The sequence below is a fragment of the Bos indicus x Bos taurus genome, chromosome 10 (assembly GCF_003369695.1).
Source record: "Bos indicus x Bos taurus breed Angus x Brahman F1 hybrid chromosome 10, Bos_hybrid_MaternalHap_v2.0, whole genome shotgun sequence".
NCBI classification, from domain to species: Eukaryota; Metazoa; Chordata; class Mammalia; order Artiodactyla; family Bovidae; genus Bos; species Bos indicus x Bos taurus.
Genome location: NC_040085.1, coordinates 24,332,211 through 24,620,568, shown reverse-complemented (window position 1 = coordinate 24,620,568; position 288,358 = coordinate 24,332,211). Strand labels below are relative to the sequence as shown.

At 38.9% G+C, this 288,358-nt stretch overlaps 1 protein-coding gene and 2 long non-coding RNA genes across 7 annotated transcripts; 1 reads left to right on the top strand and 2 right to left on the bottom strand.

Annotated features, from left to right (window-relative positions):
- Positions 1-134,726: 134,726 nt before the first annotated feature.
- On the bottom strand, positions 134,727-135,564 carry LOC113900058. The gene is made up of 2 exons (XR_003513056.1): positions 135,435-135,564; positions 134,727-134,788 (listed from the first exon to the last, which is right to left on the bottom strand). It is a non-coding gene; the product is annotated as an uncharacterized LOC113900058 (long non-coding RNA).
- Positions 135,565-135,629: 65 nt separating this feature from the next.
- On the bottom strand, positions 135,630-272,069 carry LOC113900057. 2 transcript variants are annotated; one of them, XR_003513055.1, is made up of 4 exons: positions 271,958-272,069; positions 271,198-271,264; positions 159,675-159,798; positions 135,630-135,765 (listed from the first exon to the last, which is right to left on the bottom strand). It is a non-coding gene; the product is annotated as an uncharacterized LOC113900057 (long non-coding RNA). The 2 variants fall into 2 exon arrangements; XR_003513054.1 differs by lacking the exon at positions 159,675-159,798.
- Positions 272,070-272,236: 167 nt separating this feature from the next.
- ZNF770 (zinc finger protein 770) lies at positions 272,237-280,161 on the top strand. Of its 4 annotated transcripts, XM_027553479.1 has the most exons (3): positions 272,247-272,331; positions 275,634-275,814; positions 276,817-280,161. In XM_027553479.1, exon 3 carries the CDS (start codon positions 276,873-276,875, stop codon positions 278,937-278,939), a length of 2,067 nt encoding a protein of 688 aa, XP_027409280.1. In that variant the 5' UTR covers positions 272,247-272,331; positions 275,634-275,814; positions 276,817-276,872; the 3' UTR covers positions 278,940-280,161. The 4 variants fall into 4 exon arrangements, with proteins under 4 accessions (XP_027409277.1, XP_027409280.1, XP_027409278.1 ...); XM_027553476.1 differs by lacking the exon at positions 275,634-275,814 and having other exon boundaries at positions 272,237-272,331; XM_027553477.1 differs by lacking the exon at positions 275,634-275,814 and having other exon boundaries at positions 272,272-272,359.
- Positions 280,162-288,358: the final 8,197 nt, after the last annotated feature.

Genomic DNA, 288,358 nt, shown 5'->3' with positions numbered 1-288,358 from the left:
ATATTGACATATGTATATAGCTTCTACCTTCGAGGAGTTTAAAAGCTGGAAAGTGTTTTCTCCTCAAAACTTTCATCACTGTACTGAATTATAATCCAGTACTGCTGTTTCTCTTGAACATTAAACATACAAACATTCATTGGAAACATTTCAGTTTTATGGGTCATTTGTTCAATAATTGTTGGTTAGGTGTAAGATACTACTTCAGCTACTGCCTTGAAGTAGCTTACATTGGTAAGGCAAAAAAAAGTAGTATGTGAATAATTATGATGCAAAATAGAAGCAATTAAATGACATAATTGTTTAAGCAACATTGTCTAATTCTCAAATTTCCAAGAAGATGAAGAGAGCCACCCAAAATATAAAAAGTTTCTTCAAGATAATCTATTATTGAATTGCAGATCTGGGAATTTCCTTCCGAAGGAGCTCAGTTCTCAGTAGTATTATACTTGCTCCTAAAGGTGATGTACCATTTGCATAGCTAATTAAAGCAGGAAACATACTGAAATGTCTTAATAAAATGCTACCCATTAGTGAAGAAGGGCAGCTACTGTCAATAAAGTGATTTTGTGAACAGTAAGTAATTCTTGCCACACAATCCTGACAGCATGGCTTCATTTACTGCTTGCAATCACTCCTTCTGTGCTGGCTTTTCAAGTTAGAAACTGGTAGATATTCAATATAAGGATTATCATCAAAGTGTAATTGCTGAGGAAAACCCAAGCAGTCAAACAATAATGAAGTGTATCCATTCAAAACCAAGGAAACCAATATTAATCATAAATACAATATGAAAACTATAGCATCTGAAACAGTGTGTAGTGTTTAGTATAGAACTTGAAAGCATAAACTTGGGGATTGGACCGACAGAGTTTTAATTCTGCCTCTTCCATTCATTTTCTTTTTATTTTAAGAAAGTTGTTTTGGCTGTGCTGGGTCTTTATTGCTCCACAGGCTTTTCTCTAGTTGTGGTGAATGGGGGCTACTCTTTAGCTGTGGTGCACGGGCTTCTGACTGCAGTGGCTTCTCTTGTTGCACAGCACGGGCTCTAGAACACAAGCTGAATAGTTGCGCCACACGGGCTTAGTTGCCTTGTGGCACGTGGGATCTTCCCCAACCAGTGATTGAACCCGTGTCTCCTGCACTGACAGGCAGATTCTTTACCACTGAGCCATTTGTTAGCTGCATAGCCAAAGATTTCCCTCTCTCATCTGTATTAACATCACAATAAAAGATGGTAGCAAATGCTCTTTTCTTTCATATTCCCCCTTTATGACTCCTAAAACAGAGAATAACTGTTTCTTTAAAAACATGAGTATTTATCTTGCTTTGTCTTATATGATAGGTTGCTTTAGGCTTATCTATTGCCTGCTTCCTTGTAAACTATTTGGAGGTAAAGCTCTCTTGAATTCTATTAGTACCTAAATATGCCATGCACATACAAGGTACTGAAAAATGACTGATTTGAATTTTATGGATGTTGACAAAGAAGCCAACTGCATCTAAAGTCATGTGAACAATCTGTAAATCTTTATCAACCATTCCAGTTTGACTAGTATCACTATGGATCAAGAGTAACATTCAACCCCTAAGCAGTTTTCTCATCTAAAGAGTTTTCTATCAATAATAAAAACAACAATCAGTTCAGTTCAGTGGCTCAGTCGTGTCCAGTTCTTTGCAACCCCATGGACTGCAGCATGCCAGACTTCCCTGTCCATCACCAACTCCCGGAGCTTACTCAAACTCTTGTCCATTGAGTTGGTGATGCTATCCAGCCATCTTGTCCTCTGTCATCCCCTTCTCCTTCCCACTTTCAATCTTTCCCAGCATCAGGGTCTTTTTCAAGGAGTCAGTTCTTCACATCAGGTGGCCAAAGTATTGGAGTTTCAGCTTCAGCATCAGTCCTTCCAATGCATATTCAGGACTGATTTCCTTTAGGATGGACTGGTTGGATCTCCTTGCAGTCCAAGGGACCCTCAAGAGTCTTCTACAACACCACATTCAAAAGCATCAATTCTTTGGTGTTCGGCTTTCTTTATAGTCCAACTCTCACATCCATACATGACTACTGGAAAAACCATAGCTTTGACTATATGGACCTTTGCTGGACAAGTAATGTCTCTGCTTTTTAATATGCTGTCTATGTTGGTCATAACTTTTCTCCCAAGGAGCAAGCATCTTTTAATTTCATGGCTGAAGTCATCATGTACAGTGATTTTGGAGCCCAAAAAGTAGTCTCACTGTTTCCATTATTTCCCCATCTATTTGCCATGAAGTGATAGGACCGGATGCCAGGATCTTAGTTTTCTGAATATTGAGTTTTAAGCCAAATTTTTCACTCTCCTCTTTCACTTTCATCAAGAGGCTCTTTAGTTCTTCTTCAATTTCTGCCATAAGAGTCATGTCATCTGCATATCTGAGGTTATTGATATTTCTCCTGGCAATCTTGATTTCACCTTGTGCTTCATCCAGCCTGGCGTTTTGCATGATGTACTCTGCAAATAAGTTAAATAAGCAGGGTGACAATATACAGCCTTGACGTACTCCTTTCCCGATTTGGAACCAGTCTGTTTTTCCATGTCCGTTTCTAACTGTTACTTCCTAACCTGCATACGGATTTCTCAGGAGGCAGGTCAGGTGGTCTGATATTCTTATCTCTTTAAGAATTTTCCATAGTTTGTTTTGATCCACACAACCAAAGGCTTTGGCATTGTCAATAAAGCAGTAGATGTTTTTCTGGAACTCTCTTGCTTTTTCAGTGATTCAACGGATGTTGGCAATTTGATCTCTGGTTCCTCTGCCTCTTCTAAAACCATTTTGAACATCTAAAAGTTCATGATTCACATACTGTTGAAGCCTGGCTTGGAGGATTTTGAGCATTACTTATAATAGGCATCATTTATTGGGAGCCAATTACAAATCTGGTGTTTTCCATATATTAGCTCACACAGTCTTCACAATCACCCTCCACAGAGGATATTTTAATCCCCTTTTTAATATCATCAAAATAAGACAGGATGTTAACTAGGTGGTCCAAGATCACACAAACTGACAATAGAGAAAAAATGGATTTTAGCTCACGTCTAACCATAAAGGCAATGTTTTTTCTTACATTAGTATTATATTTGCAACATTATGAATCTTAGATAGAAAACTTTCCTAATTATATTTTATCAAAAGCATGATATTCACTAGTGAAATTCACAGATGAGTATAATTTTTATACCACTTACAAGTAGCATTTTATTCAAATGTCCCTAAGACTTTCTTGCTGCTGCTAAGTCACTTCAGTCATGTCCGACTCTGTGTGACCCCACAGACGGCAGCCCACCAGGCTCTGCCACCCCTGGGATTCTCCAGGCAAGAACACTGGAGTGGGTTGCCATTTCCTTCTCCAGTACATGAAAGTGAAAAGTGAAAGTGAAGTCACTCAGTCGTATCCGACTCTTAGCAACCCCGTGGACTGCAGCCTACCAGGCTCCTCCGTCCATAGGATTCTCCAGGCAAGAGTACTGGAGTGGGGTGCCATTGCCTTCTCCAAGACTTTCTTAACCACTTTACTATTCACCTGTGAATTCTCAGGTCCAGTGCTCTCAACAGCTCACCAGATGATATAATTTGGGTGAACCACTTATTATTTTCCCATCCATTTTTTTCCACTCTGAACTTCAAATAGTGTTTATTAACAGAATATATAAAGTGTGTCCCAGGAAGCAGTATGTAATAATCCAGGTCTTGAAGATATTGAATAACTAAATGACTTCCAAGTTGTATTATTTAATTAAAGAAACTATTCCTGTTACTAATAGGAATCTAAACCCATCTAATTATATCAGCTTATAAGTAGTGATGGTCTATAGAACATCAAAATTCTGAGTAAATTGCCATTTTAACACATATATAATACATATAAATAGTAAATACTTAAATACCAGCAACACAAGCTTTTTTAAAATGTGATTACAATATGGCAAATTCCTTTAAGAGATTGAATGGGCCATAATTATCACTTTTTAACCATGCAAAATTCCTATTTGAGAAATTTCACCAAAATCTAGCCTGAAATTTCTGAGTTTTGACCACATAAAAGTAAACTTTATAAAATAAAATGATTAGTTTTCCATGGAAAGTGTAATGCTGGCTTAATATGTCAGATTTGTGGCATCTAATGTTTATACATATAATGAGCCTAAGAATATAACACTTAAACCAAAGGTCTTTGTGGTTCTATAAAAATATTAGATTAAAAAGCACTTAGTTTTTTAAATTCTATCTAATCACACATTAAAATTGGCATATGTGGTGGTCTTATTTCAGTAAACTATTAGTCACATGGTTCTTTTGGTTGCTTCTTTTTAACTAAGAAATTATTCCATACCACGAGTTAAAACTTTGAAAGCACAATCAATAATTTCTAAGTTGAATATCCAGCAATGACAGTATATTTTCCTACAACTCAGACAGCAAATCTCCCACTGTGGGAAAGAGTAATGGTATAAGCACTGACTTTGGTATGTAAGAATTCAAGTATTTACAAAATAATTCTTTATTTTAAAAAGCTAAAATCTGAAATACTATGTTTTTACCAATTTGAAGTTTTAAAACATGGTACACTCTGGGAAATAAACACACTCAACACTGAATTTTTGAGAAGAGTTTGTAAGATTGTCTTACAGTCAGGCTCTCTCCGGAGCCAATTCATATTAGCCAAAGAAAAACTTCTCTTATCATGAACCAGATATGAAACAAGGACTGGTTCAAAACTGAGAAAGAAGTGTGTCAAAGCTGTATATTGTCACCCTGCTTACTTAACTTATATGCAGAGTGAGTGAGTGAAAGTCGCTCAGTCATGTTCAACTCTTTGTGACCGCATGACTATACAGTCCATGGAATTCTCCAGGCCAGAATACTAGAGTGGGTAGCTGTTCCCTTCTCCAGGGGACCTTTCTAACCCAAGGATCGAACCCAGGTTTCCCATATTGCAAGCGGGTTCTTTACCATCTGAGCCACCAGGGATGCCCAAGAATACTGGAGTGGGTAGCCCATACATCATGTGAAATGCCGAGCTGGATGAATCACAAGCTGGAATCAAGATTGCCAGGAGAAATTATCAATAACCTCAGATATTCAGATGACACCACTCTAATGGCAGAAAGTAAAGAGGAACTGATGTTGAAGCTGAAACTCCAGTACTTTGGCCATCTGATGCAAAGAGCTGACTCATTTGAAAAGACCCTGATGCTGGGAAAGATTGAAGGCAGGAGGAGAAGGGGACGACAGAGGGTGAAATGGTTGGGTGGCGTTACCAACTCAATGGACATGAGTTTGGGTAAACTCTGGGAGTTGGTGATGGACAGGGAGGCCTGGCATGTTGCAGTCCATGGGGTCGCAAAGAATCAGATACAACTGAGCAACTGAACTGAACTGAACTGAAAGAGGAACTAAAGAGCTTCTTGATGATGGTGAAAGAGGAGAGTGAAAAAAATGGCTTAAAAACTCAACATTCAAAAAACTAGGATCATGGCATCTTACTCCATCACTTCATGGCAAATAGATGAAGGAAAAGTAGAAACAGTGACAGATTTTCTCTTCTTGGGCTCCAAAATCATGTAGACAGTGACTGCAGCCATGAAATTAAAAGATACTTGCTCCTTGGAAGGAAGGATATGACAACATAGACAGTGTATTAAAAAACAGAGACATATACTTTTGCCAACAAAGGTCCATTTAGTCAAAACTATGGTTTTTTCAGTAGTCATGCACAGATATAAGAGTTGGACCATAAAGAAGGCTGAGCACCAAAGAATTGATGCTTTCTTATTGTGGTGCTGAAGAAGACTCTTGAGACTCCCTTGGACAGCAAGGAGATCCAACTAGTCAATCCTAAAGGAAATCAATCCTGAATATTCATTGGAAGGACTGATGCTGAAGCTGAAGTTCTAATACTTTGGCCACCTGATGGGAGGAGCCAATTCACTGGAGAAGACCCTGACACTGGAAGAGATTGAGGACAAGAGAATGAAGGGGCAACAGAGGATGAGATGGCTGACTGGCATCACTGACACAATGGACATGGGTTTGAGCAAACTCTGGGAGATAGTGAAGGACAGGGAAGCCAGTCATGCTGCAGTCCATGGGGTCACAAAGAGTCAGATACGACTTAGCTACTGAACAACTACTTAGCTACTGAACAACAAAACAAAAGGTCTTTTTAGACCCTTTCTGCCAATGAGTAATCCTTGCACACACACTGAGATGTCTTACAATCAGACCCTGAGATGAAAATGTGTATGCAAGGGGTTCATGTAAATGAAGTACAAATAGGAAATGGAAGGAAGGCTAGCAGAGCACAGCCTCAGGAGAACTCTGGAGTACACGTTGTGCCATAGAGCTGTCTCAGCTGGGGCAAGGAAATGGACTTCCCTATCTCTGGACTACACAGTCTCTGCTACTTGTGGGCTAATTGACTCTGGTAGCCCAAGAGAATGTGGCTATTACACCAAAGGGTGAGTACACAAATAGAGGAAAAGGGTTTCTGGGCAGAGCACTGACATTGTCTGCAACAGGTTATACCCCAAATACCAGAGATGGAAATAGTGTCCAACTTAGGATCTATGTCTTGATGTTCATTAAGAGTATTTGACTTCAGGATATAGAAATTGAATAGATCTCACTTCAGATACAGCTTGATCCTGTATCCACACAATATATTTGGGTTCCATCTCTTAGTCTACTTCCCCTGGGTTTACTACATCCTGATATGGTCTTTTAGCAGCTCCTATCTCTCTTCTTATTGCCATTGCAGTTACAGACTTTATATCTCCATACCAAAAGCACAGGTAGAAATGAAGGAATCCATAGCTTAATTTTCGCATCAAAAATACTGAATTACTTTCATTGATCTAGTTTAGATCACATACTCAATTCTGTTCCAATTGATAAGGCCACAGAAATGTAATAGATTCATCGACTTAAGCCAGTGTTACATGTCCATTCCTAAATTGAGCTTCAGTGTATAAGCTGAGTCAATATCATTCAAATGTCATAGTCTGGACATTCAGAATAATATTAGAAAGGAAGAAGAAGTACATGCTAGGAAAGAAATGAACAAATAGCCACTGGTCTCTTATTCTTACTGTTAACTGGATCGGCTGTATTCTGAACTTATATAATTTTAAGCTATAGACATGATAGTGTTTTACCCAAGTTGTGAACCCAGTTGGAATTAGCAGACTTGGGTTAAGTGGAAGGAGAGACAGAGAATTCCCAGAAGTCAGGCTGCGGTATGTGCTGAATGGGATACACTACCTCTGTTGTCACTACCACCACTATCACCTCATCGCCCTACCCCTGCAAACGGAAAAACAGAAAAGCTTTCCTGCCATATTCACTCAGTGGGAACAGAGGTTTGCTATTGCACGCAGCTTTTGAAGTGGACATCCCAGAATTTCCTAAAGGCCCAGTCTGGGACAAGACAGAAGAATGAGACTAATCACTTAGATGTATGATTATTTGTTAACCATTCCTTCATTTATTTACTCAATAAATATTAGGCACCTACTGTACACCTGTACATCAAGTACTATTCTGAATACTAGGTGGTTCTAGTAGTAAAGAACCTGCCTGCCAATGCAGGAGATGTACAAGATGTGAGTTCAATCCCTGGGTTGGGAAGATCCCCTGGAGAAGGGCATGGTAAGCTGCTCCAATATTCTTGCCTGGAAAATTCCACGAACAGAGGAGCCTGGTGGGCTATAGTCCATAGGGCCACAAGGAGTTGGACACAACTGATGCAACTTAGCATGCACATGTACACTGAGTACTATTCTGAATCATGAAAGTGTCACGTCAGAATACTGGAGTGGGTAACTGTTTCCTTCTCCAGGGGATCTTCCCAACCCTGGAATTGAACCAGGATCTCCTGCATTGCAGGCGGATTCTTTACCAGCTGAGCTATGGGGGAGTCATAAAAGTATAGTGGTAAATAAAACAGTAGGCACCTACCATTGGCAGGGGGTTACAGACAATTACAAATAGACAAATAAGATATCTTCGGAGAATGATATGAAGAAAATAAAAGTGAATGAATCTGAGGTCAGGTAAGGAACTTTTATCTGAAAGGGTGATATTTTAGCTGAGACTTGATGGATAAGAAGCCAACCATGCAAAGATCTCTAAGTGCATTAAAGGCAGGAGAAATAGCACAAAGGCAAGAGTTAGGAATAAATTTGGCATATTAGAAAACAGGAGGGGAAAAAACAGTGGCTGGAACTTGGTGAGAGATGTGGGGAGAGGAGGGTGCTCTCAGAGTGGACCTATGGCCAGACCCGTGCATAAGTCCTCTGTGTCTGTTCCAAAGGGCAGTTGGTGTTCAGCTGAAGATGGAGACCAAATTCCAATGGTTTTCTTTCTCTTCATTCTTCAATTCTGCTCTCAAGTCACTTGAGTATTCCAGAACACCATAATAAAATCTTAAGTGTTCATTTTAGCTAATATTTTTATCTTTTTTTTATTCTGTACTAGAATATCTTTACCTTTTAATTTTGGGAGCTATAGAAGCTTATAAAATTCAAGAATTTTTAAATGGTTTTTTAACAACAAAGAAAAACTTTTCTTGTGCATACCATTTTATACTTACCCTACTTCCACACTTAATGAAATACCATGGACATTGTTTCATATCTGTATGTACACCACTCCTTCATTCCTTAAGCCAATCTTCTGTTGATGGGCACATAGGTTGTTTCCATGTCTTGACTATTTGAAATAATGCTGCTATGAACATTGAGGTGCACATATCTTTTCAAATGAAAGTTTTTATTTTTACCAGACCCATACACATTAGTGGGACTGCTGGATCATATGCTAGCTCTGTTTTTAGTTTTGTAAGGAAACTCCATACGGTTCTCCACAGTGGCTGCACCAACTTAAATTCCCACCAAGAGTATGAGGGTCCTCTTTTCTCTACACCCTATTCAACATTTATTATTTATAGACATTTGATGATGGTCATTCTGACCAGTGTGAGCTGATATCTCATTGTGGTTTTGATTTGCATTTCTCTAATAACTAGTGATGTTGAATGAACAAACAGTAGCCAACAAAGTTAGGGAAGCAGGGAAAAAATGTGTTGTTCAAGCAGATAGACCACACAGGAAAATATCTAAGGTATTCAGGAAAACAAAGTGAAGCCTAGGGTATTTACCTATCTCCAAACTCTATTAATGTTTGAGGAGAAAGAAGGAAGTGTGTCAAAAACAAAATTCCCTTACTCTTCCTCCCATCCCTTTTGACATCTGAGACACAAAGCAAATAATACTGAACACTGGTTTATGGATACTCCATATATGCTAACAAAGAATTTACTGAGTGCCTACCTATTCACAAAAGAAAAATCATGAGGAATACAAGCACCTATACCGGAATGAGAGTGGGTTGGATAAAATGACCCACTCAGAAATGAGATCTATCAAATAAATTTTGCTCCCACCAAAAAGAAAAAAAAAGGAAACAAAGAATTACAACATATAAAATTCATATATAGATGATATTTTGGGAGAAAATGCGGTGCAAAAATAGTACAAACATCTTACAAATGCTTTGCACACTCAAGAAAATTGAGAACTTGGACTTTATGAAGTAATAGATCAAATATGAGATAAGATAAGGAATAAGGTAAAAGGAAGTAGATTGGGAAAAAGGGAAAATGTGAGGAAAACAACAAGACAAGAAAAAAATTAATATATCTTAAGAAATCAAAGAAGAGACTCAATGTAGAAAACCCAGACAGAGTTGAGGACAGGACTGTGAACTGTTGCACAAAAATAAGAATTCATAATGTGTCAAGCACTTAAAAATAGTGAAATATATGTGAAGAAAAATGGAAAGCTAACATGTGTTTTTATATGCTAAGGGGACAGAATAAATGAAACCCTGAAAAATATAATGTCCCCATGAGTGAAAAAAAAAAAACACCCTGAAACTACAGATCAAAAAGATTCAGTGTGCTTTAGAAAATGCTTATAAAGAATGGTCAATATCAAGATTATTATTTCCTTAAAGCAAAAGGACAGCTTTATTGTTCACAAGGTTTGCAAACTGTTACCAAAAGTACATTCCAGGGGAGGGGATGGGACCGGATGGAGCAAGTTAGAGGTTTTGAGGGATTTTTAAAAGCAAAACCTACAGAAGTCACAATTGGGAGATTTGCAAAAAGGGATTCAGTGGTCGCGCACCTTGACCATTAAGTTTTGGATGTTCAGTTGTCATTGGAGCTTCTCTTTGGGAATTTTCCATTAGAACCCTTAGTGCAATTAGACGTCCTTATGGAACTTGTCTGTTAGGTGGTTCTTCTAAGAAAACAGAGCATGTGGCTGAACCCCAGGTCTATTTTAAGTTATTAAACTGCAAGGATAAAGAAAGCATTTAGAAAGACCACTTAAAAGGAGGAGGGAGACTTAGGGACTCAGATTTTTTCAAATTACAAACATGAAGACCCTCAAACATTGTCTGTAGGATTTCCAAGTTAAAACTGTGACCATGAGACAAATGGATATATTTAAGAAAAAATATATTCTCAAATGTATAATGACTCAGTGAATGTGTCACCCATGTCTGATTTCTCAAAATTGTACTTAAAATATAACCCAGAATTCCGTTTTCAACAATATGATGGATTAAGTTCTAGAGCTGCCAGATATAGCAAATAAAAATACAGAATGCCAAGTCAAATTTAAATTTAAGATAAACAAGGAGTATTCTTAGTCTAAGTATGGCCCATGGATTATTTAGGATATACTTATACTAAAGTATATCTGAAATCCACACTTCGTTCATCCTGAGTTTCTTACAACACTAGGTAATCTGAAAAATATTCCAAAACATACAACTAAAAATAGTGGAGATTTAAAACAACAACAAAAATATCCTTTAAATTTTATGATTGGATTCATAAGAAAAGAAATCTCTAAGGGAGAAAATGGAAAAGAAATTGGTAACTTAAACCTGAAATGACAGGAATTATTTACTAAGCATGGTGACCAAAATTCTTGTGTTTAAATGGCCATTTAGGCCAGAAAACAGTGTTTTGGAGCTGTGTAAATGAAGAGTAGGACCTGAGGCCTCTCTATACACCAGCACTCTTGGAGGGTTATAATCTCTGAAATAATTGTCTAAGAAAAATATGCTTATCCGCAAAAGGAGACAAGAAACGTCTGGCACGGCTTGGACTCTGAGTAGAAAACAAAGTACATTGCCCTGGGAATTCAAACACCAAGTTCTCCTTGGAAAAAAATTAGACTTGAAACTGCATGATCAGTGAGGTTCTGAAGACCCCAAGCAGATAAATTAATTTCAAGCAGTCCCAAGTTAGTAAACTGATAGTGCAGAGCAACTGGCAGAATCAGACACAAATTCCTCTAAATGTACACTGAACCCAAGGAATTACACAGATAAAGCAATGCCAAACGTTAGTTCACCATCCAAAACAACAGAATGCAACCAAGAAACAAACTACCACAGAGAAGAATCATCAGAGTCATCAGGACAATAAATGAACAAACAAAAAATAAAAAATAAAAAACAAAAAACAGAACAACAGAATTAGAACCCTAGGAACTTTCTATATTAGAATTATTGGACACATAACATGATGCATTTGGAAAAGGTACTACTGAAAGCGGGTAAATGCTTGAAAGAAAATATTTGAACATTTAGAAATAAAAACTATAATCATTAAAATTTAAAGTGCTGGGAATGAATTAAGCAGATTAGGTTAGAAAGAGCTGAGAGACTGAGTAAATCGAATGTAGAGCTGAAGCAGTTATCCTGAATGCAGCAAAGCAAGACGAAGTCATGGATAACAGGAGATAGAAAGGTCAAAAGAGGGGTCTAACATGTCCAGTTATACTCTCGAAGAAGAGAATAGGAGAAAAAGGGTAAAACTAATATTCAAATCATGAGTGAGGAGATTTCAAAGTGGTTATCTCTGAATTGAGGAATGATTACTCATGCAAGACAAGTAAGAAATCCTCACTAAACCATGTGGTGTTTTTAAACTCAGGAAAAAAGATAAGGTTTTAAGAGAATATTCTCAAGATGAGAGTGCACATTTATCAGCCTTTCCAAAGGATAGTCTAACAATATTTATTCATGGTTAAAATGTTCATGTCTTTTTACCTTGTGATCCTACCCTTAGGAGTTTACCCTAAGGTTATACACTGACAACAAGGATGTTGATCTCCGCATATTTTATAATAACAATATTTTGGATGCAATTTAAGTATCCAGCAATAGGAAATCTAATAAATTATATCATAATAATTTCCTGGGATATTATACAGAGTTAGAATGACTGGTATATATGTATATCCATATATATATCTCCATTCTTATCAATAAATAAAGTAGATCGCAGACAGAACAGCAAACATCATGTGGTCCCACTCATGTAACATTACATATACTTTTATATTGGGCTTCCCTGGTGGCTCAGAGGTTAAAGCACCTGCCTGAAATGTGGGAGACCTGGGTTTGATCCCTGGGTCGTAAAGATCCCCTGGAGAAAGAATTGGCAACCCACTCCAGTATTCTTGCCTGGAGAATCCCATGGATGGTGGAACCTGGTGGGCTACGGTCCACTGGGTCGCAAAGAATTGGACGCGACTGAGCGACTTCACTTTCACTTTATATTTATATTTAAGCTGTCTGGACATAAAGTGAAAGTGAAGTCGCTCAGTTCTTTATATTTATATTTAAGCTGTATTAGTGTATTAGGCGGAGAAGGCGATGGCACCCCACTCCAGTACTCTTGCCTGGAAAATCCCATGGATGGAGGAGACTGGTAGGCTGCAGTCCATGGGGTCGCGAAGACTCAGACACGACTGAGCGACTTCAACTTCACTTTTCACTTTCATGCACTGGAGAAGGAAATGGCAACCCACTCCAGTGTTCTTGCCTGGAGAATCCCAGGGAGAGGGGAGCCTGGTGGGCTGCCGTCTATGGGGTTGCAAAGAGTCGGACACAACTGAAGCGATTTAGCAGCAGCAACAGCAGCCTACTGGGATTCCCAGGTGGCTCAGTGGTAAAGAATCTACCTGCCAATGCAGGAGATGCAGGAGACTTGGGTTTGATCCCTGGGTCAGGAAGATCTTCTGAAGGAGGAAATGGCACCCCAACTCCAGAACTTTTGTCAGAAAAATCCCAGGGACACAGGAACTTAGGGGGCTACAATCTGGGATTACAAAGAATTAGACATGACTGAGCATACACAGAAGCAAGCCTAAGTGTACTGCCCAATGTGGTTGTATATAAATAAAAAAGGTCTAAATGGACATTGGAATGGACTAAAATATTGAAAATGGTTATCTCTGAGTAATGTGATTTCAGGAAATTTGACTTCTTCATATATATTTCTTCAGTATTTCATTTCTTTCTTAAGCGTGTTAAACACACATTTATCTACATAGGAAAAACATTTCCTAATCCCAGTAAGTTTTCATTCCTCAAAACATAAGACCGTTTTACTGGTTTCAGTAGGGCTGTCCATACAACTATAATTGTGCTACCCTTTTCTGTATGTTTTTTAACGTATATAGGAATCATCTTCATTACCACTCCCAAATAACTTCAGCTGCTCAGTTGTGCCCGACTCTTTGCAACCCCAAGGACTGCATCATGCCAGGACTCCCTGTCCATCAACAACTCCTGAAGCCTACTCAAACTCATGTCCATTGCATCAGTGATGCCATCAAACCATATTATCCTCTGTTGTCCCCTTCTCTTCCTGCCTTCAATCTTTCCCAGCATCAGGGTCTTTTTCAATGAGTCCATTCTTCACATCAGATGGCCAGAGTACTGCAGTTTCAGCTTCAGCATCAGTCCTTCCAATGAATAGTCAGGACTGATTTCTTTTAAGATTGACTAGTTGGATCTCTTTGCATTCCAAGAGACTATCAAGAGTCTTCTCCAACACCACAGGTCAAAAGCTCTATACACTCAGCAAAAGTAAGACCGGGAGCTGACTGTGGCTCAGATCATGAACTCCTTATTGCCAAATTCAGACTTAAACTGAAGAAAGTAGGGAAAACCACTTGACCATTCAGATATGACCTAAATCAAATCCCTTACGATTATACAGTGGAAGTAACAAATAGATTCAAAGGATTAGATCTGATAGAGTGCCTGAAGAACTATGGACAGAGGTTCATGACATTGAACAGGAGGCAGTGATCAAGAACATCCTCAAGAAAAAGAAATGCAAAAAGGAAAAATGGTTGTCTGAGGAGGCCTTACAAATAGATGAGAAAAGAAGAGAATTGAAAGGCAAAGGAGAAAAGGAAAGATACACCCATTTGAATGCAGAGTTCCAAAGAATAGTAAGGAGAGATAAGAAAGCCTTCCTCCGTGATCAGTGCAAAGAAATAGAGGAAAACAATAGAATGGGAAAGTCTAGAGATCTCTTTAAGAAAATGAGAGATACCAAGGGAACATTTCATGCAAAGATGAGCACAAAAAAGGACAGAAATGGAATGCACCTAACAGAAGCAGAAGATATTAAGAAATGGTGGCAAGAATACACAGAAGTACTGTACAAAAAAGATCTTCATGACCCAGATAACTACAATGGTGTGATCACTCACCTAGAGCCAGACATCCTGGAATGCGAATTCAAGTGGGCCTTAGGAAGCATCACTATGAACAAAGCTAGTGGAGGTGATGGAATTCCAGCTGAGCTATTTCAAATCCCAAAGATGATGCTGTAAAAGTGCTGCACTCAATATGCCAGCAAATCTGGAAAACTCAGCAGTGTCCATAGGACTGAAAAAGGTCACTTTTCATTCCAATCCCAAAGAATGGCAACGCCAAAGAATGTTCAAACTACTGCACAATTGTATTCAGTTCACACACTAGCAAAGTAATGCTCACAACTATTCAGGCTAGGCTTCAACAGTACGTGAACCATGAATTTCCAGATGTTCAGACTAGATGTAGAAAAGACAGAGGAACCAGAGATCAAATTGCCAACATCCGCTGAATCAATGAAAAAGCAAGAGAGTTCCATAAAAACATCTACCTTTGCTTTATTGACCACTTCCAAAAGTAAGGTAATTAATGAATGACTTCATTTTGGTTACCTTATGTAGGTAAAGACTAAGGAAATGTATTCAGAAGTTTAAGAAGAGAAGTACAGATAATTATACCAAAAGACCATAGTATTTCAGCTTTAAAAAATGACTACAACACTACACTAATAAAACTGAATGGATATATGAGCATTTACAACTATTCCTGATGTTTCTGTCACTCTTTAACAAATTATTTTTATAAAGAACAAAATAGGGCTGAGTAAAATTTCAAATAAAAATATTAAGGAATGTAGTATGGTTTTTTCTAAACCATAAAACAGAACAATTCATGGTAGTTTTCTTTCTTTTCTCCAGTGTTTAAGAAAAGTTGGATTTTCAGAGTGCTTCTTCATGTTACATTCTTAGTGATTATTCTTAGTGATTATTCGGTTTAAAAAAGTCATTGTGGCAGTGAGCAAACTGGAACCTGGATCTTGCTTTATAAATACCACTCCAAAATAAAAAGAACCAGGACTCCTCGAAGAAATGGTCTGACTCTATAGCTGAAACAGGGAAAATGCAAAATGAGTCTGGAGAGCTTATAATGACAGAAAGTGAGGAAATGCTCAAAAAACAAGAAGATAGAGACAGATCAAGTAGACAGGAAAGCTCCCCCAAACAAGCCTCCAGAGGTCAAAGCTGGAAAAAATTTAGCAACAAAGTCCAAAGTATAAAACAAATATACATGAGTCATACTGATACAAATAATTCCCAACCTTCAAGAGCCCATTGGTCTTAATAACTCTCTTCCAAAGTATGAAAATGGAGGAATAGCACAGCTACAGTGAAGAAATCTTGCAAACATTACCTTAGTCCAAAATAAAGGAATATCAGTACTGACAGGTTGTGTTCATTGCATGTACGATTGTACGATCCATTGTATGATTAGAATGAGAAGCACACTTCGGCTGTGTGATATTCTTCCCTCAAACTCATAACCTCAGTCTAATCCCAAGTAAACATCAATTAAACCCCGACTTGAGGGATTGTATAATACAAAATGTCTGACCAGTGTCCTCAAAGCTGCCAAGGTTATAGAAAACTAGAAAAGACTGAGAAAATGTCAAAGATTAAAGGAGATTAAGAAGATAGGATGCACTGAATGCAATGTGGTATCCTGAATGGGATCTTGGAACAAAAGTGTGACATTAATGGAAAGATTGGTAAAATCTAAATAAAGTCTAGAGTTTACCTACTATTAATGTATCAATGTTGAGATCTTTATTTTGAGGAATGTACCTGATAATTTAAGGTGTTAATGATGAGGAAGACCGGGTGAGGTACATACAGGAAGTCTCTGTATTAGCTTTGCAAGTTTTCTCTAAATCTAAAATCATTCTAAAATTAAAAATTACTTTAAAAATAAATTAAATCCACTTCCTGCCTATCAGAACAACCAAATCCAAAACACTAACAACACCAAATGCTTTTGTGGATATCAAATAACAGGAACACTCATTTATTATTGGCGGAAATGCAAAATAGTACAGCCACTCTTGGAAGATAGTTTGGTAGTTTCTTTAAAAACTAAACATGCTCTCACCATATAATCAGAAGTCATGCTCCTTAGTATTTACCCAAATGAGCTGAATATTTACATCCACACAAAAGCCTGCATATGGATGCTTATTGTTGTTGTTCAGTCACTCAGTCATGTCCGACTCTGCGACCCCATGGACTGCAGCACGCCAGGCTTACCTGTCCTTCACCATCTCCCAGAGCTTGCCCAAACTCATGTCCATTGAGTCAGTGATGCCATGCAAACATTTCATCCTCTGTCCTCCCCTTCTCCTCCTACCATCAATCTTCCCCAGCATCAGAGTCTTTTTCCAAAGATTCACCTCTTCACATCAGGTGGCCAAAGTATTGGAGCTTCAGCTTCAGCATCAGTCCTTCCAATGAATATTTGGGGTTGATTTCTTTTAGGACTGACTGGTTTGATATCCTTGAAGTCTAAGTGACTCTCAATTGTCCTTTCCAACACCACAGTTCAAAAGCATCAGTGCTTCAGGGTTCAGCTTTCTTTATGGTCCAACTCTCACATCCATACATGACTACTGGAAAAACATTAGCTTTGTGGTCCACTGGAGAAGGGAATGGCAAACCACTTGAGTATTCTTGCCTTGAGAATCCCATGAACAGTATGAAAAGGCAAAATGATAGGATACTGAAAGAGGAACTCCCCAGGTGGGTAGGTGCCCAATATGCTACTGGAGATCCGTGGAGAAACAACTCCAGAAAGAATGAAGGGATGGAGCAAAAGGAAAAACAATACCCATTTGTGGACGTGACTGGTGATAGAAGCAAGGTCTGATGCTGTAAAGAGCAATATTGCATAGGAACCTAGAATGTCAGGTTCATGAATCAAGGCAAATTGGAAGTGGTCAAACAGGAGATGGCAAGAGTGAACATCAACATTCTAGGAATCAGTGAACTAAAATGGACTGGAATGGGTGAATTTAACTCAGATGACCATTATATCTACTACAGTGGGCAGGAATCCCTCAGAAGAAATGGAGTAGCCATCATAGTCAACAAAAGAGTCCAATTGCAGTACTTGGATGCAATCTCAAAAACAACAGAATGATCTCTGTTAGTTTCTGAAGCAAACCATTCAATATCATAGTAATCCAAGTCTATGCTCTAACCAGTAATGCTGAAGAAGCTGAAGTTGAATGGTTCTATGAAGATCTAAAAGACCTTTTAGAACTAAAACCAAAAGGATATTCTTTTCATTATAGGAGACTGGAATGCAAAAGTAGGAAATCAAGAAATACCTGGAGTAACAGGCAAATTTGGCCTTGGAGTACAGAATGAAACAGGGCAAAGGCTGATAGAGTTTTGCCAAGAGAACACACTGGTCATAGCAAACACCCTCTTCCAGCAACACAAGAAAAGACTCTACACATGGACATCACCAGATCTTCAATACTGAAATCAGACTGATTATATTCTTTGCAGCCAAAGATGGAGACACTCCATACAGTCAGCAAAAACAAGACAAGGAGCTGACTGTGGCTCAGATGGTGAACTCCTTATTGTCAAATTCAGACTTAAATTGAAGAAAGTAGGGAAAACCACTAGACTATTCAGGTATGACCTAAATCAAATCCCTTACAATTGTGGAAATGAGAAATAGATTCAAGGGATTAGGTCTGATAGACAGAGTGCCTGAAGAACTATGGATGGAGGTTCATGACACTGTACAGGAGACAGGGATTAAGACGATCGCCAAGAAAAAGAAATGCAAAAAGGAAAAATGGTTGTCTGAGGAGGCCTTACAAATAGCTGTGAAAAGAAGAGAATCAAAAGGTAAAGGAGAAAAGAAAAAATATACCCATTTGAATGCAGACTTCCAAAGAATAGCAAGGAGATAAGAAAGCCTTCCTCAGTGATCAGTGCAAAGAAATAGTGGAAAACAACAGAATGGGAAAGACTAGAGATCTCTTCAAGAAAATTAGAGATACCAAGGGAACATTTCATGCAAATATGGGTACAATAAAGGACAGAAATGGTATGGACCTAACAGAATAAGAAGATATTAAGAAATGGTGGCAAGAATACACAGAAGAACTGTACAAAAAAGATCTTTATGACCCAGATAACTACAATGGTGTGATCACTCACCTAGAGCCAGACATCCTGGAATGTGAAGTCAAGTGGGCCGTAGGTAGCATCACTATGAACAAAGCTAGTGGAGGTGATGGAATTCCAGTTGAGCTATTTCAAATCCTAAAAGATGAAAGTGCTGCACTCAATATGCCAGCAAATTTGGAAAACTCAGCAGTGGCCATGGGACTAGAAAAGGTCAGTTTTCATTCCAATCCCTAAGAAAGGCAATGCCAAAGAATGCTCAAACTAATGCACAATTTCACTCATCTCACACGCTAGTAAAGTAATGCTCAAATTCTCCAAGCCAGGCTTCAGCAATATGTGAACTGTAAACTTCCAGATGTTCAAGCTGGATTTAGAAACGCCAGAGGAGCCAAGGATCAAATTGCCCACATCCGCCGGATCATGGAAAAAGCAAGAGAGTTCCAGAAAAACTTCTGCTTTATTGACTATGCCAAAGCCTTTGACTGTGTTAATCACAATAAACTGTGGAAAATTCTTCAACAGATGGGAAGACCAGACCACCTGACCCACCTTTTGAGAAGTCTGTATGCAGGTCAGGAAGCAGCAGTTAGAACTGGACATGGAACAACAAACTGGTTCCAAATAGGAGAGGAGTAGGTCAAGGCCGTATATTGTCACCCTGCCTATTTAACTTATATGCAGACTACATCTTGAGAAGTGCTGGGCTGGAAGAAGCACAAGCTGGAATCAAGATTGCTGGGAGAAATATCGATAACCTCAGATATACAGATGACACCACCCTTATGGCAGAAAGTGAAAAAGAACTAAAGAGACTCTTGATGAAAGTGAAAGAGGAGAATGAAAAAGTTGGCTTAAAGCTAAACATTCAGAAAACTAAGATCATGGCATCCAGTCCCATCACTTCATGGCAAATAGAAGGAGAAACAGTGGATACAGTGGCTGACTATTTTGGGGGGCTCCAAAATCACTGCAGATGGTGTCTGCAGCCATGAAATTAAAAGACGCTTACTCCTTGGAAGGAAAGTTATGACCAACCTAGACAGCATGTTAAAAAGCAGAGACATTCCTTTGCCAACAAAGGTCCGTTTAGTAAAGGCTATGGTTTTTCCAGTGGTCATGTATGGATGTATGAGTTGGACTGTAAAGAAAGCTGAGTGCAGAAGAATTGATGCTTTTGAACTGTGGTGTTGGAGAAGACTCTTGAGAATCCCTTGGACAACAAGGAGATCCAACCAGTCCATCTTAAAGGAAATCAGTCCTGGGTGTTCACTGGAAGGACTGATGTTGAAGCTGAAATTCCAATACTTTGGCCACCTGATGCAAAGAACTGACTCATTTGAAAAGACCCTGATGCTGGGAAAGATTGAGGGCAGGAGGAGAAGGGGATGACAGAGGATGAGATGGTTGGATGGCATCACCAACTCAATGGACATGAGTTCGGGTAGACTCCAGGAGTTGATGATGGACATGGGGGCCTGACATGCTGCAGTCAATGAGGTAGCAAAGAGTAGGACATGACTGAGTGACTGAACTGAACTGAAGTGACATGGATCTTTGTTGGCAAAATAATGTCTCTGCTTTTTAATATGCTGTGTTTGTCATAGCTTTTCTTCCAAGGAGAACTGTCTTTTAATTTCATGGTAGCAGTCACCATCTGTAGTGACTTTAAAACCCTAGAAAATAAAGTCTGTGACTCTTTCCATTGTTTCCCCATCTATTTGCCGTGAATGATGGGACTAGAGGGCATGATCTTTGATTTTTGAATGTTGAATTTTAAGCCTGCTTTATCACTCTCCTCATTCACCTTCATCAAGAGGCTCTTTAGTTCCTCTTCACTTTCTTCCATAAGGGTGATGTCATCTGCATATCTGAGGTTATTGATATTTCTCCCAACAATCTTGATTTCAGCTTGTGCTTCATGTAGCCTGGTATTTCTCATGATATATTATGCATATAAGTTAAATAAGAACAATGTTTATGTTGGATGTTTATAGTCTATTTGTCATGGCTTAAAATTAGAAGCCCACAGAATTTCCCCATTGTTCATTCACTAAATTGTGTCCAATTCTTTTCAACTCCATGGACTGTAGCTAGGCTTCCCTGACCTTCACTGTCTCCTGGAGTTTGCTCAAACTCATGATTGTGTAGATGATGCCATCCAACCATCTCATCCTCTGTTGCCCATTTATTCTCCTGCCCTCAATCTTTCCCAGCATCAGGGTCTTCTCCAGTGAATCAGCTCTTCCCATCAGGTGGCCAAAGTATTATAGCTTCAGCTTCAGCATCAGTCCTTCCAATGGATATTTAGGGTTGATTTCCTTTAGGATAGACTGATTGGGTCTCCTTGCTGTCCAAGGGACTCTCAAGAGTCTTCTCCAGCACCACAATTCGAAAGCTTCAATTCTTTGGGCCACAGCCAATCTTTATGGTCCAACTTCATATCTCTTATGGAAAAACTACAACTTTGACTATGTGAACCTTTGTTGGCAAAGGTAATTATGTCTCTGCTTTTCAATATGCTGTCTAGGTTTGTCATAGATTTCCTTCCAAGGAGCAAGCATCTTTTAATTTCGTGGCTGCAGTCACCATCCACAGTCATTCTGGAGCCCAAGAAAATAAAATCTGTCACTGTTTCCACTTTTTTTTTTTTTTGTACTCTTCAATTATCTTCATCTAATTCCCCTTCCCCCAAACCCAGCCTATGATAACCACATGTCTGATCTCTTTCTGTGATTTTTTTTTAATTAATTTTATTTTATTTTTAAACCTTACATAATTGTATTGGTTTTGTCAAATATCAAAATGAATCCACCACAGGTATACATGTGTTCCCCATCCTGAACCCTCCTCCCTCCTCCCTCCCCATACCATCCCTCTGGGTCATCCCAGTGCACCAGCCCCAAGCATCCAGCATCGTGCATTGAAACTGGACTGGCATCTCGTTTCATACATGACATTTCACATGTTTCAATGCCATTCTCCCAAATCTTCCCACCCTCTCCCTCTCCCACAGAGTCCATAACCTCATCTATTTGCCATAAAGTGATGGGACCAAATGCCATGATCTTAGTTTTCTAAAGGTTGAGTTTTAAGCCAGCTTTTTCACTCTCCTCTTTCACCCTCATCAAGAGGCTCTTTATTTCCTCTTTGCTTTCTACCATTAGAGTGGTCCATAGGTGAATATTTTTCAGCAGTAAAAAGAAATGCTATGAAACAAATCGCCAGTCCAGACTCGATGCATGATACTGGATGCTTGGGGCTGGTGCACTGGGACAACCCAGAGGGATGGTACGGGGAGGGAGGAGGGAGGGGGGTTCAGGATGGGGAACACGTGTATACCCGTGTTGGATCCATGTTGATGTATGGCAAAACCAATACAATATTGTAAAGTAATTAACCTCCAATTAAAACAAATAAATTTATATTTTAAAAATAAAATAGAAATAAATAAATAAAAAGAAATGAGGTAACCAGGCATAGAAAGACATTGATAAACTTTAAATGCATATTACTAACTGAAAAAAAGCAAATCTGCAAAGGCTGCATGCTATATGATTCCAACTATATAACATTCTGAAAAAGGCAAAACATCAAAGACAATAAAATAATAAGTGGTTTCCAGGAGTTCCTAGGGAGGTAGGGATGAATACATGGAGCACAGAAAACTTTTAGGGCAATAAAACTACTCTGTAAGATGCTGTAATGGTGGGTACATGTCAGTGTACATTTGCCAATACCCATAGAATGTGAAACACCAAGAGTGAACACTAACAGAAACTATAGACATTAGTTAATAATAATGTATCAATATTAATTCCTCAGTTGTAACAAGCGTAACACACTAATCCAAAATGTTCATGGTGGACTCAAAGAGGAGGGCTTGAGAAGGGGTGTGGGAACTATGCACTTCCTGCATAATTCTGAAAACCTACACCTGCCTCCCTAAAATAAAGTCTATTTTTAAAAAATACAATCAGTCAAAATTTAAAAGAAAATAAAATTGGTTGTGGATGAAAAGATATATGATACAGCAGGTGTAGTAAGATGCTACTAGAGGTGGCGTATATGGATGTTCCCTATATAACTCTGTCTACTTTGTACTGTTTGACGTTTTTTCATAATAAATATGGAGAAAGTCATTGTGGGTAATATTATGAGAAAACTTAGCACAGTAAGGTCAAAAGAAGCCTGTGGAATTTAACTCCATCAGGGTTTTCTCATATGATTCTGTACAAAATATATAACTTATTTTAACGGACTGAATTACTAAATTTTAAAACCCAGTTGGTTCTCTCTTCAAACACCAGAGCCTAGATTAAATTGACTTATTGTTTGAGAAATACAACTAGATATTAACTGTATGTCATCTCATCAGTAGAGGAAAGTGAGCAGGGCTTTGTAGTTTTTGAAACAATACTGATGATGTGGTAATCTACACAACAACTGGACTGGACTTTGTCAATGTCCTTGTTACGATTCAGCACTGTTTTATTTACTATCCAAAACCTATATTTTCATTACTCACTACAATATGACAATAACAACAGTTTTGAGTGGTGCATATTTCTCATTATGAATCTAAATACACAGAATGTTTGCTCTGTTCTCAGTCACTACACTGTGTAAAACTGGTGTGTTAAAAATAGTATGACATATTTGCATATTTATCTGTATTAAAAGCCCCGTGAAACAGTTATTGCAGATACACAGCTGTTGCTTTTTACGTATTTTTTAAAGGAACCATATCTCCTCTTCTATGTAAATTACATACATTCTCAAATATATCATCTGAGCCAAGGGAGTTTCAAAGCTTTTAACTGGAAAACTTACTCTCATAGGAGAAGAATGTTAAAGGAGAGGAATTGTAGATTTTTAGTCATTGTGTCCAAATGATAAATTTTTAACCTAAAATGATAAACTTGTTCCTTTGCCAAGTAAAATATCATACATTGTAAGCAGAAAGTAATTCTGGATGCTTTTACAAACTATGGCCTTATTTCAACATGGAGACTGTTTACCTCGTCTACAGAGCACATAAGAGATGCTGCTCTATATCGATCAAGTTACAGAAGTCTCTGCTTTGTGACTTAAAAGTGACAAATTCTGTTGTGAAGAATTTTTCTTTAAATTGCATTCTCATATCTTCACAAAAGCTAATAGTAGCATTTTTCTTTTTAGTTAAAAATGAAATTATGCCCCTGGAATGCTAGCTACTATCATCTTGTATTTCCCAGAAAAGAGATCCAATTGAAAAACAGTTCTGGCAATTTTCCTTATTTTCTCTATAATTGTAATATGGACACTTTCAATTTTAAGAAAACATGTGTATTTTCAACTCTGACCATATTAAGTTGATTAATATATAGTTCAGATGCACATGATGTGTTCTCATTTTAGTATCTGAACTATAGTTTTATTTTTAAAGGCTTTTAAATATAAATAGTTGAATCAAAGATATATTTCATAGTTCAATTTTACCATGTTAGCTAAATAAGAGGGTATTAAAAGAAAGGATTATCATATATTAAATTAAAAGTTTGTCACTTTGCAGCTCTAATCCATTTGAAAAAAAAAGATGATTTCGATACAATTTAATCAGTTAGAGGTCTTTATTGCCTTAAGTATTAATTGATTAGGTTCTCACCTAAGGTCAAAAGTACACTTGGCTGCCTGGAGACGGCCAATTAGCAAATTGTCAACTGTGCTTATTTACATTGACCGAACATAATAGTAGTTATTTGACAGTCAAGTCAGAAGGTCACCAAATCTTTTGTACACTTTGCCCTCCAAAAGGGCAACAGTCATTTAGACACCAGAAAGCATTCATAACAAAGATTTAGTTTATTACTTATTGACTTAAATCACTCTTAGAAACAGGTGTTTCATTCTCTTTGGACAACTGACATATCACTTCTTTGTGAAATACTTGCAGTACAGTTGAAATCCTGTGGTTGATTGTATCTGAAGATTTTTGTTCAGCAAGCAGCTTGCTCTTGAAACTCTAAATACCTTTTTTAAGAGCAAACCAATGCAATAACTATAATCCTTTGCAATATAGACTTTTCTCCTGCTAAGTGATCGCAGTGAGTTGGAACAAGTTGGACACAGGTGCTGAAATGCCTCTGGGCACTCTTCTCAAAGGTGAAGATCAGAAGCACATTTGAGTCTCACCTTAATTGAGGACATTTGTATGTTTTTGAATATACTGCTGCTGCCATGGATATAGGATATTTTCTACAGACCAAGAGAAATGAAAACTCAAGGTTATTCATGAACCAGTAATCCAAAATTTCTTCCTATAATCCCAGTGATTTTTTATCATCATAAGTCACCACTAAATAAATTACACCTAATTTATTTAGTGGTGAAACTAGTTGCATTTGTTAGCATTTTTTTCTATTTACACTCTTCTACTTAAATTTAACATTATTCTCCCTTACATTTTTCAGTTATTTATTGAAATATCACTGATGATCCCATGAGTTAATACTTTAAGGAGTAAGTATTTTTGTTTCACGTGTCATTTTTACAACTTATTCCTATAGATCAAGCTAAAAACCCATGAGTTAGCCTAGATTCCTTCCTCTCTCCAAATATTCATCTCATCAAGGATCACATTCTGTCAGTTCTAGTTACTGAATATCATCAATAGATATTAATATAAGTACCTTCCACTTCAACCCACTGTCACTGCCTCTTAGCAACTTGTTGGCTCTTGATTAAATGGCTATAATACACTTTTCTGTATCTTCTCAGTGATTCAGTGGCCTTCTGTTGGCATGACTATCTTCCTGCTGGATTGGGACTCCTTCAAAATAGGGTGATATATTTTTCTGTATTCCCAACAAACAGTGTGTGGCACATACAGACTTTCAGTAAAAATTTGCTGAGTAAATAAGTAAATGACCACAATTAGCTTTATGCTACATATAATGTAAGCCTTGATAGAAAAATAATTTTTACAATTTACGAACTCATTAAATCAAAATTTTCACTAGTTTTAAATTATTAATATTTTCTAACTATAATAAAAAGCAATAAGTTATAATTCATCCATATGGCTAAACCAACAGCATTGACTATGAAGACAGAGAGAGCCCAATCCAAAGGAAAAAGTTACTACCATACTTCTTGAGTAATTAAGCTACCAAGTACAGGTAAAAAACAAATCCACATACTATCAAAACATGTGCTTTGTTTGTGGTATCATATGATTAAATAACAGTTACTATCTACACACTGTGGACTTTGATATATTAGCTATTTGCCTCTCAAGAACAATGCAGTGTAGATATCATATTTGTCCTTTTTCAAACAAGAAAATTAGTTTCATAGGATAACTTACCCAAACACAAGTGCATAACCTAGATCTTGCTTGCTCCAAAGCCCAAGTTCTATCTACCACAGTAAAATTTGCATCCTTCTTTAGAACTTTGGACAACCTGTTGGGTTGGCCAAGAAGCTCATTCAAGTTTTTCTGTAATACCTGCAAACATCAGAATGAACTTTGTGGCCAACCCAATATTTTACATAATTCAGAAACTTTACTAAATGTTGCATAGAGATGTTTCATACCTATTGTTGGGTTGGATTGGGAAGTGTGGGGAAGATAATCAGTAGAGTCAAAGGTGGGAAAAATGACTGGAAATTAACGGTACTATGACTTAGTAGTTAAGATTGCATGGGCTTCAACATCATACAGCCCTACACTTGAGTTGCAGGTCTTCCTTGTACGATCTGTGTGATCTTCTTCTGTCTGTGGCTTGACCTCTAAATTTCAGTGCACTAATCTCTAAAGTAAATATAATAATTTTTGTTGCTGTTGTTTAGTCAGTTTTTGTGACCCCATGGACTGCAGCATGCCAGGCCTCCCTCTCCTTCACCATCTCCCAGAGCTTGCTCAAACTCATGTCCATTGAGTTAGTGATGCCATCCAACCATCTCATCCTCTGTCATCCCCTTCTCCTCCCACCTTCAATCTTCCCCAGCATCAGGATCTTTTCAAATGAGTCAGCTCTTCACATCAGGTGGCCAAAGTATTGGAGCTTCAGTTTCAGCATCAGTCCTTCCAATGAATGTTCAGGATTTATTTCCTTTAGGAGTGACTCGTTTGATCTCCTTGCAGTCCAAGGGACTCTCAAGAGTCTTCTCCAACACCACAGTTCAAAGGCACTCTTTGGCACTCAGCTTTCTTTATGGTCCAACTCTCATATCCATACATGACCACTGGAAAAACCATAGCCTTGACTGGATGGACCTTTGTTGACAAACTAATGTCTCTGCTTTTTAATATGCTATCTAGGTTGGTCATAGCTTTTCTTCCAAGGAGCAAGCGTCTTTTAATTTCATGGCTGCAGTCACCATCTGTAGTGATTTTGGAACCCAAGAAAATAAAGTCTGTCACTGTTTCCACTGTTTCCCCATCTATTTACCATGAAGTGATGGGACCGGATGCCATGATATTCATTTTTTGAATGTTGAGTTTTAAGCCAGCCTTTTTCACTCTCCTCTTTAACTTTCATCAAGAGGCTCTTTAGTTCCTCTCCACTTTCTGCCATAAGGGTGGTTTCATCTGCATATCTGAGGTTATTGATATTTCTCCTGGCAATCTTTTTCCAGCTTGTGCTTCATCCAGCCTGGCATTTCGCAAGATGTACTCCACATATAAGTTAAATAAGCAGGGTGACAATATACAGTCTTGACATACTCCTTTCCCAATTTGAAACCAGTCTGTTGTTCCATTTCTGGTTCTTGCTGTTGTTTCTTGACCTGCATACAGATTTCTCAGGAGGCGAGTCAGGTGGTCTGGTATTCCCATCTCTTGAAGAATTTTCCACAGTTTGTCGTGACCCATACAATCAAAGGCTTTAGCATAGTTAATGAAGCAGATGTTTTTCTGAAATTCTCTTGCTTTTTCAATGAACCAGCGGATGTTGGCAGTTTGATCTCTGGTTCCTCTGCCTTTTCTAAATCCAGCTTGAACATCTGGAAGTTCTCAGTTCATGTTCTGTTGAAGCCTAGCTTGAATAATTTTGAGCATTACTTTGCTAGTGTGTGAACTGAATACAATTGTGCGGTAGTTTGAACATTCTTTGGCATTGCCTTTCTTTGGGATTGGAATGAAAACTCTCCTTTTCCAGTCCTGTGGCCACTGCTGAGTTTTCCATATTTGCTGACATGTTGAGTTCAGCCCTTTAACAACATCATCTCTTAGGATCTGAAATAGCTCAACTGGAATTCTTTCATCTCCACTGGCTTTGTTCATAATGATGCTTCCTAAGGCCCACTTGACTACACACTCCAGGATTTCTGGCTCTAGATGAGCCAGAGTTACTGAGTCTTGAAGATCTTTTTTGTGTAGTTCTTTTGTGTATCCTTGCCATCTCTTCTTAATATCTTCTGCTATGTTAGGGCCATACCATTCTGTCCTTTATTGTGCCCATCTTTGCATGAAATATTCCCTTGGCATCTCTAATTTTCTTGAAGCAGTCTCTAGTCTTTCCCATTCTCTTGTTTTCCTCTATTTCTTTGCATTCGTCACTTAGGAAGGCTTTCTTATCTCTCCTTGCTATTCTTTGGAACTCTGTATTCAGATGGGTATATCTTTCCTTTTCTCCTTTGCCTTTCATTTCTGTTTCTCAGCTATTTGTAAGACCTCCTCAAACAGCCATTTTGCCTAATATAATAATAGCAACTGCCAATTAATTTGTGAAGATCAAATGATATTATGCAGATAAAATTCTTAGCAAAATTTTTACTAAAAAGAGTGACTACTGTTTTATTTTTTTAGTTATATATAAGACAGGCAACAGTGTCAGACTTTATTTTTTGGGGCTCCAAAATCACTGCAGATGATGACTGCAGCCGTGAAATTAAAAGACACTTACTCCTTGGAAGGAAAGTTATGACCAACCTAGATAGCATATTCAAAAGCAGAGACATTACTTGGCCAACAAAGTTTCGTCTAGCCGAGGCTATGGTTTTTCCTGTGGTCATGTATGGATGTGAGAGTTGGACTGTGAAGAAGGCTGAGCACCAAAGAATTGATGCTTTTGAACTGTGGTGTTGGAGAAGACTCTTGAGAGTCCCTTGGACTGCAAGGAGATCCAACCAGTCCATTCTGAAGGAGATCATCCGTGGGATTTCTTTGGAGGGAATGATGCTGAAGCTGAAACTCCAGTACTTTGGCCACCTCATGCGAAGAGTTGACTCATTGGAAAAGACTCTGATGCTGGGAGGGATTGGAGGCAGGAGGAGAAGGGGACGACAGAGGATAAGATGGCTGGATGGCATCACTGACTCGATGGACGTGAGCCTGAGTGAACTCCGGGAGTTGGTGATGGACAGGGAGGCCTGGCATGCTGCGATTCATGGGGTCGCAAAGAGTCGGACACGACTGAGCGACTGTACTGAACTGAACTGAAGACAGGCAAATAAAGCAGATGCTTTATTGCATTTTCCTCATTTAATGCTATTGGTGACTCTATAGTTAGGCAAAGAATAAACAAGGTGAATTCACCATACTGAAGTATATTCACCATACTGAAAGTGTGTGTGTGTAAGTGTGGGTAAGTGTGCGTGTGTGTGTGTGTGTGCGCACGCACGTGTGCGCCTATGTGCTCAGTCGTTTCAGTCGTGTCTGACTCTTTGTCACCCCATGGACTGCAGCCCACCAGGCTCCTCAGTCCATGGGATTCTCCAGGCAACAATAATGGAGTGGGTTGCCATGCCCTCCTCCGGGGGTCTTGCTGACCTAAGGATTGAACCAGAGTCTCCTTCATTGCAGGTAGATTCTTTACTACTGAGCCACCAAGGAAGCCCCATTGACTTGTGTATTGTCTCCTAATTAATAAGCATTTATTGAATGCCTATGTCTTCATAACTTAGAATCTGTGTTAGATGTTGAGGGTAATATTCCTGATTCTACAGAATTCATTTTCACTCAGACTTAAGTAGAAATGCAACACTCATTTATACTCTTAAGGGAAAATTTATAAATTTTAAATAAAATTCAGTCATTAGTATCAAGTTAATTTCTTGTTTAGATATCTTTGCAATGATCACAGTTAACATTTAATATTTGGTATGTAATCCTAAAAGAATGAAATTTTTAGATTTTTACAAATTTTAGCATGCCCAGCTCAAACCTTTACTGTATTCTATTAGATGATTATTCTTATTCTAACCTTTTTTTTCATCAACAACTTCTTATTCTATAATAAAACTCTGGTTGCTTGCCTAGTTGTTAGCTATTTTCTCTGTTAGCTCACCTAAAATAAAGCAAGACAGTAAGGATTGCCTTTTTTTTCTTAACCTTTTGGTTTATTTTAAACAAAGATACTGTATACATTAAGTGGAAAAAAGAAGGATAGTCCTTATCCTTTTTTCTGTTTTTACAGTGTTTCCCATGACTTTCAGTATTTGTTCTTGGCTAAACTCCTCCCTTATCATTATGTTGCTTTTGAAAAGGGTTCTTTCAGCAAATATTTATTGAAAACCAGGTTCTTTGCTGTTGCTGTCACGGAACTTGCATGAGAGGAGAGGGGAGACAAAAACTAAACAGAATAAAGGAGATTGAGATTGAGATAATGATGTCAGGGGGAGAAGGAAGTTACAATTATTAAATAGATAGGATAGTCATGGATGGGCTCATTGAGAAGTGACATTCTCTGCTCTGTCATTTGAGCAGAGACCTCAAGGAAGTAAATGATTTAGCCAGGCATATTACTGGTATATGGCAGTCTAGGCAGAAGAAACAGCCATTTGAAATGTGGTAAAGCACTCAAGGTTTGAGCTTTTTTGAGAAGTAACAAGGAGACTAATGTGGCTAAAGCAAAGTTAATTTATAAGAGAATGCTAACATGGTCATAGCGGTAAGAGGAGAGGGCCAGGGAACTTCACTGAGCCTTATGGGGGATGTGGAAGCGGGGGTAGGTGTTTGTGTTTTACCCTGAGTACAGTGGGGAGCCCAGAAGGTTTTGAGTGGAAGACCTGACCTGATGTGATGTATATGTTAACAGTGTCACCTGGGCACTGGCTTGAGCCTAGGTCCTACCAAGGGTAGAGCCAATGGACCAAGAAGTTATTTCAATAATCCAGGTGAAAAATGAAAGTGACTTGGTTTAAGAAAGTAATATTGAACTTTTAGTGAGAAGTGGCTGGATTCTGGATATATTTTGAAAGTACAACTGACAGATAGAAAGTGAGGAGTTAAAAAAAAAAAAAGAAAGAAAGAAAATTAAAAAGAGAGGATTCAAGGGAAATTCCAAGGTTTGGGGCCTGAGCAACAGAAGAGAACATACAGCTGGTAAAAATCCTACACTCTCTGTTCCTAATGATTCTATATATCAATTTTACTTATAAAACTATTTTAACTTCTGTTTTACCCTTTGATATTTCAAAAGTAGGAGCTCAATCAACTGAAAAGTTCTATCAGCACTTTGAATGCTCTTGGTGGACATGGAGCAACTCTGTGTAAATCGGTACACTAGCAGTCACTGCTAAGGACACCACTACCTCCAGTACTTACTGGACAACATACCGTCAACATGAGGCTGCTTGGAACGCACAGAATTATTAGATGACATGGCCACTGTCTTCTATGAGTTTATTGTCTGTCTCATCATCTAGGTAAATGGGTTTCCAAGTCTCTGACTGGGTTGGGATCTTAGGCACAGGGCCTGGATGTTGGGTGCTTTCCACTGGTCTCTGTGTGATTTCAAGCATGAGAAGTTCCAGGCAATATGGTTTTAGGGATGTAAGAACCATTATAAATATTACATCCCAAGTCAAGAGGTAGAAACCAGTCAGCAAGATGAGACCTGCCCCAGAAATCTGTGGTATTTGTCCAGTTACCTCAGAAAGCCTCCTATCTCTTTTTTTCCTAAATATTTAGGGAAAGCCTTGCTATAGCCTTCAAACACTAACAAGTTTACTGGGGAGCTGGGAAAAGATGAATATGTATAAAGAGAAATAAGAATAGATATCAAAAAGCATAAAATATGTGGTATTGCAAAATTCATATCTACAATGAATTATCCTTATTATGCTTCTTCCTTTTTTTCATTTTATGTTCTTTAGGCAAATACTATTAATAGCACCTCATTTGATAATTTTGTTTGTTGGTATCTTTTTTCTCAATTTAGTTGAATGCAAAGAAAACCTTTGAAATGCAAATAAAAGTCATTTCTCAGGTCCCCAAGAAGATTTGGGACAGCAAACCTTGAATCAGTTTTGGAAAGAATCATATAATTCCAGGAAAGTGTAGGAATCCCAGGCCTAATCCTGAGACAGATATGCTAATGCTAGGCTAAGTCACTTCAGTCGTGTCTGACTCTGTGGGACCCCATAGACAGCAGCCCACTAGGCTTCCCCGTCCCTGGGATTCTCCAGGCAAGAACACTGGAGTAGGTTGCCATTTCCTTCTCCAATGCATGAAAGTGAAAAGTGAAAGTGAAGTCGCTCAGTCGTGTCCAACTCTGTGCGACCCCATGAACTGCAGCCCACCAAGCTCCTCCGTCCATGGGATTTTCCAGGCAAGAGTACTGGAGTGGGGTGCCATTGCCTTCTCCGAGACAGATAAGGACTAGCTAAACATGAAATACAAACTGTTGCTAACTTTAGTTTTCTCCAGTCAGATTTTCAAGAAACATTTTCATATCTTTGACTGAGACAAACGAATTTTTCTAATGTTCTATAATCCTTTGTTAAATTCAATTAAAAAACAAGTCTACAGTCAAATAGAAATCATTTTATGTTTAATTTTGTATAATCCTCTTCTCTTTTCTTTGGCATTAGAACAAATTGCAATTACTGAAGCCCAAAGATTATAAAACAGTATTTAACCATTCAAGTTCAAAATCAAGTTCATTCAAGTTCAAAAGATTAAAGGAGAATACAGAGACTAGCATTAGAGAATAAAGTTTCTGAGACCAGATGGGGCAAGATTAAAAAGGTTTTATGGAGAAAATACAATACTCAATTTTAGAAGGAAAGGAGGGGAGATAACTTATTTTGGCAGTAACTTAGGCTTTTACTACAAAGGATATTGTTTTAATAGTCTTTGTAATTGACTATAATAATATGCTCTGTCCTTTAACATAAAGTAATATTTCCCATATCTCTATGCGGGCACTTCTCTGAGACTAAGCAAACTGTTTGGAAGACAGGAATTGAAGAAATCATATTCTTTTAAATAACTTTTCTCGGCTCTTTCATCACAGTGCAAGAGTCAGTCTAGACTCAGCACTGGGTCAGACCCTACCTGCTTCTATTTCTTTTTCTGGACAAAGTGCAAACCCAGAATCCAGATCAAACACTTAGAAATCTTACTCCTCCATCTACTCAAGATGATCTCTAACAGAATTCTGTTTTTCTCTCCTTTCGCCTGTGAAGAGAATTTTCATTTTAAACCCTTCTAATTTAACAGAGAGAAAAGGTTAAAAAGAAAGTCAATCTCCATCCCCAGACCCCATTTAGAAAAACAGTCATCCGCAGTTTCCCACTGACTTGGAGCCAAAAACCCTGCCAATTTTGCTCTCATATCTCCGAGTGTACCCTGACCCTTCATATGACCAGTGGGGCTTGTTGCATAAGATCTATCTGGACGCCTTTCTAAAAGTGCTATCCTTGCCCATATTTCAAAACACTCACAGATATTTTATCATTAATTAGTATTCATATTATGTCTCAAACAATCTGTTCACAAATAGGGGAAGTGAACTAGTTGAACAGCTCTTCTGTTTGTCTAGTATTTAACATGGATGATGTACGTAGAGCCCAGGACCTTTTAAGGGAGGAGGCGGTCAAGTGTTGAGTAGGTAACTCTTGAAACATTTAGAAGTTTACCTATTTCAGAAGCTGGACTTCTCCAGAGAAACTATACTTGGCAAACAGGGTGGGGAGACACAGGCCTCTTTAAAAATAGACCCATGCCTCTTTGATTCACAGCATCCTGGATTTGCTTTTCATCATGTTAACATGCCACTTGGGAGCTGGCTGGACTCCCTTGTTCAGTGACATATATTTCATAGTGTTTTTTTTTTTTTTTTTTCAAAAGACCCATTTGTTCTTTCAACCACAACATGCTTTGCATTTTTCTTTCAAATTTGAGGGTGTATATATATAGATTGATCATAACAATATTTTTAACATTCCAAACAATTTAGAAAGATAGTGGATGGGTGTCAGTTAATCTATTATGTTCATCTCTTCCTCCTCCCCCTCTTCAGCTGCTAATCTTAGAAGTTGTGTGCCAAATTGTGTAAGATATTCTTCCAATAGCTACATGTGTGACTCTTTTGTGAGCTCTACAGACAGTTATGAGGACAGATTTGGAGTTGCATATGGGACTGTCACATGGTTTGATTGCCTTGTCTTCCAGGCACTGAGATTTCTTTTCACTGAGCTTTAATACTTAGGAATTTTTAGTTATGATAAAAGTTCAGCAAAGTCTCTATTAAATTATGTACACACTTCAAGAATGGGAAAGGAAAATTTTTTACTCGCCACCACTCTGTGTTTGGCATCTGTATATACTTAATAGTTCATATGGTTACTTTTTACAGTAGTGAAAAAATTCATAGAATCTTTATGAAAATCAGAGTTAAGAGCCTTTATTATCCTCCTTGCTCTTTTGGAGCTAGAACTAGTAATGCTGCAACAGAAAAGAAAGCAGATGCATTGTAAAAAGGTCTCATATAACTTGTGTCCCATTGTAGACGATAATTTGTAGGAAAACGTGATCTATCAACTGTTAGGAGCCAAAAATCATATGTCTTTAGTCTCTGAAATGGTAAGGTATGAATTACTTTATATACACATATTGAAAACCCTTTTTCAGGACACAAATACCACAGCCCTTCATCCCATTGAACCACAGTGCCCCCCTTGAGGGACAAACAGCCTTACAACAAAGTCTTTCTCCTTATCTTAATTCAAATACTTTTTAAGAATAAACAGTGTCCTAGTGATATCTGCATCTAGTGAATGAAGACATAATATTAGAAAAGTGTTAATCACATACACTTATGTTAATTTCACCCTGTAAAACAAGTATAATGGTTAGTTATTCAGAGCTGCTCCTTTATTTGCCTCAGTTCTAATTCAGAAATATTAATGATGCCTACCATATATTGATTGCCACTCTGAGCCTAAACTCTATAAAATAGGTATTTTACATACACACTCCTAATCCTCAGAATAACACACCAAAGTAAATGTTATTATTACCCCTTTCTTCCCAGTTGAGTCAGAACTCAGAAACAGTTTGAAGGAGAGAGGTATATTTTCTTGTTTTGCACTTGAATTTCCTTTTCCTATTTTAGGTTGGGGAAGTCATGTAACTTGCTGAGTAAATTGCACTAGTACCTTACACAATGAAACTTGTGAGTGGTGGAATACAAACCGAAGCTTCCATGTCCTCGAGCCACACCCTGAAAATTCTGGAAGCTATGCACAGAGGCGCTGGACTTCACCACATTCTCATGGCTCTCTGTTACCTAAGGAGCAGCAAGTTCATTGCGACTGCTCTGGATACCTGGCAGAGGAACTTAACGACACGTAAAGAGGTACCTACAGTATCTATTTTATTTCTAGTCTACAAAAGAGCAATTTATGAAGAGGTTTTCTCCAGATAGTATCAAGTCTTTCTCAGTGCATTTCATAAGGATTTGAACTAAATCTGGCATAATAAGGTTTGATTGAGCTGTTATGTTCTGCCTCGTAAGTGGCTGTGCGCAATTGAGAAAGAAAATTGCTTAATAGAAAGTTACAGTCATCACTAACTTTATCTTAATTCTCCAAAGCAATAAGCTAAGAGTGCTATAAGAGCAGCTTAAGGCTGTTAGAAAATGCTGAAAAACACTCTATTTAGAAACATTTCTGCCCATATGTCACACTGTACTTTCTTGTGATGGGCATTTATTTTTCTGATATTTTGTTCACTTAGGGTAAGTTTTATCCTCTGTCTCCAAGGATATTTCTAAAGGGATTTATCTATCCATTCTTCTAAAATATTTAGCAGAAATTCTGTTTGTCAGCGTGAGATCTGTACCCTGGTTTGGGTTTGTAACTTCTAGCTCTCCCACAGACATCAAAAGTCATTTCTGAAATATATTGAATTTAGATCATAACATTATTTATATGACTGTGTCATCAGAAATTAATGAGCTGTTTATGAAAAATAGATTAAGCTAATGATTGGAATTTATTCTAGGAAGAAATAAGAAAGAATCTGTTCTTTCTTACTGTTGAAAGTTATACTGGCATTATAATTATTATTTGCAGATATTACCTACCTAGCAAAGGCATGAGACATGTAAAACTAAGAGTTTTAGTGAGTTTAGAGCTTAGTAAGATTCAGGGTTTAGTAAGATTGCTAGGTATGAATAAAACTGTTTAAATCATTTACTTTCCAAATGTCAGAAATTACCAATTTAAAAAGATAATAGGAGAAAAAAGATAATATGTGCAATAGCATCAAAACCTTTAAGAAACTCAGAACCTCTGTAAGGAAAACCATGAATCTTTATAGCAAGATGAAGCTTTAAAAAATTGGAAAGGTACACTATATTTCTGAATGAAAATGATCTGAAGATACCTATTTTTTATATTTTTATTTTAAAAATAAATTTTATTTCATTAAAATCAGTCTCACAGGGAATGTATTTAACACAATGATTCTGAAATAGATATGGAGACATAAAGCAGGCAAAAAATAGCCTGGAAATTATTACCAAAAGAAGAAACTGGAGGCAAAAGAGGAATATAGAGGAAGAGGAAGAATTAGAAAGACTTACACTGCCAGATATTAAAATATAATGTAAAGATCCAATTAAAATCATGTAACATTGGTACAGTAACATTATAATCAATGACTCAAACTTGAAATTTCTCTTAAAATTATGTGCTTTAACATTTGTAAAGGGGTGACTGTGTCTTTACATCCAATCAGAACACAGAAGCCATGCTGCCTGTTGCTGACTTGGCAAAGTTTGCTTTGGTGAAGCCTTGTTTTATATGAATGAGCCTATGCCTAACTGCACCTACTAACAAGGTGGAGTTTGCTAGCAGTCCCCCAAACTGCCTCTTACTCTGGTTATGAATCGTGGAGTTTCTCTGAATTCAGTGGGGTATATGGCTTGCAAATCAGAGAGCCTTTCCTTTCCCCACGACTCATGGCATCTGTAGAATTCCTACCAAAGTTGCTTTCTTCAATTGATAGGGACAATATGTCCTGGATATGTGCTTTACTTAATTTTTGCTGTGGCTGACATTTTTTAATTTGAGCTCTTTCACAGATTCCCTCCCCCCTCCTCCCCTAGTGGCTTCATTTGGTATTCAATGCAAGCTAAAAATAAGACAGTATAAACTTTTACATTATTTAAGCTAATCTTAAGTTTTAATATAGAGTAAACATATTTATTTAATAACGTATTTCTTCTCACTTATCCACAAATATGGGTTTCAATTTGGAAAGAGTTTCACTAAGTAAAGTTTGTAGATTATTTTAAGTGAGGCTAAGGGGCAAAATAAACACTGGTCATCTTTATAGATTTTGTAACATAAGATAATTTTTAGGCAAGCTAACCATACCCACCTTACAAGTAAATGTAATGCAAATTACCATATCAAACAGAAAATTTGAGCCTTCCAGTTAGACGTCTTTAGTTTTCTGCTTAGTTAATGTCAGCTTAATTACTGCTTATAGTAATTTGCTACAGAATCGCTGTATGTCATTATTTTGCTGTTGGAAGAGATTACATTTTTAGCTAAGAAGAAAATGAGTTTGAGAAAGATATTTTGCCAAGTTGAAATTTATGGCTGGGGCTGTAAGGTATAAGGAATGTATCTAGCTTTGCCTTAAAAATGACTTGCTATCAGAAGTTAAATGATCATTTTGTAATTTTCTATAAAGTGAAAGAAAGGTATTTTTAATTTAATTACCCATGCCTGAAAGGATATTTGAGTATATTCTTATTGGAATAATTAGCAATTTGAACATAGCATAATAAGCTATTATACTCTTTCCAGAAATTTTTTGATTCTTTGGTTTTCTTTGAAGGTGCTAGGAGAGTACAGAATGACATGATATTATTCAACATGCTGATACTTCTTAGGATCATAATGTTGGTTGTTAAAACTTTACTAAATCGACTTGACAGTTTCAAATTAAGTATCATCTTGTGTTTTTCCTTCCTCCATATCTTTTTAATGACAGTGTCATATAATATGATGGTTTTATGAGTGGTTTTGCTATCTCATTCATCAGAGTAATCAATGGGGAAAGGAGCCATATGGGTTTTAGTCCATTTGTATTGGATAGGACAGATGGCATTATTGATAGATGGAAATATTCCAAATATTTATTGTATAATGATATCACAAGGACTCTGACTTCTGAATTTTAAAAATTTAATTTCTACAGTAACTGGCAAATTAAATAATTTATGCAGTTGCCATGTATCCATTTAATCATATCAATGTGTGAATTGTAGCATTAATTACCTTTCAGTTAATACTGTATTTTATATGATGGGCATTTCTTTTTCTAAGCCTTTGTGTTTACTTACCTGATTTCTGGACATCAGTTTGGTCTTGAGGATTTTAAACCTAAACAATATTTAGAGCAGACAATATGTAAAGATGGGATGCCAGAAGTGAACAAAGTGAAGATTCAATAATGGTTCTTTTCCAATATCATCTTTGTCCTGTGGGAGGTCAGAGGGAAAAGGTATTCTAAAAGAATCTTTACATTTTCTTCTTGCATAAGTTATCACCCTCAACACATTTCTTAAAATTATATTTAATATAACTGGGACATAAGGACATAATGATGCAATTCAGGTTCTAGTTCTATTTTATTTTCTCAACTTGGAATCGAGTTATTCCAACAAGGGTTATGGCTGGTAACCATCATTACCATTAAAACACCATCCTCCCAAATGTTTGACACCATTGCAGAATCACATTTGCACTACTGGAAATAAATGAAATTCAATGAAAAAGAGGTCTTCACTTTTGTATTTTATATTTTTGTTTTCCTTAAATGCATACTGAATGTATATAATCATGCTTAACTTTGCAATTGCAAAGTTAAAAGTGATAGTTTGAGTCAGTCTAAAACTTCCATTGTTACTGTTTTATTTTTAAAATATTGTCAACCCCTATTATTGAAGGCCTACTATATATTTAAGCACTACTGGGACTTTTCTGTTGCTTACTATTTTACTTAGGAAATTAATATAAATTCCCTGAGTACTGACATTTTTTCCAAACTAAAAATTAGAACACATTGTCCAACAGTGTTTTTTTTTTTAATTTGTGAATTAGTTACTGTGAAAAAATTACAAGTTATTAAAGATTTTTTACCTTTGTTATAAATTAATAATTACTTCCTTTACTGACCTGACACCACTAAATTCTGAGACCTAGCTCACTGCCTTGTCAGAGAAGGCCAATGGCACCCCACTCCAGAACTCTTGCCTGTAGCAGCAGCAGCAGCTCACTGCCTTGCACATGTCAAATTCAATGTTCGTTGATTATGATACTTATAAACAAAGTAGGATAATATATATCCACTAAGGGGATTGGAAATAGAAAGAGCTTAATTATATGCTTTCAAAATGATAATGTGATCCCACTAATGAAATAGCAACGTTATACTCAATTTTGATAAGATCAATCATTTTAAAAAGTTCTTACAGAAATAGATAATGTAATTATATTGGAAGATTAAGTTGACCAAGCTTTATTTAGTCTTGTCCAAGAGGACAAGAAAACTTAGACCTATCCAGAGACATCCCATTCAAACAGACTCTCTATGTATAATTTAGGGCAAAATTATTTGTATTGTTACTGCCCTGGCAAGAACAAATGGACCAAATAAATCCTGATGAGCCCAGATTTCTCCAACACTCTAGGACAATTTGGGCTTCCCAAGTGGAGCTGGTGGTAAAGAGCCTGCTGCCCAATGAAGAACATGTAAGGGTCGCAAGTTTGATCCCTGGGTCAGGAAGATCCCCTGGAGGAAGGCATGGCAGCCCACTCCTGTATTCTTGCCTGGAGAATCCCATGGACAGAGGAGCCTGGCAGGCTGCAGTCCATAGGGTTGCAAAGAGTCAGACATGACTGAAGCAACTTAGCAAGCAGCACCAGGCACACTAGGACAATTTCAGAAGCATTGATTAAAATGGCACAGATAGTATTCTGATAGAAATAGCAGGACCAATAATAAACCAAAAAAAAAAAAAAGACTGGGACTAATTGAAGTGATATGGAATTTTAAATATTCTACATATATTTACTTTTCCTTTTTAAAAAAGCCAAAGTCTAAGTAAAATAAAAGGCATAAGTCTTTTGTTGTCACTAAAGACTTCTATTTCCTTTGTATATGGAATAAAAAATATGAGTGCTTTCCAGTAAATTTGGGGAATATATTTTTTGTATTTTTATGATACTAGGAAGGGAGTAATTTTTAATTTGAACTTTGTATCACATTTGCAGCCTTGAACCTATGCTGATCTTTTCTTACTTTTCTCATTATCAGTGTTTATCTCTCTCCCTCTCTCCTGTCTTTCTTAATACTCTTTCTGACATTGAGAGAAAGAATTAAAAGTAGACAGACAAATCAGCTGTTACTTTGAATCACCAAACAGGAAAACTTCCTCTCAGGCAACACTGCAGTGTAGTTATATTGTTATGTGATTATTGCTATTTTAAGAAGATTTCATTCTCCTAATTTTAAATTTTATATATTCCAATAAATGTTTTTCCATTGATGGAAAGAAGAAACAAATCTAGAATTGAGCAGTCTAATTACATTTAAAGTGAATGAAGAACTCTCTTTACCACTGTATTTGCTAGAGATTTTTCTCACGAACATTTTTATTTAAAGTTTTGGGTACAACCCATCTTCCCCAAAACCCCTTCCTTTAAAATTCCTAAAACTAAGACATGAAGACTAAGCCTCAGATTTTAATTTGTGTCCCAGTAATTTCATATGGCCCCAAGTTATTTAGAGACAAATAAAAGATATTACAATTATGTTTTAAATAAACAAGGTCTGGGTAGAAACAACTTTTTAAAAATAATGTTTTAAGAGTACCAGAATATTTATCCAACTAATCTTTAAAGATGTGATGCTCTTACAGAGGAAATAAAGGTGCTCAATAATAAATTTCTAAATTTAGTCCTGGACATTTGAACTTGGATTTAATAAAATTTATAGGAAAAAATTTCCAAGGCAATTGACTTAATTTCTAAATACAGGATGGTAGTAACTGAATAAAGAAATCAATTGTTTCATATATAAGCTGAAGTTCTTGAACAAAAGCAGCCTGTCAACTCCAGTATATTTAAGTACAGAAAAGATTGATGTTTGCCAAATGTCAAATCAGAGAAAAGAAAAATGTTTTCAAGTTTAAAGACTGCCAACAATGAAAAGGAAAATAAATAAAAATTTAGATGTACAATATTGTTCTACCTTGTCAAGAAAATGATCACTGAAATCAGACCTCCTTTTACGAAAAAGATAATATACAATTTCCACCAAAAAACTACTCGAGTGTAACAATTAAAACAAAAGCAAAATTTTAAAAGGTACAAAGTTACGGCTGACATTAACAAAAATTGTGCTCTTAAATTATCAAAAACCTTTGCCCTAGATTTCATCTTCAATGATCTCCTACTGATTAATTAATCGGTTATATTTTAAAAGAAAGCTAGGAGTTTGAAAAATATCAACATGAACCATGTGGGACTCCATCATAAATTCAATAGTTAAAATATTCAGGTTTCTGTTTATTTCTTCTGCGTTATCAGGTTTATGACATTTATTTGGTAGCTAGACATTGTTTTGAATGTGCAACGATTTGAGTTATTAAAATACAGTTCGCTTATGATCCATGTTAAGAACATGCAGTGCATTCAAATAACTAGGTAACATTAGGCCTTTCATCTCAAAGCAGTATGTTTCATTTCCCTGGGGTTGGGATTAAATTGAGATTTTGTATTCATTTGAAGTATAATTGTAATGAGAATATTTAACATGGGTCAAATGGAGAATAGTGGCACCCTGGAAATGCTTAGAAATCATTTGCTCTTTTTATACATGGTCCCACAGTGGGATTGAGAAAGATTACCACGCCTTGTTTAATGACGTTATATTGTTCTATTTGTGAATCTAATGAAATCTTTGGAAGAAAAGAGCACAAATTGCTCAAATGAATTTTAGAAAATAAGGCATCTGAATCAAATAATTATACATTTGAAATACATCAGATACTGTTAACAGTCTTTACCTACAGAAAGTCAGAGATATGTATGTATATTTTTAAACTCTTAATGTTTCCTTTTTATTCCCATAATGGAAAGTGGGGGGAAATTGTATTTTATTTGCCCACAGACATGGGAAAGAATTACCCAGCAGAGCTATGTATCCACACAGATATTTCCAGACTCCTTTTTCCCCTGAAGCAGTCTTTTTATTGGAGCATCATAAGTGATTTTCCATCTTTCTCACTGAAGTGCTCAGGTGTATTAGCACCACTCTCCCTCTCAGGACACTGACTTTGTTAAAACCAAGAGGAAATAAATTATTTCTTTGTGCTGCTTGTTTGTGAGTGCTAAACTGTATCAGCCTGTGAGCAAAACCATCCTGTCACTGAATAATCAGCTACTGAAAACCACGTAAAAATTATATTAGATTGGATAGTATCACAGATCTTAAAGAAAGTTTCTTTACAAAACAGTGCAAATGTCAATAAAATTCATTAAGCTCTACAGGATATTCAGAAACTGTTTTTTTAGTACTAAATCATCCCCAGCAATTGCTTAGGGCTAGATTACACTGACTCCAAAGAAAATGATATTAGGTCAATGTAACAGCCTAAAATAATATAACATTTTCTTAGAGAGTTACATGCCCTAAGAGGAAATGTATTTATGTTAAGCACAGTCTAGGATGGAGGCTTGTTTGAATGTCCCAATAAATCCAGTCATTACTTTGGGAAACAAAGAAGTATGACTTACTCAGGAATTATTAAAGAAAGGAAAATGTTTCATTTGGTAAACTCCCTATAGTAACATGGAAGTTCTGCTATATAACCACCATTCTTGGTCTTCCCAATTGCATTGGAAATAAATATATTAATACAGTTACTATTCATTGTTTATGCTTGATAAAGGACTTTCAAGTGTGCTTAGAAAACAGTCACTATTTGGCTCAGCAGTAAAGAATTCACCTGCAATGCAGGAGACGTGGGTTTGATCCCTGGGTTGGGAAGATCCACTGGAGCAGGAAATGGAAACCCACTCCAGTATTCTTGCCTGGAGAATCCCATGGACAGAGGAGCCTGGCAGACTACAAAAGAATTGGACACAACTTAGTGACTAAACAACCACAATATATCGTACACAGTAGTGACAGTCCTCATCATAATCTGGAGCAAGGCAAAGATGCCTCGCAATAGCACTATAATTTAAAATTATTCTGGAAGTTCTAGACAATTCAGTAATGTAATGAATTGACATCAGATTTATTAGGAAAAAAAAGGAGAGAAAAATTTTATTCTCATGAAATTTATAATCACATACAATATAATTTACATCAAAAATATCTAAAATTGCCCAGGGCTTATTCATCCTATTTCAGAAGAATGTGATAAATTGGGATAAAGGGAATGGGCTGACATAACATGACTTTTCTAATACATTTTCAGACTCCTACCTTAAGTAAATGTATATTTATGCTGAGACATTATAACATAGAGGAAACCCAAGTGAAGCTACTGGAAAACTACTTGAATTAAAAGAGGAACTAATTAAGATGGCAAGATACAAAATAAATAGCATACTTAAAAAATACCTATCCATCAACAATATCTTGATTTTGAGGTGAGGAAGAGGGAAAATAAATTCATGGTAACAATCACAATTATAAAATATCTGGTAATATCCTTAATACACATTGCACAAGACCCATATCTGGGATGAATTACAGAGCTTTCCTGAGCAACATACAAAAAGATAAATAAATGTAAAGAATTATGCTTCTGAATGGGAATATTCTAAAGATGGCAATTAATGTACAGGTGTAATATTAGCAACTCAGTCAAAATCCTGGTGGGATTATTTTAGGAACATGAAGAAATCATTCTAAAATGGTTAGGATTCAGAATAGCAAATGTGAAATATCATATATTAAATAGATTAATATCATATATTAAATATGAAAATCTTATCTGTCACTGTATTTTAAGTGGCATGATACAACTGCAGCTAGAATCTACACTTGTAATCTCCTGCATTGGCAGATGAGTTCTTTACCACTGTGCCACCTGGGAAGCCCTATAAAATGGAACAGAAAAGCATAAAATTAACTCAGCATTTGTGAATACGACAGAAGCTCCTAATAATGTACCTAGGACGTGCTATTCAGTGAAGGATAATGAGAGATTTGGCCGAATTGGGGGAGAAAAAAAAGAGAGATACAATGAAATTAAGACACCACATACATACATTTTGAAGAATTTTAGTTACATAGCAATGTTCATAAATAGAAAAAAAACAAAAATATTTATACAATATGAACTTAGTCTGGTAAAATAAACATATACATGGAAAAAAAGGTGAGGGGATGTTGATAGACCGAAGGTGATGTGTTTTCTGCTTTATACAGTTTTGTAATTTCCATCTTATTTCTTCAATTATAGTATATTACATAAAGATCAAAGTTTTCACCTTTGGTTTTTAAAGCCATCTTCATGTTATCCAAGTAGAATTATCCCTTGGTATCCTTGGGGTTTTGGTTTCAGGACATTTTGCAGATGACAAAAATCTTAAGATGCTTCAGTCTTTTATATAAAATCTTATAGAATTTGCATATAACCTATGCACATCCACCCATATACAATTGACCCTTGAACAACATGGGTTTGAATTACATGGGTCCACTTATATGTCAATTTGTTGTCAATAAATATGCAGTCATTTCTCTGCATCTGCAGATTCAACTAACTGCAGATCAAATTTCCATCCACATTTGGTTGAATCTGTAGATTTGAACCCATGGATATGGAGAGCTCTCTGTACTCATTGCATTGTATCATTTTATATGAGGGACTTGAGCATCTGTGGTTTTTGTTACCTGCAGAAAGTCCAAGAATCAAGCCCTGGTGGGGATTAACCATTAATCACCTCTAGATTACTTATAATACTTAATACAATGTAAATAGTGCAATTATGTAAATAGTTATTGTCACAGAAAATCCAAATTTTGCTTTTTGGAATTCTCTAGAATTTGGAGGGGAGAGTATTTTTGATCTGCAGTTGGATGACTCGATGGATGTTGTACCCACAAAAATGGAGGACCAACTGTACATCACAAATATTATATATTTTCTAGCATATGATACTTACAGACTTTTTTTTCAGGAAGGTACTGGTTTGTTGTTGTTTTAATCTCTAAACTCAGCAGGCCTTTATTTTTTTTCCCTTTTACAGTGATGAGCAGTTAGTGCTCTGTCAGGCAATCGTATCCAACTCCTTGCAACCCCAAGGACTGTAGCCCAACAGGCTTCTCTGTTCATGGGATTTTCTCAGTAAGAATACTTGAGTGGGTTGCCATTTCCTTCTCCAGTTACTGTTAGAATAAGATCTATAAGCAGGGGACATATAATAATGCTTACTATTATATTTCCCATACCTAGCATAATGGCTGATACATGGCTGATACATAGAGGCCATGCAAAAAGTATTTGACTACAGAAATAACTAATCAACACAAAACTCACCTATTTCCAAAAAATGTTATGGAATTAACTCTGTCATTAGAATATAATCTAATCAATAAATGCCAATAAGTTGATTATCTACTATATAAGTTGGATCAATTAAAATTTTTTCCATTTTTATTTAATCTATTTAGATGTGGACAGTACAAAGGCAAGAACAGAGAAAACCAAAGAAACAGCTTACCACCTTACATTTTGACATGTTGGTCCTAAAATTTGATAGTCTTCCTGAGTATCTTACTTATTTCTTTTGGGTAGGCCAAGACTTCTCTTGAGGGAAAAGAGAAACCACTCTACTATACCACTTCTTTAAAGAGTTCAATTTTTCATTCCTAGAGAACCATTTTACCTTAAAACAACTCCTTGGAATCTACATTATAACGACATCACAATATTAGACCCTTATATTTCTCCCAGTTCTGTTGCCCTCATCTTGAGAGACTTTTTTCTTTCTCTCTACTATTATACACTCACTCTCCCTTTGCCTTCTACCAAGCATTATCTTGTTCTGCTCCAAGAGGCTCTTCTTCCCCCAGAGCCATTATATTCAGCTATTTTGCTGAATTATATTAAGCTATCATGTTGTAAGGGCTTTGCTGGCAGCTCAGCTATAAAGAATATGCCTGTCAATACAGGAAACATGGGTTCAGTCCCTGGGCTGGGAAGATCCCCTGGAGAAGGAAATGGCAACCCACTCTAGTGTTCTTGCCTGGACAAGAGAAGCCCATGGACAGAGGAGGTTCTTGTCCTTACTGCATTTCTCTGAGCCACAGCATAAAATAAATGGCAGTTAAATCAACTGTGCTATCAACTTTCTTTAAAAAAAAATCTTAATATTGCCTTCTATATCTAACAGTTGAACATTTCACTGATTTATTTATTCAACCAATGCCATTTATTGACTTCTTACTAACTCCTTAACATTATACCAGGTATTTATTTGGGACACAGAAATGATTGAGATAATTCTTACCCTTGTGATACAGTTACACTGCTTTCTTTATGAAGCTGTGAGAGAGATGATTATTCTATAACTGAGATGTTGAATCCTGATTTCTAATTGAGCTTCGTAGGCAAGGACTTTTGAAAACATTAAATTTGTGATATCATTCTATCAAGAGGACAATACATTATTTTTAAGTAATTTCTGTCCTTAAAGGTATTTGGAATGCTATTTTATAAAAATACACTTATATTTTTATAACCACTTCTTGGTTATACTTCCAGTAGTGTACTACTTGTATTCAACTTTTAAAAATTATAGAGCAGGCAACTTTATTCCATTACAACTTTTCAGATAAAAACTTCTGATCCTGTTACGCTTGCTATTATTTTCAAAATATAGGAAGGTACATCTTTGGTATCCCTCAAGAAAAACAACATGTTTTATCTTTGTTCACCTAAGGACACTACAAAGAAAATACCCAGATAGCTTTCCAAGATGAATAGTTCTTCCTGATTTTCACTTGACTCAAAGGGTAGAATAAATGAATAATTCTGTATGCAAGTTTCTTGGTTTGCTTACAACTTTCTGCTAAGACTCCAGAGACCTTTAAGCAAAAGATTCCACCAATTACATTTGTTGTATGTGTGTATGTGTGTACATTTTTTTCAGAAAGCATATGTTAGTGGGGCTATTAAGCAATTAGCTTCATGCATATAGATAGTTCATTTTGCACCAAACCATATGATGTGACTGGAATTTATAGAAAACCATCTTTCTTGCCAGGAATTGAGGCGAGTTAATTCTCTAGTTTGGAGAAGTGTGGTCTTATGACTGCAATCTGTACCCTTAAAAATCAGTAACCTAGAATTCTATATTCAATTGCTTAGAAAGGCACATAAATATAAAAGTTTTATCTTTATTAAACATTGAAATTGGAAAGAGAAAACCAAGTACCTGACTCATGTTGAATGCTCTCTACATGTCTGTTAACTTACAATGAAATGAAATCAGCAAGGGGTGAGATTAGGGTTGTGGGTTTTTTTAATAGAATATGTGCCATGAGGTCTCATGTCCCTCTCAGATTTGGCTCTGAGCTTTCTAGCAGTCTAGGCAAAAAGGGAAATGCAATCAGTGAAGGAATCTGTGATGTCAATGAGATAAAAACAAACTGGCTGCTCAGGAGAAACTTAGCTGTTTCTAGAGATTTAATAATTCCAGAATAAATGAATGATGCTGAAATCTGAGAAAAATTTTATCCCATTTGCATTTTTAGGAGGGCACCATCTTTCTAGCAAATGGCAGAGAACTTCATGTGTCTGAAGACCAAAGCCTAAGAGTTGTTCAGGAAAACTACTATTATGGAGGTGAAACACAGTCATAGCCTGATTACATGCCTTAATTCAAACAATATTTGGAAATACCTAGAAATACTGAAGCAGAGGCAGATGGATTGCATGTACTTTGGGCAGGTATATATTTTCCAAGTGTAAAACAAGATTCATTGTCACCTTTTGAAGCTCTAGTTGTGCTTTGCAAAAGGAGTGTGTTACCATCTTCTCTCATTTTTAAAGCATTCATATCCCAGGCCACAACCCTTAATCAGTTTTTTTTTCTTTCTTTTTTTGGGGTGGTGGAGATTATACTAAAACTCCATGGAATGGCTACTACAAGATATAAAATTCTACATGATTGGCCTTTTGTAACTATTAAGCAAAACCAGTAAATCAAAATGATCAGATTAACATATTTTCAGCAGAAGTATCCATATGAAAGGAAATGTTGACATTCTTTATGAAAGCTGCTTTTTCCCTTTACTGCTGCCATTTTTATTGTGGATTTCCCTGTTCAGCACTTAGTTCCAATTTTTTAAATGATCCATTTCAACACTAGGCAGCAATATTCTTCTAGTCATATGAGTTTTTGGTTGCATTTTATTACACTAAAGATTGCAGAGCTGTACTATGAATTACAGTATTAACATCCCCTATATTTTAGAGGACTGTGCGCACAAGAATTATTACACCTGGGTCCAGGAATTTTTCCTTTTGGCCTTTGAAAAGTCCAATGCAATTTAATCTTTAGTAGTAACTAGGTTATGAATGTATTGTACAATTACAAAAAAATTTAAAAGTACAAAAACAATGGATAATTGATTCAAGAATTCCAAAGAAATGTTTGGCTTACAGGAGGTACCCAGTTGAAAATGGTAAAACTTTCAAGTAATAACCGACTCACATAAATATAGATTCTTAGGACTTTCTTAGATACAATGCTATAAATTCAGGACCATCCTGAATGGATACTTCCACTGCCAGTGCTGTCTCTACCCTAGCTTGCTGGTGATGTAGGGAAAAGGCAAGGACACAAATAACTCAGCAAACCTCTTTTCAACACGTTGTCAAGTCCCTTATAAAGCAAGCGCAAACATGGCAGAAAGCCATCACCAGATTCCAGAGTTGAAGAATGCATAAATTGTTACAAGCTTATGCTATAGATCAACTACCCAGATTTGGGGAGGTTTCTGCTAATACCTTACTCTCAACCATCCTTGTCATTTCTTTTTCTCCTGGCCTACGTGGGCTTTACTGCCCACTTACTCCTCCAAAACAATAGGCCAGGTGACAACTTGTTCCAGCTAATATTTCAGCTGATGTGATCACTGGAACTTTACTGAATTTCAGAACTTCACCCTTTTTATTAACCTTAGAATCTCTACCAAGGACTCCCCTATCACTTAAGTAAATGATTAATATTGATTCAAAAAATGACAAATTGAAAAAGCTTTAGGGATTTTTGTCTCTTCCCTACAAGTAGCAGAGTTCCTGAACAACAGTTTTCACTTGTGATAATTTTGTTTTATGATCGATTTAGCACAGCACAGTACTCTTGTTAATCTTTTGAGAAATGTTTATACAGTCTTACTTTAAATTGTTTTCTTTTATTTAATCTTTGTTTTTTAATTAGTGGAAAATTGCTTTACAATCTTCCATACATCAACACAAATTAATCATTATTTTATATATATATATATATATATATATATATCCCTTCCCTCCTGAGCCTTCCTCCCTTTCCCCCATTAAATTTCTTTTTTAATTGAAGTATAGTTGATATATATTACAATATAGTGATTCACACCTTGTAATGGTAAACTCTGTTTATAGTTATTATGAAATATTGGCTATATTCCCCATGTTGTACAATATATTCTTATAGCTTATTTTATATCTAATAGTTTGTACCTCTTAATCCCTTACTCCTATCTAACCCCGTCTCCCTCCTCTCTCCCCACTGGAAACCACCAGTTTGTTCTTTGTATCTGTGAGTCTGCTTCTTTTCTTTTATATTCACTAGTTTGTTATATTTTTTACATTCCACATATAAGTAATATCATAAAGAATTTGTCTTTATCTGTCTGACTTATTTCACTTAGCATAATGCCCTCTAGATCCATCCATGTTGCTGCAAATGGCAAAAATTCATTCTTTTTTATGTCTGAGCTTGCCAATGCAGGAGATACACATTCAATTTCTGGATGGGGAAGATCCCCTGGAGGAAGAAATAACAACCCACTCCAGTGTTCTTGCCTGGAAAATCCCATGGACAGAGGTGCCTAGTGGCTGGGCTACAGTCCATGAAGTTGCAAAGAGTCAGACATGACTGAGCAACTGAACACAATGAGCCCAGTATTCTACAGTATACACACCACATTTTCCTTATCCATTCATCTTTTGCTGGACACTTAGGTTGCTCCCTTTCTTAGAAATTGTAAATAACGCTGCTATGAACATTGGAAGGCATGTATCTTTTCCAATTAGTGTTTGTGGTTTTTCTGGATATACACCCAAGTGAAAGTCACTCAGTCATGTCCATTTCTTTGCCATCCCGTGGACTATACAGTCCATAGAATTGGGTAGCCATTCCCTTCTCCAGGGGATCTTCCCAAACCAGGGATCAAATCAGGTCTCCTGCATTGCTGGCAGATTCTTTACCAGCTGAGATACCAGGGAAGCCCATACACCCAAGTTCAGTTCAGTTCAATCGCTCAGTTATGTCTGACCCTTTGCGACCCCATGGACCTTAAATTTCATGTTTGTGATTGGAGACCAGTTTTTCTTTTTCCTGTAGATCTCATTTAAATGTGATTGAGAACAACCCCATTCCATTAGATGAAGACTACCTCAGTTTATCAATCCTTGTATCTTTCTCCTGGTCTCCCAATCAGAGATGATATTTAAAATATTTAATATCCTCCATAGTACCCATTCCAGTTCACCAGCCAGGCAAGACTTTCTCTGTGGCTCCCTCAGAGTCAAATTCCTATGAAGACTGATATTCCTACAGCTACAAAGACAAGACCAAGGGCCAGCCAGCCTAAAGGGATCCCTATGAGAGCCACTGGCAGTAACCAGGAGGCAAGGCTTTGAGAGACTGGCTTAGCATCAGTTAGTCAGAGTAGGTGTCTGGCACCTAGTTAACTGGGCATTAACTCATTAGCTGTTATATCAAGGGTATCCTGGGTGAGAAGCCTGTATGACCACGGCGCATTTACCAACCTATGCATGCTATGTTGCTTCAGTCATGTCTAACTCTTTGCAACCCCATGGACTATAGCCCACCAGGCTCCTCTGTCCATGGGATTCTCCAGGCAAGAATACTGGAGTGGGGTGCCATTTCCTTCTCCAGGGGATCTTCTTGAGCCAGGGATCAAACCTGCATCTCTTGGGTCTCCTATACTGGCAGGCAGGTTCTTCACCACTGGTGCCACCTGGGAAGCTCTTACCAACCTGCTGCTGCTGCTGCTAAGTCACTTCAGTCATGTCCAACTCTGTGTGACCCCATAGACGGCAGCCCACCAGGCTCCCCCGTCCCTGGGATTCTCCAGGCAAGAACACTGGAGTGGGTTGCTATTTCCTTCTCCAATGCATAAAAGTGAAAAGTGAAAGTGAAGTCGCCTAATCGTGTCTGACCCTCAGCGACCCCATGGACTGCAGCCTTCCAGGCTCCTCCATCCACGGGATTTTCCAGGCAAGAGTACTGGACCTGTAGAGGACTTTTAAAATACTTGAGTAACCTGTATTATCTGTGGAGACTTTCCTATAAATATTGGCCAAGTATCAGACCTGCTCACAACCCATCATAAGCAACTGAACCTACAGACTTAGACAGTTTGAGGATAAACAAGCATTTTAGCCAGCTATCTAAATGTTTCCTTGTCTTCCATACTTGAATCAGACTTTCTGCTTTGAATGTGGGTTCAATGCCTGTAAGACTTTCAATATCTGTTTACCCAATATCTGTCTGACTTTTATCAAAGTCAAATATCTGTTTGACTTTTTTCTTCTAAGCCTCAGTTTCCTTTTTTGTAAAATAGTTATATTCAAAGCATTTCAATGTACTGTTACTGTGAGGTTTAAATGAGACAATGCAAAGGAAATTCTTAGTATAACACCTGGAATACAGTTAGTGCTACTTATTACCCACTTTTCACAGGATCTTCAATTAATGAATTTTGTAATCATATATGCAGGTACAAAGAGAAATGGTGTATTTGGTTACATGAACACAGGCTGTGCATTGTGTTAAAGCAAAAAGATGAACGGAGAAATGGGCTATTATTGGGTATGAGAGGTTTTCATTCTTTCAGACATCATAGGGCTATTGTATACTCTGATGACATGAAGAAGCCTAGGGTTGCAAGGACTGATGTCAACTTGTGGCTTCTGGGCTTTTATCCCTAATGAGGAAGAGCTCTTCTCTCTCTCTAGAAAGAGGGAGATCCTCTGTCAAGCTTCAGGTCTTCTTGTACTCATATATTATCTTTTCCTTTGACTTTTGCTCAAAACTAGGGAAAAGAGCATATCTTAAAAGCACCAATGTCAGGAAACCCCAGGCTCTTTTGTTTCTGGGCAACATGAATAAGAAGACTGTCATAAAAGACATAGAAACTTAGGAGGAAATAAATAAAAATGAGTCCTAGAGGGCAGCATAAAAAAGGGTATAGCAAACTCTGTTACCAAGTAAATGAGTCTTTTTAACATGGTCTTCTTGTCATCCTCCTAGATTGGCATCAAGTCTTTATTTGAACCATGTCATACCAGGTGCTCTGAGCAAAAGTCAGTTATATTCTAGAGACCTGATGAAGACTAAACATCAAAATAAGACTCGGAAGGAAGCACTGTGGCACACCATTTTCTGAGAGTTTCTCTGAATCACGTCTGTTTGCTGCGTCTTCCCTCTTGGTGTTTTATCATATTCACAATATGCGGTTTTTCTTTTCTGACTTCCCTTCTCGGAAGTCTTGTTCACAAGTGGGTGTCATTGGCCCAGTCATATTGGTTTATTAGCATTGACTAATTAACTTTTCTTGATCTTTTCTTCATCATCCATGAGGTGGAAAAATTCCTCAATTGCATTTCAAAATCTCCCAAAATCTCTAGTGATTTGTAAACCAAAGTTTTATGCATTATTCTAACTCTAAAATTTCTTAGTCTGAAAAAAAAATGCATATTATGATGGTCCTTCTTTGAAGGAGTCTTATTTAAACCACTTTCCTCCTGTTCTTTCCATGCAGCAATCTTTGTTACTGCCAAAGAATAGCTGCCATGACCATCTTGATTAATAAATGAAAGCCAAAAATAAAATAAAGAAAAAAGTAAAGTCTCTCAGTCATGTCCCTCACTTTGTGACCCCATGAACTATATAGCCCATCAGGTTCCTCTGCCCATGGAATTCTCCAACCAAGAATACTGGAGTGGGTTGCCATTTTCTTCTCCAGGGGATCTTCCTGACCCAGGGATTGAACCTCGGTCTCCTGCATTGCAGGCAGTTTCTTTACCATCTGAACCACCAGGGAACCCAGACTTATATATGAGAAATTATTAAACCATAATTGCAGAAGGTAAACAGTATCCAAATATCGTTGATTCACCTTAGGTTTATATGTCTGTTGATATGATTCTCTTCATTAAATGAAAAATTCCTGTCTTTTTTTGGTAAAGTTGATATCAATTAGCAAAATCAGATTTGTAAATATCCCAACTTCTCTGTATTTGCATTGTTCTTAGAAAGAGGAGAGGTCTAAAAACCACCCATTTTTGTTTTAATAATACTAATTTATGTAAATATTTCACTATTTGGAAATTAATCATAAATATTATATTGACTTTCTTAACACATACATTTGTCCTTGTTACTTGGCATAGAGGTGGAAAATAAGCATCTAGTGTTATAAATGTGTGAAACACTCCCTTTGATCTATTAGAATTTTTCATAAATTCAATATAGCACATATCATTTTGAGCTACAGTATTAACTTATATCTCTGTTTCATCCTCCCCCTCAAGATTGGTGGTTTCTGGATAACAATACCTTGCCCGTCTTATTTTCATTCCTTGTCATCATATAGGTTCTTGTAGTGGTGCCTGGCAAATAGCAGGGGCTCAATAAATGCTGTCATCAAATAAATGAATGATATTAATGTTATAGAGGTATAAACATTGTGTAGAGTTGATATAAATGTTTAAATTCAGTAGTTTTACAAAACTTTCAATTAACTAATTGTATCTAATCTGTATCCTAATATGCATCACTTCATGGCAAATAGATGGGGAAACAGTGGAAACAGTGGTTGACTATTTGGGGGGGCTCCAAAATCATTGCAGATGGTGACTGCAGTCACGAAATTAAAAGACACTTGCTCCTTGGAAGAAAAGTTATGACCAACCTAGACAACATATTAAAAGGAGAGACATTACTTTGCCCACAAAGGTACATCTAGTCAAAGCTATGGTTTTTCCAGTAGTCATGTGTGGATGTGAGAGATGGACTATAAAGAAAACTGAGCACTGAAGAATTGATGCTTTTGAACTGTGGTGTTGGAGAAGACTCTTGAGACTCCCTTGGACTGCAAGGACATCAAACCAGTCTATCCTAAAGGAAATCAATCCTGAATATTCATTGGAAGGACTGATGCTGAAGCTGAGGCTTCGATACTTTGACCACCTGATGCAAAGAACTGATTCATTGGAAAAGACCCTGATGCTGGGAAAGATTGAGGGCAGGAGGAGAAGGGGACAACAGAGGATGAGATGGTTGGATGGCATCACCAACTCAATGGACATGAGTTTGAGCAAGCTCTGGGAGTTGGTGATGGACAGGGAGGCCTGGAATGCTGCAGTCCATGGGGTCGCAAATAGTCAGACACTACTGAGCAGCCAAAGAACCCTATAAAGACCAATAGTCAAGCTTAATCCCAAGCAGGTTATATGACTCAATACTACATAGCAAGAGGGATGTGGTCACTAAAGACCTTTCCTAAAACTTAAAGCAAGACTTACAACTGTTCATCAGTTCAGTTCAGTTCAGTTGCTCAGTTGTGTCCGACTCTTTACAACCCCGTGAATCGCAGCACACCAGGCCTCCCTGTCCATCACCAACAACTGTTCATATGTGTCAGGAAATAATGGTTAAACTTGACATTAATTGTCAGTAGGGAAAAGTAGAGCTAGACTGCTTTCAAATGGGATCACCCCCTTCAGTTCAGTTCAGCCACTCAGTCATGTCCGCCTCTTTGCGACCCCATGAATTGCAGCATGCCAGGCCTCCCTGTCCATCACCAAATCCTGGAGTTCACTTAAACTCATGTCCATCAAGTTGGTGATGCCATCCAGCCATCTAATCCTCTGTCATGCCCTTCTCCTCCTGCCCCCAATCCCTCAAGCATCAGGGTCTTTTCCAATGAGTCAACTCTTCCCATGAGGTGGCCAAAGTATTGGAGTTTCAGCTTCAGCATCAGTCCTTCCAATGAACACCCAGGACTGATCTCCTTTAGGATGGACTGGTTGGATCTCCTTGCAGTTCCAGAGACTCTCAAGAGTATTCTCCAATACCACAGTTCAAAAGCATCAATTCTTTGGTGCTCAGCTTTCTTCACAGTCCAACTCTCACGTCCATACATGACCACTGGAAAAACCATAGCCTTGACTAGATGGACCTTTGTTGGCAAAGTAATGTCTCTGCTTTTGAATATGCTATCTAGGTTGGTCGTAACTTTCCTTCCAAGGAGTAAGCGTCTTTTAATTTCATGGGTGCAGTCACCATCTGCAGTGATTTTGGAGCCCCCAAAAATAAAGTCTGACACTGTTTCCACGGTTTCCCCATCTATTTCCCATGAAGTGATGGGACCAGATGCCATGATCTTCGTTTTCTGAATGTTGACCTTTAAGCCAACTTTTTCGCTCTCCTCTTTCACTTTCATCAAGAGGCTTTTTAGTTCCTCTTCACTTTCTGCCATAAGGGTGGTGTCATCTGCATATCTGAGATTATTGATATTTCTCCCAGCAATATTGATTCCAGCTTGTGCTTCCTCCAGCCCAGCGTTTCTCATGATGTACTCTGCGTATATGTTAAATAAGCAGGCTGACAATATACAGCCTTGAAATACTCCTTTTCCTACTTGGAACCAGTCTGTTGTTCCATGTCCAGTTCTAACTGTTGCTTCCTAATCTGCATACAGGTTTCTCAGGCAGGTCAGGTGGTCTGGTACTCCCATCTCTTTCAGAATTTTCCACAGTTTATTGTGATCCACACAGTCAAAGGCTTTGGCATAGTCAATAAAGTAGAAATAGATTGTTTTCTGGAACTCTCTTGCTTTTTCCATGATCCAGTGGATGTTGGCAATTTGATCTCTGGTTCCTCTGCCTTTACTAAAACCAGCTTGAACATCTGGAAGTTCATGGTTCACATATTGCTGAAGCCTGTCTTGGAGAATTTTGAGCATTGCTTTACTAGCATGTGAGATGAGTGAAATTGTGCAGTAGTTTGAGCATTCTTTGGCATTGCCTTTCTTTGGGATTGGAATGAAAACTGACCTTTTCCATTCCTGTGGCCACTTCTGAGTTTTCCATTTGCTGGCATATTGAGTGCAGCACTTTCACAGCATCATCTTAAGTCATGGTCAAAGGACAGGGTAGAATGAAGAGGAAACTGATACATATGGTCTTCATTGTACCAGCCCGTAAGCTAGGAAGTTTACATGTTACTTCCTATAGTTCTCACAGCACTATTAGTTATGTAGTATTATTCCCATTTATTAATTATGAAATATTGATAGATTTCTCCTTCTCCCAGCTACCAAGTAGGAGTCTTGGAGTTTAAACTAGGTCTGTAAAATCTAAAACCCATTTTCTTTTCACCATAGCAGAATACATGATTGTGTTTCACTCCCATTTTATATCCTTTGTTGAGTTAGGCAGGGCACAAATCAACTATACTAATTATTCCCACCAGCTTTATTAGAGGTTATATCCGTCTTAGCAGTGGGAAGAGTGAGTGTTAAGGAGGGCCTTAGTGGACAAATACAGACTTTGACTTGAAATGGACTTTGATCTATAACCTTGTTCTGCCTCTTTCCTGAGCAAGTTAGTTAACCATGCTAATCTTTAATTATATCATTTATGAAATGAAGGTGGTCACAGAATTTCCAAATGATAAGTACAATCCCTGAAGCAGAGAAGGCCTTCAAAACTGGTGGCTATTTGAATCACTAGTTAAGTAAAATAGTAATTCATTCTCCTTTCTGAGGATGCTACTTAAAGCAAAGCTTGCCATTAGAGAAGCACAGAAAAAGAAAAGAATTGTCTCCAGGGAGGGCTTAGTTGGTTTCATGATGGAGGGATATACCTCACAGTATGGATCAGCTTGACGTAAAATGCCTTTGACACACCGTGAAGTATGGCCTATTATATTGAATTTATGTTTTTGCTTGTCATTTGCTTCATTCAGAAGTGATTGATAATCCATCTTGAAACTCATCAAAAATTTTGAAGAAGCTATTTTTGAGAAAAAAATACTACAAAGTTACCTTCAAGAAATTTGTAAACATAATATACTGTAAATTATAATCAATGCCTTATAAATGCAATGGAGAAGTCAAAACAAGGAAAGAAGATTCCAGGTTTAGAAGATAACTCTAGATTTGAGGTTTTCTGGGTCTTAAATCATTGGTATGGACTCTAAAAAGCTAAAGGAATATGAGAAAAATAAAAGGACACCAAGACAGTTACCTTTGTGGTGCAAACATAAGAATAGTGACAGAAAAACTAAAATATAGTGAACTGAAACTGATGACAATGCTAAAAACTTAATCATGACATCATTTAAATGCAACTTTTGTAGTGAAAAAACAAAGAAGTGATCATCTCACTGCTTGGGAAACACACTACAAAGTTAAAAATTGAAAGCAAAGGTTTTCACCATTCACTTTCTATTCTGTTTCATCATCTCTAGCCATGAGGATCTTCAAATTGGAAAAGCACAGCAATAACAACAGTAATAGCAATAGTACTTTGTTATTGACACCATGCTTTTAATGCTTTTTCAAATCCCAGAGCAATGTTCTAAAATCAGAGTGGACAGAAATCATGAATTCTGACTGATGAAAAGTAGAATTGTGTCCTTGACACGCCTTTCTTTTAAATTTCTTTTTTTTTTTTAAACTTGTACCTGAACTTTATTTTTTAAATTTATTTATTATTATTTTTTTACTTTACAATATTGTATTGGTTTTGCCATTATGACTACTTTTTAAATCATTAAATGTAACAAATCAATAATAATAATAAAGCAGACCCAAGGAGCAGTAGAACATAAGTAATTATTGACTATCTCCCCCCAAAACAGCAGCACAAACACTTAACACTAATAAAATTTAAATCATTGCATCCGACAGCTATTCCCAAACTTATAAATAGACATCACTAGGCAATTCCGTCCAATTCATTTTCAGCAGTTAATATCAATGCATTCAGCTGTTGGCAGCGCATTTACATCTTAACATGGCTAAATCATTCAGACTGGAATCCCACTAAAAATTACACCATGATTAAACAGTGTCTTGTAGTGGAAAGGCTCAAGCTTTTAGACAGACCTGGGTTCATATGCAGGCTTTCTAAATTATTAGCTGTGTAATTATAAGATAAGGACACCAGTACCTACTTGTCAGTTGTCATGGTAAATCAATGCAATGATATATTTGATGAAACTGATATTTATTGAGCACCTCCCATGAGTGCTATGAGCCTACTATTTAATCTTCTAGGCAACTTAATGAGGCAAATATTACAGAGTCAGGCTTTGAACCCAAATCTTAGTTCAGATTTCTTGTGCCTTTTACACCTCATTATAAGATGCTTCAGAGAAGGCAATGGCACCCCACTCCAGTACTCTTGCCTGGAGAATCCCAGGGATGGCGGAGCCTCATGGGCTGCCATCTATGGGGTTGCACAGAGTCGGACATGACTGAAGCGACTTAGCAGCAGCAGCATAAGATGCTAGTCATGTGTAATACAACACTGTATTAGATGTCTAGCATCTTTTTCGGTTTGCATGACTAAAACTTTGTACCCATTGAACAGCAACTTCTCCAGCCTGGCAACCACCATTCTACTCTCTGCTTCCTTTGGTTTGACTACTTTAGATACCTCATATAAGTGAAATCATGCCGTTTTTGTCCTTCTGCAAATGGCTTATTTCCTTCTCATGATAGACTCTTGAGAGTCTCTTGGACTGCAAGGACATCAAACCAGTCCATCCTAAAGGAAATCAGTCCTGAATATTCATTGGAAGGACTGATGCTGAAGCTGAAACTCCAATACTTTGGCCACCTGATGCGAAGAGCTGGCTCATTTGAAAAGACCCTGATGCTGGGAAAGATTGACGGCAAGAGGAGAAGGGGGCGACAGAAGATAAGATGATTGGATGGTATCACCAACTCAATGGAGATGGGTTTGGGTAAACTCTGGGAGTTGGTGATGGACAGGGAGGCCTGGCGTGCTGCTGTTTGTGGGGTCGTAAAGAGTCGGACACAACTGAGCGACTGAACTGAACTGAACTGATGTCCCCAAGATTCATCCATATTGTAGCATATGACAGAATTTTCTTTCCTATTACTTAATAATATTCTATTGTATGTGTGTACCATATTTGCTTTATCCATTAATCCCTTGATGGATACTAAGATTGTTCTTGCTACTTATTGTTGTTCAATCGCTAAGTCATGTCCAACTCTTTGCAACCCCATGGACTGCAGCATGCCAAGCTTCCCTATCCTTCACTATCTCCCAAAGCTGGTTCAGATTCATGTCCACTGAGTTGATGATGCTATCTAATTATCTCATCCTCTCCTGCTCTCCTTTCCTTTTGCCTTCAGTCTTTCCCAGGATCAGGGTCTTTTCTAATGAGTTTGCTCTTCACATCAGGTGGCCAAAGTATTGACACTTCAGTTTCAGTCTTTCCAGTGAATATTCAGGGTTGATTTCCTTTAGGGTTGACTGGTTTGATCTCCTTGCTGTCCAAGGGACTCTCAAGAGTCTTCTTCAGCACCACAGTTCGAAGGCATCAATTCTTTAGCACTTGGCCTTCTTCTTCTTACCTCTTGGCTACTGTGAAAATGGTGCAATGACAATGAAAATGCAATTTGTCTTTGAAATTCTGATTTCAGTTCTTTCAGATCTTTCTATTGATCCAGAAATCCCCCTTTTAAGTATTTATCTTAAATACTTAAAAGTATTTATTTTAAAAGTATTTATCTTAAAAGTGGAATTTCTGGATCAATGGTATTTCTCTTTTTAACTTTTTGTGGAACCTTCACATAGTTCTCCACAGCAGCTCCACCATTTTACATTCCCACCAACAGTGAAAATGAGTTCCATAGCCTCAGCAGCACTTACAGTGTTATTAATAGTAGCTCATTTTTATAAAGCCTATCCAAAATATTCAGCTTAATTTTTGTAGAAACAGCTCTGCTTTGTTTAACACTCATATTTCATAGGAATATGTAACATACAAGAAAGTGCAAAAACTCAATAACAGTTACAATTAGCATATTTAAGTTTGGAATAAAAACAACTGATCATTTGAAAATGCACAGCTCAACTGGTAGGGACAGTGGTAGAAATCTGGAGAAGAACTCGCAGCCCAAAAAATGCATCCTTCTATGGAGTATTAATGAAGTGTTTAAAAAAGAGAGGAGAAAGGATTACTCTTGTGGAGATGAGTTAAGAGAGAGCCTACTCCTTGAAATGAAAGGGTTGAACAAGATGACCTCTGAGGGTCCTTCAAGATCAAAATAAGCCTCTGTAGTAGACTATAAATGGTAGAACTGGATTCAGATTTCAAAGCTATCATCAGGGCCATACATTCCATAAGTCCTTGAAGGTTTTAATTGAGTATACAGATTTCATACCTTGCACACTGACCCCTCCTCAGATTTTCCTTGACAATATTAAGGAATTGTATAGGCTTTCTTCTAGTTTAAGAGTTTCCACCTCTGTTTTTAAAACTGATGCACCTGAAATGCACTGTGAGTAGAACTTATGGCTGCTGCTGCTGCTGCTGCTGCTGCTGAGTCGCTTCAGTCGTATCCGACTCTGTGCGACCCCATAGACGGCAGCCCACCAGGCTCCCCCGTCCCTGGGATTCCCCAGGCAAGAACACTGGAGTGGGTTGCCATTTCCTTCTCCAATGCATGAAAGTGAAAAGTGAAAGTGAAGTCGCTCAGCAACCCCATGGAGCTTATGGCTAGGCCAGGCAAAGAGAAATGTAGCTTCTGACTGGTGAGCAAGGCAGACTTTTCTGCAGTTCTGTTTCCCTTTTACAAAATGAGAAGACTAAAGTGATGATGACTATGTCTTTGTCTAGTCCTACAGTTTAATAATTCAATGATTTTTTAATACTTTCTGTACTCAGAAATCTTCACGTAAAAATTGTCATGTACTTGGTAGCAGCTACCACCTGAAAGGTTTATTACTATTTACAACTCTGCCTTCCTATGTGGTAATCAGACTGAATGTTTCTACTGAAGATCAATAACTCCATGCCCTGTAGCTGTTACTATCCCTACGACTACTACTATTACTAATACATACCAGGTTGCTCTGTCACCTAATGTCATAGTCACTTACAGTGGAATCCAGATTGCTCTAGTTTCTGCTTCAGTAGTAATTTAGAACATTTCTCTGCCCTCTCTGTTTGGAAATATCACATGTGAGAGTGTTATACTCCAATTCATTGCGTATCATGCAGTTGTCTCTTCCTCATACAAGGCCAGTCAGCAGAACTATGTTTTGATGAGCAGCCTTTCAGTTCTGGTCATCAGGCTGCTTTTAAGAACTTTGTAGTTATTACTCTTTTCTTGTCATTTGATTTTCAAGTGGGATGAAATTATTTCAAAAGGTTTGTTTCAGCAGTTGTTCATGTTTACGTACCTGTTGAATATTAGACAGTAGGTTGTTGGTTTTTTTTTTTTTTTTTTCATGATTTGCTGTGGTTTGGGTTTTCTGCCACATAAGAGCTATATTTTCTGTCAATTTTTCTACATATGTATCTCTTCATTCAATTCAATTCTATTACTCTTGGTTAAGATCTAATGAAACCTTACAGAGTACATCATGAAGAAGGCTGGGCTAGATGAAGCACAAGCTGGAATCAAGATTACTGGAAGAAATATCAATAGCCTCAGATATGCAGATGACACCACCCTTATGGCAGAAAGTGAAGAACTAAAGAGCCTCTTGATGAAAGTGAAAGAGGAGAGTGAAAAAGTTGGCTTAAAGCTCAACATTCATAAAACGAAGATCATGGCATCCGGTACCATCACTTCATGGCAAATAGATGGGGTAACAGTGGAAACAGTGGCTGACTTTATTTTGGGGGGACTCCGAAATCACTGCAGATGGTGATTGTAGCCATGAAATTAAAAGACGCTTACTCCCTGGAAGGAAAGTTACGACCAACCTAGACAGCATGTTAAAAAGCAGAGACATTACTTTGCCAACAAAGTCAAGACTATGGTTTTTCCAGTAGTCATATATGGATGTGAGAGTTGGACTATGAAGAAAGCTGAGTGCCAAAGAATTGATGCTTTTGAATTGTGGTATTGGGGAAACTCTTGAAAGTCCCTTGGACTCCAAGGAGTTCCAACCAGTCCATCCTAAAGGAGATTAGTCCTGAGTATTCATTGGAAGGACTGATGTTGAAGGTGAAACTCCAATACTTTGGACACCTGATACAAAGAGCCGACTCATTGGAAAAGACTCTAATGCTGGGAAGGATTGGGGGCAGGAGGAGAAGGAGACAACAGAGGATGAGATGGTTGGATGGCATCACCGACTCAATGGACTTGGGTTTGGGTAAAGTCCGGGAGTTGGTGATGGACAGGGAGGCCTGGCATGCCGCAGTCCATGGGGTCACAAAGAGTTGGACATGACTGAGTGACTGAACCGAACTGAATGAATGAAACCTTAAAGCAGAAATCCCTATAAATTTGCAGTTCCATACTTCCAATAGAGAACTTTATCAACTGCCTGCACAATCTATGCTGCTGCTGCTGCTGCTAAGTCGCTTCAGTTGTGTCTGACTCTGCAGGACCCCAGAGATGGCAGCCCACCAGGCTCCCCCATCCCTGGGATTCTCCAGGCAAGAACACTGGAATGGGTTGCCAAAGGCATCACTAAAGGAGCTCAGTTATGTTTAGAGCTATTGAAACTGCACACAGAATGCTAATACCATAGAGTGACCTACTGTCTGAGTATCCTTTAAGGACACACAGTTCCTGGGCATTTGTTACCTTGACTTCAAATGTTACCTACAACCTACTGAATTTGAAGAATAATCCAGGTTTCCAAAAGCATAATCTAACTGATTGAAACTCATGGGCTCCAGCTGCATCCAAAGATACACAAAAATGTTTTCATTAAAGAAGATTGTTAGGAAACCCAGTTTCCCTCCATTTCTCCTGGAAAATGGGGCAAGTGATTCAGAGCAGTCAATCAACCTTAGTGCATAAGTAGCTATTTTTAAATCAACTTTTCATACTATAATGATCCTCCTGACCTTGCCACCTGAGTTTCCATGAAATGGAGCAAGTTTAATTAACCTTGCTTGGAGGTTTAGATCTGCTTCAGGCTTTGATGCCAATCCCATTACTTTGCAGAAGAAGGATTATGAATTTACTTTTGTAGCCTAGAAGACTCAGAATATGAGTTCCACTATCCCAGTTATTGCACTTCTTGGTTTTCTTTTTCTTTCCTTGAAAGATATAGAGTAGCTTTCCTAGAACACCATTGTCATTCTTCTAGAAGCATCTTGTCTATCAGATGGCTGAATGAATCCATTGCAGAAACTAAACCTACACAAACACAGCAAACAAACATAAGCATCAGCTTTGAAAATAATTTACAGAATTGTAAGAATATGCAGGTAATTTAATAATTGTTACATTTACATCTGTCACAGTTTGATTTGTTGGAAATTACATGAGTTGGATTCTATAGCATGTGTTTATTTTACTAAACAAATTGTGTCCCAACCTGTCTCATCTATCCTGGACATCTAGAATCTAGCAAGTGAATTTATGCTGATGGTTCATCAGCATCAACAGTGCTTTGGCACATCTAAGTACTACTTTTAGCCCCAGGAAAGGATCCTAATCTCTAGGAAAAAATTTTAAATAAAACCTTGGTAATATTCACCTCTGTAGGCACCTCAATTTGATTGATATTGCTGTTTCCTAAAAGATGATTCTATTTGAACGTTCCACATGAAAGAATAAATCTTAGTTTAATAATTTGAGGTTGTGTTTTATCTAGCAAAAGTCATTTGCTTTTAGTTTGTATCATAATCAGTGTATTGCTTTGGCCCTTACATGGTTATGTTTTACCAACTGTGTAAGACTGATATATATTCTAAATGTTGTATACTGGTAATACACTGAATATTAGCTATTGCACGATATTTCAAGGAAATTTAACTTGAGCAATTACTGATTTCATCCAGATTCTGGTGTCTCTGTTTGTCAAGAAGTTAATGTTTTTTTAAAGATAAAATGACTTTATAATCTATCATTATTTTCTTATCAATTACAATTTTATAATCTCCTGATTAGCTGGCACTTGATGCTTAACTTTACGTGTTAGCTCTGCAGGGTCCTTTTAGACATTATTATTGCAAAGAAAAATCAAAAATCAAAGTGAATTCTTAGTATTATACTTGAAGCAATAAGGTACAATTGCTGAAACAGCAGCCAAGCATTGCACTATAGAACTAACTCACAGCTTGGTGCCCAGTCCCTGCTGAGAAGGAAATGTAGGGGAACTGGCAGAGTTTTCCTACATCTGCTCCCTGCTGCTAATGAGCTTTAACCTGTTTCATTCTTATTATGCTTACTGTTTAGATATTTTGCTTGCAAAATTAATTCTTTAGCTGAGAGAACACATGAAAGAGGATATGATTTGTAAAGTAGGACTGTTTAAAAATTAAAAGGTATCAACGAGGGAGATTAGAGGCTATAATGAGTGATGTGGTTACTTAACACCAATTCAAGGGCAGAAGCTCAGGGGGTAAGGCTGGCACTGCTTCTCAGTTTCTGTAAGTGGGCTACAGCCTTAGGAAGAACAGTTTTTGTTTTTCATTGTGCATCTACACCAATATGCTTCACATTTATCGAAAAGATGTGTTTTTTTATTTGAAAGCTACCTTGATCCTCTAAAAAGTGCCAAAGTTTTAGTGATGTGTAGCCTCTGAAAACAATTGTGTTTCAGCAACAGTACTTTATTATAATCAAGAACTAATGAATACCTATGCCCAACTATTGTAACCTATCCCTGAACACCCAAGCAAAAGCAACAAGAACTCAGAAAATAAATAGGCAGGCCCTGAGATTATTCTCAATAAATAATAATAATCATCATTTTTATAGCCATAGACTCTTGCTATGTAAACAGCTTTCACATATTCCTTTGTTCCTCACTTTAACTTTCTAAAGCAACCCTATAGGTATTGTTCATTTTATAGATGTAGAACTGGAAACTTGAAAGCACATTATTTATCTTAACTGGGTGAAAATTCGCAATGGGTCCATATAAATCAGTGCACATCCAATCAATGGGGAACAGGATGGTAATCTAGATCTGCGGAATCAACCTCACCATGCTCATTGTCTTTGTCAATAATCATTCACAAAGCTATCCTGCTTCTTGAATAGAAGCCAAATGGATTAGCTTTTCAGCCAAAATTGCACATTATTTTTGGTGATGACATGGTTTGAAACATTCTGAAAAAAAAAGCAAGTTACTCTACTACAGCATTTCTCAAACTTTTTCTTTAAAATGCTACAAAGTAAGAAAAAATGCTTTACTCTCTATGCCAAAGCCTTTGACTGTGTGGATCACAACAAACTGTGGAAAATTCTTCAAGAGATAGGAATACTAGACCACCCTACCTGCCTCCTGAGAAATCTGTATGTTAAGAAGCAACAGTTAGAACCGGACATGGAACAACAGACGGGTTGCAAATTGGGAAAGGAGTTTGTCAAGGCTGTATATTGTCATCCTGTTTATTTAACTTATATGCAGAGTACATCATGGAAAGTGCCAGGCTGGATGAAGCACAGGCTGGAATCAAGATTGCCAGGAGAAATACCAATAACCTCATATACACAGATGACACCACCCTTATGGCAGAAAGCAAAGAGGAAATGAAGAGCCTCTTGATGAAAGGGGAAAGAGAGTGAAAAAGTTGGCTTAAAGCTCAACATTCAGAAAAGTAACATCATGGCATCCAGTCCCATCCCTTCATGGCAAATAAATGGGGAAACAATTGAAACTGTGACAGACTTTATTTTCTTGGGCTCCAAAATCACTGCAGATGGTGACTCTAGCCATGAAATTAAAAGATGCTTGCTCCTTGGAAGAAAAGCTATGACCAACCTAGACAGCATATTAAAAAGCAGAGACATTACTTTGCTGACAAATGTCCATCCAGTCAAACCAGAGTCACCAGAGTCATGAATGGACGTGAGAGCTGGACCATAAAGAAGGCTGAGTACTGAAGAATTTATGCTTTTGAACTATGGTGTTAGAGAAGACACTTGAGAGTCCCATGGACTACAAGGAGATCAAACCAGTCAATACTAAAGCAAATCAGTCCTGAATATTCATTGGAAGGACTGATGCTGACACGGAAGGTCCAATACTTTGGCCACCTGTTGCGAAAAACTGACTTATTGGAAAAGACCCTGATGTTGGGAAAGATTGAAGATGGGAGGAGAAGGGGACAACAGATGATGAGATGGTTGGATGGCATCACCGACTCAACGGACATGAGTTTGAGCAAGCTATGGGAGTTGGTGACGGGGTGGCTCAGACGTTAAGCATCTGTCTACAATGCGGGAGACCAGGGTTCCATCCCTGGGTTGGGAAGATCCCCTGGAGAAGGAAATGGCAATCCACTCCAGGACTATTGCCTGGAAAATCCCATGGACAGAGGAGCCTGGTAGGCTACAGTCCATGGGGTCGCAAAGAGTCGGACACGACTGAGCGACTGAACTGAGACTGAGACTGATGGACAGGGAGGCCTGCTGTGCTGCAGTCCACGGGGTCACAGAGAGTCTGACATGACTGAGTGAATGAGCTGAACTGAACTGAAGAAAAAATTCATGCAGATGTCCAGTTGTTGACTTCATTCTTTTTATTATAGTGTTACTTGTACATGTAACACTATAAAACTAGCTATGAGCTCCTCTCAGTTCAGTTCAGTCACTCAGTCGTGTCCATCTGTTTGCGACCCCATGAATCACAGCACGCCAGGCCTCCCTGTCCATCTCCAACTCCCGGAGTTTACCCAAACTCATGTACACTGAGTTGGTGATGCCATCCAGCCATCTCATCCTCTGTTGTCCCCTTTTCCTCCTGCCCCCAATCCCTCAAGCATCAGGGTCTTTTCCAATGAGTTAAGCCTTTGCATGAGGTGGCCAAAGTACTGGAGTTTCAGCTTCAGCATCAGTCCTTCCAATGAACACCCAGGACTGATCTCCTTTAGGATGGACTGGTTGGATCTCCTTGCAGTCCAAGGGACTCTCAAGACTCTTCTCCAACACCAATGTTCAAAAGCATCAATTCTTCTGTGCTCAACTTTCTTCACAGTCCAACTCTCACATCCATACATGACCACTGGAAAAACCATAGCCTTGACTAGATGGACCTTTTTTGACAGAGTAATGTCTCTGCTTTTTAATATGCTATCTAGGTTGCTCATAACTTTCCTTCCAAGGAGCAAGCGTCTTTTAATTTCATGGCTGCAATCATCATCTGCAGTGATTTTGAGCCCCCAAAATAAAGTCTGACACTGTTTCCACTGTTTCCCCATCTATTTCCCATGAAGTGATGGGACCAGATGCCATGATCTTCGTTTTCTGAATGTTGAGCTCTAAACCAACTTTCACTTTCACAAAGTGAAAGAGTTCCTCTTTCACTTTCATCAAGAGGCTTTTTAGTTTCTCTTCACTTTCTGCCATAAGGGTGGTGTCATCTGCATATCCGAGGTTATTGATATTTCTCCCGGCAATCTTGATTCCAGCTTGTGCTTCCTCCAGCCCAGCGTTTCTCATAATGTACTCTGCATATAAGTTAAATAAGCAGGGCGACAATATACAGCCTTGATGTACTCCTTTTCCTATTTGGAACCAGTCTGTTGTTCCATGCCCAATTCTAACTGTTGCTTCCTGACCTGCATACAGGTTTCTCAGGAGGCAGGTCAGGTGGTCTGGTATTCCCATCTCTTTCAGAATTTTCCACAGTTTATTGTGATCCACACAGTCAAAGGCTTTGGCATAGTCAATAAAGCAGAAATAGATGGTTTTCTGGAACTCTCTTGCTTGTTCCATGATCCAGCAGATGTTGGCAATTTGATCTCTGGTTCCTCTGCCTTTACTAAAACCAGTTTGAACATCTGGATGTTCACAGTTCACATATCGCTGAAGCCTGGCTTGGAGAATTTTGAGCATTACTTTACTAGTGTGTGAGATGAGTGCAATTGTGCGGTAGTTTGAGCATTCTTTGGCATTGCCTTTCTTTGGGAGTGGAATGAAAACTGACCTTTTCCAGTCCTGTGGCCACTGCTGAGTTTTCCAAATTTGCTGGCATATTGAGTGCAGCACTTTCACAGCATCATCTTTCAGGATTTGAAATAGCTCAACTGGAATTCCATCACCTCCACTAGCTTTGTTCGTAGTGATGCTTTCTAAGGCCCACTTGACTTCACATTCCAGGATGTCTGGCTCTAGGTGAGTGATCAGAACTTTGTGATTATCTGGGTCATGAAGATCTTTTTTGTACAGTTCTTCTGTGTATTCTTGCCACCTCTTCTTAATACCTTCTGTTTCTGTTAGGTCCTTACCATTTCTGTCCTTTATCGAGCCCATCTTTGCATGAAATGTTCCCCTGGTGTCTCTAATTTTCTTGAAGAGATCTCTAGTCTTTCCCATTCTGTTGTTTTCCTCCTTTACCTATAGCTTTGTATCAACTATACAATCAAAGAAAACTTACAGGGTAAATAAAAATAAACCTACAAAACCAGTACAACTATGATTAAAGCATCACTTTCTCGTGACACAGACTTTAATTAATTTTAAAATTATATAACTTTCACAAATATATACATCTTTATTGAGAAAGACAATTGTTTTAATAATCCTCACACAGATTAATAAATTTCAGGAACAAAGATATCCTATTATGTATTTATTTCTACTCACTGCTAATGAACTGCTGCACATTAATATTTAAAATATAAGACTGACAATATATCTCCCGACCAAATAGTTGCTGACTCCTGTGTTTGACTTCTTTTCTGGCTGGTATAGCTATACTGCTGTAAACTCTAGAAGATGGTGAGGGACAGGGACGCGTGGTGGACTGCAGTCTAGGGGTCGCAAAGAGTCAGACACAACTTGGTGACTAGTCACCAACAACAGCTATACCGCAGTGTGACAGATAAGGACTCATTTCTCCCACTGTTCCTCTCTGTATGTACCATTGTAAAACCTTCTTGGCCTCTACCTGTCATGAGGGCATCATTCATGCATTAAGTCCACCTACGTTCTCTTCCTGTTAGTGTAAGACTCAGTAGTACATTACTGTACTGCAGTTTCCTGATGTCAAATCATAACCTCAATGTTATGTTTATTAAATGTCAGGACTCTGAAGTTTTATTCTATTAAAATATTTTTAAGGGTGAATTTTTACTACAAAGCAGTTTTGTTCTTATAACTGACAAAAGATCCAGAGCAATAATAGTGAATGACTGCAACATTCAGTGCCCATGTTTGTGTGTGTACGCAGTCACTCAGTGTGTTCAACTCTTTGTGACCCCATGAACTCTGCCAGGCTCTTCTGTCCATGGAATTTTCTAGGCAAGAATTCTGGAGTGGGTTGGGATTTCCTTCTCCAATGTTTGTATATGTTAGAGGCAAATGATCACTTTAACCACTAGTACTTTAAATGGTCACTGTAATCAACAGGTCATAAATATATGTGCTGCTGCTGCTGCTAAGTCGCTTCAGTTGTGTCTGACTCTGTGCGACCCCAGAGACGGCAGCCCACCAGGCTCCCCCGTCCCTGGGACTCTCCAGGCAAGAACACTGGAGTGGGTACAAAGAAGGGAATGAAAATCCCCTTCTCCCTTCTGTACCCAGAGCTAATGACTATTTTGTACCTGGTGCGTGTTCCTTCATAAAGATACCCTGATGTGGGTGGGCCCCTTAGGCAGCCTTGCTGTTTTGCCTCTTAGCAGGACTCAGCACCTGATTGTCACCCCTCAAAGAAAATCTACCTTTATAAAGTACAAGATAAAAGTAAATATTTTGCTGAAATTTTCAGGAGGAGGCAGAGAAGAAGAACAGTATAGCTTGCACAGAAAAACTCAATAGAGAATCTCCATTAGATATTCGGGTTCTCTGCCACATCCCTCGATGCTATTAACTGCCAACTGCCATAGTTCCTTGCTCATCGTTAATCCTGCCACACACAACCCAGCCTGTCCTGGGCTTCAGCCCCTCTTCTCTGCGCTTTCTCTCACAGATCTCTCCACTCAGTAAGTAAGGACTCATCTTAACACCCTCCAGGTAGCACTAGTGGTAAAGAACCCTCCTGCCAATGCAGATGCAAGAGACGTGGGTTCCATCCCTGGTTGGGAAGATCTCCTGGAGGAGGGCATGGCAGTCCACTCCGGTATTCTTGCCTGGAGGATCCCATGGACAGAGATCCTGGCAGGCTACAGTCCATGGGGTTTCACAGGGTCCGACACGACTGAAGCGACTTAGCACGCCTGCATCTTTATACGCCAGCACGGGTCTGCAAGATGCACTTGTTGATTTGTTGTTGTTGTTACTTATAATGTATAAATGTTATACATTATAAGTAACAAATGTTGCTTATACTTACTTTTTTCTTGTCTCAGATATATATGCACACACATATTATCTATGCATTTTAAGAATCTGTACCTGCTATTCTTTGATTTTTCTTCCACACAATATATTTTATTTTCCTTTACAATTAACTGTTCTTTATAAGCATGGTTTTTAATAGGTCATCTATCAGAAGACTTCATTATCTGATATCTTATAATGTCTTTGACCCCTACTTCACTGTTGGGTATTTTGCTTGTTAATAATTTTTCTATTACATATGGCACTACAATAAATATCCCATATATCTCTTTTCTTTGTGCTCATCTCTATTTTATCAAATTAACTCTTTAAACTTGGAATTTGAGTCAGATTGAATGACCATTGGGAAATTGATTATAAATTGCCCTCCAGAAAAGTGTTAGCATGAAACACTCATTGAAGACGTTAAATACCAGGCACCATGCTACCTACTGAGGATTCAAAAATATGTAAAATGTATTCCCTGTTATTAAAGAGCTTATAGTTGAGTATTTGCTTTAATTAGATGGTGGCTCCTGCTACTGTCTCTGAAAAGTGTATTTGAATTTCCACTCAGTGAAATGGTTGAGAAGCTGCTGGCTCTAATCCTAAATTTAAAAAAATTATGTGTATATATATATATATATATATATATTTATACACCACTCTATTCTTAAAGTCAAATAAACTTTCATATACAATGTTTGCCAGCATCTAAAGCTATGGGCATATAAAATAGCTTTTGCCTTAGCCCCCAGATTATAATTTTTAAAAATGTATTACTTTTTACTTATGGATTAAAAATTATTTTCATTTGATCTTGAAGAGGAAATCATTGTTTTGTTCATATGTATATATTATATATAAAAACTAGCATTTTAAAACTTGGTTACAAATGAATGGACATTGATTAAACTCATGGACTTTGAAGAGTCAGCCAAAATGTACTTCACATTTGTTTTCTCCTTGTGTCTGGACACGGTAAACATTTACAGCCATTTTCAAGAGTACCAGAATGCAAGGGACATGAGACGGGGTGGACAGAAATGCATTAACCTCTGGGAAAGGCTGAATAACAGTGATTTCCCAGATTAGTAGAAGGGTAATGTAAACTGGCAAATATTGTACAATTACATTCAACTCTATGAATAGAATTTTAAGTCAGTTCTTATCGCCAACATGTTTAGGCAGAATCATGTGTTATGTGCTGTCTGTAATCATCTCTTACAAATGCAAAGGGACAGAATTCACATTTATGGTCTGAATTTGGTAGTTAAAAGAGACTTTTTGTGCAAATAAGGCTGCTAAACAATCTAAATGACAATAGAATTCTTTAAAGACTTTACAATGCGTAATTGATGGATAGCAAAGGTGGGCCTTGGAGAAGGCAATGGCACCTCATTCCAGTACTCTTGCCTGGAAAATCCCATGGATGGAGGAGCCTGGTGGGCTGCCCGTCTATAGGGTTGCACAGAGTCGGACACAACTGAAGTGACTTAGCAGCAGCAAAGGTGGGCCTACCAACAGCCAAGCTTTTAGATGCCCTTCTCCTTCCTTTGTTTCTCATTTTAGGTGACTAAATGGTCCTTATTTTTCTAAATGTGACAGCACTTTTCTTAGGCCTGAATTGGAGATAGTTATTTTAAGAGGATTTAAAAAATCACTTGACTGTGTGGATCACAATAAATTGTGGAAAATTCTGAAAGAGATGGGAATACTAGACCACCTGACCTGCCTCTTGAGAAATCTGTATACAGGTCAGGAAGCAAAAGTTAGAACTGGACATGGAACAACAGACTGGTTCCAAGTAGGAAAAGGAGTACATCAAGGCTGTATATTGTCACCCTGCTCATTTAACTTATATGCAGAGTACATCATGCGAAATGCCAGGTTGGATGAAGCACAAGATGAAATCAAGACTGCCGGAAGAAATATCAATAACCTCAGATACACAAATGACACCACCCTTACGGCAGAAAGCAAAGAATAACTAAAGAGCCTCTTAATTAGAGTGAAAGAAGGGAGTGAAAAGCTGGCTTAAAACTCAACATTCAGAAAATGAAGATCATGGCATCCGGTCCCATCACTTCATGGCAAATAGATGGGGAAACAATGGAAACAGTAACAGACTTTATTTTTTTGGGCTCCAAAATCACTGCAGATGGTGACTGCAGCCATGAAATTAAAAGACGCTTGCTCCTTGAAGGAAAGTTATGACCAACCTAAACAGAATGTTAAAGAGCAGAGACATTACTTTGCCAATAAAGGTCTGTCTAGTCAAGGCTATGGTTTTTCCAGCGGTCATGTATGGTGTGAGAGTTGGACTGTGAGGAAAGTTGAGCACCAAAGAATTGATCCTTTTGAACATTGGTGTTGGAGAAGACTCTTGAGAGTCCCTTGGACTGCAAGGAGATCCAACCAGTCCATCCTAAAGGAGATCAGTCCTGGGTGTTCATTGAAAGGACTGATGTTGAAGCTGAAACTCCAATACTTTGGCCACCTGATGCAAAGAGCTGACTCATTTGAAAAGACCCTGATGCTGGAAAAGATTGAGGGCAGGAGGAGAAGGGGACGACAGAGGATGAGATGGCTGGATGGCATCACCAACTCAATGGACATGACTTTGGGTAAAGTCTGGGAGTTGGTGATGGACAGGGAGGCCTGGCACGTTGCAGTCCATGGAGTTGCAGAGTCGGACATGACTGAGTGACTGAATTGAACTGAACTGAACTGAAGAGTAAGGATAAAGGCAGATTTAATTTTAACAGCTCCACCACTATGACATACACAATACCTTACATTTTGAAAGAACTTACTACACTCAAAAGGAAAAGAAATATGTGGGTTTTGTGTGTACAGTGGCTTACACAAAATGATTATCATTTGCTCTCTGGAAATGAAATCCATCTTGGTCTTAAATTCTTATATTTCTTCACAGAGTTGAAATGCCATTTGAAGGCATTCAGAAATTTAAAGTAACTGATTTAACAACCTTGGACAAAGAGAGCATGTCTGAAAGTTTGTCTCAATGTTTGGCTTGACCTAGGAGGGTTTCTCTGAGACTTATTTTCTAAACAGTACCCTAGCACCTTGGGCCAGCAAAATGGCCTTTAAGCTTGAGTGAACAAGGTATTTCTTTTCCTCTAGTGCAAAGCTTCACTATTTCATCTTTTCAAACTCTTTTACTGCACTCAGTGAGGAATTATATTGACAAGGGTAGAATTTATCTCCTAGAGGAGAATGCTATGCTTCTGTTAAGTGCTAATATAACATTTATGTGTTGGTACCTTAATAACAGCCCCAGCTTACCTAATGAAAGTTGAAAGCAAACAGTACTCTCTGAGATTTTATTATGACTGAAGTGACTGCAATTTGAGGCAAATTATCCCTATTTTTGTTCCCATATCAAAAACAGCGATGCTAAAGCAATTGCTACATGTTTGGTATGGAATTAGGTTCCACTCTCATTAATCTACAAGGAAGAGCATTTTTCATGTAAACAGCTCACGAGGGTCAGAGAGAAGAGCTGTTTCTGTGAAAAATGCTTGTCAATAACTTTGTGAGTGAATTTTGAAATAAAGTGCCTGTAACCTGTCATTATTCCTTCCTCTCAAAGTCGAGAGTGAGTGGATGAAAATTGAGCATGTGAATTGAAAGCAGGGTGAGTGTTATGGCCTTATCGACTTCAGGTAAAATGACTGTTTTAACTTGTTATTATTTTTCCATTCAGAGGTCAGGCAATGTACAATATTACCAGCATAGACTGCAGTGTAAGCAAATTGGTATACAAAAAGGCTATTACCCACACTCACAAAGCAAAGGAAAGTAGAAGTCACTAATATCAAGTGGGCTTGTGATCTCTACAAAAACGGAACAACCAACAGTGCTTTGAAAGAGAATGGCTCAGTATTTTAAGTATAACGCACTTTGGAGACAAAATATAAACCTGTTTAAATAAAGATGCATATGTTTAGAAAGCAGTGACCATTTTTAAAATCACATATTAATCTTAGTTGTTTTTCAAAGGAATTATGGGACCTAAATGCTGAGTGTTAGCACCTCAACTATATGTCACCTTAAATCTTTTTTCTGCCTAAAATCATCTTTTTAAAAAAAATCTTTACTTATTTATTTTTGGCTGTGCTGGATCTTCATTACTGCAGGGCTTTTCTCTAGTTGTGGCAAGCAGGGTCTACTCTTCAGTTGTGGTACACAGGATTCTCATTGCAGTGGCTTTTCTTGCTGCAGAAGCACAGGTTCCAGGGGAAATGGGCTCAGTATTTGCAGCTCCCAAGCTGTAGAGCCTAGGGGCTCAGTAGCTGTGGTCCACAGGCTTAGTTGCTCCACGGCATGTGGGATCTTCCCAGATCAGGGATCGAACCCATGTTTCCTGAATTGGCAAACAGACTCCTATCCACTGAGCCACTAGAATCCCCTAAGATCATCTCAAAAGTAATAGGCTGTTGAGTTTTTGAAGTATATCTGATATATTCTTATCAAAAGAAAAATATTGCTGTGGTTTTCCTTTTCACCTAGAAAAAAAAAAAAAATCAATGAGACTTCAGTACACCAAAAACCCTTTCCTTGTTTTCTAAATTTTTATTTCTAATTCTGACAGTTTAAGAATAGTGTGGCTCTTTTAGGTATGCAAGGAAACATCTTTTCTCCAAGTAATCTCAAGCCCATGGAAAGTATACATTTAATACTATTGTTCAAACACCTTATCTTTTCTGTTTCAGAAAACCATCTAGCGTTTTTGTCTTTAATACTGATTTTTCCATTACAGACTCTATTGGTCAGAAAATGAGCAGATTGGCCTAGAAATTAAAAGAGGTTATAGAAGGATTCAATGATCGAAACCAAATTTAGGAGGAGAAAGGATTACAATAGAATTTTGAAGATATGTTCATATGCCTATTCAGCAGATTTTCCCCCAAATATCAAAGGTTTGCATTCTTTTATTTCTAAAAAAGTTTTTCCTGCTTCAAAATAATTATAATAACCTAAGATAAATATATTGGCATTTCTTTGCTTTGTGTTTCCTCAGTCTGTTTCTTTAAACAGATGTTTACCACCTGGACATTGTGACAAGCATGATAATACAATAACCTCAAGCTCCATGGAGGCAAAGGTTTTTATCCACTTCTGTTCAGCAACATACCCTAACCACCTAAACCAGGACCTGGCACACAGCAGACATCTGACTGATATTTGTTGAATGCTGAATAGACATGATTGGGGCTTGCACAGTGTGTTTAAGAGGCTGTGAGTAGGTCAGGGAAGACTTTTCCCAGAGAAACATAGGTCTAACATTCAGGAATACTGACGTGATTAAACTAGAGAAAGTTGGAACAGAGCCTTAAGTATCAGAAGAGCAGAGAATTCCAAAACTGAAGTTAGCAGAAAGAAGACCACCTGCTGTTAATTCTACGTGGCTCGAGCTACAGAGTCGGGGTAGGGCAGACAGTTGTTTGAAGCACACAGGGGCCAGACCTGAAAGGCCTCAGAAGCCATGCTAAGGAGTTTGACGTTAGGCCAAAAGCCACTGAATGATATTAACCATAAAAGGGCTTTTAAAAAACCGATGTATCTTAGAAAAAGATTACTCTGGCTGAAGTATAACAGATGGATTGAAGAAGATTGGAATTGGTGAGACCAGTTAGGTCTCAGAAATCTAAGCAACATGTAAATGACAGTGGTCTAAATTAAAATCAAAGTAAGGGCACAGAAATAAATAGGCATATTTTCAGTGATTTAAGGAGTTAAAAATGACAAGACTTGTGACTGCTTCGAATGAAGTAGGGAGAAGCTACAGAAGACAGAAAAGACAAGGACAAGACTCTGCTCTCCAACTTTGGGCCACAGAATGGATAAATGCCATTTCCCAAGATGAGGCAACTGTATTTGGTAGAGAGGATGGCACATTTATTTTTGGACGTGCTGAGATGTTTAAAGTATCGAGTTGTTGTAATCTTGGTTTCTGTACCGATTTTCTTTTTCCTACACTCCCAATCTAGACTTGCACAAATCCATCACAAATGAACAAAACAAACCTAAGGACCTATCGGAGTAGTTATGAGCCTACTTTTCTCACAACAACACAATCTGTATTTTTCAATATAAAAATATTCTTTTTCCCCAAAAATGTCTTTTTCAAACACAAAGGAATGCAAAGAGTAAACTGTTTCTAAGACTTAATTGTAACTATCCTGAATGGTGACTAATAAATGAAAAGCATGACACCATAAACAAAGGCACCACAAATGAGGTACTGTTCCCTTAAGGTGTTCATGTCGAGTGTTATCTGTACAGGTAAAGATACTTCAATAGTTTTGCATTTATAGTTGTATGACATGCAGGAACTAACATTATAAGTTGAGCTGAATGTATATAGGCCCACATATGCGTTTGAATATAATATGATTTTTAATCTTTTCTCTCTCTTGATTCCACCAAAGACATTAAAATGAAGACTCAAAATGCAAACATATATGATAGGGCTCCTAGTTTGTATTGTAATCATGGGCAAAAATTGTTAATTAATTAATTAAGAGCTAGTAAACAAAAATATTTTATATGTCACCTGTATTTCAACCTGTTTCCATTTATTACATAACTATTTAATTTACTAAATTCTTGCTCAAGTGTGTATATGTGAACCTAATATGGTTTCCAAATTATAGCAGATCTATTCTGATGTCAACCTCCTGCTTTTATTTTTTTTAATTTCTAGGAAGAACACGAGTGTTGTGGCAATGCCAGGGACACAGGTAGCACCCTGGTGGTAGCGGTACTTCCCTATCTTTCCAGAGATGCTGCTGTTGAATGGCATGTCATTGTGGTGGCAGATGAGCCATCTAGAGGGAAGCATTTTGCTTTGAATAAAATATCTGGTGGTCTTCAAATTGAATGTAAAGCTATGATTTCCAATCCTGCTTCTAGTTCATCTTTCTTCATTGCTTTAAGGTAGATGCCGCCCCCAATTTCCTCACCTGATTTAAACAGAACTCCAGAAGATCTTATGACTGTGTTTGTACAAGCAAGGAGAAGGCTCTCTGAAGACAACCAACCTGCACCACTGTGTTTTAGAATAAGACAGCATTAATGCCAAAAAAAGACAGCGTCAATGCCCATTTACTGCAAGTAGGTAACAGAACTATTAGAAAGATGAAAGGAAAGTACAGACTCTAGAATCACATCATGTATGCTTGTCAGAAAGAGAATTTGAGAGAGAAAGAGAGCTGAATAACATGAGTAACGTAAGTAGCATGGGAGACTACTGGACTGCCAGTCTAGTTAGTGAGGGTGAATGTAAGATTGGAAACGTGAACCCACTCTTTCCTCTATTGATCTCAGCTCTCTTATGCCTTTTGTGTTAACCTCTCACAGTCCTATAAATGATTGTAGTGTTTAAAGATATTTTTCTTCTATATAACCCTCTTTGTTATATTCCAAACCATACTGTACACTTTAAACATTTATCCGTACATATTAGTGAATAGGTTTATGTACACAATACCATAAATACTATACTTTAGGGATGACCTATGGGATTTAAGGGCTTCCCAGGTGGCACTCAACATAAAGAACCTGCCTGCCAATGCAGGAGATGAAAGAGACACAGGTTTGATCCCTGAGTTGGGAAGATCCCTTGGAGGAGGGCATGGCAACCCACTCCAGTATTTTTGCCTGGATAATCCCACAGACAGAGGAGTCTGATGGGCTACAGTCCATTGGGTCACACAGAATCGGACACAACTGAAGCAACTTAGCAAACATGCATGCATGGGATTTAGACTAACCCAAACAGAAGCAGAAGATATTAAGAAGAGGTGGCAAGAATACACAGAAGAACTGTACAAAAAAGAGCTTCACAAACCAGATAATCACGATGGTGTGATCACTCATCTACAGCCAGACATCCTGGAATGTGAAGTCAAGTGGGCCTTAGAAAGCATCATTACAAACAAAGCTAGTGGAGGTGATGGAATTCCAGTTGAGCTCTTTCAAATCCTGAAAGATGATGCTGTGAAAGTGCTGCACTCAATATGCCAGCAAATTTGGAAAACTCAGCAATGGCCACAGGACTGGAAATGGTCAGTTTTCATTCCAATCCCAAAGAAAGGCAATGCCAAAGAATGCTCAATTGCACTCATCTCACACGCTAGTAAAGTAATGCTCAAAATTCTCCAAGCCAGGCTTCAGCAATACGTGAACCATGAACTTCCTGATGTTCAAGCTGGTTTTAGAAAAGGCAGAGGAACCAAAGATCCAATTGCCAATAGCTGCTGGATCATTGAAAAAGCAAGAGAGTTCCAGAAAGACATCTATTTCTGTTTTATTGACTATGCCAAAGCCTTTGACTGTGTGGATCACAATAAACTGTGGAAAATTCTGAAAGAGATGGGAATACTAGAGCACCTGACCTGCCTCTTGAGAAACCTATATTCAGGTCAGGAAGCAACAGTTAGAACTGGACATGGAACAACAGACTGGTTCCAAGTAGGAAAAGGAGTACGTCAAGGCTGTATATTGTCACCCTGCTTATTTAACTTATATGCAGAGTACATCATGAGAAACGCTGGGCTGGAAGAAGCACAAGCTGGAATCAAGATTGCTGGGAGAAATATCAATAACCTCAGATATGCAGATGACACCACCCTTATGGCAGAAAGTGAAGAGGAATGAAAAAGCCTCTTAATGAAATTGAAAGAGGAGAGTGAAAAAGTTGGCGTAAAGCTCAACATTCAGAAAACGAAGATCATGGCATTTGGTCCCATCACTTCATGGGAAATAGATGGGGAAACAGTGGAAACAGTGTCAGACTTCATTTTTGGGGGCTCCAAAATCACTGCAGATGGTGACTGCAGCCATGAAATTAAAAGACGCTTACTCCTTGGAAGGAAAGTTATGACCAACCTAGATAGCATATTCAAAAGCAGAGACATTGCTTTGCCAACAAAGGTCCTTCTAGTCAAGGTTATGGTTTTTCCAGTGGTCATGTATGGATGTGAGAGTTGGACTGTGAAGAAGGCTGAGTGCCAAGAATTGATGCTTTTGAACAGTGGTGTTGGAGAAGACTCTTGAGAGTCCCTTGGACTGCAAAGAGATCCAACCAGTCCATTCTAAAGGAGATCAGTCCTGGGTGTTCATTGGAAGGACTGATGCTAATACTTTGGCCACCTCATGGGAAGAGTTGATTCATTGGAAAAGACCCTGATGCTGGGAGGGACTGGGGGCAGGAAGAGAAGGGCACGACAGAGGATGAGATGGCTGGATGGCATCACCAACTCGATGGACATGAGTTTGAGTGAACTCCAGGAATTGGTGATAGACAGGGAGGCCTGGTGTGCTGTGATTCATGGGGTCACGAAGAGTTGGACACAACTGAGCGACTGAACTGAACTGAACTGAATGTGAATCTGACTCTGTATACATTACAAACTGCAAGCCAAGGTCTCATTCCCAAAACCAAGTCTGACTCAAAAGGGAGCCCCACTATTTGTGTTCCAAAGGTATTTTACTAATATGGCTTTGATTTATCCATCTAAGAGACAGAAACTACCAATGTGCACTTGGCATATTTCACCATGTGGCTGGCTACCTCAAACAGGAGGTCTGAACCAAAGGGCACTTTATTCTCATTGAGTCATGGTCAAGAGTCAGAACTAGTATCTGACCAACTGGTTAACTTCCAATTTGGATTGCAATGGGAAGTTCTCACTCTTCCTAGGCCCGTGGAAGTGCTCCCTCTTCCAGACCCATGGAAGTTTTGGTTTTCTTTGGACCAGCCTCATATAAATAAGACTGACTGAATTTGATTCAGAGTGGTCAATCCAAATTTGATATACTATTCCTTTATTGTATTAGCTTAAATTGTGTGCAAAGCACCTCAGTGGGTTTTCAATGCAGTTGGACCTCAGGCCTTGGGGTAGGTGAATTTGAATTCATTATTTGCAAATTGAATTGTGTTTTGAACATTTTATGGAAGTTAGCTTTTAAAATGCATTATTTCTTGTGTCAGATAGTTCTTAAGTAAGGTGAATAATTCCCTGCTCATTTATCTTTTGTTTAAGCACAGATTTTAATGTATAGAATCTGTCTAAATCAAGAAAGTTTCTAATATCTAACTAACATCTTTTCTTCAGTTTGTTGTTGATTGTTTTTTTGCAGACTAAACAGAGTAAAAACAATTGCACACAACAATCCTGTGGTATTAATATTTCTCTATAATATGGGGAAGAGAGCAAGTCACAGGTGGTTCTGATCACCATGCCAAGAGTGGTCATTTGGTTCCTTAGGGGATGGTAAGGTATAGAATCCTCGGTATCTGCATTCTGAGTCCATTTCCTTTTCGCTACTCCAGGGTATGCTACAAGAAGGGGAAATAGGTGTATGGAAATTAAAGAAGTGGCTGCTTCCACATGTCATTAGAAAGCCTACCATAGCTTTGAAATTGGCTCATAAAGGGAAAAACAGAGACTATACTAATAAATTCAGTGCCTAATGAGCATAACTAAATCTTTTTTGCAGCCTTGAGATTTCCATAGTTTAATCCTTTGTGAAATAAAATGCACCATAATGGCCATCAAAAGCCACCTTGGGACAACTCTAGTTTTGGAGAAATACTTACTACATATGCCTTCATAAAAATACTTCTGGGCATATCTCTTTGTACCTGTATGTTAGCATTTAAGGGCAGGGTCTATACATTCACATTTTATGAATATGATATGAAACATTAATCTGGATTAATTTAATAATGTAAAAGATGGTACTCTAAAGTCCCAGTATCCTATTTTCCCCTATGTAACCTGAAGCGATATTAAAAGGAAATTCAACTTGACATTCTTTAATATATTTAAAACATAAGACAAAGAAAGCAATGAAAACACAGCAAAGAACAAGCTCCTCTCATCAGGAAGGAAAGATCAAACATAGAGCCAAACAGAATATGATGGCTTATTCTATAAGGATTAGTTTTAGAGGAAAAAAAAAAATCACCTGGTTAAATGTATTTCCTTTCTGCAGCATGCCTACTTGATTGGACAATGCACAACATCATGATATTTTTTGAATAAATTATACTCATTTTGTTTGAACAAGAAATTTAACATATATTTAAAGAGTACAGTTCTGCGGGGGAGAGGAACTGTGCTGAGCTATGCGTTATACTAATGGCACAGGGTGTAGAATGAGTCATCACGGTTTTTATTTATTCATTCATCCTTAGATCCTTTTAAAAGTCTCCAAGGCCCTAATGACCATCATCATTATCATCAGTAAAAACTGCTTTCTGGTGAAAAGGCAATAGGCATTAAATTTAGAGGCAGCATTAAATTATCAGTAGAGAGGACCTGAAATAGTACTACGTGCTTATTCCAGGACACAGTATACTGAAAGTTCACACAGCACCGGTCAGGCACTCATCTTTATAAAGTCTGAGATTAAGATGTTCTCTTCTCCTTTATAAGACAGTGTCATTTAGCCCAGGAGAAAATAAAGGCCAGTTCCTATGCTCCAATGTCAAACACTGTAAGTCCAAAGAATGTCATAAGAAGATTCTTAATTATAAAGAAAACTTTAAGAATTATGAGTATCAAAACTTTAGTTCCTTGCAGGTATTAAATAAACACTGTCCACTGAGTGAAAAAATCAGTAAGAAGTGTTTTGAACTAAACCTTGTTAAGTCCTTTCTATCTCAGAAGAATTTTAAATATTCCATCATCCGTCAGCAAACATAATAGAGGTTTTACTCCTCTGGGTAATCTCCAGCACCAGATTCAAAGAGTCAAATTCCACTCATCTGCTCATCTGGTGATGAACTTAGTGTGTCATCTAAAAACAGGGAAAGTCAGTACCTTGTGATCAATTCAGAAGGGCTTCCCAGGGGGCTCAGTGGTAAAGGACACGCCTGCCAATGCAGGAGACATCGGTTTGATCCCTAGGTTGGGAAGATCCCCTGGAGAAGGAAATGGCAGCCCACGCCAGTATTCTTGCCTGGAAAACCCCATGGACAGAGGAGCCTGGCCAGCTAGAGTCCATGGGGTCTCAAAGATTCAGACATGACTGAGCAACTGAGCACGCATGCAAGATCAACCCAGAGGATTGTTATGCTTGCCAGTCCCAACCACCTTCCCTTACCCATGGTTCTATCACCATGTGGGCAGTTGATGCAGTTCAGAAAATTATCATGGAAAGAGCAGACCAGAGAAGATGACTGCATTCCTTTGTGGAAACCTTGTTGGTAGTGCAGAGTGCTTTGAATTTTGAGCAAGACTGTTAGAGATTACTCTCTGCTATAAATGGTCCAGTCTGTTAAACTCCCTAAGCGTTATAAAAACAAAAACAACAGACATAAAGCCCTATTATGAAACAAAAGAAGTACCCTATATTGTAAAATATAACTTTTAGTATACTACTGTTGACAGATTTTTCCATCTGCATGAATGTGGTTCTTTTTTTATTTGGTCAAACATTTTTTAATCAAGAGTGACAAGTATCTTTTCGAAAGCAACTGGGAATTTCTTCAATGCCTCAACGTCCTTTTCCATAAAATGGAAATGCCAGCTAAGCTTGTCCACACACAGGGTGCCGACAGTGATCAACTGAGGCAACGTATGTAAAAGCGTTCTTGTTCATTGTTAAGTATTGCACCAGTGCAAACTGTTGCTGTTGTGTTTGTCGCTATCCTTCTGAGATTCCTAGTGGCTTTAAAAAGGATATAATTGGGGATTGACTCTGTAGCACATTCTTTAATACATAGGCCTCTGTTTGCCCCTATATTTGAAAGCATAGTTTAAAGATACATTTAGTTTTATTGTTGATCTTTATAAATAAAATTTCCTAGTCCAGACATATACTGAAATAGAAGTCCTCAAAGGGAATTCATGTTCATTCACACTCCTAATTCTTCGATGCTGCTGCTGCTGCTGCTGCTAAGTCTCTTCAATCGTGTCCGACTCTGTGCAACCCCATAGATGGCAGCCCACCAGACTCCCCTGTCCCTGGGATTCTCCAGGCAAGAACACTGGAGTGGGTTGCCATTTCCTTCTCCAATGCATGAAAGTGAAAAGTGAAAGTGAAGTCGCTCAGTCGTGTCCGACTCTTAGCGACCCCATGGACTGCAGCCTACCAGGCTCCTCCGTCCATGGGATTTTCCAGGCAAGAGTACTGGAGTGGGGTGCCATTGCCTTCTCCACCATAGTCCTTCTGAAAAGTGGAAAATACATCCTTCCTTGATCAGAACCTTTCCTTCTATTGCCTTTTGCAAAATGTTTACTTCCCCTAAACTCTTTCTCACTGTGGAGAGTGATAAGATATTCAACGTCCATCATGCCCGGCTTCCCTTACCAGAGCAGACTAGGCAATGCCTTGTCCAAGGTAGCAGGCTTACAGTGGGGTCCCCTGTGGGGAAAGAGTCCTACAATTCTGTTTTTCAGTATTCTTTTTGTTGTGATCCTTAACATGCAAAATTCAAGCATTTCCTCATTTTTTAAAAAGAACTTTGAACAAAGCATAGGGAGGGCTTCTTTTGCATTCTCGCTTGTTACTGGAGCATTATTATCATCTTTGTGTGTGTGTTTTGTTGTGTATTTGTGTGACTGTTTTTTTCGGTGCTGAAATCCAGGAATTAAATGTTATCATCTTTTTAAACTCTATAAAATGCTAATAGGAGCCTAAGTGAGATGTTGTATTTCTGTGATTAATGATTTGGGGCTGGAAAAATTATTCTTAATTATTGGTTTCAAAAGTAAAATAATGTTTTATATTGGCATCAGTTTTGATGTGTATGTTCAGAATCCAGTAAGGAAGTCCTTTTAATGATGCTTTGACAGTAATTGGACTATTATTGTTACTATAACACCCAGAGTTATTTGAAATGAGTTATATAAGAGCTAGACTTTATAGACTTACAGAATTTTACTGAACTCTGGCAGTTTTTGAACAATTCAGAACTTTCTAAATCTTGTACACTCTACACACTTCTGGAAGTAAAGTTGCAATTTAGGTTGTTCAAAATTTTAGACTAAGATTAGCTGGCTAGGTAGACTTAGGTCTTCAAATTAATAATCACAATGACTTAACTAAACATGTCTAAGCTAATTAAAAGTTTAAGCTATGTTTGCAGTTAAAATAATTTCTGAACTCAGCATTTGTTTTATTTTACCTTACCAAGAACATGGTAAAATAATCCTCAGAAGAGGTTAAATTGATGCTGGCAAATTCAATTTAATACAGAATCTACAAGTATATTTATAAAGAACTGAAATTTGTAAAATAATTTGAGTTTCAAAACCTGTAGTTATGAAACCTGAAGCTGTAAGAAACAGAGAGCATTTATTGTTAATAATATAATGAAGGGTTCCCCAATGATGCTACCCTCCTTGACAAATTTTACATGGTTTAAAAAAGAAAATTCTTCTCTTCAAAATTAATTTTCATTTCCCAAAAGTAAATCAAAGGGTGTTTTCTGCCAGAGTGAACTATATAAGGTACCTCATAAGGTATTGTTTTAACTGCACAAAACTCAGAACTCAAAATATTTTAGCAAGGGTACAGAGATTAATAACCCCTGCCTATTTGCAATTTAAGTGTTAAAACAAAGCAGGGATATGTAATGAAGGTGTTAGACTGAGAGCTCAGTTTGTGTAGCGACTGTATGGGGGTAATCATAGTAGTCCTAAATGCTAATCTGGAAGACATCTTATAAAGCATTTCTTTATCACACACCCTTTTACTCATCATGAAATAAAATTCATATTTTAAGACCAGACAAGAAATATTTTAACATAAATTTTTTTTCTTTACCCATTTGGGTCTCCTTCTTCTCTAGTGTGCATTGCTGTATGGTCAGGACACTCAAGTTGACTGTTCTCTTGCTCTCTGTGCATTCCCTGCTTGACCAGGCCCTGCTTCACTCACAGGACTATCCAATCCTCTTAATTATGGGGCTTAATTAGTAACTGCCTACGTACTGTTCCCCGCTCTGGTTGCTGGTTTCCCTGGTGACTAATGAGCCAACCTGAGGTCCACTCCCCCTATAAAAGGAAGCTTCCCTCTCCCAGGAGCAGTGAAGATGCTGTCGTGTCCTGTTTGTTACCTGCTGAATGCCATGGGATATTGTTCCAGGCCCTCAGCCTCTGACGTTTTAAGACCCCTCAACAATCTTGAGGCTGAACAACTCCAGGGCTTGCAGGCCTGTGGGGTGCAGCCCAACAACTGGCAAGCCAGCTATGAGGCCAAGGGAACTCTGTGAGTACCAGGTTGTCAGGAAATAAGAATGGGAAACTAAGTTTTGGGAGTTAATCTGTGTCTGTAAGCAATTATAGACCAGGCTTTAGGGGTTTTAACTCAGGCACAGGCTTATGAATTGGACGTGGCCTGTAACCCAGAAGGGTTTGGCTGGGGCCTGTGACAACAGCAAAATAATAAGAGTACCCTTGGGCTTCTGGTCCCAATTAGGGAAGCAGGCAGAGCAACAATACATTGTGATGGAACAACAGCCATACACATCTACAATGAGTTACAACAGATGGAGGACCTTATAGAAGGCCCACCTGAGTCATGAAGCAAGCCAAAAGAGCATGCAACATATGGGAACCCCGTGGATATGCGTAGCAACCATGGAACTGAATTTACTGGCCAGGAAGTTTGGAATGGGCCGATAAAAATGACAAATGCTGGCATGTCCACCTGCCTTATCACTCCACTGCTGCCAGGCTAATGGAAAGGATAAATGGACTACTTAACAACAATTGAGATGGAATCCTGCCCTCTCAGCTGCGGACCAGGAGGCTAACTCATGTCCTGTGAGCCATAACTGAACATCAGGGCCTACACCACGTTCACCCAGAGGCAACACCATCCAAGTTCAGCTGTTGACCACCGAAAGACTGTTGCCAACTCTCGGACAGGACAGTAACTCACTTTTGCCCTGACCGCAGGGCTCGTCTACACCAGAGGAGCTCCCTGTAACCCAGCCCTGTGACTGGCAGGTAAGTCCCCGGTGGCTCAGGTTTGCCTCCCCATGAGGTTAGGGTTGTAAAGGGACCTCGCCTGTCTTCTACCCAGCCCCACCTAAGACTACTAAGGCAATTAATTGAGGCCCCGCTACTGGAGAAAGGCATCATTGTATTAATCTTGTGGTCTGTCATTACACTGCCTTGGCCCTCTATTTGGCCCTGGCTGTGGGGAATGATGGAGAAGGCAATGGCACCCCACTCCAGTACTCTTGCCTGGAAAACCCCATGGATGGAGGAGCCTGGTGGGCTGCAGTCCATGGGGTCTCGAAGAGTTGGACACGACTGAGCGACTTCACTTTCACTTTTCACTTTCATGCATTGGAGAAGGAAATGGCAACCCACTCCAGCGTTCTTGCCTGGAGAATCCCAGGGATGGGGGAATCTGGTGGGCCTCTGTCTATGGGGTTGCACAGAGTCGGACGCGACTGAAGCGACTTAGCAGCAACAGCAGTGGGGAATGAGGGTGGACAGGCAGGATGGTGCTGCAGACCAGGACAAAAGCCCCAGGCAGGGCTGGTATTATCTCAGAGTGCTGTTACTGCTTGTATTTTGCTTAATAGTCATGATTTTCCCATACTGTCCCTCTTAAGCATCTTGCCTGTAGTCCATAGTCTGAGCAAAGGGAATCTGTTCATGGACTGGGCGACAACCGTGGCTTCACTGAAGAATGAATCTGATTGCTAGCTTGACAGTGAGATGCCATTGTCGTCTTCCTCTGGACTTCTGTGAAAAATTGACCTGATACTCTTTAGCTGTTGGTGTCTGTAGTGCATTTGTGGTATTTGGTTTCTGTGCACCTCCACATACCTGACTGTGGCGGAAGAGGGGTGGACCAAGACTGTAAGAGTCAGGGAGGGTAAGTAGGGGTGGAGCGTGTGGTCAGGCCGTTCAAGCTGGCTATTCTCTTGCTCTCCATGCATCCCCTGCTTGACCAGGCCCTGAGTCACTCACGTGACTATCCAAACCTATTAATCATAGGGCTTAATTAGTAACTGCCTATGTGCTTGCCCCGGAGAAGGCAATGGCATCCCACTCCAGTACTCTTGCCTGGAAAATCCCATGGACGGAGGAGCCTGGTAGGCTGCAGTCCATGGGGTCGCTAGGAGTCGGACACGACTGAGCGACTTCACTTTCACTTTTCACTTTCATGCATTGGAGAAGGAAATGGCAACCCACTCCAGTGTTCTTGCCTGGAGAATCCCAGGGATGGGGGAGCCTGGTGGGCTGCCGTTTCTGGGGTCGCACAGAGTCGGACACGACTGAAGCGACTTAGCAGCAGCAGCATGTGCTTGCCCTTCACTGGTAACTCATGAGACTACCTGAGGTCAATCTCCCCTATAAATGGAAGCCTCCTAGATGTCTCTCTAGGATCTTTGCCTCTGACATGGATAGGAAATCTTAAAATAAACTGTCAATGTTTCCATCACTGTCTCTGGGCTCTTATTTGGATTTGAGTCTGGGCAACTGCAAGGCTCCCAGACCTGCAGTGGACAGACCAACAGTTGTTCATCTGATTATGCATTAACCAGGCCTCACGATGGCAGAAATACCTGCTCAACTGTAAAGATCAATTTTTTTTTTCGGGCACTAGCAATATAACTTCACAGAAGGTAGCATTCCTTTCTCAATCTTGCAAAGGGTCAAGATGACCTACCACTCACTTTTGTTCATGCAGAACTTTATGTACAATGCCAATATGTCATTTCCTGTAAAGATACTAATTGTTGTGGAACAGACTGGGTCAGACAGCCTGGAGAAATACTGAGCTGCACCTAATGGAGGTTCTTAGCTTAAACACTTACTTATGACCTTATTAATATTACTAGCTGTATTACTTGTATTTTGCCCATTTTATTGTTTCTTGCATTACAAATGTGTGACTGAACCTCAGATAAAAATGGAGACTAGCAACTTCAAATGACTGCCCAAATATATAGTTCTATAAGATCAATGATGATAAGAGTGTAACTCTACATACGGAAGAAGCAACAAGAGAGAACTATTTCCTGGACCATAAAAGACTAGTGAGACAGATGGTCCAGAGGCCTTGTTCTGTTAACAGAACCTAGTCCTGTAATAGCCCACTGAGTAGCTTGTCAATGAAACTGTCCCCTGACTTGGGAATGAGTATTCCTAATGCTATGGGACCAGTTGGTCATCATGAAATGCTTCGCAAATCTTGGCCAAAATTAAGTCCAACAGAGGAGGAAATGATAACATAATGTTGCTCACCATCCAGTTCCACAAGACCCATCATTGGCCACAGCAGTTGCTGACTTACAGTACACCCTCAAAGGAATTCAGTGTGATCAGTATGAGGCATCTGTCTTCTGGGGAAATGGCAAAACTGGCCCTTAGGTAGTTAAATATTTTCAGAAGAAAATTTTATGAACCCAGTTTCTTGTATCTTCCCATACACAGAAAAGCACTAACCATTAACTAAAATGCCTGTCCTTCATAAATAGCAGTACACTTCTACCAAGATGTGTGCTTAATTGTGTGTACTCTTTCACCAGAATCTCATATACATTGCCCTTCCCACTTAGCTCTTCAGAAAAGTTCTCAGAGCTTTTTAGTCTCAGCTAAAGACTGTCTCCTGGATTATAATCCTCAGACTGGCTTCATCAGCCCTCACAACTGAGATGGGCCTCACTTAGGAGAAAATGTTATGTATGTAAACTTAGCAAACTGGTAAGTTTGGAGGGAGAGAACAGGTAAATTTATTCCATTATAAAGTAGGGGGGGTCAAGCTCTTTTCTAGAAAATTTATTATAAGATTATTTAAGTAGCAAACACTTATGGTAATAATAGTATAGAATCAATTTTTCAAAAATTCTACTTAATTCAATTTTCCACAGGTGACAGCCCATAAGACCAAAGCCTGGGGTGGTGATGGTTATAGATGAACATTTTGTGTTAAGAGGACATCTTTCAAAAGTTATACTGGATGCTTGGGGCTAGTGCACTGGGACGACCCAGAGTGATGGTATGGGGAGGGAGGAGGGAGGAGGGTTCAGGATGGGGAGCATATGTATACCTGTGATAGATTCATTTTGATATTTGGCAAAACTAATACAATTATGTAAAGTTTAAAAATAAAATAAAATTTAAAAAATAAATAAGACTTTTTTTATGTTGACAAAAAAAAAAAAAGTTAACATATATGGTTGGTATTTTTAACTCTTAAACTGACAGTATACCTCATTGCCTCAGCCAAAGCCGAAGGATAGCTATAAGGCATGGAGTGAGAATATTGAATATGACCCTTCTAAAACCTGGCTTTTCTCCCCACCCACACACACAAATAAACCCCACTACATTATGACTGAAAACAGAGTATAGGCAATGAACCTCTTTTTAATACTAGATTGTTAAGATGAATGCATTTAATATTTTAAAACTGGGAAACCATTGCTGACTGCATCGAGGAGGAAATTTCACAGCTGATTCTTAGTTTTTTGTTAAGAAAGCAATGGTCTTGGCAAGTTTCATAGTTCAGGCATCAGAACTCTGCTGCTGTTCCAAAAAATAAAAATAAATAATAACTAGTTAAATTAGTGTTTGGGGAAATGGATTAGAGTGTAATGTATGCAAGCAATTAAGCAACACGGACTTGATTCACTGTGATGTCTAAAGTGGCATTTTAAAAAATGAAAGTAGCTAAATTTGGCCCTGATAAAATATATAGCAGCAATGGGTTAGGAATTTTGCAGTTTTGCCCAAAGAGTCCAATCAAACAACCCATATATTAGGTGGCTGTTAACATGCTGGCAGCTGAATTTTTTACATCAGTTTCCAAGGTTGCACAGTAATTACATCTACTGTGAGTCATTTTTGCAGCATATTTTATAAAACTTTTACAGGTTTGCTGGGAAGGGATTATTCAAAGTCACCTTTTATAGATTCTGCCATGAATATTAGACAGTTCTTTGAAAATGTTAGTGTTTACCACTTCCATTGCTTCTGGTTTAAGCCTAGTTGGCATTTGAGAGTTTATGTATGAGTGGAGCTTCCTTTTCTGTGTAGACCTGCTGTTCCCTAGCATTGCTAGTTTATGTTCCCACTGAGCTGCTGCCAGGATAAAATAAATCCAGTTGCCTTTTGCTGCTCAAGGCCAGCCTAGCAACCATGGAAAGAATTAGTTGCTCTGAGCACTTATCCTTGGATGTCATTGGAAGGTAGTGATGTGCAGTTTCATGGTCAATACAGTCCACAGAGAGCGTGTTCATTTGAATGGCTGACTAATTGAGATTTAATATTTTGGTCCTTGCTCTTTATTCTTACTCTCAATTATATCCAGCCAGTGCCCAAAGATGTGTTGAAGACTGTGATTGGATAAATTACTTTGCATAACATTTAGATCCACTGATTATGGATAAATAACTTAGCATTACATTAGGTCCATTGCTTATTAAGCCATTTGTGCTTTAGTTTTATTCTATTTACATTAGCACATTTTCACACCTGAGTGAAAAGTCCTGGTTGTTTCAGGTTAATATTTTAAACATACTCTTATATTTCATGGATGATATTGCATTCATTTTAGAATATTAAAGCCTGGTGAGAAATTTATTACATTTTGGAGATGGTGCATGATCTTCTTGGGAGCTGATGTCAGTTTTGGAATTTAGGATGGAGGAAGATAAATGTCAGGAAAGCTGGAGCTCCTTGGGAAGCTGAAAGGAGGGAAGGAAGCACACTGGTCTTCTCCACTGGAGTCATCAGCAACCTCAGCACCATCTTCAGCAAAGCTCCAATGAGGTGTGTTCACTCTAGTTCAAAAGATGTGGGGCTGTGAAGATTGTGGGTGAGCAGTAGAACCAGTCTCTGCTCTCACTCAAGGATCCAAAAAAACATGTAATTTTGTTTTAAACACCTAGTTTCTCACATTATTTTTATGAGAATGGTTGTTGAGCTCTGCTGATACTCTAACTTGCCACTCTGAATCTTCTTGTCTTTCAAAAAACTAGTCCTGGCTATTGTGCCATTTGGATCTTTTTCTTTTCATTCAGAGAAGAACAGATTTTGAAAATAGATTTCAAACTTTAATGTTTGTAATTAGCAATGTCAGTATCTTTGGAAACTTCATTCAGCACATCTATTGAATGTTTATTCTTTAGTGGGATCTCTTCTGAGCATTGGGGATTCAGGGCTAAACTGATCTCAGAACAACTAAAAGACCTTGATCTCATCGGGCTTCTATTCTGGTGGAAGAAAAAGGTGATAAAGAAATTATTATAAGTGCAATGGAGGTAAATAGAGCAGATCAAGGGAGAAGGGAAGACAGGGTAGTAGCTATTTTAGATTCGGTGCTCAAGTGAAACTTTTGTAAACTGTGCCATTTGAACAGAGACCTAAAAGAAGTGAGGATAGAAGTGTTGCAAAACCCTGGAAGAATAGCATATCAGAGGGAATAATGAGCTCCCACAAAGATCCCAGAACAAGAACTAGATTGGTGGATTTAGAAGAAGCAAATGTAGTAAGAGTTAAGAAAACAAAAAATTAGAAGGAAGTAAGGATAGGGATACAAACAGTGGTAAGATCACAGAGGACCTTCAAGGTCCACATAGGTATGATTTTAAAATCCAACAGGTAGGTTGGATTCATTCTGAACATCCTAAGTTACCATAGTAGTTTTCAGGCAGAAGTAACATTTTCTGATTTAACCTTTCTAAACAATGTCTCTGCCTGCTGTGTGGAGAATATTGGGTTGGTTTAGGGGATGGAGATACGAAAGTGGAAGCAGAGGACCCATTAGGAGACTTTGCAATAGCTTATGCTAAAGATGTAAGTATCTTGAGCTAGGTTAGTAGCACTTGAGGTGGTAAAAAATGGTCAAGATTCAGGAAATATTTTGAAGGAAGACCTGATAGGATTTGTTGGTGAATTAGGATGAGGAATGGTGTGTCTGGTGGTGGTGGTGGTGGTGGTGCTGGTGGTGGTGGTCGGAGGGAGTGGAGCACTGGTAAAGAGTCAAGGATGCCTCCTGGCTCTCTGGCCTAAACAAGTAGATTCCTACTGGTGCATCTTATCAAAATGGGGTAGACTGGAGAGAAGCAGGTTGGAAGGCAAAGGGAATTGTATTGATCAGCACAGACTACCGTAACAAGATACTATATACTACTGAGCTTAAACAACAGAAAATCACCTCTCATGGTTCTAGAGGCTGTGAAATCTGAGATCAAGGTGCCTGCCACTCTGATGTCTGGAAACAATTCTCTTCCTGTTGGTAGACGGCTGGCTTCTCGTTGTGTTCTTACATAAAATCCAGGCTCTCTCCTATCTCTTCTTATAAGGGCACCAATCCCATCAGAGTTGGGGTCCCAGCCTTATGACCTCATTTAACCCAATTTTCCTCCAAAAAGCTTATGTGCAAATAGCATTGTCTTGGGGCTTAGGGGTTTGACATATTAATTTGGGAGAGGAAACATGAAAATTTGGTCCTTAACTGGAAGATACAGTTTTGGCCATTTTTGTGCTTTTCTCTACTGCAAATATATCAATGATTTAAGTAAAAATGACCAGGCAGTGCGTCTGTATGAAACTCAAGGAGACTATGAGGCTGGAAATATAAATAAAGAAGGCATCAGCATTTAGATTTTAAACCACAAAAGGGATGAAACATCTAGGGAGTTGAAAGCAAAGAGAGAATGCTAAGAACTGGGGCTCCTTTTGGAGGTGAAAGAGTTGTAGGATTCAGCAAAGGAAACTGAGGGGGACAAATCTCACTGAGGTAACAGGAATGCTAGCAATGTATGGTATCTAGACATCAAAGAAAGAATGAGCTTCAAGAGAGACAGCTCAACTGTGTCGAATTCTGTTAGTAAGTCCAGTAAGCTGAGAACTAAGAAATGACTGTAGAATTTTGCTAGGAGAATTCTGGGGATCCTGATAAGAATGGTTTCTGTGAGTCTGTGGAGGAAAAAAAAATGCTGAATGAAATGGGTTGAGGAAAAAAGGAAATGAAGAGATAGATATGCAGAGTGTAGACACAGAAGACTTTTACTCAAGGGAAAAGTTTTACTCAAGGGAAAGCAAAGAAATAGGACAATAGTTAGAGGTGATTTGGGGTTTAGAGAGAAGTGGTTTTTTTTGTTTGTTTGTTTGTTTGTTTAAAGGAGAACTACTATAGTCTGAATTTATGCTGACTGGAAATAATGGAGTAGAAAAGCAGAAACTTAAGGTACAAGAAAACGGCAGATTAATTGTAGGAGTGAAGTCCTAGAATGGTCCAGAAGGAATGTGATCCTTATACAAATGGAAGGGTCAGCCTTACATAGGTACATGGTCCCCCAGTGTAAAGGAAGAAAAGTCAGGTTACATGGAGTCAGGTTTGATAGTGGGAAGATGAAGTAATTCTCTTATTTTCTCAATTTGGAATTGAAATAAGTGGTAAGATCACTAGCTGAGAGTGAGGAGGAGAGACAAGTGTTAGAAATTGGAGGAAAAAGGATAGAGTGTGGGTGTGAAACTGTTAGCTTAGAAAGTAGAAGAATAAACTGACTAGGTAAATGTAGTAGAATTACTGAAGGCCCATTTAAAACCAGTAAATGTAATCTAGGGTGAGAAGAATGAGAATTTCTCTACTTAACGTAAGGTCACCTGTGTTTTTTCCTAACCACCTTTACTCTTTGGTGCAAGCAGGAGTAGGTGGAAATTTGGGTTTTAAGAGAATTAAGATTTCGCTAGGTGGGTAAGAGGAGAAGGCAATGGCACCCCACTCCAGTACTCTTGCCTGGAAAATCCCATGGACGGAGGAGCCTGGTAGGCTGCAGTCCATGGGGTCGCTAAGAGTCGGACACGACTGAGCGACTTCACTTTCACTTTTCACTTTCATGCATTGGAGAAGGAAATGGCAACCCACTCCAGTGTTCTTGCCTGGAGAATCCCAGGGACGGGAGAGCCTGGTGGGCTGTCGTCTCTGGGGTCGCACAGAGTCAGACATGACTGAAGCGACTTAGTAGCACGTGGGTAAGATAGAAGAGAAAATGGATTTTTAAAGCTATTTCTAGTTGTCTTTTGCTAAAACTAATTTCCCTAACCAAAACTCACTGTGTATTCTGATATGTAGGCATTCAGCTTTTTTCTTAGTCATGCCATAACTAAATAACTTAAAAGCTGAAAAACAGCTTTCCCAACATAAGTACTATAATTTTTTCTCACTTATTTAATTCAAATTGAGGACTCTATTTTTAAATTTTTTTGACCAGTTTTTCTTACATAACAGCATAAGCTGTAGAGAAATAATTATGCATGTTATTAACATTGGTACTTTTGAGTTTCAAAACAACTTGTTATAAGAATGTCCAGGGAAATATGCTATTCATACAAAGAAGTTTATTTAAAAATTATTCAGATTATACTAAGTGAATGCATGAAACTCCATAATACCATGAAAACTATATATGAATTTAGTTTTATTGAGCACCATGATGAAGGTAGCATTCCAAACTGATCAAGCAACTTGAAGAGATGGCAGAAGAGATGGCTATATAGCCTAACCAAGATATAAAAGCAGAGATCTTCATTCATTTGAAATATAGACTTTAGGTCTCACCTCTTTTTTTTTTTTTTTAATTTCCTTCCTTTCAATTCCCTCTAGAGAGGGGCCAGGATGCAAAGTGGTCACAAATAAAGAATTGGACACTGTAGAAATACAAAATACAGGAAGTTGTCATAATTAGAGCTCAGGGAAGGTAGATATTCCCTTCCCTTTCTGACTGGTTAGAACATGGTGCTAGTGGTAAATTACCTGCATGCCAATGCAGGAGACATAAGAGACCCAGCTTCAACCCCTGGATCTGGAAGATCTCCTGGAGAAGGGTGTAGAAACCTATTCCAGTATTCTTGCCTGGAGAATTCCATGGACAGAAGAGCCTGGCAGGCTACAGTCCATAGGGTCGCGAAAAGTCAGACATGACTGAAGCAACTTAGAACGCAGGGATCCTAAGACTTAACGTGAAGTTTTTTAAATAGGAAAAGCAAAGTGATTATAAATCTAGAATACTTGAAAAAGACTTCTTATTGGATAGATTTTTGGCTCCTGTTTGTAAGTACCTATGACTTGCATTGCTATAGCTTCATGTCCAGGTAAAACTCAGAAAACTGCTTGCTTCAGGCTCTTAAAAAGGAAAGTGAAGAAGAAAACTTCAGTTCCTTTCATAGTTGTCCAACTAATGTATCAAAAGCAAGAATGACAGTTACAATTCAGGTGGATACCTTATTCAGAATTTAAAAGTGGGTATCCAGTAGAAGCAGCCATTCTGTATGTCTCTCATTATTAACTTGATTATGCTTGCATAGAAGCATGGGACCAAGGCTGAACCTCAGCGCTAGGCATAGTGGAGAGTGCTGAAAGGGGAGCCAGGAAAGAAGAGAAAGGAGAATTTAAACAGTCTAAGAACTTCTGTTTTAATAACTCTTGGGTACAGTTGTCTGCTTATTTATTCTTGGTCGTTCTTAACTTCCCTTGAGAATATAATAAATGCCATAGTTCACACACATATGCACAGCAACATTTTATACATATATATAAAACTTGGAAAACAACATCAAAATTCCTGACCCCAAAAGTAGGGATACCCACATTATGATCTTAAAGATGCAACCAGTCAATAAGTTATTTATGGTGTGACATCTTGAATTTGTAATGGGGGTGTAATGATGTCTTGGGTACATGTTTTTTGTGTGTGAAATCACCTTTATTTTCTCCATTAATTTGAAAGATATGCTGAAACAGAAATGTTAAAACAACCACTAACTGAAATGTTTATAGAATGTGAAAGAATATAATCAGAAACCTCATCAGATATTTTTAAGGTCTAACAATCTGTACTCGCCCTTCTCAGACTTGGTGCTATCTAATCCTATAGAAACTGCTTTTCTGAATTAGATTGGATCTTGATTAACCAGAATTATTGCACAGTTGACAAACTCAAAATTATAGCTGTGTTGTCAAGTACTACAGAAGACAATGTTTCTAAATCTCCAAAATATGGTTAAAAGAAGGCTTTTCTCCCATGGAATGTACCTAATAAGGTTCTGTAAACTGGATATGATTTCTAAGCTGGAGGCTAAGAGAGTTCTAATTCTGTGGTAGACGTCTCCCTCATAAATGTTTAGGTTAACATTTATTTTCACCACAGAGCACCTACAGACTGTATTTCTCTTTTTCATGGCCCAATGGGGCTTTCTTGTGCATCAGACTTCAAATAGTAATAGGATTTTTAGAGGAAAGGGAAAAGAGAATAATCAGATGAAGGCAGATAATCCACATCTCCAAGTCAAAACAAAGGTGTAAACAGCCTTTCTCAAATAGCCTGAATAAATTTGCATTCCCTAGTCTTTATCAGTTCAATTCAGTTGCTCAGCCCTGTTGACTCTTTGCGACGCCATGGACTGCAGCACGCCAGGTTTCCCTGTCCATCATCTACTCCCAGAGCCTACTCAAACCCATGTCCATCGCATCGGTGATACCACCTTTTAATCTCCCTCAAATAAAGTGCCCCTTTCCTCATGTAGCCCTTCCCCCACAGCCCTCCCCACACATAGGTAGAAAGTTTAGTAACGCGGTCTAAACTTTAAAAAGAAGGTACAACTCTTTTCTCACATATCATACTAATTCAGATAAGAGGATTTAAATGTTAACATTGCAGATGTTTTAAAAAGGAAATCTAGTTTACGATTCCCAAATCAATTTGTGTTTTTTAATTGTAAAAAAATAAAAAAAGAAACTTGATATAGGCCATGTATCTCATATTTAATATAAGGAAAAAAACATAATGTTTTCTTTAAATCTGGGCTGGGATTCTCTAAGAGGGAATACAAGAATCATTAAGTATTCAAGATTCTCTTAACTTCTCAACTGTGAATCTCAATAAAGGTAAAAGAAGGTAAAGCCATTTAAGCATCATCTGTGGAAGGAATCTTGGTCAAACACCAAATTTGCTCCATGTCCTTAGTAAAGATATGATTCCGTAATATAATAGCTTTCAAGATAAATTTTATGTAAAATATTTCAAACTATGCCCAGGAAATATAAACATTTAAAAATTGGTACAGGTCTAATTTATTTTCAGTGAAACAAATATATGATTCAAGGTAATAATAGTAGCATCTCATAAAATAGTGCCATTCTCATGGAAGAACACACAATTCAAACAAGATTGAACTTCATCTCTGGTTACCTTTTCATAAACGTGACCCAGTCTCCCTCTAGCAGAGTGTCACTTTTACATGCGCATTCAAACATGATAAATGTCATCTTGGCATGTGTTTCACATAAGGACGGCCAAGCCCTTGGCTAACACAATGCACGCCTGGAGATGTGTGGTCTCCCTCTGCCCTTTACCCTGGGGTTTCATGAACCAAGTCCAGGAAATGCGGTAGAAAGGGCAGTGAACCAGGAGTTGAAAGACCCCACCTATCTCCGCACTTTCTAACTACGCAAGGGTACGTGAAACCCTTAATCTCTCAGCTTCAATATGCTTCTCTATAAAATGCGGGGCAGTCACACCCTCTTGGCCCACAGAATTGTTATAAGAATCAAATGAGATAATGTAAGTGAACACGCTTGAGAAACCACACTGCACACACACAAGGTAAAGGAAAATCTGGATTCAAGCTTTTATAGTTCTTTGGCTCTTATGTGAGTTATGAGGAGTTTCATAAATCCAGTCCATTTTTATGGTTAGCTCTAATACTTTATAATGATCCAAAAAGGGTTGGGAACATGTGCTATAATTGTGCAGGAGAAGAGCTGCGACTTTTTCTTTTCCATCTCAATTAACCTCTGCTGAAGGTCACAGACAGGCCAGAGCTAAAAGTCTATTTTCCGTTTTGATCTTTTCACACCTTCAAATGTAAAGGAAAAAAAATAGCCAGTTGTAGAATATTCAGTTTTCTAAAATACTCTGAGGAGAAAGGAACATTTTCCTCATGTGGGTCCTTTATTCACATTTTGCTTAAATGAATAGATTTTTTTCCCAATATCTTCTTTGCCTCTTTGTCTCAATCAAATTTGTGTGTGTCTGATTATAGTCATCAATGGTCTATGACATTTCTATGTGATATCTTACAACAGTGGAGGGCCGATTTGTCTCTGGGGCCTCATAGGTTTGACAATGTTAAGGCTAGTGTAAGTAAAAGGAACTTACCACTATAATAATCCTAATTTCATAACAGTTCAGGCAATTTGTCTTACTGGTGTTCCTTTCGGTCATAATCAAAATGTAAAAGCGCAGCACTTTTTAAAAGGTATACGTTGTTTCACAGTGGGTTACCATTTGTCATGGAGAGAAAAGTTTTTTATTTTATGTGCAACAAATACTGTTTGAACACCTATCATGTGCATGACAGTATGATAAGAATGATGACATAAGAGTAATGGAAATAATATTAACCACTAGTTGAGACCCTACTACGTGCCAGATACAGGGCTACAAGCCTCATATGAATGGTCTCATTTAAGCCTCACAAGTAAGTATTCTTGCCCCCATTAAACAGTAGAAGAAAGAGACTCAACAAAGATAAGTAACCTGTGCAAGATCATCATTCAAAGATACTGATTGATTGTACAAGTCAGATACTAGCTGTGTTTTCCTTCCTCTGGAGATCTAGGTGAGACTGTCTTGAACAATTCAGTTACTCAGCTTTCGAATCCCAGTGCTTTCCCAAACTTTCCTGCCAATTCCCTGGTCTCCCTTCATCTCTTGGGTTCCAGCTGTACCTGAAATATTAAAAATTTAATATAAAATTTATTTCAATTTACATTTAAATATAAAGCTTAAATATAAAGTCGTTCTTAGCTTTGGGAGAAATATCAATAACCTCAGATATGCAGATGACACCACGCTTATGGCAGAAAGTGAAGAGGAACTAAAGAGCCTCTTGATGAAAGTGAAAGAGGAGGGTGAAAAAGTTGGCTTAAAGTTCAACATTCAGAAAATGAAGATCATGGCATCTGGTCCCATCACTTCATGGGAAATGGATGGGGAAACAGTGTCAGACTTTATTTTTGGGGGGCTCCAAAATCACTGCAGATGGTGACTGCAGCCATGAAATTGAAAGACGCTTACTCCTTGAAAGGAAAGTTATGACCAACCTAGATACCATATTGAAAAGCAGAGACATTACTTTGCCAACAAAGGTCCGTCTAGTCAAGGCTATAGTTTTTCCAGTGGTCATGTATAGATGTAAGAGTTGGATCGTGAAGAAAGCTGAGCGCTGAAGAATTGATGCTTTTGAACTGTGGTGTTGGAGAAGACTCTTGAGAGTCCCTTGGACTGCAAGGAGATCCAACCAGTCCATTCTGAAGGAGATCAGCCCTGGAATTTCTTTGGAAGGAATGATGCTAAAGCTGAAACTTCAGTACCTTGGCCACCTCATGCAAAGAGTTGACTCATTGGAAAAGACTCTGATGCTGGGAGGGATTGGGGGCAGGAGGAGAAGGGGACGACAGAGGATGAGATGGCTGCATGGCATCACTGACTCGATGGACGTGAGTTTGAGTGAACTCTTGGAGTTGGTGATGGACAGGGAGGCCTGGCATGCTGTGATTCATGGGATCGCAAAGAGTCGGAATGACTGAGCGACTGAACTGAACTGAACTGATGACAGTAATTGGCACTTTTTTCTGTAAAGGAACAAATAGTAAATATCTTTTTACTTTCAGGCCATAATCACAGTTGCAACAACTTAGAAAACACATTAACAAATGGACAGGGCTGTGTTTTGATAAAACTTTACTTATGAACACTGAGATTTGAATGTCATATAATTTTTGTACATTATTAAATATTCCAGATGTTCAAGCTGGTTTTAGAAAAGGCAGAGGAACCAGAGATCAAATTGCCAACATCCACTGGTTCATTGAAAAAGCAAGAGAGTTCCAGAAAAACATCTATTTCTGCTTTATTGACTATGCCAAAGCCTTTAACTGTGTGGATCACAATAAACTGTGGAAAATTCTGAAAGAGATGGGAATACCAGACCACCTGACCTGCCTCTTGAGAAACCTATATGCAGGTCAGGAAACAACAGTTAGAACTGGACATGGAACAACAGACTGGTTCCAAATAGGAAAAGGAGTATGTCAAGGCTGTATATTGTCACCCTGCTTATTTAACTTATATGCAGACTACATCATGAGAAACGCTGGGCTGGGAGAATCACAAGCTGGAATCAAGATTGCTAGGAGAAATATCAATAACCTCAGATATGCAGATGACACCACCCTTATGGCAGAAAGTGAAGAGGAACTAAAAAGCCTCTTGATGAAAGTGAAAGAAGAGAGTGAAAAAGTTGGCTTAAAGCTCAAACTTCAGTAAACGAAGATCATGGCATCTGCTCCCATCACTTCATGGGAAATAGATGGGGAAACAGTGGAAAGAGTGTCAGACTTTATTTTTTGGGGCTCCAAAATCACTGCAGATGGTGGTTGCAGCCATGAAATTAAAAGACTCTTACTCCTTGGAAGGAAAGTTATGACTAACCTAGACAGCATATTAAAAAGCAGAGACATTACTGTGCCAACAAAGGTCCATCTAATCAAGGCTATAGTTTTTCCAGTAGTCATGTATGGATGTGAGAGTTGGACTGTGAAGAAGGCTGAGTGCCAAAGAATTGCTGCTTTTGAACTGTGGTGTTGGAGAAGACTGTTGAGAGTCTCTTGGACTGCAAGGAGATCCAACCAGTCCATTCTGAAGGAGATCAGCCCTGGGATTTCTTTGGAAGGAATGATGCTAAAGCTGAAACTGCAGTACTTTGGCCACCTCATGCGAAGAGTTGACTCATTGAAAAAGACTCTGATGCTGGGAAAGACTGGGGTCAGGAGAAGAAGGGGACAACAAAGGATGAGATGGCTGGATGGCATCACTGACTCAATGAACACGAGTTTGAGTGAACTCTGGGAGTTGGTGATGGACAGGGAGGCCTGGTGTGCTGCAATTCATGGGGTTGCAAAGAGTTGTACATGACTGAGCAACTGAACTGAAATACTCTTTTGGTTTTTTGGAACCAATTGAAATATTAAAATTTTAATATAAAATATATTTAAATTTACATTTAAATATAAAGTCATTCTTAGTTTCATACAAAAATGGCCATGAAGGCTATAGCTTGCCAACCCCTATATCATGATATCTTTTATAGTTGTGAAGGAAACATACTAAGTATTGTTAAATTTTTTTCTCTGCCCTGCCCTAGCTAAATCTCAAAAAAGATAATATACATAATAGAAAAAAGAGATACTTTTCCCACCAAGTACAATAAGCCTATCATTTCTTACCCCTTCCTCTTAAAAATGCAATGCAACATATTTAAATTTAGGGGATCTTTAAAAAATGATACAAATGAACTTATTTACAAAACAGAAATAGGGTAGATGGTATGATATTTACCATTTAACTAAATTCTCACAGGAGTAAAGCTAAGCCTGTTTTCTTCTTAATTACAGACCCTTAGTTTTTTCAGAGCTTTTAATATCAGTATCATTTGAAACTAATGTCAATTATGACTCTTCAAGAGAATGATATACTGTTCAGTGATTCCTGTCTGCTAGCTATAGAACTCTTTCTTGAAACATTTCTAGAATGAATATTCTCAGATCTAAGTATCTTCTACTCAAAATGTAACTCATGGGGCAGCAGCACCAGATATACCTGGGAACTTGTTAAAAAGTACTCTCAGAGTACGCACCAGATCAGAATCCTCTGAATCAGAATCATTTTATTATAACTCCTAGGTGTTTTGAATGCACAGTAAAAATTTTAAACATTGCTATAGACCATAGTTTTGTAAATATTACTTTAAGCTAAAATAATAGCATAGATCAAGAAGCTAAAATAAGTCACATGAATTACTACAAAGTTTGGCTGCTCTGAATATAAAATTCATCTCTATTGGTAAATTTCAGTACCTCAACTTGTTACTTTCATTTTTTACTTCCTTTCTCATCATATTCTGATGTTTGCTTTTATTTATTTCTCTTTTTTGGGGGGTTGGGGAGCGGGTTGGCAGAGCAGGAGAGAGAGAGCACAGTTGGAAAATACAACTTAAAGATACAATAACTGACTCCATACTCTGAATGTTTTCAAAGATTTAAACAAAAATCATCTGGGAGCTAGAAATACGCCTCTTTTTTTGTTTCTGATTCTTAATAGAAAACAATCATCATCATCATTGTGTTTCAATATATCCACAGTTCTCTCCAGGAGCATCTGAATCTTTATTATCTATATTATTTTAGTGAATACAATGATTTTCCAGGTAAAGGCCCTAACACATGTTCTTCACCACAAATCTGCGTATGTAGGTAGGAGTAACAGCTAAATCTGACTGATGTTTACTGCAAGAAGATTTCTAAGGGCCTTATGTAAAATTTACAACACAAGCTCTGCCTTCCAGACATATATCTGTTCAAAATCCCCATGATCCATGGGCAAATAGTTTTCTTGTATTTGTAACTGCTTGTTATGAATAACAGCTGTGAAGTTGTTCTGTACTTCTCCATTGGCAGATACTGTTTGGAAACCAAATGAGATTCTTAAATGGGTTCAGATAACTTTTCATTGTGCACCACTAGTTCAAATAGCTAAAGAACCTCTCTATTGCTATTCTCAAACCCCACTTTTGTTGGCGGTTATTAAATTGCACCATATGATAAGAAATATGTTCCTGATTTTATCCTCCAGGTACAGCTCTAGATCTGTCATTTTCTCTCTCTGACACCTCAGAAAGAGGAATCTGATTTTAAAAGGTGGACATGAAGCACAATTGAAAATAACATCCACATTGTCTTTATTTGCAAAACTCTTTCCAGTTTCCAATCTGTTGGTCCCTTTTGTAAAACGGTTCAGCATATAAAATTAGAAAGTCATAAGACTTCCAGTGAACTGGATCCTCATTCTTCTCGGAGAAAGCCATTGAGAATATTCTGCATTAAAGAGCTATGTGGGCCATGATGCCGAACAAGCATCTGGACCACATGTGTAGTTAACACGGATGGAGATAAGTGATAAAAACATTTCTGTACTCACCGTGCAGTAGTGGCACTGAAAAGACCCTGACTCCAGCGATAATTCAGCATAACTCTAGTGCAATGATAGCCTGTGAACAGTTGACCCTAGCTGTGGTCTACTGTAGGATACTAAAGCAAGGTTTGTTCTTGTGTACATTCCCTGATGCTTAAGGCTTTCAGTTACTATAAAGTTCATCTGCTCAAATGTGTCAGCTGAAGATCCCTATAAAACTGAAATCTTTGGATCATATTTGATTATTCCCAAACAGTCAATAACTAGTTATTCAACTAAAAGGTAACAAGCCTGAATTACACCTCAAGTTCTTAAAAAGCTAACATGTGACCCAAGTTGATTTTTTAATTCAATTAAACTAAAACAAAATCAGTTCACCCATTTCTCTCATGCTCCATCCCCTGCCTCTAGCAACTACCAATCTGTTCTCTGTATCTCTGCCCTTGATATATATATAAATATATCTTTTAGATTCCACACATAAGGGAGATCCAGTACAACATTGTCTTTTTCTGAATGGCTTATTTCGTTTAGAATAATGCCCTGGAGGTCCATACAATTTGTCACAAATGGCAAGATTTCATTCTTTTTATGGTTGAGTAATATTCCACTGACACATACATAAGTATATACATATATATACATGTATATGTGTGTATATATATATATATATCATAATTTCTTTATTCACTCATCCATCATTGGAATGTTGTGCTTTAGTTGCTCATTCATGTCTGACTCTTTGTGACCCCACAGACCGCAGGCTCCACTGTCCATGGGGATTCTGCAGGCAAGAATATTAGAGTGGGTTGCCATGCCCTTCTCCAGGGGATCTTCCCAACCCAGGGATCAAACCCAGGTCTCCCACATGGCAGGCAGATTCTTTACCATCTGAGCTAACAGGGAAGTCCATTGCAAACTTAGGTTCTTTCAGTATATTACCTATTGTAAATTATGCTGCAGTGAACATGGGGTGCATATCTTTTCAAGTTCATCCTCTTGTTTTCTTCCAATAAATACACAGACATGGAAATTCTAGATCATATAATGTTTTTTTTTTTCTTTTTGAGGTATCTTCATTCTATTTTGGATAGAACCTACATCAATTTACATTCCCACCAATAGTGCACAAGTGTTCATCTTTCTTCATATCATTACCAACACTTGTTTATGGCTAGTCTTTTTTATAATAACCATTCTAGTCGGTGTGAGATGCTATCTCATTGTGGTTTTGATTAGCATTTCCCTGATGATTAATGAGGTACAGCATATCTTCATGTGCTTCTTGGACATCTGTATGTCTTCCTTGGAAAAATGTCTATTCAGACCTTCTCCATGCTTTTAATTGGATTGTTTGTTGCTGACTGGAAAAGGTCACTTTTCATTCCAATCCCAAAGAAAGGCAATGCCAAAGAATGTTCAAACTACCACACAATTGCACTCATCTCATATGCTAGCAAAGTAATGCTCAAAATTCTCCAGGCCAGGCTTTAACAGTAGGTGAACCATGAACTTCCAGATAGTCAAGCTGGATTTAGAAAAGGCAGAGGAATCAGCGATCAAATTGCCAACATACATTGGATCATCAAAAAAGCAACAGAGTTCCAGAAAAAACATCTATTTCTGCTTTATTGACTATGCCAAAGCCTTTCACTGTGTGGATCACAACAAACTGGAAAATTCTGAAAGAGATGGGAATACCAGACCACCTGACCTGCCTCCTGAGAAACCTGTATGCAGGTCAAGAAGCAACAGTTAGAACTGGACATGGAACAACAAACTGGTTCCAAATCGGGAAAGGAGTACATCAAGGCTGTATATTATCACCTTGCTTATTTCACTTATATGCAGAGTACATCACGCAAAATACTGGGTTGGATGAAGCACAAACTGGAATCAAGATTTCTGGGAGAAATATCAATAACCTCAGATATGCAGATGATACCACACTTATGGCAGAAAGTGAAGAAGAACTAAAGAGCCTCTTGATGAAAGTGAAGGAGGAGATTGAAAAAGTTGACTTGAAACTCAACATTCAGAAAACTAAGATCATGGCATCTGGTCCCATCACTTCATGGGAAATAGATGGGGAAACAATGGAAACAGTGAGAGATTTTATTTTGTAGGGGCTCCAAAATCACTGCAGATAGTGATTGCAGCCATGAAATTAAAAGACGCTTACTCCTTGGAAGGAAAGTTATGACCAACCTAGACAGCATATTAAAAAGCAGAGACATTACTTTGCCAACAAAAGTCCATCTAGTCAAAGCTATTGTTTTTCCAGTAGTCATGTATGGATGTGAGACTTGGACTGTAAAGAAAGCTGAGCACCGAAGAATTGATGCTTTTGAACTTTGGTGTTGGAAAAGACCCTTGAGAGTCCCTTGGACTGCAAGGAGATACAACCAGTCCATCCTAAAGGAAATCAGTCCTGAATATTCATTGGAAGGACTGAAGCTGAAGCTCCAATACTTTGGCCACCTGATGCGAAGAACTGACTCATTTGAAAAGACCCTGATGCTGGTAAAGATTGAAGGTGGGCAGAGAAGGGGATGACAGAGGATGAGGTGGTTGGCTGGTATCACCAACTCAGTGGACATGAGTTTGAGTAAGCTCTGGGAGTTGGTGATGCAGTGAAGCCTGGCGTGCTGCAGTCCATGGGGTCACAAAGAGAGGGATATGACTAAGCGACTAAACTGAACTGTATGAATTATTTATACATTTTGGATATTAGCCCTTTATCAGCTATATGATTTGAAAATTTTTTCTCCCATTTATTATGTTCCTTTTTCATTTTATTGATGGCTTTCTTTGCTGTGTAGAAAACTTTTAGTTTGAAGTACTCCCACTCATCTAATTTAATATTGTTGCTTTTGCTTTGGTATCATATTTAAAAAATCATTGCCAAAACCTGTTGTGAAGCTTACCACCTATGTTTTCTCCTAGAAGTGTTGTAGCTTCAGGTTTTGGTTTTTTGTTGTTTTCTGTCAAACCTCAACATGAATCAGCCATAGGTATATATATATATCCTCTCCCTTTTGAAACTCTCTCCCATCTCCCTCCCACCCCACCCCTCTAGGTTGGTACAGAGCCCCTGTTTGAGTTTCCTGAGCCATACAGCAAATTCCTGTTAGCTATCTACTTTACATATGGTAATGTAAGTTTCCATGTTACTCTTTCCATACATCTTACCCCCTCCTCTCCCCAAGGCCATAAGTCTGTCCTCTATGACTGTTTCTCCATGACTGTTTCTCCATTATTGCCCTGTAAATAAATTCTTCAGTACCATTTTTCTAGATTCCATATATGTGCATTCGAATATTTATCTTTATGTAATATAAACAATATTTATCTTTCTCTTTCTGACTCACTTCACTCTGTATAATAGGTATCTCCCTCATCAAAACTGACTCAAATGTGTTCATATTTATGGCTGGGTAATATTCCATTGTGTATATGTACCACAACTTCTTTATCCATTCATCTGTCGATGGATATCTAGGTTGCTTCCACTTTCTAGCTACTGTAAATAGTGCTGCAATGAACAATGGGATACTTGTGTCTCTTTCAGATTTGGTTTCCTCAGGGTATATGCCTAGGAGTGGGATTGCTGGGTCATATGGTGGGTTTTTTTTTCCTAGTTTTTTAAGGTATCTCCATACCGTCTGATACCTAATGGTGAACAATGTCAGATTCATGATCTCCAAAGAAGATTTAGCTTCAGGACCAGGGAACAGTCTTGATCACTCAAGAGCTTTTGTGTAGCGGAGTTTTATTAAAGTAAGAAAAGGGACAGAGAAAGTTTCTGATGTAGACGTCAGAAGGGGGATGGAGAGTGCCCCCCTTGCTAGTGTTAGCAAGGGAGTTATATATGTTTTTAATTAGTTATTACAATAAATCAAAAGAATGTCTCAATGTTGTAAAGTTCTTACTAGACCCACTCCCATAATTTATGTTTTAAGATAACAGGATTAGCCAGAAGGTTTTCAGGGAGGAGAAACTGTCCTCAAGCAGGATACATTGTTGTTATATAATCCTTCAGTCAGTGAGTCAGTTCAGTCGCTCAGTCGTGTCTGACTCTTTGTGACCCCATGAATCGCAGCACGCCAGGCCTCCCTGTCCCTCACCAACTCCTGGAGTTCACTCAGACTCACCTCCATCGAGTCACTGATGCCATCCAGCCATCTCATCCTCTGTCGTCCCCTTCTCCTCCTGCCCCCAATCCCTCCCAGCATCTGAGTCTTTTCCAATGAGTCAACTCTTCGCATGAGGTAGCCAAAGTACTGGAGTTTCAGCTTTAGCATCATTCCTTCCAGAGAAATCCCAGGGCTGATCTCCTTCAGAATGGACTGGCTGGATCTCCTTGCAGTCCAAGGGAAACTCAAGAGTCGAGGGTGGGATGATTTGGGAGAATGGCATTGAAATATATATAATATCATATGTGAAACGATGCACAATGCTGGTATGGGGAGGGAGGAGGGTGGAAGGTTCAGGATGGGGAACACATGTATACCTGTGGTGGATTCATTCTGATGTATGGCAAAACCAATACAATATTGTAAAGTTAAAAAATAAAATAAAATTTAAAACAAAGCATCAATTCTTCGGCGCTCAGCTTTCTTCACAGTCCAGCTCTCACATCCATACCTGACCACTGGAAAAACCATAGCCTTGACTAGACGGACCTTTGTTGGCAAAGTAATGTCTCTGCTTTTGAATATGCTATCTAGGTTGGTCATAACTTTCCTTCCAAGGAGTAAGTGTCTTTTAATTTCATGGCTGCAGTCAACATCTGCAGTGATTTGGGAGCCCCCCAAAATAAAGTCTGACACTGTTTCCACTGTTTCCCCATCTATTTCCCATGAAGTGATGGGACCAGATGCCATGATCTTCATTTTCTGAATGTTGAGCTTTAAGCCAACTTTTTCACTCTCCTCTTTCACCTTCATCAAGAGGCTTTTTAGTTCCTCTTCACTTTCTGCCATAAAGGTGGTGTCATCTGCATATCTGAGGTTATTGATATTTCTCCTGGCAATCTTTATTCCAGCTTGTGCTTCTTCCAGCCCAGTGTTTCTCATGATGTACTCTGCCCTAGTACAGAGTTTAAACTGAGTTTTGTTATGTAATCATCAGTTCCTTGCTTAAAGAAAAAACATTTTATGTGATTAAGAGTAAGGAATGTAGAGAAAACAAAAAGATGTTTGTCCTTTCCTCCTCCATAATAATTCCAGACGTCTCTCTCCTCGGGGACCCCCAGACTTCTTATCAACCTTCCTAGGAATTGATTCTCTCATTTCCCCCTTCTGATGTCTATGTCAGAAGCTTTCTCTGTCCCTTTTCTTACTTTAATAAAACTCTGCTACACAAAAGCTCTTGAGTGAGCAAGCCTGGTCCATGGTCCCAAAGCTAAAAATTCTTCAGAAATCACAAATCTGATATTGTTCACTGTCAGCTATCAAAGTCTTCCATACTAGCTGTATCAATTTACATTCCCACCAATAGTGCAAGAGCCTTCCCTTTTCTCCACACCCTCTCCAGCATTTATTGTTTGTAGACTTTTTGATGTTGGCCATTCTGACTGGTATGAGGTGATACCTCATTGTGGTTTTGATTTGCATTTCTCTAATAAAGAGCAATATTGAGCATCTTTTCATGTGTTTGTTAGCCATCTGTATGTCTTCTTTGGAGAAATGTCTGTTTAGATCTTTTTTCCACTTTTTGATCGGGTTGTTTGTTTTTCTGGCATTGAGTTGTATGAGCTGCTTGTTACTTTGGAAATTAATCCTTTGTCGGTTGTTTCATTTGCTATTATTTTCTCCCATTCTGAGGATTGACTTTTCACCTTGCTTATAGTTTCCTTTGCTGTGCAAAAGCTTTTAAGTTTAATCAGGTCTCATTTGTTTACTTTTGTTTTTATTTCTGTTACTCTAGGAGCTGGGTCATAGAGGATCTTGCTTGATTTATGTCATAGAGTGTTCTGCCTATGTTTTCCTCTAAGAGTTTTATAGTTTCTGGTCTTATATTTAGGTCTTTAATCCATTTTGAGTTTATTTTTGTGCCTGGTGTTAGAAAGTGTTCTAATTTCATTCTTTTACATGTAGCTGTCCAGTTTTCCCAGCACCATTTATTGAAGTGGTCGTCTTTGCCTCATTGTATAGTCTTGCCTCCTTTGTCAAAAATAAGGTACCCATAGCTGCATGAGTTTATTTCTGGGCTTTCTATCTTGTTCCATTGGTCTCTATTCCTGTTTTTTGTGCCAATACCATACTGTCTCAATGACTATAGCTTTGTAGTATAATCTGAAATTAAGAAGGTTGATTCCTCCAGATCCATTCTTCTTTCTCAAGACTGCTTTGGCTATTCAGGGTCTTTTGTGTTTCCATATGAACTGAGAAATTTTTTGTTCTAGTTCTGTGAAAAATGTCACTGGTAATTTGATAGGGATTGCACTGAATCTGTAGATTGCATCTGATAGTATAGTCGTTTTCACAATACTGATTCTTCCTACCCAAGTACATGGACTATCTCTCCATCTGTTTATGTCGCCTGGTTTCTTTCATTAGTGTCTTATAATTTTCTGTGTACAGTTCTTTTGTTTCCTTGGGTAAGTTTATTCCTAGATATTTAATTCTTTTTGTTGCAATGGTGAATGGGATTGATTCCTTAATTTCTTTTTATGATTTTTCATTGTTAGTATATAGAAATGCAAGTATCCTGCAAATTTGCTAAATTCACAGATTAGCTCTAGTAATTTTCTGATACTATCTTTAGGGTATTCTATGTAGAGTATCATGTCATCTGCAAACAGTGAGAGCTTTACTTCTTCTTTTCTGATCTGGATTCCTTTTATTTCTTTTTCTTCTCTGACTGCTGTAGCTATTATTTCAGAACTATTTTGAATAATAGTGGTGAGAGTGGCCACCCTTGTCTTGTTCCTGATCTTAGGGGGAATGTTTTCAGTTTTTCACCATTGAGAATGACACTTGCTGTATGCTTATCGTATATTGCCTTTACTATGTTGAGGTAGGTTCCTCTATGCCCTTTTTTTGAAGAATTTTAATCATAAATGGGTGTTGAATTTTGTCAAAGGCTTTTTCTGCATCTATTGAGGTTATCATATGATTTTTATCTTTCAATTTGTTAATATGGTGTATCACATTGATTGATTTGCATATATTAAAGAATCCTTGAATCCCTGGAATAAACCCAACTTGATCATGGTGTATGAGTTTTTTGATGTGTTGCTGAATTCTGTTTGCTAAAATTTTGTTGAGGATTTTTGCATCTATGTTCATCAGTGGTATTGGCCTGTAGTTTTCTTTTTTTGTGTTATCTTTGTCTGGTTTTGGTGTCAGGGTGATGGTGGCCTCATAGAATGAGTTCGGAAGTGTTCCTTCCTCTGCAAATTTTTTAAAGATCTTTAGAAGGATGGGCATTAGCTATTCTCTAAATGTTTGATAGAATTCTCCTGTGGAGCCATCTGGTCCTGGGCTTTTGTTTTTGAGGAGATTTTTGACCACAGTTTCAATTTCAGTGCTTGTAATTGAGTTGTTCATGATTTCTATTCTTCTTGGTTCAGTCTTGGAAGATTGAACTTTTCTAAGAATCTGTCCATTTCTTCCAGGTTATCAATTTTATTGCCATATAGTTGTTCATAATAGTCTCTAATAATCCTTTGTATTTCGGCATTGTCTGTTGTAACCTCTCCTTTTTCATTTCTAATTTTGTTGATTTGATTCTTCTTTCTTTTTTTCTTGATGAGTCTGGCTAAAGGTTTCTCAATTTTGCTTATCTTCTCAAAGAACCAACTTTTAGTTTTATTAATCTTCACAATTGTTTCTTTCATTTCTTTTTCAATTATTTCTGCTTGGATCTTTATGATTCTTTCCTTCTACTAATTTTGGAGTTTTTTTGGTTCTTCTTTTTCCAGTTGTTTTAGGTGTAGTTAGGTTGTCTATTCAATGTTTTTCTTGTTTCTTGAGGTAGGATTGTATTGCTATAAAATTCCCTTTTAGGACAGCTTTTGCTGCATCCCATAGGTTTTGAGTTGTCATGTTTTCATTGTCATTTGTTTCTAGAATTTTTTTTTTTTTCCCTTTTGATTTCTTCAATAATCTGTAGATTATTTACAAATGTGTTGTTTAATCTACATATGTTTGTGTTTCTTACAGTTTTTTTCTTGTAATTAATATCTAGTCTCACAGCATTGTGGTCAGAAAAGATGTTTGATATGATTTCAATTTTTTAAAAATTTACTGAGGTTTGATTTGTGACCCAAGATGTGGTCTATCCTGGAGAATGTTCCAGGTGCACTTGAGAAGGAGGTGTATTCTGCATTTGGATGGAATGTCCTGAAGATATCAATGAGATCCATCTCATCTAATGTCTCATATAAGACTTGTGTTTCCTTATTAATTTTCTGTTTTGATGATCTGTCCATTGGTGTGAGTGGGGTGTTAAAGTCTCCTACTATTATTGTGTTACTGTCACTTTCTCCTTTTATGTCTGTTAGTGTTTGTCTTATGTATTGAGGTGCTCCTATATTGGGTGCATAGATATTTACAATTGTTATGTCTTCCTCTTGGATTGATCCCTTGATCATTATGTAGTGTCCTTCCTTATCTCTTGTAATATTCTTTATTTTAAGGTCTATTTTGTCTGGTATGAGGATTGCTACTCCAGCTTTCTTTTGCTTCCCATTTGCATGGAATATATTTTTCCATCCTCTCACTTTCAGTCTATATGTGTCTTTAGGTCGAAAGTGGGTTTCTTGTAGACAGCATATATATATATGGGTCTTGTTTTTTTATCCATTCAGCCAGTCTGTGTCTTTTGGTTGGAGTATTTTAATCCATTTACATTTAAAGTAATTATTGACATATATGTTCTTATTGCCATTTTCTTCATTGTTTGGGGTTGATTTTGTAAATCTTTTTTCTTCTCTTGTATTTCTTGACTATATAAGTCCCTCTAATATTTGTTGTAAAGCTGGTTTGGTGGTACTGAATTCTCTTAACTTTTGCTTGTCTGAAAAGCTTTTTATTTCTCCATCAATTTTGAATGAGATCCTTGCCAGACACTGTAATCTTGATTGTAGATTTTTCCCTTTCAGTACTTTAAATATATCCTGCCATTCCCTCTGGCCTGCAGAGTTTCTGCTGAAAGATCAGCTGTTAAGCATATGGAGTTTCCCTTGTATGTTACTTGTTGCTTCTCCCTTGCTGCTTTTAATATTCTTTCTTTTAGTCTTTGTTAGTTTGATTAGTATGTGTCTTGGCATGTTTCTCCTTGGGTTTATCCTATATGGGACTCTGTGCCTCTTGGACTTGGTTGACTAGTTCCTTTTCCATGTTGGGTAAATTTTCCACTATAATCTCTTCAAAAATTTTCTCATACCATTTATTTTGCTCTTCTTCTTCTTCTGGGACCCCTATAATTTGAATGTTGGTGCATTTGATATTATCCCAGAGGTCTCTGAGACTATCCTCAGTTCTTTTCATTCTTTTTACTTTATTTTGCTCTTCAGAAGTTATTTCCACAATTTTATCTTCCAGCTCACTGATTTGTTCTTCTTCTTCAGATATTCGGGTATTAATTCCTTCTAGAATATTTTTAATTTCAGCATGTTCATTCTTTAATTCTTCTAGGTCTTTGTTAAATGATTCTTGCATTTTTTCCATTTTGTTTTCAAGGTTTTTGATCCTCTTTACTATCCTTATTCTGAATTCTTTTTCAGGTAGTTTGCCTATTTCTTTTTTATTTATTTGGACTTCTGTGTTTCTAGTTTGTTCCTTCATTTGTGTAGTATTTCTCTGCCTCTTCATTATTTTTTTTTTAAACTGATTGTGTTTGAGGTCTCCTTTTCCCAGGCTTCAAGGTTGAATTCTTTCTTCCTTTTGGTTTCTTCCCTCCTAAGGTTGGTCCAGTGATTTGTGTAAGCTTCCTATAGGGTAATTTGTGCTGAGTTTTTGTTTGTTTGTTTTTCCCCCGATGGGCAAGGCTGAGTGAGGTGGTAATCCTGTCTGCTGATGATTGGGTTTGTATTTTTGTTTTGTTTATTGTCTAGATGAGGTGTCCTGCACAGGGTGCTACTGGTGGTTGGGTGATGCTGGGTCTTGTATTCAAATGGTTTCCTTTGTGTGAGTTCTCACTGTTTGATACCCCCTAGGGTTATTCTCTGGTAGTCTAGGGTCTTGGAGTCAGTGCTCCCACTCCAAAGGTTCAGGGCTTGATCTCTGGCTCAGCCAGAGAGGGGCTCAGTAGAGAGGGAGCCAGGTTTTAATGCATTTTAGTTAATTTTGTGTATGGTATAAGACAGTGGTCCAGTTTCATTTTTTGATGTGGCTGTCCAATTTCCCCAGCATTATTAATTGAAGAGACTGTCCTTTCCCTTGTATATTCTTGCCTCCTTTGTGATAAATTGATCATTTTTTTATGGATTTACTTCTGGGATCTCTATTGTGTTCCATTGAGCTGTGTCTGTTTTTATGCTGATACCATACTGTTTTAATTACTATAGCTTTGAAATACAGTTTGAAATCAGGGCATATGATGCCTCTTCCTTTATTCTTCCATAACAGTATTGCTTTGGATATTTGGGGGTATTTTATGGTACCATACAAATTTTAGGATTTTGCTCTATCTGAAAAATGCCACTGGAAATTTGATAGGGATTGCATTGAGTCTAGATTGATTTTGGTGGAATGGCCATTGTAACAATATGAATTATTCCAATCCATGAGCAAGGTATATCTTTCCATTTATTTGTGTGTTCTTCAATAACTTTAATTATTCATGTAGTTTCCAATGTACAGGTATCTTACCTTCTTGGTTAAATTTATCCCTATTCTGTTTGGTACAATTGTAAATGGGATTTTCCCTAAATTTGTTTTTCTCATAGTTCATTATTGGTGTACACAAACACAACAGATTTTTGTGTATTGATATTTTGTATCCTGCAACTTTACTGAATTTATTTATTCTAACAGTTTTTGATGGTCTTTAGGGTTTTCCATATATAATATGTCATAAGCAAAGATTGACAGGTTTTTTTTTTCCTCTTTCCAATTTGGATGCCTTTTATTTCTTTTTCTTGCCTGGGTGTTCTAGTTAGGATTTCCAGTACTATGTTGAAAAGAATGGTGAGACTATGCACTTCTCTCTTGTTTCTGATCTTAGAGGAAAAGCTTTTACCTTTCCACCATTAAGTATGATGTTAGCTTGTGACTTTGTTATAGATGGCCTTTATTATATTGAAATACATTCCTTCTATACTTTTCTATGTTGGTGTTTTTATTATAAATGGGTATTGAATTTTGTCAAAAGGTTTTTATACATCTATTGAGGTGATTGTATGTTTTTATCTTTCATTTTGTCAGTGTGGTGTGTCACATTGACTGATTTGTGTATGATGAACCATCCTTGCATCTCTGGAGTAAATCCCACTTGATCTTGGTTTATGGTACTTTTTTAATGCTTACTATTGACTTCAGTTTCCTTAATATTTTGTTGAGGTTTTTGTATCTGTGTTCATCAGGGGTATTGGCTTGTAACTTTCTTCTGTGTGGCATCCTTGGCTGCTTTTGGTAATCAGGGAAATTCTGGCTTTATAAAACAAGTTTGTAAGACTGCTCTTATTTTCTGTTTTTTTGAAAGAGTTTGAGAAGATTGGTATTTGCTTTTGAATGTTTGGTAAAATTTACCAGTGAAGCCATCTGATTCTAGACTTGTTTACGATGTTTTTTTTCCCCCTAATTCAATTTTCTTGTTAATAATTTGTTTGTTCAGATTTTCTATTGCATCATGATTCAGTTTTGAATTGCATTTTTCTAAGGTATTCATAGTAGTCTCTTATGACCTTTTGTATTTCAGTAATATAGCATCTTTTCTTTCATTTCTGATTTCATTTATTTGAGTCCTCTTTCTTGGTAATTCTAGCTACAAGTTGTAAATTTGTTTATTTTTTCAAAGAACTAGCTCTTAGTTTTTCATTGATCTTTTATATTATCTTTTTAGTCTCTATTTCACTTATTTCTTCTCTAATCTTTATTTCACTTACTTCTAACTTTGGGCTTTGATTTTCTTCTTGTCTAGTGCCTTAAGGTATAAAATTAGGCTGTTTATTTGAGGCCTTTCTTGTTTCTTGAGGCAGGCACACATCACTTAAGAACTTCTCTCCTAAGAACTACTTTTGCTGTATCCCATATATTTTGGTATGTTGCATTTCTATTTTTGTCTCAAGTTTTTTAAATATCTCTTTTGATTTTATCTTTGACACATTGGTATTCAGAGACATGATATTTACTCTCTACATATATGTAAATTTTCCAGGGTTGTTTTTTTGCCTTTACTTTAAAATTTCATAATATTGTGGTCATAAAAGGTGCTTAATATGATTTCAGTGCTCTTAAATTTATTAAGATTTGTTTTGTGGCCTAACATATGATCTACTTTGGAAAATGTTTCATGTGCACTTCAGAAGAAAGCCTATTCTGTTGCTTTTGAATGGAATGTTTGGTAAACATCTGTTAAGTCCATCTGGACTAATGTGTAGCTTAAGGCCCATGTTCCCTTGTTGACTTTCTGTCACTGGATGGTCTATCCATTGATGTAAGTGGGTTATTAAAGTACCCTACTATTACTGTATTGCTATTTATCCTTTTGAAAATGAAAGTGAAGTCACTCAGTCATGTCTGACTCTTTGTGACCCCATGGACTATAGCCCACCAGGCTCCTCCGTCCATGGGATTCTCCAGGCAAGAATACTGCGGTGGGTTGCCATTTCCTTCTCCAGGGGATCTTCCCGACCCAGTGATCAAACCCAGGTCTCCTGCATTGCAGGCAGACACTTTAACCTCTGAACCACCAGGGAAGCCCTTTTATCCCTTTAGGACTGTTAAAATTTGCTCTCTATATTTAGGTGCACCTCTGTTGGGTACATAAATATTTACAAATAAAACTTCTTGCTGGATTGACCCCTTTACTGTTAGTGTTAGTCACTCAGTCATTTCTAACTGTGATCCCATGGTCTGTAGCCCACCAGGCTCCTCTGTCCATGAAATTCTCCAGGCAATAATACTGGATTGGGTAGCCATTCCCTCCTCCAGGGAATCTTCCAGATGCATGGAACAAACATGGGTCTCTTGAATTGCAGGTGAACGCTTTACCTTCTGAGCCACCAGAGAAGCCCATAATCATTATGTAATACCCTTATTTGTCTTTTATTACATTCTTTGTTTTAAAATATATTTTGTTTGATATAAGTATCAGCTTTTTTTGGTTTCTCTTTGTATGAAATATCTTTTTTCATCCCTTCAGTTTCTGTCTGTGTGTGTCCTTACTTCTAAAGTGAATCTGTATATGCTGTAGGCAGCATATACATGTGTCTTTTGTCTTATTCATTCAGCCACTCTGTCTTTTGATTGGAGAATTTATCCCATTTGCATTTAAAGTAATCATTGATAGGCATTGCTTATTGCCATATTACTGTTTTCTGACTGTTTTTTTAATAGTTCCTCTCTATTTGTTTTGCTTGCTCTTTGTGGTTTGACTTTCTCTGGTGGTGTACCTATATTTCTTTCTCTTTATTTTTTGTGTATCTGCTATGAGTCTTTGCTTTGTGGTTACCATGAGGCTTACATATAACAACTTTTATATATGAGTTTATTTTAAATTGATGACAACTGAAGTTTGACACCATTGTAAAGCTCAACATTATTCCTATGTTTTTAATGTCACATTTTACATCTTTTTATCTTGTGTGTCCCTTAACTAATTGTTGTAATCAGTTATTTTTACTACTTTTGTCTCAACATTTATAATACCTTTATAAGTGATTAATACACTACCTTTACTATATGCTTACCTTTCCAGTGAAGTTTATTATTGTGTTCTTGTTACTATTTAGTGCTCTTTCTTTTCAGCTTAAAGAAGTCCCTTCATAACATTTCTTGTAATGCTAGTTTAGTGGGTATAAACAGGTAACTTTTGCCTGTTTAGAAAACTTTCTCGCCTTCGTTTCTCATAATAACTTTGCCAGGTTATCCTTTAAGCAATTTGAATATATCATGCTACTCCTTTCTGGCCTGCAAGTGTCCACTGAAAAATAATCTGCTAGTATACTTATGTAGGGGTTCTCTTGTATGTAACAAGTTGTTTTTCTCTTACTGCTTTTAAGATTCTCACCTAATCTTTAAATTTTGACATTCTAATTATAATGTACCTTGGCATGGGTCTCTTTTGGTTCCTCTTATTTGCACCCTCTGTACTTCTGGATCTGTATATCAGTTTCCTTTCTCAGGGAGTTTTCAGCCATTACTTACTTTCTTCTATGAAATCAGAATAAAATTTCTGCCCTTTTCTCTCTGTCTTCTCCTGGGAGCCCTATGATGTGAATATGAAACCATTTGATGTTGTCCCATAAATCCCTCAAGCTATTTTCATTTTTTTTTCTTTTTGCTGCTCTGATTGGGTGAGTTCCATTGCTTGTCTTTGAGTTGATTGATGGTTCCTCTGCTTCATCTCATCTGCTGTTGAACCCATGTAGTGTATTTTTTTTGTATTCTTCAGCTCTGTGACTTCTACTTGATACTTTCTTATATTGGGTTGGGCAAAAGTTTGTCCAGTTAGTGAATACGTTGTTCAATAAAGTTCTTGGTGAAAATGAATAAATATCTTTTATTTTCACTTAAAACCAAATAAACTTTTTGGCCAACCTGATATTTTCCATCTCTTTGAAGTTCTCCCTGTATCCATCCATTCTTCTCCCTAGTTCAGTGAGCATCTTTATGACCTTTTCTTTGAATTTTTCATCAGGTAAATTAATTATCTCCATTTCATTAAAGTTTTTTCTTTGGTTGTTCTTTTGTTTGGAACATATTCCTCTGCTCCTTAATTTTGCTGACTCTTTGTGTTGATATCTCTATAGTAGATGAAACAACCACCTCTCCCAGTCTTGAAGGAATGACCTTGTATAGCAGATGAAGCTTGACATTCAGCCCTGCCTCAAGTCTCGATTGTTTCTCAAACCTTTGTGTTTGTCCAAGCAGCCTACTACGTGTTCAGTGACTCCCAGTAACTGAGGATGTGCCAGTACCTGTCAGTGCCCCAAAGGGGAGGATCTCAGCACCTATATTCAGGCTGACCAGAAGCCAGACCCTTAGACATCAGATTTTAATGGTTTACAAATATATACAGATCTGTAGAACTGCAAGTTTTGTAAGACCCACTGGCCACCAGAGACAAGCAATCTGGAGGTGTCCATTGGTCAGTAGTCACAATAATCAGGTCTTCAAACAAATGTAGAAGCTCTTTTCTGGATGACACCAGTGAGCTGGAGAAATAATGAGGGAGAGCCAAGATGGTACTGCTCTTGGAAGCAACAAGATGATGTCTACAAGCCTCATTCCTTGAGAGCAGGTTTTTAGGTCACTAAAGGTGCTAAATCTGAAGCCTCCCCCTCAGGATGAATCTCCAAGATAAGCAAAGGGGCCTTCACAGAAAGACTGAGGACTATACCTCAGTCTTCTGTCTGTGCATAGCCCTGGTGGTGATAGCCAGCCAAAAATTTTCTGTCAAACTTCCATAGTACAAAGCAACCCTGGAAAGAAAGTCTCTTCAGTCACCAAAGCCAGGCAATCAAAGGGTGTCCATTGGGCAGCAGCTACAAAAACGGGGCCACCAGACACAAAGGCCAAGGCACCAGACAAATGACAAGCTCCCCTCCAAGAGACACTGGTGCTCAAGAGCATGGCAGAGGATGAACATTAGGATGGAACTGTCCTCTGAGGTCTCTGAAAAGGATTGCTGTGTGCCTCAAGATGCAAGTTTAATTAGAAGCCTGCCCCTCAGGCCACAATCATGATTAGTTAATAGGCCTCCTTCACAGAAAGACTAGGCTTGTAGGTGTGTTGTCTCTTGCTGTGCCCTGGAGGTGTTAGCCTTTTAAGAACATGTTCTCCTTTGGTTACAGTCCCACTGGCCACCAGAGCCAGGTGACATAGACGGGTCCCCTGGCAGCAGTCATAAAATTAGGGTATCAATAGGGATATGAATTCCTTTCTGGGTGACTCTGATTATCACTGTGCCATGGGACCAATACAACCAATTCCCTGGCCTCCAGTCAAGTAATCATGAAGTGTGCCCTAGGTGGCAGCCACAAAAATTGGGGCATCAGCTATGTGTAAAATTTCTCTTCCAGGAGATACTGGTACTCTGGAGAAAGGGAAAGAGACAGAACACTAAGATTGTACCCATCAGTCTCTGTCCCCAGAGAGTGTTCCCTCAGGCTCAGAGATGTGTGTGTTGAATGAGATGCCTGCTGCTGCTAAGTCACTTCAGTCATGTCCGACTCTGTGCGACCCCATAGACGGAAGGCCACCAGGCTCCACCATCCCTGGGATTGTCCAGGCAAGAACACTAGAGTGGGTTGCCATTTCCTTCTCCAATGCAGGAAAGTGAAAAGGGAAAGTGAAGTCGCTCAGTTGTGTCTGACTTTTCGTGACCCCATGGACTGCAGCCCACCAGGCTCCTCCATCCATGGGATTTTCCAGGCAAGAGTACTGGAGTGAGGTACCATTACCTTCTCCGGAGATGCCTGCTCCTCAGGCTAATTCTTTAATATCAGCAGGAGAGTCTCTAGTATAAATCTGAATGCTGTTGGCTGCCTATGAGCTGAGCCACAGGGTGGATGAGCCCAAGTATGTGAGCCATTTAAGAGGCATTTCTCAGATCACTACAGTCTTATGAGTCTTGGCTGCTGATTCTGAGAGTTAGATATTTTGGGGGCTTTTCAAGTGTATGTCCTAGAAGTTAAGATGCCTGATGAGGGGTTTGAATGCTGTGCTCCTCAAGGAGAAGCTCTGAGTTTCAAGTTCTGTCCCAGTTGTGGGGCACCACACTAGGTGTGGGGTTTATGCCAAGTTTGTGTCCCAGCCTATCTTACACACACTGATGTGCTTTTCTTCTCATTGGCTCAATGTGTAGTCATCACTTAGCCAGGCATTAGGTTTTTTTTTTAAAGAGGACTTGTTCTGTATGTAATTGTAGACTCACTGTGTCCCTGGAAGGAGATGAGTTTGGGATCTTCCTATGCCTGCATCTTGAACCAGCAGTTATTCCTGGAATACCCCATGTTGATTGAATTAGGATTTGTACAGTATTTTCACTGTTTTACTGATCACCTTACATCATCTTTCTGAGCTTAAATTCTGCTGTTTCCATGAAGTCATATTTATTTCCCCAACCTGATAGCTTTTCCTCTTTTGAATCTCTAAAATATGCTGTATCTCTCTCAAGGAACATATAATGTGTTCTGCCTTGTCCTATGTTTACATTCACGTGGAAGTGATAAGAGTACCTATTTCAAATGGTTGTTACAAGGATTAAATAGGTAAAGCTCTTCCTTGATAGCTTAGTTGGTAAAGACTCCACCTGAAATGCAGGAGACTCTGATTCAATTCCTGGGTAGGGAAGATCCCCTGGAGAAAGGCTAGGCTACCCACTCTAAGTATTCTTGGGCTTCCCTTGTGGCTCAGCTGGTAAAGAATCCGCGTGCAATGCGGGAGACCTGGGTTTGATTCCTGGGTTGGGAAGATCCCCTGGAGAAGGGAAAGGCTCCCCACCCCAGCATTCTGGCCTGGAGAATACCATGGGCTGTATAGTCCATGGGGTCACAAAGAGTGGGACACAACTGAGGAACTTTCACTTTCTAAATAGGTAAATATATGTAAAACTCTTAGGACAGTGTCTTGCACATAGTACATGCTATGGAAACATTAATATTAGCTTCTAACATCATTAATGTAATATTTAGAAGGCCCCTTAGACTTCACATCTATGAAGGAATTTACTTGTTTTTTTTCCTAGAATGTTTGATTTTATTTTACATTTAAGTATTTGATCCATTTGGTCTTTCATTCTGATGAACAGGGTAAAGTATACAACTTTATATTTCTCTATACTGCTGCTATATAAAGGACTTCCCTGGTGGCTTAGAGGGTAAAGCATCTGCCTGCAATGCAGGAGACCTGGGTTCAATCCCTGGGTCGGGAAGATCTCCTGGAGAAGGAAATGGCAACCGACTCCAGTATTCTTGCCTGGAAAATCCCATGGACAGAGGATTTTAACCTGCTGCTCTAGAACCTCACTATCACTTACTGTCTTCCATTTCTCCCCCACTGATTTGAGAAGCCACTTTGATCATATACTAAATCCCCATAGGTAACTAAATTCCCAGAATGGCACAATTCTCAAAGTTTGTAGTTTGCTTCAGTATCTGATATATATAATCTCCCCATCAGTGATTTTCCTCTGGCTACACTTGCCATAAATTCCCAAATGACTCGAATTAGCTTGTTAAGTTTGGGCAGAGAGGCTGCTGCTGCTAAGTCGCTTCAGTTGTGTCCAACTCTGTGCGACCCCGTAGATGGCAGCCCACCAGGCTCCCCGGTCCCTGGGATTCTCCAGGCAAGAACACTGGAGTGGGTTGCCATTTCCTTCTCCAATGCGGAGAGGGAAGAACAACAAAACCTGGTGGTGTTTTTTTAGAGGGTGAGGATGTTGTTAAATTTGCAAACTACCCTGTATGTGTTGTTACGCGTCCCTCAGTACCTGACTCGTCTTCACATTTGTTTCAAGTGTACTTTGTGTTAATAAGGACTGTTTCTTCATATGTCTCTCACATTTTTTGTAGTGTTTATTTCCAAATATTCACTTTTTTATACCATTGTAATGTTTTTTTCAACTTTATCCTCTAAATGGATATTTGTATCATGAAGCCTTTTAAAAAGTATATTAATATAAAGCATCTTCCTAAACTATCTTATTGTATATAGTTTTTTAGCCAAGTTTCTTGGGTATTCCAGGTATATGATCATACCATCTGCAAATAGTATAGCTCTGCATCCTCATTTACAATTTTTACACCTGTCTCCTATATAATGTTATATCTTTCTCTTATACAAGTCAATAATTTAACATATTAATAATATTATTATGATTTTACATAATCACTTTCTCATATACAATTATGTTGCCTAATATCCCAGGTCATTACTGAACAGTAGTATAATGGCAAATAACCTTGTCTTGGTCTGACTTTAGGAAATATCTCCAGCATTTTTTTATTAGGTTAGATGCTGGCTTGGGGCTGAGATATGTGCATTTTATTAAGTTAATAAAGTATCTTGATTCCTTTTGTATTGGGTGCTTTTAAAAAAATAGCAGTTTAATTTTGTCAAACGCCTTTTGAGTGTCTTATGGAGATTATCATGATTTTCTCATTGGAGTTATAATATGATGAATAGTATTAACCTACTTCATAATATAGAACCATTCTTGCATGTCTGGCATAAATCCTCTAAAGACAAAAATGATTCTGCAATTAATTGTTGGATTCTATTTGCTACTATTTTGTATTTTTGCAGTAGTATTTATAAGTGAGCTTATTTCTGTATTTTGTTTTGTATAAAATTTACCTAGATCCTAAAGGATAAGCAAGCAATATTATAATTATATAGTTTATTAATCATTAATTCTATTCATTATTAGAGGGACTACATCTCTAAGGAGAAATTTTCCTTCCTCAAACACTTGGTTATACCCAGGTCTAGCTTATACTGAAAAGGCTAAATGCTCCATTTACTAATTTTTAGAATAATGAGTTTGTTTCCAATATTCCCCAAAGATAACGAATGAGGTTTTGTGGATCTCCTTCAGTATTTCTATGAATTCATTAAGTTTTAAGGTACTGATGTGTTTTAACTATTGCCATTTTTATTCTTACTGATACTCAAATTACCCCATTTTTGGCAAGGGAAAGTCTGTTTAGCTTGACTTCAGAGTCTTAAATAGTTTCCCTGCTCTCTTGTGTGTCAAGATTTCCAGGTTCATCTTGCGCAACTACCCTCTTAGGCCACAGCAGCCAGATCTTCACATTTCCCCTTGCTCAGCCATTGGCTCCAGTCCTACCAAAAAAGCACAACCTTGGGTGAGGTCGTTCAGCTCAGGCTGACTTTGTAGAACTGTCATTTGGAAGCTGTGTGTTGACTGCACCCAGCACAGCTGAGTCTTCAGTCCTTCCTGAAACTAGACTGGGGTAAAGTATCCTGTTCACTGCACATGTAAACATTTAGTCATGTGAGGCAAACAGGAGGAGTGGGTAATGTCTAGCCAATAGTGATTATGTGTTACAGCAACACTAAACAAAAGAGAAGCCCACAGAGGAAATGGTTTTTTTTTAAAAAAGACCACCAATGAAGAAGGAAAACCAGGAAACTGTCCCCCCAAATTGTGTCCTTTGCACCTAGAACAATGCCTGGTCTATGGAAAGAATTGAATAACTGTTAAATAAACAAACAGTCCACTGTGTCAAATTCTAGAAAAGTCGTGGGAAAGTATTTGCTTTGTCAAAACAAAGGTGATGGGAATCATGACAATGGTAATGCAGAAGCTACTGTGGGTTGAGGAGTGTGTGGTACCCAGACAGTAAAGAGAGACCATGCTAAGGTCTGCTCTGGAAGTAGCTCAGCTAAAGACGAGAGACTTATGATTTTCTTAATTAAGGATTTTTATTGGTTTTGTTTGTTTTGCTCTATTTCTTAAGTTGGAAGGCACCTAAGGATATTTATAGGCTGAAAGGGAAAAGCAAGTGGGGTGGGGGAGATGTTACATACAGGAGGGAAGGGATATTATTTCCGAAACAAGTCTTTTGAGGAGGCAAAGCAGTTAAGACTCACAGTACACAGGTAGAGAGATTAACTTGAGCAGAAGAAAGGCCAAAGTTTCTTCTGGGAGGAGGAAAAGGATGGAAGCATGGTGAACATTCAGTAAGAAGTTTTTCAGTAAAGCATAAGAGTGATAAATTCAGAGCTTGGTGTCAGGTAATGTTAATAGTCTTTTATATACACTCATAGTAGGTGGTATTTCTGTGCCTTTTTCCTAGTGTTGCAAGGAGCTAGTGTTTACAACATTTCATTACATAGTTACAAATTGAGACAGATTAGAATGAAAACAAAGTCCCTCTCTAAAAGCATCATAGCAGATTAGAGACAGGGCTGAACCAGAAATTGGAAAACCCAGGTTCTAGACTCAGCAGGACTACATAAGGCCTCTCGGTTCAAAGAAATACTTAGCTTTTATGATTGTACACACTATAAGATATTTAAGAGAGATAATCAAGATCACATGTTGACTAGAAATGACATGGGAAGGGAGAAGAAAGAATCAAGAATGACTTCCAGTTTCTAATTTTGAATACCTGGATGGATGGTAGAAATACTGGAGAGAGAAGAATAATACCAGATTATTAGGATAAAATGAGATATATTTAACCTACATGTAAATTGAGTTCTACAAAAGACACTAATGTTAAGAAACTGATACATAATGTTCACTGAAAATATGAAATATATAGAATAAATTATAATTAGGTAAAATGCGGTGGCAAACTATAGTACAGTCTTATAGCATGTGAGGTAAAAGGAAGAAAAATAATCTTACTGTTAATTTAAAAGAGATGGCAGGAATAGATGTAGAAGATTTCTAACAATTTAAATGTTCCTGTATTTTTCTTTATCCGGAAGTGCCATTGGTCTTGTTATTTAACTTAAACCTATTATTTCTTCTGAAACAACTGCATCACAGTAACAGTAGATCCATGTAACCCTAGAGTACGGTAGATCACTGAAATGTTGGTTGCTTTAAACAAAAAGAAGTATAAAATCCAGCCAGTATTCCAGATTGCTGTTCTCCTGGGCACTGATTCTTTGTTCAGGGCTGTCAAACAGTCTTGTCACTCCCAAGCTTCTGTGACATGCAGCACTAATTGTTTGCAGCCCAAGGCATTGCGTGTTCCACTTTCAAAGGCATCGAGACAAGCATCTTCTGAATTATCTAAATCACTCTAATTCTATATTAATGGCACAATAACAGTGTTTTAAATTCTTTTGTTTATGATAGTAATTCTCACTCACCTACTGGGGTTTAATCAAGTATTCACTCTACTCACAGATAATTCAAATTATTTCCAACCATCTGGCTTAGTTTTAGATGCATTTTTAAGCTATTTATATTTTGAATAACTTTCTTTATAGAGCATAAAATGTATCTCAGTCTTTGGTCCAAATCTCTCAAAAGTCCAGATATATGAAATCTTTACAAATTTCTCCTACCTTTGGTGATCTGGCCATCTTCAAAATCCTAGAGAACTCATCTGAATGATTCCTTTATTACAGCGTCTATTGCCTGGTATTGTTTATAGTTTTATATTGTTCGCCCTGTCTAACTAGATTGAAAACTTCTAAGGACAGCAACAACTAATACCATTTTTCACATTCCTGTGCATAGTATAATAGTCTATATATTTTAAAAAATATGATCAAATATTTGCTGATAATATGGGATAATATGGCACTAGGATTAATATGAGATTAATATGGCCTGGTGTGAAATGCCAGCTCTGCTCCATAAGAGCTCCGTGACTTATCCAAACATTCCTGCTCCTCAGTTTCCTCATCTATTAAACAGGGATTTTGCTGTACACATTCATATAATTATTAGAGGAAGAAAAAGGTTAATATGTGTCAAACATTTAGATCAAATCCTTTTTTTTTTTTTTGCATACAGCCTGCGGCATGCAGGATCTTAGTTACTTGTCCAGGTATGGAACCCATGCCTCCTGTATTGGGAGTGCAGAATCTTAACCACTGTGCAGCCAGGGAAGTACCTGGACCAAATTCTTGCCATATAAATATTTGCTTGAGTTGATAACAATCCCTATTCAACTCCATTTAATTTTAAAGCTTAATTTATTCAATAACATTATATATAAAATATAATATCTATGAAGCAGTGTTTCCTTCAGGAAGAAAGTAATCAAAAGCATCATCCTCACCCTAATTTTTCTAGAGTTAGTAGCAATAGCCCCCAGGACATCTATGAACAGACTAACATTATGCTAGATCAGCAAAACAGCCTGATTAACTTCTTGGTGACATGTTAGATGATAAAGTAATGGTGTACATTCACTAAGTGAATGCCATTTTAAACAAAGGAACCTAGCCAATTTAGAGTTCAATATACCACTAATGTGCAGACCAAAGCAATGCCAAGAGATGCTGTGATGACAAACATTGTAAAGTCTTTCAAGTTCACTTTCAGTAGAACCATTAGTTGGTGCTTCTGGGATATGGCAAATCAACATGATTATTCTAGGAAAGAGAGGAAAAGAGTGGGGAAGAAAAGGGGGAAACGATATAGAAGGGCAGAGAATGGTAAAAAGATGCACACACATGCACACACACAAAACTATAAGCCATTACATTCATCTAACCTGCAGCCATGAAATTAAAAGATGCTTACTCCTTGGAAGGAAAGTTATGACCAACCTAGACAGCATATTCAAAAGCAGAGACGTTACTTTGCCAACAAAGGTCCATCTAGTCAAGGCTATGGTTTTTCCAGTAGTCATGTATGGATGTGAGAGTTGGACTGTGAAGAAAGCTGAGCGCCATCGAATTGATGCTTTTGAACTGTGATGTTGGAGAAGACTCTTGAGACTCCCTTGAACTGCAAGGAGATCTAACCAGTCCATCCTAAAGGAGATCAGTTCTGGGTGTTCTTTGGAAGGAATGATGCTAAAGCTGAAACTCCAGTACTTTGGCCACCTCACGCGAAGAGTTGGCTCATTGGAAAAGACTCTGATGCTGGGAGGGATTGGGGGCAGGGGGAAAAGGGGACGACAGAGGATGAGATGGCTGGATAGCATCACCAACTCGATGGATGTGGGTTTGGGTGAACTCCGGGTGTTGGTGATGGACAGGGAGGCCTCAGATCAGATCAGATCAGTCGCTCAGTCGTGTCCAACTCTTTGCAACCCCATGAATCGCAGCACGCCAGGCCTCCCTGTCCATCACCAACTCCTGGAGTTCACTCAGATTCACATCCATCGAGTCAGTGATGCCATCCAGCCATCTCACCCTCTGTCGTCCCCTTCTCCTCCTGCCCCCAATCCCTCCCAGCATCAGAGTCTTTTCCAGTGAGTCAACTCTTGGCATGAGGTGGCCAAAGTACTGGAGTTTCAGCTTTAGCATCATTCCCTCCAAAGAAATCCCAGGGCTGATCTCCTTTAGAATGGACTGGTTGGATCTCCTTGCAGTCCAAGGGACTCTCAGGAGTCTTCTCCAACACCGCAGTTCAGAAGCACCAATTCTTTGGCGCTCAGCCTTCTTCACAGTCCACCTGGCGTGATGCAATTCATGGGGTCGCAAAGAGTCAGACACAACTGAGCGACTGAAATGAACTGAACCTTTATATATTTTGGTGTTTCCCTTTAAGTGTGTTTGGATTTTTTTTGTTTGTTTTTATTTGGGTACACGTCTATGAAATATTACACAAATACTACTGCAAAGAGGATTTAAAATATTTCATTATCCTATTTTTTAAATTATGCCTTATTTTAAAAAATAAAGCTATTTAGGAGAATATTTTATGCTTCAAAAAAGTACATTGATAGGTGGATATATAGACAGACATATCTCCAGCCATCCTTTACAGAGGGCAGAAATAAAGTTGTTCTTCACTTGCTGGTTAAGGTCACTTTAGAACTTGAAGATATTTTCATCCGTGTGTTCCAGTAAAGACAATGATTGTTAAGTGTTTGGGACTATATTGCAGCAAAGAGAAATAGCAGAATTTTGACAAACCAAAAGGATTTGTAACCAGCAGATAGGATGAGGGAACACATGTTTCTGAGGAAGCATGTTCTGGGCTCTTTAGAGGAGCTGCCAGTGTGTAGAACACGATAAGGCCTGGCTCCCCAGAACACTCATGTTGTCTTCTATCAGCCAATCACCTTCTAAGCAACATGTCCACCTTCTAACTCCTCTAATGGAGAGTCATGTCAATTGCTGGTCTTCCTGAATACAGGCCAGTGTGTTTTACATACAGAGGGTAGCAAAAAAGCAAAACTCACTGTGAGTGTAAAACATATAAAACATAGACCCTCCATGCTATAAACTCTAGGATGAGTTACATGGCAATGTAGGTATGCACACAAAAAGCTGAAAGGAAATTCACCAAATGTTAACCTTATACAAAGGTGGGATTATATGATTTTGGCTTTATTCTTTACATGTGTCTTATATGGCAGAAAAACATATTGTTAAAAAAATCAGAATAATAATTTTAATGAATAACCTAAAGAAGAAAGGCAATTAAGATGTAATTAACCATAAAGTTAGCATTTTTTTCCTATACTTAGATCTCAATGTGAATCTTTGCCTGAGAATCCTTAAAATTCAAAGCTCTTACCAAGAAAAGAAAAAGGACAAACCAAAATTCACTAAAAATGATATTATGAAAAAGTTTTCTTCAGTTCTTTTATTTATATCAACAATTTTAGCCAGGTTCTAACTAGGCCAGCAACTCAATTGCTAAAGCCCTTGGTTTATCAGTATGGCACCAGCCCCAGATTAACAATTATGAAAAATCCCTGTTTATTGGCACTGATTTTACATAAGTTGAGTTAGATTTTTGAGAGGAAAGGAGACAGGAAAAGTCTAATCTTAAGGGCAGATGAAAAAGATATCTAACAAAAGATAGCTCTCTCACAAAATACTATGTATGTGCTAGAGGTGATAGAAATTAAGGCTTTGGGGGAATGGCCCCCAAAATAAGAAAAGAATATTTTCAATTAAAATGAAAAGTTAATGGTCCCTAAGGTAATTTCTAACCTGAAAAATCTTTAAGAGGTTAAGAACTTCATACAGTTATCATTAATAAAACAGATTCCAGTCTTTCTTAATAGTTTACACCTTTTAAAATAGATTTCTGTAGACTATAAGTGATTTCCAACTACATTAAGTCTCTTAGAGTTATCAGTGTTTGGGGCTTTTTCTTTACGTTGTTTTTTTGTTGCTGTTGGGTTTTCGTTTAAATTAGTTTTCTGGTCCAGGTTATGTCAAATTAATTCTTCAATGGTTCTCAGAATGAGCCTTCTTCAAGAAGAATGAGGGTGAGACTTAATCACGTTCTCCTAGTATTGCTGTGGTAAGATTCATATTTAGACTAGGTATGCATTAAGTCTAAGTTTATATAAAGTAGAATGTAGACAAGTTTAGCAGTCAATGGATCAACTTTGGGTACCTTTGATTTGAATTTTCCTTTACACCCTTCATTTTGCCTGTGAAATACCATAGTAAGAAAAAAACCCAAGGCTCACACTAACAAAGGGAGGATGGTTAGCTTAGAAGATCCAATGCATGTGTGCTAGTCATTTGAGTCATGCCTGACTCTTTGCAACCCTATGGACTGCAGCCCTTCAGGTTCCTCTGTCCACTGGATTCTCCAGGCAAGAATACTGGGGTCCACTGCCATGCCTTCCCCATGGGATTTTCCCAACCAGGGATCAGGCCCATGCCCCTTACATATCCTGCATTGGCAGGTGAGTTCTTTACCACTAGCACCACCTGGGGAGCCCATATGGAAATCTTAAACAGGGCAGGTGGGGTGAGGTTCCCAAAGGCAATGAAGGAAACAGAGGAATCAAGAGGACCTAGCAGTAAGACAGAAGAGTCTGTCCAGTGCCCACCCCTTCAGAATCTCAGAATCTTCAGAAATCAGAATCTCCCCCACTGTTTAAGGGATTTTTACAATATAAATTATGGCCTGGATTAGACTCTTATTCTGCTAATCCTCATAAGGATCACATTTGAGATCCTGTGAGATTCTTTGAGAAACCAGAGAAAACTGAATGATTATGAAGTTGCTACGAAATGCTGACTAGAAAAGTCTGTCCTGAGGTGTCTGAAGCATTTGGTTTGTGAACTCACCCCAGCATTGCTTTCCTGTGTCCTTCGTCCTCTTTGCATTTATGCTGAATCCAATTCCCACTTCACTTGGAGATTATTACCCTGAGGATCTCATAATAGAGACAAGTTGTATACACATTCCCCACACCCTGAGGAAGGACCCTTAGCCCCAGCCACTCCAAAGAGGGATGGCCACCTGTAAAACGGACGCATGACCACCAAGCACTACACTGCTTCATCTGACCTGGTTTCCTCATTTCAGATTTCAGGCACCTCTTTCTGGGTCCTATAATCTCTTTTAACTCACTCTAGCACTTCAGCAAAACCATTGTATTTTTGTACTACTTTTAAAAATGTAGAGTTTTCAAAGTTTTTTTTTTTTTTTAGAGTAGTGCCTATCTTGGAATAGCTATATAGCTTTACTCAGTAATAAATAACTCTCTTTGAAAAAAGATGCTTAAGATGGATATCCTGCAAAACTCCAGAATTATTGTGAAATCACATTTTTATCTACCATTTTTAGAGTCCATTTGATTTATCCCAGCTTGGCATATTAGAGTAGACATGGGAATACAAACAGCCTGATAGTTAAAATTTTGTCTGCATATGAATCTCCTCTGGCTTCCTTCTCTGCCAGGAAAATTTTTCCTGTTGTCAGTCAACTGATCCTAATATCTTCTTGGAACAGAGCAAACATTTTAAAGTGCAAAGCAAAAGTCCTCCCCCAGCCCGGAGAGAAAACTTTTTTTTTTTCCTTGAGCTGTTGATGTCTTTAAGAGAAATGACTTTAGTTGAACCAGTCAGATGATAGAGGACACAGTTAACTCCATATAAAGGAAAAATGTTTGAATACCAGTACCACTGATTTCAAGTAAGGTTTATTTGGGTAACATTGTTTAGGAAGATAATCTGAGTCATAAATTGCACAGAGGCTACATCCCTCTTATGCAACAGCAGAGGACTAATTTTGTTGTAGTTTTGAATTCTGTATGCTTATTTGAAAAAGTCTCATATTTGTATGCATTTTGAAATATTTTATCAGCTTAGAAAGGAACTCAGTCTTCCTAACTATTGCATTGCTTTAATTAACTGATCATTTCCAATTTTTTTTAGAGTTTTGGTCAGAATTGGTTACTCTGAATCTAAAGAATAAAATGAAGACACAGCTTTATTTTAAACACTAATAAAAGGTCTTATTTTAAGGTAGACAAAACAAGTCTTCTTAAGACAGCCTTATGATAATAGACCCAGAGTCTCTGAGCTTATTTCAGCTATTATCCAAGCACACATTAACTGTTGGCTAAACGTAAATTGATAGAAAACAGTCACCAGAGAGAACACCTAAAAACCAGACCATACTACTGATAGTCACAGAAAAGAGATTTAAACCGAATTTTTTTTTAAAAGCTATGTTAGAGTGTTCATAAAGCTCTTCAATGATCTTGTATTTTAGAAACATGAAGTATGTGTCAGGGATGATTCATGGACTGGATAAAAAAGGGGTGAGGAGCTGGGTAGAGGTAGAGAAAGAAACAACTCAGAGGACAGGAATATTGGGTAGAAAGAAATTCTCTTGAGCTTTTATAATTTTCATTATCAGTTTGAGATAAAAGGAATAAAATATTTTGGATCAGTTTAAACAAAGCAAATGAAAGGTACACAAAATGAGAATGGAGAATTACTTTTTTTTTAGACGTAATTAAGGTTAATGTCTTATTTGCAAAATGTTTGGGCAGTAATAGCTATTTAGGTAGGGTTCGCTTGAGGGGAACAGATCCAATAGGAGATGGGTCTTTCTTTATTTCTATCATCTATCTGCCTGCCTGCCTGCCTACCCACCAACCTATTTATAGAGACAGAAAGACAGAGATTTTTATGAAACTGACTTATACAATTTAGGGGGCTAGAAAATCTAAAATCAATAAGGCATAAGAAAATCATAAAAGAAATAAGGCAGGCCAGCAGGCTAGAAACTCAAATAAGAATTGATGTTTGCAGACTTAAGCCCAAAATCTGCAACACAAGTCAGCAGGTGGGAAACTTGGGCAGTGTTTCTACGCTGCAACCTTGAGAAAGAATTGCTTTTTTCTCCATCTTTGCTCTTAAGGACTTCAACTATTTAGATGAGACCCACCTGGATTAAGAAGGATAATCTGCTTTATTCAAAGTCTTCTGATTGTTAATATTAATCATATCTAAAAGCTATTTTCATAACAACATCTAGACTGGTGCTTGACCAAATAATTGGGCACCATAGCCTAACTAAGTTTTCACACCACAATAGCTTTAGAGACTACCCTTAATTTTGTATGTTTCAGTTTTCTCATAGTGTCCAGGAAGAGTGCGATGATGTATTAAATAGTCAGTGGAATGTTAAATAGGATATGTATTTTCTAAGATTTTGGAGTTTGGTGTGCATCTGTATGTCTGTGTGTTAAAGTTTGTGCCATATGCTCAAAATTATTAGTGGATGCTTCTAACTTATACTTTCAAAACAAATATATGCTATTATAGCAATTCTCCTGCAACTTTGCAAAAGGAATATAATCTATACATTTCAAATATACAGTTAAATATGCCTCTAATAATTACACTTGATAAAAACTTCACTCCAGATTGTGAATCATATGGCTAATATCTTTGAAGAGGAAGGTACTTAATCATAAAAGAAATAAATGATCCATTAGGATATATGACTTCAGTAAATCTAGACATTTATCTTTTGTCCTTTGTTTTAACATTAGCAAGATAACAACATAGATACATGACAGAGTTCATTCAAGCCATGTGCATCACTTTTCAAAAATGCTTATAAACTTCAAATTCTTTGTTTTGCTTTTTTTGTTTTTACTTATATTTGTTTGCAGAGTAAGTCATTTTGTTGGCTGAGTGATTCGTTGGTTGGTTTTGGGACTCAAATTAAATATTTTATCAGGCTTAGGAAAAAAAAAGAACCTATGAATATAAATGGGAATTTAGAGAATTATTTGGAAGAAAATGATCATAGATTTTAGTTGGTTTTATTGGAAGTACCATATCCTAGTAAGTATAAACAGTTTCACTTGCTTCTATAAAATAATGCATTTTTATCTCTCTAATATCTGCCTTTTTTTGTAATTGGATAAACAGTATATAAAGGAAAACCATCAAGAGTAACTATAAAACATATTCAAGTAAGTCAGAGTATCTAATTTGCAATTTATGTAATGGAGATAAGTAGTTAAACAAAAATGGCACCATTTTTAACTTAAATCATTTAAATGATAAATAAAACTAATCATATTAGCAATTTAAATACTTATTTAACTTTGGTACATATATTTAAATATCTTTTATAGATATTCAGATTTATGTCCATTCCTGTTGTATTCAAAGCCAACAAATAAAAGCACTGTCTTTCTTTGCTAGGTTTCTAAATACTTGTTTTACTTAAAAATACAAAGAACTTTTTAACATTGTCCTTAAGGATTATTTTTTTCCATTTCATATTTTGACAGCCTTTCTCTTTTTTAAAAACGTGTTTTCTATAACTGCTAAAAAATTTACCTAAAACTTAGTAGCTGAAAACAACACGAATTTATTATATTTCTGTAGGTAAGAAATCTACAAGAGGTCTCACTAGGCTAAAATCAAGGCATCAACAGGTCTGCAAATCATTAGGATGCTCTAGGTGAGAATCTGTTTCCTTGCCTTTTCAGCCACATTTCTTGGCTCAAGACCCCACTCCTCCAGTGTCATTCAGCAGCATCAGCCAGGACCTTCTCACATGGCTATCTATTTGGGTCTCTCTCCTCTGCCTCCTTCTTGCACTTACAAAGATGCAGGTGATTAGACTGTTCCCTCTTGGAGAATCTTAATTCCATCTGTTACCATGATTTTTGCTTACCACGTAACCTAACACATTCACAAGTTCCTGGCTTCTTCAGGACATGGACATCTTTCAGGGGCCATTATTCTGTCCTTATAGGTTAATCATTCTTGCAGCTAGGTGATGGGTGCATAGGGTTCATTATTCTAGTCTATCAATTTTTAAGAGGTTTTAACTTTTCCAAAACAAAGAGGTAAAACATAAATTTAGGATCCTATATCACCCAAGGAATTGTGTCCAGAAGAGAATTCTAAATTTATTTACAAACTCATTAGTATTCAGCCACTTAGGAAATTTCCATATTTATTTTCATATTTATTTCCAGTGAGGTATCTGAAAAAAAGATAAGATAATGCAACAATTTTAATACTTAGAAGTATAAAAACATAGACATACATTTTGCCTCCAGCAAACAGCCCTTCCTCAGATTTCATGCCAAAATTTTTTTTAATAATTTTTTTCTAATGTTGATTACAGATTCTTGGAACTTTTAGGTTTTGAGAGCACTTTCATATTATCTGGCCCAAGAAATCTCTGACACATGACTTTCGTGCCAAATGATCACCCATACGTCTACTGAACATCCCTAGGGTAGGACTGGGTCACAATCTCCAAAGCAGTCTAATGGACAACTATGATTACTAAGATTTTGTTTAACCCATAAGGCTTTGGATGAAAAGTATAAAACTACTTTCATATAACAGTCTACAAATATTTGAAAGCAGCTCATATGTCACTCTGAGGCTAAAATACCTTTAGTTCCTATAGACCTTAGTGGCAACCTGAAATTGGTAAAGAATGAAGACCGTGTCCCTATGGAAATTTATGCTTGGAGCAAAATTTGTCAATTTAAATGAAAATCCTCAAACAACTCATTTATCTAACAAATTGAATCACAACACATTGGGAAAATCTAGAGAAAATTTTACTCATTTCTTTACTCCAAAAGCCATCCCCACAGACTTTTTGGGATTCTTACCCTTCCACAGAAAGGGTATTTTAACTGGGTGGGAAGTAACCATTTTTATCCTGGATTGTTGTTCTTGTTCAGTTGTCAATTCATATCTGATCCTTTGTGACCCCATGGACTGCAACACGCCAGCTTCCCTGTCCTTCACTATCTCCTGGAGTTTGCCCAAGTTCATGTCCACTGAGTCAGTGATGCCATCCAACCATCTCATCCTCTGTCGCCCTCTTCTCCTTCTGCCTTCAGTCTTTCCCAGCATCAGGGTCCATTCCAGTGTGTTGGTCAGTTAGTCCTGGACATAACTGTCCTGCACACCTGTGAGCCATGAGGACAGATGACGGACCTAAGGAGACAAGAGTTGCTCAAAGTGTGATATGATTGAACTGAAGGGCTTTCAACCTTTACTGAAGGTCTTTCATTTCTTAAAGACCAGCTGAATTTCTGCTTCTGTAACTTGAGGGAGAAGGTAATATCTTTTTACCAATTAGCAGATTTGAAAACCGATTTTACCTGAAAAATAAAATGACAGAAAATGCACATTCCACTTTTCTAGTACCTAACTAGACATGATTTGCTGAGAAGCTTACAATGACAAAACTAAAAAAGAGGCCATGGCTTTGTAAAATTTAAAGCTTTTAAGACTTATTTAATATTTAATATATTTTATTACCTCAGGAAAACCTTAGTTCCAAGAAAACCTTAGAAGGGCCAAAGCCATGTTTTAGATTTCATTAGACAATATGGATAAACTCTAGATAGAGTTACAAGTCTGAAATGAGTGGGGGAAAATTTATAGAGGCCCAACTGATAGGCAGGAGGCTAAGTTCACACCACTGTAAGAGACAGTTAACTGCCTCAGCTTTTTGTCAGTTGGGGCCTCTATCCTGTACAGCTGATTGAAAATATAAACCAATAAAAGCCCTGGTTAAGACATTTTTTCCTCAAAGCTATTCGTGACTTTTCAGAACTGAGATCGTTCCTCATCAATGGCTTGTTTTATGTGTTTATTGACTCTGGCATAGAAGATCCTGGTGCAAGTCTATCATTTGTTCCTTTTCCAGAAACGATCACATATGTTTCCCCAAATTGTACACTTACTAGACCGCTGGACTCTTCACTCAAATTGTATACAACCCACATGCCTGACCAGTTATTAGCCTTAGTTATGCAGGGCTTTAAACTTAGCTATTGTGCTACAAATGGCTACCACACCATCCTGCCAGTGACCACTTCATGACAGTATCTACCCAGAACATTTTTAGATTCTGTGCAGCTTTTATTAACTTTTGCCTCTGTGGATAGGAATTAGTTATGGGTCAGAAATATGAGCTCAACATATACCATTCTCCTCACCCTATCCCTCTTGTTGTTGTTTAGTTGCTAAGTCGTGTTCAGTTCTTTGTGACCCCATGCACTGTAGCCCACCAGCTCCTCTGCCCATGGGATTTCCCAAGCAAGAATACTGGAGTGGGTTGCCACTGCCTTCTCCAGGGGATCTTTCTGACCCAGGGATTGAACCCACATCTCCTACATTGGCAGGCTGGTTCATTACCACTGAGCCACCAGGGAAGCCCCCTCCCCCCCGCCCCACCCCGCCACACCATCCCTATATTTACACAGAAATCATCAGATTACTGACATAAGAGTTAGTGTTAACCAGGATGTCTTTTAACACAGCATTTTATATTTTCATAGCTTGTGTTCCCCTCTCTTGAACTTGCTTCTAAACAACCGTAGAAGCATGTCTGGATATACTCAATTAAAACTCGCTTATAATAGAAACTATTCGGTTGATGCAATTTAAGTCTTGCAAACTCAGAGTAGCCTGAATAGGCAACTGCCCCTACTAGCTAATCATTGCCAGAAGGAAAGGTTACATGTCAACCATTCTAAACCCAAAGTTAGTGTATTTGTTAGGTGGTGTTTAAAAATAACAAGCCAACCAGTAAGTTATTTATTTATTTGGATTGGTATAAATGTCACAAATAAGTCATCTTGGCAAATATTCAGGCAGTAGAATGATTCAAGACAGGCATTACATGAGCACTTTATTAAGACTGTGTTCTGGTGAAGGGGACATCTGGTTATATCTCCTTAAAAAAAAAACTCTTTTCAAATGAAAATCATATCCACCAAGATATAAGAAATAGAACATTATGGCCTCTATCACCCATCTGTCCCTCTGATTAAATGGTTCCAAAATCATTCTTTTGAAATACCCTGACCTTTTCAGTGGGTATAGTTTCAGCTTACTTAGGGGGTAGCTTGGCTTTCTCTCCTCAATTGGTTTTTTAACATTCATACAGAGATGGAAAATAGCTCCAGTGTCTGCCAAGGTTCATGGACATCTGCTCAGCGAGCCTTATTCCTAACTCCATTATATCCTCTCCTTCATCTTTTCTATCACTCTCATTTTTACTCATTTTATGCATGATTTTTGTGTACTGCATAAAATCATATATATATATATATATATCATAAATAAATGTGTAGATGTACAGAGGAATAGATGAACAAACTTGTCCTGCTTAATAATGAACCTGAGCCCTTTTCTGTAGTATGGCTTACTGTTTATTATATACACTCCTGAAGATCTTTCTAACCTCATCTCTTGACATTCTCCACCATATCCTTCATACACCAACAAACTGAAGTAGTTACAACTCCATAAACATACTGGTTTTTCTTTGGGACAAGTTTCTAAAACATTTGGGACCTGCTATTCTCATCAGAAAAATGGAATAACACCCATTGGGGTGGTTGTAAAGATTAAAACCATTAATTTATGAAAAGCTCATAACATATACCTGCCCATATACCTGCCATATAGTAAGGGCATAGTACACATTATTTGTTTTTGTGATTGCTGTAATAGTGATGATCATATTTTTCCCCAAATCCATGGTTTTATGCATATTCTTCTTCCTAAAACACTGCCGTGTCCACCTGGCAAATTTGTATTTATTTTTCTCAGAGAGGCCCTTCCTTAACCCCTATAGGACAAGTTAGGGTCTTCCTTCTCATACTTTAAAACATTTTTGTAGACGTTTGTTTTTGTGCTTAATACATTACACTCTAATAATGCCTGATGTCTTCTCTTCCCTATGAGATTGTTAAAGGTCATGTCTCTTTAAAGATACCTCTTAGCACAGAACAGAGCACCAGTGTCTGGGGAGATGGAAGGAACGAAAGGGAGAAAGGGGAATGAAAGGTTAAGGAGGGAAGAAAGTAAACAGAGGAAGGAAAGAGCAAGCAAATAAATGAATCCAGTCTTCTGGCAGCTGTCCTGTCCTCCATCATTCCTGGAAGACCCCCAACAGTGATGCATTGATCTCATTTACAAATTCTGTCAGTGCGCTGATTAACAGTTCCCAAGTTTATCACTCAGGGCATAAATAACTGTAGTTCTGCAAGATATTAATTCATTTGCAGTGACTAATTTGCCTCCTATTTGATGATAATGCCAACTATTGACTAAGGCAAAAATCTCTCAGCTTGCCAACCCCCCAAAAATCACTTATTCAGAAAATGGCTCATATAGGAAAGAAGCAGCTGCTTTTGAAATTGACACAAATGAGCCAAAATTTGTTTCTTTTAGAAAAAAATCTTATTCAAGAGGTCCATTTAGCTCCAGTGGTGAGGTTTTGGTGAAGACAAGTGGAAAATGAAGGATAAGGGAGCACAGAGTAAGTAAGCATATCGATTTTTGTCATCATTTGCTTTCTCTCTGATGATTTTCCCTGTCTTGATTTTCTAAGTTATAGATGCAGGGTTCTTATTGATCTAGCCTGTTATAATGGAGAAAGAAAATTCCATCAGAAAAATAAAATTAATTGCAAACTGGAAACATTTTCTCATAAAGAACAACAGTTTTTCTCTCTTGATGTGACAGAGATCCTCTTTAAAAACATCGGTTTTGGATACACTGTTCATTGGCAACAGAACTCATGAACGTGAGAAAAATCTTCCCATTTTATGAAACGATATTTCAAGCTCTGAAAATGCTACAAATATGTAAGTTTTATCCGATATCCTGTTATATGATCCTAATAATAATAAAGATCACCATTTTTTTTCTATGGTGAAAAGATATGTGCTAACTAAAATAGAGATGAAGTTACTTTTCTCACACAAACACACACGCGTTCCCTCACCACTAATAGAATGACCAAGTGTAGATCACAAAGTCATCTCTCTTCTTTCAACCCAGGTTCCTTTTCAAGACAGTCTGTGCGTGAGACCCACGCACAGCTGGTGAACTCCGCTCTTTGGAGCAGGCTTGGTCCTTCTCCCAGGAACTTGCGGCACTTTCTCCTTTCTGCCCTCTGCATATTTCTCAAAACTACCAACCAAGACACATTCTACAGTTAATCCTATCCTCCTTACTCTTTTTCCATCTTCAAATAAACACTTGTGCTTTCTACCTGTTTTTTATTTGATTTCTTTTCTCCTTTTTGGCTCTTTTATAATTATTCTTGTGTTTTTGACTCTCTCTCATATCCCCCACCCCTCCGCGACCATTCTTACTCCCCAAATCCTACAAGCAGACATGTGATTTCTGCCCCTTTCAGCCCATCCTATCCACCAATGCCATATTACGTTCCTAAGTCACCATTCAGAAACAGTTCAAATTTCTGAGCTTATTGTAAGCCTTTGGCAGTCTGGTCACAGTAGCCTACTTTTCAGTCATATCACTCACCATTTGGACTTTTGATTTCCACCCTTCTCACCCAAACCTGCTCCCTCCATAGTCTTCTCTGGAGCAGCAACTGACATGACCAGACAGCCAGTTACTCAAGTGAAAAAAATCCTAGAAATTTTCCTTGAGTCCTCTCTTGCAGCCCCCACATCTAATCCATCACCAAGCTCCCTGATTCTACTTCCATAACATATGCCTACTTTGTTCATTTCTGTTCACTTGTACCACTGCCTATGCAAACCATCATAATTCAGCTGGACTACTGTTTGGTCTCTCCTGCATCTCCACAATCTAGTTCCCACACAACATCTGAAGAGAGTTTTGTGAAAACATAAATCAAATCACATCACAGCCCCACTTCTGCCTTTATGTCATCTGGCTCATATGAACCTCTTGGACCCAAGCCTTCACCACTTTATCTTCTCCCGCTATGCACCAGCCACACTGGCCTTCCTTATAATCTTCTTACTCACATTTTTACCTGACAGCCTTAGCACTAGCTTTTTTTTCCCTGCCTGTGGTGCTTTTCTTCCTAAACTTTGCATGGCCACTTTTGTCTTTCATCTAACAGTCTAAATGTCACTAAATTCTTTACCCAATATAAAGTAGCTGCCAGGTCCTGTCATCATACCCTGAATAGAATTTATCTGATATTTCTTTTTATTTTCTATGCTTATCTTGTTCATTGCTGAATTCTCTCGTATCTAGAACAGTGCTTGGTTCTCAATGAATATGTGTTTAGTGAATGAATGAAAACATCTTTCCCATCTCTGTGCCCTGTCCTCAACACTGGTCAATATTCCTAATGGAGAGTAAGAGAACCAACAACCAGAGGTGGGTTGAGTTGGTATGGAGACAGTAAGGCTGAGACAAAGGGAGAGAGAACAACCTGCCTAGAGGGGAGCATCTTTGTTGAATGATAGTTATGAGACACAATCAACTAGGATCTTCAACATCAGATTCAGAAGGTTTGGCTCAAACATGATTTATAGAGGATTCTTCTTAAACTTAGGGAAACAAAAACTGAGCTCCATGATGTTTGTTTTATCAATTCCATAAACCCAATACCTAGAACAGTATTTGACACACATTGGCAGCTCAATAAATAGTTGAAGGCATAAATGAATGAATGAACATGATCTAACCACTGCTGCTGCTGCTGCTAAGTTGCTTCAGTCGTGTCTGCCTCTGTGGGACCCCATAGACGGCAGCCCACCAGGCTCCCCCGTCCCTGGGATTCTCCAGGCAAGAACCCTGGAGTTGGTTGCCATTTCCTCCTCCAATGCATGAAAGTGAAAAGTGGAAGTGAAGTCACCCAGTCGTGTCTGACTCTTAGCGACCCCATGGACTGCAGCCTACCAGGCTTCTCCATCCATGGGATTTTCCAGGCAAGAGTACTGGAGTGGGTTGCCATTGCCTTCTCCGGATCTAACCATTAGCATTCTTATTTAGCAATGGTTTGTAACAGCAGTCCCCAACCTTTTTGAAACAGGGACCTGTTTCCTGGTAGACAATTTTTCCACAGACTGGGGGTGGGGAGATGGTTTCTGAATGATTCAAGAAAATTACATTTATTGTGTACTTTATTTCTATTATTATTATTATTATATCAGCTCCACCTCAGATCATCAGGCATTAGATCCTGAAGTGTGGGGACCCCTGGTTTATAAGACCCAAAAGAGATAAGAAAAATGTAGAATAAAATTTCTCAAAACCTGGGCAATGGATTATATTTAAGTGATTTATTAAAATTCAGCTTCCTGTGCCTTTCCTGAGACCTGCTGAGTCATCTAAGACTGGGATCAGGAATCTGAATGTTATGAGTTTCATGTGTATTTTTTACACACAAACTAAAGTTTGAGAATTATTGCCTTGAGAGAGGTAAGATGATGAAAGACCTAAAGTAGGATCTATATTTGAGGAAATTAGTGAAAGACAAGTTGCCAGAATTTTGAGAAGTAGGGAAAAGAATCAAAATGACTGTGTGCAACCTGGCAGACAGAGAATTACACTGTCATTGGTAAAATATAGGAGACTTGTGCATCATTTTAAAAACATATAAGGTAGTAGATTTTTCACCTTTTGGAAGACAAAGTAAAGGCATATGTGTAAAGGTGAAATGTGAAACTAAACTAAGAAAACTATGTGTTCCCCAAACCACAGAAGGTAAGAAATAGCAAAGGTATTGCCACTGCATTCCATAGTGTGAGAACGCTAAAGACAAATAAGTCTCGTTTCTTATTGTCAAAACCCTTATTAAAGTCATGTCATTCCTGTTTACTTCACAGTGAAAGCACTGCATATGTCTCAGTAAATAGTTCCTTGTGCAAAAGATCCTTGAAATTAGCTTCCTCCCAGCCATAACACTGCAACACTGCTAGAACACAAGGAATGCTAGCAATCTAATCAGAAGAAAGATCTGAGGGCAAATATCTCCAGTAAACAGTAACATTTTAGAAAGTTATTTGGTTTTCCATAGTCAGGTTTTATGCATAAGTGTAGGTTTCAGAATCTAGAATCTATACTTAGAATCAGATTTTTTTGATGTAAAGATGGGTTGAGGCCAGTGAATGCGACTCATGAGAAGAAATCTTAAAACTTGGGAACTACTTCCAGCATGTTAGCCTCTGTACTTCTGTACTGAGTAACCTGACATTTAAAATCCCCAGTGAGTTGAATACCCAAAAATAAGTTAGCCCTTCCCACCATGATGGACAGATGTTTAATATTACTTGAAGAATGTTCAAGTTCCTTTTGGCAGGTTCTAATTAATGACTATAATATGAAAGAAGTAAAAGAAGGCAGGTCAGCTGATAAGCAGTATTGGGACATACCTGTAACTGTGCTCAGGAGACTGCTCACTTCACTGCAACCATGTGGAGACTGATTTTCTGAGTCTGTTGCAAAAGTAGAGGAGATTCTATGCAAAAGTATTAGGAGATTTTATGTGAATTGCTCTGCAGATAACACCTCTCTGTGTTTTCCTCTAACTAGAATAATAAGTAATGTTGACCTCAACTTTTAAACAATAGCCGAGAAAAAAAAAAAAAACCACTGCTTAAAAGTTTACGCAACAAAATTTGGGACACACATTAGTAAGGTGTGGGGTACAATAACTAATCACTTCATTGTTCCTATCAAGGGAGCTATGAATGTGTCTTGCCAAAAAAAAAAAAAAGTCATAATCTAAGTAAGGCAGCATACCTGAGAGGAACAAATTCTGCCCCTGCCTGCCCCACAATCCTAGAAAGATTGTGAAGAGATTATTCTCTTCACCTGGTGAAGAGAATAAATTTAAATATAAGAAGAGCAGAATTTCTTTCATGGAGTTCTATCCTTCATAGATGACCATTCCTAGGGCATCTTTCATGCAGAAATTCTAGATCAAGAAACTACTGATGAGGGAAATAGTTAAAATCTTTAAAGTGTGCTAAAAATTACTACTCAACAATACCAATTCAAATACTGAAAGAAGGATCTTGGGGTTATTTATGCATTCTGTCAAATATCTGTGTACAACCTTAACTCTGCATGATATAATTATGTTTCAATATCAATTATCAGAATCTTACTTGACTTGATCCTACAGTAAGAAGGAAGTAAAATAATTCTTTGAAGATCCTCAGATCTAAACCACTAATTGGCTCAGGCTTAAACCACTAATCAGCATATAGCCCATGGCCTCTTTTGCTTGGTCCCCTCAGTACCTGAGCTACCTCAAGGATGTCCAGTGCAGAAGCAGTGGAGGGGGAAAGAAGTGATCCTTATCCAAAGGCTCAGAACACTGGACATAAAGCCAAGTCAAAGGTTTCAAAAGACAGGGAGCTTTTTTCTGTGTCCTTGGCTTGTTGTGAAATGGCTGACTTTAAATATGAAGATTCTCTCCCTTCATCTTAATACTGCATACTTCTATCATTTTTATCACTTTCTCCCACATGGATAAAGATCTAGTCATATACTAGAAGGAAGAAATGTTTTCTTTCTGAAGAGAGATATGTTTTCTATGTGTTAAGGACAACTGAACACAGAAGGCACAAATTAGATTTATTTAGAGGTCTGTCTAGTCAAAGCTATGGCTTTTCCAGTAGTCATGTATGGATGTGAAAGTTGGACTATAAAGAAAGCTGAGCACCCAAGAATTGATGCTTTTGAACCGTGGTATTGGAAAAGAATCTTGAGAGTCCCTTGGACTGCAAGGAGATCCAACCAGTCCATCCTAAAGGAAATCAGTCCTGAATATTCATTGGAAGGACTGATGCTGAAGCTGAAACTCCAATACTTTGGCCACCTGATGCAAAGAGCTGCTTTGAAAAGAACCTGATGCTGGGAAAGATTGAAGGCAAGAGGAGAAGGGGATGACAGAGGATGAGATGGTTGGATGGCATCACCGACTCAATGGGCTTGAGTGTGAGTAAACTCCGGGAGTTGGTGATGGACAGGGAGGCCTGGCGTGCTGCAGTCCATGGGGTCGCAAAGAGTCGGACACGACTGAGTGACTGAACTGAACTGAATTTTGCCCATCTCTGGTCCTTCTTTCAACAATAGCTAGTCAAATATGTTTAGAAAGGAAAAACTAAAATAAAATTTCATTCATTATATTCAACAACTACAAAATGCATTTAAAATTTTCTTTGTCATAAGATTATAATGTTTTTCTGTAAGGCATTAAAAAGACTTAGCACCAGAGACATAAATATAAAGAAATAAGTTACTTTCGATAATTTAGTTTTAAAAAAATTAGCTCTGGGCCATTTCTCAAAGTCAGTCTTCTGGGTTAGGAAAATGGAAAGTAATTTAGAGAAGCATAATACCTTTTACTAAATATTTCAAAGCCAGGACATCCATCTATATTATAAGTGAGTAGAGAAAAAAATTATTTAGCAGCAGTTCAGACACTGCCCAGCTATGAATAACCAACTTGCAAACATCAACTCTTGAGTAAAGGGATGTACACTTTCCTCTCCCCACAACAAAGCTCAACTGATGCTGCTTCTGAGAACTTTCCAACTTACATTTTCCTCTGTCCATTCCCTTCTTTACTTCAAGAAGACTGTGCACAAACCACACACAGCAGGTTAGCTGGCTTTTCTGAGATGGAGAGGGACTCAGCTTCCTTCCATTTATTGAGACTCCCCATATGTTAAAAATTTTAAATGTGTTAAAATGAGGTTACAAAATTTGTAGCATATTTTAAAAGTTCAGTCTTGGAAATGAGTCTCAGTGACAGTGTGGATAACCTCATTAGGAGACAACATCAAGCATCTGAATTTGAGGCCCTCATGAAGATGAGAACAGACTAATGGTTCCCCAAACTCTCTTTATAAATAGCCCCGCTATTTCTGCCCAGCGCTCACTCTGGCAGTTTCTAGCAGGTTTCCCTGCCACCAGTATTTCAGACTTCCAATCTATCCTCCACAATGCTTCCAGAATGATCTTTCTAAAATGCCCATTTGATCATATTATTCCCCTGTTTGACCCTCCTCAGATTTCCAGTCATCCGTAGAATAAGGCAGGCCACTTCACACGGGGACCACAGCCCTACCTGGCTGACGTCTTCACTTACGTCTCCTGGCAATCCTCCTCTCCCTCTAAGCCTCCTACTCTGCGCACTCTCATTTGTTCACACAGTTCCCAGAACCTGGATTGTTCTTACTCTCTCCCTCTGCCTGTAAAGTACCTGCTCAGCATTCACCACAAGCCTTTGAGGACCCCTTTAGGAGGCTCTGGCCATCTTTTTCTTTTTTGACCCCACGTAGCCTGGTGACTTTTTCACAGTCTTTATCACAAATGCTGGGCTTAATAGTTTGATTCACCTTACTAAGCTTGAAGTTTCTTGTGAGCCAGGACTGTGTTTGATCCACTTTTTTTTTTTTAATCATCAGTACCTGGAACACAGAGAGTATTAGATTACCTCATATTGCAATATTTTCATCTCTGCTGTTGCTCTTCAGTTTACTTGATTTTTCTTCACATTTGTTTCTTTTCCTCTTTTCACTATTCTCTTTTTGAATTTTAAAAAGCACTTTCATCATAGCTGATAAGAGTTAAACCAGTGTTATTCAAAGACTTTTTATCATGGATAAGCAGAATTATGTTTTGGAGGGGAATTATACATAATTTTTAAAAAGCCATCAGCTTCTAAATTTCTTGAGAATATAAGCCTCTCCATGACAATTTCCATACCTCTCTTCTCTCATACTTAAATCTGTTTCTCTCCAAGCACTGAGAGACAAGAAAATTTTAAGGTTTTACTCAATTTTATTATTTCTATCTTTGGTTTTATTGCTGCAGTATTTTTTTTCTGCTACTTGTTCATTTCAAATGTATAATGTTTCTGCTATGTTGTAGATTAAGTGACTTTCATGGGCTGGCCTGCCAACCCCTGTACCATCCATAATAGTTTTTTTCTGTGGGGAAATATATTTTAAGTTGCAACCAATATGCCTCAAAATTCTTTTGGAATTCAGCATATTTGTAGGTTGTGGATTTCCACTAAGATTCTCCAGTGAAATTAGAAAACTTGTATTAATTTATTATTCATGCAGCAAGTATTATTAACATTTAATCAATGCGTTGATGAACTTCAGGATGAGCTTCAAGTTCTGAGGATAGGGAGTGAGATGAATTAGGTGCCTGACTTCGGGGTGTTTGCAATCTACACATAAATCTTCCTAAAAGTCAGCCTGCCTCTTTAGTATTTGTCGTCCCTCATGCAAACATATAAATTCTATTTATGATCTTAATGACATAAAAATAGTTATTATGAGAACTACAGTAACTTTCATCCTTCTGAGAAACACTTTATAGATATAAGAAATATTTTGTCATGTTTGTTTCCTTAAATACTCATTTGAGATCATAATCATCCAAGAATGGTTTTTGTTTTCACTTTTGTTTTCTGGCTGCACCATACGGAAGGTAGGATCTTAGTTCCCCAGCCATGGACCTAACCGTGCTCCCTGCAGCAAAAGCACAGAGTCTTAACCAATAGACCTCCAGGACAGTCCCAAATGTCTTCTTTTTTAATGAGCTTCCCTCCATCTCAAAGAGATTTGTAATATTTTGTTATTTCATAATACCTACATTGATCCTTGAATACTCTTCTGGAAGCATTCCTCAAACTATATACTTATTTTTGTAGCCCTCTTTTTCTTTGGTCTAGACAGATGGATCCATCCACTATTTAAGGCTCTCATTTATTGTCTTCTACCAAGAGAAAAAAGATAATGGGTCTGGAGATGTAAGGTCTTTAACGATGTACAATCTTGAGCATTTAATATGTGAATTAGTGGTCTTAAATGGTTATCCTTTAATCAGATCAGAATTATTCTTGGAAACTTATGGATGTAATCTGTAAAATAAAATTTGTTCATTAGTGATAGGAAGGTTTGTAAGGGTCTTTTAACATGAAATAAATAAAGCAGTAGATCAACAGATGATAGGTACATTTCATAATAATCACTCTGAAAGAGCCATTCCAAGTAATAATTACCTACTCAGGAATGATGAGGAATTTCTAATGGTTATAACTATCAGGTTCACTTACCACATGGCAAGCTTAAAATGGAAGCATTCTTTAATGGGAAAATAACGTCTTAATTTACTCTCTTAAAATTTTTAAAATAAATTAATAAGTGCAATGTTTTCATGTCTACAGTTTTACTTATTATTTTCCTAAGGATAATAGTTTTTAATTTATCCTCCCAAGAATTAAAATATTATAATATTAATACATTACAAATAATTATAAAATATAAATTAAACTACTGGCAAAACAGTATACTCTTTTTCTGTTTCCACAGAAGCCTTCCTTCTATAAGACATACCTTACATTTCCTGATAAAAGTTTTTATTTAACCTTTTCAACCTTTGGTGTCCTTTTCCCCAAAATCTTGAGTTTAACTCACTTTATATTTTGTGGCTTGTCTAACTGAGGAGACCTCCTACTCTGAAATGGGTCACACTACCCAGAAAAAAAAAATAGTTTTTTGGTGTCAGTCTGGAAGGAACAAAGAGGTCAGCTTCTACTATTTAGATGGTGATTGCAGCCATGAAATTAAAAGACGCTTACTCCTTGGAAGGAAAGTTATGACCAAACTAGATAGCATATTCAAAAGCAGAGATATTGCTTTGCCAACAAAGGTCCATCTAGTCAAGGCTACGGTTTTTCCAGTGGTCATGTATGGATGTGAAAGTTGGACTGTGAAGAAAGCTGAGTGTCGAAGAATTGATGCTTTTAAACTGTGGTGTTGGAGAAGACTCGTGAGACTACCTTGAACTGAAAGGAGATCCAACCAGTCCATTCTGAAGGAGATCAGCCCTGGGTGTTCTTTGGAAGGACTGATGCTAAAGCTGAAACTCCAATACTTTGGCCACCTCATGTGAAGAGTTGACTCACTGGAAAAGACTCTGATGCTGGGAGGGACTGGGGGCAGGAGGAGAAGGGGATGACAGAGGATGAGATGGCTGGATAGCATTACCAACTCGATGGACACAAGTCTGGGTGAACTCCAGGAGTTGGTGATGGACAGGGAGGCCTGGCGTGCTGCAATTCATGGGGTCGCAAAGAGTCAGACATGACTGAGCAACTGAACTGAACTGAAAGAGAAAGAAATTGTCACCATCTTTCTTGCCAGTTAATTCATTTGTTACCTATTCATTCAACCCAATATTTACTAAGTATCTATTTTAGACAGGCACTACTAGCTTGGGAACTAGCCAGGGAATGTCAACACACACAGTGAAAATTACTGTACAATACAAGACAAAACACCAGAAGTTTATGTGTGGCTCTCTAGCTTAGGGAAAGCACTAGACCTTCACAATACTGTTACAATTAAGTAATTTTTGTCCACTTAATAGATTCTACTCCTCCTAAGATTTCATGGTTTCTCTTACCAGGGAACTTCTGAATTATATGTCTGTCAAAGATAAGAATTGATTTCAGAAACTCCTTGGAAAGCTTCTATAAATAACCCCTCATATGGTTTTTAGAGCATCTACTGTTACCCTATCATTTTTATTGGAAAAAATGCATAGATCCTCAGCAATCATTGGTTGAATGTTAATGATTTTTACTGTTCTCAGAGAATAGTTTCAAGCATGTACCTATGCTTAAGGCATCTATTGAATGAATCTAGCAACATCCCCTATACATCTCTTACACAACTAACTCAACCAGACTTGTTTGAAACCAGGTTTCTCGGTGTGGGTGCCGTGGAACCTGAAAGATACTAATCATGAGAAGAGTTAATCTACCTCATGAATCAATCAGAAGCCTGAACTCAGAGTCTTGCCCTTTGTGTTAGACTTCCTCCTCCTGCACCACCTCTATCCCTTGAATTTCCCGTCAGGAAGAACTTTGAACCTTCTCTCAGTGATGTGGCGCCTCCCTGCCTGTCCAGTAACAGATTCATCTTTAATATTTTTCAGCTTTGGTCTTTATATGTTGATTTTGACATATAAAAGATATACAATGTGTATTTTTCTAATGTAAAAATTATAATGTTTACCACATGTGAGACACTTTTCTTAGAACCTTGCAAGTCTGAACTCATTTAAGTAGCAATTTGTAGTTTTTCTAAAGTGAGGACTGGAATCACAGATACTTTTAAGATGCATCATTTAAATCAGTGAATGAGCCTGCCTGATTGCCCAGTATTTCTGTCTTACCATCTAGCACCTCATTACTGTTCAGCCTTGTTTTTCACTTGTTTTTAACAGTAACTGTCATGAAGAGTTATGAAGAAAATGACTCAAAAAAAGAAGGCCAAATGCTAACTAAGGCTGTTGACAGAAATAAAAAGGAAGGAAGTAATTTGGGAAAATAATGTTTCTGGATCAGACATGTAACATGAAAGAATTCACAAAACCCTCTACACAGAACAAAAGAAAACCATTTTAGAGAGAAACCATTTCATCTCCCAGCCAATACAGTAGCTGCATACCATGGAGAAGAAAGGTCAATGAAAGTTGAATTCATTTCCTTGGTGTTAGGAGGCTATGTACCAGAAAGAACTATCAGTGCAAAAGTAACTAGGGAGTAAGTCAGAAGTCAGAATAAAGTCAGAACAAATATTCCCACAATATATAAAATTGAGGATTCACAAAGGTCTCCAAATATCGTTGTAAAAGTCATGAGTCTACTACACAGTTTAGGATGATTGCCTATGACGTGGTTTTTGTTATTCACTGTGAACTTTTGAGTTTTTATTTTATATTGGAGTATCATTGATTAATAAAGCTGTGTTAGTTTCAGGTGTACTGCAAAGGTGATTCAGTTATACATATAAATGTATCTAATCTTTTTCAAGTTCTTTTCCCATTTAGGTTATTACAGAGTATTGAGCAGAGCTCCCTGTGCTACAGAGTAGTTCTTTGTTGTTGTCGATTCCAAATTCCCAATTTATACCTCCCCCCATACCTTTTCCCTTTGGTAACTGTAAGTTTGCCTTTGAAGTCTGTGAGTCTGTTTCTGTTTAATAAGTAAATTCATTTGTATCATTTTTAAAAATTCTGCATATAAGTATTATCAAGTGATATTTGTCTTTCTCTGACTTACTTTACTTAGTATAATAATCTCTAGATCCATCCATGTTGTTACAAATGGCATTATTTCCTTCTTGTAATGGTGCAGTAATATTCCATTGCATTTATATACCATATTCTTTTATTCTTTTTTATTTGAGTATATTAAAAGCAGTATTTATTGCTTTATACTGCTGTGTCAGTTACTGCTATACAGCAAAGTGAATCAGCCATGCATATGACATATATTCCCTCTTTTTTGGATTTCATTCCTATTTAGATCACCACAGAGCACTGAGTAGAGTTCCCTGTGCTAGACGGTAGGTTCACATTACTTATGTATTTATATATAGTGTGTTCAACTCAGTTTAGTTGCTTAGTCATGTCCGACTCTTTTCGACCCCATGAATTGCAGCATGCCAGGCCTCCCTGTCCATCACCAACTCCCAGAGTTCACTCAAACTCACGTCCATCGAATCGGTGATGCCATCCAGCCATCTCATCCTCTGTTGTCCCCTTCTCCTCCTGCCCCCAATCCCTCCCAGCATCAGAGTCTTTTCCAATGAGCCAACCCTTTGCATGAGGTGGCCAAAGTATTGGAGTTTCAGCTTAAGCATCATTCCTTCCAAAGAACACCCAGGACTGATCTCCTTTAGAATGGACTGGTTGGATCTCCTTGCAGTTCAAGGGAGTCTCAAGAGTCTTCTCCAATACCACAGTTCAAAAGGATCAATTCTTCGGTGCTCAGATTTCTTCACAGTTATTTGTATATAATATATATTGGAAGATATATATCTCCCAATTCATCTCACCCCTCCTTCCACCTTGTCATCTGTTCTCTATGTCTGTGTGTCTATTTCTGCTTTGCAAATAAGATCATCTATACCATTTTTCTAGATTCCACATATATGTGGTAATATGTGAATATTTCTCTTTCTGATTTCACTCTGCATGGCAGTCTCTAGGTCCATCTACACCATTGCAAATGACACAATTTCATTCCTTTCATAGCTAATACTCCATTGTATGTATGTACTATATGTCTTTTATTCATTCCTCTGTTGATGGACAGTTAGGTTGCTTCCATATCCCAGCTATTGGAAACAGTGCTGCAGTGAACATTGAGGTGCATGTGTCTTTCTGACGGTTTTCTCTGGTATATGCTCAGGAGTGGGATTGGTGGGTCATGTGATATCTGTTTTCAGTTTTTCAAGGAACCTCCATATTCCTGTCCATAGTAGATGTATCAATTTACATTCCCATCAACAGTGTAAGAGAGTTCCCTTTTCTCCACACATTTTTCAGCATTTATTTCTCATGGATTTTTTTATGATAACCATGGCTCCCCAGGTGGCAATACTGGTAAAGAACAGCCTGCCAATGCAGGAGACATAAGAGATGCAGGTTTGGTCTCTGGGTCGGGAAGATAACTTGGAGGAGGGCATGTCAACCCACTCTGGTATTCTTACCTGGAGAATTACATGGACAGAGGAGCCTGATGGGCCCCAATCCATAGGGTTGCATAGAGTCAGACATGACTGAAGTCAGACATGAGGACATGACTTAGCATTCTGACCAGTGTGAGGTGATACCTCATTGTAGTTTTTATTTATATTTCTCTAATAATTAGTGAAGTAAGCATCTTTTCATGTGTCTCATAGCCATATGTATGTCTTCTTTGGAGAAATATCTATTTAGGTCTTCTGCCCACTTTTTGATTGGGTTGTTTTTTGATTTTGAGCTGCATGAGCTGTTTTTATCATTTGTATGCATATATAATTTATATATTTTTTATATATGTTTATAATTTATATACACATTTATCCATTCATCCATTGATGAATATTTGGGTTGCTTTCACCTTTTGATTATTATGCATAGTGCTGCTATGAGTACTGGTGTACAAGTAGCTGTCTCCGCCTTCAATTCTTCAGTGTATACGCCCATAAGTGGAGTTGCTAGATCAATGGTAATAGTACCTTTAACTCTTTGAGGAAACTCCATATTTCAACAGAAATATTTTCATAGAACTAATGCAGTTGGTATAATGGTAGTAAAGCTTAATTTTAAATAATACATGCCCCCACTATTGATTTTAGTAAACTAATTAAAAATCACATCCACCCTTTAATAGTCCTTATTTGCTGGTGCAGATATCTTGCAAACTTCTATTCTTTCTAGACCAGGATGTCTATGGCCATGAGTGTTCTCTGTCTCTCTGTGAGCTGTCCAATGATTTTCCCTGGTGATTCATAGCTTCTTGTTCTTAATTATTAACTCTTGGTTTGATAGCAGAAACTTAAAAGCTGAAGAATTATCTACTGTGAAACACGTTCATCAGAATTTAGGTTCATATTTTCTTTTGCCTGTAGTTCTTGCTTATTTTCTTATACAAGTCAGAAATAAATTACAGTTATGATCATGGTCTATTAACTTTTGATAGTTTATTTTACAATGTTTTCTGTCCACATTTGTAAGGAAATAACTTACTTAAATGATTGGGGATCTTTTTTCCTCCTTTGATTGCAGCCCTGTCAGTGGTAGTTTCGGTGGGTTTGTTGAGTGTCTTAATGTCAGAATACAGCTGTTACCCATCACAAAGACTTTTAAGAAGCCTTTTAAGTCAAAAGCTCAAATATTCAAATATCCACTAAAGTTAATACATTTATGAAAATAGTTTTTTTATCTCAAAGTTTGTATAAGAATCAAGTGTCAGACAAGCTGTTTTGTGTCTCTTGTTAACAGCAAAACTGTAGTTTAATTAAAAATGTCATTGATGAATTATGCAGGAAAAGAAAGGAATTAAAATAAAATTCGTGAAACATTTTCCCTAACCTATTTCATTTATGCATTACACTGCTGGCCCAGTAATGAACCAGATTTCTGTAATAATATTTACTTCACCCTGAAAATATGTGTAGCATCACATGTTGTGATAGTATAATCAAATTATATATAATATTCTTATTCTGGGGCTGTGATGTATATTGCTCTAAATTTGAAATCTGCTTACCTTTCTTTGCTTCAGAGTCTTAAATCAATTCAGATCTATAAGTGTGTAGCTTCATTTATTCTGAACCAAATATAATTTCCTTTTCAGGGTTGTAGTGTCTTTAAGAGGCTCATTAATAAAATCCAAATGAGGTATCTTGGGACTTAGGAGAATACTCATGTCATTTTTATGAGTTAAGTACAAATAGTTATATACATATAAGATTTCCTATCAAACACACAATAGCAAAATGTTCCTGACAAAGTCAGAACATTCTAAAATAGCTGAAAATTTTCTAATGCCTTTGAAAAACACCAAAGCAATTATGCTGGTATCTTTTGAACCAAAAATTCTATTTTCTCATTGTGACTGAGTTTGGCTGACATACCTTTAAAACAAAGTGGAACTCCTCACTGGATTTGTAGCCCAGGTGGCCTTACGACTTTAACTTTGAGGCACAAATACCCTACTTCTAGAACTGTGTAAATACACAAATAACCATTCCATGCCAATTTACAAAATGAAAGGACTAGTGGAAGAAATATATAGGTAAATTAATAGGAATCCATGACTGAAGAATTGATGCTTTTGAACTGTGGTGTTGGAGAAGACTCTTCAGAGTCCCTTGGACTGCAAGGAGATCCAACCAGTCCATTCTGAAGGAGATCAGCCCTGGGATTTCTTTGGAAGGAATGATGCTAAAGCTGAAACTCCAGTACTTTGGCCACCTCATGTGAAGAGTTGACTCATTGGAAAAGACTCTGATGCTGGGAGGGATTGGGGGCAGGAGGAGAAGGGGACGAGAGAGGATGAGATGGCTGCATGGCATCACTGACTTGACGGACGTGAGTTTGAGTGAAATCTGGGAATTGTGATGGATAGGGAGGCCTGGCGTGCTGCGATTCATGGGGTCGCAAAGAGTCAGACATGACTGAGCGACTGAACTGAACTGAATGGCTAAAACTAAATATGGACAGATAATCATTGTATTTAATAAGAGCGCAATGTAAACCCAACAACAATAAAATTTTACCTATTAGTTTGCATCAAATGTAGGACCAGTGATCTGGAAGCATAAGAAAGGCATCAAAATTTTGGAGGCTGTTAAAATCATCAAAGGTCAAAATGCTTTTTCTAAATTTAGCAACAAATCCATCCTCCAACTCGGCTCATACATGGCCTTATGCCAACAGCTTACAGTTTATTACTGGGATCTGTAGTACTGATAGAAATAATCACAGAATCATTGATCTGCAAGGAAGCTCAAGAAATTATCTGTTCTGCTCCCCAAACAGGAAGACACCTAACCCATTTAAGACAAAGTATCAACCTGCTAGTTTTAGAGTTCTTCAGGAGAATTGCTGCTGCAGCTCTTTCTGTTCAAAGGTGATCTAACACATTTATCTGTTTTGCTTTGTGGCCCCTGAGTTCAGAACATAAACTACAATTATGTTTAATTAAACCAGCTTAAAAGTTTTGCTTTCTGCAATTTCTCTTTATCTAATCCTCAAAACTGCTGAGCTGATTTTAATATTAAAAAAAAAAAAAGACTTATTCCTAGGCTGTAACCCTGCATGACGAATTCCAGCCCAGAGCAACATTTTATGATCCAGTGTCAAGTTCTTGAAAAATGAAAACTGAGAGGAAAGAGAGGTTTAACTATAACATGGATACACTTTGGACTAGATGTTAGCCACCTGAATAAGGTGTATGTGTTTAATCATAAAAACTTACTGTTATTTTCCTTTTCTGGTTTGAGCATGTAAAACCTGTTATTTTCATAATCGGGACCAAATGTATTTTGTACTCTGAAATTGAACCAGAACTCAAAAGGGGGATGAATGAACATTACCCATGCAAGTAATAGGTTTGAGACAAGGTTTAATTGAAAAGGAAAATCCCACCACCTATTCACTTTTAAAGCATGAATTGCATTCAACACACAAATCCTTCATTATTCATACAGGGAAATATGTGCTTAATGATTAAGTCTCTAAGGATTTGCTTGACAGAATAATCTAAATTTCTTCTTTTAAAAAGAGGCAAATGAAATGTAGTTTTTAATTCTTTAAAGGACAAGTCACAAAACATGTAAAAATATAACACAGGCTCTTAGTTTTTAAAAGTGTATCTATAATTTGCCTATCCATTGGTTTGTTCATCTGGATATCAGTAACATACAGACTTGATCTAATAATGGCTAATTATGCAGTTGTTTATCAGCTCATTTGAAACATTTTGAGATTCAGTCTAGCTCAGCAAATTACTGTGCTTAAGGCAGTTCTATATTCTAGAAAATTATAATATCCCCAGAAGGCAAAGAATTAATAAAAATCCTCTTTTGTAAAAGATTATCATTGCAGAGCAAATGGAGCAGATCTTCTCTATCCTACTGCATTTAATATTCTCATTTTTCCCTGAAACTTTGATGGAGAGGCAATGAGAATATCTCTGTTTTATTAACTTATTAAGAGGCACATTTATAGAACTCATGCACCATATTGATTTCTAAAGCCACAGTGCTGCTAAGAGCCAATAATCACATAAGAGCAGAATGATTCAGTTTATCCCAGAATGTTTCTGAAACTTGGTAGAGCCCAAATTTTCACCCAATTCAGAAAGCCTGGTTATTTAACATCAGTACAGTCCATGGGGTTGCAAAGAGTCGGACACAACTGAGCGACTGAACTGAAGCCTCAATTTATTCATGTATAAAATAGAGGTAATAAGAAAAGACAACCTCTGAATGTTATGACAAATAAATGAGACAGTGCATGCAATGCACCTAATACAATGCCTGTAGTAAATAATGTTAGTTTTGGTTATTATTATGATGAGTATTATCATTATCTCTTATGGTTTAGGAATCAAAGATATATGCATTTAATTAGCCATTTGCCTAATATTTATATTTTTCCAATAGAAATATCTTCATATCAGCTGGAAGTTTAACATGAACTTTCTGCTCCAGCACTTTGTGACCCAGAACTGCCTCAACAAGCTAACATCAACCCAGCCAGAATAGGTGAGCTACTATTACACAAGATAAATTATCTAGGCTGTAGTTGGGAATCATTCCAACTTCATAGCAGCTGGGCTTGACAACATAGTATTTTAAAAAGCACTTGATGCTGCCTCAATTGAACTATCCCAAAGAGTTTTGAACTTTTTCATCATGACTCAGATTTTTTTGTAGATTTTGCCACCTTCATTTCCTCCATATGGGATCATTGTATCATATTTTAAGAAGAAAAAAATCTTTAAAAAGAACTATTCAGTTACCTTAGCTAGAACATATGAGACTCTTTGCTTTATAGCATTATTTGCACAGAATACATGTACTGCCTTTTCATCTATTTTGTCAACCAGGACTACTTTTAGACTACCAGTAAAATTCAGTGTGCTATCTTTAGTTTATAAATATGGTTGAAGCCAACATATATGTGTGTGTGTGTATATATATATATATAGTTTAAAACAACCAACATCTCCATTTGTATACTTCAAGAACTAAGTTAATAAGTGTTCCCTTAAAACCAGAAATCAACCCTAAAGGTAAACTTTGGAACTGATGATGACCCAGTTTCCCAATTCCTGGCTTCCAGATGTCTCTGCTTCTCTTTGTTCAAGAAAACAATTCGTGATGCAGGGCATTTCAACTTGGTGGAAATGGACACATTACTGATTTATTTTTTGCCCTAATATGTGAAAAGCAGACTATCCAAACATCAGGAATGAACTGCAGGCATTAGCTGCTCTTCTCATTGTTCAGTTGCTAAGTTGTGTCTAGCCCTTTGCAACCCCGTAGACCGCAGCACTCCAGGCTTCCCTGTCCTCCGCTATCTCCCAGAGTTTGCTCAAGTTCATGTCCATTGAGTCGGTGATGCCATCTAACCATCTTATCCTTTGTTACCCCCTTCTGCTTATGCCTTCAATGTTTCCCAGCATCAGGGTCTTTTCCAATGAGTTGGCTCTTTGCATCAGGTGGCCAAAGCATTGAAGCGTCAGTTTTAGCATCAGTCCTTCCAGTAAACATTCAGGGTTGATTTCCTTTAGGATTGACTGGTTGGATCTCCTTGCTGTCCAAGGGACTCTCAAGAGTCTTCTCTAGCAACACAATTTGAAGGCATCAATTCTTTGGTGCATAGCCTTTTTCATGGTCCAACTCTCACATCTGTCCATGACTACTAGAAAAACCACAGCTGTAACTAAACAGACCTTTGTTAGCAAAGTGATGTTTCTGTTTTTTAATACACTGTCTAGGTTTGTCATAGCTGCTCTTCACTTCACTCTGTACCTAGTGTTTGACTTCTTATTTTAAAGTGAAAGTGTTTGTTAGTTGTTCAGTCGTGTCTGACTCTTTGCAACCCTATGGACTGTAGCCTCTGTCCGTGAAATTCTCCAGGCAAGAATACTGGAGTGGGTTGCCATCCCTTTTTCCAGGGGATCTTCCCAACCCTGGGATTGAACCTGGGTTTCCTGAACTGTAGGCAGATTCTTTACTGTCTGAGCCAATATCCTCGCATAATGGCATTTAGGGTATGGTTGTAAGTAAAATATTTACACTGAAAAAATATGTATGTGTTAGAAAACAAAATTCAACCCAGTAAATTTGAAGATACAATTGGCTTTATTCAAAGATTCATGAATCAGGCAGCCTCCCATCTAAGCAATTTTTATTAAATTTAAAAAACACCTAGTAATAGCCTCTTTTCCTTAATTATTCCTCAAATTTTCCTAAGGAAGATAGAATCCATTACACGGGCTACATATGTAGAAAAGAAAAAACGAGACCAAACAAATTAAAAATCCATGTAGGGCGCACCCCATGTTCACTGCAGCCCTATTCACATAGCCAGAATGTGGAAGCAACCTAAATATCCATTGACAGTGGAATGGATAAAGGAGATGTGGTGCATATACATATAATGGAATACTATTCAGCTATTAAAAAGAACAAATAATGCAATTTGCAGCAACATGAATGGACCTAGGGATTGTCATACTGAGTGAAGTCAGACAAAGAAAGACATATATGATATCACTTATATGTGGAATCTTAAAAAAATAGTACAAATTAAGTTATTCATAAAACAGAGTCACAGATGTAGAAAACAAACATGGTTACCAGGGGAGAAAGAAGGTGGGAGGGATAAATCAGGAGACTGGAACTGTCATATAAACACTACTCTATATAAAGTAGATAACTATATATAAAATAGATAAATAAGGACCTACTGTAGAGCACAAGGAACTCTACTCATTATCCTGTAATGACCTATATGGGAAAAGAATCTAAAAATGAACAGATATATATATATATATATATAACAGATTCACTTTGCTGTATGCCTGAAACTAACACAACATTGTAAATCAACGATACCCCAATAAAAATTATAAAATAAAGCTAACTTAAAAAAGATTGGATATATGTATATGTATAACTGATTCACTTTGCTATACATCTTAAACTTACACAACATTGTAAGCCAACTATACTTAGCAAAAAGTTTTTAAAAGAAAAAAATCCATGCAGGGTACAGAAGCTAACAGCTTTAAAAGAAGACTTTCTAGAAAGCAGTGACTCTGGAGTGCATGTTTACTCTGTAGACTAATGAGACTTGGGCATTCTGAAGGAGAATGTTTTGAGCCCTTTCCATTACTAGAAACTGTTAAAATGGGTTATTGTCACTCTGCTTAATATAGAGGTGGTTTAGGAAAAAGCTAGCCTGGAGAGGGCAAAGTGTCTTTCACCAGAGGCTTCCAGAATCCCAATCAAACCCTTTAGCATGGGGTCATGAAAGCACCACCTTTTCATCACTACCATCACAGCTGTGGTTGTGTTGCTGTTATTGTTTAATCTCTCTGTGTTCAGCCTGCAATAATCACCATAATTCACCCTAATGTTATGTGATTAGCAGTCTCAGTTGTGGTGAAAATTAAACACCACTCACATAGCACTTGTGACCTTTCACCCCTCGTGGAATGGGTCAGGGCTGCAATGGCTGAGAGACAAAATGCAGAAACTCACATGGTGCTGCCTGCACTCTCTCACGCTGGGGCATCAATGGAAATTTCATCTTCCAACCATATGTGTTGATCCCTCAGCAGCCATACTATGAAAGTTCAATTCTTCCACTTAATTTATTCTTATCCTGTGAAGATTGCAAAAGAATTTTGTAAAGTATTGCTGCAGTGCCTTAATACAGAGGCAAAGTGTCATTTTTAATAGCCAGAAATTCAATTTCATTCACACCATCATCTACAGATTAACTGAATATTGGACGTATTAAGAAGTTTGGCAAATTAGAAGCTTCTTGGTCTTACGCTGAAGCCAGTACAGACAAGTCCACTGAAAAACAACTGGCAAGAATGTACAAATAACTATCATCCTTTTCTATAAGGAATACATTTCCTTACATGCTAGAGTTCTAAGTTTCATAGAACACCGTTAATAGTAAACACTATAGGAATCTGTTATTAATTTACAGACTTTTCAGATTATAGCAATGATTAGAATTTGAAAATTATTTCCTGACAACTAATTATGGCAGGGTGAAAAAGTGGTAAATTTTTAAATATATGAATGTTTAGGCATTTATAGAATGTTGCTATTTATCATGCCTATACTTTTAACCAGATTTGACAATATGTGGCATGATGAGTTTAATTTTCTACAGCACAGTACAAACTCTGCATTTTTCCTAATTATAGCTTCCTACATGTCAGCTCAAATAGGAATAGACTCACTTGGTTCAGCTCAATTTCCACAGCCTGACAGGCACGGATATCAAAATTAATTCTAGAATGAAACTTCATAAAAGAAAATCCTATTTGACAAAAGAACTACTGAGCTTGAATCACAGTTGCATTTGCATTGTGAAGTCCCATTTTTATTTTTACTGTATATAAAATAATGCCAAAGGAGAGACTGAATACCCAGAGAGAGTTCATTTGAGGCATCCTGAGAGTATCTGCCACGTGCAAGTAAAGCAGAAGCCTTTTTTATGACATCTTCAGAACTTGACGATTGAATTACAGTTTTAGTAATCATCCGTTCCCCTTCTCCAGTGTCACTTCTTTTGTAATATAGTGCATAGAAAAGACTTATGGTTCCAGTTTTATCAGCCTGCAATAAAAATATAACAACTGTTGTATTAAATTATTTAAGTTGTAAACCATTGTGAAAAAGAAAAAGTTTTATCGACAGGCAGGCTGAAAAACTGATTATAATGGAGAGCCAAATGTATTGTGCTGATTATTCCCAATTTTTTCCCTAGTTTAGCATATTGTAAATCTTCAAGATATCTTTCAAAAAAGGTCTGGGTATGTAGGGTTCTTTCATTTGTTGCTTATTTAGAACTGGACATGGCAAGAGACAAACAAAACCTGTATAGTTCCAGGTATCAGTTTATTTTAGTAGAGTTGTGAATGCAAATGGAGTAAGGTATTTGCATATAATAGAGATACTTAAGGTTATGCAATGGAACAACAAGGTTAATATAGAATATATTAAGGTTAATATAGAGGTATATCTCTCAAGATAATATAGACAGACATTATATGGATATGGAAATCACTCAGTTGTGTCCGACTCTTTGCGACCCCATATTCTGTAGCCTACCAGGCTCCTCCATCCACAGGATTTTCCAGGCAAGAGTACTGGAATGGGTTGCCATTTCCTTCTCCAGAGGATCTTCCCAACCCAGGGTTCGAACCCAGGTCTCCCGCATTGTAGGCAGACGCATTACCGTCTGAGTCACCAGGGAAGCCCAGACAAACATTAAGTATCAATAAAAAATGATAACTGAAAGAAATTTAAATGTAAAATGAATGCATTTCTCCAGAGTGATACAGACCCAAGAGACTGTCAAGTCTTTTCAGAATTTTTTTTTCTTATATTGATTTTACAGTCACTCAGTACTGCTACTTTCTATCAAATTATAGTATTCTGATGCTGTGTACAAAAGTTACTAGGCTAAGAACTTTTCTCACTCCAGTGTTCCTCCATTCCTCTAATAGGTATTTCTGTCTGTTGTTCAAGGGCTAAGTCATGTCCAACTCTTTGTGACCCCATGAATTGCAGCACACCAGGCTTCTCCATCCTTCACTATCTCCCAGAGTTTACTCAAACTCATGTCCATTGAGTTGATGATACCATTGAACCATCTCATCTTCTGTCACCCTCTTCTCCTCATGCTCTCAATCTTTCCCAGCATCAGGATTTTTTCCAAAGAGTTGGTTCTTCACATCAGGTGGCCAAAGTATTACAGCTTCAGCTCCAGCATCAGTCCTTCCAATGAATATTCAGGGTTGATTTCCTTTAGGATTGACAGGTTTGATCTCCGTGCAGTCCAAGAATCTTCTCCAGCACCACAATATGAAAGCATTAATTCTTCTGTGCTCAGCCTTTATTATGATCCAACTCTCACATCTGTACATGACTACTGGCAAAGTCATAGCTTTGACTATACAGACCTCTGTGGGTAAACTGATGTCTCTGCTTTTAATGTGCTTACTGTCTAGGTTTGTCATAGCTTTTCTTCCAAGGAGCAAGCGTCTTTTAATTTTGTGGCTGCTGTTATCATCTGCAGTGATTTTGGAGCCCAAGAAAATAAAATCTGTCACTGATTCCACTTTTTCCCCACCTGTTTGCCATGAAGTGATGAGACCAGATGCCATGATCTTATTTTTCTGAATGTTGAGTTTTAAACTAGCTGTTTCTTTTTTTAATTAACTCATTTTAATTGGATAAATCACTTTACAATATTGTAATGGCTTTTGCCATACATTACCATGAATCAGCCACAGGTATACATGTGTCCCCCCAGAGTGAACACCCCTCCCATCTCCCTCGCTACCCTATCCCTCTGGGCTGTCCCAGCGCACCGGCTTTGGATGCCCTGCTTTATGTATTGAACTTGCACTGGTCATCTATTTTATATATGGTAATATACATGTTTCAATGCTATTCTCTCAAATCATCCCACCTTTGCCATGTCCCACTGAGTCCAAAAATCTGTTCTTTACATCTGTGTCTCCTTTGCGGCCCTGCATGTAGGATCATCGCCACTATCTTTCTAAATTCCATACATGTGCCTTAATATACAGTATTTGTCTTTCTCTTTCTGACTTATTTCACTCTGTGTAACAGACTCCAGGTTGAGACTATACTATATAAAGCTACAGTCATCAAGACAGTATGGTACTGGCACAAAGACAGAAATATAGATCAATGGAACAAAATAGAAAGTCCAGAGATAAATCCATGCACCTATGGATTCCTTATCTTTGAAAAAGGAGGCAAAAATATACAACGGAGGAAAGACAATCTCTTCAACAAGTGGTGCTGGGAAAACTAATCAACTATGTGTAAAAGAATGAAACTAGAACATTTTCTAATAACATTCACAAAAATAAACTCAAAGTGGATTAAAGGCCTAAATGGAAGACCAGAAACTATAAAACTCTTAGAGGAAAACATAGGCAGAACACTCTCTGACATAAATCACAGCAAGATCTTCTATGACCCACCTCCTCAGTTCAGTTCAGTTCAGTCACTCAGTCGTGTCCGACTCTTTGCGACCCCATGAATCGCAGCACGCCAGGCCTCCCTGTCCATCACCAACTCCTGGAGTTCACTCAGACTCACGTCCATCAAGTCAGTGATGCCATCTAGCCATCTCATCCTCTGTCGTCCCCTTCTCCTCCTGCCCCCAATCCCTCCCAGCATCAGAGTCTTTTCCAATGAGTCAACTCTTCACAGGCAGAGTACATCATGAGAAACGCTGGACTGGAAGAAACACAAGCCAGAATCAAGATTGCTAGGAGAAATATCAATAACCTCAGATATGCAGCTGACACCACCCTTATGGCAGAAAGTGAAGAGGAACTCAAAAGCCCCTTGATGAAAGTGAAAGTGGAGTGAAAAAGTTGGTTTAAAGCTCAACATTCAGAAAACGAAGATCACGGCATCCAGTCCCATCACTTCATGGGAAATAGATGGGGAAACAGTGGAAACAGTGTCAGACTTTATTTTTTGGGGCTCCAAAATCACTGCAGATGGTGACTGCAGCCATGAAATTAAAAGACACTTACTCCTTGGATGAAAAGTTATGACCAACCTAGATAGCATATTGAAAAGCAGAGACAAAAAAAAGAAAAACAGAGACATTACTTTGCCAACAAAGGTCCATCTAGTCAAGACTATGGTTTTTCCAGTGGTCATGTATGGATATGAGAGTTGGACTGTAAAGAAAGCTGAGCGCCGAAGAATTGATGCTTTTGAACTGTGGTGTTAAAGACTCTTGAGAGTCCCTTGGACTGCAAGGGGATCCAACCAGTCCATTCTGAAGGAGATCAGACCCACCACCTAGAGTAATGCAAATAAAAACAAAAATAAACAAATGGGACCAAATTAAACATACAAGCTTTTGCACAATGAAGGAAACTAAACCAGTTTTTTCATTCTTCTCTTTCATCCTCATCTTTAGTTCCTCTCTGCTTTCTGCCATTAGAGTGATATCATCTGCATACCTGAGGTTGTTGATTTCTCCTGGCAATTTTGATTCCAGCTTGTGATTCATCCAGCCCGGCATTTCACATTATGTACTCTGCATATAAGTTAAATAAACAGGGTGACAATATACAGCCTTGATATACTCCTTTCCCAATTTGGAACCAGACCATTGTTCCATGTCTGGTTCTAACTATTGCTTCTTGACCTGCATACAGGTTTCTCAGGAGACAGGTAAGGTGGCCCGGTATTCCCAACTCTTGAAGAATTTTCCACAGTTTGTTGTGATTCACACAGTCAAAGGCTTTAGCATAGTCAATGAAGAAGAAGTAGATTTTTTTTTCTGGCATTTGCTTGCTTTTTCTATGATACAATGGATGTTGGCAATTTGATCTCTAGTTCCTCTGCCTTTTCTAAATCCAGCTTGTACATCTAGAAGTTCTTGGTTCATATACTGTTGAAGGCTAGCTTGAAGAATTTTGAGCATTAGCTTGCCAGAAAGTGAAATGAGCACAATTGTATGGTAGTTTGAATATTCTTTGGCATTGCTTTTCTTTGGGCTGGAATGAAAACTGACTCTTTCCAGCCCTGTGGCCACTGCCTAGTTTTCCAAGTTTGCTGGCATATTGAATGCAGCACTCTCACAGCATCATCTTTTGGATTTGAGACAGCTCAGCTGGAATTCCATCACCTCCAGTAGCTTTGTTCATAGTGATGCTTCCTAAGGCCCACTTGACTTCACATTCCAGGATGTCTGACTCCAGGTGAGTGATCACATCATCATGGTTATCTAGTTCATTAAGACCTTTTTTGTATAGTTCTTCCATGTATTCTTGCCACCTCTTCTTAATGTCCCTGACATTTCTGTCCTTTATTGTGCCCATCTTTGCATGAAATGTTCCCTTGGTATTTCCAATTTTCTTGAAGAGATCTCTAGTCTTTCCCATTCTTTTGCTTTCCTCTATTTTTTTGCACTGATCACTGAGGAAGGCCTACTTATCTCTCCTTGCTATTCTCTGGAACTCTACATTCAGGTGGGTGTATCTTTCCCTTTATCCTTTCCCTTTCGCTTCTCTTCTTTTCTCAGCTATTTGTAAACTGTTAATTTGTCTGTCTGTCTAGTACCATATCTCCTCCAGAACTTTCTGTCCATAAGGTGCCTCCTTTCCCTTGCACCTATAGGCCACACCTAGGGATCCTGGAGCATTTTCTGGTTTGGTCAGAATGTTGACATTTAACACTTTTGCTCTCCCACACTCCACTCCCTTTCTGCCTCCACAATTGCTGGATATTGAAACAGCTCAAATCAGTCACTCATACCTACCCTCCCCCTCACACACACACAAACACACACAGACGCCTCCTAGCCACCTGGAAGAAAAAAGGGATCCCCTTGACTAAATAATCAGACATTTCTTTAAAGGAAATTAGAATATGGAAGCCCTATATTTCCACCGAGTAAATCAAATCATACAGAGGATTCACAAAAACTATGGGTTAATGGATCCTTTAGTCTTGTGCACAACAGTAATCCTGGCTCTCTTACCTGCTACCACAGATGTTTTCTCTAATCTAGACTCAACAACAAACTGGCCATATTCTCACTTTGATGGTGATTATAATAATGCAATTTCTATGTGCCAGGCCCTTTACATTAACTTATTCAACCCTTATACCATACCCATGAAATATGTATTATTCTGATTCTACAGATATTTAAGACATTTAAGTCTTGCTCAAAGTGGCATAGCTAAAAAGGGTCAGAATTATGATTCAGATTAAGCACATGGCATCCACATGCTTACCAAGTATACTACATTAATACAGAGTGATTCAATCTCTAAGTCATCATCACAAAAAGGAAAGAGTAGGATTAAAAAGAAGTGTGTTAGAGTGAAATGGTTTTATAAAGAAATTAAATTAATGTAAGCATTTAAAAAAAAAAAAGAAAAAAAAATAAAAATAAAAAGAAGTGTGGAAGACCTGGTGTTCCTCTCTGGCTTCTCCTCTTCACTCCTTTGTCATACATTTGCTGAGTACAGGTAATGTGCCAGTCTATCCTTGGTCTGAGAGTATAAAGAATAACATATGGTTACTGCCCTCATTATCCATTGAGAAGGAAAACCAGGTAGACAGCTGTAGTTCAGTATGATGTTGTAATTGAAAAACATAAACAAGACATTATGGGAAGACTGGGAAGAAAATAAAGCCCAAGGAATTCAATGCTTTTACTAAACTTATTGACAGTCTATCTCCAGGAAAAGAGTAGGTTTTCTAAGGGAGAATCCAGACTAGCTCCATTCTAAACTAAGTTTTATGAAAAGTAACTGTCTGCTTGCTCTCCCTACACTAAAAAGGAAAAATACTAGCTAGGTCAACTCCATTCATTTACTTGAAATCAGAAATCACTTACTTCCTTCTTCCTTCCTCACCTACAGTTTTATGAGGCAGGACTCAGATCAATTTGGACAATTTCAATCAGCAGTCTGGAACTGGCCACTTCCCTGACATCTAGACTCCCTAAAGGTACATTGCTTTGTTTAATTAGATCCTCCTACACCTTCCCTTCCAGTTCCACAGCAATGAGACTTGAAATTAAGTAAGCAAAGACACATGGATAACTGGTCTTTACTATTGATTCCTATTATTGAGACATTCTACCAAGCTGGTTTTATTATATATACATGGCCCAGGAGTAGTGAACCATACTGTTTCTTCCATACTTCCAGAAAGCACTAGATACTTCCTATTATTTATATTATTAAAAACCATGAACTTGAATTCAGAGTGCAGCAGTCAGTAGAGGTACCAGTCATTATGTTTAGCTTCCTAAATAGATAGCAGAGTTTCATTGTTGTTGTTCAGTCACTAAGTCATGTCTGACTCTTTGCGACCCCATTAACTGCAGCATGCCAAGTTTCCCTGTCCTTCACAATCCCCCAGAGTTTGCTTAAACTCATGTCCATTGAGTCAGTGATGCCATCCAACCATCTCATTCTCTGTTGCCCCCTTCTTCTCCTGCCTTCAATCTTTCCCAGGATCAGGGTTTTTTCCAGTGAGTCGGCTCTTCACATTAGGTAGCCAAAGAATTTCATAGGAGAGCCAGAAATTGAAAACACCTTAGAAAAGCCAAGCCACAAAACTTCACAAACAATCCAGGAGAGCTAAAATCTCTTTTCTTTTCTCCTGAGTAACCCAGGTTCCTTTCTCTCTTACCTAAGAATAGCTAGTATCTTTGTAATAAAAGTCTATTCATTTTTCAATCAAGTCAAGAAACAAACAGTGTTTAGACCCTGACAACAAAATCTATGGTATTACAACTAGAAAGGTCTAGAAAACAAGGTTACCTGACATACCTTGAATAAAGAAGGCTATTAGGAGCTTCAGCCAGAACATGGGATGAAGGAAAGAGCATCTTCAGATGTTTGACCTACTGTGATGAGATCAGCTAACCAAAGACCAGGCCTGTGTGCTACCCAGCAGATCACTATGGATGCCCAGGTTGGGGTTAAAAAGTTCCTAAAGACAAATGTGTTGGAGAAGACTCTTGAGAGTCCCTTGGACTGCAAGGAGATCCAACCAGTCCATTCTGAAGGAGATCAGCCCTGGGATTTCTTTGGAAGGAATGATGCTAAAGCTGAAACTCCAGTACTTTGGCTACCTCATGCGAAGAGTTGACTCATTGGAAAAGACTCAGATGCTGGGAGGGATTGGAGGCAGGAGGAGAAGGGGATGACAGAGGATGAGATGGCTGGATGGCATCACTGACTCGATGGACGTGAGTCTGAGTGTACTCCAGGAGTTGGTGATGGACAGGGAGGCTTGGCGTGCTGTGATTCATGGGGTCGCAAAGAGTCGGACACGACTGAGCGACTGAACTGAACTGAACTGAAAGACAAATGAAGAATAACCACCTGACCCAAGAACTGCTAAGAATAATATTTATTCAGGGAATCTATCTATCTGCAGGACCTGGACCTGGAGTTTTCATTTAATGAGAAAAGATAAGAACACTATAACCTGCACTTCAGAAAAGACCTGAAAGGCAAACAAAGAAAGGAGACACACACATATAATCTCAAGAAAAGAAACATTTCTACAAAGGAAAGAATATATGATAGTTTGAGGCAACCAATCAGAGATCAGCTGGTTTCATTTGCAGGAAAATGTCCTACAGAAATAAATATTCGGTAACTAGATACAGTAAGCCTTGAAGATAGAAACCACTTTTGTTTACCATAGGAGATTATAAATGTGAACATATCTATGAATAATAACTAGCACTACTGATAATGCAATAATCTCTTACCTTTACATATAACTCAGACAATAAGTGATAACGTCTTTGAATACAAGGGACAATGAATTTGTGTGAGGGACTTAGTTGAAAGTACTGGTTTGTTTCACACCAGCTGTCAAATAGGCCTCTCAAAACTCCTTTAAGTATTGGAAACAGTGACCTGGGGATGAAAGGCCTGTAGCCCAGGAACTGATCCCTTGAGCCACCCAGATCTCGTCACTGACAATACTGATTAATCCATGCTGACAAACCAGATTTGAATCAATAGAAATTATCTGTAACAAGAAACTAATTGTGTATTTAGTAAGTTCAGGGAAATTTTGGGTGGCTTTAAATTTATAGGGAAAAGATTCTATTGACTTTTGGAATCAAAATTCATACCACCTTAAGGCAATACTGCCTTGGGTTGTAATAACTTATGGTGTTCTATTTTCTCTCTTGAGTAACGTATGGTCTGAAGGCATGTAATCTGTTTACTCGTAGACTATGAAAATTCTGTAATTGTTATTTATGGGGACTTAAGATCTATGTACATAATGAGAAAAGCACAGAACATGTACCTCTTATACTACTTTCATACAAAACATCCCTGTTTAAATGAACCAGCAAATCACAGCCAATTTCAAGCCACTTTACAATCTCAGTTCAAATTATGCAGTGGCTTAGAATAGTAAAAAGATGTCCCTAAAGTTGCATCATCTTTAGGAGACAGGAGACCTCAGGTGTTAGAGAGCTGCTGAGAGGCAAAGTGGATGAACCAATGAACCAGTGCTGAATTTATATTGTACTTTTCACACAGGAAGATTATCTAGGCCTCCAGTACACCTACACGTGAATCCATGTGTGACATCTAACTCTTCACTTAATTTCCTTATGGACCATTTTTCTGGAAAGGAAGATGGAAAATTTCAGCCAGCCACAAATGGACTGAGACCCTCCAATCTCATTTCACATCGAGCAGGTGTCCCAGACAGGGATTGAAACTGAGCTACAAAGGTGAAAAAAAGAGAGAGAAAATACTAATAGAGCTAAACAAATGGCCCTTCATAGGAGCTACAGCATCAGCTTAAACTAGGTTTGTCTTAGTATCTAGAGTAAAGCCTTGCCTCGTGCTCTTTGCAATTCAGTAGTATTAAAATCCTCTTTTTAGCAGAAACTGCTAACATATCTAACAGAAGGACCTTACTAATCGTTTCTCTCTCAAGGAGGAAAAAAATCTAAAGGCCAGAGCTTGAGGTCACAGGTCTATGAGGGATTGTGGCAAGGTCTGTACTTTATCAAATGCAGGAGCCACAAGAAACCTTCACCTCTTAACCAGGTTGCTCTTTTTGTGGCCAAAAACAGAACTCTTCAAACCATTCTTTGCCTTAGATGGATAAAAATCCCTCTGAATATTCACCAGACCCCCTCTAGCATGACTGCATTGGTTATATTAAGGATTTTAGGCAGACTATTAGGATTTGTTCTGAATAGTTGCGCCACGGTACCAAGCACATGTAGGGCAATAGGTGAAAAGGCAAAGAACCTCTGTTTAATAGAGTTTACATGCTGTATGGGTCTAAATTGTTTAGCTGCCTGATAGAATTTTTATAAAGCCTAAAATAAATATCCATAAACTTAACAGATATGCAGGAGAACTTAAAAAACTGCTTGTTTTGTTCCTTTAAAGGTCACACTTTTTTCCCATAACAGTAAACAGCATGATAAAATGCCTTCAATATATCATAAATTATGGAAAATAACCACTGACTTTTCAAGATAGTTTAGGATATAAATACTTGGATAGTAATGCTATAGATGGTTTTCAAATATGAGTGAGAAGTATTTCCAAACTCATCACTGTTCAAATAAATTATGAATGTGATATAAATTAAAAATTAGAATATTAGCCACACTTAGAAAAAATAGTTCTAGAATAGTCCATTTACTCATTACATACATTGATTTGAAATTGTACAGATTTGACAACCATTGACAATGGACCTAGGACCACTATTAATATATCAGAAAATCTATTTGATTTTATCCTTTGGCTGTCTCCCTGGTTCAGTGGTATCACCTAAAGATTCAAGTAATCCCTCAGTCCACTAATGTGTTTACCAAATATCCTAACTGATACCATTTAAAAGAAATAACAAAATAAAAGTAACCTTAAGAAGATATAACAGTAGTATCCTAGGCTGTCTTCAAAAATTTTCCCTATTCTCTAAACCACATCTCCAGCCCTGACTTGTCACAGAGCCCCATTCCTGTGTGTCATCTATGTATAACATATTTCCAATTGAATTTTCCTCAGTATCTCAGACATTATAAACCAGGGATGAGCAATCTATGACCCATGGCCAACTTTGGCCAGCAGTCTGTTTTTGTAAAGGCGTACTAAAACTCAGCTACCTATATTAATTTACATATGTCTGTGGCTTCTTTTGCCCTACAGTGACACAGTTGAGCAACAGATCATACAGTCCACAAAGTCCTTTACAGAAAAAAATCTGTCAATCTGTTATAAACACAAAAGAAAACTTATGATCTTTTCCCTAAAACATGTGCCTCTCTTCAGTTCCTACTTCCTGTTGTTGTTTAGTTGCTGTCATATCTGACTTTTGCGACCCCATAGACTGTAGCCCACCAGGCTCCTCTGTCCGTGGGATTTCCCAGGCAAGAATACTGGAGCGGGTTGCCATTTCCTCCTCCAGGGGATCTTCCTGACCGAGGGATAGAACCTGCGTCTCCTGCCTTGGCAGGTGGATTCTTTACCACTGAGCCACCAGGGAAGGTACAACTATAACTCTAATTTGGGGGCTTATCATGACACATTCATTTTATTGCCTAGCCTCCATTCTAGTTATATACTGCTGCGTAACAGAACACTCCAAACATAATGACTTAAAAAACCACCATTGTTTTATATCTCATGATTCTATGAATCAGAAATTTGGGCAAGATTCTGCCGGGCAATTGTTCTGCTCCATTTAGCATGAATGAGAGTTGCTCATTGGAATTTATCTGATAGCTGGCTTGTCTGGAGGGCTCAAGGCAGCTTCATTCACATGTCTGGTGCCTTCATGGGGACAGCTGGACAACTGGATTCAGCTGGGCCCTTTTGCTTGCCCTGTAGTCTTCAGTTTCGCTCATCTGACACCACCATTCCTTGGTGACTTTCACTGTGTACATCTTCCCTATGTTTGAGTTTGTTGAGGATGCTTTTGCTTGGCTCCTGTCTCCCAGAGTTTCCAGCACAGTGTCACTAAGCACTCAAATGTTATCCTATTAATAGGCTTTAACTTATGACCTGTTTGCTTCAAAATAATATCTTCTAGGCCTGACTAATTCTGTTATGCATCAGGGCTAGGATAATTCTGCAATCCTGAAGAGCATCCTAAGGGAATTTAGGGATGTTTTTCTGTTTAGTGCTACTATTACCTTTTGCCAGCCTGGATGACATACTATGACAGAGACAGAGAGAGAGTAATTAGGGATAGGGGTGGGGAAGAAGAACACAGGGTATAACTCAGTGTCATATATGAAGTAGATACCAAATAAATATTAAATGAAGATGATAAGCCCACATCATGACTGATGGATTTGTGCAGAGAAGCCAATGAATGACATTTTTATACACGCCATAGTCCTTTGGGCACTTTTATAAAGCTCAATTAATTCTGGTATTAAGGAACAAACATAATTTATATCATTCTAAATAAAATCATAACAAAGGGGAGAAAAGTACCATAGAAAAGTAGGTATAATTAGCTAATTTAAAATTCAATCTCTTACTATGTTACTGAATCTGCATTTGTTTATAGTTTCCCTAGAACCTTAACAGTGCCAGAAACATGAAGGTTAGCCAAGGAATACAATTCTTTGAAGCTATCTACTTGCCATGCTAGTATTCTATATGCTATAAACCCAAATAGACGGTGTTCCTGGCATGTAGTTACAAAACTATCTGAAGAAAAGGACTATTTTAGGCAAAATTAGGGGTTATATTTTGCAAAGTAACTAGAAATAAGAAAAGTTTGCTGTAATATTTACTGCTTTAGAACCCTCCTCCCCGCCACAAAAAGAATCTCTATTTTTTTTTATTTTAATTGGAGGCTAATTACTTTACAATATTGTAGTGGTTTTTGCCATACATTGACATGAATCAGCCATGGGTGTACATGTGTTCCCCATCCTGAACCCCCTTCCCACCTCTCTCCCCATCCCATCCCTCTGGGTCATCCCAGTGCACCAGCCCTGAGCACCCTGTCTCATGCATTGAACTTGGACTGGCGAAGATTCTCTATTTTGGACCAGAATATAGCTCCATGTGAATTTTTAAGATCTGGTGTTACTTAACTTCACTTCTGGTGTTTTAAGATGACATCAGAAGGAGCCTTGCCTTTTCTTACAGAAAAGCCTAATGGCTAGCTAATTCTGGAAACGAATTTCTTCCCTGCTGCTATTCTTAGCCAGAGACAGTCATTTGAATGCTTTACACACACACACACACACACACAAAAAGGCCTCAAGCCTCCTCCTGTTTCACCTTTTCATTGCTCAGTGATCATTTAAAAAGCAGACTTGTTCCAGACAGCTTTAATTAAACTGTACCAAGGAAGCAGATAGATGTCAATGGGAATGATCCATAACATGAGGCTAAGCATGTATTTAACACTGTTCCATCCAGTTCAATCACCTTCTAGCATTTCAGTGGCTTTATATTCATGTGGCAAAGAATGAATGTGTATATGTGTGTTTTTTTAATCCATCCCATTAGTGGCCATATGCTTGGGCTTCAATGGATATAAGAACTGTCTGCAATCTGCCAGGGATTTAGGGACATCAATAATTTGTGAATAGTCATGTTGGTACTGGTCGAAGGGTTAAGTGCTCTGCACACCAAGGGCACCTCTTAGGGGATCTGAACTCTTAGTTGACTGTTAGGGACCTTATCCCCTGTGGGGCTTCCTACTATATGCTGCTTGTCAGATACATCCAGCTGTAGCTGGGAAGCATTATCAGCTTGGGGATTTAAAGATCTGTGTTAAGTACTGATAGAATGGTATCTTTGAGTTAAAAAGCGGGGAGTATATTGTGGCAAACTCAAGGAGGTTTTCACGGTCCATGTGAAGCATATGTTCTCTCCTTTTGCATGTTCTTTCATATATTCCTCATGGCTAAATAACACAGCATCCTTCTGAGAAGAGTTTATATTTAACATTTGCTCCCACAGTTGTCTGGTAGATTAGACTGTGTCAGTCAAAGTAGAAAGACAAATGTCTCTTTAAGAGAAATTTTGCCATAAAAGGCTTTTCTTCCTATTCCCCTAAAGAAGATGAGGGACAGGTAACGTGAATGAATTTTGAAGTACTGGTCTTCCCTGAAGATTTCTCAAATAAGGTTATTTTAATACTGAAAGAAACAGAGATCACATAAAACCTTTTGCCTTATGAGTTAGCCCGTGACTTCATGTCCACCTAAAGCCTTGTCTGTCTTACTCACTATTGCAGCCCCTGCACTCGGCACAGTGCCTGGCAGATGAAAGTGAAAGAGAAAGTGAAGTCGCTCAGTTGTGTCTGACTCTTTGCGATCCCATGGACTGTAGCCCACCAGGCTCCTCAGTCCATGGAATTTTCCAGGCAAGAGTACTGGAGTGGGTTGCCATTTCCTTCTCCAGGGGATCTTCCCAACCCAGGGATCAAACCCAGGTCTCCGGCACTGCAGGTAGACACTTTACCATCTGAGCCAAGTACTTAACAAATGCTTGTGGGACGAAAGGATGGATGGATAGATGGGAGAAAGAGAGGAAGGGAAGAAAACACTTGGGGGAATTCTTTTGTAAGTCTGACCTGCATGCAAGTAGTTGCTCTCCAGAATTTTCTAGGAGCTATTTTGGATCTGGGAATGGCTGTTTGGCAATAAAACTTTCCATAGTTTTAATGGATAGGGATTTCAGAGCAAACTTACAGTAGTATGACCTCTTAGTAATACTAGCACTTAGTTCTCTTATTGAGTAAAGATAGGAATAATTATGTTGTGATGACAGGTTTCCATCAGATTATTTTTGCTACCATATATCTAGATGTGGTTTTGTTAAAACAATATAACAATATTAAACAATATTAACAATATAAACAATATTAACAATATAAAACAATATTAAAATACGACTGGATACTACCATAGTAAAGCATACTGTGGTTTCTTAAAGGAGAGTAATGATGATGAAGTAAGCAGAGGGCTCTTCAGTCCTTCTTTCCTTATATGTGTAATCTGACCTTTATAAATATAGAGATAGTTTGTCTAGTTTACAGTTGAGATTCTGTGTGTGTTCATTTCCAATAATTCCAGCCTTCTTACCTTGGAGTCATTTTATCCATTCCTTAATTGTCCCTAGTTGATGTCTAGAAAGTCTTTTTAAACTTCTTAACTGCACAGTGAGGCCTCAGTGGACACCTAGATTGTGTCTGCTTGGGAAGATGCCAAGCACTAATGAGTATTTTGTTTAATGTAATGGAAACTGAAAGCGCATGGCTTCTTCCTTGACTGATCAATGCCCACTTCTGTTGTTTGAAGGTATCTATAGATTCTGAATTCCAGAAAAAAGGTCACAAAGGGGCAGCTACTTAGTGTCTGCCTAGGAAGTACTTGAGGATTCAGAAATTGTGCTTATATGGCGCTCAGTATAGGTAGAAAGTACTAGAGTTAGTACTTTAGCCTCTCTGTTCAGATAAGCCAGCCTTTCTTTCAAACCCAAATTCCATAATCTTAAACTTTGCCATGTTAATTTAAACTATTTCATGTTAATTTATTCCCTAATTATTATTTTTTTAAATCATGTTGTTAAATTTTAGGCCAAGCAATATACACTTCTATGTAATCATTTATTTTGGTATTATTTTATTATTATAAAGGAATTGGTATATATCATATTTGCTTTATTGTTTGCTTTTTCCAAGTTTAAGTCACAATGTGTTCAGCACAAATTTTAGTGTAAATAATTAAGACACTATTTCTTAGTTATATAAACAGATTTGCTGAAAAACCAAACCTTAAGCAATTCAGTAGGCCAACAAGATCAAGTATGTTTGAGTAAAAAGTAATGATTTCCATGTGTTACTAATGTTCTACACACAACTAAGTGGAAAGCGTAGAGGGTGTTTCTGAGATTTCATTGAACCATATCTGGCTGAACAGATACAGAGCTCCCTTTGGTTGTACTTATAATTTACAGCCTACTTGAATGTGCTAGATAATTTTCAAAAGTAAAGATTTCAAGCCACTTAAAAACTCAAAAGAGATTTACCTCTCATCTAAAGCTTCCTGGGTTTAAAGATCTCATAAAAGGTCCATGGAGATGGTAAGAAAAGATGGGTTTTAAATCTGAAGAATGGAAATAATTTAATTCTTCAACGTTGACTATAATGACTCACTTTCTCTTTGTTTATTTCCAAACTATCATCTTGCTTCAATCATACTATTATATACCTTTAAGAGACTCTGGAACAACACATCCCAAGCCTCCCTGAATTAGAGTTTATAATAGAAACCCTGCCTGACCCTTAATAATTGTTACTTTACTGAAATACTGTAATACTTAAACTAAGTTGCTTATTACACCAAACATGAAGTCCTTTGACCCTTAAGGTTCAATATTGATCAGCCCTACTTCTGTCAATACTCACCTCGAGTGTCAACAGTTTTCAATGTGGAATAAATTCAAGAATGGATAGTCTTTTTAATCCATAGAAATTTAAAACACTTCATTCCTACGCATTATAATTCTTACCCAGTTAAATAATTGCTTATTTCTTCCATACTCTGACTGGAGATGGGGCATCATTGTGAGTATATCATTCAATGTGATTACAATAAGTTAGCTATAAATGATTCTTACATTGGATACAGGATTCATGTAAAAATTTTAACTGATAAAATGTTTCTCCAAAAGAAGACTTAAAGCAAGTGTACTGCAAATTCAACAAAAGTGGCTGAGCAATTTTTTAATCTTGAGATCATGAGGGGGAAATGCTTTTAAAAAGAATATTCAAGTGCTTGCTTTGCCCTTGGATAATGCAATAGCAGATTCACTTTTTTTAAGCTGTCATATTTTTCAGATTGTCAAATGCATATCAAAGAGCTATTCTCTTGGCAAATTTTATGAATTTCAGTTCCGTTTTCTTGACAATTTAAAATTCAATTATTCCAATTATAACTAAAGGTCATTAGTCTAATGTGGCAACTTCATGACAGTTTTAGTTACAAGAGAATTTCTCAGTTTAGAGAGGAAATTCTGCCATATGAGAAATTTTTATTGTACTAAAAAGTTGGATGATAGTAGAAAAGATTTTGGTTTTCTTCTCATGCTTTTATTATTTACTAATGAAAACATATACTTATTATAAATATGTGATTGGAAGAAAATTACATAATATCTCATGCCTCACTTCTATGATTAACATCACCAAATTAATAGCAAATGCCTTCTGATATTGCTGGTTTTATCATCATTATATTTTTTCTTGAATATTTCTTTTGAATTGCATTCCTTTCTAATTTTAAATAACCTTAACCTGAACATCATTTTCAGATCTAGGGGAATGCATTTTCACTTCAATCATGTTACAGGTAGAATTTCTATTAAGATGAAAAAGGAGGTGAGTTGGAGACCTGGTAAATATTTTAACATTGGTTCTACTTGGTGTGATAATGGAGAACTCCTCAGGGAAAACATACCACAGAACCAGACACAGTGGGTGCTGAATGTCAGGCCCACAAAATACAAGAGTCTTTATCCTTGTCCTACCTCCAAAGAAACTGACTTTGCAGCGGCAGATAAATGGTAGATAAATGCATTCAACAGCTATCAGTTGTGCATCTGCTCTGTGCAAGGTCAGTAGTGAAAACTCACCATTTTCTGTTTTTGCATTTTAGTGTTTCAGACCCTGTTAGAGGTACAGATGAACAAGATGGTACCTGCACTGGTCCCGGTACCCGTGATGCATTTACCCTGAGGAGAAATGGTCCATGTGGCTTGCCGGCAAGCACTTAGCTTGCTTGGGAGCAAGCTCTCCACACTAACTGTTCTCATCACCGTTCTGAAATCTCTGTGTCACAGACGCACAGCTGTCCTAAGGATTTTAATACTGCAATTCATAGGCCTTTTGTTAAACAATAAGCCCCCAAATGCCTTTCTACCTAGATGTAAACATGTGTTTCCCTTCAAGATTTCAAAAATGTTCCCTAGCAACACAAACTCTCTGAACTTTTAGCTTCCTGCTAGAGTCGTGTAAAGTCAGCCTCTTCTGAGTCACTGGTTGATTTTTTTCTGGCAGTATGGTTTACCAATTGCCTCATCATTATCATTTCTTGTCCACTGACCAGAAAGGCTGGAGGTGTACATGACAGTTGTGTTTGGCATTCTATATGGTCTCCCTATCAGCTCACTTTTGAGGCCCAGTATTTAGCAGAGACTGTTCTTTTCTATACAGCAGCTCATTAGTTTCACCCACTATTGTGCTAAGCATGCATTTTACCTGCACTATTTCATTTCACCCTCATAGTGATCCTCTGTGGTGCAGAGATAAAAATGACTAGGACGTGATCACCACAAACTGAAGAACCAGGACATGAACCAGGAGGATCTGACTCCAGAGCTCTTGTTCTTAACCACGTCATTTATACTGCTTCTGCAAGAATGGCCTTTATATAATTAAAATTATATAATTTATTTTAAAAATTTATTAGAAGAGTAAATCCTAAGAACACAAAAACTAACTCTTGGTCAAAATGAACGCTTTTTTATTGGTGTGCTGAAGAGACTGCTGGAGAAACATGTACCTTTACTGTTAATTTACAAGTAGGACACAGGAGCAGAAAATGTGGTGATAAAAGACTATTTCTGTCTTTTTAGACATTCAGCACATTCTCCCATCACCTAATTGTTTAGATATGTATTCTGCAGTGTCCTTTAGCTTCCCTACCATAGTCAAGGCTTCCCTGGTGGCTCAGAGGTTAAAGTATCTGCCTCCAATGCAGGAGACCTGGGTTCAATCCCTGGGTTGGGAAGATCCCCTGGAGAAGGAAATGGCACCCCACTCCAGTACTCTTGCCTGGAGAATCCCATGGACGGAAGAGCCTGGTAGGCTACAGTCCACAGGGTCGCAAAGAGTTGGACACGACTGAGCCACTTCACTTCACTTCACCATAGTCACTGTATAGCTATTTGCATGTAAGTGGTGAGGTTTATTTTGAATAAAGAGTGAATGTAACTTTCATTTTTGCCTGTAATATATAAACATGAATCGATAAAAATTCTTCCTGAATCTTCTCCAAGAAATGGCATGCATTTCCAATTAATCTCATAACTTTAACTGTTTGGCCATGTTCCACGATTGATAGGTGTTATTTTAGTTCAGATACAAAGAAGAGAGAGAAAGAATACACCCAGGCCAGAGGATGGGGTATATATTAACTTTTAATCACATTTTGCTCACCTAGTCAGTGTTTTTTTTTGAAACCCAACATACTTTGGTTGATCTCTGGGACTATTGTTGTCAGTTCTTAACAAATTGCAAAAATGACATGCCCTACAGAATCCATCAAATTGGTGACAGAACTTACACAGGGTCTAGGACATCAAGGCTATCCGTTACCTTTCAAGGGTGGGTGTCCATGGAAAATCACTAAGCCTCTATAAAAGATGGCTTTTAAGGAGCAGTTTGGCTGATGGGCTGGGAGAGAAGGAACTTGAAGTCTGACTAAAGATATTCAATGAAAGTAAGAAAAACATAAGGCAGAAACTAAAGAACTTTTGAGATATTAAAAAACCATATATTTTCCTTCATTATTGTCTACATGACAGTATCCAAAACCCTTCATGCAAGGCCCTCCAGAAGCTGTGCTGACCTGTTTTTCAGGTCTTACTTCCCAGAATTCTCCCCTGTGTTTTCTGCCCTCTATCACACTGGGTGCTTTTTCCCAGCGCCATGGTATACCTTCATGTCTGAGTGCCCCTGGTACCTTTCCACCTCTGCCCCCGTGTCATCTGCTTCACAAAATGCCACTCTCTTTTTATGAGAACTCTGCACCTCTCCTCTCTCCCACCTCTACTCACCACACCCAACAAGCACAAGTAACTGCCTTTTCCCCAAGCTCCTCTAGTTCTCTCATAATCTTCTTTATCATGCTGACATTTGCTAAGGGTCAAATGCAGAGCCTCTTTCAAGGTCTTGTCTCCAAATCTAGTCACATAAAGTACTGGAGGTTAGGGCTTCAACATATGGATTCTGGGCAAACACAATTCAGCCCCTAAGAGTATCCACTACCTCATTCATCCTTACAAGCAACAGCTGCAGCCTCTCTGTACCTCTGCACTATTTTCACCATTAGTTTCGTCAAAAACACAGCGTTTCTGTGCCTAACTCTACTCCTTCCGGCTTCCACAGTCTAGACCTCAAGTCTATTTATTTTGCAAAGGGACTTTGTTCCTTAATGAGTGAATAAAGACAATGGTTACAAATTCCAGGGTTTCTTACAGAGTTTAAATTGTCAAATGCCAAGCCCTTGTGTCAATATAAGGAAACAGAAAAACAACTCCCTTTTTTAGCACCGAGAAAACAGGAAACAAATATATTTTGGGGAGGTTGCAGTCATTAAAAGCTTGAGAAAGGAATATAAAGGTACATATACTAGCCATTTCAAGTGGACAAACGCTGGCCTAGTTAAGGAGGATGACTGGTGCTTACTACCTAGTGTATCAGCCTACATTCTGACCCTGGGACCTATGAAACACCCATGGACATGAAGGGATTCTTTCTTGTGAAAAAAAAAAAAGTGCTAACTTTTCAGAGGGTCCTAATTCCAGGCCAAAATGAGGAGCATTGACTAAAGCCTCTTTAGAATTCTGCAAACTTTCCTGTTTCCACATTCGTCAGGGGTAAGCAGGCGGACTCTTAGGCAGTATGAAGACACTATGTTAGAGGGCTCACCTATTTCCGTCTCCTCTCTCATAAATCATTCTCACACTGTGCCCAGAAAAAGCAATTACCTGCGATCCAACGCACTGCATTTGAGCTCCAAGTGGAAACCTGCAGTGGATGAAACTAACCATGACCTCAATTTGGAGCTGGCCTCATGTTAGGCCTCCTTACTTCAGAGGGGGAATCAGTATCCCCTGTGCTCTTTTCACTCAAGTGCTGCAAAGGGAGGAAACAATACAGACGTTCAAGACACGGTAACTCCTCTCCAATCAAGAATTCTTTTCCTTTTCTGCGTGGGAAAATTTGAAATCATCCCTGTGGGAAGGATTGTTTTGGGGGTGAGGGACTGCTGATGCTACCCTTACCGAGCCTCTGTATTCTTCTCTCCCCCTTTCACTTCCTCGGGCTTTTAATAGATTACATCAAGCTTTTAACAGTTTACATCAGTATGGTGATGCAATTTATGCGTGTAAATAAATGGAAATAGCTAGTAAATATTCAGAAAGCAGCAGAACCATCTTTTAACACACGTTATACTGGTGAATATTTTTTCATACTTTCCCAGATCTACTGCTGAAGAGCATTTCCTAGAGATCTTTGTAGCAATGTATGCATCCAAATATAGTGTGAAGCATCACCTCACTGGAGTCAGAATGGCCATCACCAAAAAGTCTACAAACAATAAATGCTGGAGAGGGCATGGAGAAAAGGGAACCCTCCTACACTGCTGATGGGAATGTAAATTGGTACTGTCACTATGGAAAACAGAATGGAGGTTCCTTAAAAAACACTAAAAACAGTTACCATATGATCCTGCAATCTCACTCCAAGGCCTATATCCAGATATCTATTTAGAAAAGATACATGCATGCCAATATTCATAGCAGCACAATTTACAGTAGCCAAGACATGTAAGTTAAATGACCATCAACAGATGAATGGATAAAGAAATGTGGTAGATGTATACAATAGGGTATTACTCTGCCATAAAAAAAAGGGAAATATTGCCATTTACAAGAACATGGATGGACTGAGAGATTGTTATACTAAGTCAGACAGAAAAGACAAGTATATGAAATCATTTATATGTAGAATCTAAAAAATGATACAAATGAACTTATTTACAAAACAGAAAGAGACTTACACACACAGAAAATAAACTTGTAGTTACCAAAAGAGAAGAGGGGATGGAGGGATAAATTAGGAGTCCGGGATTAACAGATACACACTACTATACATAAAATAGATAAACAACGAGGACCTACTGTATAGCACAGGAAACTATAATCAATACCTTTTAATAACTTATAATGGAAAAAAATCTGAAAAAGAACACATATATACATGTGTAACTGAATCACTGTGCTATATACCTGAAACCAACATACCACTGTAAATCAAGTATACTTCCAATTTAAAAAAAACTAGTCTATGCGGATGGCTATCAGAGCATCCAAAATACAAAGTTGTGTTAGAAGACTATCAGCACAAAGTTATAGGCAGTTATGGGAACATATGCATTTCTTAAAGGAGCCTTTAAAAAAGGCTTGTGTATATCAGGCTGTGAAAATACCTATTAGTAATTTTTTTTCCATATCAGTGTTGTGTACGTGCTTGTCTGCCTCGTTTGTTTTATCCTCTTTCTCATCACTCAGAATTCTTCCTGCTCTTTCTCTAATTGCTGGGCAGCACAGAGATGGAAGGATTAGGCTAAGCAAGCAGAGCCTGCAGAGAGCAGAAACAGATTTACTAACTTTGATGGCGGCTTCTAGTGAGTCCTTACCATACACATGGCTGGGTTGCCATAAAGCCAGCTGAGCTGATCACCCTAAATAGATTAAAAGATGACATCGACAGATTTTGAGCAGAAATGATTTCATTCTTTCCTCTCTCCAGTTACATGGTTAGCTGGTTCATGCACTGATTTGTTATAGCACATGGGGCTGGCTCGCAGTCCCTGCAAGCCTTCTGAAGTCTTGATAGCATCGGAAACTGTCTCCTGAGAATGTGCAAGAGAGGAGGTCTGAGCTCCTCTCCTTCAAGGACACTCTCTTCAATCCATTATCTCCTACTCAGGTGCAATAGTCTAGTCTATCAAAATACAGTGATTGAATAAAACTTTTATTTCAGATAATGAATGCACTGATTTAATAAAGGGTTTGTACTACATGGTATTATAGTTCCCTAAATGAACACTGAAATGCTAAAATGGAAAAATTTACCATTGGTCCGAGTTAAATCATAGCCACTTCTGTTAAACTGCATACCCTAACAAGATACCAATCCATTTGATACTTTTTTAAAAATGTGTTATCTTATATAAGTGCTTAACATTTTCCAGCTGTTTTAAAGCCAACTGTTTTTCCTATCATACGTACATCTGGCATCAGGCAAACAGATTATAGCCATGGACAACTGACTAATTTATGATGTTTTTGTATTTTCATATTTTTGGCAGACTAATCCAGGTTGATATATTAGCCTAGCTTTCTTAGATGAATCTTAAAATCTTGCGTTCTTAACAACCCTTTTACCTTTTTCTCTCCCAAACCCTAGAATATTTTTGTCATGTCCTAAAATTTAATTAAAAAACAGAGACAGGGAGAATGAATTGAACCCTTATGTTCTGTCCTCTAGTGCCCCTTCTGCAGTTGACTTCCTAGAAGGAATTATGCATCTGTGTACCAGTGTTTCTTTTGAGAGATCTTTATACTTTTGATCATTTTTCTTCCTAAATTCATTAGGCACACTGACACTGGTGTTTGCATCCTACTGTTAGAATTGCATTTTGTCTAAATGCAATGGGAGCTTGGTAAGCCAAACCAAGCAGGAGTAGAATCAGTTGCTTGCCTTTGCAAAAGAAATATGAAGTTTTAAGCCACAGGGAATGGAGGCAAGACTACTTTCTGTGGTGGTTCCGTTTCTGCATCTTGAGTTAGAGAGGCCAAATCCACTCACCTTCTCAGACGTCTTTTTAATCTGACATCCCCTGGTGGGCCATCCCTTAGCTACTTATGGGAAATCATAACTGCTGGGTTGAATATGCCATATTCTTCCTTTAAATATCCGCCCAAGGCCTCAAAGTAATGGACGTGTTTTTAATAAATCTAATATATAAATCATTCATCAGATACACTTCAAAACAGAGCAGCTATCAGAACACCCTGAAAGATTCATTAGAACATTTTTTTTTGGCAGACATGTCACAGAGTTAAATAAATGTGTGTCAACTCAAAACTGAGATGAGAAATGGCAGAGTGTTTTATGGGTTGAGTCAAGAAGATAGGAATTCTAGTCTCATCTCTATTGCTGACTTGTTTAATGACTGTAGTAATATTTATGACTTACTCCTAACTACTCTTCCTCCTGGCCAAAAAAAACAGACAATGTCTACAGAGGATGTTGAGCTCCTAAGAGAAGGGCCCTAAATAAGTTCAGTTGGCAGTAATAAAGCCCTGCCTTTATAAGCATGGAACCAGTTTGCCTGGATTCAAGTCCCAGCTCCACCACAGCTCGGCATTCAACCGTGACTTAATCCACCACTGAAGTGCACTGGGTATTATACATAATACCACAATGAACATCTGTTAACACATAGATATGTTTATGCATTTATATGATTATATCTGTAAGGAGAATGGAAAAGTGAACTTCTTCACTCTAAGGTTGGGGCAATTTTAAATGTTCATGTATATTCCTAAATAGTCCTCCAAAGAGGCTATACCAAATTTGTACTCTGGACAGTATACGTAAATTCCTATTTCTCTACACCTTTGTCCATATCATTCATTGGCGATTTTAATTTTTTTAACTTTTATCAGTCTCAGAAGTGAAAGATGGAATTTGACTTTAATTCAAATTTCTTTGAGTGAAGATACTCATCTTTTCATATTTTGATAGCCATTCATTAGTTTATGCACATCCCAATCCCCATTTTCTACTGGATACCTGGTGAATTTTTTTTTTCATTGAATCATAAAGTACTTGGTAGAGAAAGATTAAGATCTTTGTAAAAATATAATTTGGAAAGCAATTCTGATTAATTTTGGTCATGAGGGATATTAATAAATTTGAGAATTTTATGGCAATTGGCACTTTTTGTTGTTCTTGCTGTTCAGTCACTAAGTCATCTCTGACTCTTTTGTGACCCCATGGACTGTAGCACACCACGCTCCTCTGTCCTTCACTATATCCCAGAGTTTGCTTAAATTCATGTCCATTGAGTAGGTGATGCTATCTAACCATCTCATCCTCTGCTACCTCCTCCTAACTGAAAAAGGATAAAGCCTCCCCAAGCATGAATAGTGAAAGGATATCACCTGAGTTATTACAATAACTATGGAAATAATCCAGATTATATGTAAAGCACAACGTAAAGGAGTCCAAGGTCTGATCTCTGCTGTTAAAGGATTCAAAGTAAATAACAGAAGACAAACTCACATGAAATGATAAAAACCTCAGACGATAAGAGGAAGAAGTGACCATAAATACTCTAAGAACCGAGGAAGGAAAGTTCATCTTCATTGGAGTGGTTAAAGGATACTGCTTAAAATAAAACCACATGCTGGAATAGACAGAGAAAGATTAATAAGTACAAAAGTGAGAAGCAAGGAGAGGAAACAGACAAAGGTGAATGGAATAAAGGCTTGGATGGAGGAATAGGGAAAAGTTTACACACAGAAAGGTGGGTTGGGTCAAATTACTGAAGGTCTTGGCTATCTGGTTTAGCTTGGATTCTACGTTGTTGGAGCAGATGAATTTTTTTGTGTGAAGAGCACTGATATAATAATAATTTTAGGATGATAACAAGTGAATGGAAAATACTGAGTTGCAAAAGGAGATGAGTATTTTATGAATACTTTCTGTGGGGAAGGATCAACTAATTCAAAGGAAGAGTGGTTTATATTTTCTGCAATTTATGAAACATAGAGCTATTATGGAACTAATGCCACATAATGTTACCTAAGAAAATAAGCAAGATCCCAAAACCCAGAATTCTTTGTGTATGTGTTGAGCATTCCAATGCAGTGCCTTTTTCTAAATCTGTGATTCAGCTTTCATACCCTTTCACTCACTCGTCCTAATGATGGTGAGCTTTTCTTTGTTCAGTCTGGAATTCATATTGGTCTTTTCACAGACTTAGAAATTCCAAACATGATATTGTCATTACACCTCATCTGTCATCCTAAGGAATGGCTTTATTTATTCCTGTGATTTAAAGAAATAAAGTGATTGTAGAAGGGGCTTAGAATAATGGGAGGAAGGTGCTGGCTACATAGAACCAGCAGTTTCTTTCTTACTCTATTTCCCTTACATGTTGGTAAGGGCTGGGCAATAGCTCTGAGAGTTCTCTGCACTGTAAATCAGCATTCATTCAACAAGTATTTACGGAGCACCTAGAATGCGTCATGGACCGTGCAAGGCACTAGAAACACAGAGCACTGCTTGGAGGAGGGCACAGGGAGCTCTATTCAGTGCTCTGTGGTGACTAAATGAGAAGGAAGTCCGAAAAAGAGGGGGTGTATGTATACATATCGAGGACTTCCCGGTAGCTCAGACTGTAAAGAACCTGTCTGCAATGCAGGAGACCTGGGTTTGATCCCTGGGTGGGGAAGATCCTCTAGAGAAGGGAATGACAACCCACTCCAGTATTCTTGCCTGGAGAATCCCATGGACAGAGGAGCCTCGAGGGCTACAGCCCGTGGGGTCGCAAAGAATAGGATGTGACTGAGGGATTACCACTACTATTATGTATATGTATAGCTGATTCACTTCGCTGTACAGCAGAAATGAACACAAAGCAACTATACTTCAACAAAAATTAATTTAAGAATAAAGCCAGTCTTTGCTCTTATGAAGCTTACAGTGTGGTGGGACAAATATAAACAAGGCCACATTCTATCACTGCTGCTCCTCACAGGTGACAGGGGGCTGGGCTCCTCTCTCAAAATTTTCCTACATAACAACTCTGTACTGTTGTTAGGGTTTACTTCATGTATTTCTATGTGTTCACTTTTGATAGGCATTAGAGGATAAAAGGAATTCAAGCAAAGTATCTGGCAAACATGAAATAGCAGACGTGCTAGTCACTATGGAAATCACCAAAGAGTAACCATGGAAGCAAATCATAGAATTGGAGAGATACAGTAAATACATCCACCAAAGTAAACTTTCTAATGTGGGTAATGAGTACTAAATTGATGGCACAGATAGTAAGTGCCATGGAAACTCAGAGACTTCCAGAAGGCACCATGTCTCAAAGGATGGGTTGAGTTTGAACAAGGTAGAGGGCATATGAGGAGTCAGTGAGAGTTAGTGAAGCCCAACACAGACTGATTTACGCAGGAATGGTTCGGGGATTCCCAGCATGGCTGCAAACTTGGGGTCCTATGATTTAAATTGGCTTCTCTTTCTCTCTCCATCTCTTGGCTTTGTGTTCCTCTGCACTAGACTCAGTCTCAGATGAACTGACTCTATACAGTAGCTGCAAGGCTTACATCTTGCTTCTTAACTACCCAAAAGACAGTGTCTCTTTTCCAATAGTTCTAAACAAACTCCTGGGATTCACCCTCATTGGATCAACTTATGTAATTTTCCCATCCCTGAGCCAATCTCTATAGTTAGGGGGTTGGAATTCACAGATTGCCCAGGTCTGGGTTATGTCTCCACCCTTACAACAGAAGCGGGTGGGGTCAACCTTATTTAACTATATCAGAACAATATCAGGAAGGGGTTACTGGTTTCCCAGAGGAAACAAACTATGCTGTAATTAGAAAAATAAGAACCACCATCATCATCATTGGAAGCTCTCTATAATAAAGAATTACTATGTAAGTGGATATTGAGCTAACCAACTTCTTTACATTACTTATTTACTCCTCCTAGCATCCCTGTGAGGTAGGTAATCATCCCATTTTCAGATGAGGAGACTGAGGCATGGGGATGTTAAGTAATTATCACATGGCTAGTAAATGGCAGACCCAGGAGTTGAACCCAGACTGCCAAGTTCATGCTCTTACCTGCTCTAGTACATTCAGATTGACTTCTATATGCATAGAGTAACACTTAGGTTCAGAAATGAGCAAAGTATATGAAGAACAATGAGAAGACCGGTAATTCAGCAAGATGGTAATTTTGATCTACTCTCACAGTTATGGAAACAATATCCAAAAAGCCAACAGGTTGGGCCATCCTCATGAAGAGGATGAGCAGTTCCGGGCAACCACTGACTGAACTCCCAAGGGAAATGAAATGGTCACCAGAGAAAAGGGAATAATTCCTCAAAGGCCTCTCCAGCCCAATTCTCTCAACAGCTTGTAGTTACACTTTGATACAATTTACCAAGGACTGATTTCATATCCATGTCTCTCTCTCCCCTGCTTTGAAACATCAGTCACACAACATATATAGATCTTAGTTAAAAACTAACAATGCATTCAAAAACACACACAAAATCAGACGACTGCCATTTGGCATAGAGAAGCAGACCCAGGCTTGAGTCTGTTTATTGTGCATTTCCTGATGCAAAGAAAAGCAAACACAGTCGAGAAAACACCACAAACCATTATATGACGACAGCTCCTGCACTTCAGAAGAGAAATAGATACATTAGGAAAAGTTTTTCTCCCTTTGATGTAGAATATGCTATCTTTTTTGTATTAAAATGGGAGTTAACTTTAAATAAATAAAATTCAGCCTGTAGGCTTCAGAAAACTAATGCCCTATTTTGACAGTGTCATTTCTCTGATCCCTGAAAGCATTATGGGAGTTAACTTGGGCCTTCATCATGATTTTCCTTTACGGCGTGGAGAGCACATTACTTTTTCATCTCTGTTTTATTGATTTCCCCTCACTTCCTCCCACATTTTCTCTTTGCCAGCTGTTACCTGTGCCCCTTCTGCTCTCCCAAGCGCTATGAGGGTAGATAGAGAGAATGTCCTCTGTGTTTTTGGCTGTGGGCAGAAGAAGGCAATGGCACCCCACTCCAGTACTCTTGCCTGGACAATCCCATGGACGGAGGAACCTGGTGGGCTGCAGTCCATGGGGTCGCTAGAGTCGGACATGACTGAGCGACTTTACTTTCACTTTTCACTTTCATGCATTGGAGAAGGAAATGACAGCCCACTCCAGTGTTCTTGCCTGGAGAATCCCAGGGACGGGGAAGCCTGGTGGGCTGCCGTCTATGGGGTCGCAGAGTCGGACACGACTAAAGCGACTTAGCAGCAGCAGCAGCAGCAGTCCAGACACTGCTGCCTTAGTGCTCCATCCTCAAGTGAAAATCTCTATTCTGCACGATTTGGGAGGTCGGTGGGGGAAGATAAGCCAAGGACCCTAGGCCTGCCTTCAAGAAGAGATCAAGATGAGCCTCATGTTCCTACAGTGAAATAGAGGAAGAATGTGCAATTTGTAGTTTCTGGTGGTTGTTTAGTCGCTAAGTCGTGTCCAACTCTGTGACCCCGTGAACTATAGCTGACCAGGATCCCCTGTTCATGAAATTCTCCAGGCAAGAATACTGAAATGGATTGCCATTTCCTTCTCCAGGGAGTCTGCCCGACCCAGGGATTGAACCCGCATCTCCTGCATTGCAGGTGGGTTCTTTGCCGCTGAGCCACCAGGCAAGTCCACAAAGTGTATAGTCAGCATGCCTTTAATTGGACTTGAGGACAGGCCTCCTCCATTCAGGACACAGGGTGCATGAGACTGGGGGATAACAAACTTAATCTCTTTTGTGAGTTTTAGTTTTCCTAAAAGAGCCCCAAATAGTCAAATATTAGGTAATTTTAGTCCTCTAGAATTTGGTAATAGAATGAAGCCTTTTTTCTTTTAAACAAAATTACTCAAACAAGGTGTACTATGAGACATGAGAAAAACACTGATAACAAGTATATTTACCCTTGCAATTGTTCATTTTGGCCATTCTTAGAGTTCTAGAAATTGCCTCTAAAAATAAGTGTATTTGAAAGATACACTTGTACAGGCAAGATTACAACTGGAAAAAGAAAATTCTTTAATACAAAACAGTTGCCATGATTAAAGAGTTTTTCATAATTTCTTCATTATTAATAAGATTTGGAAACAGCTTCTACAGTTTAACTTTTTAAAACAAGAGGGGTGTGTGTGTGTGTGTGTGTGTGTGTGGCTAAAGAAGGTGGGGATTCATGGAATTTTATGCAAAACTGGGTATGCATATGCATATGTTCTTGTTCTGGAGAAAGGCTTGGTAGCTTTCATCAATTCTCAAGAGGGTTTGTGACAGGAAGCGTTCTCAATTTACTTGTCTCACTTGCTTTCCCCACACCAGCCCTCCCTTTCTTCTTTGTAGTCAATAGCGCTCTGTCTGTCTTGCCAGCTTCCTATTTATCCCTCCCCAGATGAATTGGTTTTGTTTTCTGACCAAGTGAGGCTGGGCCAGGGGAGCTCAGGAGCTGCTTCGCTGGTGGTGATGCTGACAGACAGATGGCAAGACCGCTGGGAGTGGCAGTGAGTAGCTTCTGGGTTAGCTGTTAGGAAGATGAACGGAGCACCTTGACCCATTCTGAACAGCATCTTCTAGGCGGGAAATGGGGCATCCAGGATGCCACCCACGTAGACAAATCTCCATTAGAGTAAGGACGACGGCAAGGGGGAAACCTGAATCTGGCAGTAGTTTTCCCTGAATACTCCACTGTTATCTATTTGTTTTCATTCAATTATATTTTTATTTGATATTTTGGGGGATTTTTTTTTTTTTTTTTTTTTTTGCCATTTTCCTTAGCTTCTGTACTGTCTTTCTATGGGACAAATAGGAAGTGCTATTTCTGGCAAGACAGGATTTTCTGTCCTGTTGATTGATGGGTTAATTTTATTGAGCACAGCACGCTACCAGCAGAACCAAAACTCCAAGACAGAATTCCAGCTCTAGGAATTTATGTTCTAATGAAAAGTATGACAGACAACACATGCAGTCCTCCTCCCAGTTTCTTTCTTTTATGAATATCCCCTCCTATTTCTCTCTCTTAAGATAAGTCTACATAAGCAAAAAGTGCATACTGAGGCAATTAGACATATAACTTGGGCCCAGAAAGGAAAGGAAAGGAAAGTGAAGTCGCTCAGTCGTGTCTGACTCTTTGCAACCCCATGGACTGTAGCCTATCAGGCTCCTCCATCCATGGGATTTTCCAGGCAAGAGTGCTGGAGTGGGTTGCCATTTCCTTCTCCAAATTTCCTTCTTCTTCTTCTCTTCTGGGCCCAGAAACATGCTATCAAAACAACAAAGACAGACAATTGGATCAGGCAACCTGGTCAGGAGCTGGAGTCTGGTTTCATGGAAGGAGTTTCACTAATCATATTCGCTGAGCAGCTGCTCAATATCAAGCTTTAAAAGAATCAAATATTCCTCCAGATTCTTTTGGTTTCATTCTATATCAAGTTAGATTCAATTATGTCAGGTTAGATTTTTATTTATTTTTTTCAGGTTAGATTTTTAAAAGTTACATTCTTAGAGTATGTAGTAGCTTAAAACAGAAATCCCTTCACTGAAATACAACTCAACACTGTATGGCATAACTTCATGAAGAGCTGATGATTTTTTGATTTTTTTTTAAGTCATTTGAAGAACGTTTCATTGTCCCTCCAAGGCCATGATACAAGGATCCATATGATCATTTCTTCAATAAATTAGTGGCCCCGCCAAAGAAATTTCCCTTTCCAAACCATTCTCTCTCCCTTCTCTCAAGCACTCAGAGCTGAATAATTGGGTGGGTGTGTGCTTAGTTGCTCAGCCATGTCTCTTTGTGACCCCATAGACAGTAGCCTGCCAGGCTCCTCTGTCCATGGAATTCTCCAGGCAAGAATACTGCAGTGGGTAGCCATTCCCTTCTCCAGAGGATCTTCCTGACCCAGAGATAGAACCCGGTCTCCTGCACTGCAGGCAAATTCTTTACTGTTTGAGCCTAGAATGTTTTCCCATTTGCTTAAAGCAAATTTCAGTGGTCAAATGAACAAACTGTGTCACCCTGAATCAGTCACAGTATTCAGTATTTCCAAGCCATCATTTCTACATCTATAAAATGAAGTGTATTGGAGATGATGAAGTCCAGCTATGAAACACCAACACACACACACACACACACATTCTTATATGACTTTTGAACTCATTCATATCTTTATTTAATTACAATAAAAGCTGCGTAAAAGCCCTGCCCATGGGCTGTATACCCTGGTTACTGGCACATAAAAGGAAAATACTAAGGGGAGGCAGGTGGGAGGGGGGTTCAGGATGGGGAACACATGTGCACCCATGGCTGATTCATGTCAATGTATGGCAAAAACCACTACAATACTGTAAAGCAATTAGCCTCCAATTAAAATTAAAAAAAAAAAAAAAAAAGGAAAACACTAAATACACCCTGAATGAATAATTATCCAATGTTCACAGCAATGTGTTCTGCTGCATGATGCTTTGATTCCTTCTTTGGAAGGAAGCAAAACCCATATTATAAATTCTCATAATTTATTTGTACATAATTCTCACACCCTATTTTAAAATCTTACATTTAATCTGCCTGTGTAGCTACAGCTAAAAATTTGCCATTTCTTTCTCCTCCACTTTTCTCTTACTGAACTCACTGTTGTGTACACTTTTCATAAAAGGCCCAATTTAAAATTAAAGCTAAAACATAGAACATGAAACTTGCAGGCAGGTGACTAGGGTTTGGCATGCTGGAAAAGAAGTGAGCATGGTCCCCACACCCATGGAGGCCAGGTTCGGTGCCGCCAACCTACCAGCGGACAGCCAATCCAACACCACAAAGAGGAAACAAAGCTCTTTGCTCCCTAACCTAACAATGTTAAACTCCCATGACCCCTAGCAATGGGCCTGATCCTGAAGAACTGGGCAGAATGAGCCAAACAGAGTCCCGGGAGACCCCTGAGATTCTTGCTGCCCATTGAAAGGGTCCACAGTGAGGCATATGGTCAAAACACTTCCAACAAGGTTAAATGTGCAGATTTTATTTGTTCCTAACGAGTCAGAGGTTCTCCTCTAAACAAAAAGCCTAGCCAGAATACGGAGATCGTGTCCTCGGATAGGTGGATGGCAGGGAGTTAAAAGGTGGATTATGGGAAAGACAGAAGAGGAACAGGAGAGATGGGAATGTAACTGTACCTGTGGAACTGGTTTTCCGGATACGAAACCTTGGGTGCATTTGATAGGCAATGCTTCCCTCTAGTGGACAAATGGGATAAGCACAGGTTCCACTTAAATGCCCATAACAATTTAGGACATGAGTTTGAATAAACTGGGAGTTGGTGATGGACAGGAAGGCCTAAGTCGGAGAAGGCAATGGCACCCCACTCCAGTACTGTTGCCTGGAAAATCCCATGGACAGAGGAGCCTGGTAGGCTGCAGCCGTCTATGGAGTTGCACAGAGTCGGACACGACTGAAGCGACTTAGCAGCAGCAGCAGCAGGGAGGCCTAGTGTGCTGCAGTCCATGGGATCGCAAAGAGTCAGACACGACTGAACTGTAATTGAACTGTAGCAATTTAGGAGCATTTCTTCTTGCTTGGGATTTCTGTCTAGTTTTAAGCTTCGCTGATGGCTCAGCAGGTAAAAAAAAAAAAATCTTGCAATGCAAGAGACGCAGGAGACGCGGGTTCAATGGCTGGGCCAGAAATATCCCCCACAGAAGGAAATGGCAAATCACTTCAGTATTCCTACCTGGGAAATCCCATGGACAGAGGAGTCTGGCGGGCTACAGTCCATGGACTTGCAAAGAGTCTGATATGACTGAGCACATGGTACACACACACATCTAGTTTTAAGATTATTTTGTTTTTAAATATTAAAATGAAAAAACAAACCTTTTACCAAAACACAAAACTTCTTATAAAAGAATTTGTATGACTTTTCTCCTATTGCTTTCTCCACTTATTTCCCCATGATGTCCCTTTCTACTTCGGCTGTGCTGGGCCCTGTCAGCAAACCACTTGGTCCTGCTCCCTGAAATGGCCTGAGGAAGGTTGCACCTCATGTGCTGCCTTCTTGAGGCCCACAGGGAAGGGAACGGGGTGGAAATCTGCCCTCACTGCTCCCTTCTACTGGAAGGCTCTGTTCTTCCTTCCTCACATGGCTGCTTACTTCTCACCACTTAGCTCAGCTCAGAGGCCACCTGGCTATGGCAGCCCCAATCTAACCCAATCTAGCCCCACCTTCCCAGGGTGTCAATCCATGGCACATGATCATTCTTCTGGCTTCATACAATTCATCACTTTTCAAAATTATTTTGTTTACTTGTTTTCTTATTTTCTGATTCTCTCTCCCCCATCACAATATAAGCTTTATAACAGTAGGGATGTTATCTGGCTTTTTTTTCATTGATATATGTCCAAGCACTAGATAATGTTATAGGAGCTTGTCACACAGCAAGCTCTCAATAAATATTTTTGAATGAATGAATGATCAAGAATATTTATCTCCTAAGCCTCTCTTCCAATAGCAATGTTTTTGTCTAACATCTTGCCATCTCTAATGTTAGGAAAGTGGGGACATGGAAATGCAGAATTTCCCTTGGGAACTGCAAGGTATGAAACCTCTAACCACACACTGGCAGAGGAAGCAGATTAGGATTGAAAATTACTAGTACTAGGTTTAATTTCTAAGTCTGATTATATATGTTTTTCCCTGTCTACACCGCAAAAAGTCCTATTTTATTCAGGCACGGTTATCTAAACAATAGAAAGTGAAAGTCGCTCAGTCATGTCCAACTCTTTGCGACCCCATGGAAGCTTTCAGGGAAGCATGGCTCTGTGCAAGGATGACACGCAAATTTGTGAAGTGTTCCATATTTGGGGGGGGCTTCCCTCATAGCTCAGTTGGTAAAGAATCCCCTACAATGCAGGAGACCCCAGTTTGATTCCTGGGTTGGAAGACCCGCTGGAAAAGAGATAGGCTGCCCAGTCCAGTATTTGGGGGCTTCCCTTGTGGCTCACGTCTATGGGGTCGCACAGAGTCGGACACGACTGAAGCGACTTAGCAGCAGCAGCAGCAGCAGCTTGTGGCTCAGCTGGTAAAGAATCTGCCCGCAATGTGGGAGACCTGGGTTCAATCTCTGGGTTGGGAAGATCCCCTGGAGAAGGAAAAACAATAGAAATACACAGAAAAGATATAGAAAAGAACAAGATGACAAAGAAAAGTCTCACAGTCTTATTAATTAGCTTATTAATAAATGTCAGTTGGTAGTATGAGTCAGCCTAACTGATTTAAGAAAAGACATAAACTGAAGCAGATACACAACCCATCATCCCAGAACCATTTTTAAGAACACTGAACCCTTTTCTTGTTAATGCTAGTACTATGCTGTAGGGACCAAATACCTGCCTCCATTATGTCTTTTAAAGCCAATATTTTCATTTCCTTACTTAATTGTAGAACCATCTTTATAAGACCTGTTTTGATAGCTTGCTTATATTAGGGCTACTTTTTCTTATTGTTTCATTTTTCCCTGCTTTTTCCCCATAGAAAATATAATGTTATAATATACCACCCCAGTGCATAAAACAAACAAATCCTAGTTGCTCCGGTGTAAGCCATGTTAAGGTCCCGAGGTGGGGACCAGTGAACCCCACCATCCTGTTCTCCCTCTCCCACCCTCTTCTCACCGTGAAAACCACAGAGTTCTCTCTGTGAGGCTATAGGCTCCTGAGTACAGATAGGAGCCAACAGATAATATCCATAGTGATCCCAAAACTTAAAAAAACATTCTAATATCTACTATTAATTACAGTTAAAAAGTGGCACTTGTTAAACTAGCTAGTGTGTGATTTTCATACATTTGTTCGTTTAGTAGACACTTTATTTGTGGATTGTGTTCTCATCACGTGTCAGGCTCTGCCAAGTGCAGAGAATACCTGTGAGACAGACAGGGACTCTGCTTTCACAGAGGTTAGTGTCGTGGGAGATAGTGGTAAACAAGCAGGTGAGTATAAGGAAGGTAGCAAGTGGGATGATGGAGCAAATACAGAGGGAAGAACATAGGGAGTACGGCCAGCGGGAGATTCACAGGCCAAGAAGGGCTTTCTGGAGGTGGAGATACAGATAGACGAGGAAGAGTTTGGAGAGAAGTTTCCAGCTAAGAGAATAACAAACATACACAGGAACTGGAAGAAGCTGTTTCAGTGGAGCCTCAAGTGTGTAGGGGACAGAACACGGAAAGGAGAGAAAGACGAGGCTGGAGAGGTGAGGGGAGCGCACATCACAAAGGGTCTTGTTAGTCATTGTAGAAAGTCTGTATGTTAGTTGGACGGCAATGTAAACCTCTCGAGAGATTATAATACGGGAAATGATGTGACTGAGCTGCAGTGTGGAGAATGGCAGCAAGACTGATAAATGTGATCAATAAGGAGAATGTTGTAGCGATGGAGATGAGAGAAGATGGTGGTCTGAGTCAGAAAATGGTCATGGAGATGAAGACAGATGGATTCAAGAGATACTCAAGATTAGACCTGCTTAGTAGTATTCCCCATATTTGGGGGCAGCGGGGGTGAAGGTAACCAAAGTTTCTGTCTTGAGCCACTGACTGGATGGAGATTACATCACCAAAATAGGGGAATTAATATGGACATAAAGATAATTAGTTTTATTTGGACATGCTGGGGAACATACCTGAGGGACAAGCAAGTGTAAATAATCAAGATGTAATTATGTATGTGAATTTGAAACTCAGAACTGTGGGCTACGGATAAAGATTCAGGAGTCATCAGCATTATGTGCTAGGTGGTCCTTGAAGACATGAAAATACTTAAGATATCCAGAAGATTTTATAGAGAAAGAAAAATAGGATCTACAATAGAACTTTGTGGGCCAACAATACCTGGAAGGGGCACACAGGGAAGGAGGAGGCCCATCGGAAACAGAGAAGGAAAAGAAACGGAGGTAGAAGGCACGTTTCTGGAAGCCAAAGGAGGAGAATGTCCCAGGAAGGAGAGTGGTTGTCTATGCTGAACTTCGCTGGGAGATAACTTGAGATGTGTTCTTTAGATGTAGCCAGAAGGCAGTCCTGAGTGACCTTGGTGAAAACAGCATCGGCGGAAGTCATAGGATGAGAAGTCACACTGTTGTAAGGTCAAATGAAGATGGGAAAGTAGAAGCACTGAGACAATCCTTAGGAAGATTTTCTATAAAAGAAAAGCAAGTGGTATGGTGAGAGCACAATAGAAATGTGAGCTCAAAGGAGGTTTTCTGTTAGGTGTATGTGGAAATACTGACGGCAAGGAAAGTTATGATTATTTCTATTATATAGAAAATGAAAGAGGTGAAGCAATTTGCCTAAAGTTATATAATCAACAGAACTAGGATTCAAACTTAGGTCTGTCTGGCTCCAAAGTCTTTGTTCTTAACTATAAAAAGTACACAACTTAATTCTGGGTACTGGCTTCCCAACAGAATTTACTGTGTTAAAATCATATTCCCATTAATACTGGGGAGAAAAGTATATATCATGTACCCCAGGCCTATTTAATAAACCAGGAAACTGAAGCTAACCGTGTCTGGCTTAAGCTTGCACAGCTCACTGGTAGCAAATCTCAGCTCTGAAGTTCAGTGCTGTCTTCTTTTATTCTAACTCTCATAACGTTTCCACTTGGTTTAGAAGCAGATGTGGAACTGGAAAGTAAAGCACAAAGTACCTTGATAAGACAACAAATTGGGTTATGCTACTTAGATTTGCTGTGTGAATATCTATGTCTCTCTTCGTTAAGGCTAAACTGATCTCTAAAAACTCTGCTTAGCATTCTAAGATGTAAATAAGTAGAATTCTGAAGATACATATGGAGCCTCCCATATATTTATATTTCTAGTAAAAATTATCAAAATCAGCACTGTCAGCTCAGTCTCAGTTGGTCATTCACCTGGCTAAACAAGTATATAATTATTGCCAAAGTTATCTTCAGGGAAATAAGTGTATCATTTTTGCATGCCTGGTTTGGTTTACCCAACAGGTACATAAATACAGATTGGATAATTAAGGGAAGTTATAAAAATGAGAGAATGTAAAACCATAGTGAAATAGAAAATAACTATTTACAAAACTCTGCAGTGGAGGCAGTCAACCTTTTCAAGTTTGTATGTGCATCAGATTCAGTTCAGTGACACAGTGGTTTAAAACACGGAAAAATAAGATTTACACACATATTCATAATCTCTTCATCAGATCTCAATACTTCCTAGTGAGTTCAGCTTCTGTCCTTCTCAACTGAATCTTTTTATAAATTTACTGATGAAAGTCTGTTCAGATTAGTATCTAGTTTTATTTATTGCTATTATTCACTTTTGCTTGATAGAGCTTTATCCATGCTATATATGCTTTTATTTTATGATTTTAAGAATCTTGCAGATATCATTTAATTAAACTTCTTGAAAAATAAAAAACAAACAAACATGGGAATGAATAAGTAGGTGAGGAGTGCCATCTAGACAGGGTAAGTCCTTGGCACCTGCCCAAATACCTCCTATACACACCTACCTGCACCCAAGTTCTTGTCTCAGATTCAGCTTTCAGTGATTCAAACTAAAATGCTACTTTCGTGGAGCATGTGCTCTGAAATCAGATTGCCTAGCTCAAATGCTAATCACACGTGTGCTAATTTTGTGACCTAAGGCAAGTTACTTACACGCTGCCCCTGCGCCCAGTCTCAGTTTATTCAGTAGACTGTGAGGATATACATAGTATCTAGTTGGGGGATACTGTCCTCTATGAGTCTCTCTTACTCCTACATATCTTGTTAAGACCCTGACAGCCCTTTGTTCCACACTTCTCATTTTGCCAAGCAAGCAGCCATGCAAGACAGAGATGACATCTTCCTCAGAGCAAAGCGTAGGCCTATTTACCACCCATTATAAAAGGTTCAGGTTTCCTAAGCTTAGGGTTCCCTTCCTATAACACCACACACTATATGCTTCTCTAGGGGATCTTCCCAACTCAGGGATCAAATCCAGGTCTCCTACATTGCAGGCAGATTCTTTACCAGCTGAGCCACCAGGGAAGCCCCTATATGATGGCATTCCCATATAACTTCAGGGCTGGAGGAACTATGCACACACGTTGATGCTCATGCTGTGAGCTGAACTGTGAGTAATAAAGTCCTTTGTTTCTGACCCAGGAGACGTGTGTTCTGCCAGCATCCAAAAGCTTGCAAATAGAGCACAATTTCCGATCCTTTGCAGCTCCTGATATATAACAAAATTTAAAGATGAAATGAGTTTGTTCATTGAAAATGTTTAGCACTCTTCTTGGCACTTGGTAAGCACTCAGTAAATACTAGCTCTAACTACATTTGTGAACTCCTCTTTGCCATCAACATCTCAGTGACTACCACTATTCGTTTCTCATAGCAGAACCTCGCAGGGGAAGTCTTAGGACATGTTCATTTTATATGATTAGGAGAGATATTGTGAACATGAGGTGTTAGCCAAATAAACAAAGCTGAGTAGGAGCCACAGGTCTTACCACGAGGATGGTATCCATCAATATCTATCTTGCTCATTATTGTATTTCCAACATATAGCACAAGGCCTTCCAGGTGGCCCGCCTGCCAATGCAGGAGACATAAGAGGCTGGGTCAATCCCTGGGCTGGGAAGATCCCCTGGAGGAGGGCATGGCAACCCACTCCAGTATTCTTGCCTGGAGAATCCCATGGACAGAGGAGCCTGACAGGCTACAGTCCATGAGGTCACAAAGAGTCGGACGTGACTGAAGCAACTTAGCACACACACACAGTACAAAGCCTGGCATAAAGCAGAGGGTCAGCAAGTCTTTTGGGATGAATGAATGCTATTCCAGAGAGAAGTGAAGGGAGATTTTCTTTGCCATCCATAAAACATCTGAGTCACTCCAGCGTTCCCATCCTCAAATTATCCCCACCAGTGGGCAATCATTTTACCCACTACAAGGAGCTCCATCAAAAAATCTAAGATGAAAAGAAAATAACAAAACAAATTTTTGACCGACTTTGTTATGCACTGAAAGGCACACTTTGGCAGACAAAAAGGCTCAGTGCTATATAATTGTCATCAGTGTTTCACTTAATATTTTAATGAGCTGAACAACTGACATCTTGGCTGAATACATGTCTTTTGTCGGTCTTGTTACTAAGCAAAAAAAAAAAAAAAAAAAGTGGTATAACAACTTGCCCTTTTAAAAAAACTCATAATTTCTTAAAACATAAATGTATCCCAATTGCCACTTGGATTTGTACAAAGATGATTCCTGTCACCCTTCCTCCTTCCTTGCAAGCCAGCTCTTCTCATATTTTCCTTCTCCTCCCTCAGACTTGGGTTCCAGACTCCTATGCTGCTTCCTGGACTCAGAGCAGATCTTTCTGAGCCAGGACATGTCTGCCAGGACAGGCGGTGCCATTTTTAGCTATTTCTCTCCTCTCTTCTCCCTAATCCTTCCCAGAAAAAACGTTGATACATTTATTTTAATATTCCTTCTTTCCCTTCCGCTGGCAAAGTCTTCTCTATATCGGATAATTTTCTCTCTTTGTTCCATGCAATTCTTTTTTCTTTTCTCTTTTTTCCCCCCTTTCATTTTCCTCTCTCTGGGGAGGGTGATTGACTGGGAACCCCAGGACCATCAAGAGGCAATTCTAGAAAAGCAGGGGAGACTGGTAAAGTGATTCTAAATTGGGAGGGAACAACAGAAAGCTGACTATCCTTTAAGCAGTGTGGTATTTGCATTCCTTCTTTGCCAGCCTTTGAAACTAAGCATTAAAATTCTTCCCATCACATAGATGGAAAAACAAAGGACTGAAAGGTTAATTCGCCAACTAAGTCTAACAGAAGACAAATGGTAGCACCAAGATTTGGGCCCAAACAGTGACTCCAGGACCCCTGGTTATCCCTGTGCTTCTCCCGAGCCCAGATTTGAGAGACGCATGTGAGTTACCTAAACAAATGAAGAAGCCAAGTTCTTCCAGGCAGAGGGCCGAGCATTATACAGAGACCTAAAGACGTGAACAAGTTTAACAAGTTTGGGGAACCACAGTGACCACAGGGAAGTAAGCAGGAAACAAAATAACTAGCAAACTTCAGAAACTCATTTATGACATAGCTGGGGAGTGGTAAACACAGAGTTCATATTCAGGAGATGATCTGCTGGAATGACAGCTCCATTTCTGGTTAGTGTGTTATTTAAACTCTCTAAGCAGCTATTTCCCCATCTCTAAAACTGGAACGACACACATTTCACAGTTTAATAGCAAAGATTTTAAAAAGATAACATAGGAAAAAGCTTGTAAACTGTGGTGTTCTATGCAAATATCTTTCTCTCTTAGCTTCTCTCTCCCTGTAATGGAAAGTGGGTTCAGCACAGGGACTCAGAAAACAACTGTAGAGTAAAGGAACATTCCAGGGGCCTGGAAAAATCTTGCAGGCAGCCTTCAGTCCAGAAGTAATTTTTTTCTAGCCTGAAGTCTGGGAGGTTTGTAAGACCCATCCTAACCCAGAGGTACAGAGAAAACGGTTTTGCCAAAGGCATTAGTCAAGCATTTTTCCACCAGAGGAAAGTTGTACCTTTGACCTTCAGCATTTTATGGATTTATGAAATATGATAAGAACATAAAAGACTAAAATGAAAAAAATACCAGACTCTATGTCTTAAAAATTGAACTTTGCAAAAATAACAAAGAATCTCCAGAATCTATGTACGTGTGCATGTGTGTGTGTTGGTCACTAAGTCGTGTACGATTCTTTGCGACCCCATGGACTGTAGCCTTCCAGGCTCCTCTGTCCATGGAATTCCCCAGGCAAGAATACTGGATTGGGTTGCCATGCCCTTCCAATCTGTATATTCGCTCTAATCCAATGAGCTGGTGTAGGGTGCAGGGTCAGCTTGGGACACAGACTGGGGTAAGAGCAAGGCTGATTAATAGGTGAAGAAATGGCCCGTGATGGAGGAAGGTGCCAAGGCCGATGCAAGAGCCGCTTCCCCCAACCACCCCTGGGTTTCAGTACATGGAATGATTTGGAGCCATTTGCAAGTTGTGTAATACTAGCTGGAAGAAAGGTCAAGCTGTCATGTTTGAGGGCCCTTCCCTATCCCCAGGCTCCACTCAAGGGCCCTCAGCAATAAACAGGCAACATCACTGCTCTCTTAGAGCTTATGTTCTGGGCCAGCTGGGTGGGGATAGAGAGTATAAATGAACTGAACAATTTCAGATAAAACGCTAAATGGCACATAGGAAGTGATTGGTAGTGTTTGCCAACTGGATGGATAGATAAATGAAGCCTAGGATCCTCTCTTCACCTTTGTACAGCAAGGCAGTAAAACCACCTGTCTTCATGGACAAAGCCATTTAAAGCAGTCATTCAAATTTAAGTCATTCAGCAAACAGTTCCTAAGTATCTAGTCTATGCCAGGCACTATGGTAGGGACACAAAGACAAAATATATCCCAGACACTCAACACCCTTTTATTGAGAAATCAGCTTCTGCTTGTTCTATCTTCTACTGAGTTTGCCCATTTTCAGAACCAGCCTGCATGTACCTCCTTCCAGGAGGGACATAAAAGGCCTGATGCCTAAAGGTTTGCAGAGACTGGATGGTCCAGGCCTCCTGAGTAGGAGAAGTAGGAGGTGACGTTTTCATAAGGCAGGTGGCTCCTTGCTGGCGTTTCCCATCCCACTCAGAATCTCATGTTGAACCACTAGTGAGAATGAAGGTTAAGGATCAGGCAAGGCAGAGACCAATTCTCTCCCAAGCGTGAGTCCACATACTATTTAATTTGTAGACAAGTGACCCCACCACAGAATGTTCTGAAAGCCTAAGATGTCTAGAAACCTAGAATGTTTCAGAAGTCTAGAAGTTTGCCTTCTGTAAAGAGGAGTGGGAAATAATGACAGAGGAAGAGCATCCCTGGCTGCTATTTCCACACAGCTGAGAAGAGTCCCATGACTGTAGTATAGGTCCCCATACCACTGGCTCTTCAAGCCTACAAACATGCATAGAGACACAGGTAATTAGGATGGCTTTGGCCATCTTATTATTAATATTAAGATATGTGAGGAAACAAATCCAGCCAGTTTCTTCTCTAAATCCCATGGAACCTTTGGGGGAAAGCCTAATCTTTCTTGCCAAGATATAGAGCTTCTTCCAGGTGCTTGTTAATCCTCCTTTTTATTTTATTGTTTTTTATTGAGCTGACAAAACCATTTAATTTGTGGTCTCAAAGTTGCGACCAGAGAACACTGAATTTATGAGTTGTGTAAAGGTTTGGAAGGTGGAAAACAGCCCAGACAAGCATCTAGAAAGACGAAGGAGGAAACACAGGTGCTGAGAATGGAAAATAATCTACCCCAGAGGCAAATGAAAAACATAATACAGAACAAAAAAGAACACATGGGTCTACCTGCAACTTGCTGTGAATCTCTTTTCTCCAAAAAAAAAAAGGTGATTTAATATGTAAGAACAAATAGATGTGTCAACTGAAGTTGCCTTCAGGAAGAAAGTCAATCCATAAATCCAAGACATAAATAAACAAGCCACCATCTTAGACAATATGCTTGAAAAACTGACAAGGCAAATCTACTCTAAGTTGATAGGCTGAAGTTGGAAAAGTGGCCCTGGATTCTGCTTGCTTTCTGCTGATTTGATAAAGATTTATGATGGCGGTCCTCCCCAGCCTCCAGCCCTCCTCTCCCCACATTCATATACAGGCACTCCACTCAGAGATCAGTGTCTTTGTAGCATGTTGAGATATCACACTGAGGTGTCACACTCTGGCCTCTTTGGGTCCTAAGAGTCAGCAGGTCAGTTTTTCTAGATAGGCTTTGGTGTGACTTCTTACCCTTTCCTCACTTTAAGTGGTAGGAAACAGTTTTTTATTTGGAATTTACATGTATCATCACAGGACATGAGTGAGAACGACATGACTAATGTAAATTTTATATTCCATAATATCATTAGTATGGACTTTGATAACTCTCTTTTATTTTTGTTTTATTTCAATGATGGAGGAAGTCTGATTAGGACTCAAGCTTTCCTTCAAGGTGGAAAATTCTATCATGAACCCTAGATTCAGGACTCTGAATGGGAACCTTGGCCCTTTTTTTTTGGATACTGGGTAAGACTGATATATTCCTGGATAGATGGAAGGAGGAGGGTGGTCCCTGAACACAACCATCGTCCCTCTAGATCAGTAGCTATGTTTCATACCTTAAGTAACAGAACAAACTCAGTTGTAAAAGTCCTGTTCTAAAAATGAAGCTGAATGCTGTTCTAAAGAATGAATCCTGGAGGGGATAAAACAGACTACAAAGATGAGGGTTATCTTATCTTCAGTACTTAGTGTCTGGCATGGAGGAAATGTTCTATTAATAATATTTTGAATAACTGTAAGTACCCTTATCCTCATTGGTATATTTGTCAAGCATCTAACAAAACACTAAAAATCGAAGTGAAAGTGAAAGTCACTCAGTCATGTCCGTCTCTTTGTGACCCCACTTTATTCAAGTTTCTCAACTTCCCTCACTAATGAATATCTTGCTGATGGCAGAATGAACCTTCTGGACTGTCCTGTGCCCAGTCCTTCTCTCTTTAAAACCTGAAGGATCCCTCACCTATGAGACCTGCACTGGCCTTGGTTTGGTAGCTCAGATGGTAAAGCGTCTGTCTACGATGCGGGAGACCTGGGTTCGATGGCAACCCACTTCAGTACTCTTGCCTAGAAAATCCCATGGATGGAGGAGCCTGGCACAGGCTACTGTCCATGGGGTTGCAAAGAGTTGGACACGACTGAGCGACTTCACTTTCACTTCACCCAGACTGCAGATGGTTGTTGCCTTGCAGCGCCCTCCCATCACAGAGATCAGAGAGCACAAGCTCTCAAGTCTTTTCTTATAAAGGCACTAATGCCATTCAGGATGGTCCCACCCCAATAATCTCATTACCTCCCAAAGGCCCCACCTACTAATACAATCAGATTGGTGGTTTAAGATTTTAGAATATGAATTTTGGGGGGACAAACATTCAATCCATAAGAGTGCCATCTGTCACTCCTGTGGCCTTGAAAAACAGACTTTGTATTTAATATTTTCATTTTTTACTTGTTTTAAGTTTGGTAAATCTTCTGAATGTAGACAAGATTAAAAATGAGTAATAAGTCTTAAGTTGTTCTTCCTCTTTTTTGCCTCTATCACTTGACACGTTTCCTGTTTCTTTGCTGGAGCATCTCCCTTTAGGTTTTAGTTTTTCTCTTTAGTTTTTAATAGTTCCATAAAGCCTCAGTCCTACCCAGCCCTACTTTGAGTTAGTTTGTCTTGTTATTTTTTGCTTTTGGTCAGTGGAGAAACTCTACAGCTTGTCAGGATGTGTCTCTGTAGGATGGGAACTAGAGAGAAAATTCTGACAAGCAGAGTATTTATTTGATAAGCTCTCTCATGTGAAGTCAAATCCTCTCTTTGACTTATCAGGACAGGTGGTAGAGAAGCTTTTTAGATCTTTTTTCTTCTAGGAAACCTTGCACATCTGGAGCAAAAGCCTCCTTTCTTATCTTTTGCCATATTGTTCAAAGCTTTTAAGGAAAAAAGGAAAAAAAAAAAAAAAAAACAACAGCAAAGAGAAAATCGGTTTTCATCTAGAGATGGCTCCTTTCGGAAGCCCTGGACTGCAGAGAGATATTTAGAAGGCAGGAGGTCAGTCTTTTGAAGTCCGACAGCTGTCTCTTTATCATACTGACAATTTCTGGCTGAAAAGAACATCTGAAAAACATATTTCGCAACATGAAAGTTGAGGCAGCCCTTTACCCTGCCGTCTCCCGCTCTGGTCTCTACAGGAGTGCCTCCAAACAACCCTCCTGTTGTAGGAGTGGCAGCCACTCTTTCCATCCCATTCTGCTTCACAGCCTTTTGAAGGTCCCTTCTTATCCTCCTCTCTCTCAACCCCACTTCTGTAGCTGTTTTGAATTTTATACTTCAGAGATGAGAGGAAAGTCTAGTGTCTCAATGACAACATTCAAGTGGCATTTTGGCCCCTGCAGAAATGAATAAATCATCACATCCACTTTGAAACTGGGAACTGAGGGGGACTGTAGACCATATGAACTTTAGGGACCTCACTTGGAACCCTCAGTAAGGTTCTGAGTGATGCTTTAGGAAGACATTTTACATCTTGCCATGATCCTGCCTGTAACCTTGAAAGGACATAGGGGCAACTATTTTCGCTAGTCAGAAAGCCCAGGAATGAGCTTCTCTGAGAAAAAAATAATTTATGCAATAAATATTTAAATAATAACAACAACCAATTTTATTGAACATTTACTCTGTACCAAAAGCACTATAAAGTGTTTTTAGAAGCATTATCTCATTTAATCCTGCCACCAATCCTATAATTTCTTCATGTACAGATAAGGAAACAGAAATAAGTATAGCAAACCAGAAGTATATGTGTGTGTGTGTAAGGGTGTGTGTGTGTGTGTGTGTGTGTATGCATTGTTTGAAGTTGCCAACAAAATGGAAACGGAACGACCTGTCCATTAATAGAGAAATACGTAAGCATGTTTTTAAGTAAAAAAGTAATTTACAGTATAATAATGATTTTAAAACAACTCTCTTTTAGCCAGAGAGAAAGAAGAGAGGATCAAAAGAAATTTGGGTATGATTAAAAGTGAACACACAGTAGGAGCCAGGAAGCCCAAAGCCTCTCAAAGAAAACTCTTGCCTCATTCTAGACCAGTTTCTTGGTCCTTAAGAAGCTTTCTGTATAGTATGTCTTACTGGACTGTCAAGCATAGCAACCTCTTTGGGATGCTGATGAAAGATCTAGTGAGGTGAACAGCTAGGGTGACAGAATTTATGATCCAAATCAGGACTCTCTTAAGAATAGAAGGGGTGTTATCACAACTGCTTTGGGCAACAGGCACGACCCAGGAGAATGCTGAGCAGACCAGAATGCATGGTCTCGTGCACAGGAGACCCTCCAGAGAACAAGCCCCAGATAACCCCACATACAGCTGTGACTCTGGTTCCAGGTCTGCCCTCCTTTGGCTCCAAGGCTCCATCCAGATCTAACATCCTGCTACTACATCTCGGTTTTCAAGTGTTATGTCTCTTTTCTTCTCATCCCCAACTTATTTCAGGTACCCCTGCCCCAGCAAACTCCCTGGGGTTAGTAGCTTCTACTCCTGTCTCCAAGGGGATGAGATCATTCTCCACCAAAGTCAACAGAATCAAGACCCTGTCTCACTCTCAGCCTCTGTGAATCACTATGTGACCACAGGCATCTGCATAGACTCACAGAAGGGCAAACACAACCGATGCCTGAGGAGAGAGAGACTGGCTCACAATCTCTTCTGCTTTGCTCAAGAAGACCAGACGGTCCTAAGCTCCAGGAGACCGAAGGAAAGCCAAAAAAAAAAACCACAAAAAACCATGGCTGAGGAAATCCAGAAAGTAAAACTAACTCTATTCCACTCAAATTGTCTCCATCATTTGTCAGGAAGAAAGCCCTGGCCCTAAAATTAAAACATCCTCGTTCTAGCCTCTTTAAATGAAACAATGCAGATGGGAGATCCATCCTCTCCTTTCCTTGCTCACCTGCCACCGCCTGCCTCACATTAGTCACCAGAAGCCTTTTACGCAACATAAAATACAGCCCAGGAGAGGCCAGGCCCTTTGATTCATGAACTATATTTGTATCCATTTTATAGGGTTCTAAAGAATCCTAATTTCATGGAGCAAAAAACGTCACTTAAAATATTGTGCAGATGATTTATTAAATCCTCCTCCCTTATCTTTCCAGTGGTCGTTTCTTCTGCTTTGAGTTCCTTGGTTTAGTAGAAACACCTGCTAAACATTTTGTCCCAAACAGCAAGACGTGATAGAGGACTCTCTTACTCAGCTGTTGCGCTCAGTTGCTTCAGTCGTGTCCAACTCTTTGCGACCCTTTGGATTGTAGCCTGCCAGGCTCTTCTGTCCATGGAATTTCCCAGGCAAGAAAACTGGAGTGAGGTGCCATTTCTTTCTCCAGGGGATCTTCTCAACCCAGGGATTAAACTGACATTTGTGGCATCTCCTGCATTGGCAGATGGATTCTTTGCCACTGAGCCACCTGGGAAGTCAATTCAGCTTGTTACCCAGGTCAAATTATGTGAGTCAAATCTTGTGCCATGGGAAAGAATGGCTTCCTGTGAAAAATGCCCCACCTGGCACCTTTAAGCAGTGTTTTCCCTGAGTTCTCATCCTAGCTGAGGTGGAGGATGAGTTGCTGCTAAGTCACTTCAGTCATGTCTGACTCTGTGCGACCCCATAGATGGCAGCCCACCAGGCTCCCCTGTCCCTGGGATTCTCCAGGCAAGAACACTGGAGTGGGTTGCCATTTCCTCCAATGCATGAAAGTGAAAAGTGAAAGTCAAGTCGCTCAGTCGTGCCAACTCTTAGTGACCATGGGCTGCAGCCCACCAGGCTCCTCCATCCATGGGATTTTTCCAGGCAAGAGTACTGGAGTGGGGTGCCATTGCCTTCTCCGGAGGATGAGTTGAGGAGACATCAAAAGGACCCCAAGAACTCTGCTATTCAACCCAGAGTCCCTTGCCTCTGTAGTTACACCCTCAGTCAAGATGGAGAGTGGATGTGGTGCAGAGGGTCAAGTTTAAGGAAAGTCACCCTGGGTGGGGATTGGGGAAGAGGGACAGAGGAAGTTAGTGGACAGGCAAAGTGAACAGTGCTGTCCCTTCTCACACACCAACCCCTGTGCTTTCTGAATAATCACTAACACAAATGACTGAGCTGTCTTCAGTATCTCTAGCTTTAACTGGGGACAGAGGAAGATTCACAGAGACATCTACAGGTCACAGTTGGAACTGGATTAAAATAAAGCATGGCATATGCTAACGTGTCAATACACCCATTTGGACGATTCCCTCAAAAACTAAGGTCAATTTACTGGGAGTTAATTGGACTAAATCAACTAGGAAACAGTCATTTGTTTATCAGTATGAAAATTAATCAGTGTGAGGAGAAAAGAAGTCGACATTTGTTGAGCATTTACCATGTGATAAACCCTGATTAACTCTATATTCAGATGCCATCTGATCTCAGAACAGGTCTCGGTGGTAAGAGGTATGAAATCCACTTCACAGACAAGCACGGCTCATACGTGTCAAGTAACCCACCCAAGTTCCCACAGGGAGGAAACACAGTGGAAGAGATAGGTTCAAACCTAGGTCTACACAGGGTCTGAGCCTACCCTCTCTCCACTCTCCCACTACAGCCAGAAGCTTTCAAATGTATGAACTGACCAAACACACGGCTACTGACAATCATGTGTGTATGATGAGGTTGTAACCTACTCACTCTTCTAGTAGATGGGTAAAAAGGAAAACTGGTAGTTTTAGATAAATAGATGAACTATGTGAACTTCTAACTGCTGAGTAACCAGGAGAAAAATAATTAAGGTCCGATATGCTATAAACCTTGGTCCAAAGAAACCATTTAGTCCCTGTGTTTAATGTTCCACCTTTCTAGATAAAGGTACTCGGTGATGTCTCTGTCTTCCATCCCCCTTCCTGGCTCCTCTCCAGGACAGCATCTGAATACATGAGTACACACGAGATTGGGCTGTTGTTCTTAAACTTTGCAGTTTTGTGGTAGGGGGCCGGGGCCTCGAGCTCCTCGGTCTTCTGCAGGTCCTGGTCACCGGTCTATTCACTTGCGGGTGTGCTGTTCCTGGTGCTCGTAATGCCTGCAGCTTGTCCTCGGGTTTCTCTTTCCATGTCTGCTCAGTCGCTTCAGTTACGTCTGACTCTTTGCAACTTTATGGACTGCAGCCCACCAGTCTCCTCTGTCCATGGGATTCTCCAGGCAAGAATACTAGAGTGGGTTGCCAAGCCCTCCTCCAGAGGATCTTCCTGATCCAGGGATCGAACCCATGTCTCCTGCATCTTTTGCATTATAGGTGGATTCTTTACCTGCTGAGACATCAGGGAAGCCTCTCTTTAACATAGGTTTCTCTTTAAGTTTGGCCAGATGCTGTGGTGTCCCCTAGCTCCTTAACAGCCTCACCTCCACTCTTGCTGGGATGCTTGCTTTGTTGGAGACCGTGTGGCCTTCCTACAAATCTCACTTGCACTCCAGACCAGTGCTGCCCTGAGTCTCCCCAGACATACACACGGACACACGTAGATACACACGAGCCAGGTGCCCCACTTAGCCTCTGGTGAGCTTGCCAGCCAATGCCTTCAGCAGTGTCAGCGCTTCTTCAGGATGCACAATGACCCCCGGGTACCTTCAGGGTAGGGTGGAATCTGGGTGAGACCCCAGGGAATTCAGGCCCTCCCTTTATGTCCACATGAGCCATGCCACAACTTTTCCTTTGATGTGGCTGCCACCTTCTCCAACACCAACAAATAATATTCAATCAGTTCTTCAGACTTCTGCACCCACTCTTAGGTTTATTCAGCAGCCCAGCCAGCTTGGGCAAATGTGGGCCTTACTATTTTTACATAAGACAAAAATGAACTTGAATATCAAGAGAGGTCTTAAAAAGGGTGTGGGGGGTGGGGAGGAGTAGAAATAGGGAGCAATCTCAAAGACAGTGATCTGTAGGCTGAAAGATGACTGGAAGGGGAGGCAGCAAGAGGGCCCACTGCATGACAGATTAACAAAAGTAGCTGGAGAGAGAGTAGGGCAGAGGTGGTTTCTACTTATGTATTAGAGTGGCTGTTCATTCTCAATTAAATTTTTATTTTTTTCTTACTACCAACAAGATAACTTCCTTCTAGGAGCCCTGTGACAGTCTGGTCACTGCAGGGCAGCTGGGCCAACACAGAAATGAGCCTTTTTCTAGGCTGCCTCACCTCCCACCAAAGTCTCCCCAACTTCCCTCACCAGTATCTCCATTCCTGCTCTGTCTACTCTCAGGACCCCAGAGGATTAGTCCACGCACAGGGCCTGCCACCTCCGGGTCCAGCTATACCCTTACCCCCACAGGTTCAACACCGCAGGTTGTATTTTATGCCTGGAAGATCTCTAACAGAGCTTTGTCTTTAATTTTAGGCTGTTTAAGCTTCCAGATGTCTAATTTCAAATATTTAAACCTTTTTTCCAACAAATCGCAAAAATACCAGATGTATAAATGTCCAGTATTAGAAAATATCTTTTTTCTCAAAATGTAACTTTAAATTTTATTAAAGTAACCAAATGTGCCTAAGTATTTCCAAATCTTTGACTGCCTCTGTTTAAAGGTTCAAATAAGATTGTTTAGGCTACCGTAGAAAGACCAGAAAGGCCCCTCCTAGGGGCTCAAGTGGAGAAGGCGATGGCACCCCACTCCAGTACTCTTGCCTGGAAAATCCCATGGATGGAGGAGCCTGGTGGGCTGCAGTCCATAGGGTCGCGAAGAGTCAGACACGACTGAGCAACTTCCCTTTCACTTTTCACTTTCATGCATTGGAGAAGGAAATGGCAACCCACTCCAATGTTCTTACCTGGAGAATCTCAGGGACGGAGGAGCCTGGTAGGCTGCCGTCTATGGGGTCACACAGAGTCAGACTGAAGCGACTTAGCAGCAGCAGCAGCAGCAGGGGCTCAAGTTCTAGCATCATCTATTACTTGAAATGTCTGTCCCCCCTAAATCTTGGTGTCAGGAGCTCAACATCTCATTGATTGAAACCAGCACCCTGTGTCATCTGCACTCAGCCACTCTGCTTCATCCCCACAAAGCACTACTCACATAAGAATGTTGTAAATGCCAGCGACTCCCCTGGCAGTCCAGTGGTTAAGAATCCACCTTGCAATGCAGGGAATGCAGGTGTGATCCCTGGTCGGGGAACTAAGATCCCACATGCCGTGGAGCAACGGAACACACACGCTGCAACTACAGAATGTTTGCCTCAATGAAAGAGCCTGCATAACGCAACCAAGATCCCGTGTGCCTCAACTAAGACCCGGTGCGGCCAAATAAATAAATATTAAAAAAAGAATGTTGTAAATGCCAGATTTTATTAGTTTGGGGGATTCATTCATTCATTTAGCAAGTATGTATTAAGCACCTACTACAGACTAGGCCTTGCTTGGGTTTTCAGGATTTAGCAGTAAACCAAAGAGAAAAAAAATTCTCTGCCTTCATGGAGCTTACATTCCAGCATAAATACTCAGATAATAGACACAACAAATAAGCCATTATAGACTGTGTCTGGTAATAGTAAATGTGCAGAGATTTAAACAAGGGGAAATAAAGGGGAAGCAGAGTGCTGGGAAGAAAGTGATTTTCTAAACAGGCGACTCAAGAAGGCTTCACTGAGAGGTCTTTACATTGAGCAGTCTTGAAGGAGGAGTTGGAGACAGGCATGCCCCGCCCCCCCAACCCCTTGCTCTGGGGGAAACACGTCCCAGGCAGAGGGAGCAGTGGAGCCTCTGATGGAGGAACAGCTAGACCAGGGTGGCTGCAGCACAGTGAAAATGCACTAGGGGAAAGAGGACACGTGATCAGAGAAGTTGGAAGTTGGCTGTGCAGGCCAGTAGGTCAGCATGGCAGCATTTGCTTTTACACAGAGTAAACTAGGAGGCTGCTGTAAGTCTGACTTACATTTTAGAAGGACCATCTGGCTCCTGGGTTGGAAAGAAGCTAAAAGAGGCAACAGTGAAAGCTGGATGACGAATTTGGAAGTTATCAGAATTACCCAGGATAGAGCTGGTGGCTGGAACCATTGTCCCAGCAGGGTGATGGTGAGTTTATGGGTATGTGTTGAAGGTCTGCCAAACAGGGTTTACTGATGAACCAAATGTAGATGTAAAAGAATGAGAGGAAGCAAGGATAAAACCAGGTTGGGGGCCTGTGTAACTTCAAGGTGAGCGTTTAATTTACTGAGACTGGAGAGGAGAACAGTAATAACAACGCAGTTCAGGAAAGGCCAGGTTGGATGTTAGGCAGGTGAATTTCTCCCTGGTTGTGTCCTTCTCTCTCCAGGCTCTTTTTCTTTGCCCTCCTTCCCAGGACTCCAACTACCGACATTGAGCTACTAGACTAGAAACTCCAAGGTTCCTTTTTTTTTTTTCCATCATATGCCAAAGAACAATTTAGTTCTTTCCATGTGATGAAAAAACTGAAGAAAGCAAATTATCAAATTAATTACAAGAAACATCAGCATTTTATTCTAAGCTTGCTACACTTCACACCAAAGAATTTGCTCTTAGGAGAAACATTTATGGAAAAGAAGAAAAAGGAAAAGGATGCAAAAGAGGAAGAAGGGAGAAGTTGCAAGAAAGAAGACATAGAGGATGATGAATAAATACAAGTCTGGTTGAAAACTGTCAGCTTGACACTGTCTGTTAGTAGATAGGTGGCTAACCAACCTTCCAGACAAGGTCCTCCTCTCAGTAACATCAGTCCTGCACTTGACTGGAATGCTAATTACTTCCCATCAGAGGCCTGGTGCCTTTTAAACTAAGTAAGAAGAGCTCTGTCCACAGCAGGATTTGAGACTATGTTCTTTCTCAGTTGTCTCCCTTCTCTTTATCCACAACCAATAAATTCCAAATTCTGGCTAAGTGATGAGTACTATGCTTCCACTACGATGCTCAGAGTGACAACCACTTTTCTGTGTCTAGCCATAATATCTTTGTTCTGTTATGTTACGCTCTAAAAGAAAGGCTTTCACTGACACCATATTATGGTACCACTTCCTCACATGTTACTCTAAGCGCCATCAATGGCCTCCAGCCTACATTTTTGTGCCCAGAGCTCCACTGACTGTGGGCTCTAGAACAGGAGTCTGGTCAAAGAAATAATGAAAGTACCAGCAGCTCTGAGAACCAACCGTGCTGGCATGGTTTTATTTAGGCTTTCTATGAAAAGAGAATTCTAACATACACAAAAAGTAGGCAGACTCGCATGATAAACTTTCTGTACTCATTACCAAGCTACAACAACTGTTAACTCAGGCTGACTGTATTCAACTGTTAACTCAGGCTGACTGTATTCGCCTATCTTCCCACCCACTTATATTCTTTTTGTATTATTTTGAAGTAAATCCTAGACATGGTATCAATTTAACTGCAGATTTTTCACCATGTATTTCTAAACTGTAAGGTTAATTTTTTTATATATAAACTACATATCATTATCAACATTTAAGAATTAACAATAATTCCTTAATATCATTAAATTTCCAGTAAGAATTAAAATTGTCAACTTCCTTATGAATATCATAATTTTATTTTACAGTGAGTTTGTTTGAACTGGGATCCATATAAGGTCTACTGTTTTGATTGGTTTGTTAAGTCTTTTGAGTGGTTTTTATAGGTTCCCCCTTTCTGAGTAAAGTCTCTCAGTCATGTCTGACTCTTTGCAACCCCGTGGACTGTAGCCTACCAAGCTCCTCTGTCCATGGGACTTTCCAGGCTGGAAAAGTACTGGAGTGGATTGCCATTTCCTTCTCCAGAGGCTCTTCCCGACCCAGGGATTGAACCCAGGTCTCCCGCATTGTAGACAGATGCTTTACCATCTGAGCCACAGGGAATGGCAATATCATTAAATTTCCAGTAAGAATTAAAATTTTCAACTTCCTTATGAATATCATAATTTTATTTTACAGTGAGTTTGTTTGAACTGCGATCCATATAAGGTCTACACGTTTTGACTGGTTTGTTAAGTCTTTTGAGTGGTTTTTATAGGTTCCCCCGCCCCCTCTCTCTCTCTCTCTCTCTCTCTCTCTCTCTCTTTCTCTCTCTCTCTCTCATTCTCACCTCTCAATTCGTTTGTTGGAGAAACCATTTGTGGTCCCGTAGGATTTCCCGTGGGAAGGACACTACCGCCCCTCACTGGCATAGTTTACCATGTTGCTGTTTACTTGCTCAGTCACATCTGACTCTTTTGCAACTCCACTGACTGTGGACCACCGGGCTCCTCTGTCCACAGGATTTCCCAGGCAAAAATACTGGAGTGGGTTGCCATTCCCTTCTTCTGGGGATCTTCCTGACTCAGGGATCAAACCTGGGTCTCTTGCATTGGCAGGCAGATTCTTTACCACTGAACCACCAGGGAAGCCCTAGTTTACCATGTACTGCCCGTTAATTAGTAGGCAGATCTAGACACTATTGGCTTTTTTTAAAAATCACAATTGCACTCTGTTAGTCCCGATGATCCATTATGAAATCTTACTATTTCTCACAAGCATCGGATTTCTCTTTCATGTTTTTTAAATCCTGCAATATTCTTTTAAGGTAAGAAATATTTGATACTTTTATTCCAAAAGGACTAACCACCTTAAATCAAATATTGAGAAAAAATTATTATTTTAGAACAAAGATCTGATAAGAACTTTTGATACAAAAGTTACATTCACATTGAGAATAAAAATTGTCCCAAACCTGGTCTAAGGCAGAACTTTCTTACATGATATAATTCACAGCCTCCTCTGGGATGTAACAGGTATTGCTGTTAAAATGCTTGAGCAATTTTCTGATAGAGCTAAATAAGATTAAGGACCTCTGGGAAGCCAGGGTTACCCACCCAGCTGACTGGCTAGCCTAATAATCTTTAACCAGACATTATTTTTTCCTTGTATTTGGTTTAATAATGATTAACCACTCACTTTTCTTACACTGACAGAGTCCTTAAAGGGAATCTTGAATCAGCACATTGAAAGGTCTCATCCCTTGTGACTAGCTCGAAATAGTTTTGGCCCAGTCTTTGAACTCATTTGTCTAAGAAGTTGTTTTAACATCATTTAGGAAGAAACATATTTTTTTTACTGCTTTGTGTGGCTACAAATTTTCATTGAAAGGTAGTAAATATATATAAATTTAAATTTAAATTAACGGAAAATTAGTTTCTTTGAATGTTCTGAGTACTTTGATTTGACTTATGGAGAGAAAATTCTACTTTGGAGAACATAATTCAAACTTAACTGCAATCCTCAAGTAAAAGATCTCCCTTCAGGTTCTTTCTATGAGCAAATTGGTGCCTTGGACATCAGTTCCAAGGGCCTTGAGAAAACATCTCTTGATAAGTGGAAACTGGTTTAACATTATGATGTAATTGTTGTATCAGATGTATCATGGATAATCTACAGACTCAAATGAATTTAATAGGTGAAGGCTGAGTTGGTAAGAAGTGAACTGACATCTGAATTTTAAAAAAATATATAAGCGCAATGAAAAGTAAAGGTGCATGCTTGGATAAAGTTTTAAACTTGATCATAAATAAAAATGGAATGAAAATATAATAAAAGGATAGATTATACATAAAATATGTATTTTAAAAATTATTTATCATGTCTGTACAATTTTGTTGACACTATCTGCAAACTCTTTTAGTAACCAAGGAAAAATATACAACCTTCCAATGTATATATTACAGTAGAGTTGAGCCCATACTCCTGTGTCTTTCAGAATGCCGGACTGTGTCAAATGGCTCACCTCAACCCCTGTGCTATGCTCAGTCTCTCAGTCATGTCCAGCTCTTTGTGACCCCATGGACTGTTACCTCACCAGATTCCTCTGTCCATGGAATTTTCCAGGCAAGAATACTGGAGTGGGTTGCCATTCCCTCCTCCAGAGGATCTTCCTAACCCAGGGATCAAACCTGCATCTCTTGCGTCTCCTACATCGGTAGGTAGATGCTTTACCACTGTTACCATCTTAAACCTGTAGACCTCAAGGTCTGAGCAGGGCTACGAAGGGTAGGAGGGTAGGTTGAACATCACCTACCTTCAAGGGTTGACCAGCTAGATGTATAGGATTTTATGCTGATATGCAAAATAGCTGGCCCATTCTGGGAGCCAGCTCAGGTACTTTATACTGGGTTTTCTGCTTTCATTATCCCTGACTCTACATCAAAAGAGAACAGGACTCTTGTATGAAGAACATGATTCTAGGGGCCACAGGGAATAATAATAACTATTTCATAGAATTTTTAGGATTAAAAGCAATGGATGTATATAAAGTACTTAGCACAATGTTCAGTGGACTGGGAGAGACAATATGTTTTAATACATTAAACTATTAATCAATGTATTAAATATTAATAGACATATTAAATTAATAATATTTATTAGATCCTTTTCTTTCCCAGAAAGTTGAGAGGTCCACTTGTGCCCAGAGTCACGGACTATCAATGAAGAAAGTATGATGTAACCAAAATAACTGTGTCTGCAGAGTGCTTTATAAACTACTAAAAGCTTTAACATGCATTACTGCACTTGAACCTCAGCTCAACCACAACCACCCAAAGTGTTCTGTGAGACAGGAATTAGTACTTCCACTTCACAGATCCCTGGGAACCTGGTGAGTAAGGATGTGATACGGCCGCCACACTCCTAGTGGACACCTGATTCTGTGGGCTCTGACTTTCAGATGTCACATCCACAGTCTCAGTTGTGGACCTCAAACCACAAACCAAACTCCTCTCTTCCACTGTCTTACCCTAGAGATCAACCTTCTTCATGAGACATATCCTGTAATTAGAGGAAGACTTAGAGGCGTCTCTCCCTTCTCATCCCTCACCACCCCCTCAACTTACGGAGGATCTGAAAACAGGGTTATTTGATCTTGGGAGAGAGAAGCAGACTTTTTGGACTTTCAACTGAGTCGCGGCCTCCCTCCACAGCGCACGGTTGTAAGATTCCAATGTGGGTGACTGAGTACAGAGATTTCCGGTACACTAGACTTCCAGTGCTAAATCCAGGAAAATCCCAGGTAAACCAAGATGATTAAGTCACCCTAATCCCGAGAAAAATCAACACCAAACTCCATAGACTAAGAGTACAAAAGACATTCACCATCAGAGCCGTAGGAAACCTGCTGCTTAGCACACACTGTAGAACTCCAAGGTTTACCTGGAGCGAGAACTTTACACATTGTGAGCTCTCAGCTCTCCAAAGGAGACAGACAGCAGGCTACAAAACATTTCTCTGCAGAGCCTCTGTCAAGAGGTTGGCACTGGTGCTAACCTCCCTCCGTGGTTTAATTGTACACTTTCTGAGGCTCGTCAGGTGTGTCTCAGCATGAGACTGGGTGATCACCCAGCTCAGGCTTCCCCGCTGAAGCAGGTGTCTGCAGGAGCACCAAGCAGATCTGCTACAGCTCCTCTAGAACAGCTGTGATGAGAAACTGTGTCACAGTGTAAAGGAGAGGGCACCATCTCCAAACCTCTCCTTTTAGGGAAATCTAAAAACTCCCTCTTGACATAGAGTTTTAAAACTTTATGCATTAAAAAAAGAGTGACAGCCTTTGCATTCAACGCTGATCCTCATTTTAGAGCCTGCATCCGGAGCTCATGGTACATTTCTCTTCCCCTTCTGGATCTAGTGTATATGAGCTCACTGCAGTACCTCTAGAATATCTGAATCTAGGGGGAAAAATCTCTAGAAGTAATGCTGAATCATAAAGCTGCACAGCAACACCTCAGTTCTCATCCAGAAAATCTACTTCTCTCTCCCAAGACCAAATAATTCAAATTCTCCATAAATTGGGAGCAGGGGAGGGAAGAGAAGGGAACGATCCCTCTAAGACTTCCTATAATTACAGGACATGTCTCATTAAAAAGGTTGATCTCTAGGATAAGGAGAAGAGGAGTTTGGTTTGTGGTTTAATGTCCATTGCTGAAAGGAATACAATTAAAAAAGGCATCAGAGAAAAATGCAGTTTCGTCATCAATGTGCCTACCAGGGGAGCAACCTCCACAAGACATGGGAGGCTAAAGAGCTATCGGACAAATCTGGAAGCCAAAGCCCCACGGAGACCCTAAGACTACAGGGCATCTTCTACCAACCATACTATTTGACTACTTATAAAAATAGCTATCCACAGAGGAGAAATGACTATATAAGCTTATAAGAGAGAGTTCAGTGACATATTCGACTTACCATGTGAAACCCTCTTATGGTATAAAGAGGCAACCTCAGCTGAGATCAATGACTCAGTGTGCCAGATATCTTCAGCACCAGTCCACCAGATACACTTTCTGCCCTCCCCAACCTTCTCTGTCCCCTGAGAGTTTGACTTATGCTCTTTGCATCATTCCAGCTCCTTTCCCCTCTGCCTTTTGATTGGATTCGCAAATGAGGAGATGCTTCCAAGAGATGGGTTGGAGACATGAGGATGGGAGAAGAAGGAAGCAGAGTGAGGCCAGAGGCCCTCCTTGTGTGACCAAGGGTTGGCAGTGGCTTCTTCCCTCAGGAGAAGTCCAGAACCCTCACCAGACTAGGTGCAGCGCTCTCTCAGACTGCTGGTAGCTTTTTCTTCCTCTGCCCCTACAAGCCTATCGCTGGTGAAGATTCCTAGCTTCTGCTAAGATTCCCTGGGGATACTTCACCATCCTCTTTTGGTTTCCCTTAAACCTGCCTACATCCTTATAAATAGCCTCTTTGTTAAACTCCCCTAATAAGCCCCTTTGAATGTGCCTTTGTTTCCTGTTGGGACTTGGACTGACATCCTTAGCATATCAAGGATGGTGCTAGTCTACATAGGGCATGCAGCAAAGTATACAAGCCAACAGCAAACAAGAGGTTAAGTGTTACGACTGTCTTCCTCCTCTTTCCCAGTTTCAGCTATCAGCCAAGGAATGTATACAATGAAGGGAGAGTTTGGTAATAAACAAGGGCTGTAGGGAATCTTTCTGAGATTTTGTCCCAGGATCCTAAATTCCTGGTCTTAATGACTTCTGAATGAAATGTCCAGAGGAGCTTTTCTAAATACAGTTAAAAGGGTCTTGAATAAATCATCATTTTGCTGACCCTGAAAAAGCTTGCTAACCCCTTCTTTTTCTAACAAAACAGCACATCTGGGTTTCTATTACTGTCTTAAAACTGAGCGGGACAGTTGGACAAACCAGGAAAAAAATGGAAACTTTCAGGGTCTGGGAGGCGTTAGAGATCCATACAGGAGGTCATCATGGCCAGACGATGACTGTTCTAAGAAATGATGCACGAGTCTAGGAAATGGGGCTGAAACAAAACATTTGGCTAAAGGAGAAAGGACAGGAAGAAGTGTAGACTCCGAGGACTAGAGAGCACGTGTCTATCCGGGCAGGCACAGAGCAGGCAGTTAGCAAGGATGTTCACTAGAGGCAGTCGGTGGGATCAATGAAGTCAGCAGCTGATATCGTGTCCCCATAGGGCACCTAGCCCAAGGAAAACAAGAGGAAAATAGCTAACACTCATTCTAGTAGAGCCAACAAAGAGGATCCACTCTGAGATGGCATGAGGCTCCTCACTGGCCCCATATTAAAGCCAACATTAGATCCCCATTTCTGAACAAGGAAGGCCCATAAGTGTGGGGTTAGAAACCCACTGCCAGAGCCAGAGGGATAGAAATAAAGCAACCATTGCAGCTAAATTGATGTGCCAAAAATAAAGTTGGTGTTGAAATGTATTCGTCTACCTAACTAGACAAAAGGGCACAGAACAAAAGATTTCTTTACAGAGAGTCTTTACAAAAATAAACAGTATTCTTATCTTACATTCAGTATGAGTTTAAGTAAAACTCCAAAACACCCACTATTTCTCCAAATATGATATATCAAAGAACAAAGGGAAGGAATGAATTCCTGCCAGAGATCTGATTGGGTATTTTCTATGCAACCAACTTACAGGTAAGGTTCTGAGCTGATGTTTTCCTTCTCATGTCAGTAAAACTCTTCTTTACCCCCGTCCCCCAAAATAGGCAATCAAATATAGTTAGGGTGGTAGTCAGCAGGCAGCTGAAGCTGAAGAAGCAAGCAGTTGAAGAAAATACATGTAAAACAGGTGTGTGGCACATAATTAACAAGCAGAAATATGTACTACCTGAAGATAGAAGACAAAATAGTCTCCTAAGTGAGACATGAATTTTAGTCATGTTGGGAAGGAAGAGCAAGAACAAGACACTTGAAGGATCTCACTTCTTAAAATGAAAGGAAATGTGGGAATTTGATCTTTCTCAAGACTCTGACGTTAACCATCACAGCTACATCAACATAAGGAGTTGAAAACACACAGGTGCGTGTGTGCCAAGTCTCTTCAGTCGTGTTAGACTCTGTGTGACCCCACGGACTGTAGCCCCCCAGGCTCCTCTGTCCATGAGATTCTCCAGGCAAGAATACTGGAGTGGGTTGTCATGCCCTTCTCTAGGGGATCTTCCTGAACCTGGGTCTCCCACATTGCAGGCAGATTCTTTACCATCTGAGCCACCAGGGAAGCCCAAAACCTGACACGCCACCTATTATGTACTGGCTTTGTATTAACAGAAAGACAGTACTTCTGTTGACCAGAAAACAAGTTGTTTCTCAATTGTTACATGAAACAATTACATGAAACATTCTCTTTCCTGGAATTCTGAATTCAAACATATATATGTTATGTTAAATATACTTTATATATAGTATATATAAACATATAAATATCTATATATCTACACACATTTATAATTATAGAATGAATGTCTGTATCTTTATATACCTATACTCATTTTATTCAGTCATTCATAAAAGAGTAATTGGCTATCATGTTTGATGCTGGGAATGCAGAGATGAATAAGATATTTTCTCTATTACAACTGAGTTGAAGAAGCTAATTGACTCAATATATAAAATTAAAATCTAATGTGCTAATGTGCTATGCTATCAGAGAATAATAATTAATAATTAGGTACCCACTGTCCATGGAGTACTATATACATACATTTATTAAAGCTCATAACACATTACTCAAGATGTGCTCTCATAGTTACTCCCCCAGCCTCTCAAAAAGCTGGACTACAACACTATTCACAGTGTGCAACAAGTGTTTGCTGTTTTAATAAGAATTAAATAGCACTATGAAAGTTCTCTGAAAAATATAAAATGTGACACAAACACAGGCAACTGTCATTGTCTATTCAATGAAGTTGAAAACAGAAACCCATTTAAAATAAACCCATTAAAGATCAAAGAGGGCCAACTCTTTAAAATAACAGCACTAAGAAGGTAAGTAGTATATTAACATGTCCAGGCAATATGAATCAAAATGGACCAATGTCTACCAGAGACCTGATAGCCAGATTTTAAATGATCACTCCCTTTTAAATCCAACCTCACATTCAGGAAAACTGTGAAATATTCACTATCCTAATAATTGTGTTATGATTTAAAATATTAAAGAAATCACTACATTCCAGCTTGCTTAATATTTCCGCAGTGGAGATAAATGCTAATACAGGTTTTACTGAAAATTTCCATTTGTTGAACACAGTGGGAAAGTTAGTGGCAGCTGAGCTCTGCTGATGAGAAACCAATTTGGGTTAGACTGATATGAAAATTAAACTACTGTAGTGTATCAGGATGTGGTAAAGTGCTTTTAAATCTTAGCTTTAGTGATTTATTGAAAAGAAAGAAGTGACTTATTGGAAAGGAAGAAGTAAAGAAAGAGTACCGAGTGGAGTTAATGATGATGAAAAGATGGAAGAAATGATCAGGAAACCAGCCAGTTCCTTCCTTCAGTTTTTGCACCTGTGTTTTATTACATTAAAATGAAGGGCCTCCCTAATGGTTCAGTGGTAAAGAACCCACCTGCCAATGCAGGAGACTCAGGTTCAATCCCTGGTCCAGGAAGATTCCACATGCTGTGGAACAACTAGGCCCAAGCACCACAACTATTGAAACTGTGCTCTAGAGCCCAGGAACTGCACCTACTGAGCCCATGTGCTCTAGAGCCTGTGCTCTGCAACAAGAGAAGACACTGCAATGAGAAACCCCTATACCAAAACTAAAGAGTGGCCCTGCTTGCCACAACTAGAGAAAAATAACTGATGCTTTTGAACTGTGGTGTTGGAGAAGACTCTTGAGAATCCCTTGGACTGCAAGAAGATCCAACCAGTTCATCCTAAAGGAAATCAGTCCTGAGTACTCATTGGAAGAACTGATGCTGAAGATGAAACTCCAATACTTTGGCCACTTGAAGTGAAGAACTTACTCATTGGAAAAGAACCTGGTGCTGGGAAAAATTTAAGGTGGTAGAAGGGGGTGACATAGAATGACATGGTTTGATGGCATCACTGGCTCGATGGATGTGTTTGAGCAAGCTCTGGGAGTTGGTCATGGACAGGGGAGCCTGGTGTGCTGCAGTCCATGGGGTCACAAAGAGTCGGACATGACTGAGTGATTAAACTGACTAATGAGCAAAGAAAAGACAAAAATCTGAGCACTTAAAAAAAGGAAGGATATTATTTTCTCCCATTCTCAGGGTTGTCTTTTCACCTTGCTTATAGTTTCCTTTGCTGTGCAAAAGATTTTAAATTTAATCAAGTCCCACTTGTTTACTTTTGCTTTTATTTCCATTACTGTAGGAGGTGGGTCAGGAGAAGGCAATGGCACCCCACTCCAGTACTCTTGCCTGGGAAATCCCATGAACAGAGGAGCCTGGTAGGCTGCAGTCCATGGGGTCGCTAAGAGTCAGACACGACTGGGCGACTTCACTTTCACTTTTCATTTTCATGCATTGGATAAGGAAATGGCAACCCACTCCAGTGTTCTTGCCTGGAGAATCCCAGGGACGGGGGAGCCTGGTGGGCTGCCGTCTATGGGGTCGCACAGAGTCGGGCACGACTGAAGTGACTTAGCAGCAGCAGCAGCAGGAGGTGGGTCATAGAGGATCTTGCTTTGATTTATGTCATCAAGTGTTTTGCCTATATTTTCCTCTAAGAGTTTTATAGTTTCTGGTCTTACATTTAGGTCTTTAATCCATTTTGAGTTTATCTTTGTACATGGTGTTAGAAAGTGTTCTAATTTCATTCTTTTACATGTAGCTATCCAGTTTTCCCAGCACCATTTACTGAAGAGGTTGTCTTTGCCCCATTGTATATTCTTGCCTCCTTGATCAAAAATAAGGTACCCATGGGTGCATGGGTTTATTTCTGGGCCTTCTATCTCGTTCCATTGGTCCATATTTCTGTTTCTGTGCCAGTACCATACAGTCTTGTTGACTGTAGCTTTGGAGTATATAATCTGAAGTTAGGAAGGTTGATTTCTCCAGCTCCATTCTTTCTCAAGACTGCTTTGGCTCTTTGGGGTCTTTTGCACTGTTGGTGGGAATGTAAATTGAAACAGCCACTATGGAAGATGCTATGAAGATTCCTTACAAAACTAGGAATAAAACAACCATATGACCCAGCAATCCCACTCCTAGGCATATACCCTGAGAAATCCAAAATTGAAAGACTCACGTGTATCCCGTTGTTCACTGAAACACTATTTACAATAGCTAGAACATGGAAGCAACCTAGATGCCCATCAATAGATGAATGGATAAAGAAGTTGTGGGTATATACATACACAATGGAATATTACTCAGCCATAAAAAGGAACACATTTGAGTCAGTTCTAATGAGGTGGATGAACCTAGAACCTATTATACAGAGTGAAGTAAGTCAGAAAGAGAAAGATAAATATTGTATTCTAATGCATGTATAATGCATATATATGCATCATAGTCAACAAAAGAGTCTGAAATGCAGTACTTGGATGCAATCTCAAAAACAACAGAATGATCTCTGTCTGTTTCCAAGGCAAACCATTCAATATCACGGTAATCCAAGTCTATGCCCCCACCAGTAATGCTGAAGAAGCTAAAGTTGAACGGTTCTATGAAGACCTACAAGACCTGCTAGAACTAACCCCCAAAAAAGATGTCCTTTTCATTATAGGGGACTGGAATGCAAAAGTAGGAGGTCAAGAAACACCTGGAGCAACAGGCAAATTTGGCCTTGGAGTACAGGCTGAAGCAGGGCAAAGGCTAATAGAGTTCTGCCCAGAGAATGCACTGGTCATAGCAAACACCCTCTTCCAACAACACAGGAGAAGATTCTACACATGGACATCAACAGATGGTCAACACTGAAATCAGATTGATTATATCCTTTGCAGCCAAAGATGCAGTCTATACAGTCATCAAAAACAAGACTGGGAGCTGACTGTGGCTCAGATCATGAACTCCTTATTGCCAAATTCAGACTTAAAAAAAGTGGGGAAACCACTAGACCATTCAGGTATGACCTAAATCAAATCCCTTATGACTATACAGTGGAAGTGAGAAATAGATTTAAGGGACTAGATCTGATAGACAGAGTGCCTGATGAACTATGGACCGAGGTTCATGACATTGTACAGGAGACAGGGATCAGGACCATCCTCAAGAAAAAAAAAAAATGCAAAAAAGCAAAATGGTTGTCTGAGGAGGCCTTACAAATAGCTGTGAAAAGAAGAGAAGCGAAAAGTAAAGGAGAATGGGAAAGATATACCCATTTGAATGCAGAGTTCCAGAAAATAGCAAGAAGGGATAAGAAAGCCTTCCTCAGTAATCAATGCAAAGAAATAGAGGAAAATAATAGAATGGGAAAGACTAGAGATCTCTTCAAGAAAATGAGAGATACCAAGGGAACATTTAATGCAAAGATGGGCTCAATAAAGGACAGAAATGGTATGGACCCAACAGAAGCAGAAGATATTAAGAAGAGATGGCAAGAATACACAGAAGAACTGTACAAAAAAGATCTTCACGACCCAGATAATCATGAAGGTGTGATCACTCCCACTCACCTAGAGCCAGACATCCTGGAATGTGAAGTCAAGTGGGCCTTAGGAAGCATCACTACGAACAAAGCTAGTGGAGGTGATAGAATTCCAGTTGAGCTATTCCAAATCCTGAAAGATGATGCTGTGAAAGTGCTGCACTCAATATGCCAGCAAATTTGGAAAACTCAGCAGTGGCCACAGGACTGGAAAAGGCCAGTTTTCATTCCAATCCCAAAGAAAGGTAATGCCAAAGAATGCTCAAACTACCGCACAATTGCACTCATCTAGTAAAGTAATGCTCAAACTTCTCCAAGCCAGGCTTCAGCATTATATGAACCATGAACTTCCAGATGTTCAAGCTGGTTTTAGAAAAGGCAGAGGAACCTGAAATCAAATTGTCAACATCCGCTGGATCATCAAAAAAGCAAGAGAGTTCCAGAAAAACATCTATTTCTGCTTTCTTGACTATGCCAAAGCCTTTGACTGTGTGGATCACAAGAAACTGTGGAAAATTCTGAAAGAGATGGGAATACCAGCCCACCTGACCTGCCTCTTGAGAAACCTGTATGCAGATCAGGAAGCAACAGTTAGAACTGGACATGGAACAACAGACTGGTTCCAAAGGAGTACATCAAGGCTGTGTATTGTCACCCTGCTTATTTAACTTATATGCAGAGTACATCATGAGAAATGCTGGGGTGGAGGAAGCACAAGCTGGAATCAAGATTGCCAGGAGAAATATCAATAACCTCAGATATGCAGATGACACCACCCTTATGGCAGAAATGAAGAAGAACTAAAGAGCCTCTTGATGAAAGTGAAAGAAGAGAGTGAAAAAGTTGGCTTAAAGCTCAACATTCAGATAACTAAGATCATGGCATCTGGTCCCATCACTTCATGGCAAATAGATGGGGAAACAGTAGCTGACTTTATTTTTCTGGGCTCCAAAATCACTGTGGATGGTGAATACAGCCATGAAATTAGAAGATGCTTACTCCTTGGAAGGAAAGTTATGACCAACCTAGATAGCATATTAAAAAGCTTTACTTTTTAATTGTTTCGAATCATTACTTTTCCAACAAAGGTCCATCTAGTCAAGGCTATGGTTTTTCCAGTGGTCATGTATGGATATGAGAGTTGGACTATAAAGAAAGCTGAGTGCAGAAGAATTGATGCTTTTGAACTGTGGTGTTGGAGAAGACTCTTGAGAGTCCCTTGGACTGCAAGGAGATCCAACCAGTCCATCCTAAAGGAGACCAGTCCTGGGTGTTCATTGGAGGGACTGATGTTGAAGCTGAAACTCCAATATTTTGGCCACCTGATGTGGAGAGCTGACTCATTTGCAAAGACCCTGATGCTGGGAAAGATTGAAGGCAGGAGGAGAAGGGGATGACAAAGGATGAGATGGTTGGATGACATCGCCGACACAATGGACATGGGTTTGGGTGGACTCCGGGAGTTGGTGATGGACAGGGAGGCCTGGCGTGCTGTGGTTCATGGGGTCGCAAAGAGTTGGACACGACTGAGTAACTGAACTGAATGCATATATGTGGAATCTAGAAAAATGATACTGAAGAATTTATTTACAGGGCAACAGTGGTGAAACAGACATAGAGAACAGACTTATGGATATGGAGAGAGGGGAGGAGAGGGTGAGGTGTATGGAAAGAGTAACACAGAAACTTACACTACCATGTGTTAAATAGATAGCCAATGGAAATTTGCTGTATGGCTCAGGAAACTCAAACAGGGGCTCTGTGTCAACCTAGAGGGGTAAGATGGGGAGGGAGATGGGAGGGAGGTTCGAAAGGGAGGGGATATATGTATACCTATGGCTGATTCATGTTGAGGTTTGACAGAAAAACAACAAAATTCTGTAAATCAATTATCCTTCAATAAAAAATAAATAAATTTTTAAAAAGGAAGGATAAAAGTAAGAAAGCTGGCTAGGAAACAGACAGAATTGGTTCCTTTATGTAAGGTATTTTTGCCCTTCAAAATGGTGAAACAAAGTACCTTGGTAAAGGTTCAGTATTTTCTTTTTCTAATGTGTTCATCATCCTCCTCCTTGTTCTAGAATGTTTTTTAAACACTAACCACTATTATCCCCTCCTTCCTACTCTTTCCTTTAATATTTTACCATTTTCTTTAGGTGAGAATTTCAAGATCCATATAGTCTAAATATTGGAGCAACTGAATTAAGATTACTGTTTCCGGAACAAGAATACCAATTCTGTGTGGTAAGACAGACCATCAAAAATGAACAGTGGCCCAAACTTTTGGAGTCCAAGCCATCCAAAGATTTTAGAGATGGTCAACTTGTACACATCATCCCTAAAGTTGGGATAAATATATCTGTAGGGTACAGAGTCATTGTTAGAATGAAATGAGTTAACGTTTATAAAGTTTCTAGCATGGGCTAGGTAATAGCAAGAGCTCAGTAGTTGGATTTTGAATTTAATTCAGTTTTAAAAAGGAGTTGTGCTTGAACTGTTTCAATAACTGAAGCATCAAAAATTTTCTTTAATCAAGGGAAATGCTTATTTTTAATAGATTCTTATTCTTTAATGCCTTTGAGATGTAAAACTCACAAAATAAAACGACTCCAGGTGGCTCAGCGGTAAAGAATCTGCCTGCCAATGCAGGAGACTCAGGAGACATGAGTTTGATCTCTGAGTCAAGAAGATCCCCTGGAGCAGGAAACAGCAACCCACTCCTGTATTCTTGCCTGGGAAAGAGGATTATGGCGGGCTACAGTCTGCCATATGGGGTCTCAAAGAGTCGAACACAAATGAGCACACACGCACACACAAAGAGGTACTCAGAGAAGGAGTGATGGGAACTTTCCCCTAATGAAAACCTGGTCAAAGATTTCCTCCATTTTCAAAGAATAATCTGCCCCCATGCTCATGTTCTGACATCATGACCTTATACTCTTTCCTGTCAAGAAATGATCTCCAACCTTACATTCATCTAAGCAGCACAGGCATGCCTGCACCTCTCCAATTTTCCCCCAGTTTTTCTCACACGGATAGATAGTGTACGTAGATGCTAGCACATCTGGCTGTCTTGCTAGAGGAGTACTTTAAAAAATAAATTCACGATGGCAATTTCCTCAAACGAAAGGGTAAAAAGTGTGCCAAGTAATTTAATTTTAAAAGTGACTCTAAGACAGGAAATCGGGAGCTAGTTTATGGGAATCTTGGAGAAGCCTGAGGATTAAGGTGGAGGCACAGATCCTGTACCACCCCAAACTTAGTGGAGTTGACCCCTGCCAGAAAAAGCTTGTAAGCCCTTTGTAGAACAATATCTTCCTTTCGGGCCTCTGACTGTCAGTCCTCTGCTCTGGTTAATGTCATCAAGGGAATCCTTGCCTGACAGAATGTAATTTAGGATCTATTAAATATGATTACTTGGCCTTGAAAATGATGGATATTGGACAGAATTATAGAATCACTTTACAAAAGAAAGGTCTCTTTTACATCCTTTCTTGTGGAGCCTAAAATGAAGCCTAGGGAAATCCCTCAGAGGGGTTGTGGCATTTATAGGTTAGGTTTATGAAAAAGGGAATTGATATTCATATTAAAAACTGTAAAGATTGAGCAAGGTGAAGATAGTGAGCATGCAGACAGCTGTGACGTGTGTCTGAAGGGTGAGTGGCACGTTGCCCAACTGATTTACTTGCTTTAATTATATTAGTAATGTGAAAGTCGACATGATTCGAAACAAGCTCTCCGGGTTTTTCATTCAAGTACTAGCCCCAAGTGACTACTTTTTATGGTCCTCCCAATTTCCAATTACTCAAATGCTCATAGCTGAAATACTTAAGAGTTCATTGCTGGGTTTGCTTTGGAGGTGGCCTGTGCTTGAGTTTTTATTTAATTACATTTTGTTCTTGGTTATAAAAGTAATATATGGTCACTGAAAAATTTATGGAACATAAAAACCTCCAAAAAACAAATTAAAATCACTAATAATTCTGCCACCCAGAGATTATCATTAACATTTTGCTGTATACCTACTAGACTTTTCTTTAATATATATGTATATATATGTATTATTTTAATTACTTGATACAATGTCATATATACTACTTTCTAAAACTTTTAACAAAATTGTAACATGATCATACTCCCATATTTTAAGTATTATTCTCTTATGAGGTATTTGGTGGTTATAAACTGTTCATTATATATATATGTACTATTAATTTTTAAACTGATATGCAATTGAGGAGGATTTAGAATATCTATTTACATTTCTTAACCATAATCAGATAACTTTTTTCACACATCCCTAGTTATTTCCTTAGGATACATTTCTAGAAAACTCACTATGTCCAAAAGTTTTCAAAATATTCAACTGTTTTTACCTGTGGCTGAATTGCAAGTTTTTTCTATCATTCAAAGTCTACATTACAGTTTTCCTTCTTTTTTTTTTTTTAAACCACTTCTGACTGTTTATCTTACAAGGACCAAAACAATGGAAGTAGCAGACAGAATTGAAATTACCACCATTTGAAGTTCTGGTTGGCAGTGAATTTTGTGTTAGGAATACTGTGGGAGCGGTATTAGAACTGTAAATTATCTCAAAAAACAAGAAAGCAGGAAGGGGGAATGGGGAATTATTGTTTAATGGGTACAAAGTTTCAGCTTTGCAAGATGATAAGAGTTCTGGAGATGGATGATGCTGATGGTTACACAACAGTATGAATACATTAATACAACTGAACTGTACACTTAAAAATGTTAAGAGTAAATTTTATGTTACATGTATTTTACCACAGAAAAAATGGGGGGGAAATGAAGAAGAAAATGGGAAAAAATCTCTATTCAGTACTACTTGTGTTGTAGAGAAGCACATTTGAAAAAAAAAAAAAATAGGCTCCCCATATTCATGATATTTTCCTGATGTTAAAGAAGTCGTAACCATAACAAACATGTATATGGCACTTTACAGTTTATGAGTGCTTTACAGCTTACAAATACACGTAATTTCATTGCCATAACAGTCTTGTGAAATACCTGACTATTCTCATTTTGTATATGAGAACTCTGAGACTAATGTAAAATAACTGTCCAAGATGATATGATTGGCAAAGAGTAGAAGCAAGACATCATTCCAGGGCCCCAGTTCCTTGCCCAATAGTACAGCAGTGAAGCTCTTGAGCAGGCAAAAGCACCAAGTATTTTCATTTGACAAGTCAAACATTTCATATACAAACTGAAAAGGGCAAGTACTTAAATTGCACTCAAAGAAAGGATTTAGTTCAGGAAACAACTTATTTTTCAAATAGCTTTGGATAGTTTAATAAAATACTGATTTTACTAATATCAATAATAACACTTCACTGCTTGGTTCTTTATTTTGTGCTTTTTGCACTTTCAAATATCGATTTAATTTTTTAAATTGTCCCTCTATAGTATATTTATCATCCTAAAGGGGGAAACATGTAAGGTGACCAGGTATCAGAGTGGCCAGACAAGGTTCCAGAGATGAAAACTGTAAAATTTACAACAATTTAGCCCTCTTCATTGCCTCTTATCCTATTAAAATACAAAGAGAAAAGTTACACATTTTCAAATTAAATATTAGCATAAAAATAGCCTTTTCAAATGTAGATTTTTCCCTTGCTCCTCAAGATTTCTTAGCATACTTTTGGATGAAGGATCTGATCAAAGACTAAAAATTGTTATTGGCTCTTATTTCGATTCAATATCTTTATTTGTAATAGATGATTTCTCCAACTTTTCAATATTTCCTAAGAGTTTTGTGTTTGGATGATTTCCAAATAATTTAATCTGACAAGCAGATTTTTTGGTAAACAGAAATCAGGTCTATGAGATTTATTTTGTCTGTCAGCCCATTTATCTTTGGATTTTTCCAAACATAAATTTATTCCATTTATCTTTGGAATTATAAGCATGGTAGATATCATGAATATTTCTTGTTCTCATATATGACTAACCACACGCATTCAATACCCTTTACTGTCAACCTGCTATGTGCCCAGTACTGCAAAAATAAAGACACAGTCCCATGGAACTCACACCATATTAATAAATAGAGAAATTAACACACAAAAAAATTATTCTAATATAATGAAATAAAATAAGTGCAATACTAGAACAATGTATACATACTCTGGATGTCATAAAAGTATGATTTTTGCCTCTGTGAATAAGCTTCACAGAAGAAGAATCATCTGAATCGGAACTAAAAGGTTTTATGAAAAGGTTTTCATAAGGAAAGGGATGGGAAGGTTTATACACATATATTACTTTGTCCCTTGCCTTATGATTAGATATTTTTCTTCAATGAATAGTCTGGAGCCACCTGGTATCAGTCAACCTGACTGTAACATTAAAAACACCTTTAGATTTCATAGCCAATTCATCATTCTTTTGTACAGTCTTCATTCTCTTTAAATTCACTAAACTGTGTATCATTTTCTACTGTGCCTGCGATTGAGCAGACTGAAAAGAATTTATTGTTGATCAATAAATATTAAGCTTAACCATTAACTTCTTGATTCATTTACAACTGCATTTGTAGTGTCAGGATGCCCGGCTCCAAGGGATGCCATTCACATGAACACTATCTATGGGCTGGGCAGTCTTCTGCACATCTCTCTGGTCTAAAGCATTTGTTTCCATCGTCCTTGTACACAGTACTATTCTAACTACTGCATTTTCCTTTCCAGATGAACTATACACACAGCAGAATTTTAAGAAAACAAAAATTGCAGCTGATTATTTATACCAGCTACTTCTCTAGCTAGTTTGGTTAAAACAGATAATTTGGTTGAAATTTTTTAAAACAATAGTAATGACTTTCTAAAATATTGTATCATCATTTGGCCTAATCTCCTATTGGCATTGATGGAACATGTATCACTGGACAATGTAATCTCCATTGTGCAGTGGATATTGATAGTTTCTACTCAATTGATATACACCAGATTTATTCAGAAATCATAACAGCTTTGAGATTCCTGATCAACTCTGCTGAGTATTCTCAACCATTAATTGAATTTTGAAAAGGAATCTCATATATCTCTAACTTCTTTATTGATGGTCAATCAGGTCATAAATGGTCTATTGTTTAGAATTCTGAATGGCATCTACCTTACTTGTTCTTTGCTAACAAATATTTCAGGTTATTTTAACTATAGCTGTTTTTTATTACATATTTGAAATAAATGGATAATAGAACAATACTTAGATGCTTGCTCCGAACAAATTTGCTTCATTTTATAAAGTTGTATTATAAATTCCATGGACAGAAGAACCTGGCAGGCTACACAGTCCATGGAGCCACAGTAAGTTGGATACAACTGAGTGATTGAATACATAGACTCTTCCATGCCTCTCAGTTCAGTTCAGTCGCCCAGTCGTGTCTGACTCTTTGCAGCCCCATGGACTGCAGCACACTAGGCATCCCTGTCCATCGCCAACTCCTAGAGCTTACTCAAACTTATGTCCATCAAGCTGATGATGCTGTCCAACCATCTCATCCTCTGTCATTCTCTTCTCCTCCTGCCCTCAATCTTTCCCAGCATCAGGGTCTTTTTCAATGAATCAGTTCTTCACCTCAAATGGCCAAAGTATTGGAGTTTCGTCTTCAGCATCAGTCCTGCCAAAAAATATTCAGGACTGATTTCCTTTAGGACTCACTGGTTTGATTTCCTTGCTGTCCAAGGGACTCTCAAGAGTTTTCTCCAACATCACGGTTCAAAAGCATCAATTCTTTGGCGCTCAGCTTACTTTATAGTCCAACTCTTGCATTCATACGTGACTACTGGAAAAACCATAGCTTTGACTAGACGGACCTTTGTCGGCAAAGTAATCTGTCTGCTTTTTAATATGCTTTCTAGGCTGGTCATACCTTTTATTCCAAGGAGCAAGTGTTTTTTAATTTCATGGCTGCAGTCACCATCTGCAGTGATTCTGGAGCCCAAGAAAATAAAGTCTGTCACTGGTTCCATTGTTTCCCCATCTATTTGCCATGAAGTGATGGGACCAGATGCCATGATCTTGGCTTTTTGAATGTTGAGTTTTAAGCCAGCTTTTCCACTCTCTTCTTTCACTTTCATCAAGAGGCTCTTTAGTTCCTTTTGCTTTTTCCCATAAGGGTGGTGTTATCTGCATCTGAGGTTATTGTTATTCCTCCCAGCAATCTCCACACCTCTCAGTAAATGCCAAACTCACCTCAGTAGCTTTTTCTTTTCAGATGTTTCTCTAATGGTGAACGGACTTATACTAAATCTTTTACCTAATAATAACAAACGCTAATTAACTCTTTTTGAGCAATCAATATATACTGTCCCAAACATAAGCATATTATCTCATTTAATCATTATCGCAACAATCAAAAATGACAGAATGATCTCTGTTCATTTCCAAGGCAAACCATTCAATATCACGGATATCCAAGTCTATGCCTCGACCAGTAACATTGAAGAAGCTGAAGTTGAAAAGTTCTATGAAGACCTACAAGACCTTTTAGAACTAACACCAAGAAAAGATGTCCTTTTCATTACAGGGGACTGGAATGCAAAGTAGGAAGTCAAGAAACACCTGGAGTAACAGGCACATTTGGCCTTGGAGTACAGAATTAAGCAGGGAAAAGGCTAAAAAAATGCACTGGTCATAGCAAATACCCTCTTCCAACAACACAAGAGAAGACTCTACACATGGACGTCACCAGATGGTCAACACCGAAATCAGATGGATTATATTCTTTGCAGCCAAAGATGGAGAAGCTCTATACAGTCAGCAAAAACAAGACCAGGAGCTGACTGGCTCAGATTATGAAATCCTTATTGCCAAATTCAGACATAAACTGAAGAAAGTGGGGAAAACCACTAGACCATTCAGGTATGACCTAAATCAAATCCCTTATAATTATACAGTGGAAGTGAGAAATAGATTTAAGGGACTAGATCTGATAGACAGACTGCCTGATGAACTATGGACCGAGGTTCATGACATTGTACAGGAAACGGGATCAAGACCATCCTCAAGAAAAAGAAATTCAAAAAAGCAAAATGACTGAGGAGGACTTACAAATAGCTGTGAAAAGAAGAGAAGTGAAAAGCAAAGGAGAAAAGGAAAGATATACCCATTTGAATGCAGAGTTCCAAAGAATAGCAAGGAGAGATAAGAAAGCCTTCCTCAGTGATCAATGCAAAGAAATAGCAGAAAACAACAGAATGGGAAAGACTAGAGATCTCTTCAAGAAAATGAGAGATACCAAGGGAACATTTAATGCAAAGATGGGCTCAATAAAGGACAGAAATGGTATGGACCCAACAGAAGCAGAAGATATTAAGAGGAGGTGGCAAGAATACACAGAAGAAATGTACAAAAGAGATATTCATGACCCAGATAATCATGATGGTGTGATCACTCACCTAGAGCCAGACATCATGGAATGTGAAGTCAAGTGGCCCTTAGGAAGCATCACTATGAACAAAGCTAGTGGGGGCGATGGAATTCCAGTTGAGCTATTTCAAATCCTAAAAGATGATGCTGTGAAAGTGCTACATTCGACATGCCAGCAAATTTGGAAAACTCAGCAGTGGCCACAGGTCTGGAAAAGGTCAGTTTTCATTCCAATCCTAAAGAAAAGCAATGCCAAAGAATGCTTGGCTTAAAGCTCAACATACAGATAACTAAAATCATGGCATCCGGTCCCATCACTTTATGGCAAATAGATGGGGAAACAAGTTAAACAGTGACTGACTTTATTTTGGGGGGCTCCAAAATCACTGCAGATGGTGATTGCAGCCATAAAATTAAAAGACACTTACTCCTTGGAAGGAAAGTTATGACCAACCTAGACAGCATATTAAAAAGCAGAGATATTACTTTGTCAACAAAGGTCTGTCCAGTCAAGGCTATGGTTTTTCCAGTAGTCATGTATGGATGTGAGAGTTGGACTATAAAGAAAGCTGAGTGCTGAAGAATTGATGCTTTTGAACTATGGTGTTGGAGAAGACTCTTGAGAGTCTCTTGGACTGCAAGGAGATCCAACCAATCCATCCTAAAGGAGATCAGTCCTGGGTGTTCATTGGTAGGACTGATGTTGAAGCTGAAGTTCCAATACTTTGGCCACCTGATGCGAAGAGCTGACTCATTTGCAAAGGCCCTGATGCTGGGAAAGATTGAGGGCAGGAGGAGAAGAGGATGACAGAGGATGAGATGGTCGGATGGCATCACCAACTCAATGGACATGAGTTTGGGTAAACTCTGGGAGTTGGTGATGGACAGGGAGGCCTGGCATGCTGCGGTTCATGGGGTCACAAAGAGTCAGACACAACTGAGTGACTTAACTAAATTGAAATGAATCATCATTGCAATTCTATGAGGCAAGTACTGTCAATAGTCCATTTTACAAATGAGTAAATTTACACTGAGGCACAAAGAGGCCAAGTGACAGCTTGAGGTTGCACAACCAGTAAGTAGTAAAGAGTGTATTAAAAGTCAGATTTTTTGAGAGATGACTGATACTCTGCAAGGAAAAAACATGCTAGTCTTATAAAACAATGAGACAATTAAAGTTTTTCTTATTCCATATGAGGATCATATTGGAATTTTTCCTAAAAGATTATTTTAGAAAGAAGGAGATGCACCATAAAATTATTCATGCTAAATTTTGGAGAAAAAAATTCCCCCAGGCAGTGACCTTTATTACTAAGAGTGGATTTGGAAGCCAATTTTTATAGCTCTGTTAAAAACTGCTAAACCCAGGCAGTTATATAATAGAAATGCTGACATGACCTTAATTCCAGAGGTGCAAAGGGTATAATTGAATTTAAGAACAATGTATCTCCTCCATTAAGTCATTAAATAGATAGTAATAATCTGACACATTTGGTAAGTACTACATGAAAGTGGTTAACAATGGTAATGCAAATAAAATGAGCCTGTGCTATTAGCTACTGTATTTTGCTTGTGTTTGCCAAATATTATATTAAATTACAATATAGTCATTTAGAAAATATTACAGCAATATATTTTAAATGTTCCAGAACCTGATGCCAACATAGAGAAAAGAAATGTTAGATTATACAGGATATTGCCAAGTGCCTATGTGCAATTTAGATAAGTTATATTTACTATTCACAGAATTAAACTGAAGCAGAACTACATTCTTTTGACCCAAACCAGAGTTGCCCCGGTGGTATAGTGCACCTGGTTCAAGAGCATATACAAGGATGCCAACTAAATGCCAAAACCAGAACATTCCTCCACACAGATGTATATTTGGCTTTTTTGAAAAAAAAAATCTAGATGTTTGGTATCATGCAACTAAATGCATAAATCTAAGTGAAATCATAAGTTAAACACACATTCAGGGAATATAATCAATGCAGACAATCACTTGGGCTCATTCTAGCATAAGCAAAATTAAGCCAAAACCCCATTCTTCTTTCATAAAAGCAGAGCTAGAGACCTGGATTTTCCATTTATGTTGGTAAAAATCTTCATTTAATCTGACTGTTTCTAAGACCAATAATGAAGTGTACTAATCATTTCAGTGCAATAGAGAATCTAGGAGTGCAAAACACAATTATTTTAACTACATAGGACTTCCCTGGTGGCTCAGATGGTAAAGCGTCTGCCTACAATGTGGGAGACCCGGGTTCAATTCTTGGGTTGGGATGATCTCCTGGAGAATGAAATGGCAACCCACTCCAGTATTCTTGCCTGGAAAATCCCATGGACAGAGGCACCTGGAAGGCTACAGTCCATGGGGTCGCAAAGAGTCGGACATGACTGCGCAACTCCACTTCACACTTCTGTGTGTTTTATTTCCTTACCAAAATGCTAATATAGCAAATAACAGTTAATAAATAAGACTATATCTAATAGATTTTCCAGGTAAACAGTTGGTCACAATAACTGCAAATGTTTTCAAATGTCTTATTTTAGGTTTATATACGGCAGCAAGCCACAAAAACACATATAGATATATGTGTTAATGTAGGAGATATATGGGCTTCCCTGGTGGCTTAGACAGTAAAGAATCTGCCTGCCATGCGGGAGACCTGGGTTCGATCCCTGGGTTGGGAAGATCCCCTGGAGGAGGGCATGGCAATCCACTCCAGTATTCTTACCTGGAGAATCCCCATGGACAGAGGAGCCCGCCAGGCTATAGTATGGGCTTGCAAAGAGCTGGACATGACTGAGCAACTAAGTACACACATAAGAGATATACCATACAGTGATGTAAAAATTGAAAATGTCGGAAATCACTGCCATAGTAAAACAGATTTTTTTTTTTTAAATCAAGGATTTAAATTGTGTATATTGCATATAACTGACTCACTATGATAGATGATCACAAAAATGGCTCCAAGTTTTCCCACTTCTTACAATAAACCTATACAGCTCCTCCTATTACAATGTGACATTTATTTGTCCCACACTCTTACTCCTTGAATTAGGCTGTCTTGCAACTTGCTTTGGCCTCTTCAATGATTAGGTGCCATATTTAGCTGATCTTAAGTGGTATTATGCATACCCCTTGACTTGCTCTCTTCCTTTGCCATGAGAACAATTCTGGCCTGACCTGCTAAATAACAAGAGGCCATGGGAAGGAGAGCCAAACTGTCCCAGCTGGGGCCATACTAGACCAGCCAGCCTCCTGCTGACCCACCAGCTGATCACAGACGCACAAGCAAGCCCAAGAACAGCTGAACCTGGCACAGAAAAGCAGCTCCCACTCAGCTGATTTGTAGTCTGATGAAAAACAATACAGTAAATGGTTGTTTTAAGCCAATATGTTTTGAGGTGGTTTCTTATGCAGCAATAGATAACTTGATACAATTATCATCAGACAATATTTTTATAGCAAAACAATACAAATACCATGGTCATCTCCAAATATTAATGAACCTTGAATTTATATATATTTAATACTTTTAATGCACTGTCACAGACTTGGCTCATGCTACAAGTAAGACAAATACAATAATTCTCATTTTAAAGATGAGACTACTGACCCAAAAAAATTAAATCATGTGGCCAGGTATTAAGGAAAGGAGTGAAGGTAACATAGACAAAAGAGTAGAATCAAGTCCTTTTCTCTATAAGTCCATATCAATTTCCAATAATCTTCACGATCCAAACTGGCTTGATGGTGATTTTTGACTTAAGGATTAAAAATATCAGCATTCTGGTATCCCAGCTATTGTGGTAAGCTCTATCTTCACCATTAGGAGAACTAGGATATCACTGACTCCAACAAACCCACTAAACTGAAAAATGAGAAGATGCAAAAAAAACTTACAAATAATTTAACATTAACTGTTGCTGTTTTTGTCTTAGGCTTCTGTGTGCCTACCCTTCATTCAGAATATCTTAGGCATCTGTGGTGCTTACCCTTCATTCAGAAGAAAAAGGAGCAAGAGGAAAATTCACCTCTCTTACTCTGGTGTCAACCTTTAGACTACTTAATAAACCAGTTAAATTAAAGATTCAGAATGTACCAATCTTTACACTGAGATAACCACTGAGCAATCAATGATAATTAAAAAAATCAATTGGTCTTCTGTAGTAATTAAATTTGTCCACTTAGATATAATTGATATTGTTCACAACTAATTATCCAAGTAAAGGCTCTGAGGGACTTTTAGAGACTAAAGGATTGAGCCAAAGATTCTTCCTAATTTGAAATTGGACTGAATGCCATGTTTTCTCAAAAACTGATTAAGTCTTCCCTAGAAACACAGTATTGAACAAACTCAGATAAAGTCAGGAAATCAGTCTTTCATTAGGAGCAGTTTAGCATACTCTCTGGTACTCCCTGTGTGACCATGGGCTAATCACTTAACCCCTGTTTTAGTGTCCTCATTTTCAAAACCCAGAAAATAACAGTAACCTACCTCATGGAGTTGTTGTAAGCATTAAATTATGAGTAGTAAAATGTTTAGAATAGTAAGCGCTGTGTTAGTATCATTTTTAATACGGTCATGTGGAACTTTTTTTTTTAGAAAGGTAAGAAAGCCGCCAAGCATAAGTTTATTCCATCATTTTATTCTTGCTTGCACCTAGTTCCTATAGGCATTTTACATTCAAGGGTTACTACTGCCCTTTCCCATGTTACAAGATACGTTGTTTCCCATATTAAAAGATAAGTTGTTCTTTTGGGGATAAAAGATAGCTAAAACAGGGAAATAGGAAGTTCACATTTGCTGTGTGGCATATCTGATTACAAGTTATTAAGCCAACCTTCCCTTCCCTCTTCTAAGCAATTCATTTCTTAGCACCAGAGGGGAGGAATAATAATAAAACATGGATGATCTTATCACTGATGCTTAGCATTTGTATATTCACTTAAAAAGGTGGCAGAGCAATTTACTGCAGCCCTCAGGCGGCCTAAATGACATGTTAGCAAGTTATATAGATATGCTATTACCTATTTATTCTGATATTCAATGCAAAAATGTCAGGAGATCCCTACTTAAGTACATTAAATTACTGACTCCTAGGGCAGGAAAGTACAGTAGAAGCCATTAGCTATTGAACCCAGCCTCAAGATAAGAATCTATGGCCCATATAGATGCAAACCTTTCCAAGTTCTAGAGAAAGCTATTAAACTCTCTTCTATATTCTGATCCTCATTCTTCCAGGAAATTCTTTTTAAGGTACTCTGGCTTCAGCTTAAGTACATGTACATTTGTCCTGTCATCTGAGGGAATGAAAACAGCTGGTGAGTCTTCTGACCCATTGGCATTTTCTTGAATTCTCTCCTTCATCTCATACCTGTATTTCTAGTACCAGCAAGACAGCTTTATCTGAATGCCATCCATTTATCCTGTAACCTGTCTTCTCACCTGAGATTACATTTAAAATTCCCTGTGCACTCTGATTCTGAAAATGCAGGAATCATGACTTGAGCTGCAGTCCAGATATGGCTTCTCCAAACTTCTGCAATAGCTATCAATCAAATAAGGGTTAAGGAAAAAGAATACCCACAAGGTTAGGTCCTTCTCAATTGTTAGTGCCAATATTGGGTTAAACTCTCTGGCCTAGGATCAGAACTTGAGCCAGAAGTCCAGCAACAATGGATCTTAACAGCACGGTTCATGGCACCTTGGAGCCCGTAAGTAAATGTAGAATTGAAAACAAGTAGATGTGAGTGAGATACAATAAAAAGCTCTTGGGCTTCTAAACATATTTCTTAATTAAGAAATTCTGGCATTAAACAAGTGGAAACAACCTGATGTTTCATGTAAGGAAAAACCAGAATTTGATTTTTTATATTAAGAAAGCTTTATAAAGCATCAGTTTCAGAATGGCAGACTGAGCACATCTATCTACCTCCATTTCTTTCCACTGTCATTAAAATTCCTATTTATTAATACACATTGGACTAGAAAACAAAAAAAAGGATCCAGCATCAGAGCACAAAGTTTCCAGTAATGTTAGAGGAAAAAAGTAGGACCAATAGAGAAAACAGAATAGGGAACTCCAAAGGCCAAATCACCAAAAGGTAAGAAAAATCCTCTCCAAGGAAGCCCTAAAGCAGGCCTGATTTGGGAATCAAGATTAAGCCTTGAGACACTAATCAAGGCTATTAATTTACAAACTTCATTCAGAACAACAGGGCGGGGTGGATTTCTCCTTTTCCTATTTCCCCACTTTCAGCTAAGCGTAAGACATAAAGCTAGAATCTGGTTTTTGTTCAAAAAGAAAAACCCAAACTTTTAAGAGCTCATCAAAGCTTTCAAAAAGTAGAAAGATAATTCACACAACAAAAAATGTTTTTAAAAATTCTAATTAGAAGATAGTAATGTCAGTCTAGGTTTTCCCAGGCAGCGATAGTGGTAAAGAACCCACCTATCAATGCAGGAGATGTAACAGACGTGAGTTTGATCCCTGGGTCAGGAAGATCCTCTGGAGGAGGGCATGGCAGCCCACTCCAGTATTCTTGCCTGGAGAATCCCATGGACAGAGAAGCCTGGTGGGCTGCAGTCCATAGGATGACAAAGAGTCAGACACAACTGAAGTGCCTTAGCACACACATGTACAATGTAAGTCTATACATGTGACAGAATTGCACACAGCTACACACACATATATGCAATCATATATCTGGTGAAATTTGAGTAAGCTCTATGGATTGTACTGATGTCAGCTTTTTGGTTTTGATATTGAAGGGGATCAGAACTTGCCACCTCAAAATATGCCAATTTGGCATATTGATTATTTTGATCTGAAGGCATATGCAGGAAACAGCAGATGCAGGCAGGGCACTCTGACTTGCCCCTTTCTGCCTAAAAGCAAGTTTAAATTTTCCCATGAGAAAGGTGCCCTTCCTGTACGAGAATAGAAGAATACCCTATCAACGGAGATGAGGAACTGACCTGCACAAACCTACCTACCAAGATAACTCTTTATCTCCCACTGGTCTCCCCATATATTTCTAGTCACTTTCCCCTAATCTATCAACCCTAGAAGCTTAATCCCCTTTTCTTTTGCTACTTTTTCATAAGTTCATCATTATTTGTTAAAATGATATATAAGTGCTCAGTTATATCACCTTCTTTGAGTTTTTATTTCTTTTTATTGAGTTTATTAAACAAGAACTGCTTGCTATGAAAAAAAAAGAGTAATAAGAATAATAACAGTGCTAGAAAATCAGAAATGTGATTTTTTGAAATTAAAAAATTCAAGTTCTAAAAATAACTAACATGAAATAAAAATGAATTGGACATTAACAAAAAGACACTATGAAGAATAAACTGGACAGTACTAAAAATCAGACAAATAATAAAGAAGGTAAATGTAATGAAATTTTCTATTACCTAAAATAGAAAAACAAAGAAACAGAAAATATGAAACAAAATTGAGGGACAGTTGACATATGGGGAGAGGATCCAGGAATTTCAACATCTTTAGGCCCAGAGACAGGGTTGAGGGAGCAGAGTGCAGGCACAGAAGGAAAAAGAAAAAGAGAAAATTTTTCTGAGTTCAAGAAAAATATGAGTCTTGGGATAAAGATACCTACTGAAATAACCAGATAAACATAAGAGGAAAAAATAAAATGGATCCACTTCTCACACAAAAGCAAAATCCGAACAGATCAGATTTAAATGTAAAAAGTAAAACTATACAAGTACTAGATGAAACTATGGATAAATTCCTCTACAACTAGGAGTGAGGGAAATCTTTCTTAACTATGACCCCAAATTTAGAAGCATTAAAAGAAAATATTAAGAATCTTGATTACATACAAATTTTAAATAATGTGGGTTTGTTTGTATTTTTGCGAGGCAGGAGTGTTGTTTTTTGTTATGGCCAAAAAAATACATCACAAACAAAGTAAGGTCAAATGATGTATTAAGAAAAAAATCTGCAACTTATATCACAGACAAATGGTAAAATTCTACAGCTTATATTACACAGAGCTAAAGTTTCTAGTGTATAAAGAGTTTCTAAAATTATTTTTTGAGAAGATACACACCAATGATCATATTAAAAGAAAAAAGGACTAGAGATAGGAACATACATCTTACAGGAAATAAAATGCAAACCACTTTTAAACATATAAAGGGATGGTCAAAAGCACTTACTATAAAACAAATGCAAATTGAAACCTCAGTGAGATACCATTTCTCACCTTTGCTTTTGGCAAAATCCAAATGAAAATCCAAATGTTTGACACGTCTTGGAAAGGTAGCCATATATACTGTTAGCTGGAAAACAAAATGGTACTACCCTCTTCAGGGGAAATCTGACAATAACTAGCAAAAATACATATATACACTTACCTTTTAACCCAGTAATCTCATTTCTGTGAATTTATCCCAAATATACACTCTCCAATATAAAAAAACTGGTGTATGCACAAGGCTATTCATTGCACCATTATGTGTAATAGCAAAAGATTGCAAACAAGCCAAATGTCCACCAATGGACTGATTACATAAAGCAAACATCCATACAACAGAGTACTGCTGCTGCTAAGTCACTTCAGTCGTGTCTGACTCTGTGTGACCCCATAGACAGCAGTGCACCAGGCTCCCCCGTCCCTGGGATTCTCCAGGCAAGAACACTGGAGTGGGTTGCCATTTCCTCCTCCAATGCATGAAAGTGAAAAGTGAAAGTGAAGTCGATCAGTCGAGTCCGACTCCTAGCGACCTTGAGGACTCCTAGCGACCTTGAGGACTGCAGCCTACCAGGCTCCTCCGTCCATGGGATTTTCCAGGCAAGAGTACGGGAGTGGGGTGCCATTACCTTCTCCGACAACAGAGTACTATGCAACTGTAAAAAGGAGTGAAGACTATATCTATGTACTGTTATAGAAAGATCTCCAAACTACAATATCAGGTGAAAGAAAGCAAAGTTAAAAAAAAAAAAAAAAAAACTATCTAATAAATAAAGTGAAAGTGAAGTGGCTCAGTCGTGTCCAACTCTTTGTGACCCCATGGACTGCAGCCCGCCAGTTTCACTCATCCATGGAATTTTCCAGGCAAGAGTACTGGATTGGGTTGCCAGAGGGAGGATACAAATATATTTTGTATTTGCTTAATTAAAAACAAAAAATGGAAGTATAAACCATGAAGAAATACTTATTTATCAGGGGAAGAGCATGAATAGAAGCTAAATTTCTCTGAATACACATTGTTTAACAGATTTGATTTTGGAATCATGGGAAAGTTTTCTGTAGTAATAAAAAAAGTCATATCAAAAATATTAAAGGTATTTCTATCACTTAAAAGCAAAATGATACAAATGAACCCAACTGTGTATCAAATCCGTGACAACAATGCAGAGAAAATATATTTCAAATGACTTTAAAACATAGTCATTTGACTATGGATCCCTGGTGAGATCAGACCTAGTGATGAAGGGGAAAAAAGTCCTCAACTTTTCTCAGTAATCACATTATTAGTACTATAATTCAGGAACCATACAGAGAGAAGGACAAAATGAGTAAGTAATCATATTAAAGTCTGAAGAACAAGGATTTCTGAGCAAGAGAAAAGAGATACTAACATAAAATCAAAGAAGTTTCATAGAGCCCTGAAATCCTAAATTCAAGCTAGAAATACTAGTGAAGAATTCATGATGCATTCCTCTTTTTAGGAATGTGTGTATCTTCTAGCTCTCACCACTAGAAGGACTAAGCAATAACCAATCCAGTAGCAGTGAGCACCACCTGCAACCAGGTTCTGGCCTCTAACTATGACTCTTCCTTAAAGGAGCCAGGACTCCACAGAGGAAACAAGCAATCCCAGGTCTGAGACAGGAACTGTACCAGTTGAGCCTGGATATGCTGTCATCAAGAAATCAAGGAGGTTATCAAAAATTATGTGGGGTCATGTCAAAGGGTTCATGAGCTAACTCGAGGGAAATCAACAGAAATAATTACGGCAGTGGACTGCAAACACATCAAATATGTTACGTTAAAATCCATGAGTTTATGATGTTAAAAAAAATCTCATTGGTAACTTTTGGAGAATGCTAAGGAGCCAGCTCATAATTCTAAAATCTGGCAAATAAACAGAAAGAACCAAGCAGTTAACCTGCCTTTTTGTGTTGGATAATTCAGAGCACCACCCAAATCCCTCTCTTTAGGACTGAGACACTCATTCAAGTGCCAGGAGCATTCCCAGGAACTGTCTTTAAATAAAAGGAGCTATCTTACCCAAGCTTATATCCTCAACCCTGGGGCAGCCCACAAAAAATGATTAGTCGATGCAAGGATGGGAATGGGTACAAAGGTGCAGCCTCCACTTTCAAGGGCTACCCCAGCCTCAAAGCTCCTGTGGGACTGACTCAGTGAATCCTCCAACAGAGTTCAACTCCTCCCCCAGCCGGTCCCTGCTTCCCTCAATGGGTGTTTTTCCCTAGTGCTCTGCTTTTTAAGCCTCTGACATGCAAGCTTCATCTCAGAGTCTGTTTCCCAGGAAACCAGCCTAAGATATTTCCCATAAAAAACACAACTCAGGGTAACGAAGTAGCTGATGAGGTGATTCAACGAAAAGTGAGACCACTGGGTATTATGTGTATGAAATATTCTTGCAAAAAAAATTTAACGTAAATTAAACTGAAGGTCTGGATTCAACCATCAGTTTACAGGAAATGCAGAGACAGAGGGTCATGTTAAATGTATACCATAGGGATACAACAAAAAACTCAATGTAGGAGACTCAACTGAACAACCAGCTTTCTTCAATAAACAGCTTGCAAGGGGAGAAAAAAGGAAGGAGAAAAGTATCAACAAATTACAACAAAGGGATTTAATTTGGTCTGGTTTCTGATTTTAAAAAAATAACTATAAGAAATTTATGAAACATTATTATTAGGCTACTTTGAACTCTCATTACATACTGGATACTATATTAAAGAAGTGCTGGGGTTTTTTAGGTATGATTATGATATTGTTGTGAATATTTTTAAAAAGATCTTTATCTTTTTAGAGATATTACTAAAATTTCTCTCATTTGAAAAGACCCTGATGCTGGGAAAGATTGAGGGCAGGAGGAGAAGGGACAACGGAGGATGAGATGGTTGGATGGCATCACTGACTCAATGGACATGGGTTTGGGTAGACTCTGGCAGTTGGTGATGGACAGGGAGGCCTGGCGTGTTGCAGTTCATGGGGTCACAAAGAGTCAGACACGACTTAGTGACTGAACTGAACTGAACTGAAACTTTAATTTGAAATTTCAATATAATTTAATACAATAAAATAATATAGGAAAACAATCCCACTGAGTGCTGAGCAGAATGAACAAAATGCAGTACCCTACCCAACATTTTCCACTGTGTAAAGTGGTGATTTCTTTTACTTGCCTTCAAATAATACATAGTGATATTATTAACTATAATACAATAAAAGGAACATAATGATAAAAATTCTTATTGACTTAAGGTTAAAACACAGGAGATTCCCCAAAATACACAGAATAATGAAAAAGGTAAAATAATCCTAATCTCCTATATAAAAAGATGAGTGAAAAACAATGTCTATTTTAAAGGCAAATGTAATTTTAAAGACACTAAATGAAATACAGAATGAATATTGCTACAGAACATTTTATTTTTTCACTACAGAATAATTAAAACAGAACTAAGGAAAAAGGAGAGGCCTTCAATTAAAGGATGCCTGATAAAAATACAGGATACCCAAATACATATGGATTTCAGATAAGCAATGAATATTTATTTTAGCATATGTCTCAAATAGGGCTTTCTTGGTGGCTCTCCTGCCGATTCAGGAGACCTCGGTTTGATCCCTGGGTCAAGATGATCCCCTGGAGAAGGAAATGGCAACCCACTCCAGTATTCTTGTCTTGGAAATCCCATGGACAGAGAAGCCTGGCAGACTATAGTCCATAAGGTTGCAAAAGAGTCAGACATGATTCAGAACTAAAACAACTGTCCTGAATATTTTTATTTGCTATATCTGGCAAACCTACTTCTAATTCCTTACCTTTCTTTTTTTCTAACCTTTTTGAGATATAATTGACACTTAATATTGTGTAAGTTTAAGGTGTACAACATGATGATTTGCTATACCTATATATTGTGAAATGTTTTCACTTATTTTTATAATTGATTTTTTTCTTTCTCACCACCGTTTGACTGCCTGTCTTAACATGTTACCCATATGGTACTTCATTAAAGCAACTATTATTTAAAACCTCTCCAGTTAAGAAGTCAAGGGAAATTTCTAGCACTATCACCTTGAAGATGACAGTTCTGGTACAGGTATTTAATTTTGAAATATCGGCAGAAAAATTATCCCCTAGAGAAAAAGGAATCTGGAAAGTGTTTTTGACAGATCCACCACAGTTTTACACCAGTAAATGCTGCCACTTACTTGGTTCTCTCTCCTCCTCCTATTTCCTTTGCAATAACACACAAACTGTATTAATCAACCAGATAATGGTGGTGGTGAGTGGGAGCTGATGAGGGCTCCACTGTACTGACTGTGCTGACTCTATCAGACGTGGATTGAGGTGGGGAAAATGGTAACCAGAGCACAGTCCCTTAGTTATAACCACAGCCTTTTAAAGATGATCACATACATACACTGCTGCTGCTGCTGCTGCTGCTGCTAAGTCACTTCAGTTGTGTCCGACTCTATGTGACCCCATAGACGGCAGCCCACCAGGCTCCCCTGTCCCTGGCATTCTCCAGGCAAGAACACTGGAGTGGGTTGCCATTTCCTCCTCCAATGCATGAAAGGGAAAAGTGAAAGTGAAGTCGCTCGGTCGTGTCTGACTCTTAGCGACCCCATGGGCTGCGGCCCACCAGGCTCCTCCATCCACGGGACTTTCCAGGCAAGAGTACTGGAGTGGGGTGCCATTGCCTTCTCTGATATACACTACTACATATAAAATAGATAACTAATGAGAACCTATGTATAGTACACGGAGTCTACTCTGTAATGGCCTAGATGGGAAAAGAATCTACAAAGAGTGGATATATATATATGTATAACTGATTTACTTTCTGTATACCTGCTAACATAGCATTGTGGATCAACGATACCCCCCCAAATTTTTTTTTAATACAATAAAGATGATCCCATCTCTTCTATGTCTCCACTACTATCAACTCATATTGTTTTCAAAAGACTTCCCCAGAGTGTCCTTCACTACTCAGAAAAGCTCTGAAAGATAAAGAGGTTAAACAACTGGCCAAAGTCACACATCTGTGTGAACCGTGTAGTCCTGACTTTCATCCTGGGATTCTTCACAGGATAATCTGAACAAGGCTGGATTTTGGTAAAGTTAGGGATTCTTTCCAGTAGAATTCCTGTGACTTGATCACAGGTCCTGACCCAGCCTTGAATTCTTTTAAGTGAGGGGCTCACTACGCACTTAGTCTCAGATTCTCAGCTCATTCAGTCCTCAACACATACTTAATGAACACTGGACTAACTATGAGGAAACAATAGTGGACAATACAAAAAAGGCTCCTGTCTTCACTGAACTCACAGTTTAGGGGTGAATAGGCAATTAGGTATGCAATAACAATGAAATGTGAAGAGTACTAGACAGGAGAGTTGTTGGAACATGTACAAGAGCCTCTAACCTCTGTGTTGGGAGGCCTCCCTGAAAAAGGGATGCTTAAGCTGAGACAACAAGACCCATAAGACTAATACAAGTGATGGGGAAGAGGATGAGAGAGAACAGAAGCGTATTCCAAACAATGAGACTAGATGTGCAAAGACTTGGAGGAAAGAGGAGATGATGCAGGGGTGGAGTGAGAACAGGGCAGGACCAAAACGTGGGGATGCCTAAGCCAAGTCAATGATTTTGTGTGGGGAGAACACTAGTGGCCTCTCAGCTACTCCTCTGTGGTCCTAAACATGGACACACTTTGACCCAAACTTACAAAGCCTCTCAGCCAAATACAAGATCCGCACTGAGCAGGGCAAGTCCTCCTTAGAAGTTGTTTAATGACCATCTATTGCTGAAGCAAGCTCCTTGAGGAGGGGCTGGTCCTCTCTTCCCATTCACTACCCCAAGAGGTTGTTTTTCTTTTCAATTTTAAACACAGTTGAGGTTTCAGTAGAGTTCTACTAAAAATAATTTCTTCTATCTTGGTACATTTATATGTTTCATTTTAGCACCCTTCCCAACTGGCTGGTTTTCCACAATTCTGATGTTATGAGAGAGACAGATGAAACTGAAGAATCAACAGGGGCCAAGGGTAGAGGGTTTTGTGCAGGGTGTGCAGTTCACATGAATTTCCTCCAGCATCACTCACTCACTGGGCAGAGTCTTCAGGTCCAGGCACAAGAACATCACCTGCCTTGTGGCTGATATGGAAACAGCAACGTGGAATGGAACAGCAGGCCTCAAACCTCCCTGACCAGCAAATCAAGAAGGCTTTTTAAAATACAAATTCCTTGGTCCCATTCCTGACCTAATAAATCATCAGAATTTCTAGGGATAGGATTTAGGAATCTATATTTTCCAAATTCTCCTTGAGTGAATCTGGTGTTAAACAGTTCTGGGACTCATTGGACTTTACTGTAAAAAACACAAATTTCAGAGCCAGTAAAACCTGATGTCAAACTCCAGCTCCAGCACTTATTAGCTGCTGGTAAGTTGGAAGAGGGTTAAAATAGATTCTTAGGAAATACAAGAAGGTAGTAAGCAGGGCTGCAGCTGAGGCTGGAACCAGAATTAACTTGGCATCCTGGGAAGGTAAGATAAGGTAAGGTAGGTCACACGATTAGATCACACGATCTTGGATGAGATGTTTTGCCTCTCTGAGCTTCCAGTTTAAAATGAAAAGAAAGAGGAGGAGGAAAAAGAAATAATCTAACTAAGCTCATATTTTTAGAGGACTGAATGAAATCATGACTAGCAAGTACTTGACACAACAGTCTGTGAATGGTAGTAGTTACCTACCTTACCTTAGCTTAGCTTCCCAGGATGCCAAGCTAATTCTGGTCCAAGCCCCAGCTGCAGCCCTGCTTATCGCCTTCCTGTATTTCCCAAGAACCTATTTTAACCCTCTTCCAACTTACCAGCAGCTTCTATGGGGAATGACATGAGATAGTGGCTGCTGCCTGCTGAGAAAGAGGGCTGAAATTGAAGCCACAGGAAAAAACAAGAGTCTGTCTACACACTTCCCACCTCAGGCACAAACACTTTCCCAAAGAGTTTGCCATCCCTCCTGATGACTGGATCAAGTTGCTATTTAACCACCAAGGTCTCTTTGACTCTTTCTTGGACACCAGGGTCAGCATATAAAACTAGATCTGAAGTGGTAGTGGCTATCCTGTGCCTTTCTGATGACAGGGACAATTACTTCCAGGCACCTCCATTCATTATCAAGAAAAAAATGCTATGCATGGAGACATTGGTCAAAATTTTCTTTTAACATAAATACTTAGACTGTTTAGCTCATGTCTGTCAGAATTCAATTTAAGCTCCTGTTATTTCATTTTACTCACAACATCCTTATGAATTAGGCTAAAGCAATTCTTTCTATTAAAAACAACATATTTTCCTTATGGTAGTATTAGTATTTGTCCATTAAACACAATTTGGAAAGTAGTGAAAATACTATAGGAAGAAGAAAATTAAATCCATCTCTAGTTACCATCCGGAGAAGGCAATGGCACCCCACTCCAGTACTCTTGCCTGGAAAATCCCACGGATGGAGGAGCCTGGTAAGCTGCAGTCCATGGGGTCGCTAAGAGTCGGACACGACTGAGCGACTTCACTTTCACTTTTCACTTTCATGCATTGGAGAAGGAAATGGCAACCCACTCCAGTGTTCTTGCCTGGAGAATCCCAGGGATGGGACAGCCTGGTGGGCTGCCAGAGGTCTATGGGGTCGCACAGAGTCGGACACGACTGAAGCGACTTAGCAGCAGCAGCAGCTAGTTACCATCTAAAGATAATAAAATTAACATTTTGATGTATTTTATAATCATCTATTTTTTAAAACTGGCATAACTCAATATATATACTTTCTGAATCATGCTTTTTCTCTCAGCATTATATTGTGAATTTTTCGTACATTGTTAAAAATTTTCAAAACTGGCATTTTAATGTTGATAATATTGTAGCATATAATATTACATAATTTTTTATTTCCCTGTTGCTTCTATTTGGGCTTCCCTGGTGGTTCAGACGGTAAAATCGCCTGCTTGCAATGCTGGAGACCCATGTTTGATCCCTGAGTTGAGAAGATCCCCTGGAGAAGGAAATGGCCGCCCACTCCAGTATTCTTGCCTGGGAAATTCCATGGACAGAGGGTCCATGGGATCACAAAGAGTCCGACACGACTGAGCGATTTCACTTTCACTTTCTACTTTTTTTTTTTTCTGTCATAAATATTAAGAGCTAACTTTCTTATTTGCAGTTTACCTTTGGGAAAACTTTCAGAGGTTAAATGGCTTGCTGCAAGGCTACATCTGGAATGCAAATTCTGTACTGTGGTTTAATTCTTATTTTCATAGGCCACAAATATTCATTTGTTTTAGCACTATCAATAAATGCTTAGACCATACTTGCCACTTGAGTAGATTTTATTTCCTGGCCTTCGTTTTTAAAACAAACAATACTAACAGTGTAGCAGAGTATGAACGAAGTTGAAATAGAGTCCCAGTGGGAGGCTAAATAAGACTGAGAGACTAATTCAAACATCTTACAGCTCCTGCTTCATTCCTACCTTTTCTCATTGTACCAACTTCCCCAGTTGAGTCATTTAACAATGATATCACTTCCTGGTTTTGACTCACAGGAAGAGACAGAGCTTCTCTGATGCTCAACATCCCCACCAAGACATTGGGCCCTGTATTTTAGTGCTTTCCCTCTCTTTCTTACCTGATTTTCTGCTTCTCTCTCTCTCTATCTCTCTCTCACACACACACACACACACACAGGCTTCTTGGTCTTTGATTTTCAGTGGAAACCATTGGTATCTGCCATTCTGCTCTGTCACACTGTTGAAAAGACCCACTTATAGTTTAAGAGCTACCCAGTGACCATCCTTCTTCCATGTCGCTTAAAGTTAGACATCAAAAGGATTCAGCGCAGGGTTGTGGGAAAAAACCCAGTCCTGAGAACCTGGCAACCCAAGTTTCAAGTTTTCGGCTGAACTCTATTACTAACTTGCAGTCTGACCCTGAGCAAGTTGCCTTTCTTTGTAGTCTCAGTCTGTCTTTATTAGCTGATCTTCACAATTCCTTTCAGCCCTGACATGACATACTTTTGAATAGTCTTATTCTTTTAGATGCCTTTTTCAATCTCTTGAGACCTCCCTGTTTAAAAAATGTCTTGCTTAAGGTAGCTCCTTTCTGGCCAACAAAAGTCTTTGATTCCATTCTTTGTACAGGTCCAACCCAAGACAATGTCTATAGGAGGGCTCTATCCCAAAGGTGTTTCGTTAGCAGTACTGCTCTTGATCCAATCAACCAGAACTTCCTTCCTGGGTTCCACACTTTAGAAAGACATATTCTGGTCCTCCTCCTCCCTACATGAACCATGTTGGGGCTGTGAGCCCAAGGGTGTTCAACCATCTGTAACCTTCTTATCCTCTTCTAGACCAAGTTCTCCCTAACCAGAATGTTTAGAATTCCCTGCTCATGAATCTCTGCTTCCCTGCTTCCAGGGCCTGCTTGGGCTTCTGCTCCTCTCTGAACAATAAAGGACGGACCATATGGCCCAAAGTGAAGCCAAAAAATAGTCGTTTGTGTAATTTGTGTTTGGAGTTATGGACAGAGCTTGAATATATAGGGTGTAGTCAGCATACTTATACACAGGTTTCTTTGAGGTCAGTATGAACAAAGGGTTGCTGATGCTACTGCTGCTAAGTCACTTCAGTCGTGTCCTACTCTGTGAGACCCCATAGACGGCGGCCCACTAGGCTGCCCCGTCCCTGGGGTTCTCCAGGCAAGAACACTGGAGTGGGTTGCCATTTCCTTCTCCAATGCATGAAAGTGAAAAGTGAAAGTGAAGTCGCTCAGTCGTGTCCGACTCTTAGCGACCCCATGGACTGCAGCCTCCCAGGCTCCTCCGTCCACGGGATTTTCCAGGCAAGAGTACTGGAGTGGGGTGCCATTGTCTTCTCCAAACAAAGGGTAGGTGGCCGACTTAGCTTCGGGATGTGCGGAAATAATCATTTGTACATTCACCTCAGGCTCACAAATGGTAGAGATGTGCCTGCTTGTGGGGTATATTATCTTGCAAAGAGAGGTACAGGGCAGTCAAGAAGAGTGGTTCTTCAAAGATTCTGTGGTATTTGTGGCTACATAGATTGACGTACTAACTGGAATGAGGGGATAGTAGGAAGAGAATGGGGAAGCTACAGACTGCTCACCTTTGGCTCTAGCTGGATGCAAGTTTGCCAGGTGGTGAATTGGTAAAGAACCTGTCTGCCAATGTAGGAGACGTAAGAGACACGGGTTTAGTCCCTGGATCAGGAGGATCCCATGGAGGAGGAAATGGCAACCCACTCCAGTATTCTTGCCTGGACAATCCCATGGACAGAGAAGCGTGGAGGAGTGGCAAAGAGTTGGACATGACTGAGTGATTTGAGCACACAGTGAGAGCACAGGTGCAAGTTACAGACATAAAGGAAATTTATAATTTCTTACTGGTCTTCATACTGTCCACCTAGAGTCATGATCTTGTGGCCACAAAGTGTGATATTCTATCAATAGTAATGGCAATAGGTTATTGAGCCTCACTGATTCCTATCTTGATATTATTTTTCTCTATTTGTGTTGGTTATTTCCCCTCAACTCCCTCCCTCACCAAACTTAGATAAAGTAAAGCAATCTCTTTTGGCTCACCTAGCCAACCTTCAACTAACTTGTACACCTGAGACCAGCGTGGCAAAAAATTGCCTATTAAAAAGTACGTTAATTCCAAATCTGTTTAACTGTCACATCACGATGTTTTTCAGAATTAGGAGTCCTGATTTTATAAATTTGAAGGTGCTAATTATATACATATGGTATTTCAAAAGGACAAAGATGGAGAAGTACATGGCCTTTAAAATGGCTTTAGTTGTAGTTCTACCCAAGCAAAAAAAAAAAAAAAAAAATAGCTTGGGAAAATTCTATCCAGCTTACAAAGTAACTGGATGACACAGAACAAGTTATTTACCCTCTTAGGGACTCAATTTCTTTAACTATAAAATGAGAGGGTTGGATTAAATGGTATCTAAGTTTCCTTGGAAGGAAAGTTATGACCAACCTAGATAGCATATTAAAAAGCAGAGACATTACTTTGCCAACAAAGGTCCGTCTAGGCAAGGCTATGGTTTTTCCTGTGGTCATGTATGGATGTGAGAGTTGGACTGTGAAGAAAGCTGAGTGCAGAAGAATTGATGCTTTTGAACTGTGGTGATGGAGAAGACTCTTGAGAGTCCCTTGGACTGCAAGGAGATCCAACCAGTCTATCCTAAAGGAAATCAGTCCTGGGTGTTCATTGGAAGGACTGATGTTGAAGCTGAAACTCCAGTACTTTGGCCACCTCATGTGAAGAGTTGACTCATTGGAAAAGACTCTGTTGCTGGGAGGGATTGAGGGCAGGAGGAGAAGGGGATGACAAAGGATGAGATGGCTGGATGGCATCACCGACTCGATGGACATGAGTTTGGGTAAAATCTGGGAGTTGGTGATGGACAGGGAGGCCTGGCGTGCTGCGATTCATGGGGTTGCAAAGAGTCAGACATGACGGAGTGACTGAACTGAACTGAACTGAAGGTTCCTTTAAAAATCTAAGGTTTTTATGGCTGCCTATGATTTTATAAGCAGTTATGTCGAAAGCTATTTAACAGAGAAAACTGCAGAATGTGAAAACCTTTAGGACATAGCTAAGAAATAAAAAGATCATTCATCAGGAAACAGGGTCAAGTTAGACAGTGAAGAGTAGTTGCCTGAGCAACTCTAAATAAAAAAGAAATCATTACAGAGTTAAACAGAGACCTATGCTGCAGGCCAAGGAGAAAGAAAAGAAACAAGATCTCCATTTTTTTTTTTTTTTATTGTCCTGTTAGAGGAATCATATGATAAATGCTTAACTTTCTGGAACAAGGTGAAGAATAAAAAAAAACAAACATATACAATACCTATCATAAGGTAGCAACAGTTATAACTGCTACAGTTTCTTTCCTAGGGCTTTTTTTCTTTCCTCGTGAAAGTCTGAAACTTCGAATGGCAGCTCTCCATGGGTACTTTAGTGGCTACTCCCAGCATGTTAATTTTCCCTCCCTCTTCCTGTATCAGAAATCCTCTCCAAAATCCTACAAGTAGATTCTATGCTGAAGCTGGTGTCAAAAGCTGGTGTCAAGCCCCCCAATCCTGTAAGTGATATTATGAGGAAGTAGGACATTCAGCTCTATTGTGACACTAAATCATAACACATCAGACAAGAATATAAAACTATTTGGTCAGAGTGCTCAGTCCAAGGCTACAGTCAACCATTCCAGAGATTACAGATGCCCCCAGGAGGGACCCTTTTACTCTGTATCTTTTTGCTGAAGAGGAAATTAAAAAAATACACAGTTTGACTTGGAAGTTTAACCATGAGAGAAACAAATCCCCTACTTAACTTCACATGCTTTGAAACTGATCAAAACACAGGATATTGCAGGGGCAGGATAAGAAGAAAAGAATAACAGAATACTTGTAAAATCTCAAACCTGGCTAGCCAGCTCTTCATTAAATAAAACTTGGCTATACTTCTAATAGTTATAGTAGTAAAATTTGAAAATGTGGGTTATGGGAATTCCCTGGTGGACCAGTGGTTAGGACTCAGCATTTTCACTGCCAGAGCCCAGGGTTCGATCCTCGTCTGGGAACTAAAGGCCCCACAAGCCTCATGGTGTGGCCAAAAAAAAAAAACAAACAAAACATAGAAGGAAAAAAGAACATGAAAATGTGGATTATAAAAATAAACTGTCAGTGAGTTTTCTATTATTTTCTTATGTTCAGAAAGACATGACCCCTGAGAATCCAATCTGTTCCTGTACTTATGTTTCTGAAATCTGACTCAATTTCTTCCGTGATATACATTTTTGCAAATCTCCTCTTCTTGTTAGACTATTTCGTTGAATACAAAGAACGTGCCAACAACTGTGAGGAAACAGACACCCAAAATCTGTCCATTTTTAACCTGCTTTTTTAAACCTAAATATCATTTCTCATTAGAAGTTTAGACATCCAGCATAAATCATTGAAATATAGGGCGTCTGTGAACACTGAGTAGAGAAACCTCCACAGTGAAGATCTGATAGGGAGGAGAAGGGAGATTTTTCACATGACATTCTGAGCAACTTCAGCCATCCTTGAGCTTTAGGAAAGTTTCTCGAACAGTTGTTTCTTTGGGAGACTTCACACTCTCCATATCATTGTGTTATTTTATCAAACAAACACCCACGTGTGTGCTCAGTCACTAAGACATGTCCAACTCTTGGTGACCCCATGGACTGTAGCCCACCAGGTCCCTCTGTCCATGCTATTTTCTAGGAATACTGGAGTGGGCTGCCATTTCCGCCTCCAGGATATCTTCCCACCCCAGGGATTAAACATGTGTCTCCAACAAACACTTGGATACTGGTTATTATGTGCCAGGCCTGATAGGTGCTTTACAAATATTCATCTTTGAGTGTTCACAACAACCCCACAGAATAGGCAATATCATCATCATCACCATCACCAACCTTGTTTTCACTGAGGTAGAAATTGCAGCACAGAGAAGTTAAGTCATTTGCTCCAAGCCCACAGCTAATGAGTACATAAGTCTTAAACACCACTCTCTGCTCCTCTCACAAGAGCTCATTATTTGAGGCAATGGTGGAAGCAGAAAGTTAGAAAAGGTCCTGGATGCCACAGCCCTTTAGCATGTCACTTCCCTAGTGAGGAAACACCACTTAAACTTCTAGCAACTTCACTTCTTTAATCTGGAGATTCTTCCTCAGGTCTGTGCCTCTCAGATGTTCTTAAGATAAAAGATATGATGAAGTAAACACCAAAGAAGAATTTTAAGAGTAATCTCTAGAATGACCTTGCATAAGAAACTGAGATTAGTGAGCAAAAGAAGAAAACAGCAAGATATTAATAGTTCCTACTGGACCTAATTAAAGCTCAACATTCAGAAAACAAAGATCATGGCATCCAGTCCCATCACTTCATGGCAAATAGATGGAGAAACAGTGGAAACAGTGGCTGACTTTATTATTTTGGGCTCCAGAATCACTGCAGATGGTGATTGCAGCCATGAAATTAAAAGACACTTATTCCTTAGAAGGAAAGTTATGACCAATCTAGAAGCATATTAAAAAGCAGAGACATTATTTTGCCAACAAAGGTCCATCTAGTCAAGGCTACAGTTTTTCCAATAGTCATGTATGGATGTGAGAGTTGGACTATAAAGAAAGCTGAGCGCTGAAGAATTGATGCTTTTGAACTGTGGTGTTGGAGAAGACTCTTGAGAATCCTTTGGACTGCAAAGAGATCCAACCAGTCCATCCTAAAGGAAATCAGTCCTGAGTATTCACTGGAAGGACTGATGTTGAAGCTGAAACTCCAGTACTTTTGGCCACCTGATGCGAAGAACTCACTCATCTGAAAAGACCCTAGTAGTGAAGTTGCTCAGTCATGTCTGACTCTTTGCAACCCCATGGACTGTAGCCTACCAGGCTCCTCGGTCCAAGGGATTTTCCAGGCAAGAGTACTAGAGTGGGTTGCCATTAGACCCTAATGCTGGGAAAGATTGAGGGCGGGAGGAGAAGGGGACAACAGAGGATGAGATGGTTGGCTGGCATCATCCACTCAATGGGCATGAGTTTGAGTAAACTCCGGGAGTTGGTGATGGACAGGGAGGCCTGGGCATGCTTCAGTCCATGGGGTCTCAAAGAGTTAGACACAACTGAGCGACTGAACCGAACTGATCTGAACTGGACCTAAACTCTTAGTCACTTTTATCATTTGCCTAAAATTCAATAAAATGATTTTTTGTTGCTGTATTTATGAGTTAATATGAATGATTTCCAAGAGAAAGTTTAAGAAAACAGATGGTATGATTCTTTACATAGAAAACCCTAAGGATGCCACCAGAAAATTACCAGAGCTAATCAATGAATATAATAAAGTCACAGGATATAAATTAATACACAGAAGTCTCTTGCATCCCTATACATTAACAATGCAAAATCAAAAAGAGGAATTAAGGAAACAATCCCATTCACCATTGCAACAAAAACAATAAAATACTTAGGAATAAATTTACCTAAAGAGGCAAATGACCTGTATATAAAAAACTATAAAACACTAATGAAAGAAATCAAATATGACACAAATAGATAGAGAAATACCCCATGTTCTTGGGTTGGAAGAAATAATATAGTGAAAATAATTATACCATACACAGCAATCTATAGATTCAATGCAATTCCTATCAAACTGGTATTTTTCACAGAAGTAGAACAAATAATTTCACAATTTTTATGGAAATACAAAAGACCCCAAACAGCCAAAGTAATCTTGAGAAAGAAGAATGGAATTGGAGATATCAACCTTCCCAACTTCAGACAATACTACAAAGCTACAGTCATCAAGACAGTATGGTACTGGCACAAAAATAGAAATACAGATCAATGGAACAAAACAGAAAGCCCAGAGATAAATCCACACACCCGTGGACACCTTATCTTTGACAAGGGAGGTAAAAATATACAATAGAGAAAAAGTCTCTTCAAAAAGTGGTGCTGGCTGTTTATAATAGCCAGGACATGGAAGCAACCTAGATGTCCATCAGCAGACGAATGGATAAGAAAGCTGTGGTACATATACACAATGGAATATTACTCAGCCATTTGAATGAGCCATTACTCATACATTTGAATCAGTTCTAATGAGGTGGATGAAACTGGAGCCTATTGAGTGAAGTAAGCCAGAAAGGAAAACACCAATACAGTATACTAACACATATATATGGAATTTAGAAAGATGGTAATGATAACCCTGTATGCGAGACAGCAAAAGAGACATAGATGTATAGAACAGTCTTTTGTACTCTGTAGGAGAGGGTGAGGGTGGGATGATATGGGAGAATGGCATTGAAACATGTAAATTATCACATGTGAAACGAATTGCCAGTCCAGGTTCGATGCATGATATAGGATGCTCGGGGCTGGTGCACTGGGATGACCCAGAGGGATGGGATGGGGAGGGAGGTTGAAGGGGGTTCAGGATGGGGAACACATGTACACCCACGGCAGATTCATGTCAATGTATGGCAAAATCAATACAATATTGTAAAGTAAAATAAATAAATAAAACTGAAAAGAAAATACTCGGACAAGGAAAAAAAAAGTGGTGCTGGGAAAACTGGTCAACTATGTGTAAAAAAATGAAATTAGAACACTGTCTAACACCATACACAAAAATAAACTCAAAATGAGTTAAAGGCCTAAATGTAAGACCAGAAAGTATAAAACTCTTAGAGGAAAGTAGTAAGCAGAACACTCTCTGTTATAAATCACAGCAAGGTCCTCTAAGACCCACCTCCCAGAGTAATGGAAATAACAAAACAAACAAACGGGACCTATTTAAATTAAAAGCTTTTTTACAATGAAGAAAACTATAAGCAAGTTGAAGAGACAGCCCTCAGAATGGGAGAAAATAATCACAAATGAAACAATTGACAAAGAATTAATCTTCATAATATATAAGCAGCTCATGCAGCTCAAAACCAAAAAAATGAACAACCCAATCAAACAGCAGGCAGAAGATCTAAACAGACATTTCTCCAAAGCATCGCAGGAGGATTCTTTACCAGCTGAGCCACAAGAGAAGCCCAAGAAAACTGGATTGGGTAGCCTATCCCTTCTCCAGTGGATCTTCCCAACCCAGGAATCAACCCGGGGTCTCCTGCATTGCAGGCAGATTCTTAACCAACTGCACTATTAGGGAAGCCCCACAGAAGACATACAGATGGCTAAAAAACACATGACAAAATGTTCAACATCACTCCTTATTAGAGAAATGCAAATCAAAACCACAACGAGGTATCACCTCACCCAGCCAGAATGCCATCATCAAAACGTCTACAAACAATAAGTGCTGGAGGGGGTATAGAGAAAAAAGAACCCTCTTTCATTGTTGGTGGGAATGCAAACTGATACAATCACTATGGAGAAGAGTATGGAGATTCCTTTAAAAACTAAGAATAAAACTACCATAGGACCCAGCAATCCCACTATTGGGCATATACCCTGAGGAAACCAGAATTGAAAAAGACACATGTACCTCAATATTCATTGCAGCACTATTTGCAATAGCTATGACATGGAAGCAACCTAGATGTCCCCCGGCAGATGAATGGATAAGGAAGTCGTGATACATATACACGGCGGAATATTACTCAGCTATAAAAAGGAATGCATTTGAATCAGTTCTAAGGAAGTGGATGAACCTAGAGCCTATTATACAGAGTGAAGTAAGTCAGAAAGAGAAAGACCAATATACTATATTAACACATATATAAGGAATCTAGAAAGATGGTACCGACAATCCTACATGCAGGGGAGCAAAGGAGACACAGATGTAAAGAACAGACTTTTGGACTCAGTGGGAGAAGGAGAGGGTGGGACGATCTGAGAGAAAAGCATTGAGACACATACATTGCCATAGGTAAAATAGATGACCAGTGTGAGTTTGATGTATGATGCAGGGCACCCAAAGCCAGTGCTCTGTGACAACCCGGAGGGACGGGGTGGGGAGGGAGGTGGGAGGAGGGTACAGGATGGAGGGGACACAAGTTTACCTATGTGTACCTACAGTACCTATTCATACTGATGTATGACAAAACCATCAAAATATTGTAAAGTAATTATTCTCCAATTAAAATAAATTTTAAAAAAAGAAAATATATGTTATTAGTTTCCTATAAAATATATACTTTGGCCAAGGACCTTAGAGAACAAGGTCTTTCAAGTACAACTAAGAAGCAGTACAAGGATGCTAATCTGAAGGATTATTTGTCATCATAAAAACTTTAAAAGCCTATTTACCATCAGTTACAGAATGGTTAAAAAAAAGAACATTTCTGTAATAGAACACAAAGCAATCATTAATATTTACATGAAGAAACATGTAACATATCAAGTGAAATAGGCAAATTAAGAACACTCTCATTGTATTATGCCATTCTGTGGGAAAACAACACAAGAAATAACATTTGTTTTTGTATGTCTATAACATTTAGGCAGGTTTGGATACAAAACTGAAAAAGTGTACACACACCTCTTAAGAAAGGTTACCTTCAGAGAAAGTGCTGAAGCGGGGATGAGTGGTGGTGAAAAAGAGATAAATTTTTATTGTATAGACTTCCACTTGCTTGCGGTTGGTGAGATTCACAAAACACATATGAATTAAAGCACAAGCAAGCATATGGAAACAATTAAACAATTGGAGAAAGACTAGAAGTAATCAAATTATAAATAGGCTGTGTAATAAGTTTGACAAAGTGACTCATGAGATACATCATATAATCACTTTATGTACCAGTTCTTCCATAATTATGCATAAATTGCTGTGCTAACTTTACTAGACTTTTATTTTGCTTAATGTTATAGATGTTTTGGTTTTATTTTCATTAAAACTTGCCGGGAGCCAGCATGAGGAACTCCGCCCGTGGCAAAGGTCATGAGGAAGGAGGCTCGGCATACGCAAAGGCAGGATCGAGCCTCAGGAATCCCCCTGGAAATTCTCGAGCATCTACCCCCAAAACCAGAGTCTGCCTACTTTACTGCTTTGTGCTCTCACCTACACCTCTGACTTTATGGGGGGCTGTCCCCTACCACCTCTCTCTGAAAAAGAGTTAACTTACAGCTCCAGTTAATAAAGTTCCTGGGCATGCCAAGGGTGTTTCAACCTACAAACTCCTTTGGAAGTCCTCTAGCCTGCCTGAATAGATTCTTCCGGCCACATGTGATTGTTCAGAGCCTCCCAACCGTGAGAGGCATGAGATGTTCTAAACTGTCTAAATACAGATTGCTCTGAGCAGTTAAAAGATGGATTAGAAATTGTATTGGTGAAGGGTTTTTCACTTGTTGGGCCAATGTTTGCTGTTAAGTTTCCATATCGCTTACCTACTATGTCCCTGGCAGTGTATTGATTAATATAATTGGTGTATAGCAATGTAAGTAGTAGCTATAATATTTGTAACCTTGGACCCTTGAGTTAATTCTTTTCTTGTTATAGCCTACCACACCTTTGCCCTATAGGAATGCAACTTTATCTAATGCTTTTGGAGGGTGGCGCCTGACTTTAGAATAATCACCTTTAGAGAAAAATAAGTTTTCTGAAGAAAGGATCTTAAAATGTTAACAGGCCTCTTGGCCAGAAGATGATGTAATTCACCTAAACTTTTGCATATAATAAGTTTGCAGGAAGAAAGCCTGGCTTACTGCTAACTCTACCCCTTACCCCATTATTCTCTATGCACAACTTAAGGTATAAAAACTACTGTGGAAAATAAAGTGCGGGCCTTGTTCACCAAAACTCAGCCTCCCCGTGTCGTTCTTTCTCTCACCTTCTGGCTAAATTTCCATCTGGGGCATGGAGGCTCGTCAAGACTACTAATTTTGCCTGGGCTTCTAAGATCGGACCAGGGAGGCCTTAGTGTCTCCTCTCCTTCGGGAGAATGGGAGGACGCCTGCAGCCTACGTAGGTGACGTAAATTCTTTATTTTGGAATTTTATTAGCTTTCCACATAAACCAAGTTATTCAGCCTCTTTTCTCCACTGAATTTTCTCACTGAGCTATCCTTATTTAACCACTCTTTAAATCTTTAATTCTATCGTATCCTGATCGCCGAAGCCATCTCCCCTTTGAATTCCCTGGATCCACCGGGGCTGGACCCTGGCAAAAACTTAAAGAGGAAAAAATTGTACCTTCCAAAGACTGATAAGTCTATAATTAACGCACTATCTCCAAGAGACGGTGAAGGACTGGGAAGCCTGAGGTGCCGCAGTCCACAGAGTCACAGAGTCGGACATGACTGAGTGACTAAATAACAACAATGCACTAGTCTTTTATTTCTACATATTTTTTTCAGACCCTCAAGCACACATTTATGTGAACCATCACCATATCTCAGACTGATTGGATGGTGCTGTGGTATAATAAAAACAGCACGGCATAGAGTTATTAGAAGACCAGTCCAGATTCTATCACAGACTCACTGGGTAATTACTGCCACTTAACACCTATGAGCCCCTATTCATTCTTCTTTAAAAAGTACGTATGGTGTAAAAAAGCAAGGGAAAGGTATCTTTATTGGTTGATGAGCAATGAACTACATCTGCTGTGCTGGCAAAAAGTCTTGTTCAGTTCAGTTCAGTCACTCAGTCTTGTCCGACTCTGCAACCCATGGACTGCAGCACGCCAAGCTTCCCCGTCCATCACCAACTCCCGGAGCTTGCTCAAACTGATGTCTACTGAGTCAATGATGCCATCCAACTATCTCATCCTCTGTCGTCCCCTTCTCCTCCTGCCTTCAATCTTTCCCAGCATCAGGGTCTTTTCCAATAAGTCAGTTCTTCACATCAGGTGGCCAAAGTATTGAGCTTCAGCTTCAGCATCAGTCCATCCAATGAATATTCAGGACTGATTTCCTTTAGAATGGAGTGTTAGGCAGCTTACTAAGCAGTGCTGAGCATGACATTTGAAATTGTCACAGTCTCCTCTTCTCGTCCCCTGCAGGTGTTTCTCTGATTCTTCCATGTTCTGTTCAAGTGTCATCTGTGCAGTTGTGGGAGTCACAAGAGCCAGCCTTTCACCACCCTTTGCCTCTGCTGCTCCTTCTCTACTGTGAGGTACCAGAGAAATGCCAGACCCAGGCCATCCCATGCTCTGCTGCCCAGGAAAGTCCAATCCAGTTTGTGCATGATAGCCAAAGAGATCTTTGTAGAACATACCTAACCTTGTCACCCCCTTTAAAGGTCTTTATTATAGATGCCCACCATTTACCACATCCATACTCTTGGCTTGGCATAAAAGCCTCTTCCTGTCACAGCTCCAGTCCACTTTTCCAGTCTCCTCCTGACTCCTAACTCCCAACATACAAAATCTAGCCATATGGAAATGTCTCCAGTTTACTTAAAAGTTTTCTGTTAAGTATTCACTTAACAGAAACCCCAGAGACCACAAGTGTTTCAGAATTCATATTTTTTAATATTTTCAACAGGTAATCCCATGCTTCTGTGTGTGTGTGTGTGTGTGTGTGTGTGTTACATAACACCCCAGATTGTCTAAGGCATCAGCTCACTTCAAACACATGAATATTTCTGCAGCAAACCTAGAATATTCACATTAAGTGTATTAAGATCACAAGTGGCCTCAATCAGTTGGGTCTGGCTTTGCCACTGAGTCATTTCCCTTGGCTCCTCCAGATCTTTTCCACCTGCTCTGTGCCTAGAAAACTAACCTATCTGGGCTTCAGGCCCATACCCCATTGCCCCGGGATTCTAGCCAATGGGGAGCCCTGCAGGTTATCTGGAAACCTGGGGTGTTTCCTTCTCCTGAAGCACAGTCTCCTGGAGGCAGCTGTTCTTGAGGCAGTCTTATTCCCGTGACTCTTCCTTCTGGCCTCCAAGATCCACTCTCTCCTCTCGTCTCCTAGGATGTGTGTCTTGGTATTATCACAGCTCTGCTATCCCACTATCACATTCCCATCTCTTGTACCAGCACTCCACCCACACCTTTGAGGGAGTCTCCTTATTAAACCCTCTTTCAATGATCCCAATCTGAGAATACCATCTGTTTCCTGATGGATCTCTGACAAATGCTACACACCAATGCATTCAGATTGAGGCAGGTTTTCCTGCCTATGGATTAAGAAAAAGCTTTCAGCTTTTAAAACTTTCTGGACCTAATAATATAAGATATTGTAAACCCATCCATTTTACTGTTTCTTCGGTTTAATATATACTGCTACTTCTACCTGGAAAGCCCTTTTCTCCTTGTCCAACTAGCTAACTTCAATTTAGTCTTTATATGCCATGTGAACTTCCAGTGAACTTCAAGGGTGAACTAGCCATTGACCAATGCCCTGTAGACAACACCTCATCCAATAGTCCTGGACACTTGTAAAGTCCCTGGAATAGCCTTGGAAAACTTATGTGAGTTGGGGCTTGAAGGGAAAACCCCACTGAAGGAGGTGCTGGACTTACAAGTACTGTTACTGTTACATACATTAAACACATGATGAACAAAAGACTTAACATTTCTTAATATTATTGCATGATTCTAAAAACACTGGGTGAGCGCAGTCATAAACAGTTAAAATTTGCTGATTTTAAATTTCCCATTATTCACCCTCTTGTGCCAAAGACTCATGGACAAAACACAAATTTTTGAAAAATACTCGCCCTTAGCATGTGCAATGTACTCTGACATTTTCTAGCCTATTGTAGTCAATATCACTTTTTAAGAATATTGATCACACCCTAGAAACATGTCATACAATGCACAGTGTGAAAGACACCAAACAAAACAATATGCACTGACAAATGCTTCCAAACTTTGTCAAACAACCAAAAAATGTTAACTAAAATTGTAACCACACTTTAGTTTTTTGCCATTTCTACTTCCAGGTTGTTGCCCCCATCTTCAGAGTCCCTTGGACTGCAAGGAGATCCAACCAGTCCATCCTAAAGGAAATCAGTCCTGAATATTCACTGGAAGGACCGATGCTGAAGCTTCAATACTTTGGCCACCTGATGCCAAGAACTGATTCATGGGAAAAGACCATGATGCTGAGAAAGATTGAGGCGGGAGGATAAGGGTACAACAGAGGATAAGATGGTTGGATGGCATCACCGACTTAATGGACATGAGTTTGAGCAAGCTCTGGGAGTTGGTGATGGACAGGGAAGCCTGGCATGCTGCAGCCCATGGGGTCACAAAGAGTCAGACATGACTGAGCGACTGAGCTAAACTGACTCCCATTTTTAGTGATTTGCTCTCCTGAACAGAGCCCAGGAATTCCTGTCCTAAAGTTGGATGACATCTGGCTAGACCACATGACGTGTGCTGAGACAGAAACCAGAGCAGCAGGCAATCAGGGAGTTAGGATTGTCTTAGCCAATTTTGGAAATTTGGTCACCTTATCTGAGATTACATGTAAACTTAATTTTTTCAGTCTCTCAGGCAGCTTTTATTGTGTAATTTTAAAAGAATTTTTTTCCCTGTGTTGTTTAATGATTTGGATTAATTTTAAACAAGGGTTTAGGAAATGTGAGCTAGTGCCAAGAAAATGCGGATCAATTGTTGCTTCCCTAGAGAAAGTAGGGGTGCTTTTAATAATAGATTCTAGTAAAGTATCTATAATTCTTTTAGAACTTTAAAGGCAAAGCAAAATATGGGTTGGTAAAGGGATTTTGTGTGTATATGTAGACAATATACACAGGCTTGACTAAGAAAAAAACATTGTTCTAATTAGCCTATTGTTTGCACCAAGCAGGCATTCATTTAGATGTCCTTGAAAAAAAAAGGAGTTAATTATATGGACACTGCTTTATTTAGGATTAACATTGGCTACATGTGATAGAAATAGAAAACAGTGGTGGATAATAATCTTATATCAAATAAAATAGGTTTTAGCTCTCTTGTAAAAGACAAGAAGTAGGAAGTCCACAACTGGCATGGCTTGATGACCTGGTCCAAGGACCAGGATCCTTCTCTGCTGCCTACTACTGAGACTGTCAACACATAAAAATTCTAGACAGCCAGAATGAGGAAGGGAGGAGGAATGGCATGCCCCATTCCTTTAAGGTCCTTGCCCAGCAAATTACAGATAATTACAGACAAAATGTCCCCCATAGCCCCATTAAATGGAATATCATCACATGACTATACTTAGCTGCATGGAAGGTAAGGAAATGTAGACCAGATTTGTGGTCCAGATATTGTCCCAGGACAGTAAGATGAGCCAGGAAATTACAGCCAAGTGGGTGCATTGCAGTGGGGCCTTGTGCCCTTCTCTTTTACACCTTTCAAGTGTAAAAGCAATAGGCTACTGCTTCCTTTCTGCCTTCCAAATAGCATACAAAATGCTCCTTGTGAGGCTGACCAACCCCGAGTCTCTCAGGGAGGGGAATTCTGGGAAACATCTTATCCTGGTGGCTCAGATGGCAAAGAATCTGCCTGGAATGCAGGAGAACCAGGTTTGATCCCTGGGTGGGGAAGATCCCCTGGAGAAGGGAATGGCAACCCACTCCAGTGTTCTTGCCTAGAGAATCCCATGGACAGAGGAGCCTGGTGGACTACAGCCCATGAGGTCGCAAAGAGTCAGACACGACTGAGAGATGAACACTTTCACTTTCTTTAACTCAGGATTAGCTAAACTGACATTATACATATTCTCCAAAACCCTTCACTTGACTCTAACATAGCAGCAATAAATATCACTTAAAAATTCAAATCATACAATTTTTTCTTCTTAAAGCCTTCCAAATGCTTTCTCCTGCATCTAGAATAAAAACCACTCTTGACCATAGTTTACAAGGCTGCATAACATCTGACGCCTACCATTCTCTGAGCTCATTTCATCTTGCACTACTTCCTCCTTGAACACCATTCCTGAGCCACTAGCCTTCCACCTGCTCCTCAAATACATGGAGGTCTTTCTTGTCTTCATCTTCTCATGGCCTTCTTCTGTGTGTCTGTGTGTCTCTCTGTGCCCTTCCTTTTCTTAAAAGGCCAATCATCACTGGATTTAGGGTTTACCTTAAACCCAAGATAATTTCACATCAAAATCATTCATTACATCTGGAAAGACCCTATTTCCAAACAAAGTCCCATTCACAGGTTCCCAGGGTTAGGACTTGAACATACCTTTTCAGGGAACACAATGCACCTCATCACAAGGCTAATGAAAGGTTCCTACTATGCCTGCTTCTTTTGAGACAGGATCCTTCGGAGATCAGAACTTGGGACTGACTAGTAGGACCCTGACTAAATGCTACACGCCGCAAGAAATATAGACACTTTCAGGTTATGCAGAAAGGAGGAATTTTACATTCCCTGAACTATTAGAGGCATGACAGTTGGGGTATGGACAATAATTAACTGAAAGTTTGCAGAATCCAGAATTAGAAATTTACGTGATTGCAAAGCTTCCAATGCATCCCTTGGAGTATACTGGGTAGCTGAGTGCTTAACAATACTTTTGTTGTTTAGTCATTCAGTTTTGTCGGACTCTTTGTGACCCCATGGATGGTAGCCCACCAGGATCCTCTTCCATAGGATTCCCAGTCAAGTATACCGGAGTGGGTTGCCATTTCCTTCTCCAGGGGACCTTCCCAACCCAGGGACAGAATCTGGGTCTCTGCTTGGTAGAGGAATTCTTTACCTCTGACCCTCTGGAAGCCCCCTAACAATATGTGACAATGTGGTAAACTGTCTGGATTTGTAAGTTGGATTTTTGACAATTTAAGAGCTGAAAGGAGAAATGACCTTTGCAGTTGTGTTAAAACTTAAGCGGTTCTTGCCACAAAGCATCCATGTTGCTGTTGGAAAGCAGTCTGGAACACTCAGGCTTGCTGGAGAAAGTTGCTATTGGAGGATTTTAAAGCAAAACATTACAGGAGAAGCTCAGAATTTCCTGCAAAAATGTGAGCTACCCTTCCCACCCCTTGCTCTTAAAGAAGTTATCCAAGGGGAAGAAGAGAAGGAATGTTCAGGGTTAGAAATAAGGGCACACATCCAGCCATATAGGTACACATCAGCCCCTCAAGTTCAGGTTTCTAACTTCCAAAGCCCCCTGACTATGGGATAAGTGACTTCCTCACTTTGGGTTAGAGAACACACAAGAAAAAATCCCTGGGCCTTAAATCTGAACCATGACTACTGAATTTTTCTCCAGTTGGGAAGCCAGGTCCTAAACAAGAGATCAGTAATATCTCACATATTTGCCCCTGGAATCTAGCAGCCACTTCCCTGCTGCTTCCATGGTGGCTCAGACGGTAAAGAATCTGCCTGCAATGCAGGAGACCCGGGTTTCATCCCTTGGTTGGGAAGATCCCCTGGAGAAGGGAATAGCAACCCATTCCAGTATTTTTGCCTGGAGAATTTCATGGACAGAGGAGCCTGGCGGGTCATGGTCCATGGGGTTATGAAGAGTTGGACACAACTGAGTGACTATTTATTATTATTATCTAGAAGCCACTGAAGACAGCTTTAATATCCACAGCACCCCTTGGGGGTGGAGACTAAGAAGAAAAACACCTCCATATGTTCCAGTTCTTGTGAACATGGGCACTTTTTGGTGGAACGTGCTTGTGAGAAGAGGAGGGCACAGCAACTCACTCCAGTATTCTTGCCTGGAAAATCCCCGTGAACAGATGAGCCTGGCAGGCTATAATCCATAGTGTCACAAAGAGTTGGACACAACTGAGCAACTTAGCATGCACACGTGTTAGAACTGTCCTCCAGAAATTAAAATCCAGAGACAAGAGAAAGGTCTCAGTGTCAAGCTCTCCTGACCCCATATACAAAAAATCTTGGTAGCTACCACACCCCTGCCTTCCCTCCTTGGTTAGCCTCCACTCTGGTATTAAAATAGTTGGAGGGTCTCCAAAGTCATGAGGCTTCAATGGTCAGCCCTGACTTAAGGGTGAACAAATGTGGTCAAAGTCCTACACTGAGAATTCTGCCTGCTTTATGGTAACTCTAGAACCCCTATGCTACTGAATTTAAACTATAGAGAGTGCGGTGGGATGGTGCTACCTAACTAGACACAGAAATCCAATAGGCATTATCCACAATGGAGCTGTAGAAGAAAACTTCCAGCAACAATTTAGGAGATTGAGAACCAGCCTATGAGTTGGAGGTTGTTCAACTACTTTAAGTAAAATATCACTATACTATGTACTGTAATACTTCTGTATTTAAGTAAATACTATATTTAATATGGTATTTAATGCCATAATTAAATACCATATTTAATACTGTATTTAAATAAAATACCGGTTTGCTGTAAAATACCTTCTGATGCCAACTGACCACTCCCCAACCCCAGCATCAGTCACCCTTCCCTCAGAAATCATGTAGCAGAACATAAACAGACTGCAAATATTTTTCTTGAGGAAATACAAAATGAGGAGGAAACTGTAGTCACCAAGTCTTAGAAAGGGAGAGCTGTCTTTATTAGAAAAATTATTTGAAAAACACCAGTTCAAAAGGACATCTGCACCCAATGTTCAGTGCGCCATTGTTTACGAAAGCCAAGAGATGGAAGCAACCCAAGCATCCACCAAGAGATGAATGAATAAAGAAGATGTGGTATATGTACACAATGGAATATTACTCAGCCATAAAAGAATGAAATTTTGTCATTGTGACAACATGGATGGACCTGGAGGGAACAATACCTAGTGAAATAATTCATACAGGGAGAGAATAAAACTGTATCTCTTCAGTGATATGTAAAATCCAAAAAATAAAACAAATGAACAATTGTAACATAATGGAAACAGACTGACAGAAACAGAGAACAAATTAGTCATTACCAGAGGTCAGAGAAGGCAATGGCACCCCACTCCAGTACTCTTGCCTGGAAAATCCCATGGATGGAGGAGCCTGGAAGGCTGCAGTCCATGGGGTTGCTAAGAGTCAGATACGACTGAGCGATTTCACTTTCACTTTTCACTTTCATGCATTGGAGAAGGCAATGGCACCCCACTCCAGTACTCTTGCCTGGAAAATCCCATGGACTGAGGAGCCTGGAAGGCTGCAGTCTATGGGGTCACTGAGAGTCGGACACGACTGAGCAACTTCACTTTTACTTTTCACTTTCATGCATTGGAGAAGGAAATGGCAACCCACTCCAGTGTTCTTGCCTGGAGAATCCCAGAGATGGAGGAGCCTGGTGGGCTGCCGTCTATGGGGTCGCACAAAGTCAGACATGACTGAAGTGACTTAGTAGTAGTAGTAGTAGTAGTAGTAGAGGTGGGAGGGGTGGAAAGTGAAGGGGATAAGAGGTACAAACTACTAGGTATAAAATAAGTAAGTTACAAGGATGCAATATACAACACTGGGAACGTAGTCAATATTTTACAATAGCTTTGTATGGAGTATAATCGTATCATATTTGTCTCTGTTCACATCTCGGCTATTCAATGAACTCTTCCAGATGACTCTTATTCACAGTAATTTCTCCCTTTTTTACATAGAAGTTTTTTGAAATAGCTCTCATGGTAAATGGGGGAGGTGACGAGACAAGGTATATGACCTTGGAGAACAGCCCATCCACTTGTGTTCCACACTCCATATTTCTCAGGTTGTTGGTGCAAAGGCCTATCTGTTTTTGCAAGTAATGCACCTTTCATTGGTCCCCAACCTCGGGTAATAGTCTCTCATGATATTTAGATCTCTCCTAAAGACTTATATGGTTGGTGATGGATGCAATTATTTCCTTAATTTGACTGAGCTGAGCTTCCAAGAGAAGCTGCAGAAGCAAGCAAGTCTGGACAATCCACATCCCCACCCTGGGATCAGCACTCAGGACACATAAAGCTCTTCCTCTCTGCTTGTGTTGGAAGTTAAGGGCTTCAATCTTCCCAAATGTGATTCTTCCAAGGTTGCTTCCTGAGAAGCAAAAGCTTTTTCCTATTATCATTTCCCCATGTTACATCAAAAATAAGAGACTTTTCATTGGCCCAATGTCTCCCTTTTTAAATAGAAGTGCATATACCAACATCAGAAATAACAATTTTTGTTTGCAATGGCTCTTGAAAAGTAATATAAAAAGATACTCACAGGTGAAAAACGTGCTTCTTAGTTCTCATTTCCTCGCCTCTTAAGCTGAGACAGTTACAATCAGAACCTGCAAAAGCCACAAAAAATTCTCCTCTGATGTCTTTTGTACTTAAAATTTTCAATAGATACTCAAGCATCTTAGTAATAATGTGCCACCCTAGTTTGCAACTACACTACAACACGTATTCCTTAATTGTGCCTACATAATGTTGGGATATCTACAATTTGAGAGACAGTACTGAATTAAAAGGACTACCTGTGTTCAAATCCCACTGCCATCATTTATCAGCTGTGCGAAATTCAGCTCCTTAACGTCTCGGTCTCATTTTCCTCATTTTACAATGGGATTACTTTTACTTCATAAATTTGTTGTATTTAAAATAAAAATAGTAACTAATAAATGATAATGGTTATTTGGGGGGTTATTATGCACCGGGCATTCCATTGAGCATTTTACATCCATTTCATCTGTCAAATCTGAAGAAACTAACACTCTGAGCACAGGTCTTCGTACATTGCAGACGACCCGAAATACATTGAAGGAATGCTCAAAGAAGCTAAAAGAGTCCGCTGCTAGCAGGATATTAGCAGAGCCGAGAGTGAAGCCCAGGTTCCCTGACCCCTGCGCTGTACTCTGACGACGTGCAGAGTACCCAGGACAGTGAAGGCACAGAAAGTTCTGACACATGGCGTGTTATCACCGGCCCTTTTCTCTCGCATTTTAGAGGACTAGAAGAGTGGGCTTTGAACACGGGCTCACCAGCTTCCAGTAGAGCCTTGAGCCCACCGGTCAAGGCTATGTGGTTTTCCTAGTCAAGCATTGAACTGAAACGGAAAATACACCTTCTTAACTCTGTTCGCTTCCCCCTACAACTGCAGTGCCGGGTGAGCAGCGCCGAGGTTGGAAACATCCCTGGAGCCGCATTTCACCGTAAGACTTCCAGGCAAGCCCAAGCGACTGCGGCCCTGGGCTGGTGGGGAGCCTGTTTCCAGTCGGACCGTGTCCCGAGGCTCTCCCGAATCCTGCGCCTGCGCACTCAGCCCATCTCCGTGCCGGCCCCGAGGACGTGCGCACGCTGCCTTTGCGGCTCCTGGCCCCGAGATGCGCGGCTCCCGGGCCCGTGACAGCTGCAGGTGCGTGAGGAAGATTTCAGGAATTCAGGTGTGAGGTGGAGCGACCCACGGGAAAGGTCGGGCCTGCCTCAGTCCCTCCAAGGTGCCCGGGGACCCAGAACGGGGGAGCCAGGAACTCAGCTCATTTGATTTTCTCGTTTCTCCAGCTCCTGACCGTCTCCTGGGGAGCAGGAATCTCTGAAAGGAAAATGCAAAAAGCATACTTTCCCGTGCAGTGAATCGTATCACATGTGGCATTCCCTCCCCGCGCCCCACCGTGGCCAAAGCAGTTTTCACCCTTGCCTTGCCTTTCCTGCTGTGGGGTTTTGCAGTCTCTGGACTCTCGTTCGACTCCTAGGTGCTTACTGGTTGTGGACGATTAAGGCGAGGGCCAGTTGTGAGGGCCCTGTGTCCTCTGCAACACCTCCCCCCACCAACCCCAGGAGAAAGAGGTGATGGTTCAAGGGCAAGAGAGTGGGCCAAGGGAAGTAGAGCAGAAGCTACAAAGAGGGAAAGTCCGTAATAAATGTCGCCAAAGATTATTCCCTAACTGAAAGTTCTCAAGTTTTTCTCAGTTCTTGTGTTTCTTGTTCAATGATTTTTATGATGTCCTCACTTCCTTTTAATGGTGCTGTTTGAGACGGGAAAGCCAGTAGGCTTTCAGCCTTAAAAGTTGCGTTGGAATTTTTTGAGATCAGTTTTTTCAGTCTTCCAACTGTAAGAGTGTTTTGCTGTTGTCAGGATAATGTTGGGGTTGAACCATTGAGATTTGCCGTTTTTTATTTTTACTTGAGTCTAGGAAAAATTACACAGTGTTGGTTTGTCTTTTAAAATATTATCGACCAAAAAAAAAAAAAAAATCAGTTGAGAACACAAGATCCAGTTGAAGTGGGATTTGGAGTTCTAGCAAATTAACGTGCATGTGCTTAAGTACACGTGGGACTGCACTTGGAGCTTGGGGATCCCTGAGCTGTCACGTATAAATAGCAGATGAGATCACTGCTTGCCACCAATGATTCTAACAATATAGAGCTTCCAGTCAGTGCTTTCCACATGGCGTGGATGCAAGTGACAATAGGCTCCAGTCTTAGGGTTAGTGTTAGGTGATAATCCATGGTCTCTTTTTGGCACGGTAACTATAGGCAGTCAGTTCCTGGTATAATCAGAAATGGTTGCCATGTGTGTAGTTCTAGTGTGGCATTTTTTGCCAGTGATCCAAAGAAACTATTAAAGGAAAGAAGAAATACACAATAGGAGTGGAGGAACCTGGCTTCAAGCCAGAATAGTACGTGTGATCTTTCAGGCCCAACCGTAGACAATTTCGTGGCTTTGCCTGGGTGGCCTCATCAGGGGAAGCTGCTCTTGCAACACTGGACTTGTGCATGGCCAGTGCACTGCAGTTTTGTGGAGGGAATTGCAGTTGAGGACACACCAGTTCCCTCCCACTAGCCATGCTCATATTCTTCTGCATTCCTGGTTCAGGTACCTCCATTCTGAGGCCCAGGTACTTCCCAATTGCCTCCACCAATACCTCCCTTATTGCCAAGGGAGGGAATGTGGAAGGGGTACCCTTGACTGAGGTACTTTTCTCCATTTTGACTCAGGATCTTTCTACTTATAGCCCTTCCTTCCTCCTCCCCTGGCTCACGGGTCCATAAAGAGCCAGTGGCCTTTTTTTTCAGCCTTCTCCCCTGGGATATGACTGTGTGCACTGTTTTGTTTAATTGACCACTGGGTGACCAGTACTTTTTTGTTTAATTGACCACTGGGTGACCAGTACTTTTTTAGCCTCTTGCTTGCACTGTTGCATAAGTGAATAAAGATTTGATAATTACTTGCAGTTTGGCTCATTGTCCTAATTGACACCTCAACACCTGATTACTTGACAGGAATTAAATAAATTGCCAAATTTGGGGCAATTCACCTAACTGTAATCTTCATAACTGCTGCTGTGTTAGCACTTTAGGGATTTGGAGGCTGTTCACCTGTAATTTCTCTTAACTCAGTATTGTGAAAATGCATACTAATAGTATCAACAGCTGATTGTTGCTAACATGGATATGTGGGTTATAGGGTGTATTTTATAAATTAATAGAGTGGCTTGCAGTCAGAATATTTTGTGTGTCATATTACCTTTGACCTCTAATTAAATTTTTTGATAATATTTTGGGGTTATTTGGGTCAATTGAAGAAAATTAGTAATCCTTAGAAATTCCTGTCTTGTCCTATGGACCCCAGTCTTACCTAATGGATTACTTGGCCACTTTTGGATAAAGTGATTGATTTGTTGTGGGTTCCTTTGTCTCCTGTGTGAAGAAATATGCAAGAGAACAAGTTTCACAAAGTTTGTCTCTTCCTATAGAAGTTTCACAAAAACACTGTCCTTACCATATGTTATGCAATCTGATATTTTCTAATCTATTTTATTAAACAAAAATGCAGATCATGACCCATTAAATTTATTTCATAATCCATTAATGGATAGTGACTTGGAGATTGAAGGACACTATGTTAAAAAAACTAGTAGAAGATAATTTGCTCAATAAATGATTTTTTTCCTATTTTTAAATCAGATTGCTGACGAGCACTACAGTGGGTGTGTTTGAGATTTTGTGTTTAAGGTGTTTTCTAGACATCTTAAACACAAAAGCGGTAATAGTACACAGCACATATGCCAGATTGTCACTGAAAATGAAAGTGAATGTTGCTTGGTTGTATCAGACCCTTTGTGACCCCATGGACTGTAGCCCACCAAGCTCCTCTGTCCATGGAATTCTCCAGGCAAAAATACTGGAGTGGGGTGCTATTCCCTTCTCCAGGGGATCTTCCCAACCCAGGGATCAAACCCAAGTCTCCTGCATGGCAGGCAGATTCTTTACTGTCTGAGCCACCAGGGAAGCTCAGATATTCACTAAATCAGCTGACAAAAAAAACAGGGAGTCTCCTGTAGGCTTATCAACTCTCTTATCTCAACCAGAAGATTCACTTTTAGGATGAGAGAGCTGGAACACCTTTTTTAAATCTCTGACTTCCTTATTTAAAGAAAAGGGATTAGTAGAAGAAGGATAAGAAGAAAATTGGCTTTTCAGATACAATATATGGTATAAAATGGTTGTGAAAGTTCCTCATAAGCTTTTGCATGTGTCCCATAGAGGCATATTAGGGAAAGTGTTGTTTATCTTTTTAATAACTCTTAAGACCAAAATGACCTTTTAATTATATTGCCTGAAAGTGAATTGTACTCAACCTGCAATTACTGAGCCATAGATAAATACGTAAGTAGCCACTGTGTCAATCTTATTGCCTCTATGCTTGTCTTTTAGGACTTCTACAACAAAGTGGAAAGGAGGAATAAAAAGAACTATACATTTAGTGTGTTTATCTCTTAGTTGCTGCTGCTGCTACTGCTAAGTCGCTTCAGTCGTGTCTGACTTTGTGCGACCCCATAGACGGCAGCCCACCAGGCTCCCCTGTTGCTGGGATTCTCCAGGCAAGAATGCTGGAGTAGGTTGCCATTTCTTCTCCAATGCATGAAAGTGAAAAGTGAAAGTGAAGTCGCTCAGTCGTGTCCGACTCTTAGTGACCCCATGGACTGCAGCCTACCAGGCTCCTCCGCCCATGGGATTTTCCAGGCAAGAGTACTGGAGTGGGGTGCCATTGCCTTCTCCGATCTCTTAGTTAGAAACCCTAAAAATATTAAGTAGATTAAGTTTTTAAGTTTGATTAGTGTTGAGCTAAATAATACCTTACATTTATATACCGCTTTAGTTTTCCAGCACCTTCAGATGCATCATCTCCATTGATTCTCACAACAGTGATGTGGTAGGCAGGCCAGGAGGCACTTTGCCTGACTTAGAGCTGAGGAGTCTATATATTTCCTTCTCCTTGCCACCAAGATCATATGGTAGCAAATCCAGGACTAAAATTCAGATTTCCTGGAACATTTTCTTCCAGTTGCCTGTGTTATCTTTGTTGGTCCAAAGAAGTAATTAAGAGTAAATATTACTAACGATGTGGCTAAGAATTTTGATAACGGAAACATTCCATTCTCAGATCATATCCAAGGAGTGTTATAATTGAATGCAGATATGTCTTGTCTTATTTTTAGTATTATATTTCTTATAGTGTTTACCTTTCTAGTCCAATTTTTGAAAATGGCAAATCTACTTAATAGTGAACTAAGAAAATTGGAATTAAAAGGTCTAATTAATGTTAAGAAATCCAACTCAGTCTCTTTAATGTATTATCTCAACTAATTAGAAATACAGCTTAAAATTATATACATTTTTAAGTATTTCTTTTGAAGACTCCTTATTTCTCTATATGTGTGAAATTTGTTTAATGATTCTAAAGTATCTAAAATGGTTATTAACTTACTGTTAAACACAGGAAAATTTGAGGTTCCCTATTTCCTTTAATATCTTTAGCCAAAGGGCATTTTAAATTATTTCTTTTCACATAAATAAGTAATTTTTAAATTAATACATTTTTATTTTTAATTTTTAGACATCTATGGAGTTTAAGAACACTATGGAGCTCATCAGAGTGTATCACCGAAGAATATGATGGCTGAAAACAATTTTAAAATGCTAAAGATTCAGCAGTGTGTAGCAGCAGCCAACAAGCTACCTAGAAACAGGCCATATATATGCAATATTTGCTTCAAGCATTTTGAAACACCATCAAAATTAGCTAGGCATTATCTCATTCATACTGGTCAGAAGCCATTTGAATGTGATGTGTGTCATAAAACCTTTAGGCAACTAGTTCACCTGGAAAGACATCAACTAACTCATAATCTGCCTTTTAAATGTAGTATTTGTCAACGCCACTTTAAGAATCTGAAGACATTTGTGAAGCACCAACAGCTTCACGATGAAACATACCAGAATGATGTTAAACAGGTCAGAAGATTGTTGGAGGCCAAGCAAGAAAAGCCAGTGTATGGAATGTATCATACTTTTACCCCAGAGGAGAGATGGGCATTACACCCATGCTCCAAGTCTGATCCTTCAAAGAAAAAAAAGGATATTCATGCATGTACAATCTGTGGCAAGATGTTTCCATCACAATCAAAACTTGATAGGCATGCTCTAATTCATACTGGTCAGAGGCCTTTTAAATGTGTCCTGTGCAGTAAGTCTTTTCGACAGTCAACTCACTTAAAAATCCACCAACTCACACATTCAGAAGAAAGACCTTTTCAGTGTTGTTTTTGTCAAAAAGGATTTAAGATTCAAAGCAAACTTTTGAAGCATAAACAAATCCATACCAGGAATAAAACTTTTCAGACTCTTTCATTAAAGGTGAAGAGTTCAGAATCATGTTCCCTGCCTAATAAATTAAATGCAAAGCAGGATGGCTTTGAAAATGGTAATATAGGTGCATCTGAAGAGAATAATCAACTTGATGTCCACTCTGTTTATATTGTCCCTTTTCAATGTCCTGAGTGTGAAGAATGTTTTGAATCAGAGCAGATTCTCAAAGGACACAAGTGTTTTCCTGCCAGAAGTGGCAAAATTCCAAGCAAGCTCAAAAGCAGCTACAACTATAAAACCATTGTTAAAAAAATCTTGGCTAAGCTTAAACGTGCTGGGGGTAAGAAATTAGATAATTTTCAAGCTGATAAAAAAGTATTTAAAAACACTTTCATGAAAAACCATGATCTTATTTCTGGTGAGCAGAGGCCTGAACAGACCCAGAGAACATGTCTGAGTTCTCTTGGCAAGCATGGAACATATAAGACAGTTGGCAATAAAAAGAAAACATTGACTTTGCCATTTTCTTGGCAAAAGCACTGCCAGACCCAAAATGTGGGGAAAAATGTAAAAGGTATTCTTACACCAGAAAACATGTTAACTATGGATAATCCTGTGCATAAAAAAGACATATCTATCTATGGTTCATCAGGTGAGGAATTCTTTGAAAACTGTCAAGTGCTCCAGTGTGGCTTTTCAGTTCCAAGTGGAAACATACATACTGGACATAAGATGTGTCCTTGTGACAAATGTGAGAAAGTGTTTCCTTCTGTTTCTAAACTACAAAGACACTATTTAATTCATACTGGACAGAGGCCTTTCGGCTGTAATGTTTGTGGGAAATCTTTTAGACAGTCAGCTCACTTGAAAAGACATAAACTAACTCATATTGATAAGCTTCCCTATAGAAAATCTCTTTGCCAAGTGGAATTGGAAAATTTTAACAAACTTCTCATTCACCAGGGTGATAATGTTAGCTACAGTGCTTCCCAACAATGTCAGACTCTTGGTTTTCAAAAATACAAGGTCTCAGAGTCAGATCAAATGTCAGAAATAAAAGTGAAGGCAGAATCAGAGGATTTCATTCTTGGTGCCCCCTGTAGGAGCAGAGAGCCCTATCTCTCTAGCACACTTCTGGAATCAGAGCAGAACCATCATAGTCATTGTAGTTATTCAGGGCGTGCGGAGAGGAATGATGGCCTTCTTTACCAATGCAGTGTTTGTTCTAAAAGTTTTAGATCCCCATCTAAACTAGAAAGGCACTATCTAATTCATGCAGGGCAGAAACCATTTGAATGCTCAGTTTGTGGCAAAACATTCAGACAGGCTCCTCACTGGAAGAGACATCAACTTACTCACTTTAAGGAATGACCACAAGAGAAAATGGATATCCTAAATTCAGTTATGAAACTGACAGAACCACTGATACGTTTGTGGTGTCTCTGGTGACCTTGTTCTTTAGCCTGTTATCATTTAAAATGTATTTTTATCAAAAGGCCTACATTAGATTGAATTACTTCATAAGCAGTTGCTTGTCCTGCATACTAAGAGGTAAGATACATAGGCATTTAATACAGTGTTTTAGGAGCAGCCAAATTAATTTTTAGAGGGGAAAATATGATTTGATGTCATAAAGCAAGCATTTATTTTAACATACACTTTGGCTGTATTGAAAATGTTATAAATCCATCATGGTACAAATAATTCAGCCTCATTTTTGAAGGAATTATTCCTTAAGACATATGATCTCCTTTTATATATACTCAAAAGACAGGCAAAAATTGGTTTTTTGGCTGCAGCAGATAGCATGACTAGATTTCATTTATTTCATAGATTTTAGGTCTATGGTTCAAATTCCCTTGGAAAATTTTTTCTTACAAGCTGAAAAATGTAAAGCCAATAAAAGTGAAGGTAGATGAGAAGATAATAACATTTTCATTGGTCTTTTCCAAGCTATTTATTCTTAGGACTCTGGTAACTTCACCTCCTGTTCTATAGGAGATTGGTGGTTTTTTGTTTGTTTGTTTTGCTCAGCCTGCTGTTTTTCCCTCCAAAATTTAAAAGGAAGAAAGAGCCTAGTATGTACCACTGTACATTTACCATGTTTACTCATTAAATATAGTGTTCAAGTGCCATAATCTTTTTGTTGATGTGAATGCAGTGTCATCTTTTCAGAGGAATGAATGTAAGTCATCTACATACTTTTTCATAATTGATACCAGTCGACTTAAGGCTCACTTGTAGATTCCATCTCCACAAGACTTTTACTTTCTTTTAATACCTCTTTAATTGAGTGATTCTATGACTTAACTAAATCTGTTAAATTTAATCAAATGGCAGTGACTAGATCTAGTTTTTATTCCTGTTTTTTGCAAGATTCTAATGCTAAACAATGTTATTTTGATCATTAGTGAATTGTTATTTTAATTGATAAAGTAATCTTGTACAGAAATAAGATCTTTATGGAATTGAGAGTGTCATTCTAAACAGTTCTGTCATGATTTGGGAAATATGTAATCAAACTGTAAAAGAGTTATAGTCACATTATCCTTCATATTTGCCATTTTAAATAAAAAATCCTTCAGTCAGTTCAGTTGCTCAGTCGTGTCCGACTCTTTGCAACCCTATGGACTGCAACACGCCAGGCTTCCCTGTCAATCACCAACTCCCGGAGCTTGCTCAAACTCATGTCTGTTGAGTCAGTGATGCCATCTAACCATCTCATCCTCTGTCATCCCCTTTTCCTCCTGCCTTCAATCCCTCCCAGCATCAGGGTCTTTTCCAGTGAGTCAGTTCTTTGCATCAGGTGGCCAAAGTATTGGGAGTTTCAGCTTCAGCATCAGTCCTTCCAAAGAATATTCAGGACTGATTTTCTTTAGGATGGACTGGTTTGATCTCCTTGCAGTCCAAAGGACTCTCAGGAGTCTTCTCCAGCACCACAGTTCAAAAGCATCAATTCTTCAGCACTCAGCTTTCTTTATAGTCCCAACTCTCACATCCATACATGACTACTGGAAAAAATGTAGCTCTGACTAGTTGGACTTTTGTTCGCAAAGTAATGTCTCTGCTTTTTAATATGCTGTCTAGGTTGGTCATAGCTTTTCTTCCAAGGAACAAGCGTCTTTTAATTTCATGGCTGCAGTCACCATGTGCAGTGATTTTGGAACCCCCCAAAATAAAGTCTGTCACTGTTTCCATATCTATTTGCCATGAAGCTAACCTAAAAATCCTTAAGAATGACACTTCCTAGTAATAAGAGAAAATAGCCATAATCTTTCTAAGGTGAAAAGAATGGGTGGGTATTTATCCAGCATACTCAGATATACTTGGTGGCAAACTCTCTATTAAAATGGACAAGTGAACAATTTTACATCCTACTGTAAGAACTGTCTTTGTGGGGTGGGGAGGAAAAGTTGGTCTGCTGTTTTTTACAAGTGAATTTTGAGAAACTTGGTTTAATTCACAGAGGTTAAACATAACAGTACAGATAAAATCCCAACAATTTACAAACATACAGGAGAGTCATGTTTTAAAGAGTAATTTCTTTTTTCCTGAGATAATGTTCCTCAAGTGCAAGCAAGATGCTGGTTTATAGAATTTGCTTTACACAAGAACATTTCTGTTAAGTAAAAGCAAACGACAACTAGTTCATGTTTTCCAAGAATAAAAGTTCAAGGTTTTTCCTTTAATATGTCTGAAAGTATCTATTTGGGGATTTTCCTAAGCTATTTATGTAATTTCATTTGAACTTAATGATTTATATACTCCTTTCCCAGCCCAAACAGAATCCTAACAGTGTTGTGTTTGTATGATTATTTGATTTTGTTTGCCCAAGTGATACTACTATACATTTTTTATTTTTTAGGCCCATGCCTTTTTAAGCTGTTTCATATTGAAAGTTGGAATATTGTAAAAATTTTGTCAAAGATGTACTGTAGTGCTATTTGAAGTACCTGTAATGGAACACTTTTATTATCACTGCACTCTTCTTGTGGGAACTTTATAGGAATGAAAATAAACTGTATACATCATGATAAGAAGATGAAACATTAGATGTTAAATGATTTGCTGCATGCTCAAATTGTTAGTATTGTTGAGTCAATTACTTCGGTTTTCTGAAAAAAAATAAAGTTTTAAATATCTTTCAACAAAAGTAGAAGATTTATTTTCATTTGGACAGGAGCAGGCTGTAGCATGATTATTTACTGAGATAGTTTGAGTTAGTGGAATTATTGTTTTGTACTGCCATAGGGCCTATTAGGGGATTCCCTGGTGGCACAGTGGTAAAGAATCTGCCTGCCAATGCAGGAAATGGAAAAGACATGGGTTTGACCCCTGGGTTGGGAAGATCCCCTGGAGTAGTAAATGACAACCCACTCCAGTATCCTTCTCTGGAAGATTCCATGAACAGAGGAGCCTGGAAGGCTACAGTTCATGGGGTCACAGATGTGACTGAGCACACACACGGGGCCTATTGAGAGAAAATGTATGTGGAATGAAAGATGATGATTCTTGAAAAATTCAAATTTCAGAATATTTTTAAAATGTCAAATTATGCAGTTTGGACTTTTTTTAAAAGGGAAAATCATATAGAATAGAAACAAGGTACCAATAGGCAAACACTCCAGGGCCCACTCCAAGCTACCTTTTCCATTGAACTTTCTAACATAGTTAATTGTTTGCTTCCTTCCTCATAGTACGTTTCTTTGATAGCTTCTTATCACTTGCAAAAGGATATGTTAACTCCCTTGCATGTCACATGATATGCTTGTCCATTTATCCTCCTCATTGCCCTCCCTCTCCAGATTTGTAATGAAGAAACAAAGTTATTTCCTCCAATACATATTCTTGTTATTCCTGATTCCATCTTAACCTACATAAGAGCAGTGGCTGTGTGGTGCTGCTGTGGCGAGCAGCTGAGGAGATTACCCCACGCCCAAGGTCAGAGAAACCCAGTAAGACGGTAGGTGCTCAGAGAGGGCATCAGAGGGCAGGCAGACTGAAACCACAATCACAGAAAACTAACCAATCTTATCACATGGACCACAGCTTTGTCTAACTCAGTGAAACTATGAGCCATGCTGTGTAGAGCCACCCAGGACAGACCGGTCATGGTCGAGACTTCTGACAGGATGTGGTCCGCTGGAGAAGGGAATGGCAAGCCACCTCCGTATTCTTGCCTTGAAAACCCCATGAACAATATGAAAAGGCAAGGAGATAGGACACTGAAAGATGAACTCCCCAGGTCAGTAGGTGCCCAATATGCTACTGGAGATCAGTGAAGAAATAACTCCAGAAAGAATGAAGAGACGGAGCCAAAGCAAAAACAACACCCAGTTGTGGATGTGACTGGTGATAGAAGCAAGGTCCAATGCCATAAACAGCAATATTGCATAGGAACCTGGAATGTCAGGTCCATGAATCAAGGCAAATTGGAAGTGGTCAAATAGGATATGGCAAGTGTGAACGTCAACATTTTAGCAACCAGCTAACTAAAATGGACTGGAATCAGTGAATTTGACTCAGATGACCATTATATTTACTACTGTGGGTAAGAATCCCTTAGAAGAAATGGACTAGCCATCACAGTCAACAAGAGTCTGAAATGCAGTACTTGGATTCAGTCTCAAAAATGACAGAATGATCTCTGTTCATTTCCAAGGCAAACCATTCAATATCACGGATATCCAAGTCTATGCCTCGACCAGTAACATTGAAAAAGCTGAAGTTGAAAAGTTCTATGGAGACCTACAAGACCTTTTAGAACTAACACCAAAAAAAGATGTCCTTTTCATTATAGGGCACTGGAGTTCCAAAGTAGGAAGTCAAGAAACACCCGGAGTAACAGGCAAATTTGGCCTTGGAGTACAGAATGAAGCAGGGCAAAGGCTAAGAAAATGCACTGGTCATAGCAAACACCCTCTTCCAACAACACAAGAGAAGACTACACATGGACATCACCAGATGGTCAACAACGAAATCAGATTGATTATATTCTTTGCAGCCAAAGATGGAGAAGCTCTATACAGTCAGCAAAAACAAGACCGGGAGCTGACTGAGGCTCAGATTATGAAATCCTTATTGCCAAATTCAGACTTAAACTTAAGAAAGTAGGGAAAACCACTAGACCATTCAGTTATGACCTAAATCCAATCCCTTACGATTATACAGTACAAGTGAGAAATAGATTTAAGGGACTAGATCTGATACAGTGCCTGATGAACTATGGACAGAAGTTCATAACATTGTACAGGAAACAGGGATCAAGACCATCTTCAAGAAAAAGAAATGCAGAAGAGCAAAATGGCTGTCTGAGGAGGCCTTACAAATAGCTGTGAAAAGAAGAGAAGTGAAAAGCAAAGGAGAAAGGAAGGATATACCTGCATTTGAATGCAGAGTTCCAAAGGATAGCAAGGAGAGATAAGAAAGCCTCCCTCACTGATTGGTGCAAAGAAACAAGAAAACAATAGAATGGGAAAGACTCTTCAAGAAAATGAGAGATACCAAGGGAACATTTCATGCAAAGATAGGCTTGATAAAGAACAGAAATGGTATGGACCTAACAGAAGCAGAAGATATCAAGAAGAGGTGGCAAGAATACCCAGAAGAACTATACAAAAAAGATATTCACAATCCAGATAATCATGATGGTGTGGTCACTCACCTAGAGCCAGACATCCTGGAACATGAAGTCAAGTGAGCCTTAGAAAAGCATCACTACGAACAAAGCTAGTGGAGGTGATGGAATTCCAGTTGAGCTATTTCATTCCTAAAAGACGATGCTGTGAAAGTGCTGCACTCAATATGTCAGCAAATTTGGAAAACTCAGCAGTGGCCACAGGACTGGAAAAGGTCAGTTTTCATTCCAATCCCAAAGAAAGGCAATGCCAAAGAATGCTCAAACTACCACACAATTGTACTCATCTCACACGCTAGTATGGAGAAGGAAATGGCAACCCACTCCAGTGTTCTTGCCTGGAGAATCCCAGGGATGGGGGAGCCACCAGGCTGCTGGTGGGCTGCCGTCTTTGGGGTCGCACAGAGTCAGACACGACTGAAGCGACTTAGCAGCAGCAGCACACGCTAGTAAAGTAATGCTTAAAATTCTCCAAGCCAGGCTTCAACAATAATTGAACTTCCAGATATTCAAGCTGGTTTTAGAAAAGGCAGAGCAACCAGAGATCAAATTGCCAACACTGAAAAAGCAAGAGAGTTCCAGAAAAACATCTACTTCAGCTTTATTGCTATGCCAAAGCGTTTGACTGTGTGGATCTCAACAAATGTGGAAAATTCTGAGAGAGATGGGAATACCAGACCACCTGACCTGCCTCCTGAGAAATCTGTGTACAGGTCAGGAAGCAACAGTTAGAACTGGACATGGAACAACAGACTGGTTCCAAAGGATTATGTCAAGGCTGTATACTGTCACCCTGCTTATTTAACTTATATGGAGAGTACATCGTGAGAAACACTGGGCTGGAAGAAGCACAAGCTGGAATCAAGATTGCCAGGAGAAATATCAATAACCTCAGATATGCAGATGACACCACCCTTATGGCAGAAAGTGAAGAGGAACTAAAGAGCCTCTTGATGAAAGTGAAAGAGGAGAGTGAAAAAGTTGGCTTAAAACTCAACATTCAGAAAACTAAGATCGTGGCATGCGGTCCCATCACTTCATAGAAAATAGATGGGTAAATAATGGCAGACTTTATTTTGGGGGGCTCCAAAATCACTGCAGATGGTTATGCAGCCCTGAAATTAAAAGACGCTTTCTCCTTGGAAGAAAAGCTATGACCAACCTAGGCAGCATATTAAAAAGCAGAGACATTATTTTGCCAACAAAAGTCCATCTAGTCAGAGCTATGGATTTTCCAGTAGTCATGTATGGATGTGAGAGTTGGGACTATAAAGAAAGCTGAGTGCTGAAGAATTGATGCTTTTGAACTGTGGCGTTGGAGAAGACTCTTGAGAGTCCCTTGGACTACCGGGAGATCCAACCAGTCCATCTTAAAGGAGATCAGTCCTGAGTGTTTATTGCAAGGACTGATGCTGAAGCTGAAACTCCAATACTTTGCCACCTAATGCAAAGAGCCAACTCATTTGACCTGACCTCAAAGACCCTGATGCTGGGAAAGATTGAAGGTGGGAGGAGAAGGGGACTACAGAGCATGAGATGGTTGGATGGCATCAACAACTCAATGGACATGAGTTTGGGTAAACTCCAGGAGTTGGTGATGGACACAGGGAGGCCTGGTGTGCTGCACAATCCATGGGGTTGCAAAGAGTCGGACATGACTGAGTGATTGAACTGATCTTACCTACATAGTATGAATTTAAATTAGATACAAACTTTCATACTCTATTCAAAGAAGAGATTTAGTTGAGCCAGGTTTAATTTATTTTTATTCCATCATTATGGAAGGAAACTAAAGTTTAATATGCAGAAATCAGATTTCAATTTATATTATGTAAGATAACCAGTGATAATTGCACACATTTTTAAGGGGATAGCACCATGTTTGAAGTCTGCATGACTTTTAGGAATCCTTTATTAGAAGTGATGTTGGCTAGGACTGTTTCATGCAGAGTATCTGCTCTTCAGAAGCAGTGAAAGAACACACTTAATTCCTTTCTTGTTGAGGTTTCTCTTATTGTCAGTTAGGAGGGGTTAGAATTTCAGGGCTAACTGCTGGAATTCTATTAGCACTATTCCATTAGAGAAACAGAATTCTATTAGAGGAAAAAAAAGAACTAAACTGAAAAAGAAAAGTGGTTCAGTGGTGTTATTAAACAACATTGAACATGTAATATTTTACATCTGTATTGACTAGCTTCTATTCACTCTTTGAAGTTTGAACTTAAACACTGCTTCCTCTGGAAGGCTTTTTGATTTACCCTAGCATTCCATTTCCAGTGCTCCCACTGCTTTTTCTTCTTAACTATGTTAATTGTCCCTGTTGATTAGTGGTTTTCAAACTTTAGTGTGCACTGGAATCTTCTAGAGGGCTTGTTAAAAGCAGAGATTGATGAGCTGCACCCTCAGAGTTTCTGATTCAGTATTTGGGGCTGGGCCTGAAAATCTGCACTTACACAAGTTATGTTATTGCTGTATTGAAGCTACACTTTGAGAACCATTGAGTTAAACTGTTGTTAGCAATACATGTTTCTGGAAAGCAAGAGAAGGCATGATTTTATGTTTTAAAAATATAGTATAAAACAGTGTCTGATGTTGTTACGTTCTCAGATGTATGCTGAATATATAAAGAAGGAAGTGAATGGAGTCATCATTACAAGCTCTTATCTGTAAATCTCTATTTTCATTTAGAGCCTTTCATTCACTCTTGGAATGAGTTTGCCTTCTAATGTGTTGAGGTCCCTCCCTGATGTTTGTCAAAATCTTACCTATCTTGCAACACTCATCATAAAAGCTATTCAGAAAATCTTATTTTACCTTTTGTTTTATAGACTTTATTTGTAATTAAAGTGTAATTAGATACTTAATGTATTCATAATCTGTTGCATTTAAAATTATGATCATGCAAATCATCTTTAGTTCTAAAAACAAACTTTATACCATAGAAATTAGGAAAAGAAAAGGACTCCATATTTAATTTTCATATTTACAGACACTTTTGTTTACCTTCACAACTGTTTATTCTCAAACAGGCTATAGATATTACAAAATTCAAATGTTTCAAAAGGGTATAAAATGTAAAATAAGACTTCCCTTGCTCCTGTTCTTCCCTCTCCCAGTACTTTCTCCCTAGAGGCAGCTGTGTTACCAGCTTCTTGCCTGTGGTTATCCAGGCAAGGTTTACTAGAGACACATGTTTAATTTTTGAATGGATTTGGGAGGGGTAGAAGTATGCATTCAAACTCAATGATAAATACAACTAGCAATTCAATCAAAAAATTGGGCAAACAATTTGAATAGAGGATTCCACAATCATGAATGGCAAAGAAGCACAGGGGACACCCAACATCATTAGTCATCAGGGTAATACAAATTAAAGTTACAATGTGATATGCCACATAACTATTAAAATGGCAAAAATGAAAAAGACTATACCAAGTGTGGATGAGAAAAGTGGAATTGGAACTCTCATACACTGCTGTTGTGAATATAAATAGTACAACTACTTTGGAAAATAGTTTCTTAAAATTTAAGCATACTCCTACCATATGACCCAACTATTCCACTCCTATGTATATACTTGAGAAAGGGAAACACATGTCTACATTAAGAATGCTTTTAGTGCATTATTTGGAATAGTCAAGAACTGGAAACAATTCAAATGCTCGTCCATAGATGTGTAGGTTAACAAACAGTGGTATGTCCATAGAATAGACTACTACTCAGCAATAAAAAGCAATGAACTATTAATACATGCATCAACATGGATGAACCTCAAAATAATTATGTTGGACTTCCCTGGTGAGAATCCACCTGCCAATTCAGGGGCCACTGGTTCAATTCCTGGTCCAGGGAGATTCCACGTGCTCTGGAGCAGCTAAGCCGATGCACCACAACTACTGATCCCATGCTCTAGGGCTTTCCAGTCACAACTTCCGAGCCCAGATGCGCAACTACTGAAGCTCGTGTGCCTGGAGCCTGTGTTCTGAAACAAGAGGAGCCTCTACAAAGAGAAGCCTGTGCACTGCAAAAAAGAGTAGCCTCTGCTTACCACAACTAGAGAAAGCCCAAACACAGCAACAAAGACCCAGCTCAGCCAATAAGATAGATAAATAATAAAAGTCATTATGTTGAGTGAAAAAAAGAAAGAAAAAGG

Excerpts from the sequence above, each read along its gene's own strand:
- ZNF770 (XM_027553476.1), top strand. The coding sequence starts at position 276,873 with ATGATGGCTGAAAACAATTTTAAAATGCTAAAGATTCAGCAGTGTGTA.